This window comes from Coccinella septempunctata, chromosome 1, assembly GCF_907165205.1.
Source record: "Coccinella septempunctata chromosome 1, icCocSept1.1, whole genome shotgun sequence".
Lineage (NCBI taxonomy): Eukaryota > Metazoa > Arthropoda > Insecta > Coleoptera > Coccinellidae > Coccinella > Coccinella septempunctata.
The window spans coordinates 13,812,320-14,100,677 of NC_058189.1; the positions used below are offsets into that span (position 1 = coordinate 13,812,320).

The window sequence follows — 288,358 nt, forward strand, 5'->3', positions numbered from 1 at the left end:
ATGAATAAACTTTACAGATGGGCAACGAGTCAGATTTTACTTTTGACGGTTTCAAATAGATAGATTCACTGTATCATTTAAGTGATACAGATTCCCGATGATGCTAACGAAGATTGTATTTCGGACATTTCAGAGTTTGATAAAGAAAATTCTTTATTTGAATGATGCACACTGTACCATTAAAACGGTCATATCATATATTATAGAATATAAGGAAGATCCAGATAAGTTGGTAAACAAATGGCAGTGGTAGAGTGTTAACGCAAACATTTAATTTCTAGTCCTTTCTTCAAATATAGAATAATAATCGGTGAAGATCTTAGTAGTTGCAATTGAGATGCAGAAGCAATTATTTATTTTGTTTAATTCTTGACAATCTGTAACTCACAAATTAGCAGCATAGGATTTAGCTTAATCCTCATACTTAGAACTCGTGAAGTCTATCCAGTTTTTGGATTTCCTTTTCGTTTCGTATCACCCTGTAGATGTCTTGTTTGTAATTTTCACTGTTGTTTATTTTTATTTTGTCCTGACTGAATACCAACCTGTATTTAATGTGTATTTCAATAGGTATTTATGTCTTTTGCGTTTCATCCTTTAGGTATGGGTTTCTGTTATGCATTTGTGGTATATATATATACCTACATATTGATAGATTATGATCATCTCATCATCTCTTCCGAAATATCTATGAAAAATGCTAGCTTTACCGGGTTGCACATAAGTTGGCCTGGAAAATTCAATATCCCAACCTATATGAGATTTTCAGTTTTTTCTTCAGCACTCGCGAGCACTACTAGCATTTACTAGGTATTTTAGAGATATCGATGTGAAATGCTGGATTCTCCGGGCTGCATATAAGTTGGCCCGGAAAATTAAATTTTCATTTTTTTCACTTCTATCGAATATTATTTTCCAATTTTATCATCAGCACTCGCCAGCATTTTTTTTTTATAAATACCACAACTTTCGGACTAACTTAATAAACTTCATCTCACAGAATATTATGTAGATCTAGTATTGTATGTATTCAAATATTGTGGTTAATTCATTATTGCCTACCATTGAACTCTAAAAGAAGAGAGAGTTCAATGTTGGCTACTATCCCCTATTTGGCCTATTTGTACTCATAGGCGGAAATGAACATTTTTTGTGGGGGGGCACCCCCTAGGAAGATCTGAGGTAATGCACCCGAGGTAAAGATGTTGGGTGGAGAAGAAGTCCGAAAATTCTAGAAATGGCTAAAAACAACGAAAAAGCTCCAGAATTGCTGTTTTTCACCGCTGTTTTCTAATTTCTCTTTTTTTCTGGGGAGGGCACCGTGGACATCTGGGGGGGGCACGGCCCCCCCTGGACCCCCCCTATTTCCGCCTATGTTTGTACTGGATCTCATTTTCATTCTTAAATACAGATATATATTATTTAATTAAGTTTTTTCGAGTTACCTCAGGAACCATCAGAGATATTTGGGAACTGTTTACACCTACCCACTCATCCTTGAATAAAGCAACTTTTTCGTAATTTAAGCTACCCTGTATTTATAACGGTTTTCAATATCCCTGTAGTCCCCCTCTAAATTGACTGGTTTCTCCGCCATTTTTATGGGAGTGAGTCCGTAAGCGCTTTGCTTCCAACCCCAGTTTTCAGGATTTTTCTCTATGCTACTACATTACTGTACTTGGTGGTACGTTCTGAAGACGTGGAATTGCGCCGCGTTTTTTGTAGGTTGCAAAGAGGCAAGATGGAATTCACTTTTCACCGTAGATTTGACGAAGCGTTGAAAACGAATCTCTTCCAAACTGTCTGTATCCATGTTGCCACCATATAAAGATACAAGAAAGCGTACTCAGCCCTTGGCAATCTCCTCTGGCGTGGCATCTTGTGGTTGGTGGTTGGTCATTTCAAAGATTATAGAGTTTCCCAATTTCATGATCTTTGGGTAACCATGACCCTCTCGTCCTTCTCTCCAAACCCGCTAGGCAGTGCTATCGGCCTATCCGTTAAGGTTTAGGGGAGTCTTTTTCAAAATGATTTCAATATAACTAGCATTTGTTTAACTTCTTATTTTCAGCCAAATTACAAAATATAATACTTTTTTTTTTCAAATAGTGACACTTTACTGAGCTGTAACTCCTAGCATGTGTGCGCTATGAAAACATTTTTCCTACAAAAAATGTAAGAAATTTTGTCCTCTTCAACTTTGTAGGGATTATGTTTTGTCGTGAAAGCCAACGTTTTTGAGTTATTATCCAAAAACCAAATTTTTGTACCTGAAATCCAAGATGGCGGCTAGAGCGCATATGCCTCGAGGTCGAAAATTTGGATTTCTCATAAGGGTCCCAAGCCTAACAATATACCAAAAGAATTGCTACTACCCCACCTTTTGCATTCAAACACCTCTTTTTGATCTCCACGTACTGGACTATAAACCTAAGTTAATTTCTCTCGTAGATCACTATTCTTTCGCAGTCTGGATAACACAAGTTGACATGACTAATGAATGATCCAGCTGAGTAGTACAAATATCTTGAAAAAAATTCATTTCGAAAAACTCGGTTGTGTCAAAATTGAAAGTGTATTTCAAATAGAAATTGAAGTTTTCAAACTTGCACTCAGTATGGCATTCGATAAAGGATTCCTGAACGTTTGGTTACTGAGTATTGCTTTTATGTTACTCTTTACAGCTTTTCAATGTCTTGGAATTATAATGGTGAGTAAATAATAAGAATGTTTTTTTGAATTTGAGTTTGTTTCAGTTTATCATTATGACATTCTTAAATTTTTTTCCTGCATATAAAAATTCATATCCACTCAAATGGTAGATTTACTTCTACCTAGAGACAGATAGAAGTTTTATAATTCTTCGTAGTAGTTGGGAAGCCCAAGAGGAAAATTCGGAATTAACTCGAGCGTGTCATATTAATATAAGGGGCGATACCGTGGACCCTGTAGAGTACGTCTACCAAAAATTAAACTGTATATGTATAGGAAGAATTGTCTTGGACATCCTGTCAGAATAGTAAAAAAAGCTATCATCGTACATACTCGATCATGTCATTAAAAAATTATCTATCTATGTCAGATTAGGATATGTGTGGTTAATTACATGTTGGAAAGTGAACATTCTCTTAATCCAAACTTGAAAAAAAACCGCCACGTGTACATTCCGAGCGCGGTGGCCATTTTGCCATTTTCAACTCTTCCTTACGGCTATCCTCACTACGCAAACAGTCAGATTAACATGAATTTATTATCAAAGCTACGAAGGTATCACACTCTCGAGTAGGTAAACCTGACGATTTTTTTTACATCTTAAACACCTGCATAAGCTTACCCCAACGCTGAAAGTGGATAGATCATAGAACCTTTTTTCCTTCTACCATCTAATCTACAAAATCTACTAAGTCTCCGGGACGCTCGAGTAAATCTCGATTTAGCATCGTGGGCAACCCAACTAAACCTAGAGCTTTCTCTTTCTTCTCTTTGAATATTTATCCTATGAATAGGACAATGGTTAGCGTTCGTCAGATTTGTAAGACACACGTTAGGAATAGTGAAAGATCCAAATTGTTTTTCCGGAGTAGGGAAAATCTAGCTATCTAATGAAACGTTTTTATCAGGAGATCTTGCGACTATGTTAAAAAAACTTTTGAAAACATTGACAAGCTTCCTGTATCTCCAAATTCGAAATTAAAATTATTTATGGAAACCATTTTTCATTGGTTATCAACCACGTGGAAGATTCAAATCAAAATTGTGTAACAGTGCAACAGATAACAGATTGCTGGTTGTGTTGATCGGACCAACCAAACCTGCTACTGCGACCAAAGCGGTCTGTTGCTGTGAACAGACAAGCTCGTAGAGTTAAACCACCCCCTCTGGACCCATAATACTCAGAAAGGAGTTTATGTCAGAATGGGATGTAATTCTTGAGTTCCTCTAGATTCAGCTTGTCCTCAGTCTGTCTCCTGGCGCGCAGTCACAGGGGATGTGCTCAATCAGTTCGTCCTCCTCTAGGCAGAACTTGCACAGTGATTCATTGACGATGCTAAGTTTGAGTAAGTGAGCTCTGAGCCTGCAAGGTCCCGTGAAGACCGCCATTATAGATCTCAGATTTCTTCTAGAAAATCCTAGCCGCCGACAGCTGACTGGACTGGGAGGTACTGAAATGGCACTGTGCCAGTGACGCAGTCCAGGACGGTTGAGCCAGTATTCCAGGATATTCTGCCTTATCCAGCTATTGTTCCGTTCCCTGATTAAGGAATTAGAAATTCCTATAGTCGTTTCCGGCCAATGAGCGCTGAGGTTGCGCCTTCTCTGGCTAGAGCATCCGATAATTCGCAGCCTCTGAAGCCTGAGTGTCCAGGTACCCAAATCAGTTGCAGTCTATTGAGACTTCCCAATTTGAAGAGTACCTGTGCTGAATTGCATTTGTCAGCTGCGAGAGATTTAATGGCAGCTTGACCTGCCCAGACTACAGACTACAGATTAGAGCACTGAGTTCGGTCAATGGTCTACGACTGTAGACTCCGGCTCCAGAGCACTGTTTGGTTCTGGAGCCACCAGTAAATCACCAAGGTCTTTGTAAATAGGATTTCTTATGACAGAGCCATTCGTTTCAGAGAACTGAAGTTTCCGTCGGTGCTGGTTCTTGTTATTATTCTATCAGTTCTCATACCCATCACCTCGTCCGCCTTCAGTTGGGCTATGAGTCCATTGGGCACGAAAACGAGTGGTGGAGCCTGTGAGTTGCTAATCTTGCCTCTCCTTAGACAAGAATGTGAGGGGATGGAGGTCTAATAGAACTCCATCTCCATGGATATGGTTGGAGTAGAGCGGAATGCCCCTGAAATCATGAGAAATGCCGTTTTATGGAGTCTCGAAAGTTTGTTTTGAGAAGTAATTTTGTGTTCTGTGCAGGACCACCAGGCGATGCAGTTGCAATTGATTATTAGTAAAATCACCGTGACGTAGAGCCAGCGGAGATGCTTTGGAAAAAAATGTGTAATATAATGTGTCTTATTAATGTGAAGGATCGAGGTGGTTGATAGAACTCTCCGACTGTCAGACCCGTTTGTACCAAACGCACTTAGTGTTAAGGTCTCTAAAAATGAACCCTTATAACTTAAATTACGTTGCACCAAATGTTAAGTGACATTTAAATGGCTAAAGCTAGCCTTAAATTTAAGCGCTCCTGTAATGACCACTTAGGTATTTAAAGGCGGGATTCTAACCTAAAATAATTTGTTGAACTGGCTGCAAAACTTCCCATTTTTGATGGATTTTGAAAATGAATTTATTACTGAATACCAAGACTTTTGTTTTGCCTTTATTGTAATGCCATCAGTCTTTTTTAATTTTCAATTTGGTGTCACAAATCATACTATAGTTAGCAACAAACTCTTTTCTCCTGTTGAGAAGGGCCCCTTACTTAAAATTCTGTTAAGCCACAGACGTGCAACTGGGAATAAAATTAAGCGTTCATTAACTTCAAACGAGGCTTAGTTAATTACTCCTTTTAAGGGGGATTGGTGCAAACGGGCCTAAGGCTTCCTTTCATCAAGAGTATAAAAAAATAGAGACAGATTGTCATTGATAAAATTCGAGTCATAGAGTCAATCTTTAAATTTCTGAAAAATTACCCCTAACCCATTGTGGTATGAAAAACAGGGTAATCCAGTTGTAGATTTTTTTTATTAGTTTATTATTTTTGACACCCTGTAGTTTTGGTGATATGCCTATAAATTTTGAAAAAACCTTTTTTGATTTTTCCAACCAGTTCAGAAATAATTAAGATATAGAAGGGGGGTGAGAAATTTATGGTGAATCACACCATACAGGAATGTGTACTCACGTAGAGTGTATGAAATCTTTTCAGACTCTCCTTTGACTTTTATATGTCACTCTATTTATAAAAGTTTTCGTACAAAAAATTAATAATTTATGGAGAGTTTTTTTGAATCCATTTTCATTTAGACAGGGTGTTTCAGAAAGCCTGGATATTTTAATTTTCCTGAAAAATCTGAATTTTGTTCATACCTAGGATTGAAATATAAAAAGATTTCACATAAGAAAGAGGAGGCATTTTTTATAGAATAATCCCCTGAACACAAGAAATCATTACGATAACCCACTTTTGTTCTTAGAAAACGATCCTCGAAGGAGCTAAGAAAGAGAATCCAGAATTCAACGCTGATGGTTATCTTTGTCTAGCTATCGTCTATATCTCCTTCGCTATCGTTAACTGGTTTGCCCCAAGTATAATATCACTAATCGGACCCAAAGCTACAATGTGCATTGGTGCTGTAAGTTACATGTAGGTTGAAAACAGAACATCAGAAAAATGCAATAGGTAAGATCGTAATTCGATGTGACTGAATGTGTGAAGATTGATTCTCACTATACGTTCCGTATCCTTTCCGTATCCATTCCATATAACTTCCGACAAATTCTTACGTGTTCTCACACTCATACTGAGGGTGTACCTCAGGGATCCGTGCTTGGTCCCCTACTTTTCATTCTGTCTGCATGATGCATTTGCGGCTAATGACTAATGATTATCACATATATGACTGTATGATGCGCACTCTTCGCGCTCTATCCCAGAAACGGTTGATCGTTTGAAAAAAATTCGAGCATAAGTTCTTATACTTTGCGACTTTCTTAGTGGATGCATATCTCATTTAAGCAATAGGAACCGAGATATTCTAAAAAAAAAAAACGATTTTCTGACCTTTGACCTTCAATATCTTAAGACGCGGACACGATTGCGTTTGTGACTTTTGAGACAATATTAAGGACGACAAAACAAAAGTTTATATACCAATTTACAGCTCATTATCTTTTATTCCGAGGTTTACCTCTTTTTTTACCCAATATGACCGGGCTAACAGGGACATATTCGAAAACTACGAAAAACAAATCAAGAAATTGTTTATTGAAAAATGTTTTATAGCACTGGTGAATTTCTGCTTAGCTCGTTGAAATAACTAATTATTTAATTTGTTATATTGTATTATTGACATGTCCTATACATCACTGCAATGTCTGAAAGGATGAATAAAGTTGTATTGTATTAAACCCTTTTAACCCATTGCGTGTCGGGTATGGTGCGTGGTGTGGTCCTATTCACTCCACTTTTTTCTATCTTTCGATATACGCCTACCTTAACTACTTAATTCCAACTTATTTCTGGTATTCCTCCTCTTCTTTTCCTAACTTCCTTGGCCTCCCAAATTCTCCTCGTCAGCATATTTTCCTCCATCCTATTCAAGTGTCCATTCCAATTGTCCCCTCTCTATGAATTCCTTCAAAGACTACCTGCAATTACTTTCTAATTGTTTTATTCCTAATCCTATCCGTTCTAGTCACTCCCTTCAGGTATTTAATTTTCTGTAATCTTGACTTTTATCTTTTGAGTGTTTTGTTCAGTGTCCATGTTTCGCATCCATATGTCAAAGTTTGTCTGTAAACCGATTTGTGGACTTGTTTATAATGCCTGATCTTATAGAGTGGTATAGTATGTTTGTCTTCTCTACTCTATTGTCAATTTCATTAATTTATCTTCCATGTTCTTCAAAAATTACTCTATCTATCAACCAGTTTGATTTTTTGTCGTTCCAAATACACGTCCAGCTTTCTCTCATTTCATGCCTCCGCCTTCACCATAGTTTTTCCTCTATTAATCTTCATTCCATACATAACAACAATAACAATGACTTTATTCCAAGAAAAATAATGCAATCATAATCCGATTAGAAATATCAATAAATAATCACAGGGCGGAATTAAGATGGTGACAAAGCACATTGTCACCCCTGCTCTTCCACTCAAACCCTGGTAACGGAGAAGAGTGAAGATACCAGCACCAAGTCATCCGCATGGCGATACGCCTAAAGAAGTAAAAGATCTTATACGAGAAAATCGAAGACTCAGAAGAATATGTCGGATGAATCAAAATGATCTGAACAAAAGGAATCTCAATCGCCATAGCCAAGTTCTGAAAAATGCCCTGAAAGATCTAAGAACAAGCAGATGGAACAAAAGGGTTCAAGAACTGAATACAATCGATCATTCTGCATGGAGAATGCAAAAAAGCCTACGAGGAGAAAAGACTAAAATTCCACCCCTACACGGAGAATGGGGAATGGCGTATACCGATACTGATAAGGCAAATGCATTGGAGGACTCGATCGAATAAGAATCGAGAATAAATTACAGGATAGACGACTATAATGAAGATTTGGAAGAACTGGTTGAAGAAAATGAAGAAGAAATGGATGAATTACCAGCGGCTGCTGAAATAGACAAACCAACATCGCCAAATGAAATCAGGGAAATAATAAGTTTGAAGAAGAGGAAAGCTCCCGGAAGCGATAAAATAACCAATGTTATGTTAAAGAAATTACCTAGAAAAGGTATAGCTGCTCTAACAAATATCGCGAATGGAATTATGAGGACAGAACACTACCCAGAAAAATGGAAAACAGCGGAAATCATAGTGTTCAATAAACCATTCAAGGAGAAGAAGTTCCCACAAAACTACAGACCGATAAGTCTACTGTCGGCGTTAGGAAAAGTAGTAGAAAGAATTATAGCCACGAGGCTAAAAGAGGAAACCGAAAATCTGAAACTAATACCACCCGAACAGTTCGGATTCAGAAGAGAGCATTCAACAGAGCAACAATTATTAAGGCTCACAGAATACATTACAGAGGGATTCCAAAATAAACAAGCTACAGGTCTCGTTTTACTAGACTTCGCCAGAGCATTCGACAGAGTATGGCTTGAAGGATTAATATACAAGATGAGATGTGCTGGATATTCGATCAAAATATGCAAGTTGATCCGGAATTATCTCAAAAATAGAAGATTTTAAGTGAAAGTGTAAGGAGAACAACAAGAGATATAGAATCTGGAGTACCCCAAGGGTCAGTACTTAGGCCACTTCTGTACAACATATACATTCACGATATTCCGAAGAATCCAAGAACCATGCAAACCTTATATGCTGACGACACAGGCAAAGCAACTCGACACCGCAACCCAGAAGTAATAGAACGAGTTCTACAAGAAACGATTGACGAAGCAAATGACTGGACAGAGGAAGAGAAAAGGAGAATGCGAATTTACCGAAGGAGACCAAGAGATCAATTGAAAAGAGATCAACATAAGAACAGAAACTTATTGAAAAATTCAATAAAGTGTTATCCAATAGAGGATAAACACATATATGTGTGCGAGAAGAAAACCGAAGAAGGCGAATGCCCGGAACCAATATTCAAGAAGCAGTTAAGGGTTGTAAGTGGGTCTCGAGCTCAGGAGACTGAGAATCCCCACACTTGTTTACCCTCAGGAGAGGGTGGTTCGTCTGACTTGCAGATTTTCCCCCTGCTACACAAAAAAAAACCCTGGTAACAAATAGTGATAAAATAAATTAATAATACACCTCGAAGCATGAATGATTGAAAATATTATACAAAAACAAAAAAAAATTCAAGCAATATTTCAACATCTGAAAATTCTACATATGTGCCAAGAGAAAAATAAAAAATAAACAAAAAGTAAACCTCATCCCAGATTTTCAAATTCAGCTGCAGTTCTTCTTCGCTTCTGGCCAATATAACTAACTACATCATCCATAAATACTGTCTGACACACATACTCTCTCCATTTTATGGAACCCTATAGTTGTTCTCGTTTTTCGTAAACATTTTTGGATCATATCATCCATAAGAGTTATAAATAAAAATGGGCTGAAACCCCCTTCCTGTCTCAGATTTCTTGTTATTACGAAACTCTTTGAGATTCTTCCCTTCAGTATCTATTATCTAGTACTCGGGAAAAATTATTTTCAAGTTTGCTACCTCTATACTATAACTAGAAAAGTATTTTTCAAGTTAAACTATATTTGTTAAGTTTAATCCTTTTCTTTGAGCAAAAATTTTGTCATAATAAAGAGATATTTAGTGGTTAAAAAAAATTGAATATATCTAGAATCAGGACAATGTTACCTACCATAACAGAAAATAGAAAGTGTATTCTTACTCGACCGTAATTTTAAAAGAAAAGACTAGGTATAAGATTTTGTAGGGTCAATAAAATATTCCATTTATAATAAATCTCAAATGAATATTTTTCAGAGGATACATATTCAGTTTTCTTTACCCAGAAGTACACGCTTTATACATTATGAGCGCAGTGCTTGGTATTGGTGCTGCGTTGATTTGGACAGGTCAAGGAAATTATCTCATTATCAACACACCAAAGGAAGAAATGTCTAGGAACTGTGGAATATTCTGGGCCATGTTACAGTTGAGGTAATATTAATTAATAACAAAAATGAAAGTGGAAATACAATTTTTCCTCACATAACGTTTTTATGTGAGGTTTCCCCTTACTCATGTTTAGTTATTATGCCTTTTCAATTGAATATCCAGGAATTATGATTAATGTCTGAGTCCCCTGCTAACACCAAGAGATTCTTGAACCATCGTAGCTGTTTGACGATGACTTAGGAAATTGTGTCACCTTTTGTCATAGACATAGAGACATGGACTGAGCAATGTCAGCATGAAATTGGCTTTTTTTATAGAAAGAGAGAAATGATGGTCGGGCATTTACCTTCTCTTTTTTGTTCACATAGAGGTGAGTGTGGACCAATCAATATTCTAGAAAGAGACAACTGCATTCCCGACGTGCGTTTCTCTCTGTCACTTTTTTTGACCATATTTCATGCATAGATAGAAAGGGAAGGCACAGTCCATGTCTATATGTCTATGCCTTTTGTGAACAATACCTCTCTGAGAGGTTACCGAGAGCTAAATGCTCCCCCCCACCCGGCACCCAGCGATACTGGGAAACTATACACTCTGTCGTGTCTGCTTTTTCGATAATAAACAGAATATTTTTTCATTCGTTAGTTACTTGTTAGTAACTTTTTGTAACATAAAAATTTTCGTTTATCTCTCGGTGATACTGGTTGAAAAACAGCGCACTTTGCATTCAGATTTTTCGCGAAAAATTAAAGTCCATCTTTATAATATTATTTGTAACACAAAAATTTATTTATTATTATTATTTATCTTATGCTCGTGTAACGTTTTCAAGACTAATCAAATCATCTTCTTTCTCAATGTCTTATTTATGTACAAGGTCTAACCCTAATTCATTTATACAGATAAAATAATAATAACTGTTCCTTAATGGCCATCGTTATACGGTTACTCATATATATACAGTTATTATATACTTTCACTACTTTGCACTTGCAAACTCTACGGGATTCACTGGAGTTTCTTCAGATCACTAGCTAACTGTCGTGTAGTCCAACGTGCGTATCTTTTATATCGATACGTTCTTGTTAGAGAATGTTCCAGCAGCGTCTAGAGGAGCGGCGAGCTATCGCGATGTTTCGAGCGGCGGCTTATATTTATACGTATTCAGGGTATTCGGATGTTACAATTAATGGGATACCTAACCTAACCTATAATGGCACATTAAGAATACAAAGTTGGCACCTACATTTTCATAAATTCTATTTCTCCTTTGCTTTCAATAGTAATTCGTTAGAAACTATTTGGAACAAAAAAATTTAGTTTCTTACGAGACCTATAATGGGATAATGGCCATTAAAATGGGAAGTTGGCAACCCCATTTCATAAATTCTATATTTCTACCTGCCTTCAAATAGGAACACGTTAGTATATATTTGTACATAAAAATTTTTGTTTTTTGCCTGATCTGAAATGATAGGATAATGACAACTCTAAATGCGAAGTGATCACCCATATTTTCAAAAATTCTGTATTTCTCTATTGTTTATAATAGTGCTCAATATTATTAATCTATTTTTCTATTAATTCTCTGATATAGATAATGGCAAAATTACATTTTTGCCAAATAAATTATTTCTATCCAATGTTAAATTATTCTGAATTCTCAACTCAACTATGATTCTGATTTTTCATGAAAATTCTAATGTTTCAATTAATGGATTGATTTAATTTCATTTAAGAGTTCAAGACATTTGAAATTTGAAGAAATAAATTTTATATTTGTGTAATCTTTCAGCTGAATAAATGAAGGAATATTATAATAAGTGATATTCAACACAATATAGAGTTCCATCAAGACATCCATCAAGACAATTGAAAAAATGAAATATTTTTATCCATTGAAAATATTCATGAGATTCAATATGGTGATAAAAATGATACCTTTCATCAATAAGATAATTTTCCGGAGAGTGCTATTATTCGAATCCTAATTATAACTAACGTGTCACGTGTTGTATTGAAAATGGAATAAAATGTTGTATACAACACGTGATACGTTAGTTATAAATGTTAATTCATTTAACTCACTTTTGTATGGAAAACTATTATTGGAAGTGTGAGTTAGGCATTTGGTGTCATCTATTTTCAAAAATCTGTTATAATAGCAAAAAACATTTTATTGAAACAAAATTATGAAAAATAACAATATCAATATGTGCAATTTATGTTTTAAAAATAACATCCTTTAAATGGCAGCACAAGTGACTGCCATGATGCAGATCGATTCGGACTTCTTATCACAGCTTGTCTTACCCGTTCAATATTTTCGGGTGTTCTGACTGTACGTATACCTCCACGAAAATTTGATGCAACATTCCCTCTAACATCAAAATCTCTTACCCACCTCATTATAGTTTGGCTTGGCGTGTTGGAATTCTTTCGTGTCTTTCCACATTAAATTCGCGACGAAAATTTCTTTGCACTTGCACAACTGAATTACTTATTATGAATTGTTTTACGACATAAATTCGTTGATTCATCGGGAATTTCTCCATGACAAATTGACTACAATTGTCAAAAACAAATTATTATTATTTAATAATAATTTGTTCATTTGAACGTTTTAGCGGCATGCAGACTGGAATTGAATTCTGAATTCAATTTCAGTCTGCATACCGCTAAAAGCTTCATTTCATTATATTTCAGACACTAACGTCCAGTTGCAGGAAAGTCCATTAAGATTTGATGTCCTATCAAAATTTAAAACTGTCATTTTTGAAGGGGAAAATGGAGGATTAAGATTTTAATCCTTTAGTATTAAATTTTAATGGACTTTCCTGCAACTGGACGTAAAACTATCATCACGAATTATTATTTCCACAACGCACTATGAAAAATAGATGAAACCAGATGCCTAACCTTGTATTCACTACAATTCAGTAGTGTTATTCATATAAAATATGAAAGAGTTTGAAACTGCATTGGTCACGCACTTTTCCTCTATTGACCATTTATACTAAAAAATTAATTAGCAATTTGTATCAAAATATAAGTCTTTTTTAGCATGATTTTTGGAAATACCCTCATATACTTCCTTTTTTCTGGTATTGAGAGCGTGGAAACAAATACCCGCTTGCTGGTAATTTTTATACTTTCCGGTATTGCAGTGGCCAGTTTTGTAGTGTTTATCATTTTACCAAAAAGTGTGCGCCAAGATGATATATCCAGCGATAAGGAAGACAAACCTGGCCCCATCGAAGTACTTCGAGGAGCTGGAAGATTATTCAAGACAAAACATGTAGCATTTTTGTACGGAGGTATGTAGTCAATGTCATTGAACAAGAAAAACATTTATAAAATAATATAAACTCATTAAATCAATGATAATTCCCCAAGAAGCTATTCAATGGAATATTTTTTTGGTATTCCCTGCGACCTACTGTTACATTTTTGGTTGACTAGGTACCCCAATGTCCCCAATATTACCAAGCATTTGATTCCTCTGTCCTGTCGCATCGGCGCGTTGTGGCCGATCTTTCACTGCTCAATAAATACTTCCATAGCCAATTCTTTGTAGCTGAACCCTTTCATAACACGGCTTGAGAAACCTGTAAGAAAAATTCGTCGAACAGCTTTATCACTAGAGCTTCGGAAATCTAGAACGGCTCGATACATTTACTTTATGCCACCGAACGCTTTCTCGGATTACTTTGACCTAGAGACTTTTCACTGCGTATTAACTCACATTAGAAAATCATGTAATTCAGTTTCTTTTATTTGGTTTTCGGAAAAATAGTGTTTTATTTGTAGGCGAAGGATATTGATATTATCTTATATTATAGCAATTCCAACCAATTATCCATCCATTTCAAAATGTATGCAATGAAATTGTTCTGATATAAACATCAACTTCTTGTTTTATACACTGCGAAAAAAAATTAACGCACATTACGGAAATCTCAAATTTATTCTACAACTGAAGGTGTTCTCAATGATAATTATTTTTATGAGAATTATGCATGCATATGTTATCCATTTTCAACGGTTTTCTTCAATACAGATGTTTTTTCCCAGCAGGAATAAAAAAAGATGATATTATCAGATTTTGAATGTACCTAACCTATTGGCTCCATTCTAAAATTAGTTGTTCTCGATCAATTCTAGTGATCAATAGTTTTTCTTTCGTTTGATTTTCTACACTCGATCGCTATGCAACGCGAAACACGCAATTTGACTCAAGAGGAATGTGCCCAAGCGGTAGTTTTGCGAGAAGAAGGGTGGACATACACAGGAATTGCAGAAAGGTTTGGAGTTTCCCATACAAGTGTGTCCAGAATGTTGCATCGATTCAGAGAGACAGGTATGAATTTCCGAAGACCAGGACAGGGTAACCACTGGTAACAACTGCCATTCAAGAACGTTACTTGAGAGTTTCTTCGTTGAGACAACGGTTTGCAACCGCTCGCCTCCTTCAAATTCAGCTTGAGCAAACTCATGAGGTACAAATTTGCACTCAGACAATAAGAAATCGCCTTAGAGAATATGATTTAAGTCCTCGTGTCGCGGCAAGAGGCCCAGCTCTTACCCCAGCCCATCGAAGGGCGCGTTTGGATTTTGCGAGAGAGCATATCCATTGGGAAGAGGCGATTGGGAAATAGTTCTCTTCACAGATGAGTCTAGATTCTGCCTCTACCATTGTGATCGACGTTCCCTTGTATACAGACGTCCATATGAAAGGATATGCTCAGTGCAATTTCCTGAATACTACTGGTTTCGGGGGAGGATCGATTATGGTATGGAGTGGAATATCTTTGACTGCTCGCACAGACCTAGTGGTCGTTGAAAATGGAGCTATGAATGATGATAAGTATATAAGGAACATTCTTGAAGAGCATGTAGTGCCATTTGCCCCATACATTGGTGAAAATTTCATTTTTATGGACGATAATGCCAGACCCCATCGTGCGCGCATCGTTCAGGAGTACCTTGAAGAGGTTGAAGTCTCTCGAATGGAATGGCCAGCAAGAAGTCCAGATCATAATCTGATTGAGCAGGTTTGGGACAACCTCAATAGAAGGCTGAGAAGTTCAGAAAATCATCCAGCTACTCTTAATGACTTAGGAATCCAACTCGGAGAAATCTGGGAAGGATTAGATCAGAACATTTTAAGATCACTCATTTTGAGTATGAACCGTCGTTGCCGAGCTGTAATTAACGCAAGGGGTGGAAATACCAAGTATTAAACCTCAAATCAGCATTTGAGTAGTTTGAAAATTGTTCATTTCTCTTCTTTCACATAAGATTCGGTGAAATCCTGAATTTGTCTTCCATTTAATGTGTCTTGTTTCGTTCAAAAACTTCCCGAGAGAACATAAAAAATAAGTTATTAAAACAATGTAGAGTTAACTTTCATTAAAATTGAGATTTTCAGAATGTGCGTTAATTTTTTTGCGCAGTGTATATTGAAATTTAGAAGTTTTCAACCAACTATACAGTGCAGCTATCCATATTTCGAATTTTCAGGTTTAGAGCTGGCCTACTTCAGCGGCGTTTACGGATCAAGCGTTGGTTTCTCCTTGCAGCTGACCAATTCCAAAAGTTTGATAGGACTCAGTGGAATCTTGATTGGTTGTGGTGAAGTTCTTGGTGAAAAAAATCATATCCTTCCCATAACGCAGATTCAAAATACATTTTTATAGGTGGCACATTGTTCGGCATTTTCGGTGCCTACACAGCAAAGATTGGAAGGAGCACTATCGTTATTTTTGGCTGTGTATTGCACTTGATAACTTACGGTCTCATTTTCATAAACTTACCAAATAACTCACCTTTTGGTGATACCAATGACGAAGCAATCATTACCAGTTCGGCTGCTATTGCCGTGGGATGTGGGTTTAGTTTAGGATTAGCAGACGCATGTTTCAACACCCAATTCTATACAGCAATAGGCACCAGTTATCAAAATAACAGTGCGAGTGCTTTCGCTATCTTCAAGTTTGTACAAGTGAGTATAGTGAAATTAATCTTTTTTGTACAATGTTTCATTATTTTCCATTCTAATGATAAGAGTCATAAGGGAAAATGATTATTCGGATAAAAATTTCCCAATATTACGTGGTCATAAAACGAACTAACTAATAAAAATATTCTTCCTCTTTCGCTCTTTCACGGAATAAAATGTATGGAGTTTGGGATTTGAATATGGTAATAATTTTGTATTATTTTGAAGGGTTCATAGTCTCATCAATGATCTTTTCATGTTAAACATTTATTGATAACTAGCTGACCCGGAGAACTTTTGTTGTCCCCTCAAGTCTTCTCATGCAATTCTGGTGCTAATTTTTCGTACGAACAAGGTAATGTGCTCTCCGTCTTCTAAAAATTATAAATTTATCCATTTTTATGTTCTTTTCATGATTTCATTATGTATATGCCAATATGTAAATTACCATGAATCTTCAAACAGATTTGTTACTACTACTTACTTACTTACAACTTAATTACTTACCAAATACTTACTTACTTCTTCAATGGCCGGTAGTTAGCCATTATACTGGTTGACAGTCTCTCGTCCTGGTTCCACCCTGGAAGGTCTGCTCTTGTAATCGTGTATTCTCACAATTGGTATGATCATAGTTTGTATTCTTATAGATATATTTTCATATTCATTCATCTTGCTCGATATACAGATTAGTTCTCAAGCCTTCTGCTCTTCTCGAAACCAACGACTAGTGGTTTCTCTCATTATCAATCTCGTTTTTTACTTCTCATAATGTATCAATTGTATCTTCTATTTTTTTGATGGACATTCTAATCGTGCTTCCTTGTTAGCAGTCCGCCTCTGTAAATGTTGTATTCATTGATGAATTTGGCACTCTTCAAGACCTACGTTGTTTATATTAATTATAATATTATTCCTCTACTCACCATTAATGTACTGATTTCATTGATGACCAAAGAAAGACAATTTAGCTTTCACCTCTTGGCCTGCATCATTATTACCATAGATTAATAAAACAGGAGATAGAGCATCTCGACAAAAACGCGTTCACAAAATACTGCCATAAATATGAATTTGGATTCCTTGGGTGGGGGAACTGGACAGGGGCGGATTTAGAACTAGTCACACTGTGAATATTTCAGATAGTCGGCAATAATTTTATATCGAATGGAAATATGTTTTAATGCAAAGATTTCGAGTATTTTTCTCATGACAACTTATAGAAGGGATGTGGAATTAAAAATACCTAAACACCTGATGTAAAACAGAATTTATTTCGAATACAATATTACCATACACTAATGGTCAATATGACCCTAACCTACATACAGATTATTTGAAATATATTTTATTCACTATCTATATACTGAAAACCAAAAATTACTTTTATCAAATAAATTCCCTTCAAAATGGTTAATTCTCAGTTCAATAGAAGTGGAAGCAGCTGAATTTTATGGAATTTGTATACCTAATGAGAATCTGAAAGAGTTTGTTCATTGAAGAGATCCTCAAGTTTTTTGAACACATTTTGGGGAATGAAAAAGTAACGTAATACTGTAGACATGTAATAATGATTGTAAAATCAGAAATGATTTCTTATTGCATACAGTTACCCACCCATAAAAAAATCCCTCAATTTTTGATGAAACATCATTTTTTCCTTTTATGGGCAGTTTTAAGTTGAATTAAGTTATATTGCATAGAAACTAATAAGCAGTATTTTGAACTTTGATTTTCAGCAACTGAAATACTTCAACAACCTGCTTCTCCCTTCAAATTTGTATACCTCGAAAGTGCTTTTCCGTGTTGAAGTGCATTATAATTGAGAGCTCTTTTTAAGAAACTGTAAGCTTTAACTCAATAATAATGTAACTTTAGAGGAAATTGTTTGAGGTCATTGTCATATTTATGTTTTTTATGCATGCAGCTGTCTTCGAAGAAATTTTACATTAGGTATTTGCCTCGGCTTTTCAAGCTTTCATCTTGAATTTTTCCTTTCAATGAAGTGAGAACGGCTCGTAGGGTAGCAACTACTGACGACACACTCGTCGTCTTAAATCGAGATATGGGGTATCCTGATAACAGACATTTTTTTTTAATAACTCATAAAAATAATGGGAATATTCGAGCTCCATTTGAATGGTCATATACAATATTGTAATCATAATAAGAGTAGTAGCATAATTTTTACATTGCCATTGAAATATATCTTAGAAATAAAGGAAACTTTTTTGATTTTCGAAAAAAGGTCAACGCCGTGTGCCTCAAAACATGACCGTTCAATGACCTTTGCTCCTTTTTATGGATTTATATTCCTTAGACGAGTTCTATTCACCATAGTAGTTTATAAGGAATTTTTTGTACCACCCTGGGTAGGAATGTATCTTACTTGTTTTATCCTTGAACTACAAGACGCTTTCATTTCTTCTACAAATCCTGAACTGGCATTTTTGTTTGATGATTTTGATCCCATTTTCCTTCCATTTTCTTCAAAAACTCCAGTATTGATGACAGGTGTGGTACAGTATTGGCTATAATTACAACATTGTTAAAGACATTGAAATCTCGTTCTATTGTTCATCTTGGAACCAGGAAGGATGTTTGTACAAAAAAGCATGATATATTATAGGAGGAAGAGAATCTAACAAATTTCACCACAAAACTAGATGTTGTCAGAAATCACTCGCAAAATTCCAAACAAAGTGATAGTCAGACAAGAAAGCGAGTTAACAAAGTGGTAAAGTACTTATCTTACCTCACTCGGGATGGCATCTTTTTTCAAATTTACGGTAAAAGTCGATTTCTCTCATTATACTGAAGTCTGGAGTGAAAATTACAAGAGAAGTGTAAATTGTTTTCAAGACACAGTGCAACTCTCCACTACTGTCGTCTGGTTTCTTTTCTTGAGAAACTAAAATTTAAATCAATTATTTTAATGTAAAAACTCAACATTTCAATGTAGGTAAAAATCATCACATCGAATTCAAACAGAATTCGACCCTGGCGTCCCCTAACTCCCTCCCCTGAATTCATAAAGTCGTGAACTCAAACAAGAATAAAATATCACTTACCGGAATAAGTGAATAGCTTTCCCCTTTCATGTGTAAATTGCACTTTTATTTCAAATACACGCTTTTATGGGACATCGCTGCATATTTTCCAAAATATTACAAAATGATTGAAATAATATTTTGACAATTACAAATACACACGCCGTTTTAGAAATTTAGAAGCGATCAGGAGGGGAATACAAGCGAAAATTCATTTTATTGGTGGTTGCCTGGAGTGGGAATTATTGGAAAAATGAACAGTCTGGATAATAGCTTATGTTCCATCTATTTAATCTATGATTATTACAACTCATCCTTCACATCAAAGTTCATTATTCTAACCCTCGGTTTTCCTGATGGAATAAAGAGGCTTTATTAATGTTTTGTATTAGCTTCATGCCGGTGACTAATTCATTTTATGATTGTGAACGATATACAATAAGAGTTTTTAGAATATCATCTCCAGTTCAATTATCTGGCAACAGTCCACTGCTTGAATTTTACAAAATCTGAACACTCTCGATTTTGAACAGCCATGAATTTACTCAGCATGGGCCCTGTTGAAGAGTATTTCAAATACGAGCTCGTGCCTGGAAGTCAACGTGTTAAAGGAAGTTTTATAATCCATAGAAATATCATGTATGTACTTGATTTTTATAAAACGACAATTTTTATACCTACATTATGTAGTTTCGCTACTAGTTTTCATTTTTTGTATGTGGAAAGAGGAAAATACTCACTAATGTTACACCACGAGTGCTGTCATAATTAGGTTATCTATGATAATTGAATACAAAGTTTATATTATTGTCAAATCACTTCTCACAGATACGCAAATTCGTTCCGAAAGTGGAATAAAGGAAAAAGCGCCCCGAAAATAGCTACTTTCAGTACTGTTTTTGTAAAATGTTACTTTCGATAGAATGAATCATATCATTGAGTTTAATACTCAATGATCTTACTCAACTACCTACTGAGTACAAAGTATCGCACAAAATGTAGGCCTTCAGTACCTATTTAAATTTTCGTAAGAAGATGTTCGAACACAGGTCAATTTTTATTTTATATTACGCTACTTTTTATATATAATTGAGGAGGTTGCCATGAATCCTATGCGAATGGCGGAAGGTAGTTAAGTTTATTAGCGGAAATTTTTTTTGTCAGAAATCGATATACATTTTGCTGCTTTTTTTGGCCATAAAAAGGGCACTATGCCCGAACCCCAAGTTTCTACGCAGAAGTTACGAAGAGATATCATTTAATGTCTATTCTTTTTCATTTCTAATCTTATTATTAATTACCTAATTAATTATTGAATTTATTATTTCCAGAATGTTGGTGCGTTTATTGGTTTTTTATATTCGACACATTTGATAATGTACGGGAATTTGGGACTACTGGCTGGATGTGCTATTATAGGAACGATATGCTTTATAATAGCGGATAAAATAGAAGTCAACGAAGAGGATGTTGTGAAGTATAAGACAAACATAAGAACCGAAGCTACCCAAAGTTCTAATGCTTGAACATATTCTACTTATTCTGTATATTATGGAAATATGTAGATCGGAATTTCATACATGAACGTAAAAATTCAATATAAACTTGGATAATATCAGAGTTGTAACAATTCTAAAATAAAGCAGATAAAAAAAATATTCTGAGATACATTCCTTGTGTTCGATCCATAATGATATTTTTGCGATGTACAGATTACGAAAATTCTCCAATGAAGTCCGATGTATGAGTGGTATTCGGTGAATGAAAATTGAAAGATATCAAAGTTTCAATAGAACCTGCTACAGAATTGCTCAATATCTAAGCAGCCAAAGACACATTTGTTTTAAAATGAGCTCGGGTTAATATGGACCTCTGAAATTCGATGGATAAGGCGATTTACATACATCATAACCTAAAAATTTTTCGATATATTCTTTTCGGATTACTTTTCCCCCAACTTGAAATCAGAATTTCATGCCTACATTATTCCTGCTACTCTCCAATAAATCCCGTTTGCAACAGCCGAGAATTCTCTAGAAAATTTACTGCAGAATTCATTTCTCTACAGTTACATACGCACTTTCGGTAGTATTCACTAACCTTTTTGATCGCAATAAATTTGAAGCATAATAAATGAAGAATTCAAAACGCCATTTTAAGGCCAAGTACTATTATAATACTGAGTAGGTACATTCTGATATAGTCCTCTTTGATATAGTTTCCTCTATATGTATCGATTTTCCTGGCCAGCCATTTTGAACTTGAAAAATGAGGAATATTCGCTACATATGGTTCTTTCAGGACCATAAAAGTTTTCATCATGAATTCATTTAGAATATTCAAAAAAAAAAGGAAGAAGTTTGATGTAAATTTCAGAAGTTCGCACCTACCTATCAGGTCATAAAAATATATTCATTTGGTAAATCGAATGAAAATATGAGATATTCGAAATAGGACAAAGTTTCGATATAGTTACTACACAATGACCGCTGCATACAAGCTGCAGCTTGACGTATAGTTCTTGCAGAGCGATTGCTGCATTAAAAGTGCAGCTTGCTGTACAGTTTTTGCACAGTGACTGCTGCATTTAAAGTACAGCTTGCTGTACAGTTTCTGCACATTACTGCTGCATTTGAAGTGTAGCTTGCTCTATAGTGATTGCAATACTATCCCTGCATTTGAAGTGCAGCTACGCTATACTGTGGCTGTATGTCGAATGCAGTTTGTACTGTACACTAACTGTACAGAATTAAGATCGAATCCTTCCATAAAGGAGTAGCAATAACTAATTGCCGTCATGACAACTTACATTCAATAAAAAAGTGCATTTATTAGAGGTAATATATCGTGAAATTCATACACTCCCAATAGATTTTAGTTTAGAAATAATATAATACCATCAGTTAAAAAAAATTTCTTCTTCTTTGTTATGTTTATATTTTTCCCCTTTTCTCTTTCTAATTCATTTTTCCATATTCCTAACAGGAGATTTTTCGACTTTTTTTTTGAATTTGGATTTTGATTCTAGATTATAACTTTCAAATTATTTCAAGAACTCCGCCTACATGTATGTTAATTGGTATTATTGAGCTAAGGTTGAGGGATGGCAGGAAGACATCAGTTAAAAAGTTCAAATAATAATAATAAGTAATATAGATCATGAATAAGACAATATCTGGAAGTGCCTGATTATTTCTCAATTGGAAAGTTTCAAATCAAATGAAAAAAATATTCTAGAATTTGAACACATCTTGAATACTTTTCTTCCAATCCTTTTCTCATCTTCAGAATATTACAGTTTGAATGTTTCATGAGCAGTGATTTTCATCATCAATTAATTTTAAATACACACGGCGGGTGTATCTGAATGATACCGAAAAAATGAAACGGGCGATTCTTTGAATATTCGAGAAAAATTAAAGAGGGTATTGGTATAAAATTTTTTGAAAAACCTCCCCTGAAAAAGTTTACTATAATATTTCAACCCTTTAAAGGGTTTAAAGGTCAGAATTCTGACCATAATTCAGAGTTGAAAAATTCCAACATGTGTAATTTCATTGATAAATAATATTTATCAAGTTTCGTGTCGTGGAATCAGCTGATTTTCCCCTCATGCTTCTACCACTCGGTGTTTACCAAATAAGTATTACTCGATTACATCAATCAATGTTTTGCGTAGAGTCAAATTTATTGCTCGACATGATGTGCAATTTTCCTGCTATCCATGTCCTGCAACTTATTGAAGTGTCCGCAGTGTGTTTACTTTTCTTAAGAGGGGTCTACACCGTTATCAGCGTGATAACTGACCGTGGTCAGTTCAAAAAAAAAAAATGAATATCTTACGTCAGAAACCACTAATTTATATGGTTTTCATTATATTTCATTCAATCAGTTCGTCACCTCGGAAAGTCAAAAATTTTCTTATATGTCAAACGGAAAAAAATAAACAAATTTTTTCATTGAAGAACAAATATTCATTCATGTTATTAACTTTCCGAGGTAAAATTACCTCTTCTATGAATTTCGACATAAAAAATTTTCTCGAAAAAACTCGCCATTGGCTACAATTCGTATCCTGGTGAAATTGAAAAAAGACGTTTTTTAGGTGCTGCCATCTTTTCGACGAAAGTGGAAACTATTGTAATATTCGTAACTTTTACTGATCTTTCAAGTGTTCTGGCAACAACCCACATTCTGTCTTTCCACCTTTACGCCTTATACGGTTGGCGAGAAAGTACAGTGGTATAAACTCCTCTTAGTGTGGTATTTTTACTCATTCCGAGTCATTCGCTTGACAAGAGAAGACGTGCTACAGTGCTCCTAGTGCTATAAAAGAGAAAGCGGACGAGAAAGTCGAAGTGTTATAAAAGAGAAAGCGGACGAGAAAGTCGAAGTGTCACAGTGCCGTAAAAGTGAAAGCGGAGGTGAAAGTGTACACTGGCGAAGCTGCGGAATTTATGATTCCGTCTACGAAACTTCCGAAGTTTTTTGTAAGTTCTATAAGTGTATGTGTTATAGAGCGGAAATTCGTTCAAATTCAGTGTATTCAGTGTCGAGTCCAGATCCCAAGATCGCTGGTTCCACGGATATCACTGGTGAGTCGATTTATTTTTCTGATAGTATAGAAAATATTTAATTTAGCCACATAGCTTGATAGTAACATAGTAGTAAGGATTTCCAATATTCATTATTATTCCGAAATACCTCATATAGTTCAATACGGACAAAAAGCCATGTCGGAGGTCTCAGACAATGAGAGCTCCTACATGGAAGCTACGGACACCGAAGAATTTAGCGATGGAGATGCAGAGGAGCTTGTAATGCTCAAAGAAGAGAATGGGCAGTTGAAGGCTCAAATAAATAAACTGACTGAAACCGTGTCTCAGTTGGTCGGGGAGATACGCCTCTTGAGAGAGGAAGTTAACAAGAAAAAAGCTCCTCAATCCCCTAGTTTTGCTGAAATTGCAAAACAGAATACGGCACAGAAATCCCCCACATTTGCAGAAATTGCAAAGCCGGTAGCGGTCCCCAAAAATTCCTCCAAACAGGAAGTAGCTCCAGAACCGGAGAAGAAGAGAAATTTTGCAACTCAAGTTGCTAAAACCCAGAACGCGCCGCCCACAAAACGCGCGCGTAAAGAAAGTTCATCTTCAGACGAAGAGACCGCAAAAAAAGCAACGGAGTTACCTAAAAAAGATAAAATTCCACCCATCACGACGATGGGTACAGCCGATTGGGTAGAGATCTCAAAAGCTCTCTACGTGAAGAAATTCAGCTACAACAGAGCAACCGTCGTAAAAGACGGGATCAGGATCGTAGCCTCGACTGTGGACGACTACAGGAACATAACAAAATATTTTGACCAGATTGGTAAGGAGTACTTCACGTACCAGATGGAGGAAGAGAAAAAGATATATGCAGTTATAAGACATCTCCCAATAGATGCTGACCTAGATTTAATAAAAAATGATCTAAAGGTCCAAGGAATCCATGACGCCGAGGTGTCCAGAATGACATCCAATAAAACCAAAAAGTTTATACCCTTATACCTGGTAAAAACTCAGAGAAAGGAGATTTTCGAAATAAGACGCCTCTACAATCTCTGCATTGTAGTGGAATCAAAAAGAAGGGCAGAAAATCCAAGCCAATGCTTCAGATGTCAGAGGTACGGACATGCCCAAAACAAGTGCTCTTTTCCATACAGATGCGTCAAATGTTTGGGCAATCATTGCACAAAAGATTGCGAACTTACCAGAAAAGGTGAGGAGAGAAATGCCACATGCGTTCTGTGCGGTGAAGAAGGCCATCCAGCAAGCTACAAAGGATGTAGCGAATTCAAATTAGTTACAAGGAAGAGGAAAACAGGCCAGAAATCGGCTCAGCAGAGCACGATTCCTCTAAAAGTCCAGGAGAAAAAGAAGCCCACCCCCTCCAAAGTAGACGACAAGAAAAAAGAAGTACCCAAACCAGTACAGAAGAAGGAGACGCCGAAAATGCCCCAAGCTAAACCTACGATCAACAAAACAAAAGAAAACAGAAAAGTCTCTGAATCCGCCGACGATTTAGACACTTTTACTGAAAAAATTTTCAACAAAATCATGTTGAAAATTGAAAGAGAGATGGAGAAAAAACTCCAAGGAATGTTCAGTAAACTGAAATAATGGAACATACAACTAGGAAAAATTCCCTTAAAATAGTCTCCTGGAACATAAACGGGGTCAGAACTCGAAAACCCGAGATAGAAGAAATAATATCAAAGAGAAAACCTGATATTATAGCCTTACAGGAAACAAGAATACGACCAAATACGCGATTGAATATCATGAATTATGAGATATATAGATGTGACAGAATCGCAAACACTGGGGGAGGTGTTGCCTTACTGGTTAGACGAGATCTGAAACACTATTTTAAAGGAAGATCTGACGAGTCACAAATAGAAACAGTGACGATTGTAGCTGAAATAAATCGACAAAGAGTCGAAGTCACATCGGCATATAAAAGACCCCCAAATAACCTATTGGAAGAAGAAATCAACAACTTACTAGATGGAACAAACCCGAAAATCTGCATCGGAGATTTTAATTGCAAATCTCCAGAATGGAACAGCAGGATGGAAAACAGAAATGGCAGAAAACTGAAAGATCTCGCTGAAAAACATGAAGCTATCGTTATTGGACCTGAAGAACCAACGTACCTAGCATTCGGAAATGGATTACCAGATATAATTGATATCGCAATTATGAAAAATATCACTAGAGAATTCTCGATAGAGACCTTGTGGGACGGAACCTCTAACCACAACCCCATCGAATTAACAATAGGAGATGGGCCAAGAAGAGAACTAATGCAAACAAGAGAATACACCGATTGGACGAAATATAGCCATCTGATACAATCGGAGGTAACAGAAATACCGACAATCAACACACCGGAAGACCTAGAAAGAGCAGTTGATAAACTAGAAAAGAATATAATAGATGCCTACAAAAAGAGCACAAAGAAAATAACGAGACCAGCACCGATACATCCACACGGTGATACACCCAGAGAAATCAAAGATCTCATCAGGGAAAATCGGAGACTAAGAAAAACATACAGACTCAACAAAACAGATATAAATAAGAGAAATCTAAACCGACACAGCCAAGTTCTAAAAAATGCCCTGAAGGACATGAGAACAAATAGATGGAACAAAAGAGTTCAAGAACTAAATACTATCGATCATTCTGCATGGAAAATGCAAAAATGTCTGAGAAGAGAAAAGACTAAAATACCACCTCTCCACGGAGAAAGAGGAATGGCATATACGAATATCGATAAAGCAGAAGCACTGGCGGACTCGATAGAAAGAGAATCGAGAATAAATTACAGACCTGATGACGATAATGACGAGCTGGAAGATCTTGTAGAGAACAACGAAGAAGAAATGGACGAACCACCAGTAGACGACAAAATAGAAAAACCAACTTCTCCATTTGAAATAAAAGAGATAATCAGAAGCTTGAAAAATAGAAAAGCTCCCGGAAGTGATAAAATAACGAATGCTATGTTGAAAAAATTTCCTAGAAAAGGTAAAGCTGCTCTCACAAATATTGCAAACGGTATAATGAGGACTGAACACTATCCGGAAAAGTGGAAAACTGCAGAAGTCATAGTGTTCAACAAACCAGGCAAAGATAAGAAATTCCCCCAAAACTACAGGCCGATAAGTTTATTGTCCGCCCTAGGAAAAGTAGTAGAAAGGGTAATCGCTAGGAGGCTTACAGAAGAAACTGAAAATCTGAATCTCATTCCAGCAGAGCAATTCGGATTCAGAAGAGACCACTCAACTGAACAGCAATTACTGAGACTCACAGAATACATAACAGAAGGATTCCAAAATAAACAAGCAACCGGTCTTGTACTACTAGATGTCGCCAGAGCATTCGACAGAGTATGGCATGAAGGATTGATTTACAAAATGAGATATGCTGGATATTCAATGAAACTGTGCAAGTTGATTAGGAATTATTTGAGGAACAGAAGATTCTACGTGAAAGTGGAAGGAGAAAACTCCACAACCAGATATATGGAAGCAGGAGTGCCTCAAGGGTCAGTACTTGGGCCGTTACTGTATAACATATATATTCACGATATACCAAAATCTCCAAGGACTATGCTGACACTATATGCCGACGACACAGGAATCGCAATGCGACATCGCAAGCCAGAAATTATAGAAGGAATGTTACAAGAAGCTATAGATGAAATAAATGACTGGTGTATTAAATGGAAAATCAAACTCAACGGACAAAAGAGCCAAGCGATATTACTGCAGAAGAGGAGACTAAGAACTACAACAAATCTAGAGGTAGATGGAGAAGAAATCGAATGGAAAAACGAAGCAAAATATTTAGGTATCACCCTAGACAAAGGTCTAACATGGAGAAGCCATATCAAACAAGCCGTTGACAAAACCAAGGCAGCGATGAATATGCTCTACCCGCTGATAGGTAGAAAGAGCCACATGTCAAATGAGACAAAATTGAAAATAATCAAAGCCGTTGCTAGAACGCAACTGACTTATGGATCAGGTGCTTGGGGATTCGCGGCAAAGAGCCACATACAAAGAATTCAGGCAACAGAAAACAAGCTACTACGATGTGCCATAGATGCGCCTTGGTTTGTCAGGAACAAACAGATATATCGAGATTTGAAGTGGGAAACCATCACCGAATTTATGAAGAGGAAAGCTGAAAAGTTATTCGAAACAGCGAAGGAACATCCAAACGAAGAACTCAGGAGACTAGTGGACTACGATCCGGAGGAAGACAGAAGAAGAATGAGAATTTACAAAAGGAGACCGAGAGATCAATTGAGGAGAGATTAAAATGAGTACGACAACTTATTAAAACTATACTAAGAAGAGATATCCGAAATGGACGAACATGAAAACCCTAGCACGACAATGTGCAAGAAGAAATCAACCGATTAAGGGATAAATGGTTTATAGGCAAATGCCCGGAACCAACAAAAAGCAGGTTAGGTTTAGTGGGTCGCGAACTCAGGAGAGTGAGTAACCCCACAGTGTTCCCTAGAAATGGGTTCCTCTGGGCGAGAGATAGAGCCCCGTGTTTTCACGGTCGCAGATTCCCCCTGCTATAAAAAAAAAAAAAAAAAAAAAAAAAATTTTTACTCTTGTATTTATAATTTCATCAAGATAAGTCATAATAAATCCTTGAGCCCTGCCAACAAAAAAACAAAAGATAATTCTTCCGATAAGTTTGCCCGAGTTCTCGAAATAATATTTATTTGAAGACTAAAACTAGGTAGAATCGATGAGCATATTTCTTGCACAACTATGGAGCGAGTTAATCCTTTTTTCTTCATTTATGCGGGCACACAGTATAAACCCTATCGATTCCAGCATCCCATTGATGCACATGCTCCAGAACAAGACGCCGAAAAGTCTGTAACGGTTTTCCCGAGCGTTTATTTTGAATTGACCTCTTTAACTAGTTTCTCGGAGGGAAAGCTTGATATATTGAATTGATAAAAGTGATCTGATATTTCTATTATCCTGTGTGGATTAAGATTAAGTGGACATATTTAAAAATTTGCAGTAAGTTGAATAAATCACGTCTATGAATTGTTTTTATGAATAATTTTTTTAAGCATTTTTCATTCTCTGTATTATTGACTCGGCTAGTAGGTTGCTTCATGAAAAGAACAATTCTTATCGTCTGTGATTTTTTAATTCGATTATTGATTGGCAAAAACATCAATTGGCATATGACTCAGTTATTTTACAATACTTTCTAAAACTGAAAAATCTTCTGTCGCACGATGAAAATATGAGAATATTGGTATTTCTGAAATCAATTAATGCCTGCAATATATTAAAAAATCAAAATATTTCTTTAAAATTCGAATTATTTTTAGAGATCGTTGAATGATTTATAATTGTATATAACGAAGTGAATAAAATTTGTCGTAAGAAGTTTAAAAATTATAAACTACGTGTGTCACCAAGGTTTTCTCTAGGATCCGCGCTCAAACCTAAAATAATCAATATATTCTCTCTTGATTGTACTCAAATATCTAGCAATCGAAAAAAAGTTGTTGATCGGCCATTATTGAATTAAATTACAGGTACTCATTTGTAATAATGGATATTTCTATTTCAAACAACAAATTCACAATAAGACACATTCAGAATTAGTCAATATTAAAGCCCTGATATAAAAAAAAAATTTCGACGGATTTAAAACAAATGTTCATTTTGATACCTATAGGTACTGGGTGATGGACTAAAAACTGTTTTGAATTGAATAAAAAACATAGAACACATAAGTCAATCCTTCATATTCATCATTGCCAATTGAAAAAGTGCTCTCGAAAACTATTCTTGCTATTTTTTTCAATCACAGTGCCAGTTTGTGATTGAGAATTGCTCATAATAATCCTAGATTATTGTATAATCACCCCTAATTAAAATTATTTTGAGTAGTTAAACGAAAACCTCAGTAAGTGTAAAAAAACAATTTTTTACTACATCATTTTTATTACCTAGAATGAAATCCCTCTAGTTCAAAAAATTCATAATAAATATTTCTTTGCAAACAGTTTCGAAAACTTCCCCATTTTCTGGAGATCAAAAATTGGTAAATAACATCAACAATATTTTTCGATTAATTAAGTACCTACTCAGAATAATTTTAATTAGGGGTGATATTACAATAGTCTAGGATTATTATATAAAAAATTGGCCCTGTGATTGAAAAAAATAGTTCGAATATCGGCCATTTTAGGTATTTTCATAAAATTCAAATTGTTTTGGAAATGGTACATTCTCGCTGAACCAATGTTGGTGTCGATAGTATGTGGTCTACTCTATCGTGATGTGACGTTTGATTTACTAGTTTTGGGACACCCTGTGTATAACGAGTAAGTGTCAATAAACGTTGGTGACTACGAATTTTTTTTGAGTGTCACCTAAAAGGGGTTGGGTGTCCCCCAAAATGAAGGGGAATTCCGGAAAAGGAATTATTCTAGTTTACTGATTTCCTACTGCATGTGTTTACTATTTAACAGAAAGTTTTCCATAATTTTGCGATATTGGAAAATAATGATTTTCCAGAGAAGATTACAGGGAAATTACTATAAGTTAATCCAATCCATTGCAATCGATAGAAAATCGTATAGTGTCAAAGCTTTCAGTTTCCCATGGCCGGTGAGTTCTTAGGATAATATCAGAGGCATATTTTGCGTGTTAATTATCGTGACTTTTAATCAACAAGACATATTAAGTGTGCCCGCACATAACGACGCAGTCGATATTTTGTGTAGCGTATGTAGTTTACTAGTTTTGAAATCATTCACAGTTGCAGGTACAAATAAATATACAACATGGGAAATGTACATTCCCCTCCCAAGCCCATACAACCACCCGAAGATGTGAGTAGGAGTCTTGAAATCCATGTTAAATTTATGCTGATTATGATGATGTTTTCTAGCTACATGTTTTCAAAGGAATGGACACTGTACCAATGGAATATAGTATTCCGGAAATTACTGGGAAGCGTAAACCAACCGATCGATTTTTTCTTATACTCTACATTTTTCTGTTAGTCGTATGGGTGAGTTTAGTTCTATTCATTTTTCTATTTGTAACAGGTTATAAGGTAGTAGTAGTTTCATTCAGAATTCAATGGCCTTAATGCACAATGGTAGTATTAAAGGAATAAAATACTCAATGAAAAAAGCTTAATTATTCAACAGTAATAAATGTTTGAATGCCAAAATTGACCGTTATTAGCATTGTGTGCCCAACTGGGGGTTGATATCCAATGCCATAATTTAGTTGGAAAGATATTGGTTCGGACTACTTTTCCATTGGGAAAACTATCCTTGAAAAAAATTATGTAATAGATAGAAGCTAGAGAGAGATAGAAGTACATATGGTAGTACATCGTGTAGCTGGAATTTGTTCTCAGTCAAATGACGAAATTAAAATTAAGGTACGTCATTTGAAAAATTCGAGATATTGTGTACCTTTTTTCCAAAAGAAAGGAATAAGCATGGATACTCTGTGGATACTATTTTGGGTTTATGGGAGAAGAAAACATCCTCCGTTAGTTTTGGATGGGAGGAAGTATAAAATTGAGTAATAGTACAGGCTGGGCAAAATTCGTTGTTTACTGAGGAGATCTCGAAAACTATAAGGGCTAGAAGAAAAAGGATGACACATTTCCGAGCTTTTTCTTAGAAAAAAAAGAAATGGTAAAAAACCGTAGCCTCCTACAATTCTTCGTTTCGGAGTTACTAGCAAAAAATGAGTTTTTGACGATTTCGAAAATTTCTCATAACTTATTTGACTTTGAAGTTACAGATCTGAAACTTGAACCTTCTTAGGCACTTTCAAACGTAGAATCTACTGAAAAAAAATTTTTTTTCTTCTTCAAAAATAACAAATTGAATAAAAGTTTGCATTTAAAAAAACAAAAGTTTGTCTAGTGATTCGAAATGAAAAAATATTTTGAGCTCGTCAGTAGATTCTACGTATAAAAGTGCCTGTGGAAGGTTAAAGTTTCAGATCGAAATCGAAAAATCTCATTTTTTGCTAATAATTCAAAAACGAAGAAAAGTAGGAGGCTACGGTTTTCACCATTCTTTGTTTCTCTGGAGAAAAGCTCGGAAATGTGTCATCCGTTTTCTTCTAGCTCTTATAGTTCTCGAGATCCCATCATTGGACAACGAATTTTGCCCACCCTGTACAGGGGGTTTTCCCAAATTTCACGAATTTTTGTTTTGCTAAAACTCCTGATATTTTCGATTGATTCGGCTGAAAATTCATTACCGGGTTGAAGTTGCTAGTTCCAATAAAACAGGATATTAAAATTTGACAAAACTCAGGACCGTACTCATTGCGGCTATATTCGAATTCGAACTCATGAAAAACACCCTGTATATAGTTTTCCTTAAAAATTTTAATATTTAAGTTATCTGCATGTACGATTTACGGAAATTCAATGAATCGTTGGTATGCTCCATCCGTTGACTACGTTTAATGAATAATTGTTTTGTGGTCTTAAAAAAACAGGTTTGCATCATACATAAAAATGAATTTGGAAATTGAATTTTTTCGTTCTCAATATATGGATTATTGAATAAACAAAGAAATAAAAAATTACTCTATTATGAAAATACAGAAATTAAAACTCGATATCTTCAGAGTAAATCGCCTGTTTGCAACAGCAGAGAAAATTCTATAGAGAATTTACTCGAGGATTCACACGCCGTGAATTCTTTACAGTTACATACACACTTTCGGTAGAATTCACTGTTCAGTTGCCTACCAAATAATCTCTGCCGTTTTCTTAGCAAAATTTGGTAGAGAATTCTTGGCTGTTGCAAACGCGCTTTATAGAAAACTTGGACCTCGAGTACTTTTGTAGAATAATTTTCACTTCATTCGACGTTTTAGTGGGGGTAATAATTGGATATTCGAATAAGATAAATGCTCAGGTGGAGCATGCCAATGATGCATTTATTTTGAGAAAGTCATATATGCTGATTACGAAAATGTTAAAATTATGATGAAAAATTACATACACGATGTTTTTCATGAGTTTGAAGTTGAATAAAGCGTCACTGAGTGATATCCTGATTTTTTTACAATATTAATGTTCTCTTTCATTTGAACTAACATTTTTAACCCGAATATAATTTTCAGTCGAATATATTGAGAATTTCAGGAGTTATACCCAAACTAAAATTTGAGAACTTTCAGAAAACCCCCTGTATAACGGAAACGCAGTACCTGAGGCATCCATAAGGGTTATTTTTGAACTCATCATCCCAATGTCCTCTACTCACGTCCGTTAACTTGTGAAATACCCTGTATGTAGGAAAATGTTCAAGGTCCATATTAAATTAAAAATGTTGAGGGTATTTTCGGTGGAAATGAATGAATAATAAAAACGAAAACTACGGCATTAGATGCGTTACATGTAATTGTATTTGCCTGCAAAGTGTCATATAAATATCGTTCTTTTCATTTATAAAGATATTCATTTAGTTCTGTACTTCATCCAACCATTGTCCATCTATCACATTGCGTACATGTAAACACAATTTTCTTTTCAGGCTGTGGTCTCCGCATTTACCCTATGGTATTCTGATTTGAAGAGAATAACCAACGGTTACGACAATTGTGGAAATGTTTGCGGAGAGGAGAATCCATATATCGATGGTATTAACTGTACTGGAAAGGATTATCGTGAAGAAAAGTATGTAGTGCTTTTATCTGCTAGTGGGATAGAAAGGATTTTGAATTATTATATTACGAGATTCAGTATGAGAAATATATAGGTACCCTCACCTGTTATTCAATGTAACGAAAATAAGCTAGATAATCACTACATTGATATATCGCGAATAGGTTGCCTAGTTAAATCGCGTACTGAAGATGTTACATAAAGATATTTTGAATCAAATTTCTTCTATAAACTTCCCTGATATGTTATTTATCAAAATCGAGCATTAGAAAATAAACCCCGAAGCACTGTAGACATCAAAGTTGCCTAGCTTTACATCTGCCCAAAACACAGGTTGCCGGGTTCAAAAAGGTACGTAAACGTTGTTAATATACCCTCATCAGTTATTTTATCGAATTAAATAGCAAGTGGAAGTTCATTTAATTCTGAATGCAACCATATTAGAGTGCCTTGACAAAAAATCGTTGAATCCATGGTTGCCTTGATTTTACTGAAATAACAGGTGCCATGCAACACAAAAAGATGTAGAGATCCATTTCGGACAGAATCAGAATAAGTTCTTTGATTAAAAATTTTCCTATGAGATTTATGTATAAATACAAATTTTCGTTATCAATTATGCGATATTTCATTTTACTTTTGTCAGTATTTAATTCATCATCGTAAAAATCACGTGTATATTTTGAAAGAAAAAAAAATACATATATACAGGGTGGTGACAAATTCCATACTCACCACCACCCCTACTATCTTTCAAACGATAGAAATTCCGTTTATTGACAAAAAGTTCTGCCTTTGCGAGCCCTCCACCATGACGTCCCTCAAATCTTTATATCTTCTTTTGTTCTAGATTTGTAATTGAAAATATATGATAGCCGGAAATGGCTTATAACTTATTTATTTGACAAATGATCCCCATTAAATTTCGAAATACTTCAATATTATCGTCATTCAATGAAACTATACCATTTTTATTAAAATCGGCTTCCCAGATTTCAAGATATGACTTTCAACTTTTTTTCGTATGGCAGCCATATTGAATTTATCCATTGAAAAATGAATAATGAAGATATATTTTTAAATATCTGCACTCGTACAAAGAAAGCTATGCATTCTATTTTTGAATTGGTCTACATACCCATCAAAAACTAAATGAAACAAAATATCTCTCAATATTTCTTGATTAGACATTCTCCATTAGACAGTGAGAAATTCGTAACTTTGAAATGAGGGTTAGATATATAACCTGTAGTATATTTGATCTTATAGTTGAGATAATGCAAAATAATTTTGATTTTATAGCATTTTTCCTATCATTAATCGTAATGAGAACACCAATTTGAGAATAAAATAAATGTCCTTCTTAGTGTGAGTGCAGATATTTTTCAAAATATCGTCAAAATTGCCCTTCTCGATTCAAATTTCAATAAAAAAGTTGTAAGTTGTAGGAGGTCGATTTCAATTAAAATGGTATAATTTTATTGAATAACGATAATATTAAAGAGTTTCAAAATTTCATGAAGATCATGCGTAAAAGAAAGAAAATATAGGTAAGCAATTTCCATCTGGTATATTTTGGAGGATAGTAGTGGTGGGCATCGAATTTGTCACCACTCTACGAATGGATAGTGAATGGAGTAGTAGGCATTAGTTAGGAAAACCTCAAACTGAATACAAAACACTTTTTACATACAGTAATCATAAGCGCTGAATTTTGTAATGACAAAAACTGTTATAATTATATATATATATATATATATATATATATATATATATATATATATATATATATATATATATATATATATATATATATATATATATATATATATATATTTGATCTGCTTTGAATGCAGAATTTGAACAATGAAAAGTAAAAAAGGCTTAAAATTTCGAAGAAAACTTCTGTATAAAAGTTCTATGCATGTTTATCTATCGCAATCGCATATAGTTGCGAGCGAAACTCCTATATCACACTCCTCGCTCACGCCGAAAATTGTACATCTTAAATCTAGGCAATCATGGATTATGGATTCAACCAAACTTTTCAACAAGGCAACCTCAGAAAGTTACATTCAGAATCAAATAGCCTTTCATTTGATATACAGGGTGTTTTCAAAGGTGAGGTTTTGACACAAGGTAGAACTCATCAAAATAAGTCGTTTAACTAAAAATTGTCTATATAAAATATCCAAGATGGCTGAGATACAACCCCTAAAAGTTCGACAAAAAAAAGGTGACTCCGGCATCGCAAAAACGAAACAAAACATAAACATATGGCTGGACCTGGACATATGAATGGTAGTACCAAGTTCATCGGATTAGATGCATCAGGTCACTTTTGAGAGAATCATAATTGTTGTATCGTGCAATTTAGGGTAAAAAAAATGTAGAAAATCGAGGCAGTTTCTTGAAAGTGCTTATCTTAGATATGTTGAAAAAGTGCTATGATGTTTCCCCTTTTCATCCCATTTTTACGAAGATTGTTGGAATGTTTGAACGGGAAGATTGTGATGCCCATTGTGAAAAAAATTGTGAATAATGTAGACGAATTTTATTGGTGAGATTTTGAAGTATTATTCTATTTTTTACGCTTGTGTCCTAAGTCTCTTCTGTCAGTTGGTATCGAAATGAGCCATTTAATAAAATCGTGTAAATTACTAAAAAATAATGAGAACAATTAGGCAATCCTAAGTTTCCATTTTCACCTAAATATCAAACGAGCCAATATCCTATACGAAACCACATGATCGAATCAGGAGATAAGTTTTTTCCCATTGTTTTACGACAATTCAGCTAACAAACGGTCTAGGGTCGTATTAGGATCTATTTCAGTAATAATTTTCAATTTTTTTTTCAACTTTGTCATTTCGAAAGTTTTGTATAGGTTATTTTTGGTGAAACGCTTTATTTTGACCAGTTCTACCTTCTGTTGAAAGAAAAGCCTCACCTTCAAATTCATCCTGTATACTTCGATTGAATAACTACTAAGGGTATATTAACAGTGTTTAGATGCCTGTTTGAAGCTGGCAACTCCAGTGTTGGGCTGAGGTAAAAGTAGGCAACCTTTATGTTTTCAGTTCTCTGGGGTTTATATTCTCTCAGCTATTATTTGATTTGGATAAAAAACATATCAGGGAAGCTTATCAAAAAAAATTTGATCCATAATGTCTTTATTTAACGGTACGCGATTCAGCTAGGCAACCTATTTGCGATGTATCAATGGTGTTATTATCTAGCATTATATCAGTTCGAGCTATCAGGGCTACACTTTTGGTTACATTTCTGCAGGGAAGGTCTATTTAAATTTTTTTCAAGAAAACTTAAGATTTTCAAAATAAAACCTATATTTTTTATTGTTTCCGTCAATTCTACTTAAAAAGATGGGCAGCTGGGCATAGCCTTGATAAACTCCATGCATTAAATGAAATGAAAATTTTCAAAATTACCAGTGAAATTATTCAATTCAATTGCATAGGTTTTTTTGAACATTGAAAAACAAAAATTGAAGTAGCTCCGGACACAATCGTTCGAGACCTTTTTTGGCCAAAAATTCGTAAATTAGAGACATTTGGGCGAGGATTAATGTAGGTTGTAATAGATATATTTATAAATATGACTGATTAATTATGTATTCTTATGATATATTTCTAGGTTTCTTCTATATGAACACAGTTCAGCTGCATTCAACTTAGATAATCTCGACCTAGAACCTAATGAATGCGTTCGAAAATGTGATCGTAAAGAATAGTGAGTAATCGAAATATCCTGACAAACGAAACTGCTTCCATGCGAAAATTTGTTTTCAGTTTCACCATTATGAATAGATGTTTCCAAATTGCACACGATAACGATTCTGAAAAAGCTATGGTCGAACTTGATTTGATAATAGATCAGGTAAGTTAAAATGCTCTTAATTCCTCATTCATTGCTTGTGTTCTTTAATATTAACAACTCGTGAATGATACAATAAAATATAGGGAGTGAGATAGTTTTACTGTTGTATCTTATTGCATTAATAGATAATTCTCTCTGAGATAATGGAAAAAATTATTAAATTTTTGCTTCGTTTTTATATTTTTTTTCAATACTATTTCTGAGAAAAAAGCTGGCTGTGTTCCCACAGAGTAGGGTAGAAATGATAAACTGGAAGATAACTAACCATTCAGAAAATAATAATCTGTTGGTTGCAGGAAAACAAATTAACAAATGCCATTGTTCGATTGGGAGAGGAATCCTTTTTATATCATTTTCATAATAGTTTGATATAGAACAAATATTCTGAAATTTCATATAGGTACTAGCGGTCACATCGACCACTGGTTTCACAAAATTGCACTAATTGATCAACAGTTTAACAGTCACTTGGTTTCAGGAATAAGATCACTCAAAAACTATCAATCCAGAATAGATTGAAGTGCTTGATTATCACTAATCAAGCTTCCTGAAACCAATTATATGTGTCCATTGTTTATTTTGGGCCTTAGAATGAAAACAAAAGATATCAGTTTTCTCTTTCAACTTTATTCATTCGAAGGAATATAAAAACAAGATTTATTCCCACATAAAATTTTTATTACACATGGGGGTACTATTTTCACCTATACTTCATAAATATTATGTAAGCATAGAGCAATTTTACTTTCTTTGCCAGAGCGATGATAACAGCGTTATTACCTAGATAAAAGTAAGCGTATTTTCGGAAATTGAAGATGCAAAATGGCGCATGCTTTAGCAACTGTGTTTCAATTTATTCAAACTGCTTCTATATTTGAGTTTGTTGACACTCTCTCATATTAATAAAAATATTCGCATTATGCACATTTAAACTCTTCAACAAAATTACAATTAACCAGTAACTTAATCTATCAACATAATTTTTGTCAGTGCAAGCGCCAATTTGCAACTTATCAAAAACCTACATTTGTAACACCCTGTGGCAAGTTTTTCGAAATTCAGAAAATGTACAATATTATCACATGCGTCGACTTCAAAAATGTGAAAATGGTTTGTGCTTAAGATATATAGAATAGGAATATCGAACATTATACTTCTTTTTTTTAATTTTTTCTCAATATTATGAAAACCACTTGGACGATTGCAACGACTTGAACAGAAATATATTCAAAATTGAACACGCTATCATATCAGAAAGGAAAAAATTGAAAAAAAAAAATTTTGAAAAATGTATTTCCATTCCCTGTATAACTGAAAGTGCTTAGACTTCAAGAATATTTTAGCTCAGTAGATAATGTCAAACAATATCATAATCCAAATTTTCAGATTTCAAATAGGTCCAGTTCTCTAGAAACGTCTAATAGGCCCTCGAACTTGGTACACCCTGTATGTAAATATAACTGTATCTCGTTGCGCTTATTGTATATTGCCTCGGATGAAGGCCAAACCAGACAATATCAACGATATGTTACGGCTAAAGATAGGTGTGAGCATAAACTTAAGGGTAGCCGGCTAAACTTAGGTTTATATTCGAGGATCGGCTAAAGTTCGATAAAATATTCATCTGCGTCAGGGCATTTCATCTTTAGCCGGCTAATGTGCACATAAACCAAAACGGAACGGCTAAAAATGTATTCGATGGACACGCGGAGAACTGATGTGTCATGAGTGGTCGTATGGGAGAGGACGAATGCACACGGCCACTTTTTCGTTTAAATTTTTAGAATTCAATTGGGCAAAAGAGCATCGAATGTATTGGGGTTGTATTACATAATGCCCATGGGTTTTCAATTTAACATTTAACGAGTTATTTTCATCTGTTTAGGAGATTAATGCTCTTCAAATCGATCCTAATTTGTGAAAAACCATAATATGACCCCACAAGGAAATGAGATATTAGACATAGAAAATTTTTTCTGTAAACAAAAGTATATTTTCTCTACCATTCAATAATTGGGTTTATGGAAAAATTACGAAATAGGAACTATAGTTTCTATAACGTTACAATTTCTTTCCAACCAATTCTTTCGCAAAAAAGAACAAAAAAAAACTATGAACAGGAACATTAGTTGAAAATAATTTCTCTAGCTGATTGTGTTAAAAATTTCTTCCCGAGTCATTGAACATACAGGTTCTAAAATACGGCCTGTCGCCACCCTTGATGAATTATCCCGGGGGATACAAGTGCATTCATCGTAATGCTTATCAGCCAAATAGTCAGGTTAACTACAAACAAGATTGGGTACTTCTACTTATATTTTTCTAGAATTTGACTTTTGGTATTTTGATCAAGAAGTTCGCGGCATCATTCTTGTCTTCATTCTCTCCTTTTGCTCATTCAATTACCCTCAAATTATGAATAATAACAAGATGAAAAATAAATCACTAACACTACAGTTTTCCCTCACATTCAAAAGAGCATGTCTCGAATTTTGTAATCAAGCGTTTAGATTTTTGGATTCGTCAATAATAGCGTTTTCTATTGGTAAAACTAGTGCAGTGCGAGTGAATATTTTGATGTCACAAGCATTCCAATGCATCTGAAGCTAGTTTTACCACCGCAATTCGCTATAATAGCAAATTTCATTTGTAAAACTGGTGCGTATTGAGAGCATAAAAACAGTGCAATAACTTCAAGATATCCTAATTCACATTTGATTTTCTGTGATCCAGTGCAGCACTAGTGATACCAATAGAAAACGCTATAAGAATTCGTTGAGACACAGCTGAAACAAATATATGTTCATTCTCCAATTTCTCAACTGCTTGACAGAATGCTTTTCTGCTATTAAAATATGTGAAATTCATACAAAAAACGCATTGCATTGATAGTTCGATTATACTCGTATCACTATTTCTTTACATCCTTTTAATTGCCGAAAATTTGCGCCCCTCAAGCCCTCTGCATTTTTAGCCGATGGGATATCGTTACACTTAAGTTTAGCCGGCTAAAAATAGAAGAAACTAACATTAGCAAATACCCGAAGCTAAACCTAAGTTTAGCCGGCTAATCTTTAGTTTATGTTCACACCTATCTTTAGCCGTAACAGATACACCTCATTGGTTTGGAGAGTTTTGAAGAAGAAGTGAACTGAATAGAGATGATGAAATTTGTAGAGCCTTTGTTGGTACTTTTTCCATAAAATCCGTTCCATATCGGAAATAAATAAAGGGAGCTCCATTTGAAGTCAGAATGACTCAGCAAATTTTCCCATCTCCCTAAACACCGCCTTGTAATTTTCCTGTTTTACGACTAATTTGTTGAGGAGGCCTTTTCCCGCCCCTGGCGACGTGTCGCGACGCCCATGAATGCAACTGTCTCTATACATTTTTTTTTGTTTCAAGCAAATACTGCAAGACCTGAAAAATTCTACTGGTTATATCGTTGGAATGGTTTTCATTGCCCTAGGATTCTGCTTCATCACGCTTATCCTCTTCAAATACCTTCTTGGATTTATAATAAGATCAGTATTAATTCTGACCATGATTGTTTCTATCGTTTATGTGGCAATTATTTGGTGAGTATTGTCAGGAATTTCATAAAGTATATTCAAAATTCAAAACAACCATATACGTTCCCCGAACTTGTCCTAGTTGGGGAGCCCACGATGCTAAGTGGGGATTTCCTCGAGTGTCGTGGAGACCTAGTGTATTTTGATTTTTGAAGATTAGATCGTGAAACGAAAATGCTATGATAAATGCACTTTCAGCGGTGGGGAAAGCGTCTGCAGGTTTTCAAAGATATATAGAAAATCGTTTGGTGTACATACTCGAGCGTGTCAGGATAATGCGTATATTATTATGCCTTGTCTCAGAGATACTGTCTCTGGTAATAAATTCATGTTAATCTGACAGCTGTCAGTTTGCTTGGTGGGGCTAGCCGTACGAAAGAGTTAAAAATGGTAAAAAAAAGTCGTGTCAGATTTTCAGAGGTTATGTTAATTGGACCCAAAGGAAGCTACTTTTCCAGAGCTTCTTACGATCCTTCGTTTTTGAGGTATTGACAAAAAATTATACTTTGACGATTTCGAAAAACTCCTATACCTTTTTTGTCTTTGAAGTTACAGACAGAAACTTAATTCTACAGGCACTTTTTCTCGTAGAATCCACTGACGAGATGAAAAGAAATTTTTTATTCTAGATTTCGATTTTTTGAATGAAAACTTTTATTGGATTTGTTATTGTTGCATTGAAAATAAATTGTTTATCAGTTTCTGAATTATCAGCCAATAGGTTCCTGTAAAAGCTTAATCCTAATCTTCAAACACAGCACTCGACTTACAGGGAATAAGAAGTTTTCCTAGAGTCAGCGGGTATTTTCTTTAAACCGCAGACTAGTCAATGTGATTTTGCACTAGTTTTGGAGAGCAAATATGAATTTTATTCTGTTATAGTAAAATCGGCGTTTTTGATCAGTTTGGTAAATTCTTAATGCTGGCATGATTGATTTCGAATGTTTCCTTGTCGAATACAACAATTTTTCGTACATGAATATATTTTTTTCTATGCATAATCTTTTCAGCAGTTATTGTATTATAAGTAATTTTTAGTACATCTGGTCGGAAATTTGGCATTGGAGCAAAGATTTTCGCAGCCCTACTCTGTTTGGTATTGAATATCGGTGTTATTTTGAGTTGGAAGAAAGTGAACTTCGTCATAAGAATTTTCAAGGAAACTACCCAAGTTATATTCACTATGCCTTTTTTGATGCTTGTTCCTATTTGGGTAAGTACGCAATGAAAATCTTGAATCTCATTACCTCCCTTCAAAAATGAATGGTTTTCATTTCTGTAAGGTTCTCTCATTGTCAAGTTCCAACTCTTGTTGGAATATCACCAATACTCAATGAATTTTGGGCGAAAGTATACGCTTAAGGTTGACAGTCGTGTAAGAGTTGATTTTTACAAGTTTGCCACAATATTTGGCTTAGATACCTACTTATAACAATATATCCAATTTCGCTAAAAATGCAGCTTTTTCAATCTAATGCCATTTATCTTCTGAAATTCTTTAGTGTTTACACTCCCACTCTCTGAACCAAAATCAATTAAAAAGTTGAAATAATCGATTTGCTCCTGCATAAATTGTTGCACTAATTAGTCAGGAGCACATCAGATGGATAAAATTGTTACCTGACAATGAACGAAAAATGGAACTTTATGGTAAAACTTCGTAACGTTTCGGAGTCTCTATCAGACTCCTTCATCAGACGAATTCTTAAAAATCTTCAGTAATGTCCATTATAAAGATTTTTGAAAATTTGGCTGAATTGATGATGATTGGTGATTTTTTTATCACCTCTCGAGGAGTACCTATAACCTCCACCCTCCAGATATTTAATGAAATGTTACTAAAAAGGTTGCTTGCCCCTTTCCAATTGAGACTCAAACTTGACGATATAGGTAATTTTCCCTTTCTCGGACAAACATAAAAAAGAGATTAACCAACCTGCTACCTACTTATACTATTTGACAGTAATGACTGCTTTTCGTGTGTGAACACAAAAAGTTAGAAGAACACAAAGATGAACAACTGGCCAACCCGAGGCATATACCACAGATTGTAAAGAAAGGTGCTGCGATTGCTTGAGTTGAGAGTGTTGAGATTATTATTATTATTATTATTAATTACATGATATGAGTTGAGGTAATCCTATATAACTCATTAAATACAAAAAATTAACAGTAAGTAACAAACAACACTCAGCCATAGTTATCATAATTATTCTTGAAAGAGTTCACGGTATGGGAGGCAACGATCTCGATGGGCAGTCTGTTCCACTCTTCAAAAACTCTGTTGGACAAAAATTGTTGACGGGCTCTTGTCTTGAACTGCTCTCTGTATAGTTTCAGATGGTGACCTCTCAGGTGACTATGTGGATTCAGGACAAAAAGATTGGACAGGTCAACACCGAAAAATCCGTTTAGGGCTCTGAATGTAACGATCAAATCACCTCTGCTCCTACGCTTCTGAAATTCAGTGATTCCCATGATACTCAATCTTTCGGAATAAGATGGTCTATTCCTATCAAGTCCGTAGGGTAAGCGTGTTGCTCTCCGTTGAAGTCTCTCCAATAACTCCATGTCTCGCTGGAAGGTTGGAAACCAAGCAGGACCCGCGAATTCAAGAATGGGTCTGACGTACGACTTGTATAATAGGGAGGCAGTTGCAGGGCTGCAACCACGAAATGTTCTCTCAATAAGGTACAGAGCCCTTCCAGCTCGTCTTGTGACATTGAGGGCATGCTGGGACCAACTAAGGTCCGCCGTTACTGTGAGACCAAGATCACAATGACTTCTTGTGGTTTCGAGCACGTGTCCGTTGATGGAATATTGTGATTTCGGGTTATTATTGCCGAGATGCATCACCCTACACTTCTCCAGATTGAGGGGCAGCATCCAGTCCTTGCACCATTCACTCAGGATATTCAGATCAGCCTGTAGAACCATGGGATTTTTCAACGAACAATTATAAATTTTCATGTCGTCAGCATAAGCTACCACACCAGACTTCAGCATGAACGGCAAATCAGAAACATAGAGCAGAAAGAGCAAAGGACCCAAAACTGAGCCCTGAGGTACTCCACTACACACAGGTCTTGAGGTGGAAAAATCGTTCCCCACCCTAACACTGAACTCCCGTCCCGTCAGGAAGGCTTCGATCCAAAGCAGAACATTTCCCGCGATACCCAGTTATAGATAGTTATAAGAGACCGTTTGGCCTTTGCGTCAAATAACTGACCAATGGTTGGGTCAGCTGTCACTTGTTATTATGAACAGAATATTCCTATTGTACCACTGGCATCATTTTTGCCGTGATCTGAACGTGTTCCCGGACTTCGCAATTCGGCACACGCTTGTTGTTCGCAAAGCGAATCCGCGTACTGAATTAGACAATTAGAGAAAATATGGGACATATGCTATTGTCTTAGTCTGGGTTTCTACTCGTATCTGGAGTGGATTGAATCGGATATCGTTTCATATATACTGGGTGGCGTTCTGTGTTACTTACTGTATAGTACTCAGTAGCATAGGCTGTATTCGGGTTTGACTTTTGGACGGTCCGAGAATTGTTCTAAAACTGCGCAAAACTGTTGCGCTCTAGTATCGAATCCTCTGCGCAGTTCTAGAACCATTCTCGGACTGTCCGAAAGCCGAACCCGAATACAGCTACTAAGTAAATCAAGGGTGTGTTCTGTGCTCAGTAGTGCTCTGTTTACTGGATAGTACTCAATAGCGCTTGCCAGTATTGAATAATAATAATTACAAAAGTTCTCTATCGGAGAAGATGCTATGTTGCTCTGATGAGGTCAAATGAGACCGAAATCATGGTCAGCATCTGCTTTTCTTCGATGGAGCGTACTCCATTTGGGGCCCTGACGAAAGCAAATTGGCTAGTTCAATTCAGATCCTAACACTTGTTGATATTCATATCAGCGGGTTATATGCCTCTGAATTTATCCTTATTAGAATATTTCATCGCATTCGAGCCGTTAAACTCTTGTTCTTGTTATCGTCCACAATAAATGCTTCCTTTGAGTGCGGATAAACCGGCTGTCAACAGCGCAAGAAATGATTCTATCAGGGTGTAACATGTCTCGGATTATAAGTTTTTCTGCAATTTCCAAAAAAAAAACAATTTCACAGATTCTGTTTGATAATTTTAAATTTCTCGTTTCTAGGTTTTCCTTATTGAAATCCTTTTGACACTAATTTTTATTTTCCTATTGGTAATGTTTTACACTTCTGGAATACTAACTCACATCTTTGGACCATACTACACATATATGCCTACTGGAATGATGGTTTTGGCGTTGTTCTCTACGATTTTAATATTTTGCTATACATGCGAATTTCTGAATGGGTGCCAACGTATGATCGTGGCTGGATCCGTATCGACATGGTATTTCACTAGGTACGTATTTTGAATGAAAATATCAAATGTAAGTGTCATCTTAAACATGACCAGGGAGACAATTTCAAGAACTTGTTTTTCCCCTTCTTACGATTCCTTTTTGCGTTTATGTTCAAATATTTTCGACATTCTTTTACCCACTCGATTTTTCTGAATGGTATTCGATTTGGTTAGCAACTGAAAAATACCTACCATACGCAATTTCAATATTCTTCCATAACGTATTCGAGACATTCTTGAATACTGAAAATTTTTATAGTATTAAAATATTGTTAGTCACACAGGGGTCAATCTTTATTTTTATCACTTTTTCTTTTTCTGTTTTTATGTAACGAATAGGGAATATTTGGAATGATGAAGTGGTGCAAAATGCAAATATAATTGAAATTACTTTTTGGTGAAATATTCCACTTATATACTCTCTCGAACATAGGTTGACAGGTTATAAAAAATTCGCAAAATTTTCCCTATTGTGAATAGAACACTTTACATGTGTGATGATCTATGAAAAGTGATATCAAAGACTCAACAAATTTCATGTAGATATGCGTTCCGTATGGTTGGGTTCAAGAATTTTACTTAACTTGACTCATTTTTTGCGAGAAATGGCAGGTACACATGTATAATACTACCTTATTATTTGAAAGGATTTTTAAATGGTGAAGAGTTAGAGTGACTGATTTACTCGTTTGAGCAATATTCATTGATTCTTACCCGAAAATCAACAGTTTCCGAAATATTTGACTTCTTCTGATTTTTTGAAGATTTTTCAGCTTTGTTCATTCTCGGTAGATTTTTTATTCATTGACCGAATGCTTATAATTGTGCGTTATTTTGATCAGAAAATATTGCATAGTTTTGTTTTTTCGTACATATCATGTGCTTTTCTGATGAAAATAACCTAAAATCCTAATGATATTTGATCGGCGTAAAAAAATTGACGAATAATTTTGAGTAATATTTCGAAAACCACAAGAAATCAAATATGTATTTCGAAAGCTGTTTATTTCCGGTAATCGATAAATGAGGCTCAAACGAAATGAAATTGGTTATACTAACACCTCCTCCAATGTTCACGTCTAATTTGAAAATAATCCCGTATTACAATTTCGCCATTCATAACATATATTACATAATTAATTTTCAATTTGTTATTTCAGAGATAAAGAAAATATTCTTGGATCACCAATCACTGAAAGTTTCAGGATTTTGATAAAATATCATCTAGGCTCGGTAGCTTTTGGTTCTTTCATCATATCATTCATGAATATTGTAAGAATTATCGTTAAAGGAATGTCAAAGAAAAAGGAATTTTTCCTTTTTCGGTTCGTGATTAGTTGCTGTGTTGACTTTCTGGAGGAGGTGATACATTATATTTCCAGTCAAGCCTACATAATGATTGGTAAGACAATTATCGTAGACTTTCATTTTTTTTATTTATTTTTTTTTCCTCTGCTGTTCAAACCTAAAAGTTATCTTATCTTCAAGTAATTTTTTCATTCTACAATACTTTTCATTGTTTTCTGAAAAAAAACAAGATTATCAACTATACTTATCTCTGATAAAAAAAACATCTTGAAGAAAATATTCCTGAAATAAATTACTAGAAGGTTAGTAATCCCTATCAATTGTTGATCTGTATATTATTTAACAAGTTGAACGGGGAGAAAAAATCCTTCTGTCACACAATCTTTATAAGAGGTGTTAATGAGGACTATAGTTTCGAGACTTTTCAAAACAATCTCATTTTCAAGTCATAAAAAGCTACGAAGAATTTACACGTCAGGCACATAGTGTCATAAATTAGAAATGAATAACACTTACATACAAGCAAGAATAAAAATTACTTCCATTTCAATTTATTTCAGCAATGCATGGCGAACCGTTCATACCATCCGGAAAAAGAGCCACGAAACTTCTTATTGAAAATGCCTTGAATACACTAGCTGTGAACTCAATTGGAGATTTTGTTTTGCTCCTTGTGAAAATTTTGATAACTTTATTAACTATCATTTCTGGATTTATTCTAGATGTAAGTATCTTTAAAACCTAATTCCACAGGGTCTTTGAAAATGATTGTAATATATAGTGTAGGCTTCAATTATGAAATTCTATGTTCAATAGCTTTAGTGGAATGCAACACTGAAAAATCCAACACATGTTACAATTAATAACTCAAAAAGACCCCGTATTATACAGGGACCCATTTTTTAAGATTCATTGGGAAGAGCCTGGATGAAAAGATATTTTAAATCGAAGTTGCTTAGTCTTCAAGGGGACATCGAATGCAGACATTCAATCTGACTTTGTAGTTTGATTACAAGGTCTCAAGGTCTAGTAGTTTTTTTTAATAGGGAAAAAACATATTATTTTGCAGAATATTTTTCGTGATGAACTGAAAACATTTTGTCTATCGTTTTTTCCATGAAATAAATTTCTCTGGAGATATGAAGTGGGAAAAGGCTGGATGAAAAAATATTTCAAATTAAAGTTGCTGTCTTCAGGGGCACATAAAATGCAGGCATTCAATCTGAACTTCATGTGAACGTCTTCAAGAATTGCTATAATAGTTTGCACCATCTTTAGTGAGTGAGCCACTCGGTTTTTTCATTTTTCAACGTATTGTTGCACGTTTTTTATTTTAACAAATTTATTTCTTAGTACCTAAGAATTACTTGAGTTTATAGGTTCTGCCTAAACTCTGTCTCCTTATATAATAATAATGGAGGTATGCATTGTTTTATGTTCAGAATGGTGGAAATCTTCTATACACTATACTGAGCATATTTGAAAAAGTGAGTATTTCTAAAGAGACAAATAATAACTCAAAAATAATGTTTTTAATTGAAAGATGCAAACAAAAAATCTGAAATTCATAATTATGTACCAATGTTAGCAAAAATTCAGAATACAATCTAGTTTCTAGTTTTTATATTTGTTCATAGAAAACATTGTTCTATATGTTATCTATAGAAGAGATAACTTTGAAGTACTTTATTATGACCGTCTTGAGCTAAACAATTATATATCTCCAGAGAAATTTATTTTATGGAAAAAAATAAGAGGCAAAATGGTTTCATTTTTTAACCGAGGATATTATTCTGCAAACAAAAATGTATATCTCCCAATAAAATATGCACTTGACCTAAATCAAACTCCAAGGTCAGATTAAATGTCCGCATTTGCTGTCCCGCTGAAGAGAAGGTGTTGTGAAATGTTCTGAAATGGGTCACCCAGTATGTTGTAAAAAAAGTATGATATAGATAACACAAAGGTAGGTGCGGGTAATATAGGCTCTAGCTAAGGATGATTTGAAATATTAATCGAAAACTATGAACCTATCACAAAATTTTATTTTTAATTAAACCTAAACTTCAAATACTCTCAAATAGGAACAAAATGCCATATTTTGCTTCACTTTCAGTTCTGCTGTGAAGAAAAACAAATTTGAACATTTTCACAAATCTTGTCAGTAGGCCGTACTATACTACAGGAAAAAAATTAGGCCTATTAGACTTTTACATACATAAATTATCAAACTAGGCTGATCATATGTATTTGGTAATTGAGACCAATATTAATTTGATTATTATGAGTATATCACGTTTAACTCTCAAAAATAGAATCAAATTTCCTTATGCAACAGCCTTCAGTGTACACTCAAAATCAACTGCATAATCCACTGACTAGCTGACTGCTCATGATATCACATTTCGCTTTGGGGCGGCGTGATTTATGAATTATTGCTACCTAAGACTGCGATTTTGAACGCTGGCGACCATTATTAATTGAATTTCTGTAACCTAGGCCTCATTATCCTACAGGCCTTATTATTTATTACCACGCACCTTCCTTATTTTGAGTTTCATGAAGTAACTTTGATCAAGAATTTGGTTAGATAGAAGTAGATCCAAAACAGTGTTTTGAATCTGTTATTTATATTTTCGCATTAATCCAAAACATTATGCCCTCTTTTGTTGTTTCTGAATTGTCTCAAAGAAACTATTCTGTTGGACGATACTTTTCGCTGCATCTTTCATTTCAGGTTACCCAAGTGATATAATTTTCATTTTTTTCAATTATCACGAATTCCTTATTTCAGCGACATAAATTTACATCAGAAAAGATTAAAATCGTTCGAAGTAGGTACACTTTGCTGATGCCGCAAGCAGAGCATACAAAATTACACTTTTTTTGGATCCAGACAAACCAGACTTATATTAGTATGAGTACAGAGTACAGAAATTTATTTTCAGGATGGTAATATAGCCTTCTTTGGAGTGGTGATTTTTATTGGAGGTGTCTTAGCCTTTATGTTAGCTCATTGCGTCTTCAGGACTTTTGAGGTGAGAAAATTCATAATCACAAAGAAATCCTCATGCTAATCATTTTTTCTCCCAAGATATGCGTGGATACTATATTCCTCTGCTACTGTGAAGACACATTTATCCACGACGGCATTGAACGACCATACTATGCTCCTCCAGAGATGCAAGCATTAGTAGATGAAGCTAAAGGAATTGTTGAAGAGGAGAAAATGTACAACTCGATCAAAACACAAGAGTTGCCACAAAGCTTCGTTTGAGTTCATTGCTCATGTAAAATAAAATTTATTATCCGATTTTGTCCGAAAACAGAAACCAACCACTGTTAGGATGCTTTCACACCATCGGGATTTTACCTGATAACAACCCGATGAAAAATTATTCATCGGTTTTTATCCGCACGGTGTGCGTATCTAATCTCGAGGCGATGAGCGCCGCCGAAAGTATCATCGGGTCGCTTTTCGGCGCGAAAGTGAACCTGAACAAGTGTGAAAGATCATTGATTATAGATTACTCTATAATCTTTGCATTATATCATTGTAACTCGGAATATCGGGTAAAAACCCGATGGTTTAAAAGGAGCCTTACTGATTCATCTAATTAGGTACTTGAAAATGGGCGCCTGGTTTTATGCGCACTCCATTATGATATCTTGTATATGGTAAGCACACAATCGTCTTCTCAGTGGCGGATTTGCCTTAAGGGCAAGTAGGACCAGGACTAGGGCGATATTGTAACAAAAACAGAATGAATGAAAATTATTCAACATTTTACATGGCTAAGGGCCTAGGGCGGACAAGACTGCAAATCCGCCACTGCGTCTTTCATATAAAGTTCTTGAAAAATTAAATAAATTGAAGATTTCAAATAAAATTTCAACGTTTAAATATATACAATTTCAATTGTGAGTAGAATCAAAATTAAAGATGAAAAATTAAAATATGGAATAGTTGAAACTATTATTTTTTGAATTCTCGCCAGGGATTCAGGGAATAGGTATACAGGATATCGCAAATTTGTATACAGTGAAAAGATATTTGAAACTGTGAAAGAAAGAACTGTACAGATTTAAAAAAAAAAATAACTGCACTGTTTGCAACAATATTTTTTTCGAAATGATCGAAATGTCAATTCTTGTAGATCGCTTAAATATTCATATATATATATATATGTATATGTAATATGTAATTAAGCGCGATGACCTAGTAGACGTTTAAGGAGAACTTATCTTAATTTAATACTGCGAAAATTTGCATGTTGGGATTTTCGACAATAAAATATTTTCAGACTTCTGCAACTCCCAGTTCTGAAACAATCTTTACCACTCTCTACAGAATGTTTATGAGAAGATCAAGTTCGACAAATCAAATTAGTAATTAAAACACAAAATTTTCAAATTACAATCAATATATTTTTCACTGTTTCAGTCGATTCTAAGTGAGAAAAGGGTGACGATGACCAAAATTCACCATAAATACCTAAGACGGAAACCTTCAGAGTTATCTGAGAAATACTGGAAATGACGAAAAAGAGCCTTTTCGACCTGCTTCATAATTCTGTGACTTCCGGAAACCAGGGAATAATCAAGCAGCTCGAAATGGCTCTTTTCATTCATTTCAAGTTCTTCTTTGATAACACTGAAAGTTTTAGTTTTTGAAACAGGGTTTATTTAGGTAACCCCCACTCTTTCTTTACGTGGAATCAACTGAAACAACGAAAAATATAGCTTGTAATTTGAAAACCTTGAGTTTTTATGAATGAGATTTGTCCAAATTGATAATCTTTTCATTAACATCCTGTACGTTTAAAGTTCAAAGAGCCTCCTTCGCAGAATTATTCTGAGAAGTGTGACGTCCCGTTTTCACCATTTTTTTTCATAAGAATACCAATAGCTCATAAAACGTTGAAATTCTACCCAAATCTCAATCTCAAATCAGATATCCAATGATGCGAAGATATATGGGTAAACCGTTTGAAATAAAAATGGATATTTCCAGTATAAACGGAAGTTGCAGATATTTGAAAATATTTCAGGAAGAAAGTTCATTGCCGAAAACCACAACATGTGAATTTTCAGCCCAAAATTGTAATTAATTTTCCATATACGCATCTAGTAGGCCATCGCCTTGTATATTTGAGATCCTTCGAGTGTACAGGGCATCCCAAATTCGATGCTCACTGAGAGCATCACAGATTACAGAGAGCATCTTGAGAACTATTAGGCCAGGCGCAAATAGAAACGCAGGTTGGTGAGGTGACGCAGCTTTTTCCTACGCTGCACGTACTATTCTGACCAGTCACTCTCACGCTTTATTTGCGCAGTCTTGTTTTATTCAAAGATTATAGAGTTAGGTTAACTAACTCTATAATCTTTGGTTTTATTTCATGTTTTACAAAACCTCACTAACCTGCGTTTCTATTTGCGCCTGGCCTTAGACTTAAAAAAATTTCAAAAACCCCCGACCTCGTTTGAAATAATTACATATCAGAAGTCAGATCGTTAATGTCTTGTTTCTTTCTCGAGTTACAGGGCGTTTCTACAAAATATATAAGTAATTCTCCTGAATTACTTTCAGGTAATTGCTGCTTCTTTGTATATAAATATTATCAATTGAAGAAGATGATTTGATTACAATTATACAATAGATATAAAATGAATGAAATCTCTAAATAAATGGAAGAATATATAAAGTGTAGCAAGAGCAAGAATAAACTCGAAAAACTGAATATCTTATTTGAATTGGATAACATTTTTGAAAAACCTGTAACGAGATGCTAAAAAATTGCGTTGAAAAATATCCCATTTGAAAAACACCAACTTTCATCTATATCTCTGAAATGGTAATTACATTCTATATGATCCGTAATGAGTAGGTATCACATAAAACATCAAAAGTACCGAAAGAAATATTTCGAATATCTCGAACAAGATATAGCGAAATATTTGAAAGAATCATTTTTCATTTTACAGCAACACCTTTTGTAACTGGAGAATGAATCGAGATAGAAATCTCCATATCTCATATATGATGCGCTTTCTTATATCACATTATTTCGAAAAAACAGATCGGGGATCATTATCATTGACTGTTTTCTCTAAAAGTCTCGTAGTTCACGAGATGCTTTCAATAAATCAATAAAGCTTTGAATTTCGGTCACCCTGTACATAAAATTAAGTGCAACATACTCTTTCATATGGAATAATCGAAATTCATTAGTTAAAAAAAAAAAATAGAATCGGAAGTGATTTGAGAACATGAAATAATATATTTTATATTTTATAGAACAATTACCGATTGGATCCAATGTAGAGTATATAAAACAAATGTGATCATAATAGCTAGCTGTTTAAGACCTATAATGACTTGAATATGAACTGTTCAAGTACTCACCAGAATGCCGTCTACATGTGGAATTTACGGCTAAAGAACACAAAAAACTTTTTCAAACTCACAATGGCTCTTACAAGAAATGATGGCCGCAAATTCAAATATATAGAATCAATATATTTACAAAAGGCATAGTAACAATAATATTCGTTTCAAATTCTGTACCTTAGCACCATTGTATCGTGGGTTCAAAATTAGCGATTTTCTGGTTCCAGCTGATTACCTATTAGTCAGTACAAAATATTCTCTATCCTATGTCTGCTAAAAATAAATTTAAGGAGTTAGGTAGAGATCGTAAGACACAATAGTTATATTTTTGAGCCATATTACAATATGGCTGAAACGTACACCAGTTGTGACATACGATACCAATGATACCATGGATCTGGGGTACAGATTTAGCCTGAGCATCAAATATATAACGCAGAATCCATTGTTGACAATAATTAGATAACTTAAGAGCAAATTATATACAGATCATGAATAAATTTATTTCAGCAATGCTTTTTTAATTTTTTTCCCAAATATATCCAAACTCAACCAATAGGTTGAAATGCGCCAATAGTGAATACAAGATGAAGTTAATTTGCGGTGAGTGGTGATAGGTTGCTTTATTCATCCTGAAATATATAAAAAACAAGCTGTTTCACCCCGTTCCGCATACTTTCATAACTTTTTCCACGACTGCGTCGAAATGGCGTGAAGCTGAAAAGTAACATGCAATCAGAAGCCTTCTTTGGAAATTTCTCTTCCCGAAGTCAAAATAAGGTTATCTATTGTCAGAGTCCAGTGCAAATCAGTTGAGCCTTGAATTCAAGGCTCAAGCCGTAACATGACGATGCAGTTCCAGGTCGATTTCATTTCTTGTCTAAATTCGCATTTCTCCAACCTGTCATATACGGCGAAATATTCGTCAGAACACAACCCTGTAAAGAGCATTTTTCATAAAGAATTAATGGCTCAGATGAGGGTCACATTCATTTTTATATTGATTCATTCCATGTCAGTCAAAGGCCCCCCTTCAAATGTAACATTATTTCAGATTGAATTAAAAATGGAACTTCGGTGAACCTGGTAACGGAATCCTTTCCAGTGAGGATTTAACCTTCTTGAAGCCATCCAAGATACTGAAATTCATTGGAACTCTGGCACTGATGGGCGAGCTATAGACCACCTAGTTACCTAGTGACTACAACAGCTCTGATGGGAGGCAGAGTAGATCTTACGATCGCGGTACATTGCAAACCCCCAACTTCAAAATATGGACTCGAATACAGAATTCTTTTGCAGTCCCCTCTGGGCTTATAATTGAAGAAATTATATACCATCTTGAGAGCCCTTGCGTGCCCCCCCGATGGGTCGAGGTTAGGAAATAATGACCATGTATCCAGTTCTCAGCGAAGTCGGAGAGAATCTAAACTGCATTTTAGGTGCGCCACTCTTCTTAATAAAGTTATTCACCTAAATATTCAAAATTGTCGCGCAACGAGTATGGGCAGCATTACATGATATCGTTGCAGAGGCGGATTTTCTATATAGGCTATAGCCTACGGCGGCAAACATCCGAAAGCGAACTTTGCCGAATTGGTAGTTTAACCATCTTTGAAGCAACTTATTAAGTCTTCAAAGGAGCGAATCAAAGCATGACCACATCAAAGGAACTTTTCGTCTTATTTTGAGGATTTGAAGGTATATCCAAATTTATTTGGATATTTGGCACATTCGTTAATCCACCTCTGCATAGTTCCACCGTGATTATCTGTTGTGATCTGGGAATAGAACTGCAGGAGAACTTCTTAACATCTTTTCCCAATAAAATGATACTGAGATGCTGCAATACGAAGTTCTACAGTATGAGTGTATCCATCTACTTATACCTGTCAAAAAGTACCAATCAAATTGTTCAAATTACTGTTGATAAAACACCATGTAAGTCCAGTTATAATTATTCGGTCTTAATCCCACAATCTTCAATAGAATGAAAATTGTGATCTTTTTACTTCGAAAACTGTCCATGAACTTCAAAAAATACTAACCGCATGATCAAGCAGTCTAGGAAAAGGTTTGTCAGCATTGTATAGAGGCGAGCAATTCACGAGTGAAGTATTCAACTTTTTGCATAAGGTAAAAGAAATCCGAAAATGAATGAAATATTCAAAAATGTTAAACAGTTTATTGTGGTGCATAGATGCATACATTTAGATCCATTAATATCGACAAGACCAGCTTGACATTAATCTATGAAAGTAAAAGGCACAACAAAAATTAGATTCAGTACGGCTTAAATTAAGTAACAGCTGTCTCACAAATACCTAAATAGAAACATTGTGCATAGCACATACAACGAAGTAACAAAGAGGAGTTACTTTACAAGGATATTCGGAAAGGAGTTGTTATAGATCTCAGATCATTGAATACAAAAGTAGACAGAAAAATTAGGAAATAACATTACTATTTGAAGAAAGTCAACTGAAACTTATTAGCACCTTGTTTAATTCTACAACTACCTACTTTTCTCTAGACAAATGAACTTTTCTAATCGTTTATTCACTTAACTACTGATAAATTCATCAACGTTTAAGGACCAAATATAGATTATTCATGGAAAAATAAATGAATTTACATACGCATAGTGAAATAATTGGTTGAAAAAGAACCAATTGACTTCTGAGTATGACAACTTCTATTTAGGGTTCAGAGATATACAGTTAACATTGTTTCACTATTGGATAACTAATATTATGTTACTTTGTACACAAGCTTTGATATATTTTTTATTATTCAGTCTTTCGAAAATGATGATAAAAATGAGAATAATTATGGTAGGATTCGCATAACACAATTCTATAATTTACGGACATAATATATCGTTTAACCAAAGAACATCTTGATTGAAATTTTTGTTGCTTAATTCATTGTTTTCTCTATAACTGATTTTTCAAATGAACCAAGTATAAGTTAGTTTTTCTGACCAGCAGATGAAACACTTCATAACTCACAAAAAAAAAAAATTGATTTCAGTTAAAGACTGTCGCGTTATTCACTTACCTACTAATTCTAAACCAAATAAACAGAAAACAATTTTCCTTTGTAGGTTCCTGGAATACATAGTTGAAGTTAATATAATTGAATACAACAGCAGTAATAAAAATATATAAATAAATATTTAAAGCTTTGGTTAGATTTATTTTGTTAGGGTGTTACCTTCTTCATCAAATGAAGGATAAATTTGTTTTGGATTGACTCTTTAGCCGTGAAATTTCGTATTTTATCGACAAAGGATTGTTTTCTAGGATTAAGTTCATTATTTCGTTTGATAATTTATCAGGTGATACTCAAGTTGAAACTTTGACGAAAAGGCGAAATGTTTAAATCAAAAAGCAATTTTGTACATGTAGAGCATGTTGGCGGATAAAATGACGAAATATAAAAAAAGAATCATTATAATGGAAACACAGTAAGTAATCAGGTTAGCATGAATTCGTCATAATTGCGAAATTTTGTGATCGATAGTTACATTGATGTTGAGAACGAAGAAATAATAATTACCCAAGTTTTTATATCCATTTTATGATCGAAGCTACTTTTCAATAATAAGAAATAAGGTAATACAAGTAGATTTTTCCTTGATAAATAATAACAAATTATATCTTAATGCTGGCATTTCTGCGGAGAATACTGTGATTAAAGTATTACTTGAGGTACATCAGCCAACATATTAAAAAAAAATTGCACGTCGAAATTTTCCATAAACATATTATTTTGTGCATAATGAATATTTTATATTCAAACACAAAGCAGAGTGAGATGCGCCTGGGAAACAAAGATGTAGTAGAAGGGTTTTTTTAACATATCTTTCTTGAATTTAACTTAAAATGGTACTTTTTAATTGATGCTCTTTATTTATATTATATTTATTTTTATAAATAAAGAGCATCATTTAATTTATTTATTTAATCCAGGCTGAACCTTGTATCGCTTTATTTGAATAATGTGAAATCAAAAGCTGATCAGATAATCAAACTCGATTTTTGTCAAGCTTTGGTACATTATTCTCTCAGAATAAAATGTAAGATTTGATATACCTTCGCTTGAATAAATGTGACTAATCAGTTGCTTATTGAATGATCTCTGTTTTGTGAATTGATTCTTCCTTGATGAAATATTTTCAACAACTATTGGCCAAAGTAGTATGCTTTTTTTTTAAGTACGACTAATTCCTGTAATAACCAAAAGCTTTTGGTTAGGCAGTTGAAGAAAATTGTCGTGTTTCAAAGATGTCAATAACTTGGTGGAACATTCGTACCACCATAAATAGGCAATAAACGCAGATGATCAATGTTTTGAATATCTCGTTTCTTATGTTTCTCTTGAATAAATAATACGTCCTTCCTTCTAATTTGACTTATTTTTCCTCCCCCTATACTCACTTCACTTGATGAAGAGTTCACCTTTTGGACATAACCTATCTGAGCTCAAAGCTCCAGAACGAAATTTATCAATTTGACTAAAACATCAAACTTTGGCTTAATTATCACGAACTTTCAAGGTCTGCTAACAAAAACTACAACACTTTGATGCTTGTCCCAAATGTATGGCACAAATTCCAGTAAGTTCGTTGCATACACTATTCAATTGAATCACTGGAGACTTTTTCTCTATTTGATCATTCTCATTTTGATTGATGTCACCTTCATTGTTCCTGATCACACTCACTGCTCTTTGGCGACGATTCACAATATCCGGATTAATTTTATCACGAGCTAACGAGCTACAACTTTGAGCTTTATACAACCGATTCTTTGTGAAAAGACCCTGTATCGGTATACACAATCTTTTATGCACCTGGAAATATTTTCCAATGAGACGCATTTTTTTTACTGCTGACCTGTTTGAAGGTACCACTTTATTACTTGAATCTGATTTATCGGTTTCGGCATTGTCAAACGCTAAACTCTTAACGTTATCTTTCCGAGATATATGATGAATACTTTTACTATCTCTAGAGTTGGATGTGAACTTTTCATTCTTCTCATCAGTGCTTCTTCTGTTGTTCATAGCTTGTAATAATTTCGCCCCAATTCCCTTACTAGTTTTAGCAGAAACAACACCCTGAGTTCCTACCATAGCTGTCGAAATAACTAAAGCATGCGTTATATCTTCTTGAACCTCTGTTATTCTATTCAGAGACTGACTTTCCCTCAAACGAGTTTCGCCATTTCTTCTACGACTTGATTTGTGCTTTTTGCTGATCAAAACACTGCAATTGCTCATATGCTGCCTACCACCTGTGTTTCCCCCACTATTACTATTTTCTTCCTTAGTTTCTTGAGTGTTGTTAGTTCTGTTCTGGTCTACCACGAGAGTATTGCTTAGATTATTTGCATTTGAGTTAGATGTGCCATTACCAGGTCCTGGCTCTTGAGAATCACTGCTATCATCATAACTATCTCTCCTCCCTTGAAATGGCTTAGCAGAAGTTCCCAGTTTATGAGCTCTCTTTTTCCTCTTTTCGCTATCATCATCGCTCGCATCTGATGAACTACAGGAAGCTGTTCTCGCTTTATGAAATTTCGACTTTCGTTGTTCATAAGGAGTTCTGTTTTTGACGAATTGCCTTGAAGGCTTTCCAATGTTTTGGGTTTCCCCTTCTTCAAATATTTCATTGAGAGTACTGGAATTTGAGCCTAATGGCGACGTCCTTGTTGGAGAAGGCATAGTTTTATACTTTGGCATCTTGGAACAGCTCACGGGAGTAGTTGTGATAATTGGAATCGATATTGTGGAAGATTCAGTAATGATAGTTGTTGGGGGTAAATTAGTTGATATATTTTTGTTGAGATTCTTTATAATTTTCGACTGAACTGGCGAATCTACAGAATTATTTTTATTCAACCGCCAATTCATATGCGAATTCGCAGATGTTTTTGGTTCGGTCTTGACGCTAGAGTTTTTGAGTTCTGGTTTTTCCGAAATATCGGCTGGTTTTCTTCTTCTTTCAGTCTCAGCCAATCTTTCTTGTAGTGCTAAATTCAATCTACCCTCCGATTTTGATCCTCTACGGTTCAGGGGAACATTTAATTCCTCATGTGCAGAGCATGTTGAAATGTCTTCCTCCTCTTCATCTTCCTGAACAATACTGCATTTTCGAGATCGCTGAAAAATTATCTGAGTTTTAACAATCTGCATAACAAAGGCGAGATGAAAACGTTTACCTGTGGTAAATCTCCGGGGGTTCTGGGGACGGATAACAGAAAAGGGGCAGGATTTGTTCCATTATTATGCTTCTTAGTTGGAACAATGGGTTGAACAGCCAAATTCTCTGGTCTGGGAATTTTGTTCGTATGTTCATGTCTATTAGCCTTCAATTTACGTTCAGCTAACAGGTAATAAGTAGCTGTTATATGATTGTACTCGTTCTTGTCCAGACAGCTACAAAAAGAAATAAAAATATTTGTATTCAAGGATAAATATGAACAAGATTTATACAGGGAGTGTCGAAAGCAATCCGCCACACTTTAACCATTAAAATAACCCTTCTCTTCTTGATAAACTATATGGTAAAAAGGCTTCATCTAGGATTCACAGAGTGATGAAGTTCATTGGAAAAACCAGAAATAAACAGCAAAATTGATCGCTCGGGAAAATAATTTCAAATCTCTTATATCTGAATGATTTTTTTGCTCCTCGTTCGTTAACTTTTTCAAAATTTTGTCATCGTTAAAGATAATAATTTCAAATATAGTGCTCCACAAAAGTTCGGAAATTACCAAATGTTCATTTATGGAAAATCAAATGTTTATTTTCTTATATCTGAAGGATTTTTTTGCTCCTCGTTCGATAACTTTTTCAAATTTTGTCGTTAGCCATTTCTAAGAATTTTGGATCAGATATTGTTTCACGTTCCTATAATCTACTCTGATTCAAAATCTCAAATTTTTTTTGTAATAATGCTAGATGTTAAATCAGTGCGGATGAAGCCAATATCCATACTATCGGTATCACGAGGCGGGACGTAATAACAGAGATTTTGCGAATTTCTTTCAAGTTAAGGAAAGCGTAGTTTCCTGGACCATTTATTGAAATCGAGAAACTGGAAACGTGACCGAGAGACCGAGAAGTGGACCCACAAGATGTACTACTCCTGCACAAGATCGGTTTCTGACTGCGTGTACCCCTAGAGAGCCTTTGAGTACTTGTAGAATCATGCACAGCGGCTTTTGAAAGCTTCTGGTGTTTTGGGAGTTTCACTGAAAATGCCTTTCCACTATTGCAGAGTCTCCAGCACAAGGAAATATTTAGAACCCATAATTGAAAATAAAAATCATCTCAAAAAATGTATAGATACAAGTTTTGCGAAGAGAATAAACAAGGTTTAAATCGTTGGATGTATAACAGATTGTTTGCAGAAAAAACTTCAGTTTAGGTCAACCTAAAAAGGACCAGTGTCATAAATGTTATGCATATATCAGGTAACACAAATAAAGATGATTACAAGAGGCACATCAAATCAAAGATGCAGCTAGAGAAGAAAAGGCTAATGACAAAGTCCGAGCACTAACAGGAGTACCTGTTTACACATGATCTACAATCCGTGAAACTATGCCCCAATTTGAAGGCTAGTGCTCTACATTATAAGACAAAATTATGTGTTCATCATTTCAACATGTACAATCTGGCAACGAAAGATGTTACTGATTACACCAGAAAAAGCTGTCACGGGCTTCGACTGTCGGTACAAATATCATCTGTACCGTATGGGAAAGTCAGCAGATGAGAAGATTTGTAGGCTCTGTGGACCAGAAGCAGAAACAGCTGAGCACATGGTATGCAAGTGTCCAGAGATGGCGGACATAAGAACCACTCATATGGGGAAATCGGCCATGGATACTCACGAGGTAACGGCTAAGGCGCCTAAGGATGTTGTCAGTTTTATCAACACCATTGACGACCTCCTTAGGTTCCTATGAAAGAGTAGGGTAGAGTACAAAAGATCTACATGGTCGCAGCTCCCGAAAAGCTAATCGAGCCACAACGACACCGGTTCCAATAATAATGATAATACACATAAAAACAAAAAATAATCAAATGTCAGGTAGAAGGAAAAGAGACAGTTATTTTGCTCTGCTGAGAAGTTCATTATTTTGAGTTACGCGATGTTAGAACTTATGCGACGTCTTTTACCCCAACTCTGGAGAGAAATTGATGAAGCCTACTTCAACAATCTGATCGAAATTATGCAAAGACTTTTGTCAGGCTGTGGTTGATGTTTGGCGAGACCATACGACTTTATTTTTTAACTTTTTCGAGTGAACTGATTTCGTACTACGAATACTAAAAATAAATTTTCACCTGAACCCGTGAAATTTGGGCGAAATAATGAATTAGATAAGTAAGTTAACATTTAGACCCCTCATATTTGGAAAATTGATGGAAAAAAAAATGGAAACTTGAAACACTCTCATAATTTCTGAACTTCCTTGATTTTTGTGGAGCAGTATAAGTTCTGTACATCAGTCATCTCTACTAAAATTGCTCGAGAAGTGAGTAGGGAAACGGGCTGCATGAGAATGCAGCGCGAGGGGCAGTAAGTGACTACATTCTACCAATACTAAGACTCCGCATGTATTTTTCTTCGATGGGTCTGGCTTTTCGTTGAAGCCCTGAATGAAGGCAAGCTGGCTTGTTTACATCTGTAGATCAACGAGTGATATGTGTCTGAATCATAGAATATATTCAAAGGCCTGAATTAACTTTCATCATTGCATTCATGACTCATTGTTTTAGGCGTTATTTTATTTTTCATTAGAACTACAGATTTTTTTAGGGGTCAGGATGAATTAATTAGCTTTCACTAGTAAGAGATGCATTTCAAGTTGCAAGTTTTTTTCCCATATTTTGACTACTAGAATCAAGCTCTGACAAATTTCACTTAAAATCCATACGTTATAACATGTACTTACTCATGTATTTCCTCTTTTGTTGCAATATTTCCATTGACTATTTTTTGGACGATGAAATTGTGATCTTCCTCAGATAACTGTTCCCGGGAAACAAGTGGGAGCACGTCAAGTGGAGGATTGTCTTCTTTCCCCACCTCCAGCCAAGGGTGTGTAGAGATTTGAGTTAACGTCGCCCTCTTTTCGGGATTTCGAACCAACATCCGGGATATCAAACTGAAAAAAATTCCTATGTTCTGAACTTCATATTGAGACCTAACACTATCAAATTAAGAATCAACACATTCAAAATGAGAATAATTAATGTCATTTCAGGGGGAAAATTCATAAAGAAAACGGTGATTATCTGCATATAGATGGGTGAAAAAACAAGATGAAATACGCCAATTTGTTGACAGCAGTAGAGTGAAAAATTAAGAATCCTTAACTTTATGGTACACTTTATTGAAAACCACAAAACAAGTTGAAAATTAAGCAAAACTTTGAAGTGCACCATGATCTCACCGTTCGACGGAGTGCATAAGAAAGCATAAGTATACTGCATTCAAATTTATTTTAGCAGTCGGTTGGCCATGAAATAATTTTCTCAAGTTTTTGTAACTAGAACGAAGTTAGGTTGGCACTCATGAAATGTCGTTAATGTCATAACGCCGTTGCCACAACTAATATCAATTTTTATTACGAAAATGCCGAAAGTGATTGAAAAATGAGACAGGTTTTCAGGAAGTGCTATTTAGAATTCAGGTCTGCTCATTCAAATAGTTATACCCTGATATTCTAAAATCCACAATACGTCAGACGCTAGCGAACAAATCAATGTAAGAGAATTTATATAATGTTTCATCTGAATCTAAACGACTTAAATTTCAGCTGGATATTTCCACAATCAGAAAGATTGTGAATGAAGAGGATGATCGAGAATTTCCTTCTATTGGGAGACCCAAAAAAGTGGTGGCATTTGAGAATTTTATGTTTGAGTGAATTAATGCGAAAAGTTTACTACAGGATTTTCGATAAATGTCATCGGAGAATAAGTTCCCTAAAATGGATTTTTCTATTTTTCATTTGACTTGTCCTATACAATGTAAATGTCTTAAGGTACTAATAAATACCTAATTATTATTATTACATCAATTTATTACGATGAATAGCCACAAATACGCGCAAGTTGCCCTGTTACTTGTTTATTCATGTGAAATTTTTGTTCAACGGTGAAGTTGCATCTCAACTTGAAAGTTCCTTCAATTCCTTTTACTCATATTGATGCAACATGATTTTCAATTCATCATTCTTGTAATTATCTGTTAATTACTTCGGGAGATACTTATTTCCAACCACTGCATCATATGCATTTCATCTTCGGGTTAATATTTTTGAAATCTACAAATGATGTGAGCCAAAGAAGATAACAAACATTTACTCTCCTCAAGCTAGTGCATATTATGATATTATACTGATCTCTTGTATTTTCCATGCAAATAACTGGATTTGGTATGCCTTCAATCAGTTTGTATAAACTTCAATGTTCGTCACATATTTTCCGAAGAGATTCGACATTGTGATAATTTACGTAATAACAGAAACTTTTACGTAGAACGGGCAACATAGCGTTGATTTAAAACCCAAAAATGTTTTGACAAGCTTCATAACCCCACATTTTCGTACTATACAGAGTGAAATGTGTCAAATTTCCATGGCCAACCGACTGCTAAAATAAAATTGAATGAAGTATATATATGTTCATTGTTATTCATCAGAGCCAATTTAAATTGTTTGACAAAAAATGCTGACTTCCATTGTTATAATACGAGAAATTCTGATATGCTCAGTATTCCAGGTCATAAGAGTAGGAAATTTGAATATGCTGCAATGCACCATGCCATTATATTGTATAACCACTTGCCTTCTGCGTTTAAATGTCGAGAGGAGATTCAAAAAAAGAATGAAAACTGTGCTGGTACAGAAGGCACAATATAGCATAGACGAATACATGAGATATTGTGTACGCTTTTGTTCTATATCTTTCTTTATTGTTGATTTCTTGTGTTTTATTTCAATGTTATTGTTGTAAAATTGTTTTCCACAGATTTATTATGTGAGTATATTTTGTTTGTGCAATTAATCATTTTTGTGCAATTATAACGTCGTGACAAAGTACATTTTGACTTGTCCTATACATTTTATATGTTTAAGGCCCGGTACTTTCACCTTCGAATAAATTTTATTCAACGAATAATGACGTAGCAACATTCGATCTATGACAAATAAACTCTTCTAATTAAGTTTCAATGACAGATTTATTCGATGAATAATACTATCTGAAAGTGAAAAGACTGCATTTTTACTAATCTTACGAATAAGACTTAATAAATCCGAATAAATTTATTTATTCGCGCGTGAAAGTACCGGGCCTAAAAGGACTAATAAAGATTATTATTATTATTATTTGCAAAGTTTCATGTTGACTTCAACGGCCGGTTTCATAATCAAACCTAAAGTCCCTTTAATTTTAAAGCTTTCTTTAACCCTACTAACGTCCAGTTTCATAATCGAATTTAACGTCACTTTAAGCTTAAAGCTTCCTTTACTGTCATTTTTAGTAGGGTTATAGGAAGCTTTAAAATTAAAGCGACTTTAGGTTTGATTATGAAACCGGCCGTTAAAATGACAGTAAAGGGAGCTTTAAGCTTAAAGTGACGTTAAATTCGATTATGAAACTGGAGGTATTGAATGATATTCGTAGCCCGAACGAATGAAAAGTGAGAAAAATAAACCAAGAAGATGCGAATATACAGGGTGATTTACACCGATGGCTTATTAGACGTCTATGGAAAACTAGTATCAATTCTGTGCTGAAAATTTGCACGTTAGGGTTTTGGACAATGAACTTTCTCCGCAAAATATTTTTAGACCTCTGCAACTTGAATGGAGTATATTTATTTTTTATTATATTTCGTTGGTATGGAAGTAAGTATCCTTTTAAACACATTAGAGAAAATATCTTTTGAATAATTATTAAGTAGACTATATCTTCAATATCTTCTATACTGAAGATATTGTGTGTAAGTTATTATTACAAACGAGTCGTTGCAGATCTTTTCTGAAAATAAAATCCTCAACTGTCATCATCTTTTTGGGTCTTCTAATAGAAGGAAACTCTTTGACATCCTATTCACTTAAATTCTTCCTGATTGTGGAAACATGTAGCTAATAAACATTCAGAGGTTCAGATTCAGATGAAACATAATATACCTAAATTCAAATACATCGAATATGTTCGATATGTCTGATAAGATGTCGATTCCAAAATATTAGGGTTACTATTTATTAGAATTAGCAGATTACAATTCAACATAGCATTTCTTGTTATGTTTTTCTTTGGTTTTTGGCAAGCACTGTCGGGATTTCTGCAGCCTAAACAAATAGAAGGGGACAAATGGTTGTGGGCTGTGGCCAAGGAGATGGGACACAGGAGGTGAAATTCAGTTCCAAATCGATTGGAGGGGTGATGATATGGAAGGCGGCAATGTCAAGCTCACTGACAGAATGCGGCTAGTTAGCTGTGGCGTAGCATAGACAATGAGCACAACATGAAGGGTTGAAAATAGATTTAGTGTTGTACTGATAGGTACAATTTGATATAGGATAATATTTGAAGCATGTATTAATGGTAGAAATTGCTCTGTTAATAATTTTACTTTTTAATTGTACCTATTATAGTATTTTGCGACTGGTGATGAAACGTGCTTCCATAGCAACAAAGTAACAAATATTATTTCCGAATTCACCAAAATATTTATTATTATATTATTATTTTTTTGAAAAATGATTATGAAATTGGGTGAAAAAGGAAATGAAATTTTGTCTAATAACTTACTCTTTGCATTCCGGGGAAACATGAGGGGGAACACTGTATTTACAATCCATGATCATGGTTAAGGTTTCCGAGTCGTTGGCTTCTTGAAAAGGAGCCTGGCCACACACAAGCATGTATAAAATGACACCCAACGACCAAATATCTGAAACAAAGAATTAATTATTGAATATTTATTAATACAAACTGAGGAAAATTTATGGATAAGACAATGGTTCAGAGAGTCGCTTAGGACACTCCAGTAATGCGGACACTGCTATGATTCGGGCATTTTGAAATTTTCACTTCTAAAATCCGGGTTCGAAAATATTCATATGTAAAACAAAATAATTTTAAAAATAACAAGTTTCAGACGGTTGGAAAAAGCCAAACGGCAAGGTGCAACGGTGGAGTCTTTTCCTTTTTCTGCATTGGGTTTCACTCGCTGAAAAGTCTTTCGTTCTGATTACTAAACCTTTATCTTGATCATTTTTAAGTTGTTTTATTTCATAAATTCAAATCTCTTCAATAATCCGGACGCATCAATAGTCCGGGCATGTCCCGGATATCTGACCGGTTTAATGAAGTTAAATGTTATACCAGAGACAACAGAGTTTGTCTCTGGTTATACGGTGTGTACATAAAGTATGGAATAAATTCATTTTCTCGCACTAGGATTGAAAAAAAAATGCTGGAACACGTCGGAACTTTTTAAGAGGGGCACATTTTAGGCATACTACCTTGCCTCTAGCTTCACCCCCTGAATTGGGGTGAGTGTCACCCCTAGTTTAATAGTTAATAATAATAGATAATGGGAAGGGGATCGAGTGATATCTCATTTTGAAGGACTCTCGCTCCAGATTATAGCCCTAGAGTTTGAAGTTACTAGTGTCATCTTTGTTGACATGACAGCTTGTCAAAATTCCTAATTTTATTAGTTTTCTCAAGCTGTCATATTAACAGAGTTGACAGTAGCAACTTCAATCTCTAGGGTTATAACTTCCTACTTAAATAATAAACAAAAACTTACTATACTTAATTAAATATTCAAACTGAAACCCTCCTTGTGCCTGACAGTATCCCAAACGATCAACAAATTCCTTTTGGACCATACTTATAGTTTGGCAAGTGATATTAGTACATTCGATTCTAATTCTAGTTTTTATGTCCGCAATTGTTTCAGGTTTTGTCTCATGAACAACATTTTTCAATTTCCGTAAATATGACAGCTTGTAAAAACTTTTATCATATGGTTCGGATGTGATTATAGGAACTGAAACAATTCCTTCTTGAAACGGGTACTCTCGTTGATATGGCTAAACTTTTATAGCTAGCACATTATGTAGTTTTATTAATATACAGGGTGGTCCAACCAGAACTTATCACATCGATTTTCCGACTTTAATATGTGGAAAATCGATGCACCCGTCCATTACTGACTCAAGCAGGAACAACTTTTCCGCTTTTTTGATCTCCGTAACTTTGACGGGGTTGAGCCTTGATTGATTTTGAAATAGGAATTTTGAAGATAATATCGAGTAATATCTCACATTTTCCTTTTAGAGCCGGAAAATCGACGTGTTCAATTTTCGTTGGTCCGCACTGTATAGGGTGTTTCCAATGGTGAAGCTTTTTTTTTGACAGAAGGGAGGAATCACCAAAAATATTCAAGATGGCTGAGCTACAACCCCTAGAAGTTCGATAAAATTTCATTAAAATACAAGTACGGGAGTGTAAACGAAACAAAACACGCATTTCACAGATATTATTTTTATTTTATGAAATGGCCAAATTTTCATTTCTCAGCTTTCAACTCACTTTTTAAGTCATGCACTTCGAATTTCAGACGAGCCACCCCGTATATTTCTCATCCCATAGTGATTAGAAAAATTTCCCGAAATATGTTGAATGATTTCGTTTGGGGGAAATCTTTTGACGTATATTTAAGGCTTGAACAAGCAACCCCCTTAGAGGCGCTTCAATCCCTCAAAATTGAATAGGGAAGAGGGGTTGAGTGATACTTCATTTGAAAGGTTTTGGAAGCCTCTTCACAACGGTGCATGAAAAACGTAACTTTGATGAACCGTTTCCTCCAAAAACTAATATTTCAGCTCAAATGAGCCACCTTGAATATTTTGGAAGACCCCCTAATTGGACCTCTGTTTATTCCTGGTAATTCAAATGGCGAAATTTATCTTGAAATGTTGGCAAATGCGATTGAGGCGTCAATAACAAAAAAATTACAAAACGATCCTCCTCATTATAAAGAGGCTTCCAAGACCTTTCGAGTATCACTCAACCCCTCTTCCCTATTCAATTTTGGGGAGTTGAAGCGCCCCTTCTTAGGGGGTTGGTCGTTCAAGCCTCAAAAGATAAGTCATACGTCAAAAGATGTCCTCCAAACAGAATCATTCGACGGAAAATTTTTCCAATCACTATGGGATAAGAAATATACGGGGTGGCTCGTCTGAGTTGGAACATCCTGTATAATGGTAATGATGAAGAAACAATTCATTACATGTGTATTTCATAATCCAGCTAGAAACCGCAACGCGGAGGTTTCAATTATCCGTAGTATAAAAAAAAAACTACCAACGGAAGGATTGATATTTATATCGACGAGTCTGAATCTATTCTGATCATCATTACTATGCCTTTATACTGTAATACATTAATTCCACAATAATGAACAAATGTACGTTAACTTTGATTTCACTACGTCGATTTTCTTCGGCATTGGTTAATGCAGTTAAAACGAACGTTGTTGTCTGCATAGTGGCGCTGAGTGATTACTTATAGCCTATTAGCGTGTGCTAGCATTCAATAATATTGTAAATTTTAGGCCATTTCTTTAGAAGTGTGACTTGATGATATCTAATAAGATTGAAACCGTCGTCGTCATCCCTTCTTCGTTGACAAAATCGTATTTCCGTGTATTTTCTGCCGGAGAAAAGAACTGCCATCTTGTGAAATAAATACATTCAAACGTTGGGAATAGCTAGTGATTAAAAATTATTAATAATAGCACAAGATTAAAAATTGATGTTTTTCCATTGCTTTCTTACCCGGGAGTTCCCAATAACACCGCTAGAATACAGCATAATGGCTCTACAACCGACCATTTCTTAACCAACTCTGTAATAAAACAAGGCTGCGTGTTAGCGCCTTTACTGTTCAATATTTTCGCCATAGCTGTCTCGATAATTGCTGACATGAGTATGTCTGTAAGAGGTGTTGGAATAAGATTCAGAATTGATGGAGGCCTATTTGACCTGAAGCGCCTCAGTGCAAAAACCCGTTCAAAGGTTATCGCGGAACTTCAATATGCAGACGACTGCGCACTTATCGCTAGCAGCCCAGAGGATCTACATATAATGCTGGTCACCTATAAACATATATACGAAGCTTTAGGCCTTAGACTCAATATCGACAAAACCAAAATCCAGGTAAGTCCCCCAGAAAGCCATATATCACACACATATCAGCCTGGCATATCAATTCGGCATCACGGGCATTCTGGAAGCTAAAGGTCAGAGTATTTCAAAATCACGACCTCAATCTGAAGACCAAGACAGCTGTTTACAAAGCAGATGTTCTCCCAACGCTTCTTTACGAAAGCGAAAGTTGGACGCCCTACAGGCGACATATTAAACAGCTTGAACAAACGCAACAATGTCATCTAAAACAGATAATGCACATCAGATGGTTCCACAAAGTTTCGAATGCAGAAGTCTTGCAACGCGCGAGTTGTACAACAATTGAGACTCAAGTAACGAGAGCCCGACTCAGATGGAGCGGCCACATTCTGAGGATGCAAGACACAAGACTCCCCAAAATAGCTCTGTATGGTGAATTGGCAGAGGGAGCCCGGAAACCAGGAGGCCATTATAAGCGGTTTAAGGATACACTATACATCAATCCCTAAAATCAATTAATGCCAATTATAACTGGGAACAACTAGCGTTAGACAGGTCACAGTGGAGGTCTATGTTCCACAGTTATAATGGAGACTCGAGAAGAATTCAGCGGCGGCCAGATCTGGTTGGTGACTATCCATGCCCGGAGTGTGAGATCTGTAGGTCACGGTTGGGCTCGCGGTTGGGTCTTATCAGTCACAGGAGGACACAGTCGCAATTAGCCCCAAGAAATTATAAGTCTTTTTTTATGTCTTCTTGTAGATTCATTCCCAGTAACGGAATACAGCAATGAATACCCGGGAGTTCCCCAAATTCCAGATTTAAGTTCGCAAAGATGAAGTGGTTGGGCACCACTGGTTTAGACCTATCGGCGAGAAGCGAAGTAATTATAACACGACCCCAACATAGTTGATTGAGATTACTCGGTATTCCCTCCCAAGATTCACGTTTAGGGTAACATTAATACCGCCTGGGGACAGTAATGCGTTGCTCGGTCTTACAATTGGCCTACGGCACCTATTCAAATATCCGTTAATCAAGAAATAATAATTTCTGATTTGAGGTGGACTTAATCGATAGACGGAGTGTTTTTTTTTGGTATTAACTATTTTATCTAAAAATGTGGAAGGTGATTATTACGTAACTTTATATATGTACAATCGTTCGTCATGCACCCAGTCCTTCTGATTTGTGTTTTTTTATCGACCCTTCTTTCATCGTAAACTTAAATCTCTAGTACGGTGTACACCATTCAAAATAAAAGTCAAGAACATACTGCTATCCAAATGTTATTATTCCGTTGTAGAATTTTATCAGGATTATCCTCTAATTGTTAATGAGAATTGAATAATTTATACAATGATTTGTCCTATACACTGTGTTGTCTACAGGATCAATAAATTATTATTATTATTATTAATTGTCCAAAAAATGCTCTAACCACCACATCCTAGGTGGAAGTTTCGATCCAACTCCAAATTGTTTTACACAGTTCATATGTTTTCTGGTAAAAACGAAAAAAGTCCCAACATTTTGAGCGTCAAATTTAGGAGAGGAGGTGTGTAGAAATCAGAATTTTAGTAGTCTTTACACTTTTTCTTTTGAATATCTCGAACACTATGCCTTTTATCGCGAATAGTATCATATAAAAAATGATCTACATTAAATTGGGAACAAAAAGTTTTGATACATAATCTTGCTAAAATGAACAATTATTCTAGAGTTACGAGAGCTGTAGAAGTATATTTATGTATATTATATTCTTTTGTAAAAGTAGTAATCTTTCACATTTTGGCTTCCACAGGTCCAGACGTCCAGGTCATAGAATAACAAGTTAAATCTATGACACTGGACATCTGTGGATCTTTTGAACAGAGTTGCATTCAGCCAAAAAGTACCTAATTTTCTGAAAATCACAAATATTTTTTATTTTTGAACATCAAATTACACGAAAACGTCGCATTATACGAGAAAATATGAAGAACTCTGTTATTTTAAAAACTGTTCAAATATTCATTAGATTGCGACCCACTTTGTTCCAACAGTTGGTTTCTTTGAGTTTTTGGTAGTTTAATGGTAAGTAATAATGGTCATAATGAGAAAACTGGAAGAGGGTGATCTTGTGTTAGAAAAAATTTAACAAATAAATGAAAAACTATATTCCGAAATTCATTTCATTTGATTAGACCGTTTGTGAGACAACATTTTTTTATGGTTTGAATAAGAAAAAAGTGTTTCTTTTAAACTCAAGAATCTACTGTTATAATATTTGTACCCCTGTACCCTGTATATACAGGGTGTTTTCAAAGGTGAGGCTTTTTTTTTGACGGAAGGTAGAATTCATCAAAATAAGTCGTTTCACCAAAAATTGTTCATATGAAATATCCAAGATGCCTCATATACAACCCCTAGAAGTTCGACAAAATTTCATTGAATTTCGAGTACGGCACTGTGGAAGGCTTCGGAAAAACGAAACAAAACATAAACATAAAGGCATCAGGTCACTTGAGAGAATATTAATTGTTGTATCGAGCAATTTAGGGTGAAAAAAAATGTAGAAAATCGAGGCAGTTTCTTGAAAGTGCTGTTGAATAAGTGCTATGATGTTCCTCATTTCATCCCATTTTTACGACGATTGTTGAAATGCCCATTGTGAATTGTGAATTTTATTGGTGAGATTTTGAAGTATTATTCAATTATTTACACTTGTGTCCTAAGTCTCTTCTGTCAGTTGGTATCGAAATGAGCCCTTCCATAAAATCGTGTAAGTTACTGAAAAGTAATGACAATAATTCGGCAATCCTAAGTTTCCATTTTCATTACCACGTAAATATCGAACGAGCCAATACTCTAAACGAAACCACGTGGTCGAATCGATAAGTTTTTTCCATTGCTTTGCGATAATTCAGCTAACAAATGGTCTAAGGTCATATTAGGATCTATTTCAGTAATCATTATAAATTTTTTCAAATTTGTCATTTTGATAGTTTTGTATAGGTTCTACCTTCTTTAAAAAAAAAGCCCCACCTTCAAATACAACCTACATTCTTCTTATACAGAGCATCGCAATTTTTAACAGCAAACAGTAATTATATTATGTGTATGAGATACAGTTTTAACAGAGCTGAGGGAAAAACTCCAGTAAAAAAAACCTTTCCCCCCGTGAGGTGACTTAAATCTGACATTCTCGAGTATGTACACCTGACTATTGTATTTTACATTTTTGAAAACCAATAGACGCTTTCCGCACCGCTGATTGGCTAGGAAGATCTCCGGAACCATCTTGTCCCCAATATCTTGAACAAGTGGACCTTTCTGTACAGACCAATAGCAGGAAATATTGGATTAGTAGAAGCTTGTTATACCAAAACAGAGCAATATGATATTACGATCAATACTTAAAACTTGCAGGGAGTTCGTTTCTCCTCCTTATGAAAAAAGTTTCGATGTGAAAGTGTCGATCCGCTGAAACTCAATTTAATTCATCTGAGAACAGTTAACAAGGGTAGGTATGGGAGTCCGGGAGAGTTGAACCTCTTTTCACTCTGAAGCCACTTGAGTAATTTTTTTGCGTGAAGATATCATGCCCAAATAGGGAACCATAGTTAATAGTAGAGTGTTGGTGGGATGAACATTTTGAGTACAGCATTTTTTTTTAAGAACCGAAAATTGGGTCATGTCTCCCTAATGCATGGGAGAGTTGAACAGGGAGCGAGAGAGACTTGACCATAAGTTTGTTTATCAAGAAAAACATTGAAAGAAAACAACTTTTAATGACCAACAATTGTCTACGTCAAGGTTTTCACCATAAGATGTATCAGCGAATGAAATACATATTTTCTTTTTTAGAGTCACTCTCACTTACCTATTTACGAGATGTTTTTTACTTTTTTGAACCTTTGTATATTTTTTTATATTTATTTCTATAATTCAATTTTCTTTTTTTGAAGAAAACTATTATTTAATCTCAGTGCGGGAAAATTGGACCACTGATTATGTATCCAGAACATAGCATGGGTCAAGTCTACCGCACTCCCTTTTAGTCTATTCAACAGATATTTTCATGAAACTTTTACAACTATTATTAAAAAGGCTCATCGTTTGTAAAACAATATTAATCAATGAAAGCAATAAAACTGAATAACACCATACACCTATTGAACTTTTCAGACAGTGTAACAAATAAAACTCATTCAATTTCTTACTTCCTAACAACAAAATCACGTTCAACCCTCTCACTCCCGAAATATTCTGATGGCGGCACTAGTTGTGCCTTGTTGCAAACTATTTACGATACCGGTAGCGCGAAATTTGAATTGAAATATTCGAGGTGGTTCAAGTCTCCTACCTGAGCAAGTATCCCGGAATCCCCCTACCATTTGAATAAATACATGGAAAATCAGCTAAGCTCTGGAGAATACAAATTTCTTTGTAGGAACATAAATGACGCTGTATGTGTGCATGTAATGAGTAAACTTGCCCAACATTTGTATGACGGATTTAAGTTCCCCCTGTCGAGTACGGTCACCTACCGAACACCCTATATACAATAACGAAGAGAAATACTTTAATCGATTATAATGTTCCATATATACAAAGAAACACTTCACCCACAATTTAGAATTATCCGCTGCATATATATCTTCCTTTTGTTGTCATCACTTGGAAGCGATGGTAGCAGACCAGACAGCAGACAGGATGTATAAATGAGTCACAAACGTTGTGAATGATGGCGCAATACTGTTGGAAGTTTCAAATGCAATTATAGTTGCATATTCATCCCCTATGAATTGAACCATGAATGGAATTCAGAATGCTTTCACTGATGTCTATAATAAACTCGATCGTATCACGTTTGAAGTTCATGTTGAACCTCGGTGTTCGTGATGAGTTTGCTGCGCTCAAGCCAAAGTCAGATATATTTGATAGAGTTCAAAGGTTGCCATATCCCCAGTTGCATTCCTTGGTATTCATAAGATAGAATGGAATGGGTGAATAGTGCACACTTCCCTCTAAGGAATCACTACAAGTTAATTGATATTCTGACCGCGGTTGCCGCCTGTCTAGGTATCATGTAGTGGACCAGAACGGATGGGCTGAATAGTTCCTAGGCTGACACATTCATGGCGCTACTTTGAATGCAAATAGTTATAGCAAATAGTTAGTCCTGACCTTCAAAAGACACGTGAATAAATTTGACAGCTGTCCTAATATTATTTTGTGAGTTATAGCATTTTGAGCGAAGCAACTTTTGTTAGTTTGAAAAATTGATAAAAAGGAATATGGTGTGTTAATGAAGCACTTATTTTTCACAAAAAAAAATACTGTTGAAGGCAAGTTTTGGCTTGAAGAACATTATGTGGACTCTGCCCCAGGAAAAGCAACCGTTGAGAAGTGGTTTGCTGAATTTAAACGAGGCGAAATGAGCACCGAGGACGATGGCAGTCAACAAGGAATTGATGATTCTGAGCCTCATTTGAAAAATGAAAGTGCTTTTTCACCAAGACCTTACACCTTGTCACAAATCAATGAAAACGATGGCAAAATTGCATGAATTGGGCTTCGAATTGCTTCCGCATCCACCCTATTCTCCAGATCTGGCTCCAAGCGACTCTTTCCTCTTCAGACCTCAAGATAATGCTAGCTGGACAGAAATTTTGCGCTGATGAAGAGGTTATCGCCGAAACTGAAGCCTATTTTGGAGCTAAAGAAAACTCGTACTATAAAAATGGTATCGAAAAATTGTATGATCGCTATAATCGTTGTATCGCCTATAGTTGCCTTGAAGGCAACTATATTGAATAACAAAATAGATTTCTATGAAAAAACGATTTTTCAAAGCTAGCCTACGAACTTTTCAGCCGCCATTTTATGATGGGATGCTGAGATTTAGGACACAACAAAAATTGAATTGATGAGTTATCCCAACTTTGTACCCAAATATTTTCATCGATTGAGGCTTTCGAAAAGCATGTTTTGAAGCTGTTATCTTCTGACTGGAAAAAAGTGCTTTGAAAAAGAACATATACGATCTAATTCACCAATGAAAAATTCACATCTACAGGGTGACTGCTGACGTAAGGTGTAACGCCTTTTCTCGGTGCACTCGAGCGCAAGCTATTCTTTAAGGGAAGATAGCAAACCTACCTGGTAGCTACTAGCCGAAGACAAGGTTCCTTGGTGTCTGGGGTGTTAGCGACAACCAGTAAAAGTCAAAATGAACGCATACGAATTATATTTGTGGTCTCGTACAAGGAAACACAAATGGCACTTATTATAACATTCGTACAGTGAAAGACTCGAGATCAGTGAATTTACAGGGCAAAACGGACGGAATGAAACAGGATCAGATCTCAAAACGTTATACGGGGGTTTATGGACTTGTTCGCCAGCCAGAACTTAAGACGCACACTTAACGGACAGATATCGGACTTCAGCCAGGTTAGGGGATGAAAAATGACGACACAGAATTATGACGGCTCACCTTTAGGCGCGTTCGGCACTCCCCGGGTATCCACACCAGCAGAGTGCTTCCCTAACCGTAGGGGTGAACACGGGAACGAGATTTAAAAAAAACGTGCCTTCGGTACCCCCCGGGTATTCACACCAGCAGGGTACTTTAATGACAGTAGGGGTGGAACTCAGACTGTGGCATAGGAGTGGTGAAGATGAGAGTTGAAGTTCCAACAGTGAATATAAAAAAAAACGGAGTGTCGTCTTACCTCTGGGTTCTATTCGGCCACTTACACTCGCAAAACAGAAAGAAATCGCCCAAATACGGTGAATAAGAAAAGAAAAAAAAAAAAGAAAATTGGAATTCTGAATATTGAAAACTAAAAAGAAATCTTCTAATCAAGTTTAAGACGGCGGACGGCACTAGGCAATCAATTGTACGTCAGCAAGTTCTCGTAACAGGCGAATTAAACGTAAGTGAAGTGACCTGCGGGGGAACATCTGATTTTAAACCCACAGGGGGTGCGGAAATCAGATGTGCCCCGACAATCGAAATTCGGTAAAATATGCGTCGATGAAGACGTCTTAATTTCGACTTATCTGTGCTAGCGGACAAAATACGCGGTTATCTTCCAATTCAGGATGTTTTATACGGTGCGACATCGTTTTTCAGAAAGGAAATAAGGAAAACGGAATAAAAACGGTGCGGAATGTTTACAATTCCGAACGATGTCGGAATCCTGAATTGGAAATTTAGAAAGATTTTTTTTTCTAAAAATTAATTCAAAAATAAAACTATTTAAGAATGAAAACTAAAAGAATTATTCTAAAATGAGGGGGTAGGTTTAAAAAATACCCTCTCGTTACAAAGGGACAACGGCTAAGTGAAAACTGAATGAGAATTTAGGTTTCAAATGTCCCATAAGGGTATTCGTTTCGGAGATATAGGGTGATTTATGAAAAAATGCTAAATCAATAAACTCCCATATCTTCGTTGATATGGTAAATTTTTCGCTAATATTTCACAATCTTGTTCCTATAGGCATTCACCGTCAGCACAAGAAAAAAAAAATAGAAAAAATGGCAGGCCCGTATTCAAAGATTTCAATGTACTTGTCAGGTGGGAAATATCAAACGGTATATAAAATAAAATAAATTCAAATAGAAATTTGAGAAGAGCGAAAAAAAAACTGATGAAAGAACTGTTTTTTGTTTGAATGGCACACATTTTCTATTGTTTTTATGATATGTGGAAATCAGAATATTACAATATTTTTATATTCCCATCATGAAAATAAAATTCCTGATAAAACAAAAACACTAAATTCGAGTCAAAGATAATTGATATTTAGGAAGGGGTTACATCTCACGGCGCCCTCAAGGTCTATTGTGTCCCCTAACAGAGCTGTTCTCATCACGCCCTGCACATCTAAGTGCCTAAGATAAGTTGGACTTACTTCAATTAGTCCCAGACCTCTTGTTCATTCTACTAAACTGAAAAAAGTGGAACAATAATCCGCCTGGTATGTTTCCAACAAAATTTACTCTTCATCAAAATGATGTAAACTTTATATGGACACCTCTTCTGAGGGTTCTGAGTTTCTGAGGGGGTTAGTCTTGAAAAAAAACATTGTTTAATCCAACATATGAATTTATTTAATGCAAACAACAGGTCTGAATTACGGGCCTGCAATTTTTTCTATTTTTTTTGGGCTGACGGTGAATGCTTATACGAACAAGCTTGTGAAATATCAGCCAACATTTTACCATATTAAAGCAGATATAGGTGTTTATAGATTTTTTCATAAATCACCCCATATCTAGGAAACGAAAGCCGTTGTCACTTACGTCATCAGTCACCCTGTATTATAGGTATACTCGGCGTTGGAACTGTCAATTAATTGAGTGAAACTTACCAACTGCTGGTGCATCATACGAATCTCCCAGCAATATTTCAGGAGCCGAATACGCCAAACTACCGCAGGAGGTCTCCAACTTTTGTCCTGGACAAAACTTGTTGCTGAAACCGAAATCGGTCAATTTCACCACGCCCAGTTTTTCGAAGAAGACTACATTCTCAGGTTTCAGATCTCTGTGCACCACATGGAGCTGATGGCAGTAGGATATTGCTCTGACAATCTGCCTAAAGTACTCTTTGGCCAGTTGCTCAGAGAGGCCCGTGTCGTGACGCATTATGTAGTCGTAGAGGTCGCCACCATCACCAAGCTCAAGTATCAGGTAGAGCTTCGTGGCGGTGTCGATTACTTCGTACAGGCGTACTACATTGGGATGTTGGACCAATTTCATACAGCGCACCTGAAATAAAAACAATATTTAAAATATAGTATTATAAGAAAGGTAATACAGGATGGCAATTGAAATTGGAAAAGCAATTTTCACGAACTACGTCAACATTTCAAAGACTATTGTGAGCTCGTTCAAAAGAAATCTCACTAGACCCCCACTATAATTTAAATAGTTTAGTGTGAATCATACCATAGTTTGTGGGTGGAATTGACAGAGTCCAAAATACCAGAAAAGTGTGTTAACAATCATTCGAACACCCAAAGGCACGAGGGCTCGACCCCCAAGCCTCAAAAGGCTAACTGATAAGGCCTTAAGAAACATCTTCGGTTCTACTTTCTTTATGCATGATGCATGCAGCTATCTGTGAACTTCATAATATCATTTTCGATTGTTAACAATGGATCTGTTTCGTTTTGATTCGACCTCTCTGTTCATAATTCACTTAGCCAGAGTTACGCAATAAATTAAAAGAAAGAAGATGTCCAACGAAATTGTGAAAATCGAAAAACTGGAGTGAGCCATCATCAAGTACCTGTATTTAGAAGGGTTAAGAGGTAAGCAGATTTACGAAGATATGCTTAATACCCTTGGCGATCAATGTCCTTCGTATGCGACCGTGAAAAATTGGACTGCAAGCTTCAAAAGAGGTAAATTTTCCATTGAAGATGATGACCCATCGGGAGGCCAGTTTCTGTGTCAGTCCCCGAAAATATCGATGCAGTTCATGAAATGATTTTATCAGACCGTCGAATTGGGCTAAAACGGATGGATATCTGAAGCACTGAATATTTTATACGAACGCGTTCATCATATATGTAGTTCACGTCAATTTGGACATGAGAAAAATTGCTGCAAAATGGATCCCCAAATGTTTGAATGTTGACAAAAAGCGTGCAAGTGTAGAAGCATCGCATTCGATCTGTGCTCGATTTGAAAACGAGGTAGTCTTCTTAAACCGAATTGTTACTATGGATGAGACGTGGGTACATTTCTACGATCCAGAAACAAAGCAACAATCGATGGAATGGCGGCACTGTGGTTCTCCAAGACCTAAAAAGTTTCAGTGTCCAAAAATCTGCTGGAAAAATTCTTGCTTCAGTTTTTTGGGATTGCCATGGAGTAATCATGAGGTTCGCTGTAATAAATGTATCCAAAAGAGAAGAATACGTAGAGTAATAAAATATTTTGACATTGAAATTTTGTTTGGTTCTATAGTAGGCTAAGTATTTTTCAATATATCCTCGTATATAAGGTAGTGTATAGAAGTATAGAATAACGAATTATACACATTAACCGTAACATATATATGTATATTCTTTTGATATAGAGCATTACAATCTTGAACAGCAAACAATAATTGTAGCATGTGTATGAGATACAGTTTTAGCAGAGGTTAGCGTAACGGGGTACCATACAAATTGGTGTATGATACAAGAGCTTAGGGAAAAACCTTAGTAAAAAAACCCTTTCTCCCCGTGAGTGTAGTGGATTGTAATTGTTCACGAAATAAGCTGAAATATTCCATATTGAAGGGCATCTCGCATTGCAAAAATTGATTCTTTCTCCAACAAAAAGGAAAATCCGAAAGTCTTCTCCAAGATACCAGAAACTTTTATCTGAAATAAAGAGAAAACAAAAGCAGAAAAACGTGAAATAATAAAATTAGATTCAATATGTCAGATTGACCTAAAATTGACAACCCAATTCAAAAAAGATTCGGAAAGTGCATGTATAGCTCTAAAACCATCCTGAAATTTATAAATTGGACATAAATTTCTACAACTATGAAACTTATAAAATTGCTCTGATTACAACTGAAATATACGCGTAGTAGCTTTCTGAGTGCGGCACAGGAATTAATTCGTGTGGTATCCATTTTCAGGATTAAAAGGTAATTTTGAATTTAATATCCGAAGAATACTGTGGCATATCGCGGTCGAGGGATTACTTCAGTTGATTACAAAGCTGATATTGAGGTCAAGAAACATCAGGGAAATCGAAATCAATCCCACTGGATTACTGGTTTGAAACGTTTAATCTCGGAAACTCGTGCGGATTACGATTTGGAAAATAGAAGTTGGCGAAATAATTCCGGAAATTCCAATCACGAATTGAAACGGATATCGCAAACGAAATAGATTCCCGAAGGATTATATTATAGATTATATTATTAGAATTCAAATCTGTGTTGGAATTTATTGGAAAGGTTCGAGTCATAAAAACGTTGAAAAATAAAACTAGGAAAGTACTGACATGAAGTCCGCAACTTTTGCGCGTTTATTCATAACCAGTGCGGACATCCATCCAGGTATACACCATTCACTTTCATTTTAGCACTCGGTTGGCCATGAAATAATTTTCTCAAGTTTTTGTAAATGGAACGGAGTAAGGTTGGCACTCGTGACATGTCGTTGATGTCATAACGACGTTGCCACAACTGATATCGATTAATATTCCAAAAATGACGGAAGTGATTGAAAAAGAGGGAAGACAGGGTTTCAGAAAGTGCTATTTAGAATTCAGGACCTCTCATTCAAATAGTATAGGTAACTCTGATATTCTGATATCTATAATATAATCAGACGGAAGCGAACATATTCAATGCAGGTGGATTTATATAATGATTCTTCTAAATCTGAACGACTTATATTTTAGCTGAATATTTCCACAATCAGAAAAATTGGGAATGAAGAGGATGACCAAGAAATTCCTTTTGATGGGAGACCCAAAAAAGTGGTGGCATTTGAGAATTTTATTTTAGGGAGAACGAATGCGAAAAGTTACTACAGGATTTTCGATTAATGTCATCGTAGAATAAGTTCCAGGAAATTAATTTTTCTATTTTTTATTTGACTTGTCCTATACATAGTAAATGTCTTAAGGGATCAATAAATATAAAACTATTATTATTATATCAAAGTACATATTAAAAATATTAAAAAAAAAATGTGAATTTTTTTGTTGGAGAATGTAACATCCTTATTAATTACTTCGACAAATACCCATTCCCTACCACTGCAACTGCATCACATGCATTTCATCTTCGGGTTGAGTTTTTTGAAATCTACAACTGATGTTGAAGTTGTTGTTGAAGACGTTACGTCTTCAACCTTTAGCTAAAGAACCAAAGAAGAAAACAACATCATCTCTCCTCGAGCATATTGCATATTATGTGTCTATAATTCAATTTTCTTTCTTAGCAAAAATAAGTAGGTATATTTAAAAACTGAGCTCTTGAATTTTAAATACAACTTACGACTTAATCTTTTCCGAAGTGATTCGACATTGTGATAAAATACGTTATTACTGAGACTTTTACCTAGAACGGACAACATAGCGCTGATTTAAAAGCAAAAAATGTTTTGACAAGCGTTATAACCCCACATTTTCGTACTATACAGACTGAAATGTGTCAAATTTCCATGGCCAGCCGAGTGCTAAAATAAAAGTGAGAGGAGTAATGTAGTACAACTGGGCGTTCTCTTGACATTAGAATAAAAAAGCATTTGCACAGTAGATATAAATGGGACACCGATTTGAGGGTTCTTTGAACATAACAGTAGGATTCCAAAATAAACAAGCAACTGGTCTTGTACTACTAGATGTCGCCAGAGCATTCGACAGAGTACGGCATGAAGGATTGATTTACGAAATGAGATATGCTGGATATTCAATCAAACTGTGCAAGTTGATTATGAATTATTTGAGGAACAGAAGATTCTACGTGAAAGTGGTAGGAGAAAACTCCACAACCAGATATATGGAAGCAGGGGTACCTCAAGGGTCAGTACTTGGGCCGTCACTGTATAACATATATATTCACGATATACCAAAATCTCCAAGGACTATGCTGACACAATATGCCGACGACACGGGAATCGCAATGCGACATCGCAATGCGACATCGCAAGCCAGAAATCATAGAAGGAATATTACAAGAAGCTATAGATGAAATAAATGACTGGTGTATTGAATGGAAAATAAAGCTCAACGGACAAAAGAGCCAAGCGATATTACTGCAGAAGAGGAGACTGAAACTACAACAAATCTAGAGGTAGATGGAGAAGAAATATCTAACTTGGAGAAGCCATATCAAACAAGCCGTTGACAAAACCAAGGCAGCGATGAATATGCTCTACCCGCTGATAGGTAGAAAGAGCCACATGTCAAATGAGACAAAATTGAAAATGATCAAAGCCGTTGCTAGACCGAAACTGACTTATGGATCAGGAGCTTGGGGATTCGCGGCAAAGAGCCATATACAAATAATTCAGGCAACAGAAAACAAGCTACTATGATGTGCCATAGATGCGCCTTGGTTTGTCAGGAACAAACAGATATATCGGGATTTGAAGTGGGAAACCATCACCGAATTTATGAAGAGGAAAGCTGAAAAGTTATTCGAAACAGCGAAGGAACATCCAAACGAAGAACTTAGGAGACTAGTGGACTACGATCCGGAGGAAGACAGAGGAAGAATGAGAATTTACAAAAGGAGACCACGAGATCAATTGAGGAGAGATTAAAATGAGAACGGAAACTTATTAAAACTATACTAAGAAGAGATATCCGAAATGGACGAACATGAAAACCCTAGCACGACAATGTGCAAGAAGAAATTAACCGATCAAGGGATAAATGGTTTATAGGCAAATGCCCGGAACCAAAAAAAAGCAGGTTAGGTTTAGTAGGTCGCAAACTCGGAAGAGTGAGTAACCCCACAGTGTTGCCTAGAAATGGGTTCCTCAGGGCGAGAGATAGAGCCCCGTGTTTTTCACATGTCCCACACATGCTCAATTGGGTTTAGATCGGGGGTACGTGGAGGCCAGTCTAATCGATGGATGTTCATTTCATCAAGATAATGTGTTACGATTCTCGCCACTTGGGCATTTGCTTGCGCAACTTCTTCTGACCGCATAATAAAAAAAATTGCTAAATGCCAGTAAACTGTAACTGACAAGATAAATTACATAAACACCAATCATAACGTTGGACATCCGTGTAGCTTGATCAAAAAATAGGTATTGTTCTTAATGTTATAAATTGCATATCTCCCTTCGAGAAACCGTTCTTTCTTTCAGGAAAGAGCTATTGACGTGAATAAAACAGAAAATATTAAGAGAAGATCAGACTTCGAAAACTCATTTAAAGACCCATCATTGCGTCACTAATAACCCCACAGAAATTTGAAGGAAATTGCAATTTTCAGTTCTACCCTGCAAACCATCGAATTCAATTGAAATTACTGCAGGCTTGACATCACGTGATAAATTAGATGAAATAGGCTACAAATAGACAACAAAATGATCAAAATCTTCGGCTCTGTTTGTCCAGAAGTGCAGTTTTGAAAAGGTTTTGATTACAGATTACATGTCTCCTTCATTCTACCTTTTTTATATCGTGAACAGCTGCTTGAAATGTTTTTTGTTGAGTTTTGTTTTATATTAGCTTAACTTCACTGATTTAAACTCTTGAAGATGAGCTCATTAGAGCTCGAAACATGTAGAGCTAATTAAATCATTTGAAGATTTTTGTCTGGTAGTCAACTCCTTTTATTACGGATTGAACGACTTCTTTTTGCTATCTCTTGTGAACTTTACACATACGTAACACAACTGATCGGAGGAATTTATGCAGGTGCGTGACATTTTGTTTTGAGGAGTTTATGCCAAGGGACTTTCTAGCCATTCTCATAAAGTAAAGGGGGAAAGACTACCAGAATGTGGTGTGTTGACGGAACACTTGAACGATAAGTAGAATATTACAATAGTTTCCACTTTCGTCGAAAAGATGGCAGCTCTTAACGAACGTCCTCTTTCAATTTCACCAGGATAGGAATTGTAGCCTATCGCGAATCTTTTCAAGAAATTTTTTCATGTTGAAATTCATAGAAGAGATTATTGAACCTCGGAAAGTTAATAACATGAATGAATATTTGTTTTTCAATGAAACAAATTTTAATTTTTTTTCTGTTCGACGAAACACCCATATAAATTAGTGGTTTCTGACGTAACATATTCATTTTCTCCTTTTGAACTGACCACTAAAACGGTGTAGACCCCTCTTAATGTATTGCATTACCTACGACTGAGGTCATTGCAAAAGTTCTATAAATTCTCGCAATGAGCAAAATTATTGCCCTGAAGTCATTGAGATTGATAACCGGCGCTAACCGAACATAAGAACATATTATTATTTTGTAGTTGAGAGGAGGGATACCTTATGAAAACAAGGAAAAACTCAATAGTGGGAGAAGAATTGTTGTTGACCAGTGTAATTATCACAGCAAAATTCACGTGGTAACTACCACGTGCGCGTCTAACTAACCGCGCACGAGGAACGAAAAATAAACACAGATATCGTCGATGAGGATAATGATACCAGCTGACAATCATTACGAAACTGCCGCCGACGAACGACCTTGCCATTAACAATTTCCTGCTACATGTAAACATAAATGGCAGGAGTGGACTAGTGCAATTTCAATTAATTTGCAGGATGCAGATTACAAATTATTGTTTTCTATTATAACCTTGTCGAAAATTTCACACAATTAGTTCTGTTCTTCCAGGATGGAACTTCAATTTCCCAATGAACCTGGACAAAACATTTCTGTATACCTACTCTCTGAAGGAGTTTTATTGCAAAAATGATCTTTTAATTTGAACTCAACTCCTTTCTGAGCCATTCAATATAGTGTGACCATGTTAAAACTTGAGCAATACCTAAAAATTTCGTAAATTGATATAAAACAATTACATACTCATTTGTGTCTGACTGGTTGATTTTTTCTTTTCACTTTCTATCTGAAGAGAGCAACACTATCGTTGTTTCACTTTCTTTTATAACGAGTTTATTCTTAGCTAACCACCCCTCAATAAATTTTATTAATCCTGTATGTTTTTCAAAGTATTCGGTCTTCCCTTATGAGGTTTTTGATGTTTCTGTGTATGACCAGGTGGATGGTGAGTGCTTGACGTTAGTCTTTTATTAGTGAAAATACGCTTCTGTTTACTAGAATGATACATGTACCCATGTGAAAAATTAAAATGAATACTATTGAATTCTTGTTATTGATATAAGACATCTTATATCAAAATTGGAATATTTTCTTTATGTACTTTGAGGTCAATGACCATACATTTTGTGTGAGTGATTAATGCCTCTTTCGTGTTGATTAAATGTTGATTGATTTTTGTAATTTTGATTTTTATGTCAGATATTTGATTCATCAATTATTCCCTTTCGAAGAGTTAAGTATTAGATAACCCTCCAAAAACATTGATTGTTTTTGTTTGATCACTTCATGTCTTAGAAGAGCAGAAGCAATTTATATAATAGTTGTACCATAATAATTATTTTTGCAAAGAAAACTGATAACATAGTTGACAACTCCTGCTGTAAAATATTGTTTAGATTTCAATATTCTATGTATTATATAACTCGATTCTCGCCTTTCGTGCTCTATATTCTATGTATAGTCCTTTCAAGAATGATTGACATCTCGGTTAGCTATGAAAAATCGAATTTAAGTTGGTTACAGCCCATAAGTTGAAATTTTGTGCAGTAATTCCATGATACAACACATCTTTTCCCGATTTTTAGCTTTTTTTCGTATTGATTGCAGATCGAGGAGTCACGCTGAAAATATCATTCCTCTACAGATAATTCAATAAACGGAAAACATTAAAATAGTGTCAGTAGTTATAATATTGTTGTAAATTCTAAATCCACTATAGTGACTTCGTCTTGTAATTCTGATAAAATTCAATTTTGGATACGGACTTCATCACATTAATAAATAAGTCGTACCTACTCCTGAATTTCGAAAGTTTTTCGCCAATAGTATAACAGGTTATTTTCAATTTAATGAATGAAAACAGCTCGAGTACCGTCAAACGGGGTGAAGTGGATCAAAAATCGAGGTTTTTCAGTAATAAGATTCAAAGTATCAGTGCAAGCGGGCTGGCGTTTATAATATAGATTCTAAGATCCTTTTGCTATAGCTTGGCCTATTTACCCAAATTTTTGGCTGCACAGTTTTTGAAGTTTTTCTGGTTGAAGTGCGATCCCCTTCACCTCGTACTTTGGGGTGGAGTGGATCACATTTTAAAAATCAATGCATATTCACTTTAACTATACGAGGGTGGAAGTGGATCAGATGAAATGAAAAAAAAAATCTATTTTGAATCCTAAGACCAACAGGTGCAGTTAAATCAGAACTAGAACCATTGAAAAAATAAGAAAAACTTTATTCTTTCTGTGTAAAACTAAACATGTTTTGTTTCAAAACAAAATACAATAAAAGTAGAAACTAAATTTCTAACGAACATAAAAACAGTCTTTTGAATGAAGGCACTGGCGCAGCTAGGGAAGTGGGCATTTCCCCCCAAAAAAACCAACAATTCAATTTTTTTTCTAGTACGAACATTGAACGATCGTTCGGTATAAAGGAACCCCCAAACAAAATCTTGGCTGCGCCACTGAATGAAGGTATATAAATGTACTCTATACTCTAGTCACTCTTCATATAGGTAGAGAAATTCAATTCTCTTTTCTTTGGCTTCCAGAATAAAGGTGTGCCGGCCACTTGTGTGTAACTTGCTTCAGGTGGATTTTTCGAATTATTTGGTGCCTTTTCACAAGAGCTAATATCCCCTGGATATACTAAAAGAGTATTTTTGCGACATGGGCCTATACGCAACATCGTCGAACATAACTAAATCATTGGTGATCGACTCACCCCTCACTTTTGCGTGATGTAACAAATATTTTTTTCCTAAATAACTGTGGTGGTACATTTGATTTCAAAATTGGGAATATCATTCCAACTAGTTTATACGCAACTTGTAAAAGTTTAGGTGAGAATAACTATCGTAGTTATTGCCAAATATATCATTGAAGTTGAACAATTGAAAAACTGTTTATTCGAGAGAGTACGAAATTTTTTTTTGTGAGAAAACTAACCATCTAGAATTGTATCCAAGGCACGAGTTAGCAATCTTAGGAGGTGACAGTAGACACGTGTTTTTTCGCTGCAATGTGGTCTATCAGTTACGCGATAAAATATGCGGGAAAACAAGGTTGATCCATTTCACCCCGCTATATCCACTTCACCCCGTTTGACGATACCTACTTTAGTGTGGATTAATTGTATTTGAGTATGTTAGAACCAATCCATTTTCGAATAGACCACAAATAATACCTTGGTAATACAAACCAATCCATGTTAACGATAGGTTATAGTAACAGAATCCAGACAGGGTGAGTCTTTGACTAGTACAAATATTTGAACAGTTGATTCTTGAGGTCGAAAGAAACACTTTTTTCCTATACCATTTTTTCCGATTCGGCGCGGTTTAAAAGATACAGGCTGTTGAAAAACCATTTAGTTCTATCGCACAAACGGCTTCATCAATTAAATGAATTTCGCAATATGGTTTTTCATTTATTTGTTGAATCTTTTTCGAACACAAGATCTCATTCGCGTCTTCCAGTTTTCTTATTATGACCATCACGTACCATAAAAATACCAAAAATTCAAAGAAGCAAACTGTTGAAACTAATTTGGAAGCTATATAATGAATATTTTAACGTTTTGTGAAATAAAAGTATGCGACCCGTATAATGCGCCGTTTTCGAGTTATTTGATATTCAAAAATAAAAAATATGCAACTCTTTTTAAAAGATTCACAGATGTGTAGTGTCACGGAGGTAGCTAGTTATTTTAAAGGTAATTTTGTTTTTCCAGGTGTGGCACGGATCATTATGAAAACTTTAAATGGCTATATCTTTTTATCACGGCCGAATAGGAAAAATTGGTATGGGAAAAAAGTGTTTCTTTTGAACTCAATAATCTACTGTTAAAATATTTGTGCGAGCCAAAGACTCCTCTGCATATGAAGTTTAATGCCCGGTTTCTGAGCTCATTCATAACCATCATTATTATTATAGTCCGAAATATTCTTTTCTATGTTTTGACAACTGTCAATCACCAACTGGTGGAGATTTCTAGAGATTAATTCATCCAGTATCTTTCCACTAATCCTAAGCATCACAATTAAAATCTTCTAACACTAGTATAGTGTTTACTGAATTGAGGCTACCTGTAAACAAGGACGTCATATACATACGTCATCGTCGACGGGTTATATAACGTAATCCAAGGTTTTTTAGAGTATTTCTTAGCAAGAGGGCCTCAGGCACTGAAATTACCAGTTATCGGTCCTTTAAGTTTATCGAATAGATATAGTTGGAGTTCAGAAACCGGGCATAAGCGACCTTGAACGGTAGCATGCAACTATTGAACGTGTCTTTATGAATGAAAATATGCAAACCTCTTGAAACAAGTGGGCCTTGGAAATTTCGTCCAATTTACTCTTATCTATAACCTTGACAGCAACCTTCTCTCCGGTGAAGACATGTCGAGCCAACTTGACGACGGCGAAATGGCCACTACCAAGAGTCTCTTCGAGATCGTAGAGCCCAGCAATCTTGCCATCATATGGTCTAGTGCGGAGCCCTCCAGCGTCAAGGGTTCCCACGCCGCCTATGCGCAGGCTCCGATGGTGCATGCCTAACTGAAAAAAAAAGAGATTATAAGAATTGATCAAATAATGTAGAAAAAATATTGATTTTAGAATAAAATTATGTAGTTTTCGATAAGATCACACAGAGAAAAACATAGTATGCGCTATATGACTCTTCTGGTGTTTTGGTTTCGATTGAAACAGCTTTTGGTTCTTATCAATCAAATTCTTCAAGAACTCAGACTGCTTTTACCGTGACTCTGGAGAGAAATTGATTATCTTCAACAATCCGATCGAAAGTATACAAAATCGTTGTCTGGCTGTGGTTGATATATAAAATTACAAATACTAAAAAGAAATCTCCACTTGAAACTGTGAAGCTTCTGAGTAAACATTTAGATTTCTCATATATGAAAAATTGGTGAAAAAATTCTTTTTTAACTTCTGTGGGGCAGTATATTTCAAGATACACTCAGGTTACTTATGAAATGACAAAATGGCATTAGCACGAGATTGTTCTTTATAATCAATGTAGCCGTTTTTTGACGATTCCCGATAGAGGTTTGAATGCTAAAAGGGAACAGGGAGTATTGGTAAAAAATACTCCAGCGCCATCTAGCAGGCAAAGTTATATAGCTTAAACCCCGCTCAACGCGAAAGATAGAACAAAGATAGTAGCATTTAGCATTAATGCGATCGCTCCATTTTACGGTGTGTTTCAACACGGACATCAGGTCATTTGGTTTAAGCTAGGGTAAAATAAGGACGATAAAATAGTTGTTTTCCTGAACACAAAAGAAATTAAACTTCAGTTGAAATTTCACCATCCGAATTTTATATAATACGTTGAGCAACTTCAAGAACTTCCTCAACAATAGAAACATAGAAAATATTTCCAATTATGGACATAGAGTTCTATTTGTAGGGGTGAACATAGATAACAATTCAAATTTAATTTGGTGCCACACCACCTTTATTTCAGAATATCCCAAGAATGGTACGGTACAATGGGGAATTCTCCTCAATTTGGGATATCACAGCATATGCAAGTTTGAACTGAAATATTATGAGTTTCATTCATGAATTTTTCGAATGCACCAGCGAAACTATTCAAAATCATTCTTCAAATATAAGGTTTTAAAATTTAAATCGCCTCGTTTCTAGTTTACGATTTGGCAACAGCGCCTACTAGAAAATAAAAAGAAAAATGGCTTGTTTATAAAATAACAGCTGTTGATTTACAGCCATCATAAGGCGAGTACTCACTGGCGAGCCTCAACAGCAACCGGCCATAAAAATCCCATAAAATTTTACGATCTTCCTCGTTCGTCACAGACTTCAGAGACAGCCATCTTTGTCTATCTCATCAAGATAGTGTATTTGTTGTCCTTCATTATCAACGCATATTTCAGTCCATGTTGCCAACTTGTGTAATGGAAACGAAACGCTTTAAATTTTAAATACCCATTTTTTACTTTTCATTTTTAAGTACATACTTGAAATAATTTTTTTTGGAAAACGGTTGAAATGGATATTTCAAAATGTGAAGTTTCAAAGATATTTCATAAAAAATACATCATTTTCGTCAGAAGGAGTATTCCCTATTGTGGTAAACCTATTTTTTGTTCTGAATTGAAATATGTATAAGGATAAAACATAATGTTCACAGTTTTGAAAGGAAAATTACTTATTGCCTTTTTCAAAGACAACTTTGTCACCTCCTGTAGAGCAGAATCTTATGTTACCTGGAGAATAACATTAAAAATTAAAAGTTGTGCATTGCACTCCTGAGAAATGGATTGCCCTGTTATTTTTGTTAAAAAAAAGTGAATAACTAGAACTATTCAAGATAAAACAGTAATATACGGATGGGTACGGCAAGTCAAAATTCGTTTTAGCGGAATAACTTGCCAGAGGAGTAAGTAATCTTCTGGATGAAAAAGTATCAGAAACGTGTGCACCCAATTATGAGAACTGTCATTTAAAGATTTTCTCCAAACAAACTTCAATCGATTTTCCGGTTCGAAGACAACCTTCCTTTTCATCTACGTTCTTCCGTTTCCCAAGTCTGTTTCCGAACATTTGCTGGAATGGCTTCATTCACCAAGGCGAAGCATTTGCGTGATGGAGATTCCACACGAAATTATATTCCTTTGTGTTGCTTCAAAGGAGAGAGAGAATTCATGTATTTTTTGTTCGTACTTTTGTTATGCAGGTATGAACGAGATAATCATAAATGTTCTGAGGAATATTCCAGCAGGGCTTATTTACTCCTTTCTAATAGGAATGCACTTGGCACGTGATGGCGTATTTCAGAGAAATTTCCGACAGAACCTAATTGCACTTATAACCAATATAATAATATACTAATAAAAAAAATTGGATTGCCTGTCTGTAATTTTCGAATGTAAGACATTTTTGGGTTATTTGCATGATATCTAAACCTAATCATCTCCAATTTTCACTCTCTAACGAAGGTTTTAGAAAACATTTTACTTTCCAACTGTTTAACATTCCGTCACCACCTTGGAAAAAGTAAAACTCGTTCTGCAAAACGGTCGGGTCGGGGACAGCAATTGTATATCGACGACAGGAATGTCCACTATTCTATGAATTTTGCATTTCAGCGAAAACGAGTACAAATCCTCGAAGTACATATTTCCCACCCCTTCGTATAAAAATAGTTTTATCCACGATCGTTGCATAAACTTACCATAATCTATGCGTTTCCTTACGCATTATGACATTCCAGAATCACTTGTGACCAATGAGGCATTATTCACAGATTGTCTATCAAACATTAATTAACCATTCGTGATTTATGAGCCATTATTCACTGGTCTATCAAAGTTTATGATCAAAATCATAGAAAGAGACCATGAACATAAATATATTGCTTTATTTTCATCAATAAGATAGTGAATGAATTTCATTGAATAATTATGTAGGTATATCATGATTTTGTAACACTCAATATTGATAACTATATACTGGGCTGATTATTTCTCGTTTCTGTATTTATAATGTGAGTTTTTCCTTCAGATCGTTTTGTTTTCAGATAATGTTAACCTTTTTTGATTCTTTTACTGTTGTTTTAACCTTCTCTCGGTTTGAATTTGTGATCACGGTAGATCAAGAAACTGCAGTTACATTTAATTGAAACGACAAGAAAGAATTGTATAGTGAAGATTAGGACTTGTTATTTCATATTTCCCTTCTTAAGTCTGATCACATAATGGATACCTTACATTCTTTGTCAATAATTTATTAGTATATTATTGAAATCGGGGTGAAATATTTCAAAAATCATCGCTTCACATTCGTGGATCGAGTGAAATATTATAATTTTTATTCACGCAGATGACTTTAAATCATTAAAGTGAATAATAATTGCCATAGTTATATTCTCGTTGAATAATAAACTACCTAATGTCAAACCTGAATTTTATTTAAAATGATTGTCGGTAGAGATGGATTTTTCAAACCTCTCAAGCTAGACAATTGGAGCTGGATTACCACAAGGATCGGTACTTGGACCTCGGCTTACATCATCTACGGACATGATATCCCATAGAATGTTAGACATATACGCTCTATACGCAGATGACACAGGAGTAGCAGTCAGACATCGACGGCCAGAAATCATACACCAGAGCAGGAAGCCATAGATGAGAGCTAGATTGGTGTAAGATGTCTAAAACGCTGGTGTATTCACTGATTCGATTTTGTTTTTAATTTCGTGGGGATATGGGATCAGTTTCGTTTTTTCCACTGTAGGTAGCGCTGTTTAGAATTCGACAGAGCATTGTCATTTGATATTTGAAAATAATTTCCTACGACGTACGAATAAGTTGTATTTATAAGCGATAACTGGTGTGTGAAAATGTATTAGTTTCGAGAAAGGGGTGTAGAACATTCATTTATTCAACATGTCGTTCAGTAAGTTCAGTTTTCCATATGGACACTCAAGAGCTACAGTTAAGAATTCGGTGTTGTTGGAATTTGAAGCAGAACCAAATCAGATGAACGAACATTCTGGACCGATATAGCTGAGTTTTATGGAAACTTCAGCAATATTTCAAAGAAACTGTATTGGAAATATGTAATGTGAATTGTGAGCATGTATTGAGAATTAGAAATACATAAATCTATTCGAGTCTGTTACTTCAAATATTCTTCCTGAGTAGATATAGTGAAAATTTCCTTTCCGTCAACTGAATATATTGGATATTTGACCAATTAACTGCGTTTTATTAAAATCATATTGAATTACCCCCCTCACGAATTCAAGTTGTCATAGAAATTATCTTGAAGAAGAACAGTAAATCCTCATTCGACCCCTTATTCGATAGTGTTGAAATATTGACAAATTTGTTTTTACAACGAAAATTGAACTGCAAAGCACAAATATTCCTTAACAGCTGACAAAATGCACCAGTTCAAGTTCATATTTTGAACTCGTTGGACGTTGATCGACATTCGATATCAACGCAAAACAAAATAAAACGAGAGAGTATCATTGGACTTCCTCTGGTAGAACAAGGATAGAACGAAGCAAATGACATGGTGGCGCCGCCACGAAACTGATCCCATATCACCGATTTTCTGAAATGGTTGATGCTTGCAAAAAGTGACAAGTGCACACATCAATGTTTTAGACATCTTAGATTGGTGCATAAAAAATATAAAATCCAGATAATAGAAGAAACACTCAAGCAATATTACTGCAAAAAAGGATGTTGAGCAAGAAAGAAAATCTTGAAGTTGATGGAGAAGTTTAATGGAAATATTAAGTCACATACCAAGGAGTGAAGCTAGACAGAGGACTTACCTACTTGGAAAAGTTACATCAAATGTGCGGTTAATAAAACAAAAGCCGCAATGACTCGACCTCATCCACACATAGGAAAAAGCCATATGAACAATCATCAAGTTGACGATGATTAAAACCATCGCGGGACCACAACAATGGATCGGCGGCATGGGGCCAAAAACCCACATAAGGAGAATAGAGGCCACTGAGAATTTACTGCTTAGAATGACGATGGATGTATGTACCCTGGTTTGTTAGAAATAAACAAATATGTATGACTTGGAGCGGGAACCAGTTATAGAACTAAGAATGCAAAGCTGAATTATTGATTCAGTACCACCTAACCAAAGAAGAACTTAACCTATATAAGATATAATAGACAGCACACAATTTTCAACACGACAATGATCTTGTGAGAGTCCAGAAACCATATAAGAGTCCACTGGTTTGTAGGCAAAATGCCCGGAACCTATGAAGAAGCAGTTGAGAGTTTTCAGTGGTCGTCGAACTTATAGAGTCAGCAACTCCACACTGTCCAACCTCAGGAGAGGTGTGGTTCTTCAGCAGATTTTCCCCCTGCTACAACAAAAAAAAAGTTGGACGTTCGCACATTGTTAACTAGAGTAACATTTATTTATGCCCGGTTTCGAGAAGCTTGATCGGAACCATGGAAATTATAACTTACAACGGAAGCAATAAAGAAAAGAGAAACGTGTTGTCGACAGATAGTTAGTAGTGGCAAAAAGCTCGCTAAAGCATTGTTTACAAGTGTTCAGTGTGCTGTTTTTGTGAAGCACAATTGTGTTCAATTAATAATGGATAATGGTAAAATATTGTGGAGACATAAACTGTCCAAACATGTGTATTCAAAAAAGGCGAGAATATTAAATTTCACAATTAAGATTCCTTTTGAATCTTTCTCATCTGGGGTTTTTATTTGATTAACTGATTAATTTTCTATTCATCATTTCTTAATTTTTGTATAAGAGAATAGGTTTTCTGTATATTATAAATTTCCAAGGGGCAAAGTCCTGAGAAAAACTGGTTGCTGGCGGTGGTACGAGGATACATTTTTTTTCTATGTTTAGCAATTGGTAATTTTGAAGAACAATCAGCTGATTCAGAAATAAGTGAAATAACATTCATTTGATAATTATTAGTATATATGAATTGAAATTTAAATATGTTTCTGACCAGGTTGGTTTGACATATATTTTTTTTTCAATATATATGTACATAAATATCTCTTCGAATGATTGCTGAATCTAAAATAAATCAAATTTCTTATTTTTTATTGTAAAGTAAATGCAAGTTGAGGATAATAATTTTTGAACACAAATAAAAGTTCATCTTCACCTACACCTGAAGATGCTGCTGTGATAGCGAAACAGGTGTCCTGGTGAAAATCATGTACATAATTAAGTTTTCAACTCAAATAAAAGTTATTTTTATTCAAAATATCGCATTTTCATGCACATTTACTAATATGATTATACAGAGTATGTATTTCGAAATTCAATTTTCGGGGTACCTATACCTATTACCTGAGTAATTTTAAGACAAAAAGTTCATTCGAATATAGATCCGCAAACACTTAGTTAAATTATTATTTGGCATCTCCCATTATGAAAAACCTTCAGCGCAAAGCATGTTTCGAGTTTGAGCCAAACATTTCAAGAAACAGAAAAAAATTAAAGTTATAAAATCACACAGCCCGCCTTTGAACTTTTTGCCTAAAAATTCATTGTACTGAACTTTCAAACACTCTGTATTCATTCAAATTTATGAACAAACCATTATTGCGATCGCAATGAGATTTATATTTTTCTTCCCGAGAAGTTCCTTGAATTTTCATATTTTTATTTTTTTATTCTGATTTTCCGTAATTCTCAGAAGCTTAGTGAGCTTGTTCGAGTTCGGAGAACCAGTTGTGTTTTTTAACTTATGCACTTTTATTTATGAATTTTTGTAGCTGAAAAACAAATAATCATTCAGGGAATGCATGCGCCCATCATTTTCATGTTTGCTTCTGAAATTCCCATGAAAAACGCACAAATATCAGAATTTCCATACGCATTCAATGCTTTTTAAATCCGGGGGCAACACATTCTTCCATATAGCTCGAATATGGAGGGCTCATCCATGTTAGGTTAGTATATCTATGATCAGCGCGGATCGCGGATGTACAGAAATTCAGTCATGAACATCCAGATTAACATAATAGCATCAAACTATGATCTTTATACCTACAACCAATGAATGATTCTCAATTGCTACTTCTTCAATATACTATCAAAGTTGAGGCTTTTTTTGAGGAAAGGTAGAACTCATCAAAATAAGTCATTTCACCAAAAATTATCTGTATAAAAAATTCAATGGCTGGACAAAGAATGGTTCAGTACTTCCAAGTCTATCTGATTAGTTGCATCAAGTCACTTAAAAAATTGGCGTATCGTAGATTTAGGATGAAAAAAGTGTAGAGAATTGAGAAAGTTTATTGAAAGTGTTTCACCTTATATACAGGGTGACTGGTGATGTAAGGAACAACGGCTAAGTGGAGATAGAGGACCTCAAACTGATAAACTCCCATATCTTCGTTAATATGGAAAATTTTTCGCTAATATTTCACAAGCTTATTCCTATAGGCATTCACCGCCAGCAGCCCGTATTCAAAAATTTCAATTTACTTGTCAGGTGAGAAAAATCACACGGAGATAAAATAAATTCAAATAGAAATTTGAGAAGAACGAGAAAAACTGATGAAAGATTTGTTTTTTGTTCGAATGGCACAAATTTTCTATTGTTTTTATGATATGTTAAAATGCGAATATTACAATATTTTTATTGCACAAAACCTGAATTCTTTGATGGTTTCTTTCTCTTTTGAGATGAGGATTATTTTGAGACCAAATGTGATTGTTCCTTGAATTATTTATTCCATCTCGGGTGAACTGAGCTTCATCAGTGAAGAAGATACGCTGAAGATCTCTTCTATGGCTCACTACCCATCTACAAAAAACAAGTCGAAGTAATTAATCTTTTATCATTGAAAATCATTATTTTCTTCAATATTCTGTTGTTTGCATTAGAAATTCCATATGTTGGATGAAACAATGTTTTTTTTTTAAGTCTAGCCTCAGAAACTGTTAGAAGAAAATTTGTCCTTATAAAGTTTACATTATTTTGATGAAGAGTAAATTTAATCGGAATCATCAAGGTGGATTATCGTTCCACATTTTTCAGTTCAGTAGAATAAATAAGGAGTTTTAAAATTTAAATCACTTCGTTTCTAGTTTACGATTAGGCAACAGCGCCTACTAGAAAATAAAAAGAACAATGGCTTGTTTATAAAATAACAGCTGTTGATTTACAGTAATCATAAGGCACGTACTCACTGGGAGCCTCATCAGCAACCGGCCATTAAAATCCCATAAAATTTTACGACCTCGTTCGTCGCAGACTTCATAGACAGCCATCTTTGTCTATCTCATCAAGATAGTGTATTTGTTGTCGTTTATTATCAATGCATATTTCAGTCGATGTTGCCAACTTGTGCAATAGAAACGAAACGCTTTACATTTTAAATACCCATTTTTAAGTACCGTAAAACGGGGCTACTTGAAAACGGCAAGGTTACTTGAAAATTTCAGTCATCACTGCTTAGTAACATACTACCGGCTTTTAGTGTGAAATATAAGGCATGTATGAGAGGCGAACGCTTCTACAGTGGTCAGTTGGTAGATTAGATGATACGCGGGAGGTTTGTTGTGCTGGCTAATAGTGATTTTGTCGCTTTAAAAAAAAGTAAGTTTTATATATTCTTTATGTATCTGTATACTTCCTATTACACAAAGAAACCTATGAGCAATGTAACACAGTCACATTTTTTTTTGGAAAGAGACTAGCATTCCCTTCGAAAATCTAATGTCAAAACATATATCTCGTGTTTAACTAGCAATTGGTGTAAAAATTCATTTTTTATTGTCATTTCAGGGGCTACTTGAAAATGGCGCGATTTTACAAAAGCAAGCCAGGAAGTCGAAAATCTCGAGACTATGATAATGAAACTCTTCAGCTTACATTTTTTCAAGCGTTGAATACATCGGCATCGTCGAAAAAAATGAAATAAGGAAACGGCTTCTCCAATACGAAATTTCAAGAAGAGATCAATTAAAATTTAAAGACTTGATTTAGAATCGTTGTAGTTGTTTTTCTTTTATTCCACCTTTAATATTTTTGTAATCAGGTTGTTAGTTCCTACTCACCACTACATAAAAGTATTTTTTTTTGCTATAACTACTGTGCTTTTTATTAAATGAACTACCTACCTAAGGGTTTTATCAACAGTCCAAGAAGGTATTTTGCGTTTCAAGTAGCCTCAATTGTGAGTATACTTGCGGTTTAAATGCGATTTCCAAACAAATTTCATTTAGCCCCATCATGGGGCTATTTGAAAAATGTCTTTTATTTTTTTTTCTCCAATATGGGGAGGGCTAGATGTCTTCTGAGTATTACACCTGATAGACCTTAACCCAAAGTAAGCTAAAATAATTTTAGTTTCGATGAACGTATCTTTGTTACAGCGAGGTAGGACCTTAAATGTGGAAAAGTGTATCAAGTAGCCCCGTTTTACGGTACTTAAAATAATTTTTGTTGGGAAACGAATGAAATGATTATTTCAAAATGTGACGTTCCAAAGATATCTAATAAAAATACACCATTTTCGTCAGAAGGAGTATTCCCTATTATCGATGGATATTTTGAAGCGAAATGTTTGGGTCAGATAGTACTCGATACGATGACGGGGATGAAAAAAGCGGAAAAGTTGTTCTCCTCGAATAAGAAATTGAAGGATCCAAGCGATTTTCCATATTTTCATTATAAAGTGGGAAAATCGAGGTCTTAAGTTTTCGTTGGATCAACCTGTATATTTATGCCATGTGTGAGGATTCAATTATTTGGTGTTAACCAGATCACCGGCTATGCGTCCCTAGTTGTCGTATTTCTTTATTTATCCATCAAATTCAAATCGATTTGGGTTGCCGATGCGTTTAATTGATGGAGTGTCTGAAACAGGAGGCTGTAATTTGAATTATGTCGGCCGAAAATTGAACGATTGATGTCGAGTGAGACGAATATTCAATCGAGTATGTAGACGATGGAATGAATGTCGGAAAGGAAGACTAAGGATTTGAAAATTGGAACAACCAATTTAATTCATTCTATCACAGTGGTCTGTAGCCAATAGCCTTACATTAACATATTTTTTTTCGTAAATTTACAAATTCCACCTAGTGAAGTTGCAGATAAATCTGTATGAATTTGTGATTCATCACGTCTGATACCGAAGTATTATTTCCATTTTATACAGGATGTCCCAGAATGAATGGATAGGTAATCTTAACTACCTCCTTGTTTTTTTTATGAAGCCCTTATCACCAGGTACGGATCAAGAGATAGAATCATTGAATTTCGAATATTTTGAATTAGTGGAATATAATACTTCTGTATCCTGATAGAAATAGCTCCGTATTTGAATATGTTATCAGATGTTTGATGAAGGAGTGTAGATAGAGTATGGACTCCTAAAAGCACCTCGATTCAAGTTATAGTTATAGAATTATTCCAAGCATCTGGATCTGGAAAAAAGTGCAATACTTACTAACAATTTTTTATTTTTATTCCTTGTGCTTCAGATACTAGGAGAGAAAAGAAGTTCAAGAAGAGTGCCTCCTCACAAATTATCCCACAATGAATAAACGTAATATATCTAAGTGTGGATTCATACAGCTCAAAATAACAATAATTGAAGAACGATTATCAATTAACAATTAGAAAGTATAAGATAAATGTCTCTTTTTCCAATGAGTGTTCATGTAGCCAAGTAACAAATAATACCACTTGACAAATAGAAAGTAAGAAGTTAACAAACTCAACTTCTTGATTGAACGCGATTTTCTTATGTGAAACTTAATACGCAGATAGATGCGCATCGGCGGCCTGTCCGGTCATGAAACTTAACCTAAACTTCTGTCAAAACAAATACTAAAACGAATGTTCTGTTTTATTCATTCATCTTAGGTTTAGTGATTCATAATAATCAGAGTTTTGTATAGAAAAGATAGTTCATTTATTATGCAAATATGAAGTTAGGTTAATTGTTAATTTGGTCAGCTTAAATGGTAACATTCAGGCTAACTAAAACTAATCGAAGGATATGAGTTTTCGTCACCAAGCAACGGCAATTCACAGAATTTGACAGTGTATTCGAATACGAAAATTAATATCCTTCGATTAGTTGCAATCATAGACATATTAAAAGAGACGGAATTGTTCACATTGAAAACTGCCGCCTTCATTCCCCATGCGTATTATTCAGCTGGTCGACTACAGGAGAAACTATTCTCATTTCGTTTCCGTGTTGCCAGATTTCTGAAGTAGGAAACGAATTCAACGGATTCACAAATATATATTATAAATTATAATTCGAAATTCATAATTAAGACGAAGTTTTCTCAAATCCACATAACTATATTGAAAAAATCAATGAATATAATGCAAAATGTATGTTCAATTTCTCATTTCATGAGTGCCAGCATTGACTTCTTAATCCTACCACGTTATGAAAGAAATTCTTCTTGTCATTTAGGCAACGTCGTAATAAGGTGTCCGTGAAGTTAGCACCCACTTTTTCGAAAATGAAGAAAATTTTTTTTGCATTCGTTAGTAACTCGTTAGTAACTATTTGTAACACCAAAATTTTCGTTTGTACCTCAAAGATACTGGTAGAAAAACGCCGCATTCCGCTGGGTGCTAACTTCACGGGCACCCACTGTTCGATTTTTCGCGAAAAATAAAATACACTTGGAAAGTCCATCGTTAGTAACTATTTGTAACACAAAAATTTTCGTTTGTAACCTAACCTATGATGGAAAAATGACACCCCCAAAACGTGAAGTTAGCACCCACATTTTCTAAAATGAAGATAATTTTTTTTGCATTCGTTTGAAACTCGTTAGTAACTATTTGTAACACAAAAATTTTCGTTTGTAACCTAACCTATGATGGGAAAATGGCACCCCCAAAATGTGAAGTTAGCACCCACATTTTCGAAATTGACGAAAATTTTGCGAAAAATAAAGTACAGTTGGGAAGTTCATCGTTAGTAACGACTCGTAACACACAAATTTTTGTTTGTTACCTCACCTATAACGGGAAAATGACACCCTCAAAATGTGAAGTTAGCACCCACATTTCCGAAAATGAAGATAATTTTTTTTGCATTCGTTGGTAACTTGTTAGTAACTATTTGTAACACAAAAATTTTCGTTTGTAACCTAACCTATGATGGGAAAATGACACCCCCAAAATGCGAAGTTAGCACCCACATTTTCGAAAATGACGAAAATTTTTTCTGCATTCGTTAGTAACTCGTTAGTAACTATTTGTAACACCAAATTTTCTGTTTGTACCTAAAAGATACTGATAGAATAACACCGTATTCCGATGAGTGCTAACATCACGTGCACCCACTGTTCGATTTTTCGCGAAAAATAAAGTACAGTTGGGAACTTCATCGTTAGTAAAGACTCGTAACACACAAATGTTCGTTTGTAACCTAACCTATGAAGGAAAAATGACAACTCCAAAATGCGAAGTTAACACCCACTTTTTCGAAAATTAAGATAATTCGTTCTGCATTCGTTCGTAACTCGTTAGTAACTATTTGTAACACAAAAATTTCTGTTTGTACCTCGAAGATACTGGTAGAAAAACACAGCATTTCTCAGGGTGCTAATTTCAAGGCCATCCACTGTTCGATTTTTCACGAAAAATAAAGTACGGTTGAAAAGTTCGTCGTAAGTTACTATTAATTTTTTTTTGCATTCGTTTGTAACTCGTTAGTACCCTGTTACTAAATGTTCGACACACATAATTTTTCATTAGTAAACTACTCTTCAATTAACAACACCCCTAAAGTGCAAAATTAGCATATATATACATTTTGGAGAATTCTGAATTAGTGTATTGCTTCCGTAAAATGAGTACCTACTTCCTCTGTAACTACATATTTGTGACACAAATTTCTGTTTCTTTTTAAGTATTTTTTTCATGGAAATTTTCGTCTGGGGCTCAATGTTTGTGCTCGAAGTAACTTTGTATTTTTATCCATACCCACATATTTCACATCCAATTCATATTGATTTTTATCCGTAATTTCACCGAGCAGTCGAAGAATTGTCAGGTAATAGGAAAAATGAAATAAACGTCTTTATACCCAAGCCTTTCACTGTCTCATCAATTTTAGGTTTTTTGAATATGAATTGAATAATATTTTAAGAGAAAGTATATTTTCAAAATAAATTTACATGTTAATATGAAAATTTTTCAAATACTATACAATAGTAGGTGGACGTCAAATACCACTGTTTTTGGTACAATTTTCATTTTGGACATATCATTGTATAACCCCATCGCTCCATCATTTCTCCGACAGATAGCAATATAGTGTCCCAAGCTCGCTATAGTAGGTGATTTCTGGTAACATACCAAACCCCGTAATATGAACTGATGTTCAGGAAAATTCAAATTCAAAGGCAAATTTTCCAACTTTACATTTTCGGCTCCACTCGTATATCAATGAAAATTAGGTGCTGAATTCATTGTCCACTAATGTTGCCTTAGAGCACATTCTGCAATTAAACTCTCCTTGCAGTGATTCCAGAAGCGTGTTTTCGAGGTTTTTAGGCTCAGTCAGCTGAATGGTTTTATACATTCGTGTGAACATTTCTTCATGAGAGCATTCCACGCACTTACGCTTTTCCATCACACTACATAATCCTTGTCCCATTTTTTGTAAAGCAGATATGATATTATCTTGGCAGTCCACTTTAATGATTTGGTGGTTTATCGTCAGCTTTTGTTGTTCGTAGAGTTCACTGAGGAACACAGCTCTTTCCTGATAAAATTGGCTGCCCGATCCTTTGGTTGCTTATGTACTGAGTAGGTTGAATATTTTGAGATCTTCCTTATTTTCATTAATTTCTCGTTGGAAAGCCCTACCCAGGCAACACAGACTTCTCCTCGAGATCTCTGGGAGGTTATAATGAGGATCTTATGCGAACTCCTGTTGCGAGGTCTCGACGATGTCTTAACTAAGCGACATTCTCACTGGTGTACGCAGGAGAAATCTCAGGACCTCACATTGCTTTTTCCAGGTTTCATCTTATTGCGAGTACCAGAAGATGTCTCAAACTTAACATCAATAAGCAATTCTTATTGCGACTTTCTAAAGTTATCCCGAATATAACCGGAATAATAAATTCTCAATGTGAGTTCCTAAAGTTATCGCGAACGTGACATGAATGAGAAATTCCCAATGCGAGTTCCTCAAGTTATCCGAAACGTTGCCTGAATGAGATATTCTTATTGCGTGTTCTTGAGATTTTCCTAAAAATGTGTATTTGCTAACTTCGCATTTTGAGGGTGTCATTTTACCAATATATGTTAGGTTGCAAACCTTGTTACAAATAGTTACTAACGATGGACTATATTCTAATAAGTAAGTAAGCACCCAGTGGAATGCGGTGTTTCTCTGGCATTATCTTTGAGGTACAAATGAAAATTTTCGTGTTACAAATAGTTACTTACGAGCTACGAAAGAATGCAAAAAAAATTGTCTTCATTTTCGAAAATGTGGGTGCTAACTTCGCATTTTGGGGGTGTCATTTTTTCATCATAGGTTAGGTTACAAACGAAAATTTTCGTGTTACAAATAGTTACTAACGAGTTACAAACGAATGCAAAAAAAATTATCTTCATTTTCGAAAATGTGGGTGCTAACTTCGGCATTTTGGAGGTGCCATTTTTTCATCATAGGTTAGGTTACAAACGAAAATTTTCGTGTTACAAATAGTTACTCACGAGTTACAAACGAATGCAAAAAAAATTATCTTCATTTTCGAAAATGTTGGTGCTAACTTCGCATTTTGAGGGTGTCATTTTCCCGTTTAGGTGAGGTTACAAACGGAAATTTTTGTGTTACAAATAGTTACTAACGAGTTACAAACGAATGCAAAAAAAATTATCTTCATTTTCGAAAATGTGGGTGCTAACTTCACGTTTTGGGGGTGTCATTTTTCCATCATGGATTAGGTTACAAACGAAAATTTTTGTTTTACAAATAGTTACTAACGATGGACTTTCCAAGTGTATTTTATTTTTCGCGAAAAATCGAACAGTGGGTGCCCGTGAAGTTAGCACCCAGCGGAATGCGGTGTTTTTCTACCAGTATCTTTGAGGTACAAACGAAAATTTTTGTGTTACAAATAGTTACTAACGAGTTACTGACGAATGCAAAAAACATTTTCTTCATTTTCGAAAAAGTGGGTGCTAACTTCACGGACACCGTAATAAGCGCTGCCCAATAGAATGAAGCCCTCTCTCTAAGCCTCTCCTTCTTCAGTTATCACTATAGTAACGCAGCTCCACTCTGTGAGTTCCACGTTGCCAATACAGGATCGAGTACAACGGTACGGAATATTTATATTTTTTGACCGTTTTTTTGAGTTTTGAGTTGCGTGTCAGTGATTTTTTTCAGCAACATGGTTCGTAAGTGCGAAATATGTGGAAAGGACGGAAAATCTCATTCGGATTTATCCCTCCATAGTCCATAGGTGAATCAACCTGCAGTGTGATGTTGTTCAGTGGCGTCGCACGTGGCAGCAAACATGTATTATTTTGATATCTTCTCCCAGACTTCCATTTAATATGGAAAGAAGACGTTTTCCCTTTTATGATGTTTTTGCTCAAAGAAAATGTTGTATAATATATGTTCTGATCATTTTGATCCGAATGATTTCGAAATCAGAGCAGATAGAAAAATGATCCTATTCAGAAATGAATAGGGTATTAATGAATAATTTATTATTATATAATATTATAAAACGTAATGAATCATATAAAATGGGTATATACCTGTTCACGCAAGAACTACTTGTGAATTAATATGTTAATAGGAATATTTCTCAACACGTTTTGTGAACTTAAAAATAAAAATAATAATATTTATCACTTGAAAAAGCCCCGGTCATGTAATACTTTTTTAGTACATCAGAATTTCTTCTTAAAACCATGCAGATAGAAAATAGTGAAATATCATAATAGTAAATTATTGAAAACATCTTTCTAGATAGTGAATAGTGAAACCAGATTAAAATTCACACAATTTTCTTTTTGACAAGTATCAATTATTCTCAATTTTTAAGTGTTAAAATTTTTTACACAGTTGAAAACCATACACACGCGTATGCACTATGAGGATTTTATTGTTCGAAATTTGGTCATTTGGTCATTTCAAGAACGGAAGGAAAATGCGAAATATTCTCAAATAACACTTCCTCTTCACTGATTAACTAAAATATTCTCTTGTAGACTGCACTGCAATTTGCAATTCATCAAAAATATGATAATGTTTATTTTAAATTCTAACGATAATTTGTACAATTGCAAATTATGGTACAGGGTGTCCCAAATTCGATATCCAATGAGGAAACTAGAATAGCAAAAGCAAAACCGATGACACATTTCAAAAATTTGAATTGGAAAAAAATCGTTATGAGAACTTCTCGAAATGGTCGAAATACAATTTTTTGGTAATAATTCAAAAAAAAGGTACAAAGGATCGTGTCATCGGTTTTGCTCTAGAGATCTCTTCTAGACATCCAATTTGGGACACCTTGTATATTTCGTCTGTTTGGTTCAGTATGGCATGAAACATACTAATATTTCCGTGGAATGTACAATGTTTTCTTACGAGAATTTGAAGAAACTTGAACCAATAAATATTTTTGGTCGAAACTTTCATTATGTGAGCAATTCATCGATAGATATTTATCGATTATAATCATTAACCCGCTGGTTTGAGCTAGTCTTCCATGAAACGTTCCCGCTTTGGATGGGTAATAAATAAAATACCGGACGCCCATGATCATTCTGGAACGATTGACGTTTTCTTTGCGGCGTTGCCGATAGAAGGGACGCGACAAGGGGGTCCGATGTTTTATCTTTGTTGCACTCGTTGTGTGGAACCTCAGTGTTGGAATCACAACAAACCCGTTATTTGTATAGTGATGTTCCGTCTCCTCAGGGTAATAAGTCTATGGTTGCAATTTACATTCCACAGCTGAGGGTAAAACCACAAAGTGGCGAGTTCGGCTCCCAAAAAAGTTTCATCGAAATATTTTTTTTATATTCATATTACCATCTGGAATGTTTCGACAGCTCAATTTAAAAATTTTGGGTCTCAAAGCCCAACGAATTTTTTTTTTTTTAATGTTAGAGGTCGTACGAGATATTTGGACGGATGCAGTAAAGAAACGGTTTGATATTTTTCGATTCTGTTTCCATATTCGTGTTAGGTATAAAAGGAAGTACAATTGGGAAACATTTCAACAATTTCGGGGTGGAGTTTTTTTTCGCTGTAGACATTGTAATGAATCCCAGTTTTCTGAGGAAATTTGGAGTTCATTCCCTTCGTTTTCATATTTCCGCCTTTGAAAATATTTTAATTCTCAAATATTCAGTACATTCATTCCGATAGGCAGAGTAAATGTTAAAACCGTTTATCTGTGTTTAACGTTGTTTTTCTTGCATGCCGTTGAAGATTTCGACGTTTTTCATATGTTGATATGCGATAAACCGGAGCTGACGACGTTTTTCATTCTTGTCGTATTCTGGAATTTTCAGATTTTTAACGTGTGGGGAGATTTGCCTATAACAGCAGATTTTCCCCCCGCGACGGACTTTTAATTCAGTCCTTGACTTCTACTTTTGACTTTTGATTCTCTGTTACTTCAGTCGTTTTTGCTCTTTCTGCTCTTTTACTTCAGTTAGTTTACGCTCCGTACTTTCTGCGATTCGACGTTAATTGTGTGCCCGACAAGCCGTTCAACAATTTCAAGAATAATTTTGTGTTGCTAGCATCAGTGCTATTAAGAATTAATTTTTAGTTTTTCATTTGTTTTCCGCGAGTGCCTGAAACAAAGGAGGTAGGTCCCCGTCTTTACCGTTCAGTTTCTTTGTTAGACCTACACCGGTTACTTCTTTGACTTTGACACTGCTGTACTGTATCGCTTTCTGTTATATTTTATCGTTCTTTACCCTGTTTCGCGAGTCTGACTTTTCCCCTCGCTATCAGTCATGGCGCGTAAGCCCTTGGGGTACTGAAGGGAAAGTCCCGTCAACCCCCCCTGTCCGCGTTCCGCGTGATAAGTGTTGAATCCGAAATCTCTTCTTTTCTATCAGTCATGGAGCGTTATAGCCCTTGGGGTAGAGAATAAGAGATACCGCTCGTCGTCAGTGAAATCCCGTAGTTGCGCTAAAAATAGACCTTTTCTTCGCTATCAGTCATGGAGCGTTATAGCTCTTGGGGTAGCGAATAAAAGTCTCGAATAGACCCGCCCTGGTTGTGTTTAATTTCTGGAGAAATACAATTACATCCCGATACCGTATAGCAAGTCATTTCACTTCGCGAGGTCATCCTTAGTATTCATTTCGTCAGTTCTGGTTGGCGCATTTTATTGAACAACCTTTGATTTTTCACTGTACCCGGTATAAGCTTTATAAAGTGCTCGTGACCGGATAGAATTTCCCGAATGTATGTTCGCTTATAGATTCGCTCATATTTCATACCTACACATATCTCCCTTGTAATCAGTTTCCGAAGGTGTGAATAAACTAGTACATAATTTGATTTTGACTACTTCGTTATCGCTACCACCCTAGATAACAGCGAACTCTGTCTCCGACTAGCAGCTACTCTGGTAGGTTTGCTATTCTTCCTAGTGAAAAGAATAGCTGGCGTTCGAGATAAGTTTTCTCCGAGGTAACCACGTTACAACATGTAAAAAAAAGTTGTGATCGATTTATTAAAAATTTCACGGAAATTGTTCGAAAATTGTTATCATTCAGAAAATGAATGTAAATTGTCGCTACTACCACTCAAAGCGCCAACCCCAACTTTCAAATCAATCTCCAGCTCTCATATTAATAGTGGTGTAGTACACATCCAGTACACCCTATACTTGAAGTGAACAAATATAATTTTATGATAATATCTATAACACGATCGTACATATGTAAATAGACTACTGTTCGTTATAAATGCATGAAATAAAAGTATTACATGAAAGCAAAGCACGGCTCAAATCGAGAGAAAATCATTCTTACGAAAAGGTTTTTGGAAAGCTCTCTGAAAAGTACCAATTAGGACCTTCCGCCATTTGTCCCTATCTGAAATGAGTAGCAACCGGTTCAAGAAATTTCTGCTCCATCAGCACAAGAATTTTCCACTTGAACTCGTCAACCTTTTGTTGGACGTGTCAAACAACGTTTGAGGTTCAACTATACGCAACGATCGATTGAATTCGAAGGGTGAGGTATGGATCTTAAAAGTCCTTTGAAGGCCTATTGCTTACTAGGAAACAGGAAAATTATGTGACTGATTATGTTCCACTGGGACTATGAGAATTATAGACAGAGGTGGATCTGAATTTTATAGAATAATGTTGAACATCATTCACCAATTGAATTACAATGCAGCAATTGATCACAGTGCATATCGTTTAATACTTATCAGTTCAATGGAAGTTGTATGTTCATATTGTACAGCTTCAAAACATATGAAAGCCCTGGAATGTGTTTCACGGTGAAATTGGAAACAGAACCCCGTGCAACGATAGAAAAAAAAAATTAATTTCATTGAAACCCCACGGATTGCCACCACATAATTTGCACTTAAAAGTTGGATCGGTAATTATTATGAAACGAAATATAAGGCAACCAGGTCAGAATTCCTAGGAAAAAAATTAAGATAAACTTCATTGAAGCAACAATATTGGGGCCATTACAGTTTTTTAGGTAAGGTCATTGGAAAAATTATAAGCATACTAGCTGACCCGGCAAACGTTGTATTGCCATATAAATAATTTCCATGTTGTATCATAAAAAAATAGAAATTAAAAATTTTGTCTACAAAATAAAAAAAAAATTAGGGGTGGACTACCCCTAACATTTAGGGGGATGAAAAATAGATGTTGGCCGATTCTCATAGATAGCTGACCCGGCAAACGTTGTTTTGCCATATAAATAATTTCCTAATGATTAAATTACTAAAATGGCTATTAAAAAATAAGGGTTGATCGTAGAAGGGTGAAAATTGAGGATTGTATGTATTTTTGTATGTTGTATCATAAAAAAATAGAAATTAAAAATTTTGTCTAAAAAATATAATACAAAAAAAAAATTTAGGGGTGAACTACCCCTAACATTTAGGGGGATGAAAAATAGATGTTGGCCGATTCTCATAGATAGCTGACCCGGCAAACGTTGTTTTGCCATATAAATAATTTCCTAATGATTAAATTACTAAAATGGCTATTAAAAAATAAGGGTTGATCGTAGAAGGGTGAAAATTGAGGATTGTATGTATTTTTGTATGTTGTATCATAAAAAAATAGAAATTAAAAATTTTGTCTTAAAAATACAAAAAAAAATTTAGGGGTGGACTACCCCTAACATTTAAGGGGATGAAAAATAGATGTTGGCCGATTCTCATAGATACCGGATAAGCACAAAAAATTTCATCAAAATCGGTCAAGCCGTTTCGGAGGAGTATGGTAACGAAAACTATGACACGAGAATTTTATATATTAGAAGATATTCCATTAAGGAATTATTGAAAATTTGAGCTGGTTATAGATTATAAAGTGAGATTTCAGACCCTTCGCGACCAATTGATTCCATGAATGAAGTTGTTTTTTAATTGAGAGGCGTCAATTTGAAGTTGAGGTTCTAAAAACTTGCGTTTCCTTTGTAGCAATTCAATGCAAACTTTCGACTTGATCGGTTCTGAAGAAGAAACTGAGTGTAGTTTCCTAGGATAAGTTTCTTTAACCACTACATGAGAGTCTGAGGTTTGGTTTTTGAAATATTCCTCTGGAAAAGATTCTGGACGATTCTATAATTCAGGCACAGTAAGTAGATCTCTGACTTATCAAATCACGGTTGTCTGAAAAATTTATCTCAAACCAATCACAAATTTTCAGTCAATATCAGTTGGTTCATCAGGATATTTAATATGTTCTGAATCGTCGCGTCCGACGACAAATTCAATTTTTTCTCGAATCTTCTAGAGGATATGTGTGATATAAGGATGAGCGAGAAAAGCGATGTGAAGGCTACAACAGAATCCTCCAAGGGAAAGGTTCCGGCGACCGACGACGGGCGTCGTCATCATCTCGTACGTCGATGTCATCTTGCAGATACAAACGGGCGAATTCGATGGCAAGGAATTTATTGCTCGCCAAACCGTAAGACGAACAGATGAAATATATATAGATTTTCTTGCTTCAGGGTGCACATGGGAAATGTTGATTTTATTTGATCTGAAGAAAAAAAAAAGATTAAACACCATGTTATAGTTTTTTTAGGAGTGTTCCTTCTCGAACGGAATGACAGACGACGGAAATTGCTGTGACGGATGATGTAGGTATATAACGGTAAAATTCTTTGTTCCTCCAAATTTTTGGGGAGCGGTGTTCTGATGAAGAAAATCTTGCAAATAATAAATATTTATTTTTATTGCTATACTCGAGCAGAAAAACAAGCGATGAAGTCATGTTTATCAAAGAAAAATAACATAAGATATATTTCCTAGGTTCACAACGATTTTTATTAGTGGGATAGCAGCAATCTTCAATTAAATCGTGAACTCTTGTTTTATGCCGGAGCTTGCGAGACTATTTATTTATTATCTCTTCATCAGGAGAACTGCAATACAATAACACTTTAGTAAAAAGGACATAAATGAATATTATGAAAGACTTGGATGGAATAGTATATATATTTATACACTATTCCATCTCTGTTTCTGTGTGTTGACAATTAATGTCAAACAAAAGCCACAATTCAGAAGATTTTCAAAAATAGATTTTTCGTTTGATGAAGGAGTCTGATATAGACTCCGAAACGTTACAACTTAGAATTATAATTTCAACGTTATTTATTTTGAGTTCATTGTCCGGCAACAATTTTTTCTAGTTAATTTGCTCCTGACAAATTAGTGCAAGAATTTACGCAGGAGCAAATCGTTGATTTCATTTTTAATTGATTTTGTTTCAGAGATTGGGAGTGAAAACCCTAAAAAGTTTATGAAGAGATGCAGAATCCCCCAGAATAAATTTCAATCGATATCTAATTTATATATTCTCAATTTCTTAAGCCTTTTATAATATTCATTCAGGTCCTTTTTACTAACTGGTTTTTGTATTGTAGTTCTCCTGATGAAGAGATAATAAATAAATAAATAATCTCGAAAGCTCGAGCAAGAAGAAAGAGTTCACGATTCAATGGAAGATTGCTGCTATCCCACTATTTAAAATCGTTATAATTCAACGAATTACAAATCATGTTTTCTAAATTCAATTTTTCGCCGATATCTTGACCCAAAAAAAAGTTTCTAACCAGAATCGGTTGGTGCATTTGGAGGCACATATCTTCGCAGTGGGGCGTCGTAAGAAAAAAAAATTCAAGCATTCCTGACTCCCCTTGATATATTTTGTTCACACCTGTGAGAGAGTCACGTTATGCCGGGAAAATACCTATTGAATTTATCGTCGGACGCGACGATTCAGAACATATTAAATATCCTGATGAACCAACTGATATTGACTGAAAATTTGTGATTGGTTTGAGATAAACTTTTCAGACAACCGTGATTTGATAAGTCAGAGATCTACTTACTCTGCCTGAATTAAAGAATAGTCCAGAATCTTTTCCAGAGGAATATTTCAAAAACCAAACCTCAGGCTCTCATGTAGTGGTTAAAGAAACTTATCCTAGGAAACTACACTCAGTTTCTTCTTCAGAACCGCTCAAAGCGAAAGTTTGTATTGAATTGCTACAAAGGAAACGCAAGTTTTTAGAACCTCAATGACGCCTCTCAATTAAAAAACAACTTCATTCATGGAATCAATTGGTCGCGAAGGGTCTGCGACCAATTTCAGATGATTATTATGGCGGATATTTCGCAACTGAACAGGTGAAAATACAATTTCTTACTCCAAAGTAGTACATACGATTCGAGATCAAAACGATCGACATTAGTTGGCTTACATATGCTTCATCAAATACGGAAATGTGACACATCTTTGAGCAATAGCCTGAATTACGTACTGAGTCAGTTGAAAAGTAGAAATTATACCACGCGAGAGGTAATATTAGGAATATTGAATAATTTTCAGGTATTCCTGAATTTCAGCTTAATTTTGGTATACAGCGTGTTTTCTAATTGAATGTGATTCAATTGGGGGTGATTTTTGGGCCCATTTTAAGAAAAAAACTTCATATGAACATATGTCCTACACGTCTTGTCTTTTGAGATACAGGGTGGTAAAGTTTTCAAAAATGAATCATTTATCAATATCTACAATACCACTGAAATAAAACACCCCTTATCTGGAATCAATGGAAGAGCGGCTTTCCACTGAACAGGGGTGATTATTTTTAAGATGTTAACTACACAAAATTGAAGGCCCCTTTAAGGGCAAAAATGGTGGATTCGGCCCGTCGCGCGAAGGACAGGTCTTTGATGTTTTTATATATTTTCTGGGGAGAATATTTAAATGAAAATCTGTTAACTTTAACGATTAAATCTATTGCAGATATTTGAATACAAGCACGTATTTGGTCGATAACGACCACAATAAAATCTCAATTTCTTTCACACATGCAAAGTGCGCAATGCAATAATCATTAAAATTTCATCAACAAAATCTTGGATTGAAAATTCTCTTTTTTTCAATTGCACATCAACAATCAAATTTTATTAAAAATCAAATGAATTTCAGAGGAGCTTTCAGGACTCTGGACAAACAAAAATTGGAACCTTCTACCTTTTTCTGCGACCAGCGACCGTCGTTCGCCTGGGGCTGCTGGTGAACTTTTCGATCACCAGACTTTCCTCGCACAGAACGGCGAATTCTCAATTACACTCAACCGCACTTCCCGCACTTTACCGTCGTCAACGATTAACGCTCTTCGTTTCGACTCTATCCGAAATATTGAAAAATCCTATATCCGATCTATACCACAAATAAAAACAATGTTACGCCCTGAACTGACTTTAACCACGGTACTAATTATCTTACACTATTCCCCGAATAGCTTGTACCCGTCTCCCTTTTTGAGACCTAACTCCGAAAAAATACTTCTAAATTTCTCGAACTGCCGAATCTACTCTCGGACTTCCAAATCTACCCTATTAGAATCCCGGATTCTACTTCCGTCTTCCCGACGTATATTTTCTTCGACTAACAACTGACTCCCTTCCTTTTATTATTCCTTTTATTATTCCCCTTCTTAGATCAAAACCCAAATTCCTTTTCCTCCTCTCGTGGGTGTTTCCCCGATTATTCCACGACGCGCTAACCATGCATTTTTCTGAACTAATTGAATTAGCCGGTTGAAACTCAAGAGCCTGCTAATTCTTACAACGCCGAATCAATTATCTTCGAATATTGAATTGATATATAAGCTCTTATGGGCGAGTTATTGTCTAAACTAAACCGTTTTCCTTTTAACTTAAAATCGGCCTCATGTCCGACATGAAACTCTACTTCTTCGACACTTATCTTCCGAGTGTAAAATTATCATTAATGCGGTTGTCATCAAAACCTTTATTTCCAATTATCTTAGACGTTGAGAACCCGAGAAAGAATTTCCTTGCCCAATATTCTATAAGCATATATATATCTCATCAATATTCCAATTTATTACACCACTTCAAATATTTCAATGAAATTTGTCATACATGTATACTATGAATCAAGAGTCATTTTTTAATGTATCACTTTTTTCTAAACTTCCACCAGTGGCGTTCGTACGTAATTTGACCTACCTATTTTGGCAGACATTGATGGTACGCCACAGATTTTTAATGAAATAAAAATTATTTTTGAAATTCCCAATCCTTTATTACCAAAATTTTTAGGTGAAACCCGTGAGTCGGACTAAAAAAATTCAAGAGATCAAATTTGCTCATGTCAGTGGCGTGCCACTGACTGTCTAAATAATACCACCCCATATCTCAAAAGGTAAGACGTTTAGGACATATGTTCCTATAAAGTTTTCTTCTTAAAATGGGCCCAAAAACCACCCCCATAAATATTGACATTCAATTAGAAAACAGCCTGTATATCACTATGAAAATTTTTGTAATATATAAAGAAAAAATTGCCGATGTCAACCCGCCGCTATTTTCATTGAAATATGTTGCAAACCCGTCGAAAAATAATTGTGAAGTTTTATAAACGCTAAAGTTCACCTATTTTTTGCTCAGCAAACTAAATTGGAACAGAGGGGCGGGAGTGGACATCGAGACGTCCTTGAACTTTAATTAAAAACTGGACTGTGTCTAGTCAATAAATGATACACTAAAAATTTCCTTTGTAAATAACCATATTATATACAGGGTCCACGAATCCATTATCCCAACATAAATTCATCAAAATCTTAATTTTTTTTAAATGGCAACCCATATTTTTTGTTTGTTCATTATCTAAACATTTTTTGTTAGCTTTCAGTTGTTTTAAATCATGAACAAAAAATAAATATGGGTTGCCATTCAAAAAAATGAAGATTTTGATGAACTTCTGTTTTGATAATGGATCTGCGTTTTCGTGGACCTTGTATGTAATATGGTTATTTAAAAAGAAAATTTTTAGTGTTTCATTTATTGACTAGACACAATCCAAATTTGAATCAATTACATAGAATAGGGACGGAGCTATAGTCCTTTATGTAAGTATCTCAAACTGTCAAAGTATTAATAAAAAGACAATTTTCTCGAAAACCGTTGAGAATTCAGACATAGTTGTGTTATCGAACTTATATTTAAATTTAACAGGGAACTCGAAATATATAGGGTGTTCCATTTAAAATGACGAAGTTGATAGCTGTGCAGAAGAAACGAAACACTTTGTATAGTTCTAAATAATTTTAGGAGGTGCTCTACTTTAAAAGAGTAAAGTTTTTTTGAAACTCTTTTTTGTAAAGTTGATAGAATTAGAGTAATCGCCTGTATATATTTTTTTGAACAAAGGTATTTTTGATATATCAACCAAAATAAACCTTTTTCGAGTAATTCAGGTTTAACAGTAGACCTAGTAGTTTTGTGAGGGTGGTTTACCACAATTTTCGACCCGTACCAGAAATATGTAGTATTCGTCGGTTAAGCTTAGGGTCGAAATCGCTTATTGAAGGTGACACAACCTTCAGTAATTGAATACGAATGTGGGCCATTCGGAAAAGATTCAATTGACTTTTTTCTATTTTATTCTACTTTTTGTCAGTACACCTACATACAGAAATCAAATTGATTCCACAAAATGTAGAATATTGAAACATCCATTCAGGTCGTCCGATCATTCTACACGTTTGTGAGAAACATCGCAGTTCGTACTGGATAAATTAGTTACGAGTTCCTAAACTTTTCAGTTAGATTCGCGCTGTGTTGGAGGAAGTTACAGCATCTCGAGGAATTTCCGGAATATAAATGAGTTTTGTCAACAGAAAACAATTGAGAGGTTTAATATCTGAAGTTCAACCGGGACAAAAGCATCAGAGGAATTTCACCCAGGGCATTGAAATTTCACAAGAAACGAATAATAATATGTGGGCCACAGTTCCATTCCGGAGAGTACGCCTGAAGAAGTTTAAATTTTTTTCTTCCATATTTGAATGAATACTATCGCGAGATAGAACTTTTCCATTAATGTAAAAATAACTTTAGACTCGTTTTTTGTTATTGGATCAGGTCAGTTAGTAGTTTAAATGCAATTAGCAACGGGAGTTTCGAATCATCATCATTCCAGTTCATCCATCTGAATTTTTGTGAGACAATGTATTGACGTTGATTCTGTTTTTAATTCTGAAAATAACAATGAATATCAATGCTTTTTTTCTATTAGGCATTTGGTTTCAACTGATAATTTATACTCATATTGAATGCACCAGAACTCGAAGCCAGCGAAGTAGAACAGCAGTTTTGATATAAGATGCATATCCATTTCCTGAAGACATGCAGAATGATTTCATCCTCTCTTTATACAGGGTGGGCTTTTTAAAACGAAAATGACGAGACAACCACCTTAATTGTTGAAGTAATTCCCAATAATAATTATTGCTATGTTGCTCTGATGAGGCCAAATGAGGCCGAAACCATGGTCAGCATCTGCTTTTCTTCGGTGGAGCGTACTCCATTTGGGGCCTTCACGATGGCAAATTGGCTAGTTCAATTCAGATCGTAACACTTGTCGATATTCATATCGTCGGGTGGTATGCATCTGAATTTATCCTTATTATAATAATTATTTCGTTGTCTAATGTTGACAATTAACGGTTACCATCGTAACCACAGAATGAATTCGTCAAATAAATGATGATTTCACATAGCATGGTTAACGGAATGACTGGTACTGTACGAAATTAAAAATTAAACATCTCGAAAACGAACGCAATAAATGAGAAAAAAATTAATACGCTGAATTCAGGATGAAAAGGCCTTTCAAATGAGGTATCACTCACCCTATCTTTCCTATTCAAAATTTAGGGGTTGTTGTTCTAACACTAAGGGTTGAAGCGATATAGTTGTGAATTTAACCTCAAAAGTTGTCCCCCTCGAAACAAAAATCGACATGTCCGAGCATTTTTCCGAAATGAATTTATTCCGCCCGTTATCTCGTCTGTTTCGTTTTAAAAAGCCCACCCTGTAATATAAAGGATAGCAACATTTAATCCTTCTAGCATTTTCAGCATCTGTTGCATTTGGTTTTTAGTAGATGCGAAGAGTTTCAAATCGTCCATGTAAAGGAGATGATTCAGTTTTATTATTATTTATTTATTTTTTAGTTCTACTGCCGCCGGGATTCAGAGCCATATAGAACCACAAGGGGCTCAGCGAGTCTCCTTGGAAAATTCCGCATCTAATTGGAATAGGTCCAGTTGTAATGGGGCCATCTGCTGCTTTCATTTGAAGTACTCCAGGTTGTCATGGCGTTTTCCAGGAACTTAACAATATTGGGATTTACCTTGTAAATCCGCAAGATCGTCAAAAGCCATTCGTGAGTGGAATCGAATGCTTTTTTTGTAGTCTATGAACGCAGCGTAAAGATTTTTTCGCTCAGAGAACGCTTGATTGCAGATAACTGAATCTATTATTAGTTGTTCTTTGCATCCTCGGCTATTATTATTATTAATTGAAAAGTTTGGCAATGCGTGCTCGCCTATCACCTTGATAAATAATTTAAACTTTAAGAGAAAAATAAAGAAATCTTTCATTGGCTCAGATAAGACGTATATGACGTTTTTGTAGTGAAGGGATTTTCATCACGTAACGGCCACATCAATTCAACAAATATCAGGGACTAGAGGGAATAGTATTGGTAATACACTTCAGAAGTCACAATAGACCTCCGCTATATAATCGAGAGCTTCGCGATTTCAGTTCCTCTAGAGCAGGACAAATTTTTTGTTCGGCACAAGTTTCATTGTCCGTAAAATTCGATATCTAAACTCTCTCACTGCTTCCCCTGTGAATAACAATGCAGCTCCTTTCAATTCTAATTTTAACTCGAACGGAAGTTGCAAGGTGAGGTTACTGACCGTGTTATAAATAATCGATAACATGCAATTCAAAATTGATCATAAATATGCCGGATGCTTGATGGCGTCATCTTCCCCGAATTGCGTTGATTTTGTTGTGATATCGGAGGAAGTGATAAGGAGTATAAAAATTTAAAACACTTCTCTCATTGTATGGGTGCTAATATGGAAGGTTTATTATATGTTTTGTTTGTTTTCATTCATTTTTTACTTTCACTTAGATTTCTAGCACGTTATAGTAACTATTTTTGTTCTGAATAAATTATATGTTGTGAAAATGCACCATAGGTATATGTTGCGACATGTTTAAAGTTTATATTCCTCATATAATATGGAATAAATATATGTACAAAAAAAAAATTTGAACAGGGAATGTATGAAACGGACAAAATCATAAATATTAATAAACAAACATTAATAGAATCGACGTACACGGGAATAAATATATAAATATAAGAAATCTACAAACACGAAATGTATATTGATATATACAAACATTAATAGGATTGACGTGCACGAAAATAAATATAAAAAATCTAAAAATATGAAAGAGAGAGAGAAGGTCACAATAGTAATGCGAATAAACATTAATAAAATTAAATGGATGAACAACAGCCGGTCATTTTATTTTCTTAATGCTCATTCGCATTACTATTGTGACCTCTCTCTTTCATATTTTTAGATTTTTTATATTTATTTTCGTGCACGTCAATCCTATTAATGTTTGTATATATTAATATTTATGACTTTGTCCGTGACATAGCTAGGTGCGGGTAATAAAAGACTAGCTGAGGACGACTTAGAATTACGCGAAAACTATGAAACTCCAATCACCAAATTTTATTGTTGAACTTAAACATTTATTTATTCCCAAATAAAAAAATAGCAGCTTGGCAACTTCTGCTGTAAAGAAAGACAAAATTGAACATTCTCAAAAACCTTGCCAGTAGGCCTTCTCATGATACAGAAGGATAATAAGGCCCATTAGACTTTAATATCAATAAATAACCAAAAAAGGTTTATTATACAAAATGTACATAAAGTATGGAATAAATTCATTTTCTCGCACTGGGATTAAAAAAAATGGTGGAACAAGTCGATCTACTTTTTAAGAGAGGCACATTTTAGGCATATTACCTTGCCTCTAGCTACACCCCCCGAGCGGGGGTGAGTGCCACCCCTAGTTTTTGATTACAAGTTCCGATTACGGAAGGGGGGTCGAGTGATACCTCATCTTAAAGGTCTCTCTCTCCAGATTATAGTCCTAGAGTTTGAAGTTGCTTGTGTTATCTTTGTTAACATGACAGCTTGTAAAAAATTTCTAATTTTATTAGTTTTCTCAAGGTGTCAAGGTATTAACAGAAATTACAGTACATACCAACTTCAAACTCTGGGGTTATACATAACTACCTACTTAAATAATAAACAATAACTTACTTTACTTAATTAAATATTCAAACTGAAGATTCATCGCATGAAATTCACGTTCCACAATTATGGAACTGAGAGCTGATCTTTACGAGTTGCTAGCCGTTAAGTAGTCAAGGAAAAACGCTACTGATTTCACTTTTTACTTGAAGGAAATCTTGAGGGAAATCCATAGTAAGGTTGGGTATTTACGAAAGATGCAAAAAAAAAAGTCTTATCCCTCACTCAGTTTTCTGCTTCATCTATTAATTCTCAATGAAACTACATGTTTCGGCTTTCGTAATCATCAGGTTACAAACTTTTTTGATCACTGTAAGAAAATTGTCAATTATACATATATTCGTTTTAGTAAAGTTGTTTAAAAAATGTCCTTATTTTCTTACATCTAAGAAGCTAATATAAAGCATAATAGAAAGTTTGTTCGATTTCAGCACAGCATCACACAAATTCATCAACAAAACACAACAATTCATATCAAGTTAAAAAGTCTAGAAAATATAGATGTTAATGGAAGGTTAAACACAGATTTTGTCACCACCCAGATGGATCCTTCTAAACACAGAAACAGATACTGATTTTATGCAGAGTTTTATAATTTCTGAAGTATTCGAAATATTCCAACTTCGGGATTGATTAAGTTCTTTAGTTTCAACTGTTGAATACACAATTATAGAAAATCATTAAAATAAGGCCGAATAAAAAGAAATCAGGCTAACAGAAATAGAAATATGAAGAATAAAGAACTAATATCCTCGAAGTTGAAATCTAGACACAAATAAATCAACAACAATCTAAAAATAAAGACGATTCTGTTTGTACGTAAACTTTGCTTTTATCGATTCAAGCCTCAAGTTCTTCCGTATCTCATCATACCACCCCCAATCGATTTTTTGTCTGAAAGCTATGATTTCATTTGATATTTCATAACAGTCAGATATATCATATCTCTCTCTTTAGAGCGAGCCAAAGTTTCAAGAAGGTTACTGACCGGATAGCGTAACGTAGGTCATAAACATCGCGTATAGCATGGGGGATGTTTACGCCTATGCCTCTCAACTTCCGTTATCAGACCATAAATTTCCGGCAACAGCACCGGGAACAACAAGGCACGGAGTCAGTCTCTGATGGCTTCATCTAATTAGGTTAGGGTGCGTCTCAAATATGGGGGTGGTACGAAATTTTGGGAATGAAAGACGATGACATATGTTGTTGATTCGGTAGGAGCAATATGGGTTATTTTAATTTTAGGGGTGAAAGTAAATGGAGATCAGAGGCCAGATGTCGTCTTACAGGTTTTTACAACTTATGAACAAAATTCCGCTGATTTACTCAATTTCAAGTATCGAATGGTCTCGATCTAAAGAGGCGCTCAGTTCAAGAGGTAGAGGTAGGAAGAGTTTCTTGCGAAATTGATTAACATAAATATGCCTGAGGAATAATAATAATAATTCTTGTCTGTGAAGAAAGAAATATGGGAATCCAAACTTCTTGGGGCTCTTTTTACGTAGAATCCAAAGGCATTCTGAAATATTGTTTTTTAAATACTAAATACTAAATATTATCGAACTTGATCAACTCAAATATTGCACGAACTTTCGAAACATTATTCAAGTGGCAAGTAGTGCTTTTCAATTTTTTATTCAGGGTGTAAATGAATAAATGCGAAATTTTTTCTAGGGGAGTCAGAAAATAGTTTGGCTCTTTTAAATAATTTTTTTTTGGGCAGCCTCTGCTTAGATTCACTTCTCCGAGCACTTCTCTAAAGATGGAAACTAAAATTTTCAAATTTTTTTCCTAGAATTCAGAAAACTGGCAAAAATTATATTGAGACATTATGTGAGCGAAAAGGCGATGCAAAATTTTGGTGGTGTTCCTCTATAATTGCATGGGGTGGAAAATGTCACCTCTAAAATTTGTTTCGCTAAAAAAATTTTTCCTTATTCATAATATTATACCATTGCAAAAATTGCTTTCTATTTAATCAGTTACGAAATCCCAAATTTTGTAACGAGTGAGATATTTGCACTCAAGTTACACAAAATTGCATTTATTAACGTATTACATATAAGATTTTTTATTTATTTTGAATAAATTAATAGTAAATATAAAATATTATTGATAAAAATTGTGAAAACATAAATCAAGTCTCTTGACTACTATCACTTCGTATCAGTTTGACATTTTGTGAATAAATTAGCCAGAACGCACGGTTATTATTTACTCACAAAACCAATAGTTTTTGAGTCATGGTTTCTAAATAATTCAAACTCAATTTTAAATGGTAAAATTTAAATTTTTGGAAATTTGAATTTCAAATACTGGAAAGAAAATCGATTCATTCTAAGATAAAACTACACATGTTCACCTAGGATTTTATGATTTTAATGAATGCAGCAGTAGGGAAAAGAAAGTTCATTCGTTCTTTGATACAAGTTTATATCATCTGTAAACTGCAAACTGTAAATTTGAAAATTTAGGTTCAAGATTCTCGAAAATTTCATTCAAATGCGTGAGAGATATTATATGTTCAACACTTGAATAACTGAATGTAATAGTTTATTCATTTCATTACTACCTATAAATGAAATTTTCATGGGAGAAATTATTTTTTCACTGTCCTAACTTAATCTTTTAGGGATTAGGGATTGTATCTACCAATAGATTTTTTTCCTAAAGTCATTCAAGAAAAAATGGCAATAAAATCTGAGACGAGCATTAATGTGTATAGGTTTATCCACAAAATAACACACATTTCTCTCTGAAATTATTATATATTAACCAAAGAAACAATACAAAAACTATTGATACTCTGTGGTTTTGACTGATACCTGGAAAAAATCCATCGAACTTGTCAAAATATATTGGAAACACAATTTTCAAAAATAAATGGGAATTAGCTTATTTAGCAGTTTGCCAAAAGTTGGAAGAAAATTTACGACCTTTTAAACTTTTTTCAGTTGAGGAAAGAGATGATAGTCAGATGGAGCCAAATATGGTGAATAAGGGGGTTGTTCTAGTAATTCAAACCCTAAATCACGAATTTTTTGCATGGCAACATGAGATTTGTGTGCAGGGGCGTTGTCCTGCAAAAACAAAACACCTTTGGATAGCTTTCCGCGTCTTTTCTCTTTAATTTTTTACCGTAGAGTGATCAGTAATGTCGAATAGTAATCTCCGGTTATTGTTCTACCCGTATCCAAAAAATCAATCATGATCTCGCCATGGCAATCCCAAAAAACTTAAGCAAGAACTTTTCCAGCAGATTTTTGGACACGGACCTTCTTAGGTCTTGGACAACCATAGTGTCGCCATTCCATCGATTGTTGCTTTGTTTCTGGATTGTAGAAATGTACCCAAGACTCATCCATAGTAACAATTGTTTATAAGAAGTCTACATCATTTTCAAATCGAGCACTGATCGAACGCGATGCTTCTACCCTTGCACGCTTTTGGTTAACATTAAAATATTTGGGGATCCATTTTGCAGCAATTTTTTTCATGTCCAAATTGACGAGAACGATATGATGAACGCGTTCGTACGAAATATTCAGTGCTTCAGATATCCGTTTTAGCCGAATTCGACGGTCTTATAAAATCATGTCGTGAGCTGCATCGATATTCTGGGGGACTGACACAGAAACTGGACTTCTTCAATGAAAAATTTACCTCTTTTGAAGCTCGCAGTACAATTTTTCACGGTCGCGTACGAAGGACATTGATCACCAAGGGTATTAAGCATATCTTCGTTTTAAATACTTTAAGTACTTGATGATGGCTCGATACTGTAATTTTTCGTTTTTCACAATTTCGGTGGACATCTTATTTCTTTTAATTTATTGCGTAACTCTGGTTCACTTTTTTGACCTTAAACTTCACACTGACACTTGTAATCAGTTATTGTTCGTTGCTATGGTAACGCGATATTTTTTTATGCATGGAACTGGTCTAGGCCTCGGTCTAGGCTAACTAGATATCGATACATCCTCGTACATATATGCTGGTTACTGCTTCAGAAGTAGCTTTGCCACTTCATTAGCTGACAGAGGCCCTGATATATTAAAATAAAAGATGCACGGTGGTTGCAAATTGAGCACTGTTGCGGAAGGAATATGTTGAGAATTCTATTGAAAATAAAAAACGTATTGCTCAAGATTTTTATACTCTATATAAATAAATGTCAGTTCATTTATGAACTTGATATCAATGAAAATTCATGAGCTTGTTTCGCAATCGGAACAAGAAATTTCAGCGAAAGCAGATGAAAATGAAACGGAATGTGGAGAGATTTATCACGAAAGATGCGTTATCAGTGAAAGTTGGCTGTCTACAGTAAAACTAGTCACTCCGATCTAGAACTAACTTATTTGCGATCATACAATTTTCTGAGCTGACTGATTCATAAAAAATTTGTATTGGAATGCCACAAAATTCCTACATTCGTTCATGATTTCCTCATAATTCTCTTCAAACTAATGCTTTTGTCAATTTACCAAGACTCATAACCCTTATATACTGTGGTTCACCAAATCATGAAAACACTTTGTGAAAAGTCACACAGATGCACATTATCTCCAATTTCGTATAGGAATTGACACAGCCAGTTTTAAAGTCCCTTCAATTTTAAATCGTCTTTCAGTCAGAGAACCACCCAAAACTGAAGGGACACTAAAATCGATTATGAAACTTGCAGTTTGTGACATAAACTAGGAATCTTCAAATTTTGGTCCAATGGCATTACGTGACAAATAGAAAATATTGTGAATTAACAGAACCACCCACAATTCTAAACAAAAGAACAGTATCGATGATAAACTCTCGGAAAAAAATTTCATATCGACCCATAAATCTGTATTCATAATTAGCAAAGACATAAAATTGAAATCACTATTATTTCATTAAAATTCTAGAACAGGAGGACGAGCTGTATGTAGACTACGTGATGGAGAAAATGTCATAGAAATAGCTTTGATGGCAGGAACACTCGGAGGAACAATAGACATTGAAGTCATAGTGGAATGCAAACTTGAAATTATAAAAAAAAATTTCATGACTATATTAAATGCTGGCACGTGCCAGCAAACAATAATAGCTCTACTAGGGAGTTATTATTATATTATATTTTCTGATTCGTGTTAAGACACACCCTAAGCAAGGTCGCTATCCCTCTCGAATTTTCAATAAGGTAAAATTGGCTATGTGATGCATCATTTGAAGGCTCATCACTTCATTTTTTCATAATCTTTCTGTACAATTGAATTGAATTTTTATGGTTGTTCATCATATCCCCTAAGAATATTTCCTGATTCTTGATCTTGCATGAATCTTTTTTGAAGATGTCATATTTTTTGATTTTGTTAATTAAGGCTAATCCTACCTATTAAAAATTGGAAAGGGGTAGCCACCCCACTTAGGGGGTGGTTATTTAACTCCTAGAAATCAATTTCTGAGAACCCATAGTTTCAATATCGAAAAATAATCACAAATTTAAAAGAATTTTCATGTCTTACCACGAATCAGAAAATATTCTCAAGTAATATTATGAACATCCATTAATTGATCAAATTCCATCCGATTTTCGAAGAAAGTACAAAAACAGAAAGCTGACTTCATAAGCTTTCATACGAGGTATCACACAACCTATCTTCCCTATTCTGAAGTTGACAGCCGCCCCGCTCAGGGGGTGGCTATTTCACAAAAAAATCATGCGTCAAAAAGTGTTCCCCTCCAAACAAAAATCGATCTACCACAGCGTTTTCAACGAATGTGGCCAATTCGCCCGCAAATGGCTCTGTTTCGTTTTCAAATGGCCACCCTGTATTTTCAATGATACGAATAGTATTCCACATTCAACTCGCTAATAATCGACCTTTGATGTGTTTTTATGGATACAATAAAAAATATACGTCGGCAAACACGTCAAGTGCAAACACAAATATTTACATATTATGTATTATATAATAATTAGACAAAGTCTGACTTACCAATGATTGCGTTATCGGAATTCAAGTGAGTGTCAAGGTCATCATAGTTAGTTCACTGGAACAATAAAGACAATCCATGATTATAACAGCAGTGCCAATTATTGAAAGACAATATTGGTTGTCTACCACTTTTTCAATGGTGGTCATAATCGGTGTACCTATTTAAAAACTGGCGCAATCTTAATAGAAACTTCATAAACTCCAAAGTATTAGAAATGTTCTAACTCTGACAATTCTTAATCATAATTGGACTTGAAAATACTTAACGCAACAATTTGAATCAGGAATAAACATGTAGGCAATTTTTGAGCCAAGTGTGATTCGTACTGCTAACTTTTTGTAAATAATGAACCAACGTCATAGATCTGAAAAGGTGGATCCTACCTAACGATTTCAGTTGTTTTTGGATTCGAATTTCATTTGTTAATGAGGTTTGAATCTTTCTTCCTATCTTAGTTCTTTTCTACGATGATTACAAAGAGTCCCATTTCTATACAGGGTGGGTCTTTGATTCGCACAAATATTTTAACAGCAGGTTCTTGAAGTCAAAAAAAAAAACTTTTTTCACATACCATTTTTTCCGATTCGGTCCTGATAAAAAGATATAATCATTTTAAGTTTTCATAATGAGCTGTGTCAGCCCTGGAAAAACAAAATAACCTTCAGAAAAACAAGCTTAATCTGTGATACATCTGTGGATCTTTGAAAGAGAGTTGCATTCATCCAAAATAACCAATGTCCGTATATCACAGGTATTTTTCATCGAATTAATCGAAAAGAGTAATAATATGAAGAAAACTTTTATTTTACAAAACGTTCAAACATTCATTAGATAGCGTCCAACTTATTAATTTCAAGATTTGAGTTTTTTGAATTTTTGGTATTTTTATGGTACGTAATGGTCATAATGAAAAAACTGTAAGACGTGGCCGATATCTTGTGGTCGAAAAAAATTCATCAAATATCAAAAATGGTGAAGGGAAAAAGTGTTTCTCTTGACAAGAATCTACTGTTAAAATATTTGTACGAGTCAAAGACTGACCCCATCTACATGGCGTTTTATGAACTCATTCGAGTTTTTGTTATGTTATTATTTGAGCAAAACTTGGTGGGTGCCTGCTTGCCTAAAAATTATCATTACTTTGAATCAGAATCAGTTGTCATTTGAAGAACATAATCATAAATATATTGTGGGAAAGCCCGACAAAACTTCGATAGATAGATAGATCGGTTGGTAAACCTGATATATTCGAGGTTATCGAAAAACATCGCATATTCATTTCCATCAGGGGATCGAATATGAATTTCACTTATAGAAATCTACCTAGCGATTCCTCCCATATTATTTAGAATTATAAAAAAAATCACACTTCGCAAGGTCGAATAGAGGCGAATCAATATGTTTCTACCAAACAAGGTGATCACGTGGGTTGATAGATGTGGATTGTTCCGCTCGAAATAATCTTTCGACACGACCCATTAAAATGTTGGGTATTGCTACCTCCCTCAGAAGCGATTGATTTCCATTAATTAATTCCAATTTATGAACAGGATGGCCGCTTATAATCTGACGTGGTCATTTCAGCTTGAAATTCTGAAAAATTCATTTCAAATTGTAGAGAAGGAGTTCTAACCTATTCACAAAACTCTCACGCTGCTCCCTTACTGAGATTAAACACAATTTAGAGCTTTACGGATAGAAATGTACCTAGAATTGAAGAATTGTAGCTAGAAAACACGACTACCTATCGCGTATTCACTTTTTTTGTGAGAACACAAAAACCAGTTTGTAGATATGGTTGAAAAACTGATCGTTTCTTACTTGAAAAAATATATTTCTATAGTACTGGGAGTTCCGTCTTCTATGTCTCTCAATATATGCCTACAGCTAGTTTTTCACTTATCCTTCTGGCTCAAACACTAAAAAAAAAAAGAAAGAAGGCGTAGGACGAAGAATTTACGCAGACTGGAGAATATCCGACAACAATCTTCATTGTGAACGTGAAATTCTGAATGGAGATTTAGTAATAGTTCATTCATTCATTGCTGTATCCCGTTGCCGGGAATGAATCTACAAAAAGGCGAAAAAAGGGAAAAAACAAAAAGAAAAAAAAAAAAAAAAAGAAAGGAAAAAAAAGGTGCGAACAGACTTATAATTTTTTAGGGCTAATTGCGACTGTGTGCTCTCCTGTGACTGTAGAGACCCAACGGTGACCTACATATCCTACCACACTCCGGGCATGGATAGTCACCAACCAGATCTGGCCGCCTCCTTCTCGAGTCTCCATTATATGTAACTGTGTACCAAAGACCTCCACTGTGAGCTGTCTAACGCTAGTTGTTCCAGTTATGATTGGCATTAACTGATTTTAGGGATTGATGTAGTGTATCCTTAAACCGCTTGTACTGGCCTCCTGGTTTCCGGGCTCCCTCGGTGAATTCGCCATATAGAGCTATTTTGGGGAGTCTTGTGTCTTGCATCCTCAGAATGTGGCCGCTCCATCTGAGTCGGGCCCTCGTTACTTGAGTCTCAATTGTTGTACAACTCGCGCGTTGCAAGACTTCTGCATTCGAAACTTTGTGGAACCATCTGATGTGCATTATCTGTCTTAGATGACGTTGTTGCGTTTGTTCAAGCTGTTTAATATGTCGCCTGTAGGGCGTCCAGCTTTCGCTTCCGTAAAGGAGCGTTGGGAGGACCACTGCTTTATAAATAGCTGTCTTGGTCTTCAGATTGAGGTCGTGATTTTGAAACACTCTATCCTTTAGCTTCCAGAATGCCCGTGATGCCGAATTGATACGGTTGTGTATTTCCGTGTCAAGGTTAGCCCTAGTATTTATGAAGCTTCCCAAGTATTTGAACTGCTCGACCTGTTCTAGAGTTTCATTCTCCAGGCTGATATCTGTTGGAAAGCTTTTTGGCGGACTTACCAGGATTTTGGTTTTGTCGATATTGAGTCTAAGGCCTGAAGCTTCGTATATATTCGTAATAGTTGGTGTCAGATTAAAGTAAGGGGAGATACTTTGGACCCTGTAGAGTATATCTACTAAAAATTAGACCTGTATATAGGGGGAATTATGTAGGACATCCTGTCAGAATAGCAGAATAGTAAAAAAAAGGACAAAATTCGTTGTCTACTATTTCCTAAAGTTCTCATAACTTTTTTGTCTTTAAAGTTACAAATCTGAAACTTGAACCCTCTACAGGCACTTTTTTACGTAGAATCCACTGATGATCTCAAAATATTTTTTCATTTCGAATCATTAGGTGAACTTTCATTTTTTTAAATGCAAACTTTTATTGAATTTGTTATTTTTGAATTGGAAAAAAAATCTTTTGTCAGTAGATTCTATATATGAAAGTGCTAAGAAGGTTCAAGTTTCAGATCTGTAACTTCAAAGACAAAAAAGTTATGAGAACTTTTCGGAATCATCAAAACCTCAATTTTTGTTTATAACTCGAAATCTGAAAATGATAGGCCGATTCTGTTTTCAGATTTGGATTAGTCATGAAAAAAGAGCTCGAGAATGTGTCATCCGTAACAGATTAAGATATATGTGGTTAATTACATGTTGAAAGGAAATATTTTCTTAATCTGAGAATAAAGATTGACGAAAATGTGTGGCAGGTCGCCTAAGTTGCAAAGAAAAAATGTCACGTGTATATTCTAGAGCGCGGTGGTTTTTTTCCTGAATTGAAGCTAATGATTCAAGAATAATGGAAAAAATATAATCTGACATTTTCAGCAAGCCGAAAAAATAGAAATTGGCCTTAAAGGTAACACAAATCAGTTTTTTTGAATTATCTCCTCTACTGGGCTTCAAATTGTTTTCGCATTCATTATTAAAGTTGTAAAGCATAACATTTTCTACAAATTTTGTCCGAAGCAATTTTTTCTACGTTTTAACGTTTTTGAGATATATGGCGATGAATGTACATTAGACTGGGTTTCTACCTTGACCTTGGCCTTTCCCATGTCTGGCTAAGCACCTCGTTCTTATCACCCTTTTGCTCGAACACGGTGTTGAAGGTATGAAAAATTGTTTCAGACAAAAGTTGTATAGAGTATTATTATCTACAACTTTCATAATGAAGACAGAAACGATTAGAGATACAGGAAAGGAGATATTTTGAAAAATTTCCTTGTCTTCATCTTCAAACTGTAAGATTACGAACCCCCCCCATTTGTGTCAGATTAATGGGTTAACATGTCTTCAACACCGAGATTCACCATCTGTATGAAAATCTGACACGTTCGAGTATGTACAGGTAACTTTTTTTTTGCATTATCAATGGACTGCTGTGCCACGTCCGAATTGTCAGTTTCTTGAAAAGAATCTTCCTCAGGGCCTAATTAACATATCCTCTGAAAATCTGACAGGCTCGAAAAAAATTCTTTTTTTTTACCATTTTCAACTCTTCCGTAGGGCCAGCCTCACCACGCAAACTGTCTCATTAACATGAATTTTTTATCAGAGACACGTAGGGCATATGCAGTATCTGACATGCTCGAGTATGTACCCGATGATTTTTTTTATACATCTTTGAAAATCTGCAGACGCTTTCTCCACCGCCGAGAGTGCGTACATCATAAAACCCTTTTTTTTTCTTTCTACCATCTAATCTTCAAAAATTACTAGGTCTCTACGAAGCTCGAGTAAATCCCGATTTAGCATCTTAGGCTCCTTAACTATAAATACTGCAATACTGCAAATACGTCACGTGTTGGAAAAAGTGGGTCTGCAATTTTTTCCATACCGCAAGTGAACAATCTTATTAATTATATGATTCAACCTTGGAACCTAGAAACAAGGAACGGAAAATAAACATTTGTTGTTGTCCAAAGACTGGAGTCAGATAGTTGCTTAGTGTCTCCAATCACAATTGAGATAGTTGAATCTGAGATCATTGTCACGTCAATTTTCCGTACAAAAAGGTAGGAGCTATATAAATTTACTAGCTGACCCGGCAAACGTTGTTTTGCCATATAAATAATTTCCATGTTGTATCATAAAAAAATAGAAATTGAAAATTTTGTCTAAAAAATAAAAAAAAATTTAGGGGTGGACTACCCCTAACATTTAGGGGGATGAAAAATAGATGTTGGCCGATTCTCATAGATAGCTGACCCGGCAAACGTTGTTTTGCCATATAAATAATTTCCTAATGATTAAATTACTAAAATGGCTATTAAAAAATAAGGGTTGATCGTAGAAGGGTGAAAATTGAGGATTGTATGTATTTTTGTATGTTGTATCATAAAAAAATAGAAATTAAAAATTTTGTCTAAAAAATACAAAAAAAAATTTAGGGGTGGACTACCCCTAACATTTAGGGGGATGAAAAATAGATGTTGGCCGATTCTCATAGATACCGGATAAGCACAAAAAATTTCATCAAAATCGGTCAAGCCGTTTCGGAGGAGTATGGTAACGAAAACTATGACACGAGAATTTTATATATTAGATATATTTTACGCCACTGCCTTAGTGTCGTGCTAGACAGAGAAGCATCGAATGTTTGTACCACAACAAATACATTCATAGCACGTGAATGTCCATTCCATGTATTTATGTTATAAGGATTCAACTGATGTATGTGATTTTCTAAAACTTACCGATACTCGAAAACAAAAATGAGTTTTTCAACTCGCCCATAACATCTGCCAAAGGATACAGCATGGTGAAAGTACATTCCAGTCTCCAATGAAAAATGAATGAATTCTTTTCTATAAATAAATGGATGATGGAAAGTACTGGTAGGAAGAAATAGACATCGGTCGAGTAATGAGAATCTTACCGTTTCATGAAATATGGAAGAATTTGCGGTTGCGAAAAATTATCGATGTCGAATGTGGAGCAGAGCAGGAGCACAGAACAAACAAATTCATCAAGGATGCTTACTAGTGACAAAGGAGGACTGAATAATCCATTCTGAATCATTTCTTCGGTGTGTCTAGCATACACTATCCTCATTATGAAGTAGATTCAAAAATATACTAACAAGACAACAAGTTTTGCATAATCAATTTTTAATATCATCAAGGTTGCAGAGTGAAGATGTTTGCATGATGCATTTGGATCGATATGTTGTTAAGTTCATTTTGCGAAAACTAGAATGTTAAAATATCACATACAATATATATTATACAGGGTGTTTCATTGGGAAACGGAAATACTTAACAGGCAGATTTAAATTTACACGCAGACAGTTTTACTGAACACATTTTTAACATAAAAGTGGAGTTTTTAAGAACTTGGATGAATTATCAAAATTATTGAATCCATAATCATTTAAACAGTACTTAGTAATTATTTATGGCCTTGTTTTCAATTTTTATAGCTGCAGACCATTTCTGTTTTTATTTTTAAGTTACTCTCTCGATATTTCCAGAAAAAATTCAGGCCTTGTATGTACATGATATACATGATTATCGAAATTTATATCGTTTTTGAATGCTTCAGTGAAAGAATTGATTGAATTAGGTCGATTTAATTTTTGTTAGAACAATTATGTACATGTTTTCGAAATAAAGAAAATGAACAAAACAAATATAAATCAAGATCCCCTGTAAAAAAATTGCCTGCGCGAAAATTTAAAGCAGATGCCTCAGTTTACTTTTTTGTGGTGTTTTCAAATATTGAAACAGAGGGTACATTCGGTATTCGCAACTGAGATCTGAGCAATTTTCTGTCACATGACTCTAGAGCAGACGGATTGAAGGGGAATTGAAAAACGTTCTAGATCGAACAGATTTTACAAATCTAACCTCAAATAATTAGAGATTTATTTTCTAGTTTTTTCTCCGGTTATTCGTTAGTTTTCTTTATTTTTTTCATCAATATGTAGGATTTAGCGGATTAACCGATCAGCAAGGAATGGATACCGCTCTGAAGGCCATTGTGGCAATAATTCATGGCTACCAAATAATGTTGTTTGATAGTGGTGACTAAGAGGAAAATCAAATAAACAAAACTGAAAATTTTTCTGAAGTTTGTTCCGAATTTACCTGATAGGCAGTTTCAATAACACTTCAGAATGTATTCGTCAACTTTTGATACCTACTTTTTTTATTTCTGATGGGAACAGAAGCTAATAATGTAGATGTGGTCACCCAGAGATCTCGCTTGAGAAACAACTCCTCATTACCCTTTGGTATCTAGCCAATAATGAATGTTTTCGTTGAATAACATCTATTTTTTTCAACCATGATGTGTTCATTAATTATTATTAAAGAACTTATCATTACAAACTGACCAATGTCTGTCAATTTTCCTTAATTATTATTTCGCAGATATTAAACCAACTTCTTAATGAGCAACGATTTTGAAATTTTCAAACAGACTTCCTAAACAAACAAATGACCTAACCTCAAACGACCAGATTAATCGCTTTGATCCACTCAAATACTCGGAGCCAACAGATTTGCATCAGACTAGTCCGATTCGAATAAAAGAACGCATTGGATTTACTTCCCCTACATCTAGATTTAATAACAAAACGATCCAGAGCAGTCAGATTCATCAGATTTAAATACCGAATGCGACCAAATTTCAAAATTTCGTTTTAGAGGGCATTGTTTCGGGGATACACAGTACATAGTTAGTGATGCCCACGAGACCAATGGGACGAGACTTTACTGAAGTCTTACGGAGCAAAACAGTCAGTTGCATTTTATTTTTAAATAAAAATAAGAAGAAGAAGAATAAATATTCTTCAACGATCGTTCAATCTCCAAATCATCGTCATCAACCTAGGATCTATACATTTCTGGCACAAAACTATCTTTCCCTACTCATTTTCAATTCTGTCCTACATTCCAGAAAATACGATTCCAAGACTGAAGTCGCGTGAACCTTTATGGTCCAACTCTTTTCTTAATTCGAATATGAGGGTAAAGGACATTTGGCAGTCTGAATAGAATACGTGCACTATTTGCAACAAAGAATTAGTTACTGATCCCTCGAATAGAGTTCCTGATTTTCATCTTCCCAGGAAACTATGATGTATTCTAATGTATAAGAACAGGTCACGGATTTTCAGGTGGAATTCAGTTGAAAACCCTAGTTGTGAATGCGGCGAACCAGAAGAAACCATAAATCATCTGGTTAATCATTGTCCGATTTATAAATTTCAGGATGGTTTTAGGGGTATACATGCAGTTTCCGAATCTTTTTTGAATTGGGTTGTCAATTTTAGGTCAATCTGATAAATTGAATCTAATTTTATTATTATACTTTTTTCTGCTTTTTTTCTCTTTATTTCAGATAAAAGTTTCTGGTATTTTGGAGAAGACTTAATGGATTATCCTTTTTGTCGAAGAAAAGATCAATTTTTGCAGTGCGAGATGCCCTTCAATATAAAATATTTCAGCTTATTTCGTGAACAATTTTATTTCCCACAATCCACTACATTCACGGGGAGAAAGGGTTTTTTTACCGAGGGTTTTCCCTAAGCTCTTGTATCACGCACCAAATAGGGAATACTCCTTCTGTCGAAAATGATGTATTTTTTATTAAATATCTTTGAATCGTCACATTTAGAAATAACCATTTCAACCGTTTCTCCAAAAAAAATTATTTTAAGCACTTAAAAATGAAAAATAAAAATGGGTATTTAAAATTTAAAGCGTTTCATGTGGATTGCAAAAGTTGGCAACATCGACTGAAATATGCCTTGATAATAAAGGAAAACAAATACATTATCTTGATGAAATAGACAAAGATGGCTGTCTATGAAGTCTGGGACTAACGAGGAAGGTCGTAAAATTTTATGGGATTTTTATGGCCGGTTGCAGTTGAAGCTCGCCAGTAAGTAGGCGCCTGTAGTACAACAGCTGTTATATTATAAACAAGCTGATCGGACATTGTTCTTTTCATTGTCTTGTATGCGCTGTTGCCAAATCGTAAACTCCGCACAAAGCGATTTAAATTTTAAAACCCCATATTTGAAGAATGATTTTGAATTTTCCGCCGTGAATTTGAAGAAATCATGAATGAAACTCATAATTATTCAGTTTAAACTTGCATATGCAGTGATAACCCAAATTGAGGAGAATTCCCCATTGTGTGGTACCCTGTTTACGCTAACCTCTGCTAAAACTATACCTATCTCCTACACATGCTATACTTAATTACTGTTTGTTGTTAAAAATTGTATTGCTCTGTATCAAAAGAATATATATGTATTATATTTATACCACTCCTAGGGGGTGTATTATAAACTCCTGAGTTAATCATGAAAAGTTGCCTAAGTTGAAGAAAAATCAACCTATCCGAGCCTTTTTCTAGGGAATATTAATTTTGTGCGTTACTTTTTACTCACTCTCTTTTTATTCAACAATATACGAACAGATAGCTACTTGTAATAGAGATACTGTTGATAGTTTTTTTCTGAGGATGCGCCAATCCACTTTACACTAATAATGATGAATGGGAGTAGGTGAGTGTTTCGAACAATGGAACCTTTATCGACGTGCAAAGACTATCGACAACCGTATCTTCCATACTATATCAACAGATTTCACTGTCTATTGAGTTCGCGTCGAAGCATGAACTCATACTAGAGATCCATTCATAACCCTTTCATTGATCTAAAAATAAGTTAACGTATCGATTTGAATGACTCGAATGACAAAGAAAACTCTTTAGGATGTCAGGTGCCAATCCCTCGTACAGGTGATCCACTTCATACTTTTTTGCATCATCCTTTGCAAAAATTTTGAGTATTTTACATGTTAAATAACAATTAATTAATTTCGATAATCAACGATGAGCAGCAGTGTGATCAGAACGTTTCATTGTTTTCGTTTATGCCCTGAAAACTGATAGCAAAAATGATGAGGACGAGCTGAGATTTTCACACAATGGTTCATAATACGAAATACAGCAAGTATTCTCCTAGCGATAAATTTAAAAAAAGTTATAGACCGATCGATTTTGACCCTCCCCATGTACATGTCCATATACAGGGTATCCATAAACAAATGCGAAGGACTTAGGTAGATGATTCCTCGATGAAAATAAGAAGGGATACTTCTAATAAATTTTTTTCGACACGACTTCCTTTTCAATATATAGCCTTTATAAGGCGATGGCGAGTTGACAGTTTTTAATTTTTTTACGGGTTCTAAAAAACACTGAGTCATAAAACGATACATAATACATAATATGAAGCACTTAGTACATGTTACTCACACAATTTTTTTAGATCTCATATCTTTATTATTAGGGGTTGAAAATAACAACCACTTATGATTTTTCTTCAAAAATTGTTTTCGTGGGATAGATTTGCAAAAAATAAAATTCTCTTATGGTTTCCCATTAAATTTTGGAGAAAAAAATTTTTTTGCAAAATTTCGATACAGTCGATACTTTTCTCGGAATAAATAAAAACTTACAAGCAGTTCTGATCATTCCATTTCATCGTATAAGTGTTTCATAGAATGACTACCTCCTGCTAAAATACATGTTGTTATTTTCAACCCCTAATAATATAGTTATGAGATATAAAAAAATAGTGTGAGTAACATCTACTTAGTGTTTCATATATTATTATGTATAATTTTATCACTGTTTTTTAGAAACCGTAAAAGAATTGAAAACTATCAACTCGTCAACGCCTTCCAAAGGCTGTATCTTGGAAGGGAGGTCGATTTCGAAAAAAATTTATTGGAACTACCCCTGCTTATTTTTATCAACGAATCACCTCCCTAAGTCCTTCGCATAAAATAGTTGTATATTCAAAATATCCAATTTTTAAACAAGAAAATAACGAGATTCATATTATTATATTCTTGAGCGTGGTATATCTTAGTAAAATATTCGAGGATTTATGCAGAATCAAATAACACGTATCCCGTAACAATAAGTATGTAGTAGTGATTTTTTGGTTTTTTTTCTAGCCAACGGGATATAAATATTTCAGTTGTTTCCATCTTTGAAAAATCTTATTTTATCACATAAATACTTCGTAGACATTTTGTTCATGATTGTATACATAAAAATTAAATTTAAATAAAATACATATTCTCTTTTTGACATTCAAAAAGTTCAACTTTTCTAGCATATTATTTACATTTGTCCTTAACGGTACTCTTAGATGAATCTCATTTATTTAGCGTTTTAGCAACACTTGCAGTTGATTCTTGATTCATTTCCTTATTACCTATGAACATCATAATACTTGGACAATGTGGCGAAATCATAGTTTTATACATTAAAATCTTCGTTTTCGGCGATAACTCCTCCTATTCTTCTAAAATATCAAATTTTCTTGCTTAATTTTTTCGTGATATAATCAACATGCTTTTTAAAGTTCAACTTATTATGAAATCAATTAACAAATAGCAAGTATAAGTGGAATGCCATATTTTTCAAAGACCATGTTCATTCAGCCAAGTAACAAATATCACTTAATGAATAACATTTCACTTTTACGTTAATTGTACATGATTTCATTATATGCGCAACTCAATACGCAGGTAAATGCGCATAGGCCTGTCAGGAGTGTCAGGCAGCGAAACTTAACCTAAACTACTGTCAACACGCTTTTTGCCACCTTCAAAAATTCATAGCAAAAAAACTGTGACAACTTTGTATGATGACTCGTAGTGAAGCTGCATTTATGCTTTTTCTGGAATATCATATCGTATTATCCTGATTATCCGTGGGTACCGAAGTACCAAGTACCCCTCAAAAGCTCTTTGAGCTTACACGAGTTCGGAAAACAAGTGAAATGAGGAATAATAAGTTCGACCTTGGAATATGAGGACAATGGGGAATTCTCCTCAATTTGGGTTATCACTGCATGTATGCAAGTTTAAACTGAATAAGTATGAGTTTAATTCATGATTTTTTCAAATTCACCGCGAAAACTAATCAAAATCATCCTTCAAATATGGGGTTTAAAAATTTAAATCGCTTTGTGCGGAGTTTAAAATTTGGCAAAAGCGCATACAAGACAATGAAAAGAACAATGTCCGATCAGCTTGTTTATAAAATAACAGCTGTTGATCTACAGGCGCGTACTTACTGGCGAGCTTCAACTGCAACTGGCCATAAAAATCCCATAAAATTTTACGACATTTCTCGTTCGTCGCAGACTTCATAAACAGCCATCTTTGTCTATCTCATCAAGATAATGCATTTGTTGTCCTTTATTATCAAGGCATATTTCAGTCGATGTTGCCAGCTTGCACAATTCTCACAAAACGCTTTAAACTTTAAATACCCATTTTTATTTTTCATTTTTAAGTGTTTAAAATAATTTTTTTTGGGAAACGGTTGAAATGGTTATTTCAAAATGTGCACATGATGTTTCAGGTAAGAAACATCATGATGTTTCAAAGATATTTCATAAAAAATACATCATTTTCGTCAGAAGGAGTATTCCCTATCAAAATCTCACTCTCTTTATCTCAACATGTGTCAACAACGTACTAAGTTTCAATAAATTCTGTGGATTAGTTTGACAGTTTGGTTTTAATAATAGTTATTATATTTCCATGAATTTGAAAAATCACCGGGTATATTTCTGATTAAAACCAGAAATAAATGTAAAATCCGTACTAGCCAAGTCTTACTCTACCATTGTTGATACTATGTACAGTTATGGTGGTACGCAGAGTTGCTAAGAACTAATAAGATCTAAGAAAGGAACAATTTCATTGGCAGATAACGTTCACGTGATCTTCGTCTGCTGAATAGATTGGTTGATTTCTTAGTTTTTAGTTCCTAAGAACTAAGAGCTGCACCGGGACGCCCAGTAGATACTCAAATATACTGCAGCATTATAGGGGAAATACGTACAGAATGACATAGTTGCCTTATTTCAAAATTGGTGGTGTGCTTTAGCGACTTTTCAACAACTGTACCATGTAAAGGCAGCCATATTTACAATATTGTGAAATGTTGAGCGCCATTGCCACAGTCGCGTCGCAATAATCAGTTCGAACGTGTTTCGTGATTGAAAATTTTTATTTTATAGTTATTTTTTCCTTTCTCTCTGATGAGTTATTTGTTGCTTTTTTGTGATTATTGCTATTAAAATCGATAAACTATGGAAATATCTAGTGATTTCAGTTAAGTTCATTGCAATTATTGGTTGTTTTATGAAATTATGATTTTTTATTATTTTTTGTTTACATTTGAACAAAATGACATACATATATACAATGGACAAAATGGCATAGTATGTCATTTTGTTATTTCTGTTAATAAGCATTTATCATTTTGTTTAGGTGATATTCCGTGAAACTACGAAAGAAAAACTAATCGGCAGTCTTGGAGCCAAGAATCTGTGAGTAAGGCTATTGAAGCCTGGAAGCAAAGAAAGGAAAGCATTTGGTATTTCTCAGGCGACGCTTAGAAGACATGCTCTCAATATGAACAAAACCTTGAACCTTGTAGTGTAACTATGAAGATTTAGGAACATTCAAAAAAACGTTTTCAACTGAAATTGAGCTGGTGAAAAAGCTGCAACTGTTCAGAATGCAGCAGATTCAGAAAGTCACAAAACCCTCACAATTCCGAATGAATTTTCACGAGTAGTTACATACATACCTATTAGATATCAATACACGCTCCAAATTATAAGATATTCACAAAATGAGTTTTTAAACCACGACACATGATTCGCTATCACAAAAGTATCTTCAATTTTCTGAAAATCATAGAATCTGTTTTATGTTCAATTATGGATTTTCATCGAGTATCGGACGCATCAATCCAATATCTAAATTATATTGTTTATTGTTTTACCATTCAATACAAAGCATTTCAGAATGAATAACTCGATAAAGTCACATCAAACGGTAAGTGAGTAAGTGGATTCATCAGACACAAATGGAACTGATGCATAGTAAATATATTATTTCGCAGAGGTTCTATTGAATTCTCCTAATGAATCCATTCGGAACGTGGTCATACTGAGCAACGCAATGAAACGTATCTGTAACAGAAATTGGCAGAGAGTGGTTGTCACAGATCACAGAAGATAAAAAGTGAACCACATTGATTCAACTGAACACGGACACACTTTGGCAAAAATTATAAATTCAAAAATTTTCTTCACCCTGCGCGGCATCCCACACTAGATAAAAATGTCATTAGGGCTGTCTTCAAAGGAGATCTTTCGAAATATAAAATTAATGTGACATGGCATCATTGTATGGTGCACATTTTCATAAAAAAAATTATTCTTTATTTAGAAATATGAATTCGTTTTCATAAAATGGGCTTCTCAAGCATGCACCACGAGCCTTAGTTGAGAGATGCCATCTCACTATCAACTGCAGTCGTCTCTAAAGAGAGCCTGGAACAACCTTAAAAGGCAAAGCCGCAGATTGGCCTCTATTATTATGCGTCTGAATATCATTAGGATAATATCATGACCTTGATCCGCGTAGTACCAGCAGGTGAATTACTCCATCGGGTTGAATGTTAAGAAGAGTAGAACTCTTGTGCCTTTTCGGTTTTTTCTAAGAAGATATAGCAAAGGAGGCGCGATAGGAGATCGGTAACACTCGGGTCTTGCCCCCATCTACGTCACACTAGCTCGCGCATTGGCGTAGCTCACATAAAGTTAGGTGCCGTGCAATGAACTTAATTATTTTCTTTTTTCTTAACTAACTCTTCCAACTTGTGTATCTTCAGCACTTCCTCTGACTTATTTATCAGATAAACAACGTTTTCGCACAAAAGTGGAAGATATTTCCAATTATCTTTTTTCCAATTCTACCTATTGTTAATGTTACGTCACTGCTAACGATACCAATTCTGGAATCTAAACGACTTATATTTCAGCTGGATATTTCCACAATCAGAAAGATTGTGAATGAAGAAGATTACAAAGAATTTCCTTCTATTGGGAGACCCAAAAAAGCGGTGACATTTGAGAATTTTATGTTTGATTGAATTAATGCGAAAAGTTTACTACAGGATTTTCGATAAATGTCATCGGAGAATAAGTTCCCTAAAATGGATTTTTCTATTTTTCATTTGACTTGTCCTATACAATGTAAATGTCTTAAGGTACTAATAAATACCTAATTATTATTATTACATCAATGTATTAAAATGAATAGCCACAAATACGCGCAAGTTGCCCTGTTACTTGTTTATCCATGTGAAATTTTTGTTCAACGGTGAAGTTAAACCTTCAATTCCTTTTACTTATATTGATGCAAGATGATTTTTGTTGAAGAATTTAACATTCTTGTAATTATCTGTTAATTCCTTCGGGAGATAACCATTCCCAACCACTGCATCATATGCATTTCATCTTCGGGTTAATATTTTTGAAATCTACAAATGATATAAGCCAGAGAAGATAACGAACATTAACTCTCCTCAAGCTAGTGCATATTATGATATTATACTGATCTCTTGTATTTTCCATGCAAATAACTGGATTTGGTATGCCTTCAATCAGTTTGTATAAACTTCAATTATATTCGTCACATATTTTCCGAAGAAATTCGACATTGTGATAAAATACGTAATAACAGAAACTTTTACGTAGAACGGGCAACATAGCGTTGATTTAAAACCCAAAAATGTTTTGACAAGCTCCATAACCCCACATTTTCGTACTATACAGAGTGAAATGTGTCAAATTTCCATGGCCAACCGACTGCTAAAATAAAATTGAATGAAGTATATTTATTTTTATATACATACTCAATTCCGAAAAATTATTTCTGTGTCCTACGATGATTTGAAATGGATTTTTCCTTTTGACCTATAGACATAGAGACATGGACTGAGCAATGTCAGCATGAAATTGGCTTTTTTTATAGAAAGAGAGAAATGATGGTCGGGCATTTACCTTCTCTTTTTTGTTCACATAGAGGTGAGTGTGGACCAATCAATATTCTAGAAAGAGACAACTGCATTCCCGACGTGCGTTTCTCTCTGTCACTTTTTTTGACCGTATTTCATGCATAGATAGAAAGGGAAGGCACAGTCCATGTCTATATGTCTATGTTTTGATCTTACTCCTAGTATATGTTCCCAACTTCGACTAAGTAGGACACTGTACTATATATTTCAGGTATTCCTTCAAAAAAAAAAAACTCTTTCAATAACGTATGTAACATCGTAAACACAAGCATACAGCGCTACGTATAGACCTAAAAGACCCATCTATAGATAGCTCTGGAAGGCTGAGGACCTAAAGTTGACCTATCTGCTGCGTTGTCAAATCGTGTTCCAGGATGTCCGAGAGGCTTTCTCTATAAACGGCTGTGTATAAGCTGAGACTATGCGAAAAGCACTGAATCATAGGTCATAAAATTTGATGGCCTCTGTATAACTGCATTGAAATTTACCAGACGCAGACGGTTTGAAATGGAGTTATATTGCGTATTCCAACAAAAATGACCAGCCGATATATTCTAAAGATAGAGCGGTCCTGAAAAACGGAAACGGGTCCGCATTCCGGATGACTTTGATAATTCAACTTAGTATCCAGAGCCAAAATAATATGCCAGCATTCGCCGATTTACGCAATTGTCTAATGACGCAAAAGTGACGATATATTTATGAATGAGCTAAATTTGAATGAAACGAGAGTATTTCATCTGAGTGAAGCTTTCAATATTTCACAAATAACACCTGAGCACATTTATGCGGACACGTTGAGTTTTGGAAGCCTCTCATTTGCTGATGAATCATAGTTTATACACAACATATCCCAGGGAGAACTTTCAGAATGGATCGACTAAGTTTCCAAGATATAAAGCATATCTAAACGCTGATACAGAACAACACTTGTCTTTTTCGCTGAATGAGGTCCCAAAGACGATGCAAAGTCCATTTTCATCAGGAGGACTAAGTCTCATTTTCATAAAGGCAGCTATGAGCTACAGTTTTTTTCAAAGTGAACTCTGACGGCTGTTTGTTGAAGCTTCCTTTCCTTGGATAGTCCAATATGCTGGCTATTCTGAGACCTAGTTTTTCAATATTTCATTGAGAGATTTCTTGCCGAAGACCGGATCTCAAAGAATGTTTTTGATTTATATATACAGGCTGGGCATAATTCAATGGGATTGAATGGCAGCTCTGTAACCTTGAGAGCTAGGTAAAAATGGATAGCACGTTTCCGACCTCGATTTTCAAAAGATTGTTAATGGCCAAATCCGCATCCCTTTATCTTCTTTTGTTTTCAAGTTATAAGTGAAAACTCATTTTTCGGCTCTTCGTACTGGTGAATTTATCCAACACTTTTTAGAAATTGATATCACACTTTGCCAAATTGACCACTGAAATCTCAATTCCTATCAGAACTATCGAACTGAAATTCAACATGTGCATCTCAATTCGAGAAATATGTGCAGTTTCAAGATTTGGGTCGAATTGATGCAACAGTTTTTGAGAAATTGATATCATACTTTGTCAAATCGACCGCTGAAATCTCAATTCCTATCTGAACTATCGAACTGAAATTCAACATGAGCATCTCAATTCGAAAACTGTGTACAGTTTCGTAAAGTATCAGTGATATCAAAAAACAAATGTTACATTCTACAGACACTTTTTCATGTAGAATGCAGTGGCGTAGTCAAAGATTTTTTTCAGTCCGCCACTTCAGTGATATAATGATAACTTTTATTTCTTTAAATATAAACCCTGAGTTATTTTTACATATGCCACTCCCATATTTTTTTCTGATTCAGAATATATAACATATACGTCGTGTCTCTGATTGTTCTTCCAATAAAAAAACTCCAAAACTAGTTCGGTCTAGTTGGCAGGTCATTTCATTGAAAATATGTATGATAATGAAGTTGATGCTCCTAAATTGTGTCAGGATATTAAATGACACGGGCTTTGCCTTTAGTGGATTTCCTTAGGTTTATTATTCAGATATTAAAATTGTAACAACCTTGCAGATTTCAAAGGATAAACCTCATTATTATTACTAATATGAGATAATTTGAAGATCACTTTTATTCCGCATATTTGAAAGGATGAAAAATTTTCCAATACAGAATGAATCACTTTCAGGAAATTTTATAAACCTGGATTCAACTGAATATGTTCCGAAACCTTTTCAACTAGTAGAGAATCAAAATACCAGTACCACAGCCATTTCAAAAACCTTCACAAATGAGGCTGTGCCACTACTAGTAGAGGTTAATTGATAAATATGAAGTAGTGATGGAAATTCTCATAAATTCCTCATTTCCCGCGTTCTTCTCGAATATCTCCAAAATCTCTCATGAGAGCATAAAGTTCATCATCATATTATCAATGAAAATGACCTACCCACTTGACCGAACTAGTTTTTGAGTTTTTTATTGGAAGAACGAGAACGAGATACAACTTATATTATATATGGGACTGGAATGTGTAAAAATAGTCCCAAAGAGATGGAAAACTGCAGAAATGATAGTTTTCAACAAGCCTGGAAAGGAACGGAAATTTCCTCAAAATTATAGACCAATCAGCCTACTATCAGCACTAGGGAAAATCGTCGAGCCTTTTAGCGATAACCCTTATCTTAAACAGAAATGTTGAAGATAATTCCACCCGAACAATTTGGATTTCGACGAGAACATTCGACTGAACTCCAATTGCTACGGCTCATAGAATATGTCACCGAAGGAATGCAGACCAAACAGGCCACAGGATTAGTTTTTTTTTTAATAATAATAATAATACTTTATTTCTCCATAACGTACAAGCTGTGTTCCCCTCGCGAGCTCAAGAAAGCTCAATTAAGAGCTCGTGTTTGAGCCCGCTCGAGGAATCAACAAAACAAAACAAAATGTATTATTCTCCTCTAAAAACAACATACAGGTCGTCCTACACTACATTACAAATTAATACTGAGCTGGCTTACTGAGTACTACGAACATCTGAAAATCTCAGAACAATTCATGAGCTGCCTGTCTTCCAAAATTGTCGAGTAACCAGGATTTTGTGTGTTTTCTAAGGGAATGAAAGCTCTGCGGCACCTTAAGAGATGATGGTATTATATTATAAATTTGGGATAACCTGTAGAGAAGCGAAGATCCTGATTTTTCTCTGGTCACTCTTGGACCTCTCACTATCCCATTTTCAGCTTAACGCGTTCTATGGATTGAATCCATAAAGTCAAGCCTGTGTCGACATTTCGGAATAGTCTTCAAATAAAGTTGTCTGGGATCAAGAATCCTCAGCTCCCGGAACATCTCCGTTGGAAATAGGACAGGCTTTTCAAAGAGAACCTTTAATAACCGTTTCTGCGCTCTCTCAATAACGAGGTAATATTTTCCCACAAGACCACCCCAGGCACTAATACCATACTGCAGGACCGACTGTACAAGGGCGTAGTACACGGTATAACGCATATCCCATGGCAAGATTTCCCTCGCTACACGGATCTTATATAAAATTTTCCTCAATTTTTTGTGCAACTCTACACTGTGAATATCCCACCTGAGGTGACAGTCAACATAGACTCCAAGATACCTAGTAAACTCTACACGATTTATCCTGTCACCATCGAAACAAAGATAGTCATAACCAGGCAAAGAGTTATTAGTCAAAGAAATGGGCAGGAAGTGTGTCTTCCTCATATTCACCGAGAGCATATTCCACTCAAACCACCTTTTCACAGTGTTCAAATCAGTTATTGCCATATTTTTAACCTCCTCCCATGAACTCTGTTCAAATACAAGACATGTGTCATCAGCAAATGAGATTATTTTGGCTTTAATATTAAGATTGAGGAGGTCGTTTATATATGTTACGGCTAAAGATAGGTGTGAGCATAAACTTAAGTTTAGCCGGCTAAACTTAGGTTTATATTCGAGGATCGGCTAAAGTTCGATAAAACATTCATCTGCGTCAGGGCATTTCATCTTTAGCCGGCTAATGTGCACATTACCCAAAACGGAACGGCTAAAAATGTATTCGATGGACACGCGGACAAGTGATGTATCATGAATGGTCGGATGGGAGAGGACGAAAGCACACGGCCACTTTTTTGTTTAAATTTTTAGAATTGAAATATGCAAAAGAGCATCGAATGTATTGGGGTTGTATTACATAACGCCCATGGGTTTTCAATTCTACATTTAACGATTTATTTTCATCTGTTTAGGAGATTAATGCTCTCCAAACCGAGCCTCATTTGTAAAAAACCATAATATGACCCCACAATAAAATGAGATATTAGACATAGAAAATTTTTTCCGTAAACAAAAGTATATTTTAGCTACCATTCAATAATTGGGTTTATGGAAAAATTACGGAATAGGAACTAATGTTGCAATTTCTTTCCAACCAATTCTTGCGCAAAAAAGAACAAAAAAAAAAACTATGAACATGAACATAGTTGAAAACACTTTCTCTAGCTGATTTTGTTAAAAATTTCTTCCCGAGTCATTGAACATACGGGTTCCAAAATATGGCTGTTGTCACCCTTCATGAATCATCCTGAGGGATATAGAGTTAACTCTATAATCTTTGTGCCAAATAGTCCGGTTAACTACAAACAAGATTGGGCACTTCTACTTATATTTTTCTAGAATTCAACCTTTGGTATTTTGGTGAAGAAGTTTTTGTCTGCTCATTCAATTTCCCTCAAATTATGAATAATAACAAGATGAAAAATAATCATTAACACTACAGTTTTCCCTCACACTCAAAATAGCATGTAATGAATTTTGTCATCAAGCGTTTAGATTTTTAGATTCGTCAAAAAGAATTCGTTGAGACACAGATGAAACAAATATAATGTTCATTCTCATTTATCCAACTGCTCAACAGAATGCTTTTCTGCTATTAAAATATGTGAAATTCATACAAAAAATGCATTGCATTAATAGTTTGATTATACTCGTATCACTATTTCTTTATATTCTTTTAATTGCCGAAAATTTGCGCCCCTCAAGCCTTCTACATTTTTAGCCGATGGGATGTGGTTACACTTAAGTTTAGCCGGCTAAAGATAGAAGAAACTAACATTAGCAAATACCCGAAGCTAAACCTAAGTTTAGCCGGCTAATCTTAAGTTTATGTTCACACCTATCTTTAGCCGTAACATATATATGAGGAAAAGTATTGGGCCGAGGACTGTACCCTGGGGTACACCCCACTTAACCACTGCCTCATTACTCAATGCATTATTGATCTTTGTCTGCTGTATCCTTCCTGACAAATAACACTCAAACAACTTAAGTGCTACGCCTCTTATACCTATGTTCTGAAGCTTTTTCAATAGTTCCCTGTGGCAAACGGTGTCAAATGCCTTCTTCAGGTCAACGAACACACAGAGAATTTTCTTACCGTTGTCAACACCACCATATAGACTCTCCATGAGGACATTCAGTGCATCCGCAGTTGACCTTCCCTGCCTAAAGCCAAACTGCAACTCAGAGAGAATCCTGAACTTATCCAGGTACTTTACTAACCCCGAGTACTTTTTCGAACAACTTCGCGAGCACAGATATGGTAGAAATCGGTCTATAGTTACCTGGGTCGCTTTTATGACCTCCTTTGTGGATTGGAGTTATCAATGAGATCTTGAAATGGTGGGGAACAAAACCCTCCGATAAACAGTTCTGATGGATATCGAGAGAGCTTTTGAAAGAGTATGACACGAAGATCTACAATATGAAAAAAGCAGGATATTCGACCAAGCTATGCAAGATTATAAGGAACTATCTGAGGAATAGAAACTTTTATGTGAAGATAGATGGAGCAACCTCTCAAACCAGACAATTGGACCTCTGCTTTACGTAATATAAGTTCATGATATCCCAAAGAATGCTAGAAATATGCTCACCTTGTACGCAGATGACACAGGAATAGCGTTCAGACATCGACGCCCAGAGATCATACACCAGAGACTGCAGGAAGCCATAGATGAATTACTCAAATAGTGCATCAAATGGAAAATCCAAATCAATGGAAGAAAGACTCAAGCAATATTACTGCAAAAGAGAAGATTAAGGATGGAAGAAAACCTTGAAGTTGATGGAGAATTGAGGTTGAATGGAAAAATGAAGCAACATACCTAGGAGTGACGCTTGACAGAGGACTTACATGGAAAAACCACATCAAATGTGCAGTTGATAAAACAAAAGCCGCAATGAGTAAACTTTATCCACTCATAGGCAGAAGAAGTCATATGAATAAGAACATCAAGTTGACGATGATTAAAACTATTGCGCGACCACAACTCACATATGGATCGGCGGCATGGGGCTTCGCAGCCAAGACCCAGGCCACTGAGAATAAACTCCTTAGAATTGCGATGGATGTACCCTAGTTTGTTAGGAACAAACAAATCTACAAGGACTTGGAATGGGAACCAGTTACAGAATTTATGAAGAGAAAGGGCGGAAAGGATATTCGACAAAGCCAAATAACATCCAAATGAGGAACTACGAAGATTAGTCGACTACGATCCAACGGAAGAAGCTAGAAGGTCAAGAACCTACCACCGAAGACCGAGAGATCAGTTAAGGATTTAAATGTAACCAAAGAAGAGCTTAACCTATAAAAGCTATAGGCAGCATACAACTATCAACACGACTATGATCGTGTGAGAGTCCAGAAACCATAAGAGTCAACTGGTTAATAGGCAAAATGCCCGGAACCTATGAAGAAGCAGTTAAGGGTTTTTAGTGGGTCTCGAGCTCAGAGAGTGAGAATCCCCACACTGTTCCCCCTCAGGAGAGGGTGTGTTCGACTGTCTTGCAGATTTTCCCTCTGCTACACCAAAAAAAAAAATAATAATAAAAATAGCATAGTTTATATTGAAAAAAAAGGAAAGTTACCACTATATCACTGGAGTGGCGGTCTGAAAAAAACCTTTGACTACGCCACTGTATTCTACATGAAAAAGTGTCTGTAGAATGTAACATTTTCGATATCACTGATACTTTACGAAATGGAGGCACCAGTACGACTAGCCGAAAGATGAGTTTTCACTTATAACTTGAAAACAAAAGAAGATAGAGGGATGCGGTTTTGACCATTAACAATCTTTTGAAAATCGAGGTCGGAAACGTGCCATCAATTTTTCCCTAGCTCTCACGGTTACAGAGCTGTCATTCAATCGCATCGAATTTTGCCCACCCTGTACATTAATTTGTCAGGTTTTCTAACTTTTCTACCATATCTAGAAATTAATGAAGACTGTGTACTATCCTACCGACTCCGCCATGTTATATACTTTTAACACATTCAAACAACGTCTAGTACCCAACTGAACTTTATTCTTCTTAATTAATCCAGGTGGTTATCACCCCCCTCGAGGAGATGCGTAGGAGAGCAATCTTATTAAAATATAATACCCCCAAAATCCTCCATAATGAAGATCTAGATATTCCGATATCTAACCAAACTACTTTCTTATGTAAAGAATCCTCAAATTTCATGTCAAATTAGCGAAAATCTAATTAACAGCAAATCAAGTTTATTTTGACCCACTACTAGCTTATTTACATACCTGAATTTAACAGGCTCATTTTTCTTTCATTTTAACCAAAAGGTTTCAAATTTCCAGATTTTGTTAGAAATGCTTTCGAGAATGATAATTTAAAAACCTATTTAAGACATATTCATCTTTCGTTTGACCTTTTTCGTAGCGGTTCGCTTACAGCGATTTTCCAACCCTCTTAATCAAATGAGTTTTTCCTCCTAGCCCCCTCCTCGGTGCTTACGAAATTAATATATGTAAACCGATGAGGATTGTGCAGTTTATTTTGGCTAGCGGTTTTGATCATCTCGCGCAGATCCGTTCCTGGTAAAATCCCAAATAATTTCAATTTTACACAAGGCCATGTTTATGTTTATGAGTATCGAACACTAGCAGGTGGTAGGTTTTCCAAAAGGGCCACTTTGAGAAATAATATCCTCAAGGTTCAAAATACAGTCGTATTGCTGTATTCTGGATGGATTTCAAGAGTTGCAATGAATGTTTGAGTATTGAACTGAAAACATAGAATTGATACAATATTCTATGAATAAAATAATCTGATCTGACCAGAAAAATTTCCTGACTTTATTGATTGTCATTAAATTTTTTCATCGAGTTAAATCAATTAATTTCCAATATTCCAGAAAGAGCTTGCAAACAAACAAGAGGGTACGAATTTTTCAAATATTTTTCGGTTTTCCATTTGAGATATGTACACTTAGTTTCAAATAATGAATCAGATACTGGTAAGATACATCGACCTGATAAGAAGAAGCAAATCATTAAGTGTTGAAAACTGGTATACATTTTTGAAGATAGAAAATTATCAACAGTTGAGACATTGTGTTTCACTAATTGGTACGAAATATCTCCGAGTCTCAATAATCTTTGAACAGAAAGCAAGATTGGAGGATATGGATCCATTGATTCATTCACATAAGCAGGTAACAGGATGGATCCAATTACAGGGAATCGCTACAAGTATTTAACAAAAAAAAAAATCAATCGAATCACTAATATACTCACTTATACGCCTTATCGAAATCAACAATACAAAATCCAGGTAAACAAATATATATACAATTTTGTATTAGGATAATATTGACGTCTAAGGATATATGTAGAAGATCCCTTCGACTACCACTGAAATTAATATAGGGTATTCGAGGTAAATCAAAACATTAGTTGACTTTGCGGTACAAAAAATATTTAATACATTAATTATTAATAATTTAATCATTACTCTTCTGTCTTTCAGCCGTATCATGTTATTTGAATCTTGTATCATAAGATGTCCCAGATAAGTCCCATTGTCCCATTTGGAAACCTTTTCAAAAGTAGTCAAGAATGTAGATTAACTTCCCGACGTCTTCGACGAAACCAAATCACCAGAAGCGTTCAAAAGCCTCTAAGGGTAGACACAGTCAGAAACCGATCTTGTGCAGGAATTGTAGATCTTGGGCGTCAACTTCTGGATCTTACGGTCGCGTTTCCAGTGTCTCGATATCGATGGGCTACCCGGAAAAATACGCTTCCACTAATCTGAAAGAAATTCACAAAACCTGTCTGATTACGTCCCGCGTCGATCATACCAATACCAATTCATCCGCACTAAGGCCCGATTGTAGAGTTCAGGTTTAAGACGAGTTCAACCTGACAAGATTAAACGGAAATTTCAAAATTGCTCAACTTAAAAACTGAACTGCACAACCGGGTCTAATGGCAATATGAACCGTTTCATTAAACGAGATTTATTCCTTAAACACCTAAGATTTTATGCTTAAACGTCGTTTTAGAGCTTAAGCTTTGTTCAATCAAACGGTGCATACGGCCATAAGTTTACTTCTAGGCATAATTGCAAAACAAATTTTCAGATTTTGAATCAAAGTTGATTGTATGAACGTAAAACAATAACTGATCTAAAATTCTTAGAGAAGCAAAGGAAAAGAACTTGCCCGAAACTGAAAAAAATATTGAACGAGGAACGAAAAAACCGTTCATATAAAGAGCAAGTCTTTGACTCGTACAAATATTTTAACAGTAGATTCTTAAGGTCAAAAGAAAGTACTTTTTACTCCCGTTACCGAGAATGAATCTACAAAAAGACTCAAAAACAAAACGATCGGTGCGATCAAACTTATAATTTCTTAGGGCTACTTGCGACTGTATACCCTCCTGTGACTGAAGAGACCCAACCGTGACCTACAGATCCTTCCACACTCCGGGCATGGATATTCACCAACCAAATCTGGCCGCCGCTGTATTCTTCTCGAGTCTCCATTAGATATAACAGTGGACCAAAGACCTCCACTGTGATCTGTTGTTGATCTGTTGCTAGTTGTTCCCAATTATGATTGGCATTAACGGATTTCGGGGATTAATGCAGTATATCCTTAAACTGCTTATACTGGCCTCCTGGTTTCCGAGCTCCCTTTGTGAATTCGCACAGAGCTATTTTGGGGAGTCTTGTGTCTTACATCCTCAGAATATGGCCGCTCCATCTGAGTCGGGCCCTCGTTACTTGAGTCTCAATTGTTATACAACTCGCGCGCTGCAACACTTATGCATTTGAAACTTTGTGGAACCATCTGAGGTGCATTATTTGTCTTAGATGACGTTGTTGCGTTTGTTCAAGCTGTTTAATGTGAAGCCTGTAGGGCGTTCAGCTTTCGCTTCCGTAAAGAAGCGTTGGAAGAACAGCTGCTTTGTGAACAGCTGTCTTGGTCTTCAAGAGGTCGTGATTTGAAAACACTCTGCCTTCAGCCTCCAGAATGCCCGTGATGCCGAATTGATGCGGTTGTGTATTTTCGTGTCAGGTTAGACCTAGTATTTATAAAGCTTCCCAAGTATTTGTACTGCTCGACCTATTCTAGAGTTTCATTCTCCAAGCTGATATCTGTTTGAAGGCTTTATAGCTGACTCACCAGGATTTTGGTTTTGTCAATATTGAGTCTAAGGCCTAAAGCTTCGAATATATGTTTATAGGTGTCCAACATTATCTGTAGATCCTCTAAGCTGCTAGCGAAAATTGCGCAGTCGTCTGCATATTGAAGTTCCGTGATAAACATTGTACGGGTTCTTGCTCTGAGGTGCCTCAGGTTAAACAAGGCCCATCAAATCTTAATCTTAATCCAACACCTCTTACAGACATACTCATGTCAGCAATTATCGAGAAAGCTATGGCGAAAATATTGAACAGTAAAGGCGCCAACACGGCAGATAATTCTGTCAATATTATGATATTGTTGTGGGAGTGAAAATTATACTGGTCCGCAAAAGATAAGGAAGTTCAGAAATTTTATGGCCGTTTCAAAATTACCCGATTCTTGTCCACCCAACGTACAGGGTGCAACTTTTTCAATTCAACGAGAGAGGAAAATGCATGGCACATTACTGTCGTCTTTTTTTGAGAAACTAATAATGCCATCAACTGCATTCCTCTATCTTCAAGTTATACGTCAAAATTTAAATTTCAACTTTGGTCATTATCTCCGTTTCTGTTTAAGCTAAGATGTTGAAATTGAAACATTATACACAGACACTTTTTTTGATAGCAATCCAGTGGCGTACTACGATTTTTTTCAACAGGTATATTTGCTGAGCTATAACATAAAGATGTGTTTTTTATTATGAAAACAGTAGTTCAAAATGACAGAAGGACTGAAGGTATGATATATTCCTGAAATGGGAAAAATGGCGATTCGTTCTAAGTCATTTTTAACTACTGTACGTTGACAAGAATCTTTTGAAACGGTCAAAAATTTCTGAACTACCTTATCTTTTGTGGACCAGTATAATTTTCATTCCAACAACAATATCATATTGCCAGAATTATCTACCTTGTTTCCAAATGTACGCTCACGCAACAGCGTACAATGTGGTAGATTCAACACCGTCAACATGATGTCGGGATCCGATTCAAAAAATAAAAACAACAACCAAGATCACAATAGGATTTTTCGGTCGTGCCAGACGATATAAACATATTTTAATTACACAATTTGGCAACCAGACGGGACGATGTTACATCCTTCGGTATATGTTATGGTGTATGGGCATACTGCCAATGTCCCAATTATACAGTCTGCAAGTTGTGAAATAAATGGCTGCCGCATACCGAGTCGGAAATAAGTTGATTCGATATTTGCAGGTCTACCGCGAACTGGAAATATTTCCGATAGACAATCATTGTCTGAGCATCTTAGATATATACGTCAATGATCTTTTTTTAGGTATCGCCATTCTTGAATTTCCATGTACTTCAAAATTATAGGTATTATATATTTAGGATAAATGTCCATCGAAGCCGATGTGTATGTATTACCGGCAATGTGTATAAGTCAGGCATTCTATTCAATGCCTAGACAATGTATAGAATGCCTGGGTCTTCTAGGCAATGTATGAAATAATACAATTGAGATTGCCCATTTCATACTTTACCTAGGCATTGTTTACAATTTCTAGGTATTATATAGATTGCCTGCTGAACTGTCGAGAATGTATGAAATGGAATGATTCAGGTATGAATTCATTATCTTTTCAGAATGAATATGTACAGAGTGGGCACAATTCGTTGACTACTGAGGGGATCTCGAGAACTAGGTATAAGAGCTATAGAAGGAAACAGATGACACATTTCCTAGCTCTTTTTCAGAGAAACAAAGACTGGTGAAAACCGTAGCCTCCTACTATTCTTCGTTTTTAATTCTCAAGCCCGTTTGCAACAGCCGAGAATTCTCTAGAGAATTCTCGCGCCGTGAATTATTTAACGTTACATACGCACGTGCATACGCACTTTCGGTAGAATTCTCTGTTCAGTTGCATACAAAATAACCTCTGCCGTTTTCTTGCGAGAATTTTGTAGAGAATTCTCGGCTGTTCCAAACGGGCTTTAGCAAAAAAAGAGATTTTGACGATTTAGAAAAGTTCTCGTAACTTTTATGTCTTTGAAGTTATAAATCTGAAACTTGAACCTTCTTAGGCAGTATTTATACGTAGAATCTACTGATAACAGATTTGTTCCAATCCATAAATAACAAATTCAATGAAAGTTTGCATTTAAAAAAACGAAAGTTCGTCTAATGATTCGAAAAGAAAAAATATTTTGAGCTCGTCTTTGGATTCTACGTAAAAGAGTGCCTGTAGAAGGTTCAAGTTTCAGATCTGCAACTTCAAAGACAAACAAGTTATGAGAACTTATCGAAATCGTCAAAATCTCATTTTCTGCTAATAAATCATAAACAAAGAATCGTAGATAGCTACGCTTTTCACCATTCTTTGTTTCTCTGAAAAAGAGCTCGGCAATGTGTCATCCGTTTTCTCTTTTAGTTCTCGCGATCTCCTCAGTAAACAACGAATTTCCCCAACCCTGTAACTATTCATTATGTTTTGTAATATGTAATTGATATTATTTTATAATTGAAACATACATTTTTTTTTCTGTTCCTCTTTTGATGGAGGTCTGAAGAGATAGAGAGATATTTGAAAAGCCATTCTAAACAAAAATTATTAAGTTTTCAGATCCTGGATGATATGTTTAATATTTACTTTTTATTTAAAATTAAAATCAGAGACGCTCGTTGATCGGCTGTCATTTCAATGAATTCGCAACGAACGAATGCGCTCCTTAAATCCTCAACGTCTTGCCTCATCAATGCGATCTTACATTGCGTGCTAGGCGTTAGATATTCTAGGCGATGTATGAAATGAATAATATTTCATACATTACCTGCCTTTTTCAGGCATTCTATACAATGCCTAGGCATTGTACCTAAATGAAGAGAGAAGGGAAGTTGCATCTAACACCTCATATAGTCAGTCAAAGGTTGAACAATAAAAAGTAAACACAAATTTTATTTATTTATTTATTTATTCAACTATTCGGCATCGACAGCTTAGGTCATTAGCCGAAAGAGTGGTTAACTCATTGCAAATCAGTTACAGAAGTGATAATTAGATAAACGACATCACATATACAACGTGTCCCAAAATTCAACGATAAGCCGGCGCCGTAGGGTGTACATGGTCGTGACTACTTCAGAAAAAACAAGAGAAAAAATCCAGCTCACTTTGTTATTTAATTACAAAATAACTTAGAAATTCTTCGAAAACTAACGCCCTTCATGACATTTTAAATTACCACGGCCACAATTTTTCAAAAATTTTTGTGAATTTTTTTGTATCGGCAACTTAAGTAGTACTGCTGCCCACCACGATTCCTAAATCTCCTAGAATACTTATAGTTTTTACACAAAAAATAATCAAAATATGTTTTTCTCATAAAATTTTGAAAGATTTTTCCGTTCAGCCCCTTTTCCCTCATTGTTTTGTTAAAAAAAGTATGGAAACAATGGCGGCAAGTTTTTTTAAAAATTTACAAAACTAACCAAGATTCCAAAATAGTATAATAATCCAAGAAAAATAGTCGCAGAAAAAATATACGTACCATTTCTTAGAAGGACTAAATTACTTAATTGTTCTCGTTCATAGTGACAATTTTTATTATGTGCCGAAAAGAGATTGTGTTAAGTCATTTCTTGGAATTTCAATGGGGTACGTGTGTTGTTGATGAAATTCAGAAATAAAAGAGAGAAAATATAGCGAGAGATACACCTTAGAGAAGGATGTTCTTTGTTCAATAACAATAGCACTGATAAAGAAGTTCCTATTCTCGGCAAAGTCAGTACCAATCTCAGAACATAGAAACATGGAATGGAAAATAACCATTCCAAAGACTGGAGTGAGATAGTTGCTTAGTGTTGCCAATCAAAATTGAGACAGTTGACTCGGACATCATTGTAACATCAATTTTCAGTACGAATAGATGAGACAAGACGAATCCCAATATCAATTCAAGGTTAACCTATGGACGGGCATATTAAATGGACAAGTGATTGGGCCCTTTGAGTTGCAAGGAAACTTAGATGGAGATAGTTATTTGAACTTTTTACAAAATGATTTGCAAATATTATTAGAAGACGTCCCCTTAAGTGATTTACAAAACATGTGGTTTCAAAATGATGGTTGCCCAGCACACTACGCCTGTCCTGTACGAGAATACTGGAATCAGGAGTATCCAGGGCGTTGGATCGGCAGACTTGGCCCTATCTTATGGCCACCCCGTTCACTCGACCTAAACCCCCTGGACTTTTTCTATTGGGGTTGTCTCAAGGACAGGATCTATGCGACACCCATCACGACATTCGACGAACTTCGGCAAAAAATCTGTCAAGCTGGGGCTCATATCAGTGAAAAAAGATATACACGAAGCATTAAAAGATCATTTCTAAGGCGATGTCATGCGTGTATTGATGCTGGTGGCAAGCAATTTGAACATTTTTTGTGAGGTTTATTATCAAATAAATAAATAAATACCATCTTTCAATTAATTCAACAACAAAAACCCATTTTCGGCACATAGTTGGTTACTACCAACAAGAGCCATTAAGAAATTTCATTATTGTTTCTACTAATATGGATCTTTCTGCGACTATTTTTCTTGGATTATTATACTATTTTGGAATCTTGGTTAGTTGTGTAAATTTTTAAAAAAACTTGCCGCCATAGTTTCCATACTTTTTTAACAAAACAATGAGGGAAAGTGGGCTGAACGGAAAAATCTTTCAAAATTTTATGGGAAAAACATATTTTGATTATTTTATGTGTAAAAACTATAGGTATTCTGGGAGTTTTAGGAGTTGTGGTGGGCAGCAGTACTACTTAAGTTCCCGATACAAAAAGAACAGAAATTTTTGGAAAATTGTGGCCGTGGTAACTCAAAAAATTATGAAGGGTGTTAATTTTCTAAGAATTTCATAATTTATTTTGTAATTAAATAAAAAATTTAGCTGGATTTTTTTCTTATTTTTTCTGAAGTAGTCATGACCGTGTCCACCCTACGGCGCGGGCTTATCGTTGAATTTTGGGACACGTTGTATATATATATATATATAAAGAAGATTAGGTACTTAAATTTAAACAAATATAAATAGGATATATAAGTATACGCCCGCAATATACATATACACACATCTGTATAAAAGTTACACACAAATAAACATCACATAACATCTTTATATATATGTATATATAAATAATAAAATAGATAAATCATAAAATAAATAAATCGAGAAATAAATAATAGATATATGATTTAATATATAAAATACAACAATTATTGAATGGGCATTTCGCCATTTCAATAATATCACATCCCACACACTTATCCTCATACACACACATTATAATATTATTCAAATCAAGTTGTATAAGTTTATTTCCTTCAGGAACTTAATCGTGTTCTCAATTTCCCTATGCGAAGAGAGATTATCTCTCAGTTCCGGTCTAATATGGCAGTCTGTTCTAGCCAGACTATAGGAGGACCGAGAGGAGGACATTCCAGCAACAAGTGTACCACTGACACTATCTGTCAGTGTCAGTCTAATTTGACCAAAAACAACAGACTTCGGTAACAAATATATTTAGTCTAACGTTTCGCCCTACTACTCTGGGCTTTTAAACAGACAAACAGAATACACTATAGTTTAGAAGGATAGCACAATGGCTACAAGGGCAATAAAGGAGGTTACAACAACATGCATAAGTTCCTTTTTTTGCTCCTATCAAAGTGGAAAATTAAAATGAAGCAAGTGTCAGATACAGAAAACAACTTACGACAAACATTAGCGTTATTATGTTTACATGTGCACATCATTATTATAATTTGTTTTTCTTTTTATTATAATATTATTCAATTATTTGTACATCATTGGAATAAACTTGTATATGGATTTGATACTCGATTTGATATGGATGTGAAATCTGTTCTTGAATTTAAGTTATTATCAGAAATGGTGATGTATAAAGATTCCTGCACCTAACCCTATATATAAAGTTGCTAGCACATAAAATACAGTGAACTCTCGATAAGTCGAACTCTTCGATAGGTCGAACTGTTTCTCCATTCCCGATTCCTGCGTATCTTACCCTATGTAATTTCATCTCAATGAGTCGAACAGAGTTCTTGGGACTAGAGAGTCTATAGATGAGTCGAACTGCTGGAAGGGCTTCGCGAAAATCTCCACCTCTATGAGTCGTACTCCTGACCACCATCGCCTCAATGAGTCGAACTATTTGATCTAACGAATGAAAGAGAAGGCATGGGATGAAGTGAGCCCTCGAACAATTCAAAATTGTTTTTCTGCATGTGGATTCGACGTGATTTCCACCGATGAATCAGACACAGCGCTGGAAAATCCAGAAGAAGTAGAGGTTGATGGATGGGATGCTGAATCCTTTCATCTGTAATTGATGTGGATGTAAATTTCAACGAATTTGTGGAGGTGGATTGTGATCTACCGGTATGCTTTCCACCTACAGATGAAAATATCGTACGTGAAGTCTTACAAAGGGAAGAAGAAGACGATGCAGGTTTCGACAATTCGAAGGACCCTGAAATTGAACCACCTACACCGACAATAGTTCAAGAAGCTAGACAAGCTATCGACAGGATTAAATGTTTTCTGGAGAGTTCTGAAGATATTGAATCCAACATTTTCAAGAAACTCAATGAAATCTTGGATCGTTTCTAAATTGAAAAAAAAACGTTTCAAACAAATGAAAATAATTGCTTTTTTAAAACCCATATGAATTTTATGAATGAGATTATTAGAATATGTACGATGTATACATATTTATCATTGAAAATGTAAAAATATATGCTTGGCTCTTATTGCCTAACGATGATCATTATTAACTCGAACGTTTGGTGAGCCGAACTATAGATAAGTCGAACAGTTTTTTGTGGTCCCTGGGAGTTCGACTTATCGAGAGTCCACTGTATTCTTTTTTTCATCAAATTGAAGCAGACAGACAGAGAGAATATTATGAGTGCCAGCAGCGTTATACAGTGTGTACATAAAGTATGGAATATATTAATTTTCTCGCATTGGGATTTAAAACAAAAAAATTCTGGAACACGTCGATCTACTTTTTAAGAGGGGCACGTTTTAGGCATATTATCTTCCCTCTAGCATCACCTCCTGAGCGGGGGTGAGTGCCACCCCTAGTTTTTGTAATGGGAAAGGGGGTTGAGTGATACCTCATTTTAAAGGTCTCTTGTTCCAGATTGTAGCCCTAGAGTTTGAAGTTGCTGGTATTATCTTTGTTAACATGAGAGCTTGCCAAAATTCCTTATTTCATTATTTTTCTTAAGGTGTCATATTAACAGAAATTACAGTAGCAACTTCAAACTCTAGAGTTATTATATAATTACCCACTCACATAATAAACAATTACTCACTTTACTTAATTAAATATTCAAACTGAAACCCTCCTTGTGCCCGACAGTATCCCAAACGATCGACAAATTCCTGTTGGGCCATGCTTATAGTTTGGCAACTGATATTATTACATTCGATTCGAATTTTAGTTTTTAAGTCCGCAATTGTTCCAGGGTATGTTTTATAAACAACATTTTTCAATTTCTGCTAATATGACAGCTTGAGGAAACTTAAAATTACGAACAAGCTGTCATGTTAACATTATAACACTAGCAATTTCAAACTCTAGGGTTATAATCTGGAGCGAGGGACCTTCCTTCCCATTACAAAAACTTGGGGTGGCACTCACCACCTCTCAGGAGGTGAAGCTAGAGGCAAGATAATGTGCCTAAAATGTGCTACTCTTAAAAAGTAGGTCGACGTGTTCCAGCATTTTTTGTTTTTAATCCGAGTGCGAGAAGTCACCTTATGCAACTAATCAGACACACCCAGATGTACTAAACCATTCATTTTTCAGCCATATATACAGTCTGGGCAAAATTCGTTGTCTACTGAGGGGATCTCGAGAACTATAGCAGCTAAAAGGAAACGGATGACATATTCTCTAGCTCTTTTTTCCTGAGTAATGCAAATCTAAAAACAGAACCGCCCTATCATTTTTAGATTTTGAATTATAAACAAAAATTGAGATTTTGACGATTCCGAAAAGTTCTCATAACTTTTTTGTCTTTGAAGTCGCAAATCTGAAACTTTTACCTTCCTAGGCACTTTCATACGTAGAATCTACCGACAAAAGATTTTTTTTCAATTCAGAAATAACAAATTCAATAAAAGTTTGCATTTGAAAAAATGAAAGTTCACCTAATGATTCGAAATGAAAAAATATTTTGAGGTCATCGGTGGATTCTACGTAAAAAGTGCTTGTAGAAGGTTTAAGTTTGAGATTTGTAACTAAGACAAAAAATATATGTGGAAACCAATCCAATAGAGGTGGTTCAATTAATTGTTCCAATAATTAAGTATATCTTCGTGTATTTTGTTGGCTACGTGGAACAAAGAGCTCTTTGTTCCACGTAGCCAACAAAATAGACTGAGACAAAAAAGTTATAAGAATTCTACGAAATTGTCAAACTCAAAAACGTATCGTAGGAGGCTGTGGTTTTCACCATTCTTTGTTTCTCCGAATATGAGCATGGAAATTTGTCCTCCGTTTTCTTCAAGCTGCTATAGTTCTCGAGATCCTCTCAGTAGACAACGAATTTTGTCCACCCTGTACACATTGGTTAGGTGCAGAGACTGTGATCCATGTAGTTTTTACTTACCCCAGACCTCTCAATATCTGAAAAAAGATTATATCAACATGAATCTTGTACATCATATAATTTAAGTATTCAGATTCTTTAAACCAATGTTAAATACTGTGAAAATTTCATCCGGTATCATTCATAATAGACCATACATAATATGTTTCGTTGAAATAAGGTTTTGAAGGAGCTTCAAAAAATATAGAAATATACCCAGTAAATTTTAATTCACGCACCGAAAGAACACGTGTTTTTAATATAGTTTTCTAAAAAATAATTTTATTCCGTGAGTGGTTTACTCAGTTTATAAACTAAAAATGAATGAACTGTTGAAATCTCCGATATTTTCTCGAATCTCTAAATAATCGAATGAAAAAAGGCTTCTAAGGTATAGCATACAAATAATTGAACTATCCGAAAGTTCAACCATGTTGGATGAAAACGCTTAGGAACTTAATTAAACAATCTTCATCGTTGATCCTTTTCGGATTCGGAACGCCCGTCTAAACTGGAAATAACGAGCCAGAATGGCAGGATCAAGGATGGCTTAGAAGACGTAATTGATTGTTAGAGACGTTCCGGCTCTAGGAATAAGGAAAAATTGTTTTCTCTCCGGTTCGTTGCAAATCGTTCAGCAATTAGAGATCAAATACAAGGATGCCTTGATGTCTAGTTCCTAAACCTATTTCCATGGATACCGTAAAATGGGGTGATGTTGATAGGTTCTTCAAGTTTAAATTGGATTTTGTTGTGTAGATAATATAAGAGAAAAACGTTTATGAGACTTTTTTTAAATTACTCAAGGAATCTCCTCCTTTCGTTTATACCTCCAATTTAGGAACACCCTTTATTATACATTCTATGAGTTTATTAGTACGAATTTCAAATTCTGTTGAAAAAGTTTGCACGACTCTGAACAAAGATCGTTGCTACATTCTTGAACAGAATCTGACGAATTCAGCTATTTGATAATAAAGAAGTAAAACCAAGGAGAGAAGCAGGATATAAATTATTTCCGTAATGGAGTTGAATTCAATACAACTTTTTCTCTTTGTTGAAGAAACTCAATAGAGAGAAAAACTAATCAGTGTACTTCATTCAAAAATACGAACAATGAAAGTGCAGTTATCCTGCAGGCAACAATTACATCCTCGTGTAAATCGAAAAAGAATCGAAAGTAAACAATGACAAACAAGCCGATATGGAAGTGAACTAATGATGAATGGCCGTAAACAGAATCATTTTGGAAGTTTGAATAACTGATTGAATTAAGGAATCTTTTCGTATTCGAATTCGTATTCCCTTCTGACGAAAATGATATGTTTTTATGAAATATCTTTGAAACGTCACATTTTGAAAAAAAAATTTCAACCGTTTCCCAGAAAAAATTATAACAAGTACTTAGAAACGAAAAATAAAAATGGGTATTTAAAATTTAAAGCGTTTCGTTTCTATTCCACAAGTTGGCAACATCGACTGAAATATGCGTTGATAATAAAGGACAACATACACCATCTCGATAAGATAGACAAAGATGGCTGTCTATGAAGTCTGCGACGAACGAGGAAGGTCGTAAAATTTTATGGGATTTTCATGGCCGGTTGCTGTTGATTCTCGCTAGTGAGTAGGCGCCTTAAGCCTAGTTCTCAGAGCTTCGTAGTGTCGCCAGCGACAATCCCCACTCCTTCCTACATTCTCACATGACGTGTTGTGTTCTCCGCTGTCATAAACAGCTGATTGTCAAATACGATTGAAAAATTCTATTCTATTTTGAATTTACATTACATATATCTTTTCAAAAATGAATTTTCGAATTGCTCACACCATAATGTCCGAAGTAAACATGGTGTTCGAACTAAAATTGTGGTTAAATTGTGTAAAATTTACATTAGTACAGAGGCCATGAAAGTATTCAATAACTTGGGCAAGTCAAGCAGTATTTTGGGAGGAAATGAAGAATTATGCCATCCTCTTGCATATTTTGGCCGAAGAAATAGAGAAAGTATAAGATAAGAAGTTTTACTCAAATGACTCGAGACAAGAGACGAATAAAATTATTGGATGCTATTGAAAGAGCTATTCAAATATATGGGTTATATTCTATCCTCATTATATTTATGCTGTATATTTTTCTACTGGATATAATTTTATACTGTTTCTATTTTTGAACCAATTATATTTTCATATTGTTTCTGTTTTATATTTATAGTAAATACACCTTTTGTATAGAACAGTGCATCTATTCGAGATTATTTAATACAACCACATTACAACATATTATGTATATACATTTTAAAAAACTATTCGATCCATGTGTAAATTGCTTGTACAAGCGCTGCTGAACGAATGGTCAGGAACAATGGTCAGCCCAACACTTTCCGCATGGATCGGATCCAATGTATTTCACAATCCTCATAGCAGCATTTTATCATAAAATGGTCATTATTCCCTTCTTTACATGTACACCTATTCATCTGTACTGACCCTTTTGTGAAAAACTTCTCACAGAATATTTTGTTTCAAACAGCAAAACCCAGATATAATGCGAGCATTTGTCGGCTGATAAGCGCTTAGATGCTTTCATTTGCTGATGTGTTTAAAAACTGGTTGTGAAAACTAGAAAAACCACAACATCATCATATTCCATCAGGACTGTAACCTCGTATATCTCTTGCTCAAATGGCATATGGATCAAAACCTCCAATCTTGTTTATTTTGTGGGAGTAACGTTCAGCTACTTTTTGATTTGTTTTGGGAATTTCAATGAAATAGGCACTTTTTGTATTCACTGAAAGAAAATTGGAATTTAATTCAGGAAATCTTGACATATTTCTCATTTCAAAACGTGAAATTAGCTTACTTTTCATATATCTATTACGGATTGGCCAAATGAACATTCATGGAGTATATAGCAGTGAACTCCCATGGTTCATTAGGAAGTTAAATACCTATCTGCCGCAGTGGTCTAGTGAATCCACCTTCTTCTCCTTATTTTATTTCGCCTTTCGCCACGAATATAAAGCTGTATACTTGTAGAAAAACTCCATTCTGAAATAAACAATAAATATGAAATGAAAGAATATTTTCTTTTTCCGTGATAATTATCATTGGTGTTTCATATATTTACCTGAACTTAGATGGAAAATATACCATGATTAAAAAATACTGAAAAGAATATCTAAAATCAAAAACAACTGTTTTTGCGGCTGACAGATAGGTTATATTTACTTGTGATTGTCGCAGAAATTCGAGGTGTAGTTGGAATATTTCAACTATAAAAGGGGCGTGTCGCGACACTTCTCGACAACCAGAAATGAAAAGGAAGGGGTCAGGGGAAGTTTTGTTTACATGCTCTGATTGGCTGGAGAACTGTCGCTGGCGACACTACGAAGCTCTGAGAACTAGGCTTTATGCTGGCTGTAAGGCAACAGCTGTTATTTCATAAACAAGCCATTGTTATTTTCTAGTAGGCGCTGTTGCCAAATCGTAAACTAGAAACGAAGCGATTTAAATTTGAAATCCTCATATTTGAAAAAAGATTTCAAATAGTTTCCGCGGTGGATTTGAAAAATTAATGAATGAAACTCATAAATATTCAGTTTAATCTTGCATATTATGCTGTGATTGCTGTGATAACCCAAAGTGAGGAGAATTCCCCATTATTGAAATCCCAAAAGGTGACTTACCTTGATGTATGCAAACTTTTAATACTGAAGTCTATGGTAGAAGCAGCATCACATTCAATTGACAAAGTTATTGAATTGGTCAGTATTTCTTGGTCATTGTGGATCTTAAAAATAAGGGTGGGTTTATGGCGAGATTTATGGAGCCTTTCTATGAACTAAGATTTATAACCGAGTTTATAACTAACCTGCCCTATTGGCAGATTGCGATCACGTAATTTCCTCAGTTATTAGAAAGGCCTGCACATTGCACAACATGATTTATAATAAGCTTAAGAAGGAATTATACCTTGAGACTATTCAGATGCGGTTGAAGGGAACTTATATCTTTTTCCGATTTCCTTTACCCAATACAGGGATGGAAAATAACGAGAAAATAATGTATTTAGTTGATGTTGCCAGAACGTGCAAATTTCCACTGATGAAAGAAAAATCAATAGGTATACTACACACAATACACAAAAAGAGAATGGAGATTTTCTATTTCGAAGATTCTGCTGGTTTACTATGCATTTTATTTGATTATTTTTGGTGTAAAATTCTTGAAATGGATGAAGTCTCGGTGCACAGCCTTTTTCATTTGTTTTCCGGAAAATTGTGGAAAATCATTTTCTTTTTCGTTTACGAATGTAATATGGTTGGCTTTGCCCAATGACTTACCTTTTTCATTGAATATCTCTGAAAACAATATATAAATAGGATGTTTGTACCGAGAGGAAAATGATATTAAGATTTGAAATAGATTTTAACTCGGATTTTAATGAAGATTACTGAAATTATAAGATGCCACAGATACTGTAATCGTTACAAGCAGCTTGAAAGCGATGATCAAGTTGTTATACGCCTGTAATCCCAACAATGTGTTCGTGTTCGTGTCTCGGATCGTGTGCTCTGGCACATTTTGTATTGCGAAAAAAATAAATATCCCGTTATACCAGTAATCTATATCCAACCGTACGCCACTGGACCAAGCCTTCGGTTATTTCCGCCAAACAGTCTTCTGAGTAGAAACAGTCTGTCAACTTCACACCGGTAGCGAAACCGCAGGTTTGAAGTGGTAGCTCATAATAGGGAATACTCCTTCTGACGAAAATGATGTATTTTTTATGATATATCTTTGAAACGTCACATTTTGAAATAACCATTTCAACCATTTCCCAAACAAAATTATTTTAAGCACTTAAAAATGAAAATGGGTATTTGAAATTTAAAGCGTTTCATTTCGATTGCACAAGTTGGCAACGTCGACTGAAATATGCCTTGATAATAAAGGACAACAAGTGCATTATCTTGATGAGATAGACAAAGATGGCTGTCTATGAAGTCTGCGACGAACGAGGAAGGTCGTAACATTTTATGGGATTTTTATGGCCGGTTGCAGTTGAAGCTCGCCAGTAAGTACGCGCCTGTAAATCAACAGCTGTTATCTTATAAACAAGCAGATCGGACATTGTTCTTTTCATTGTCTAGTTGGCGCTGTTGCCAAATCGTAAACTCGAAACCAAGCGATTTAAATTTTAAAACCCCATATTTGAAGAATGATTTTGAATAGTTTCCGCGGTGCATTTGAAAAAATCATGAATGAAACTCATAATTATTCAGTTTAAAAGTGCATATGCTGTGATAACCCAAATTGAGGAGAATTCTCGGGAGTATTCCCCACGAGATTCCCCACTTGAAGTTTTGTTTTTTCGATGAACCTCTCACATTATGTAGAACTCGCCGAGTGCAACTCAGAACTCTTCTGACGTTAATTTTTGCCTCTATTTTAGCCCACATACGAGATGTTAGTTTTTTTAATTTCTGACCTTAGTATTTATAGTTCATAAAAGAAAAGTTTCTTCAATAAAAATCTTTCGACCTTTTTTCTTATTTTACAGAACTTTTTCCAAAAATGATAAAAACTCTAGAAATCTTCCTTATTTATAGAAATTATAGCATTTCTAACAAAAGAATTGAAAATCAAGAGGAAAATCCGAGGGAAAAACATTTTAAATGAAATTTAGGGGTTGGAACTATCACTCTGGAGAGTTTGCACCTAATAATAAAATATCATTTGAGAATTTCAAGTTGCTCTGACCTCTGACCGGTTTTCCGAAAATGTACAACTCAACAAATACGACATTTCTTTTCGCAGTTATTTTAAGTTTAATGTAAACACTCAAAATTGCTCATATTGTTGTAGGATGTTGTTGGTTGTGGGTTCAATATCCATTCATAATTATCGGTCTACAACTACTATTTCCGTTAAATACACCATTGTGATGCGAGGGTGACTTCAAAGGGGATGGCAGGTATTCAGTAACGTGGGCGAGCATGAAACAAGCTATTATGAAACCCGACATCCTCTTTACGAGTCTGACTTTGGGACATTGAACACAATTCATTAATCGATTATTAATTCCATCGCTCAATAATTTTTTTTAATCCCCAGAGAAACGAAACGTTGACTCCTGGGGCATTTCATTGCTTTGTGCATGTGGAGAATTCATGAGGGAGTTCTTACGAAAGACCAAGTTTATCGAGAAAACAAAAATAGATGGCACTCATTCACGGACCTACATCACTAACAGAAAACAGAGCATCATAAAAACGTTAGAATACGGTTATGTTGAGAAATCACTCAGCTATCACTAGATGTGGGGGACTTTAATTGAATAGATTTAATGCCCATTGTAAACAAGGTAGGTACGCCCTACTCACAGCTAAAATATAAATAACGCTGTACATTCATCATCATCATCATCCTGTGGCTATTAAAGTACGGAGGTTAACACCCCTACAGAGAGTGGAAATCGTCACAGATAACACTCACCTCAATATTTTGTTAGGTGTAAACACTTTGATTCACAACTGGGTTAACAGAGTCATAGGTTCATAAGTCTAATTTGCTCAATTGTGACCATTATTATCTAACCGGTAGTTCACTGCTCTTTCTCTGATAGTTCCTAGTAACACAAATAATATTTGTTTACAATTTTCAATATCTGACGCGCAAACACTATTGAAAGCAAAGTTTGACATCGACAACACACGGATCCCCTGAACTCACGCACGATACGGCATAGTGTCAGCGTATTCGACATCCATTGAATTTTTCAATAAGGTGGAGTTAGTGACGGTCATTTGCAGAACTAATATAAATAGAGAAATCTATTGTTTGCCACCTGGCGACGAGAAGCGGAACAAACAGAGTGGATAAAAAACCGCATACTGTAAGAAGAGATCCTGTGAAAAGTATTAAGAAATTTATAACACTTTATTTTTTTCAATTCAATTCAAGATATTTTACTTCTTCGTTTTAACGTTTACCACTTCGATGAAAATAGTATAAATAGATTGTGTGGAAGATACTGACAACTTTAGTGTCTAGTTATCTAATGGAACTCAATGAAATATGGTGGATGCGCGATTTGTGAACGCGTTCGGAAAGAGACATTTTTATTGTGAAGCATGTAGATAATACCCTACAGGACACAGGTACTTTATATTTCTGATTCCATTTGATGCAAACATTAAGTATGAAATACAGAACGAGTTGAGTGATAATCCCTATTCTCATAAAACTACACTGCGCAAAAAAATTAACGCACCTTCTGAAAAATCTCAAATTTAATGAAGGTTAACTCTACATTGACTTTATAACTTATTTTTTATGTTCTCTCGGGAAGGTTTCGAACGAAACAAGACGCATTAAATGGAAGAAAAATTCAGGATTTCACCGAATCTTATGTGAAAGAAGATAAATGAACAATTTTCAAAATACCGAAATGCTGATAAGTGATTCAATACTTGGTATGTTCTAAGGTTCATACTCAAAATGAGTGATCTTAAAATGTTCTGATCTAATCCTTCCCAGATTTCTCCGAGTTGGATTCCTAAGTCATAAAGAGAAGCTGGATGATTTTCTGAACTTCTCAGCCTTCTATTGAGGTTGTCCCAAACCTACTCAATCGGATTGAGATCTAGACTTCTTGCTGGCCATTCCATTCGAGAGACTTCAACCTCTTCAAGGTACGCCTTAACGATGCGCGCACGATGGGGTCTGGCATTATCGTCCATAAAATACCATGAAATTTTCACCAATCTATGGGACAAATGGCACTACATGCTCTTCAAAAATGTTCCTTATATACTTATCAGCATTCATAGCTCCATTATCAACGACCACTAGGTCTGTGCGAGCAGTCATAGATATTCCACCCCATACCATAATCGATCCTCCCCCGAAACCAGTAGTATTCAGGAAATTGGCCTCTTCCCAATGGATATGCTCTCTCTCAAAATTCAAACGCGCCCTTCGATGGGCTGAGGTAAGAGCTATGCCTCTTGCCGCGACACGAGGCCTTAAATCATATTCTCTGAGGCGATTTCTTATTGTCTGAGTGCCAATTTGCACCTCATGAGTTTGCTCAAGCTGAATGTGAAGGAGGCGAGCGGTTGCAAACCGTTGTCTCAACGAAGAAACTCTCAAGTAACGTTCTTGAATGGCAGTTGTTACCCGTGGTCTACCCTGTCCTGGTCTTCGGACATTCATACCTGTCTCCCTGAATTGCTGCAACATTCTGGACACACTTGTATGGGAAACTCCAAACCTTTCTGCAATTCTTGTGTATGTCCACCCTTCTTCTCGCAAAACTACCGCTTGGGCACATTCCTCTTCGGTCAAATTGCGTGTTTCGCGTTGCATAGCGATCGAGTGTAGAAAATCAAACGAAAGAAAAACTATTGATCACTAGAATTGATCGAGAACAACTGATTTTAGAATGGAGCCAATACATTCAAAATCTGATAATATCATCCTTTTTTATTCGTGCTGGGAAAAAACATCTGTATTGAAGAAAACCGTTGATGGTGGATAACATATGCATGCATAATTCTGATAAAATTAATTATCATTGAGAACCCCTTCAGTTGTAGAATAAATTTGAGATTTCCATCTGCGTTAATTTTTTTGCGCAATGTATTCTAATTCACATGTGTACTTCAGAAAACAATAAATATTTCTTGATTCTTTTGACGCTACTTGAATTCAGATAATGATGGATGTAGGAGTCCTGGTACTTTCGACCCAAAAAAATTTTATTATAAGTGCTAATTGATCTTCTGCAGAAATCAGCTCTATATCCAACTATCCAATTAAATGTGTTTTATGGCGAAGTTGGGTTCTTTATATCAATGGAAATTTGTGGAAAGGAATATCTGAAATTTTGTTCTTTTGCATTCATTATTCAATATTTACATGTGCCATGTCATCTTGTATGAACTTTTATACAGGTAAGTACCTACAGGATATCCGTATCAAGACATTGTGTACAAGGGTTACCGAGGAGTGAAAAATTCTAGAATGTATTCTTGGTTCACCTTACATCATATATCCCTTATTGAGAAGTCAATTAGTTCGTTTAAAAAGTTGGTTGTTGAAAAGATGATATAGTGCTCCTCCGATCTTCAACGCGTCTTTATATTTCATTCGTCACAATAGATGAAAAAAATAAAAATTTGTTCTTAGTTAAGGTTTTCACACAGTTCGACATGAATCAAGAGTAAGTTGTATCACGTGTAGCGCTCGTTTTGATTTTAACATTTCCGGCTGAATCAAACATCGTATCGGATAATTCAGATTTAAATGTTCTACAAATTTTGCTTCCTTAAATTTCCTACATAATCTGTAAGTTATGGCAAAATTAGACAAAAATAGAATATACAATATACAGTTCTTTGACATACATATATTCCAACAGTAGGTAGGTCGAAAGAAAAACTTTTTCCTTAATTTTTTTCGATTTGTCCTAGATACAAGATATAACGTGCTTTCAAAAAATTTCGTCGTCAAGTAGGCTATGGAATTTTGAACGTCGATATTTCGTGTCTAAACGTAATTCTTAGCTTTTGCTGTACCTACTATTTTCCGGGCGAACTCTTAAGGTAGAAGTTAGCATTTTGGATTGTTGTTGAATTAAAATTATCAGGAAATTATATAAATTCAATCCTTCATCAAAATTGGGGAGAAAAGAATCAACCTTTCGAAAGTACTGTTTTGCGATGCGTTGACGGAACAGGTATGTTCAAGCAAAAAAAGTAGTGGTCGACCAAAGGAGAATGCCCCAGAGTTATTCAGCATTAATGAAAATATGATGACAGAAGACAGAAGCTCCACGAAGCTCAGTTCGGGTTTTATCTCAACTGGCTGGAGTATCTGTTGGCATATTTTATGCCATACGATTTTGAATGAAAGACATCAGTTTGTTTTCATAAAGATTGACATGGTATCAGAAAATTGAAGGGATTGATTACCTATCCTTGTAGCATCCAAAAGTAATTGGAGTTCGGTATGCATCAGTCAATGGCAAAATGTGGGACCTATTGTCTTTTATGGAACTTCAACAGTAGAACGTTATGAATAAGGAGAAAGCATCATGCCTTTTTTATATTATAGCTAAATTGAATTTTAATAAATTGTCCAATATTTATTTTCATGTAATTCAGTTCTTTAGTTTAGTCGTGGATTTTCATTATTCCAAACAATGTTCAGATGAAAACTAATATCCTAGTCACAAAACAAAACAATACTTATTTTTGTTTTGTCGCTCAGGATGTTTGTTTTCTGATCAGAACAAAGTCGATATTGAAATTCAATACAAGGAATAGAATTCGAATTTCGCGCCCCTTACAGACAACTGTTATTAAACAGTTTTTCTGTATTGACAGTACGTTTTCAGTGCCATCTCATTTTCAAATGTGTTTTCACTGGCCAAAATGTAGTCGATTTTTAGTTCTAGAGATATGAGGGCGTTTCCAATCTTTCTAGTCTTTAATCTTTGGGTATAGGTTACATCATTTTTGACATTTTGGGAAAATGAAGTAATTCAAGAACGTTCAGACACCGAATATCAACTTTAAAAATTCCATAGCCTACTTGACGACGGATTTTTTTGAACGTACGTGGGTCATTTTTAGTTTTCATAATAATTATGCCATCTCTGGAACAATTAAATTCGCTTCAAAATAGCAAGTTAAGTCTATAACACTACACATCTGTGGATCGTCTAAACAGAGTTTCACAGATATTTTTTATTATGTAGTATCTCGATAACTGGTTATTGTACCAGAAAATATGAAGAAAACTTTCATTTTCCAAAAAAGGTCAAATATTCATAAGAGAGCCCTAAAATATCAAAAATTCAAAAAATCCAACTCTCAAAAGTAAGTTACACAGTTTTGATAGTTGGCTTCTTTATTGAATTTTGGACGTTCTATGGCATGTGATGGTCATAATGAAGAAATAACCGAAAGATGTAGGTGCAATTTTGTGTTCGGAGAAGATTCATCACATCATTGGAAAACTATATTCCGAAAATCATTCCATTTGATAAAATCGTTTGTAGGTAGTAAGATATAACCTGGAGAAATGCCGATGCTTCTTCATTCAATGAAAAAATATCTAAATGAAGCCCTGCACTTTTTATTTTCAGTTGATTTGTTAATATCATAATTTGAATCCTTTCAGCCAATCGGCGATTATGAATTTTTTGTGAAGATGTCAGTTTTTACTATTTTCCACTATGAAATGAACTTTTAGTCAATGTTTAAGAACATGTAAACCATAAAGTTTCTGTACATTTAAAATCAGTTACGAAGAATAGAAGGTGAATTAACTAACCTGGATAATATATAACCTCCACCTATTATGTTGATATACTAAATAAAGAATTTTCGTGTGATTATGATTGGTTTAGATGATTAATTATATGATTCTTTCAGTAGAGCGAACGAAAAAAAAACACCCAAAACCAGAATTCATGAAGTTAACCTGACTGTTCGACCAAAACAAAACGATTGAAATAAATCGCTAGTGCACCGGAAACGTAGCATAATGTTGACAACACAAACTGTAAGAAATTGCTCGATTTTGTGCGAGTTCTAAGGTGGTTACAGTGGGAATGACTGATCCGCCGTTCGTGACGTTATTTCATACTTTTCCTGAATTCAGTTTAACGCCGAGCAATTCAGAATTTAATTTGTTTTTTTTTTTGACATTTTTTCTATGTATGATCACTAATACTACAATGATATCACTATTTACTTTGAATGAACATCACGATACGGAGCCTATGTCAGAATCGAATCGAAATCTTAAAAATAATTCACTTGAAACCAGTCTTATATATACTTATACTTATCGTTTTCATTATTATGCCCTTTGCACTTTCCATAATATAATTTTAAAGAGAAGTCCACCTTATCTCTTCAATAAGCTGAGCATAGATTAATCTATGAAGCTGAGGTACAGATCTGATGTTCATAACGTCAACATAAAATATAGAAATTTATTGTCATGTCCTCACCACAGAACATCCACATTTAAGAGAAGTTTTAGATATAACATCTATAGATTGTATAACGTTGTTCCTCATGAATTCAAAGAGCTCAAAATTGAAAAATTTAGAATAAAGATCAAGGATTTCCTTCTCAGTTGCTGCTAACCTGATTGATTGATAGTCTAAGAATGTTATATTTCTTTCTTTCTTTCTGCATGCAGCGTTGTATATGATGATTGTACTTTTTATTCACTTCACGGCAATTGTTTTTTTTTGTAACAAGGGTTAAGTGGTAGAACACCTCCAAGTGAACTTCCCCTTGAGATTTCTGTGGAAATAAAGACCTTATTATTATTATTTTATTATTATTATACCTAGTCACCAGAACATTACTTTTATAAATATTGTTCCAATATTTTTTGTTAGGCAAAAGTTTTGAAAAAAATTCTGGCGACAATAGTATATAACTTTGTGCGGTATTCAAGTCCATATTTCAATTATGCAAATTATCGTTCCGAGACGTCGGCGAAATTATAACCAATTCTTATTCACTTTTTCCAAGTCCTTACGATAATCAATTGATATACTGATATAGTGTCATAATGACGCAACTGACGCCATGGAAATTGCGAAAAAGGGCGATTGGGTTACAGCCATATCCTCCGAAACGACCCGTCTGCAGCGCCGTGCAGACGCAGACTATAACTTTTTCCCGAAACTCCTCAGAAGTACCCCAAAAATACGTGAGCAAAAAATGAAATGTTGACATTTCCCATATAATTAATTTCTATTCCAAGCAAAAAAAAATTTAGAAAGTCTTTTATTTCACAAATAAAAGAAACATAAAAATATAAGCAATGAAAAATTCTTAGGGGGTGATTACCCTATTACTTACTTACTTTCTTACTTACTTAAATTATTACCTCCGCTGAAACCGCCACTGTTACGTGCGCTTTGACAATTGATGTCAAATTGTTAAATTGTCAAATATAGGTTAAATTCAGTCTTGACCATTGAGCTTGATAAAGAACTTCCTTATTGAGTTCAATGGTGTTGATTGCAGTGATTGGCAGTGATCACAGACCTGGTTGTTTTACATCGATCGAACTCATTCATAGAATAGCGTTTTTAGTCTCGGTATTTATAAAATTGTAATTATATTTCATTATTTTTTTTTTAGGCGAATCGGTCCGTTGGTGGTGGATCTATCAACGTGGTGGATTTCCTGGTCATAGATTAACTTCTAACGCAATTAAATTAAATTATTGTCCAACCCTGCTAAAAGAATTCCTCCCATGGGGAATTATAATATCTGCGAATCAAAGTATTTTTTCTAGGCCTGATGCTTCAAGCCTAGTTTTCGAAATTAATTGAAATAAATGTGTCAACCGACCCATTTTTCTTCAGAAAAATGAGAGAGAGAAACTTCGAATGCCAAGGGCATGCTTAGTTCGAATAAAAATAAACGGTTCCGATGGGTCTTGAAAAAGTCATTTATTATGTGATTAGTTCTGAAGCTTTGCTTGTTTTCAATCGTCCACCCTGTAGGCAACCGTTCTCAATCTGCAGATAAGAGGGAAAAACTTCATAATCACGATGCACCATTACGGACAAAGTATATACTGTTTGTGGGTTATTTCGTTATCGATTATAGAAATGTTCTTCCATGATTATACCATTTAAATCCAGAATGCTATACACTACAGAAAGTAGCATGAACACTTGAGCGTTTTCTACGTCAGATGGCGTGAACAAAATCAATACCTTCGTTCTATTTATGTTATGGGGACAGCTCATTCTGGTTGAGGGGGAATTATGCAAGGACCCCTGAAATGTGTGCAGGCAACTAGGGTTCATCCATGATGTTTAATCATATCGTGAAACGTTTTAACAGTAACTCTAATTAACATCCGGTCACTGAAACAATCTCCTCCGTATCCATATACAAGTTCATGGCAAATCCAAAATATTAAATTATAAAATTATTCGTTTTGTAGTTCAACAGTAGCTAAACCTGTTTTGTGAAGTCCCTTCAGTAGGTTGGACTATTCAATCGAAATCATACATTCTGGAGTTTCTTGTACATTTTTCCAGATCGTGACCTCTTCCCCTACAGTTGATATAGAAGTTTAGTCAAGTGATCCTTCAATTCTAATATATAGTTTGATTTTCTCGACTTGTTGAAGGTTTGTGGTTTGATATACAGTGCGCGTCAAAATTATGGGACAAATTTATTTTCTCAGAAGAAAAATATTTGACAACAAAATCCTGAAACTCAAAGTAGTCAACTTTTGTTTCACTTTTATTGAATTTTTATGCATTTTTGAAGGATTTTTGTTGCACCCTGTGCCATCCCCATCAACCCTCTAATTTTTTGAATAGGGAAATTGGGTCATGTGGTACTTTTTTGGCAAGGTCTTTGTATCTTCTTTACTGGTGTGCAGACATTTTCAAGAAATTTTTTTTTTTAAATTAGTTGTTTCAAAGAGGTTTTCAGTATGTGCACTTTGTCATGGCTCATTTACTTTGAGACGATGGTACCTGATGAAATTTGTAACCGAATGAAAGTCGACCATTATCTACAGTTTTGTTCATGCACAACTTCCAACCCCTTACGAACTGTTCAATGGAGAAAAAAATAGAGTGACATTGGAAATTTATTTCGGCATTGAAGTTGATCATAACTGAAGCGAATCATAGTGTTTCAGACATTCTAATTTTTCACATGAGGGGGTTGAAAGTTGTGCATGAACAAAACTTTAATGGTCGACTTTCATTCGGTGACAAATTTCATCAGGTACCATCGTCTCAAAGTAAATGAGCCATGACAAAGTGCACATACTGAAAACCTCTTTAAACTAACTGATTTTTCAAGAAATTTTTTTTTTCTTGAAACGATGTAAAGAAGATACAAAGACCTTGCCAAAAGAGTACCACATGACCCACTTTCCCCATTCAAAAAATTTAGCGGGTTGATGGGGATGGCAAAGAGTGCAACAAAAATCCCTCAAAAATGCATAAAAATTGGTAAAAGTCAAAGAAAAATTGACCTGTTTCAGGATTTTGTTACCAAATATCTTTCATCTGATAAAATGAATTTGTTCCATAATTTTGACGCGCACTGTATATGTATAACAAGCTGCATTCTGCGTCGAAAGTCGAATATCTGTACAGACAATTTTTTTTATTTTTTTTTTGGTTATCTTTTGTTTACAGCATTCAAAGAATTTTCTTCGACCCATTATCACCATATATGTACCGGATCACCTGTTCAGTTTCGTATTTTTAAAACTTCGATACGATCATTTTTCGCGCATTTGGACTTTGAATGGAAAAGGATCATTTTGTCTTCGATAATCAATATCTCAGCATCCAATGATCGCACGAAAAGTTCAAGGGTGGTTTCTGAAAACTTAAATGAATCCTCTACAACGATAAACCATTGTTTTTCGAAACAAAAAATGTTTTCCATTCCTGACAAAATTTTGAAAAAGTAACAGAAAATTCCTCATATGATATTGCTATTAGAAAAAACAAAAAGCATTCGTTATAGAACAAATAAATACTATATTGCTAAATAAATCGAAGGAATAATAAATTTAGTACCTCAACTCAATATCTATAAGTACTTATTATCAAATAACAATATGCCACTACTGAATTGTAAAACTAAAATCTGATTACAATTGTTCTATATGTCCTCCAGTTTGCAGATTAATGCCAGAATCATACCCAGATTGTGGTTGTTCAATAGACATACTTCTTCAATCGGTAATTTTTTTTGTTCTTTTTGGTCAAGCGAGAATGTTGGGTTGCCTAACTACAGCTATTGAGGCGAAAACAAGTTTCTTCGTCGTTCACCAGTCACCGTATGACCAATTTTCATCGTCGGACACACCGAAAGTTTCGTCGTCTTTATTGTCGTGAAATCATCTGTTTTATATGAACAGTTATATTGAGCAACTTTGAGTGAAGTGCTTTTTGCGTCCTCGATCAACCTCTATCGTGCCACGAAGCTACGTACGGAAGGAGGGTTGGCTCCGTGTTTCCCTTCCCTTTGGAACCCCCTTTCTGTTACCAGACCATTGGAGATTCATCTAACTTTCTTCTCAAGCCCGTTTGGGTAAGGAGCATTTCCACCTGTTCAGTTGCTCAATATCAAGAAATCATCTGAAATTGATCCCAAACTTTCGATTACTTTCTACTATTCATTAATCAATTTCTGATTTCTTCGACCATATCTTTTCATACGTCTAATCCAGGTGCAGAGTATGTCAGTTGAAAAATGGTTTAGAATTTTCAGGAGAATGAGAGGAACAAATGGAAAAATAGAAGATATAGGAAGGAAAGATCATGCACAAGTTTCCTGAAACTGCGCGTTAATTTAAAAATAGGTAGGTTCCTTGAAGAAATTCGTTATAAATTATGAAGATTTTGTGCAAAACTTTTAATCTACATAATAATATAAAAACGTTGAAAGGCGCGGGTAGTCATGATCAATCTTCCTGTACTATTTTGCACGAGATGCAGGACATGATATTCTAAACATGAATCGATGTTGATTACCATGAAATTTTTCCACATAAATGGGGAAGTATTAATTATAGAGAAAAAAATTTTTTGGTTATCTTTATTTTTCTTTAACAAAACTTCATATCTATTCGTTGACTTTGGTGATTTTTCTTCATGAAATATCATCACGATCGTTTCACTTTCTTCTCGTGTATGAATTGAAGTAACATCATACTCTCTTTTCTCTTACTTATTATCTGAAAAATATAACATCATGAAAAAGAGATAGGTATATGTTCAAGATAAAAGTTTCCTCTTCGGGTGGACTGAAAAGTTCGTAGGCTGACACATTTACATGGCGCTACTAGTAATATAATGCATATTATTTTTAGTTAGCCCTAACATTCAAAAGACACGTGAATAAATTTGACAGCTGTCGTACTATTATTTTGTGAGTTATAGCATTTTGAGTGATGTTACTTCTGTTAGTTTGACAAAAAGGATAAAAAGGAATATCATGTGTTGATAAATCACTGCTTTTTGATGGAAAAAATACTGTTGAAGTCAAGGCTTGGCTAGATGAAGATTATGCGGACTCTGCCCCAGGAAAATCAACCGTTGAGAAGTGGTTTGCTAAATTTAGCGAAATGAACACCAAGGACTATGCACGCAGTGGACGCCCCAAAGAGGCTGTTACCGATGAAAACATCAAAAAATACCCCAAAATAATTTCGGATAACCGTGAAGTGAAGTTGATTGAGATAGCTGAGGCCCTAAAGATAGCGGAGGAACGTGTTTAACATATCGTGAATGAATATTTGGGTATGCGAAAGCTCTGTGCAAAATGAGTGCCGCGTGAGCTAAAAAACAACAACGAATTGATAATTCTGAACAGTGTTTGGAGCTTTTAAATCGTGATAAACCCGAATTTCTGCGTCGATATGTAACAGTGGATGAAACATGGCTCCATCATTTCACACCGGAGTCCAATCGACAGTCAGCCGAGTGGACTGCACGTGATGAACCAACTCCAAAGCGTGAAAGGATGCAAAAGTCGGCTGGAAAGGTTATGGCATCAGTATTTTAGGATGCGGGATGCGCATGGTATAATATTCATTGACTGCCTTAAAAAGAGAAAAACCATAAACAGTGACTATTACGTAGCTATATTGGAGCTTTTGAAGGACGAAATCGTAGAAAAACGGCCTCATTTGAAGAAAAAGAAAGTGCTTTTCAACCAAGACAATGCACCTTGTCGCAAATCAATGAAAATTATGGCAAAATTGCATCTCTCTCTCTCTCTCTCTCTCTGAAAACGAATTCTGGATTTTTTGCGGCCGAAGGACATTACGTTGCACTTTTTTATATTCAACGAAAGCCGACTTCTCCTACACCAATGAATCAGAACATCGAATTCACCCTGAAGATCCTAGCAATGGTATAATATTTATCGACTATCTTAAAAAAGGAAAAACCATAAACAGTGGCTATTACTTGGAGCGTTTGAAGGTTACCTTGTTACAAATCAAAGAAAACGATGGCAAAATTGCATGAATTGGGCTTCGAATTGCTTCCGTGTCCAGCCTATTCTCCAGATCTGGCCCCCAGCGACTTTTTCCTGTTTTCAGACCTCAAGAGAATGGCTAGCTGAACGGAAATTTTGCGCCGATGAAGAGGATATTACCGAAACTGAAGCCTATTTCGAAGCTAAAGACAATTCGTAAAATAAAAATGGCATCGAAAAATTGTATGACCGCTATAATCGTTGTATCGCCCTTGAAGGCAACTATATTGAATAATGAAATCAAATTCTATAAAAAAAAAGATTTTTTCTAAGCTAGCCTACGAACTCCTCAGCCCAACTATACAGGTTGTCTGTTAACAAATGCGAAGGACTTAGGTTCGTCGAAGAAAATAAGTAGGGGTAGTTCCTATAAATTTTCTTCGAAATCGACCTCCCTTGCAAGAAACAGCTTTTGGAATACGATGACGAGTTGACAGTTTTTAATTTTTTTTACGGGTCCTAAAAAACACTGAGTCATGAGTCATGAATTTATATATAATATGAATCACTAAGTAGATGTTACTCACACAATTTCTTAGATCTGATAACTTCATTATTAGGGGTTGAAAAAAACACCCCCTTATGATTTTCCTTCAAAAATTGTTTTCGTGGGAAAGATTTTCAAAAATAGAATTCTCTTATGGTTTCCCATTCGATTCTGGAGAACAAAAGTCTCTTGCAAAATTTCGATATGTCGATACTTTTCTCGGAATAAATAAAAACTTACGAGCACTGTTCATTATTTCATCGTATAAGTGTTCCATAGAATGACCACCTCCCGCTAAAATACATGTTGTATGCTGTCAACTTGTCATCGCCTTCCAAAGGCTGTATCTTGAAAGGAAGGTCGAAAAAAATTTATAGGAACTACCTCACTACTTTCATCGAAGACTCATCTTCCTTCGCATTTGTTTACAGACACCCTGTATATTCTTCTTGCTGATATCGATATCAGCAATACATTTAATATTTATTGGCATTCACATACGAAGAACCAATTCATCCTCAATGTTTATGTTGGGATTACGATATTTCTATTCTAAAAAGCATTGTATGAATTTTTTTATCCGTAACCATCGATAAATTTAGTTTGGATTCAAAAAATTTAATGCAGAAAATAGAAATTTGAAATTCCACTGAGATCAGAAGATATTTATGTACAACAAAATAAAATTAGATGAATTATTCTTTATCTTTTGTATTAATTGAAAAATCAAGCATACCTTTTTTTGTCCTAATATAAGAATTGTAGTAAAATTTGCTGAAAAGATTGATGAAAATCAATGCTTGTGATATCACCAGTAGGCTCATGAGTTTGCTATAATTACAGGAACTAAAAAGTGAGTAACTGTAAAAGTATAGGAGGAGGAAAAACTGCACCTGAAAATAAGAGAATATATATTTCAATGACATCCATCATGAAAAGGAAAGATCCAATGAGTTTTTGTCTGCTAAATAGAAGACACTGATATGGTAAAAAAATTCCAGATACTATGCAGAAAGTCAATATATATAACACTATGTAAAAGGCGAGGTTTTTTATGTTTTTTCGGCCGATGGTGCGTGTTTATGTATTCTCATTTTGAATTGCTGAAGATTTTTCTCCGACAGAAAAACGTCACCTGGAACGGTATTCCGTTATACAGCCTCAGCGAAATGGCGATTAGTTCTATTGAAACGACAAGTATCGAAAAAATGGAGAAAAACATCCCGAAGTATTGGTATTCTCATCCACCCAATATGGAAATTTCGAAATATGACGAACATTAGAAATTTTTTATTGTTCGAAATTGGGGGTAATTATAAATCAATTGACACGTTTCAGCGTTTTCATTTCGAGATATTGATTGGTTGAAAAAATATGAATTTTTTTCAGACTCCAGTGAAAAGTCTTGCCACTACTTCGATCACACAACATTTGTATTCTGTACCGACAGGATTACAAAAATAAAACCCCCTGTTGCATTTTTGATCTTTTTTTTTGTCATCCTCTATATGAAGTGTTTGTTAAGTTTCGTTTGTTGAATTTAATGACCACCTGTCATTTGTGACTATTGATAACAATTCATCGTTTTGCCAGTTAGGCACTGAAGAGATACCAAAGAGCTCATGCTTCTGAACGATCAGGGTAGGTTTATTAACTTCTAAACTGTCCAATAGCCTCAATGATAGGTGAATAAATCGGTCCTAAGACGAAAAATCGTCCCCAAACCCAAAACTTCGACATTCATTGCGATTCGGCATCGTTACGTGTTTCTTTCAATTGACATTTCATTACCACAACTTCGAGAGAACTCTTGTCGAGTCACGTGTGTGTCCTTATGGCTTGTACCATTGAATAAGGACATTATACTACCCTCCTTTTGACAGAAGGTAAAGGTCATCAAAATGAGTCATTTCACCAAAAATTTTCTATATGAAATATTCAACCCCTAAAATTTCGACAAAATTTCATTTAATATCAAGTTTGGGACTCCGGCATCCGAAAAAGGGAACAAACCATATACATACGGCTGAAAAATGAACGGTTCAGTTCATCTGGGTCTGTCTGATCAGGTTTTGAGTGATTTTGAGTGAAAACAGTTTTATTTGAAAGTGCTTATGCTGACAAAGTGCTTTTGTGGCTAACCAATTTTACTCCTTTTTCACGACGGTTGTCGTAAGAAAATGTTGTTGACCATTGTGAAAAAATTTATAGTGAGACTTTGAATTAACATTCTGTTTTTTAACACTTGGTCCTAAGTATTCTTCTGTCAGTTGTTATGGAAATCAGCCATTTCATAAAATAGTTAAAATTTCTAAGTAATCAGATATCCTAAACGAAACCATATGGTTGAGCCCATAAACATAACCCCAAACATAACCTTGTGTTTAGTCTAAGGTTGAGTCAGTCATCACGAGGAAGTTATTTCCCATTGCTTTGCGATAATTCGTGTACCTAACATTATTTGTGATCTAGGGTCGAATTAGGATCTATTTCAGTAATCATTTTGAAATTTTTTTAACTTTGTCATTTTGATCGTTTTTTGTAGGTGATTTTTGGTGAAACGCTTTATTTGGACCAGTCCTACTTTAAGAAGAAAGTACCACTTTATAAGGAAAAATTTGTTCGCATCGTATGTCAGCCCATAGACTATTAGACTAATTGAATAGAGAATAAATAGCCCACTCGAAAAACGAGCTCCATCATCATTTTTTATGGTACAGGTACAACTTTGAAAAAAAAATGAATCGAAAAGGACGCTATGGCGCATAGGTATTTTAAATTTTCTTGTAATTTCTTGTAAGTAATCCAGACAAACATCTCTGAAAAATTTCCAAAGGAAAATCAGAGAAATAGTCGCATTAGCTGTCGATTGCGAAGTGGTTTTCAACGAAGAATGAGAGTTAATACGAATTTTCTACGATTTTCAGTACCTACTCGTATTTTCGACTATGTTCAAAATCACTGCACTTTCTTGTACAGAAGAAAAACCGCTGCATAGCGTCAAAAAATGGACAAAAATATTCTGGATCCAACCAATGTGGATGTAAAATTTCCAGCTGAATCCGAATCTGCAATGAAAAATATCGGTTTGCATTTTAAATTTCGAAGTTGGACCTGATATCTCGTATAAGGCCCTTTTGAGCTCCAAATCTGATGGGCCCATTGGATTCCCCGGGAAAATATAGACTCCAGTGTCAGAATTCTGATTTTCCTCCTGTGCGCGAAATGAATGCACCATTTCGAGACTTTTGAACCACCCGGTATAATACGTTCGTAAAGAAATTGGAAATTTTGAAATGATTTTCTTGTCGTTTGACCACAGAAATTTTTTAAGCACGGTACAAACTGCTACATAAACTATTGTTCAAAGACTGCTTGAGAGCTTGATAAACATATAAACAACATTATAAAAATGGAAGACAGAGACGGAGCTATGTGCATTGTAACAGTATACCCCGTGTAACATTGTGCCCCATCTTACCCTACACCTAATGTATCTTCTGTGAAATTACTCTGAAATCTCAATATATGACCTAGACTGTTTGTAACTGACAAGAAAGGCTGTTTAACTTTTACCATGAATTGTGTTCATAATAACGACTCATATTGATTAGTACCGGATTTGTGCGAAGAATGGAGGACAAGCGCCTGCCAAAACAAATACTTGATGGGACACCGCAGGGAAGAAGAAGAAGAAGAAGAGGACGCCCAAGAAAAAGCTGGAGAGAAGGAGTGGACAGTGAGATAAGGGAAAGAGAATTCGGTGAAGATCTCTGGATGGATAGGGAAGCTTAGGGAGTAGGTATCGGAAGATTTCAGAGGACGTTCTGATACCGATATATTGATTAGTACCCCTTTTCCTCCATTTCAATGTAAATACTTTGAGAAACTTACCAGTTGTAGTTGGGTTATGAATTTTTTCATTGGACTATCCTTGTATTTACTGTCGTATGCTGTGAGGAAATAGTAAGAGTACATGAGAGTATGAATAATGGAATTGAAAATACATGCCCATCCACTTTGTCCACCTCCACAGTATTTTGTAACTAACCATGTAATCATCATCATAATAGCATGATGATATATGTGAAGGAAACTCATCTGCCTGAAGCTTTTTTTCAATATGAAAAAGATCTGAAATAAATACAAATTTTGTAGATGGTTTTCCAGTTTCAGAGTAGAATCTACATGTTAATCAGTGAGGAAAGAAAATTGATCTGGTATTTTTGGGTTAACAGCTTCTTCTTCAGCATTGCTCGAATAGAAAATCTATAAATAGGGTAACATATACAGCGTGTACCAAAACTTACATAATATGGAGTAAATCTCGACATTGTCTGGATCACATTACAGGATATGGAAACTCAATTGGGCACTCGAACAATCAAAAATATTTATACAGAAACTGAAGTTCGCGGTGACGAGTGAAAAGTGAATGGAGTATAATGTAAAGCCCGTTTGCAACAGCCGAGAATTCTCTACAAAATTTTCGCAAGAAAACGGCAGAGATTATTTTGTATGCAACTGAACAGAGAATTCTACCGAAAGTGCGTATGCTCGTGTGTATGTAACCGAGACGGACGGATAATATGAACTGACCTTTAAGGTCGATTCATATTATACGTTCCGCTCAGTTCAGGCCGGCGGAAGGATCATTAGCCGTTGACGGAGGTTGCGTTCATATTATCAGTCACGATCGTCTCAGTCACCTTCCGCTTCGTGTGTCGTGAATCTTCGGTTGCATTCGAATCGACCAGCACTTGACACATGAAGCCTTTCATTTTGATCAAAAGAGTACAAGAAGGACCCTAAAATTATTGTTAAATTATCAGTATTATTATTTTCGTTGTTTCTCTTTCGTGCCCTATCTCATAGGACGTAAACCCTTTAACTTCTGCTAAAAATAAAATTGCTGCAATTACGCCTGAATGAATGATGTGCTTTTGCATTATTGTTAGACGAAGATGAAGAGGAACAAAATGTCGGTAAAAAGATTGGGTGTCTAACCAAAATTTGAAAAGAGGAAAGTTGAAGGTGAATATTGGACATTATAAAAAAAATTGGTCCACACATCATGGCTATTTTAGAATGAACAGGATAGCATTTCGATTATACAGTGTAATTCATATTGGGAAATGGGCTGAGGGCAGATTTTTTGGACCAAAATATGGCGATAGGACCAAATATACCTCAATAAAATATTGCTGTGGAAAAAGATAGAGGGCGTTAAAGTTGAATTTTTTATCTGGGGACAGAATAATATTTTCTTCAAAGTTCGAAAGTCCTTTATTGAAAGAATTAGAAAAGGCATAGAAGTAGGGGGAGGACACGTAGGAAATGTAATTTAAGTTTATTCTTTTTATGTTACATTGTTTTAAATTATGCTTTATCGTCGAAATAAATAAATAAAATGAATAAGCCGTTACTTCAAATCCCCTTCCGATGCTCTGAACTGTTCAATTGTGTTTTTCTTAAAAACGGAAATAAAAAATATACAGTGAAATTATTAGCAAAAAACGAAAAAAAAATCAACTTTAACGCCCTCTATCTTTTTTGCACAGCAATATTTCATTAAGGTATATTTGGTCCTATCGCCATATTTTGGTCCAAACAATCTGCCCTCAGCCTTTGTCCCAATAGTTATGAATCATCCTGTATACTGTGAAAAATTTCGCAAATAATACAAAAAAAAGTTCAAAGAAGCTTTCACAACAAAGGAAAACCCTCGATTGACTGAGCTGAACTGAGCGGTTGCTTATTCATATTATACGTTCAGTCTCATTCAGTCCAACCACGCCCTTCAGCCCATCCGCAAAATATTCTCTGGAAGAATACCGTCGGACGGTCGTAAGCGTGCCGATAGGTGCTGAAGGGTCGGAGACGGATAGTATGAATTAGTCCATATAAAACACATTGAAAGATATTTTGATCAGTCACGATCGTCTCAGTCACCTTCCGCTTCGTGTGTCGTGAATCTTCGGTTGCATTCGAATCGACCAGCACGTGACAAATTTCATTTTGATCAACACAGTACAAGAAGGACCCTAGAAAATATTATTAAATTATTAGTATTATTATTTTCGTTGTTTCTCTTCCGTAGCCTTTAAATTTTGCTAAAAATATAATTGCTGTAATTTTGCCTATAGGATGATGTGTTTTTGAATGATTGTTAGACGAAGATGAAGAGGAACAAAAATCGGTAAAAAGATTGGGTGTCTAACCAATATTTGAAAAGAGGAAAGTTGAAGGTGAATATTGTACATTATAAAAAAAATTTGTCCACGCATCAGGGCTATTTTAGAATGAACAGGAAATCATTTCGATTATATAGGGTGATTCATAACTATTGGGACATAGGCTAAGGGCAGATTGTTTGGACCAAAATATGACGATAGGACCAAATATACCTCAATAAAATATTGCTGTGGAAAAAGATAGAGGGCATGAAAGTCCTTTATTAAAAGAATTAGAAAAGGCATAGAAGTCGGGGGAGGCCACGTAGAACATTTAATTCAAGTTTATTTTTTTTATGTTACATTGTTTTTAATTATGCTTTCTCGTCGAAATAAATAAATAAAATGAATAAATTGTTACTTCAAATCCCCTTCCGATGCTCTGAACTGTTCAATTGTGTTTTTCTTAAAAACGGATGAAAAAATATACAGTGAAATTATTAGCAAAAAACGAAAAAAAAATAACTTTAACGCCCTCTATCTTTTTCCACAGCAATATTTTATTGAGGTGTATTTGGTCCTATCGCCATATTTTGGTCCAAACAATCTGCCCTTGGCCTATGTCCCAATAGTTATGAATCATCCTGTATACTGTGAAAAATTTCGCAATTAATACAAAAGAAAAGTTCAAAGAAGCTTTCACAACAAAGGAAAACCCTCGATTGACTGAGCTGAACTGAGCGGTTGCTTATTCATATTATACGTTCAGTCTCGTTCAGTCCAACCACGTCCTTCAGTCCATCCGCAAAATATTCTCTGGAAGAATACCGTCGGACTGACCGGTAAATAATTCACGGCGCATGAATTTTCGAGTAAATTCTCTAGAGAATTCTCGGCTGTTGCAAACGGGCTTTAGATGTGTAATATTTTTGGTTCATACAATGCCTCGCATTACCATTACATTGATATTTTGAAGGTGTGTTGATGGATATCACTTCAATATCGATATGATAAATCCACTGAATTGTGAGTACCCACATCAGATTTAGAATTTCCACATATAACACTAATTCGACTGATTAAATTTCAGTCCAGGGAACCACCAAGAAGATCGATGAAGCAATAAACGGGAACTAAATATTTTACTGAGTTTTCCTTCATTGCATCTGTCTGTATTGTCACCTCACAATTCATAACTGAAGGTTGAGTTTGTTGTCATGTTTAGTGGTGAAACATCTTTAAAGCAATATTTGAAGGAAAGTGAAAATGTGAAGTTCATTTCCAGAATTTCGACTATCCCAACTGATATGCCATTTGTGTTCGAACGAATTCAATTTATTACTTTCCTTACATTTGTTATGATAATTAACAAATTGTTAGATCAATTCTTCAGTGTTTGTAGCAGCTGGCCTGAATCTGCAAAATAGTTTATTTCCTCCTGGCAACTTGAATGTAGCCTCTTCTCGATCATGAAAATCATACGTTTTATTTATTCTCGCACCTAACAACACTAACACCTAACACCTATACTTCATTCAACTTTATTTTAGCAGTCGGTTGGCCATGAAATAATTTTCTCAAGTTTTTGTAACTAGAACGAAGTAAGGTTGGCACTCATGAAATGTCGTTAATGTCAACGCCGTTGCCACAACTAATATCAATTTTTATTACGAATATGCCGAAAGTGATTGAAAAAAAGAGACATGTTTCAGAAAGTGCTATTGCGAATTCAGGCCCGCTCCTTCAAATAGTTATACCCTGATATTCTAAAATCCACAATACGTCAGACGGTAGCGAACATATTCAATGTTAGAATTTATATAATGTTTCATCTGAATCTAAACGACTTACATTTCAGCTGAATATTTCCACAATCAGAAAGATTGTGAATGAAGAGGATGACAAAGAATTTGCTTCTATTGGGAGACCCAAAAAAGTGGTGGCATTTAAGAATTTTATGTTTGAGTGAATTTTCGGTTTCTACAGGATTTTCGATGAATGTCATCGTAGAATAAGTTCCCCAAAATGGATTTTTCTATTTTTCATTTGACTTGTCCTAAACAATGTAAATGTCTTAAGGTACCAATAAATACCTAATTATTATTACATTATATTACGTATTAAGATGAATAGCCACAAATACATGCAAGTTGCCCTGTTACTTGTTTATTCCTGTGAAATTTTTGTTCAAAAGTGAAGTTCATCTTAACTTGAAACTTCCTTCAATTCCTTTTACTTATATTGATGCAAGCAAGATGATTTCTGTTGAAGAATTTAACATTGTTGTAATTATCTGTTAATTCCTTCGGGAGATACCCATTCCCAACCACTGCATCATATGCATTTCATCTTCGGGTTAATATTTTTGAAATCTACAAACGATGTAAGCCAAAGATAACGAATATTAACTCTCCTCTAGCTAGTGCATATTATGATATTATACTGATCTCTTGTATTTTCCATGCAAATAACTGGATTCGGTATGCCTTCAATCAGTTTGTATAAACTTCAATTATGTTCGTCACATATTTTCCGAAGAGATTCGACATTGTGATAAAATACGTAATAACAGAAACTTTTAAGTAGAACAGGCAACATAGCGTTGATTTAAAACCCAAAAATGTTAGAGAAATTTTTTTGTCTTAAATAATTAAAAGCATATATTATACTTACGGTGTCCATTCCGTCTAAAATTTTGATTAGAAAATATATGTAAGAACACTTGAGCTCTCTGTATCCTGTTTCACTATTTGTGTAATCTATATCTATACATGAGGTAATATTCCGCTTCGAAAATGCATCCAAAACCTTGAAGAAAAAATTAACATATTACATACGAAATTAGTTGTGAACAAAATCAATAGTCATTCATTAATATGCTTTTTATCGAAACATGGGCTATTGTTCAAGATGGTATGCCAACTATAAATGGTAAGATCCGAAAATTATTTCAAATAGTAAGTTTTCAGCGAATATATAGGTATATAGGTAAGTTAAAGGTGCAATAGCGTCGCTTCCGGTCCCTGGAATAGTGTAAACATGCTCCTGTCCATTAGGTGCCTCATTCATGTGGAGAATAAAGCTCGAAACAGACAGCAGGTATCTAGAAATTGGATTTAATTTAACTGTTAAAATCAATCGGAAACACCCGAAACCAATGTTCACGGAGTTAACCTAACTCTGATTGATTGGAATAAATCGCTACTGCACCGGCAATGTAGCAAAGTGTTGAAAACATAAACTGTCAGAAATCACTGGGTAAGTCACCAAGGTGGTTACTATTAACATACTGTGGAACCCTGGCTCTTGCGTAGTGTGAAGTTGACTAGACATTTGGTTTCGTTGATTTTAATTCTCTTTTTCATAGCCATTTTTCAATTTTGTCTAGGTAGATCTGTAACATTTGCGAGGCTAGTAGTGGATTTTCATGGCTCGCTTAGACGGCAGTGTCATCTGCGAATGTACAGATTGTTGTGTCTTGGTCAGTTAGTAGGTCTGCTGTGTGCAATAAATACATAGTGGGGGGCCCAGGACGCTTTCCTGTGGAACACCGTATGTTATGGAAGAATAAGCAGTAGTTTGGTCGTTCACTCTGACTCAGAATTGTATTTTACTGAGATGGGTTCGCAATAGGGTTGATGGAAGAAAATTCTTCATTTTGTGTAGCAGGCCAGAGTGTCAACCTTTTTAAAAGCTTGGCTGACGTCGAGAAATGCTGAAAAGCTGTATTTTCTTTGTTCTAGGGCTTGATTCATTTATTGGCTTAGCCTGTGGATTTGATGAATGTTCTGCTCGAAAACCACGGTGGTAGTGGGGGATCCATTGGTCTGTATTTGGATCTGCAATTATTCTCTGTTTCTCTGTAGAACAAATCTATCTAGGATTTTAAAGGAACAGACACTACAGGCCGATAGCTAATTGTCTTTGGCTGCCTTTGTTGTGAAGATTAGCTCTGCTGCCTTGAGCTGTTTCGACAAGAAGTTCTGCTTCATGATGGTATTGAGGTGATTGATTACTTCTAGGGACTTCGTATGTTTTGAGAGAATTAAAAGGCATTCTTCGCACAGGTTGTCTTTGTAATTCTTCTTCTATCTCATAATCTGTGTTATCACTGTTAGGGGTAAATACCTTGACCTAAAGTTCGGCGAAAAGTTGAGCTTTTTCTAGGTCGCTTCTGGCCCAGTGCATTTTCGAGGAATATTGAGGATGTTGGTCTTCGTAAAGGAGTATATCTGGTGTTGTCTTTTTAGAGTACTAGGTGTAATACATAAAACATACTCTATGTGTTCAATGGCTTACACTCTTAGCCCACCAACAGTTAACTAAGGGTGAGGATACACCATGAAACGTCGCTCGGTTAAGAAGTTGTGTTTCATGGGCTATCCTGTCCCCATTATCCTTCTTGATGTACACTTTTAAGAACGTGAACTGATAGATATGTATATGCAATAGCGTTATTGATTGCCAAAATAATAAGCATGTGTCAACAAAGCTGCTAAGATTTTTAACGAAATGTATTCCTTCTAAAAAATATGATTCCCATTCAAAGGTTCATTTCATTGCCTAATAATTACCCCTGCATTACATCTTATTTAAACTTTTCATTCATACTTTATATCTGTAGCTCGAGTACCTAAATACTGAATATTTTTGCACAAAAATTAATTATTATCATTTGGTTCTTCTGTTTAGTTATTTCACTAATGTTTGCACACTTTCTGTTGATACCTGGTTACTGTACTCATTTACTGAATTGTATTTCAACTCTGATCTCCGCTTGATCCATTAGAATGTGGAATATTCAACTACGAAATGATTTCCACCCCTTCATTTTTCTATGAAACTTGTATGAACTTGAAATCAATCGTTCTCCATTGAAATGATCTCGAAAAATGTTATGTTAATACATGTACATGTACATGTACATAATATAATGTTTCTTACTTTGTCACATGTATAGCGGTTTTCCTGATGGTGTTTCTACCTCGTGCAGCAAATCCTATACAATGTCTCAAGACTAACGTTTTTGAAAAGATCAATAAGGTAATAATTACACAAAAATTTTCACATTATTTTGATAAGACTCCATTCAGGGAAGAAACAGATGAGGCTATCCGCATTTCATATAATATTATTATTACTCATTTCATCTATGTAGGTACTCACAATGACTGTTAAATACAAATTTACTGCTACTTGTACGATATTGTATGCCATAACATATTTCTTGACATCGAAGGGTTTTCTATCCTTCATGAGCCGTGGTCCAAATACTTGTACAATTAGTAAATAGGCGGCTGTGATTGCGACTGGTTTCCATATTGAATCCATAAGAAAGTAGTGCTTTGCTCTCGGATCTGCAAGCAATGTTCAAATTAAAAACAAAAATAAAAGATTTGTGATCACAGTGCAGAACGAAAGCTGAAAATATTCATCGAATATTGAATGGGGATTCTAAAGGCCGAAAATGTTCTGATTCGTAGCACACTTTTTCTTGTAGAATACAGTGGCGTAGTCAAAGATTTTTTTAAATCCGCCACTTCAGGGATATAAAGAAAATTTAATTTTTTTAAGTATGAACCACATTTTTTTTTACATATTCCAGTCCCATATTTTTTCCTGATTCAGAATATATAACATACATCGTGCCTATAATTGTTCCTTCAGTAAAAAAATTCAAAAACTATTTCGGTCAAGTTGGCAGGTTATTTTTATTGATAATATGATAATGAGCCTTATGCTTCTATGTTGTGTCAGGTTATGAAAGATTTTCGAGTTCATTCGCATTCCAGATATTTGAGAACATGCTCAGAGAAAAGGAAATAACGAGAATTTCCATTTTATGAAATTCTTTAGGGTTTTCACTCCCAGTCTCTGAAACACAATCAATTGAAAAATTGAAATAATAGATTTGCTGCTGGGTAAATTCTTGCACTAATTTGTCAGGAGCAAATCAGATGGAAAAAACTGCTGCTAGACAATGAACGAAAAATGGAAATTTTTTGTAAAACTTCGTAACGTTTCGGAGTCTACATCAGAATCCTTTATCAGACGAATTCTTAAAAATCTTCTGTGTGTCACAAATTCGATTCTAACTGACAGCATCTCGAGAACTATAAGACTAAGAGAAAAAATCTTCAAGTTTTTCATTGAGAAAGCTACGTAATTTAAAACATAAAGATTACGTGGAGGACGTTTCCAAATTTATAAAAAAACACAAAACAGTAATTATCTACATTGTGTGTGATTTTATTTCACCGCGTACACCTTAATTCAAATTGATCACACTCCTTCATTAGCACTAACATAAACAAATATGTTCAAAGTAGCATTCACTAATCTCCAAAAACAAATTAATTAGTCAATTAAGTTCGTAGCCCATTTCATTCTAAAATGAAACAAAATAAGTAAGTAAAAACAACAAGTTTTTCTATATGCTAAAACAATAGTTTGATAACGTGACCTTAATTTCAATCGAAAGGTGGTCGTAGGAAAATAGATGTAGTAATTTACTCAGCATTGGTGGAAAAAAATCAACAAGCGAAATATTGAAGTGCAAGGATGATACGTTATTTGATATACGAGGTTGCAGGCTCCACGAAACTATGTCAGCGTATCTACAGGGTGTTTCACGAGTCTATGGCCATAGGCTAGTGGCGAATACAGCTCATTTAGACATTTCAGGAAAGTTGCTTTTTTTGTACTTTGGGCCATTGGTTTCGTAGAAGAGATTTATGGATTTTGGCTTTAATTTTCGATATCTATGAAATGAGAATGAGTGGTCCGATTTTAATGACATTTTGTGGGCTCATTTACTTCCGATAACCCTAAAAGATGTAAGATGCAACTTAAGAAGATAATCATCATGACAGTCCTCAGAATATTGAGATTCATCTTTCAAATACCGTAAATAATAATAAATCTATATTTTCTGGATCAGTTGAAAAACCTCTTGTTTTCAGAATTGAAAAAAAGACCTTTTTTTAATCAAATAAGATTTTTAATTCACAAGGCACACTTGTTACAAAACAGAAACGAACGAACGAAATCATATTGTATGTTCATTTTGGATAATACAGTCCTGTTTTCAATTATTGACTTATAATTTTCATTGTCACCTGCCGATATTTCAGATAGCGAAAGCCCTCCCTTCAACAATTTTTCATTCTGAGACATCAACACACCAATTTTTTAAGCACGTTGCCTAAAAAATATATTTGAAAAATATTTTATTGAACTATGAATTCTTTCGAAATTATCAAATATTAGGCAGAATGATGAATAAGTACGATCTAGGAAAATGAATTATTTCCTAAGTGTGTTTGCTCTACAATATGGAGAAGTTCGTATCGCTCAAAAAATATGGATTTTTTGTACATTAAATATTCATTATGTGAATTGATTTCGAAGATATCCTGTCAAGGTTTGATGACTTTGAAAGAATTCATAGTTCAATAGTACGTTTTCCAAATATGATTTTTAGGTATTTTTAGGTATTGTACAACAATTGGTGTGTGTTGATGACTCCAAATGATAAATAATTGAAAATAAGGCTTTTTTAATTCAAAATCTTGGCAGGCGGCATTGAAAATTATAAATGAATAACTGAGAACCGGGCTATTCTTAAAAATTTACCTGAAATATCTTTTCATTCGTTCGTTTCTCTTTTGGAACAAATGTGCCATGCGAAGTGAAAATTGAATTTTAGTGAAAAAAATATGTTTTTTCACTTCTGGAAACAAAAATTTTTCAACAGAGCCAGAAAATATAAATTTAGAAAAATAAATCACAATATTTTGAGTTCCATATCGAAAGGCTATTGGAAGTAAACGAGCCCACAAATTTTCGTCAAAATTCACTCATTCATCTAATATATAAAATTCTCGTGTCATAGTTTTCGTTACCGTACTCCTCCGAAACGGCTTGACCGATTTTGATGAAATTTTTTGTGCTTATCCGGTATCTACGAGAATCGGCCAACATCTATTTTTCATCCCCCTAAATGTTAGGGGTAGTCCACCCCTAAATTTTTTATTTCATTTTTTGGACAAAATTTTTAATTTCTATTTTTTTATGATACAACATACAAAAATACATACAATCCTCAATTTTCACCCTTCTACGATCAACCCTTATTTTTTAATAGCCATTTTAGTAATTTAATACTCCTCCGAAACGGCTTGACCGATTTTGATGAAATTTTTTGTGCGTATCCGGTATCTATGAGAATCGGCCAACATCTATTTTTCATCCCCCTAAATGTTAGGGGTAGTCCACCCCTAAATTTTTTTTTTATTTTTAGACAAAATTTTTAATTTCTATTTTTTTATGATACAACATGGAAATTATTTATATGGCAAAACAACTTTTGCCGGGTCAGCTAGTAATTTATAAAAATTCAAGCCGAAATCCATAAATCATCCTGTATCCCTGAATCTAATGGTTTACGGGTAAAAAAGAAGCAACATTTCTGAAATGCCTAGATGACCCTCATTCACCATTAGGATATGGCCAACCGCTCGTGAAACACCCTGTATATTTTTTAAAAATGGTCGAAACGAAAACGGTGGTTGCATAACGAGATATAATTTCCACATTAATGAAGATTCAGATTAATTATTTTTTTTTGATACAGCTTTGAAATTTCAATCCTACTGAGAGACGCGAAGGTTTTCTTCTTTTTTTTAACTGCAAAGTGTTTTTTATAGTGAGTGATTTTTTTTTTAAACACTAAGTATATTGAGTTAGGTTAGAAATTTTTCTTGGAATGTTTATATTCGGCGGTTGGGTATAATTCATTCATATATAGGTAATCAAGAATTTCTAAACTGAAAAACATAATACAGGGCGATTCACCGCGATGGCTTATTATAGAAAACTAATCATAATTTTGTGCTGAAAATGTTCATGTGAGGGTTTTCGACAATGAAATTCATCCCTTAAATGTTTGCAGACCTCTGCAATTTCCGGTTGTACCTACCGGAAACATTTCACCACTTCCTTATTTCAAATGGCATACCCAATATATCTTTGAAGGTCGGATAGCGGATTTGATGGCAATTTCAACAGTATGCCATGGCAAAAACTCAATGGTCTATAAGGTATTGTGAGTCTTATGAGAGAAATGGTGAAAACTGGGGGACACAACTTTCGTGATATTTCTGCATGGAAGGTTTTTTGCAATTTTTTTACTATTTTCAATTTTGCGATTTCGTAGTTAGATTATAAGACTGTTTGCTGTTTGAGCCAGAAATGTACATGGTGTTCATGAGAAAATCATCAAGTTAGATAATAATAATAATAATAATATAAAAATAATAATAATAATGTTTATTCATTAACAATCTCTACAGTTTATAGATGAAAAATTACATTTAATATAGTTATGCTAGAACAACACAAAAGAAAATAAAAATGTCCATGTATAGCAATAAGCGTCACTCAAATACAAAAGGAGTGTAATATTGTCAGTCTGATTGGACGTAGGAACAAAAATGACATATTATTTTTATTCAAAATAATGAGTTCGCATATCGATTCAACCGAATTACTAACATCATTAGATTTTAATGTACCTAATCGTACAACTAGACAGCATGAAATGTTCAACATTCCCTTCAGGAGAACAAATATTGGCATGAACTCACCATTAGTGAGATGTCAAAAAATATGTAATCTACATGGCACATCTTTAAATTTTTATGAATCCTCCTTGAAAAATTTCAAAAAACAACTCAAAAGTGTTACTGTATGAATATCATGATGCATTACTTGACTGTTTCTCCCTTTTGTTTTTTTTGTTTTTGTTTTTTATCTGAATGTATTGAACTGTGTTTTGGGGTGTACTTAAGTCCTTACTTTGTCTGTTAACTGAAATTGATTTTTCATTTTTACAGAGTGGATACTGTTTTGGAATTGTTTCTGTTTGTATCCCTGTATTTTCTAAATAAATAAATAAATAAATAAATGACGATGGAAAAAAAAGAAATCTTGTTGCTGAATAATCATAGCTTCCTCCAAAAACCAAATGGTTGCACAGAGGGAACAATAATTATTCTGGGTGACTTTAACAGCAGAATAGGGAAAGGAGATAGAATGTTTGAATCAATAATGGGGCCATTTGGAGAAGAAACTAGAAATAATAACGGGGAGAGAATGCTCGATTTCTGCTTACTGAATGATTTGATAATAACCAACACCCTATTTCAACATAAAGATATACATAAATATACAAGAGAGGTGAGAAGCCGAGGAGAAAAATCAATAATAGATTATATATTAATACAAAAAGAAAAAAGGTCAATTATAATGGATACAAGAGTAAGAAGAGGTCCAGAAATAGGAAGTGACCACTATGTAGTGATGTCCAAATTAAAAGGACAAATGGCCAGATCAGTCCCTGAGAAGAAAATAATTAAGGAACATGAATGCCTTAAAACGTATAGACTTTCGGATAGAGACACTGCAGAATTATATAGACTTGAAACAGAAAGAAGATTTGAAGAGGAATATAGTTCACAAAAGGATATAACGATAGAAAACATGTGGACAATGTTCAAAAATATAGTTGTAGACTCTACAAGAAAAATCTGTGGAAGTTATAAGAAAACAAATCAGAGGAAACAGACATCATGGTGGACAAATGAAATAAAGACCAGAATAAAAGTAAAGAAACACAGATAGAAAAAATACCTAACTAAAAGAACAGTGGAAAACTACGAACAATAGAAAAAAGAGAGAAAGGCAGTGAAAGAGCTAATACATTTAGAAAAGAGGAAGAAATGGACAGAATTCGGAGAAAAAATGGAGAACGACAGTAAATCAAACCAGAAACTGTTCTATAGAATTCTTAAAACGACCAGAAGGGGTGAAATAAATGAGACTGTCAACGTGAAAAATAAAAATGGAGTTGTCTTAAGGGAGGATTCCGCAATAATGAATAGGTGGAGAGAATATTTCCGGGAGCTACTTGACGGTGGAGACGGTAAACCAGATGAGGCACAGGTTTTAACAGAGACAGAAGAAACAGACGAAGATGAATTGCTAACAATGGAAGAACTGAAGCAAGCGATACTAACACTGAAAAAAGGCAAAGCACCAGGATGCGATAAGATAACAACAGAAATGATTGGAAACTTAGGACCAAATGGGATGAGAACACTTCTAGAAATTTTCGAAAAAGCATGGAAAGAAGAAGTAATTCCAGAAGATTGGAGAACAGCATTGATAGTCCCAATACACAAGAAAGGAGATAGACAGGAGTGTAATAACTATAGAGGTATAACGCTGTTGAGCACGGCCATGAAGCTGTACGAGAAAATATTGGATAGGAAAATTAGAGACAAGGTTGAGGTAACATTGGAGGAGTCACAGAGCGGTTTTCGAAAGGGAAGAAGCATTCAGGATCATGTCTTCACCATGAAGATTTTATTCGAGAAAATAAAACAGAGAACAAGAAATTGTACATTGGATTCATAGACCTGGTCAAAGCTTTTGATAGGGTGAACAGGGAGAAATTGTGGATGATTCTGGAGAGGAGAGGAATCAGCAAGAAGATGATTAGAAATATACAGAACGTATATAAATTAAACAGTAACAGGGTAATCAGACACAACAGAACATCAAAGGAATTGAAAATTGAAAATTGAAAATTTTTTATTAGGTACAAAAATACATATACAATTAATATATTTTATATTGCCACAGAAGAAATTCTTGTGTGTGGCTCAAAAAGTAACAAAATTAATATTTAATTTAATATTAATATTTCTTTACGAAAATAGGTTTGAGACAAGGAGGAAGCCTCAGTCCAGTGCTTTTCACAGTATACATAGATGAAATTATCAAAGAATGCTCAATAAGAACCAGAAAATTCCACTTAGGCTATAAGGACCTACAAAGAGTTGAAATATCAGAATGCGCTTTTGTAGACGATATTGCCCTCATCACTGGAAGTGAGAAAATTCTGAAGAGAAATATGGAAATCTGGAACGAGGTGATAGAAGAGTTTGGAATGGAGATGAATAAGGAGAAAACAAAAGTTATGATCGTTGGTGATACACAGGAAAGAATAGATTTAGAAATAGATGGAGTGAAGATAGAACAAGTTAAGTCATTCAGATACCTAGAAGTAGAGTTGGAAACGAACGGAAGGCAAGATTTAGAACTCAACAGCCGATTAGAAAAAACCTTGAAACTGTACCATGCCATGAACCAGAGCTTCATAAACAAGAGGGAAATATCTCGAAATACTAAGATGAAGGTATACAAGGCAATATATAGACCGACTCTGACATTTGGATGTGAATCATGGGCCCTGGATAAAAGACAGGAGAGCAGAGTGCAAGCGATGGAGATGAAGTACCTGAGAAGAGTGAGAGGCGTAACAAAAATGCACAAAATAAGAAATGAAAAAATACGAGAGGACGTAGAAATAGAGCCACTGATGGAATTAATAGAAAAAAGGCAACTGAGCTGGTGGGGACACCTGCACAGGATGAACAACGAGCGACCTGTCAAAAAGATATGGGAGTCGAAAGTTCAAGGAAAGAAGAGAAGGGCGGGCAGACCAGAACGAACATGGGATAAAACTCTGAATGAAATAATCACCAGAAGAGGAAAGACATGGAGAGAGGCGAAGAACATGGCGATGAACAAGAAGACATGGTCAAGGTTTGTACACGGAGAGCAAAGGCAAATAACTGAATATATTGACACATGACAGAAAAGTGAATTGAATGTTAATAGTATATAATGAAATATCTTACACCATTGTATGGTAGATGAGATTTTGATAATATATATATATATATATATATATATTCTTTCATGAAGCTCAGAACTTGGAAGACCTTAATTTCTTGGCCAAGAACGGAAATTTCTCGCTGCTAATAAGTATTATATGTTACGGCTAATGATGGGTGTGAACATTAACTTAAGATTAGCCGGCTAAACTTAGGTTTAGCTTCGGGTATTGGCTAATGTTAGTTTCTTCTATCTTCAGCCGGCTAAATTTAAGTGTAACTACAGCCCATCGGATAAAAATATAGAAGCTAATGGAAAAAGAAGAAAAGTATTGGCAAGGCTCGATGAACGCAAATTTTCGACAATTAAAAAAATGTAAAGAAATCGTAATATAATCAAACTATTAATGCAATGCATTTTTTGTATGAATTTCACATATTTTCAATAGCAGAAAAGCATTCTGTTAAGCAGTTGAGAAATTGAGAATGAACATTTATTTGTCTCTACTGTGTCTCAACGCATTCTTATTAGTGAATCCTAAAATCTAAACGCCTGATCACAAAATTCTAGGCGAAAATGTTTTTTTGAGGGTGAGGAAAAACTGTAGAGTTAATGCTTATCTTTCATCTTATTATTATTCATAATTTTGAAGGGAATTGAATGAGCAAAAGGAGAGAATGAAGATAAGAATGGTGTCAAGAACTTCTTCATCAAAATACCAAAGGCCAAATTCTGAGGAAATATAAGTAGCAGTACCCAATCTTATTTGTAAGTAACCGGACTATTTCGCTCATAAGCTTTGCGATGACTACACTTGAATCCTCCGGGATGATTCATCAAGGGTGGCGACAGGCCCTATTTTGGAATCCGTATGTTCAATGACTTGGAAAGAAATATTTAATAAAATCAGCTTAAAAAGTGTTTTCAAGTATTTTCATGTTCATAGTTTTTTTGGTTCTTTTTTGCAAAAGTATTGAGGTTGAGGAGAAATTGCAACATTATAGAAACTATCGTTTCCATTTCGTAGAAAATTTTTCCATAAACCCAATTACTGTATGGTAGGGAAAATATACTATTCCTCACAGAAAAAACACTCTTTATCTAATGTCTTATATTTAATTTCCTTGTGAGGTCATTTTTTGGATTTTCACAGGACAATTGACTATCCACGCTGCTATTATCCTGTGGAAAACTTGATTTGAAGAGTATTAATCTCCTAAACAGATGAAAATAACTCATTAAATGAAATTCGATGCTATTTTGCATATTTCAATTCTACAATCCGACCATTCAAAAACATCACCTCTCCGCGTGTTCCAGTTACGTATACAACAAGGATGGTGCTTCATATCGCGCTGAAGAAAAACCCTATATCGGTGTAGAAACTTCGAAGTTATATCTTGAAGAGATTGAAGAAAAGATACTAGATGCCAGTGACATATACGGTATAATGCTCTCCTCTGGTTGGAAATCCAACATCGCCAAAGTAATGTCGAATTTAAAGCTTGTCAAACTTCACAATTTTTAGCTGCTTCACTTCTTGGTGAATCCCTTAAGGTCATTTTCTCAATTTTCTTCTCAAGACAAAAAAATGTATTTTCTTATACACTTGTATGAAACCAAAGTATAGTTAGGAAGACATGTTGCAATGTTTGCCTGAAACGATATTTTTAATATAATGGAAATATAAACGTGAGTACAAAAATTTTCACCAGATATTTCAATCGTTTTATGATTCTGAATATTTTTTCCGGTGGGTAATTGCTCGATTCCTTATAGGTTTATTATTCTTCATAATGAACCGGTATCTATATCTGTAATTGACACTTATCTTGTCGATTTCTTCACTAATTACTTAAACTATAAAATGAATGAGCTTTAAATAAGTCATAATTCATACATGAATGTCTATTTTAAAAGGGCAATTATTATGCAACATAATAATTTTTGTTCGTTTTGGTTCAACATTTCGAATAAGGAAAAATGCGAACTTCATGCACTGATTAGTCGGAAACAGCTCAGGTTACTCGATGAAATTTGGTACAATAATCGCGTTACATCCGATGATGCTTTCCCCAGATTTTCAGCGTTTTACATTAGTTTTGAAAGTTGACCATTGAAAAATGTACAAATTGCTTGATTTTGGCTGTTTCTGGCACTTCTAGACTAGATAGGTAAAAACTTTGAAGGGAATTCTGGTCTCGGTTTTCGTGAAAAGTCCATAAATGAAAACAGTTCCACGATATCCAGATTTGACCAAATTTTAATATTTTGTCGTAACTTCTTTATTTTCGAAAATATGTGAAAACGGTAAAAACTTTCTACAGGCACTTTTTCATTAGAAATACAGAAAGTTTCAATTCGTATCATAGGGATGGAGATTTATTGGGAGTAAACAATTTTGAGGTCAATGGTTTCATACAATTCTATCAAATAGAAAAATTTGACTAAAATTGTGATTTTTCCTTGAGAAAGAAAATTATATATCGACATATATATATTTTTGAAAAGCTTATTTTTGGATCATATGAGGCCTAAAAAAGAATGCATTCGTATTTAAAATAACGATTTTCTTTTTTTTCCACCCTTAGTACAAGAGATAAAAAAAAGTTGAATATGGTGCCGTATTTCCAATGAAAAAGGGCCTGTAGAAAGTTTTTACCGTTGTCAGATATTTTCGTAAATGAAGAAGTTACGGCACATTTTTGAAATCGACAAAATATCAATATTTGGTCATATGTTCAAGACAAATGAAGATTTCGTGAAACGGTTTTCAGTTATTGACTTTTCACGAAAATCGAGCCCAGGACTCTTTTCAAAGTTTTTACCTGTCTAGTCTAGAAGTACCAGAATCAGCCAAAATCAAGCAATTTGGGATACCCTGTACAGTGCCTCGTACAGCAAAAAGTCAAGAAACCGAATTTGCTCCAAATCAAATAAGGTTGTAAATAGTAATTTTTTTTGTCGGAAAAACCAGTGGCGTATCATTTTTTTATCTGAAAATATTCAGTCTCGCTGCAGTACGGACGCCAATGGTAGAATAGAAAAGACATGATATTATGCTCAAAACCTATGTCTCAAATTTCATAAAAATATTTCAAGCAGTGTGAAAGTTATCAATAAAAAACATTTTTTTTCTATAATTTTAACATCCCGTATCTCGGAGAGGAAACATTTCTCGACATATGTTTCTATGACAAACTAGGGCTTATTTTCGAAGTAGAATTCAGAAGTAGAAAGAAAAATTCTTGGTCACGATCTGGACCATTCTGTATAATATAATAATATGATGCGGTAATGACATTCTGAGAATACTTATGAGGTTTATCCGGTAATCAAGCGTTGATTCCCCGATCGAGCTTTCTGAAATCGGAGGTAAGGGTGGTAACTCTTTTTTTTTCATTTTTCACCATTTTATGGGGATCTACATTATAAGTGAATCTTTCTCAAATATTCAGTTGATAATAATATAAATTTCTTGGTTACGATATGGACCATCCTGTATATTTCAATTGCTATTTCTTCAATATATTCAGAAATGAAAAAGTTTCAGAGATTTAGTGTTGGATATCGAGTGAATGTCAAATCGTTGATTGGACAATCAAAGTTTTGTGGAACCCGATGATAATATGTCGACCCCCAGCCGAAATAAAAAAAAATGCAAAAAGAGGTTTGGGTGTCTAGGGCGATATTTCATTAGGTTGGTGCCAATCGATATGTATCAACCCTGTGAGCGTGTGTTGACCCCAACTCCTAAAATCTTAAATAAAAAGAAGGGTTGAGTGACATTGTTTTAAAGCTTTTTTGTAAGTACTTCCTGAAAATAACAAGAAAAGTGCAATAGTTATGGTTAACAAAAGTTGCAGTGGATAATGGAAAAATGTTCACTATAAAAGACTTCCAAAATGTTGTCCATTATTTTGTAGACAAAAATATAACCCATTTTCGAATTCAGCTCTTACTTTTCGTAAAAATTCAATTTCGTTGGCAAGCTGTGCGTATTCTCATTCAATCCTTTCACATCTTGGGGGAAACAGGAGTTAGCCCTCAAAGCTTTATAGTGGAATCAACGCTTGATTGTCGGATGAAGGGAATTTGTTTTCAATAGATAATGCAGTCATGAACATTCGAAATATCATTCGTGCATATGATACATAATATATATTATGTATCATATGCACGAATTACATCATTTACTGCCCATATGGGCAGTAAATGATTTCAGAGGTCTCAAAATATTTTAGGGAGAAATTTCATCGTCCAAAATCCCAACATGCTAATTTTCAAAAAAAAAAATCATTTCAAATAAGAAAGTATGCTTGTTTTCGGTGTGACCGAAAGCTGCAGAGATCTCAAAAATTTTAGGGTTCATTGTCGAAAATCCAAACGTGCAAATTTTCAGCATAAATTTATAATTAGTTTTCCAAACACTCTAGTAGGCCATCGCGATGCATCACCCTGTAGAGTGCTGCGTTTCAGCTATTTGTATGACGAGAAAGTAATATTAAAATTGAACTCCAATAGGTCCGTATTCATTTCGAAAACAAACTTCATTTAAAATTATGTAGTATAAGCTATTATCTTCCGTGTCCTAAAATGTGGATGATCTTCTATAGTGGTGATTGAAGAAGAATTAAATGAGTCATAAAACATTAACGTGATGATGATGATATATAATATCAAACTTACCTCCCGTTCTTTCAAAATAATCATGTATTGCCGAGAAAACCATGGCGACCACACTTCCCTAAATTTAGTATATCTGTTACTGATGATACTTGAAGTCGACTTATATTAATGGCAAAACATACGCTTATCTCTCTTTCTTCGAAATAGCAGTATCGAAATGAAGGTAAGAACTACTGCAACCTTGAGGCTCATTGTATTGAATTCATCAATCAATAATGACAACGATTTACCCAACTTTTAAAATGTCTCTGAATATTCCGTAAGAATTTAAATCACCGGACATAATCTTTTTTTAATTGAAGTTGGTAAACTGAGACTCAGAGTTTTTCCCGAAACACACAAAATCGATTACCTACTATGTCATGGAATCATTCTTCAATATATCGATAAAGAAAGTTAACATGGAACTACTGAGATAGCTTTCTAATCATTGGCATAGCTAGACAGCCGTGGGCGTTGGTGTAAAAAACAATGTGGGGCAATAAATTTTTTTTACAAGCATGCGCATTCAACCCTTATCTCGCACGCATTTTAAGTCACAAAAAGTCACTTTCGCAAACGGTGCGGGAAAAACCTCTAGTATTCCTTTCCCTTGAAATAGCAAAGGATTTTTCCGCACCCAAATATTAAAGAGTGAATAAGATTATGTTATGTCTCTATGCTTGCACGGAACGTCTGTGATGAGATAGATAACCATAAAAACGACATCTGAATTACGTCTTAGTTGGGGAGCCGACGATGCTAAATCGATCGTCGTGTAGACCTAGTGGATTTTGAAGATTTGATCAGATCAGAAAGAAAAAATGTTCTATTATGTACCTATGCACATTCAGCGGTGGGGAAAGCGTTTAGAAAAATATGTTTTATGTCTAGTGAAAGACATTGTCGAAAATTAAAAGAATTACACCCTTTGCCACGCTTTCAGGTAGCAAGACTTCAAATGAAAGAATTTTTGCAATCTGTTTTTTTGGATAGTATTCCTGGAGGGATGCGCTATCGAATGTAAGTTATGTATTTTGGGGCATATGCTCAGTTATTTTTCAAACGAAGATCTAACTCAAATTTTTCTTTCGCTCATTTTTTTTTCCTGAGTTCAAAATAGCGTGGTGTGAAAAATAATGTGGCTACCTGACTGCCAAAGCAAGAAAAAACATGCTTGTTTTACTGAGATTTAGAAATGGTATAATTCATTGTGTTTTCAGCATTATATACAAAATAAATTTCTTTCACAATGAGTCAAGGGCTTGTCCAATGTAATGTAATGTTTTTCCGAAATTTAGCAACTGAAATGAGACATGCGAATGCAATAAAGCAATCATCCAATAACAGGTGTAGAGCATTCAGTTGAGCTTATTATGGCCACTTTGAACACCATTTGTGAAATTTAATTCAATGAAACGATATTGTAAAATCGTAATATTTTCTCTCGTTTTCTTTCATTTTTAAGCCGTATAGTTATGAAATTAATATGTTCAAGAAAAAAATCCAAAAATAAATTTATATTACATTCAGTGAAGAACTTGCTCACTAGTGGCCGTTTGCACCGTTAGTCTAAACAACGGTTATATTCTTGAACAACGTTTAATTCCTTAACCGGGTTGCACCGTTACTAAACGTTGATTATAAGGCCCTTAAACGTTGTTTAAACTAAACGCAGAAATTTGCTCGATTAAAGCTCGATTAAAACGTTGATTGAAGTAATACTTCAAATTCGATTGACAACTGTGTTTTCTATTTGTGCTGATATAAACTTCAAATTAATAATGGATGATTTGGAAGATGAGATATTACTTGATGATGATCTCGATGCACTTAGCAATATCGAATTTGGATTTCCTAGATGTTTTACCCGTAGAAGAAATTATTTCGAAAGAATGGACACTTTTTTCAGAAGATCTCGTTTAACGAAAGAAACCGTGTTAGTTTTTTTTGCCATATATGGAGAATGATTTGGAATTTCCCAGATGTTTTCCCTGTAGAAGAAATTAATTCGAAAGAATGGACCTCACTTTTTTCAGAAGATTTCGTTTAACGAAAGAAACCGTGTTATTTTTTTGCCATATATGGAGAATGATTTGGAATTCAATAATTAGTTATACAAATATAGATATTTCAGGAATAATAGTGTTGACCCAATAAATCAATTGCTAGCTACATTGAGGTTTTATGCTAGTGCTGGTCAGTTGGCTTCTGTTGATTTCATAAATGTAGATGTATCGAAAGGATCAAGAATTATTCCCGCAGTTTCATTAGCAATTGGTAAATTATATTCCGAATTCCTTAAAATGACCAAAGATGAGGATATAGTGCAAATTCAACAGTCCTTCCACAAGAAGGCTTCTTTTCCTAGAGTAATAGGATGTGTTGATGTTACCCATGTTCGCACAAATTCAAAACACAACACCGAATCTCCAAAAAATAATGTTCAAATTTCCCACCTTGACAACAGAAGTTTAGTCAGAAAACCTCTCGGAAAACCTTGACTTCTTTTTCTTTTTAATTTATCTTCTATGATGTGCTTGGCTGAAATTTTGAATTTTTTATTCTGTGAGTGGTGTTGCCAAATCTATCTATGATTAAATTGAACAACGATTATGATTCCACGGTGCAAACCGTCAAATGCTAAGCAACGTTTAAATATTAAACATCGATTAGTTTAACCATGGTTACCAGCGAAACGGTGCAAACGGGCATAAGTTACAAAAATGCTGATTACTTCATTACTTCAATCAAAAATATTGATTTCAAAACTGTTGGGTTCAATAATGAAAGAAAACGTGACAAACGTGACGTTACGCTAGGTTTAATTTAGGAGAAAAGACGCTAGGTTAAATTTAGGAGAAAAAATTAGGAAAATAGAAATTTTGAGTTGGACCTTTGTTCTAAAAAAGACTATGCATGCGAAAACAATTTGAAGCCCAGGAGAGGAGATATTTCAAGAAAACTCATTTATGTGACCATTTTTTATTGTGTCGGCTTGCTGAAACTGTCAGATAATATTGTTTCCGTTATTCTATAATCATTACCTTCAAATAAAAAAAAAACATTTTTTTTTTTTTTTTGGTGTAGCAGGGGGAAAATCTGCAAACAGACGAACACACCCTCTGCTGAGGGGGAACAGTGTGGGGATTCTCACTCTCTGAGCTCGAGACCCACTAAAAACCCTTAACTGCTTCTTCATAGGTTCCGGGCATTTTGCCTATTAACCAGTTGACTCTTATGGTTTCTGGACTCTCACACGATCATAGTCGTGTTGATAGTTGTATGCTGCCTATAGCTTTTATAGGTTAAGATCTTCTTTGGTTACATTTAAATCCTTAACTGATCTCTCGGTCTTCGGTGGTAGGTTCTTGACCTTCTAGCTTCTTCCGTTGGATCGTAGTCGACTAATCTTCATAGTTCCTCATTTGGATGTTGTTTGGCTTTGTCGAATATCCTTTCCGCCTTTCTCTTCATAAATTCTGTAACTGGTTCCCATTCCAAGTCCTTGTAGATTTGTTTGTTCCTAACAAACCAGGGTACGTCCATCGCCATTCTAAGGAGTTTATTCTCAGTGGCCTGTATTCTCTTGATGTGGGTCTTGGCTGCGAAGCCCCATGCCGCCGATCCATATGTGAGTTGTGGTCGCGCAATAGTTTTAATCATCGTCAACTTGATGTTCTTATTCATATGACTTCTTCTGCCTATGAGTGGATAAAGTTTACTCATTGCGGCTTTTGTTTTATCAACAGCACATTTGATGTGGTTTTTCCATGTAAGTCCTCTGTCAAGCGTCACTCCTAGGTATGTTGCTTCATTTTTCCATTCAACCTCTTCTCCATCAACTTCAAGGTTTTCTTCCATCCTCAATCTTCTCTTTTGCAGTATTATTGCTTGAGTCTTTCTTCCATTGATTTGGATTTTCCATTTGATGCACCATTTGAGTAATTCATCTATGGCTTCCTGCAGTCTCCGGTGTATGATCTCTGGGCGTCGATGTCTGAACGCTATTCCTGTGTCATCTGCGTACAAGGTGAGCATATTTCTAGCATTCTTCGGGATATCATAAACGTATATTACGTAAAGCAGAGGTCCAAGTACCGATCCTTGAGGCACTCCCGCTTCCAATTGTCTGGTTTGAGAGGGTGCCCCATCTATCTTCACATAAAAGTTTCTATTCCTCAGATAGTTCCTTATAATCTTGCATAGCTTGGTCGAATATCCTGCTTTTTTCATCTTGTAGATTAGGCCTTCGTGCCATACTCTATCAATATCGATATCCATCAGAACTAATCCTGTGGCCTGTTTGGTCTGCATTCCTTCGGTGACGTATTCTATGAGCCGTAGTAATTGGAGTTCAGTCGAGTGTTCTCGTCGAAATCCAAATTGTTCGGGTGGAATTATCTTCAACATTTCTGTTTCCTCATTCAGCCTTTTGGCGATAACCCTCTCGACGACTTTTCCTAGTGCTGATAGTAGGCTGATTGGTCTATAATTTTGAGGAAATTTTCGTTCCTTTCCAGGCTTGTTGAAAACTATCATTTCTGCAGTTTTCCATCTCTTTGGGTAGTATTCGGTCCTCATCACTCCGTTTGTTATATTCGTCAAGGCTGCTATTCCTTTTCTAGGCAATTTCTTCAACATATAATTCGTTATCCTATCTTCTCCCGGTGCTTTCCGGTTTTTCAGTTTCATTATTATCTCTTTGATTTCTGTTGGTGAAGCCGGTTTTGGAAGGATTTCTGTTTCCGGTGGTTCCATCATCAGTTCTTCGTTTGCCTCCACTTCTTCTTCTAGATCTTCATTGTCATCATCATTTCTGTAATTTATTCTGGCTTCTCTCTCAATCGAGTCGGCAAGTGCTTCGGCTTTTTCAAGTCTCGTATATACCATTCCGTTTGCTCCATGCAGTGGAGGTATAACTGTCTGTTCTCGTCGTAGGCGTTTTTGCATTTTCCAAGCCGAGTGATCTATTGTATTCAGTTCCCTTAATCTCTGGTGCCATCTGTTATTACGCAGTTCTGTTAAAGCATTTTTCAATATCTGACTATGCTTATTCAGTTTCTTCTTGTCTTCTTCTCTTTTTGTTGTTCTGTAGATGTTCCTGAGTCTTCTGTTCTTTTTTATAAGTTCCTTTATATCCCTTTGCGTATCTCGATGTGAATGTTTCAGAATTGGTTTCCTTATTCTCTTGGTGCTTTCTTCATAGGCTTCTTTTATTTGATTTTCCAATTTTTCAACTGCTTCATCTAATTCATCCCGGGTGTTTATTTGGGGAATTTCCGTGATTTTCTCCTGAAGTAAATTCTTATATTTCTCCCAGTCTGTGCGATCCTTGGTTTGTGTCTCTTCTTCGTTTCTTGGGCCATGTCCCACTATGAATTCTATGGGATTGTGGTCTGAAGTTCCGTCTTCTATTGTATCAATGCTGATTTCTTCAGTGATGTCTTTCATTACGACAATGTCCAGTACATCGGGTAGTCCATTTACTCTTGGTATGTAGGTCGGTATATCAGGTCCTATCACAACTGCATTAAGTTTTTCAGCATAAATCTTCAGTCTTCTCCCGTTGGTATTTTCCACCCTACTGTTCCATTCCTGCGATTTGCAGTTAAGATCACCAATTATGATTTTCGGGTGTCTTCCTTCTAGTAGCATTTTTAGATCCTCTTCCAGCATGTCCTTATCCGGTGATTTATAAGTCGAAATAATCTTCACTTGTCCTCGATTGGTATTCACAATAATCGATATTGCTTCTACTTCTTGACCATTGAATATTTGGTCGAAATGGTGATATTCCCATATTCCTTCTAGCCAGTATAGCAACGCCACCTGTGCTGTTAGGTCTATCATTTCTGTAGATATCGTAATTGGGAAATGCTAACGTTGGGGTTAAGTCTTGTTTCTTGGAGAGCTATGACATCCGGTCTCTTCTCTTCAATCAGTTCTTCGAATTCTGGTCTGCGGGATCTCAATCCTTCGACGTTCCAAGAGACGATTATGAGATTGTTCTTTATCGTCGTATCAGCCATTAAATATTCTGAATAATTTGCTGCATCTTCTTCTCAATCTCTTTCTCCAGATTCTGCATCATCGTGCTGAGGAGGTTTTTCGTGAACTTATCCAGTTCCTCAGTGATTCCAGAAATTCCTTTTCTGGTTTCGGCTTTTTTGACGGTTTTTGCCTTTTCCGTCTTTTTCTCTGGTTTCTTCGTCTCTTTGACTGCTTTGGTTGCAGTTTCTTGGGGTTTCTTCACTTCCGAAGAGTTTTGGGCTGGCTTCGGAGTATTCTGTGTTGGCCTCGAGCTGGTTTGGTTTGATCTTGGCGATCTCTTGGCCTTTTTAGTGACCAATTTCCATTCGCTACATCCCTTGTAGCTGGCTGGATGTCCTTGCTCTCCACAGAGAACACAAGAAGCATTTCGCTCCTCGTTCTCCCTGGTAAGCGTACACTCCTTGGAGCTGTGATTACCGGAGCATTTCACGCACCTCCATGGAAAAGTGCACCTACTTTGGGCATGTCCATATCGCTGACAGCGATAACATTGTCCAGGCCCGGTCGTCCTTCTCTTAGGTTCAACAACACAGTTCATGTTGTAGAGCCTTCTCATCTCGAAGATACCCTTATTCTGGGTTTTAACCAGCAATAAGGGCATCGGCTTTTTTGTTATATTTGAGGTCATCCTTATGACCTCAGCATCGACGATCCCTTGATCCTTGAGGTCGTCAAGGATCGTCGGGATATCTGCATCCAGCGGTAGGTATCTCACTACCGCGTAAATTTTCTTTTCCTCCTCTCGTTGGAGAGTGTAAAACTCTCTGTTGATTTTGTGGAGGAATTCAGTCATCCTTCGATGATCATCGGCGGTTTGTGGGACGATTCTTATACCGTCCTTTACTGTCGTCGCTCTTTGGTATTTAATACCGTTCCGCATTAACGCGTTGAAAATTGACGTCCATTCGGACGTACCTCTCAGGGTAACTGGGGGGATTTTTTCTTTTCTCTCCACTAGAGTGGTTTTCTCTTGGGCTGGGGTTTCCAAGACTCTTTTTTTGTTTGAGTCTTCATTGGACGAGGAGCTATCCTTTCTCACTCTTTTGGCGGGTGGGGAAATTTTGTTTTGAGGGGTTTTGACCACCTCCATCTTCTGTTTTTGAACCGGTAAGGTCACTTCTTGAACATTTTTCAAAACAATGTTCTTTTTGAGTGCTTTGGAATAAGGACTTTCCTTATTTCCCTCCTGCAACTCAAGCCTCTCCCTGAGATTTTTAATCTCAGCAACTAAGCTAGATACGCATCTATCTAGCTCATTCACCCTCGCTTTCAAACTTGCGTTCTCCTCTCTCAAAATATCGTGTTCGGACACGACATTAGCGATTTCTGGCGCGTCTTCTTCCATTACGGAATCGCAGTCCGAATGGTCAGACATTTTAAAATCTAATTAATAATTACTCTGCTACTCAAAGAAATTGGAAATAAAATTTTTCAAGACAAAGAGAAATGTATCTCATGCATAAAAACAAAACGACTCATCAAAAATTCTCTACGCTATGAGAAAAATCAGAAAGAAAGATACGAAAAATAAGCTCACGTGATGTTTTCTGCAGTACCAACGAGAAAAAAAAATCCTCTGGACACTTAGGATGAACACCAACTTTGAAAATTTTAACGAATTAAAATTTCGATAACAAATATAGAACCTACACAAACTTCACAGACGGAATCAAATATTCCGTAGCTTGGTTAGTGGGCACTTTCACCTCCGCTTTCACTTTTACGGCACTGTGACACTTCGGCTTTCTGGACCGCTTTCTCTTTTATAGCACTAGGAGCACTGTAGCACGTCTTCTCTTGTCAAGCGAATGAGTCGGAATAAAAAAAAACCACCGCGCTCGAGAATGTACACGTGAAGTTTTTTTTGCAACTTTGGCGCCCTCCCACACACTTTCGTCAAGCTTAAATTGTAAGATTAAGGGAATATATTCTTTTCAACATGTAATTAACCACATATATCTTAATCTGACACGCTCGAGTATCTAGAATGATCGTTTTTTTTCATATTCTGACAGGCTGTCCTAGACAATTCCCCCTATACACAGGTCTAATTTTTGGAAGAGGCACTCTACAGGGTCTCCTCTCCTCTCATATTAATCTGTCACGCTCGAGTAACACCCAACTTTCTCTCTTGGGCTCCCCAACTATCATCAAAATATCACCACTAATAAGAAGTTCAATTTAACCATTACTATATCAAATATCACATTTATAGGAGAATATCTCTTAATCAATGGCGCCATTGCCTATTGACATCTTGAGGTGTAAGGTGCTCTTCAGGCATCTATCATCTTATCTGTTGTAGCTCTCTCAATTCACATTCACATTATCAGAAGAAGTTGAGAAAATCCACCCCTTCGTTCAGATATGACCGCAAATCATCCCCTGTATGCCCCATGGCCCATAATCAAGCGACAATCGCAATCACATCACACAGGAGGAGCGCCGAGTGCTCACCACCGCGCATCCCTTTTGAGTCGCATGCCGCTGCCAGAATTACTTCACTGTATCGAGGGTAGCCGTAACGAAGGCGCGATTCCGCTGCTGCTTACGACATTCACCCCCGATCGATCTGATTTGAGTGAGTTTTAAGACGGTTTTCACGCGATTACCGAATCTCGCACGAAAATTTGGTTTTATCTGTCATTGATTGCGGAGAAGCCTTCGCTCATGGATTTTGTGAGAAACTGCTGAGTGTAGCAATATTCGCCACGGAAAGTTCGGTTGGTGACTGTGTTTACGTTGTCTATCGAATTCAGTTCCTAAGTGACCAATAGGATTTACAGTACATAGTTTCAAAAACAGCTGCTACGGAAAAAAGGTAAGATGCAGAAGAAAGAAAAGGTGGCAAGATCGTCGACTATCAAATTCGACAAATGGAAATGAATAATTCATAATTCGAGCAGCAATAAACATTGATTTATCGATTGTTCCGAAGAAATGTGGAGAACCAAATTTTACAATCTTGTACCGAATAAAATTAGTCTGAAGCTGGCTATGCCCTGCTCTTGATAGCAATAGTCCAATCGCCCTAGTTAAGTGAAATAGGATTTTTATTTCGTTGAGATGAACTGAAAGGGGTTGCAATCTATATTTTCATTCGAACACAGAAACATAACTTAAAATCCAACAAACGATGAAATGTGTCATTTGTACACTTGTCCTTGAGAAAAAATCGTTTGAAAATTGGTCTAATTCGTTACTTCTACACGCTTTTAATATAAGAAACATCCAATTTTGTCTGTCAGTCTTTCATTGCGGTTAGATGAATAAACGAGTTGTTGAGACACATTCACAGAAATACCATAAAAATACACGTAACCAAGCTCATATGGAATCATCTAGTAATGATATGAAATATTAGTGCATTTTTTGCTCTACGAGTGAAAAACTTGTGTTTACTAACAATAACAGGTATTGATGCAAGATTTGTCCTGGTTGTTTCAATTATAATGTTTCAAGGTTTCTGGAATTGGGAACCCTAAAAAATAAACTGAAAAGAAGTCGTGGCAGAGTAACTCCAGAAGGACATCAGGATTGGTTTGTAGCTCAAATAGCAAAAAAAAACCCTAATTTCTACAAGGCAACTTTTGCAAGCTACAGGTGTGAGTGTTTCTTTCGAAACTATAAGAAGTACACTTTGCGTTTGGCGTTTGGGATTCATGTAGCCGAAAACCGTAAAGGGTTTCGAACATTCAAGGCACAATAAAGCCGACCGTTCAAATTGGTGTTTGCAGAATGAAAATTGAGCAAATGAAGGTCGAAGGTATGTTATAAATAAATAAATAAATAAATAAATAAACAAATGAATCTTCATTGGTTCATTCAGACATGGGATGTATAAGACAGGGACAGGTCAAAAATTTTGGTTTTAAGTCAATATTACAGTATTTAGATACACGCATACAAAAGACACAATAACAATCATCGCATTAAACAATCAAATGATATGTAAATATACATAGAAATATAGACAATAGATCCATCATTCAAAAAAAGATACAGTCAAAGATTGCTGTCACTCGAATATTCCACTCTCGACAACACTATAGTAAGCTTTGCTCGGAAGAAGTTCATTTATTCGGTCTTTAAAAACTCTGAGGGATAGAACTTTATATTTATTAGACACGTGGTTATATGTACAAGACAAGGCCTTGATATTATTATGACATAGACGACTCAATTTTTTTGTCCTATGTAAGGGAACACTGAGCAAGCTTGCGCTTCTGGCCTTTAGAATTTTTGACCATCAAACCACAATTCGATTTCATTTACACTAGCACATTCAAAACATTAATACGCGGAATTGTAAGAATCCTTCGATCTACAAAGAATGGTCTACAAGAATCTCTGTGAGGGATGTCGAACATGATTCGCATGACTCTTTTTTGAGCAATGAACACTCTCTCGCTCTGTACGGAGTTACCAAAAAATATGACGTTGTAGGAGAGGTGGCAGTATACTAGGCCGTAGTAAATAGAAGGCAACGTCCAGTAAGGCATGGATTGTGTGATACGAGAAATGGCGTGGCAAGATGTATACATTTTATTACAGAGAGCATCTATTTCCTGCTCCCATCTAAGATGGCGGTCAATGAATATTCCTAAAAATTTCGTACAGTCTACGGACTGGATGGTAAAATGCTCGAATTGAAAGTTCAATACACAATCGAAGGAACTCTTGGACTTTGAATAAAGACATTTAGTTTTCTCTATATTCACCATTAAGGCATTTAACCTGCACCACTTTATAAATCTCCGAAAGAGAAATTGAAGTTAAACCTTCAGTTCATCCAACAAAACAGCGGGCAAAACAATAGATGAATCATCGGCAGACATGATCAAAACCGCATCCAGAATAAATTCGGGAAATCATTGATGAACAAAAGGAACAACAAGGGACCGAGCACAGACCCCTGAAGAACCCCGACATTGACGCCATGAGCACACGAGAATATATCCTTTATCCTTATTCTCATTTCTCTCACCGGTGTGAATACAGCGGCCAAAGATAGCAGACCAAATCTCCGGAAACACCCGAACGCCCAGACCAGTGGCGTCCGGATCGATTCAGTTTTATCATACGAATTCGATGTATAACGGGAGGAATAGTGGGAATATCAGTGGAATAAAGATTTTCTATATTTGATCAATTAATTCTACAAGGAGTGAAGTCATCTAGGAAATTAACCTTTAGAATCGGACTAGTTTTTATTCACGGCACGTAAATTTATCAATGTCGGCATGAAGAAAATGGATAATGCAAAAATACCAGGAATATACTGTATCCACCAAATTTGAATAAAAAGTATGTCTAGGCAATATCATTAATTAGCGAAAAAAAAAACTTGACTTCCGATTGGCTTCAGGGGTTGAATTTTCAACCCTCAACAGTAATGGTCGTATTTCGATGTGAAGGCGTGATCCTTGCATAACCAAATTCCGAATAAATATTCTTCAGGACAATATCATTAATAAGCGAAAAAAAAATTTGACTTCCGATGGGCTTCAGGGGTTGAATTTTCAACCCTTAACAGTAATGGTCGTTTTTCGACGGGAAGGCGTAATCCTTGCATAACCAAATTTAGAATGAATATTCTTCAGGACAATATCATTAGCCCATCGGAAGTCAAATTTTTTTTTCGCTAATTAATGATATTGTCCTGAAGAATATTTACTGCAAATTTGATCATGCAAGGATCACGCCTTCCCATAGAAATACGACGATTTCTGTTAAGGGTTGAATTCGAAACCCCTGAAGCCCATCGGAAGTCAAATTTTTTTTTCGCTTATTAATGATATTGTCCTGAAGAATATTTATTCGGAATTTGGTTATGCAAGGATCACGCCTTCACATCGAAATACGACCATTACTGACAACCCCTGAAGCCCATCGGAAGTCAAATTTTGTTTTCGCTAATTAATGATATTGTCCTGAAGAATATTTACTCCAAATTTGATTATGCAAGGATCCCGCATTCCCATCGAAATACGACCATTACTGTTAAGGGTTGAATTTTCAACCCCTGAAGCCCATCGGAAGTCAAATTTTTTTTTCGCTCGTTAATGATATTGTCCTGAAGAATATTTATTCGGAATTTGGTTATGCAAGGATCACGCCTTCACATCGAAATACGACCATTACTGACAACCCCTGAAGCCCATCGGAAGTCAAATTTTTTTTTCGCTAATTAATGATATTGTCCTGAAGAATATTTACTCCAAATTTGATTATGCAAGGATCCCGCATTCCCATCGAAATACGACCATTACTGTTAAGGGTTTAATTTTCAACCCCTGAAGCCCATCGGAAGTCAAATTTTTCTTTCGCTCGTTAATGATATTGTGCTGAAGAATATGTATTCTAAATTTGGTTATGCAAGGATCTCGCCTTCACATCGAAATACGACCATTACTGTTGAGGGTTGAAAATTCAACCCCTGAAGCCCATCGGAAGTCAAGTTTTTTTTCGCTAATTAATGATATTGCCTAGACATACTTTTTATTCAAATTTGGTGGATACAGTATATTCCTGGTCTCTTTGCATTATCCATTTTCTTCATGCCGACATTGATAAATTTACGTGCCGTGAATAAAAACTAGTCCGATTCTAAAGGTTAATTTCCTAGATGACTTCACTCATCCTTGTAGAATTAATTGATCAAATATAGAAAATCTTTATTCCACTGATATTCCCACTATTCCTTCCGTTATACATCGAATTCGTATGATAAAACTGAATCGATCTGGACGCCACTGGTCTGGGCGTTCGGGTGTTTACGGAGATTTGGTCTGCTATCTTTGGCCGCTGTATTCACACCGGTATTTCTCTCAGGCTCAGATAATCAAATAGCCAGTCCAAAAAGAAAACCTCTGAAGCCCAAGCTGTACAGTTTCCCTCGCAAAAATTCAAAGTCAAGGGAGTTAAACGCTCTCGAGAAGTAAAAGAATAGACCCGCAGCATGTCTGCCAGCATCAAGAGAGCTATAGACCTCTCCAAGTAGGCCAAAAGTAGCCGTTTACACACTTGAAAAGGTTTTTCTCGGAATCATATACAAGTACCTACTGATTACTGATTGCTGGGTGTGTTGGACGGTTAAACCAAACCTGCCACTGCGACCAAGCGGTCTATTGTAGCACACTGGCAAGCTCATAGAGCTAGATCTCTCCCTCCAGTCCCATCCTACTCAAAAGAAGATGATGTCGGAGGGGGAGTGATTCTTGACTTCCTCTAGGACCATCTTTGGAGAACCAAGTACTCCAAGTCTGACCCTGTCTGCCGCCGGGCAGTCACGGAGGATGTGCTCAATCGTTTCGTCCTCCTTTAAGCAGAGTCTGCAGAGCGGGTCATTGACGATGCTGAGTTTTTTAAGATGGACTCTGAGTCTACAATGTCCTGTGAAAACCACCATGATAGATCTCAGATTGGTTCTAGAACATCCTAGCCAACGACTGGTGTATGGGCTGGGAGGCACTGAAATAGCCCTGTGCGAGTGACGCAGTCCAGGACGGTTGCGCCAGTACTCCAGGACCTTTTGTCTTATCCAGCTGATTAAGGAATTAGAAATTCCTATACTTGCTTCCGAGCCAATAAGCGCTGATGTTGCGCCTTCTCTGGCTAGAGCATCCGATATGTCGTTGCCTCTGAAGCCAGAGTGTCCAGGTACCCAAATCAGTTGCAGTCTGATTAAACTTCCCAATTTGGAAAGTTTCGATCTGCATTCAAATACCTGTGCCGAGTTGCATTTGCCTGCTGATTCAATCGCAGCTTGACTATCCGTTAGGATTTTTATTGACCTACCCACCCAACCCATGCTAAGCAAATGGCTGGCGTATAGATCAATGGCGAAGATTTCTGCCTGAAATGCTGTCGCCGACTTTCCCAGACTGGCACTGAGTTCAGTCAGCGGTCTACGACTGTAGACTCCGGCTCCAGATCCCTGACTGGTTCTGGAGCCATCAGTAAACCAGCAAGGTCCTTGTAGATAGAATTCCTTGTGACGGAGCCATTCGTCTCTGCTTGGTATCAGAGAACGGATACAAGTAGGTAACGATATGAGGTGGAAGTGGTGAATTTACGGAGTGAAACGCACGGAATGAAAAAGGGGGATTTGATCTCAAACGCGATACGGGGTTTACGGACTCGAACGCCAGCTAGAACCTAAGACTCACACTTAACTGACAATAGTGTCGGAACTCAGCAAGGTTAGGGTTTGAGTAACGGCCGTTTTCAATAAACCTATCTATCCATCGTTTCACTTACTGACGATTGGTAACCATTCTAAAATATATCTACAGATAGATCATAAAAACGAAATCAGACGGTTTTTCTATCTTCAGTAAATGAAACAATGGATAGATTGGTTTATTGGAAACGGCCGTTAGACGGCACAGATCTTCGACGGTTCACCCCTAGGTGCTTTCTGCGCCCCCCGGGTATACACTCCAGCAGAGTAGCTTACTAACAGTAGGGGTGTACACTGGAAAGTAAGGACGTGAGGACGAACTGATGAATTATTTTTAATTTATTGTTAAGACAAAGATATGAATTGAATCTACTGTATGTAAAAATAAGATGCTGTACAAATTATAGTGTAAGGTGGTCATAAAAATTGTAAAATTTATATTGTATAATATTGAATATGTTATCAATTATGATGCTTCATAACACATTTTTCACTCATATTGGTTCCTCATTCATACTCCACAGCTTTTTTTTTATAGAAAAGTCATTTCAGACAATTAAATTATGGGTTCCTTAGAGGTGGTTGTGCTTACTTTTTCAATAAGATTTGTTTGTTGAATTGATGCATTTTTCACTTATCGAATTCATAGTTTTTGGGATAATTGAACACAAAATTGATAATTTGTGTATAACTAATATTGAATCGGTTAGTTGAAAAGAACAGTACTACTCCAAAATTACTTTTAAGAGATTATCACGAAAAACATTGTTGTTTCTCATTTGTTGATTTTACATTGTTCAAAGCAATGGAAATGGTGGGTTCAACAGCTGTAGTGAATAGAATACAATTGAATGATACTGTTCTCTCGCTTAATCAATAGAGCAATAAAATATGAGCCATTTGCACAAATGGCAATAGAAATCGAAAAGATGAGTGAGCCTTAAAATCATGCTTACACTAAATTAATTGCTGGGAATTCAGTGAGGAAAGTAAGCAATTATTTACTGTAGAGAATAAAAAAAAATATTTTTCATCTTAATTTCCTCTAAATCAAAAAAACAAATTAATTTTGAGTGAAAAGGCAATCGACTTACCTTTAAAATGAAGTGTCACTCTACCCACTTTCCATTTAAGATTTTAGTGGTTGCTCACTCACAGGCTTAATACAAATTGATTGTAACCAAATGTATTAAATGTCTCCCTACGAATAAAAGTCTACCTCTTTTTACATTCTTTCTGATTTTGCATGAGGGCCGAGATATTAAGGGTGGTATCTTTTCCAGTTGACACACTGTACAACAATAGATTTAAAACAATTCAAATCTATTCGTTCGAATCGATAATGGTGAAGCTACGAGCAGAACCTCGAATTCGGCGTTTTGAATTTCTTCCTTCTGAAGACTCTTTGACAAAATGAATTGAGAATTTCTTTCATTACTTATATTGACATTCCTCGGCTATTTGAGAGAAATGTTCTTCAATTTCAGTTATCTCGGATATAAATTCGAGCGAAGACATGGTAAATGAGCGTTTAGAGCGCCCTGACAGAATAGACCGGAAATTAAGTAAGACCCTAAGGAAATACGTTTTAACTTAATCAATGAATTAATTCCGCTGCGTATATTTTGGTGTTGGAAACTCGGATTTTGATGACACTACGGAGTAGCCGTATGAATTTATGAATGTAATCTGATGATACTTATGTCTGGTGGCCACTCAATTCATCATTTATAACTTACCACTTACCTACATTTCTAAAAATGGATTTCTTCCAAATCATTAGTGAAATCTTCTTAAGTGGTTTACTTTGATATCAACAGTTTGGGTTGACATATAGGGGGAGTCCGGGAGACTTGCTCAGGTAGGAGACTTGAACCACCTCAAATACTTCAATTCAAATTTCGCGCTACCGGTATCGCGAGCGGTATCGTAAATAGCTCGACGTGTAACAAGGCACAACTAGTGGAGGCTCCTTTGGCCGCCATCAGAACAATTTGGGAGTGAGAGGGGTTGAACGTGATTTTATTGTTAGGAAGTAAGAAATTGAATAATTATTGTTTGTTACACTGTCTAAAAAGTTTAATAGGTGCGTGGTATTATTTATATTGTTTTACAAACGATGAGCGTTTTTATAGTTGATATACCCCGACCCATGCTTTGGTCGGGAGACATAATTAGTGGTCTAAGTTTCCCGCTCTGAACTTAGGTAATATATTGCTTCAAAAAAAGAAAATTGAATAATACGAATAAATATAAAAATTTTCCAAAAAGTAGAAAACATCTCGGAAATAATTGAGAGTGACACTGAAATAAAAAATATGTATTTCATACGCTGCTGATACATTTGATGATGAAAACCTTGACATAGACAATCGTTGGTCATTGGAAATTGTTTTCTTTCGATATTTTTCTTGACGAATAAACTTATGGTCAAGTTTTTCTCGTCCCCTGCTCAACTCTCTCATGAGTTAGGGAGATATGAGCTAATTGTCGCTTCCTAAAAAAAGAATTGCTATACTCAAAATTTTCATCTCACCATCACACTACTATTTATCTATCGTTACTTATTTGGGCATGATATCTTCACACAAAAAAATAAGTTGCTAACATTTACAGATAAATTGCCTTCATAGTGAAAAGGAGTTCATTCAAATGTGAGAGTGCAACATTGAGTGGAAGTATTAGTAAAAGTGAACTTTCCAAAATCTATTGAAGAGAATATCGAATAACAATTTATTCCCTATTCGCGAATCCAATTACCGTTGAGGGCGCTGCGAAATGAAAACAAACTTTGACGTTTGTCAGTACTCTTTTCGAGATTTGTACGGCCTAACAGAGCTTTTCTAGTAAATCAAGATATTTATCGGAAGTGAATTGATTGATTTAGTTTCGTAAAGAAAGATCAACATTCTTTGGAAGTACTTCATTTGAAAGGGATGAATTTTGGAATGAAATCGAGCGATGATATTGGTGTACCTAGACACAAAAACCTATTTTATCACAGATTCTTTCTTGAATTAAACCTAGCTAATAATGTTGAGGTAGCATATACTGAGTTTGTGAAGTTTCTATTTAAAGTACTTCAATTCCATGTTATGATATGGGTATTCCTCATACTGAAATCTCAAGAGACATAAATATGATTCAGCTCATGGAACAAGTTCTACAGATGAGAAAAAGTATGAGAAGTATGAAAATTATGAAATTGTATTTCTAAATCGTCAATTGAATTTAGCAGAAAACTCTCGCAAAGAAAAATCGTTTAACCTAACTCCTGCCAGTTGAAAGCACTGGTATAAATACCTTTTTCAATATTTTTTTGGAATCAATATTTTTATTCAGAAACCCAGACAATAATCCCAATATAACTTCTCCAAATATTAATTATAATACTTTGTTGGACAACGTGAGATAAGAAAAAACATAAGGAACAAAACTTGTTTTGACTTTGCAGTACTGACAAAGTAGTTTCATAATTCAGTCGGCAGAGGGCGTCTAGATTTTTGGATTCGCCAATTCTGATATTCTGTGACAATTAAGGCATCTACAAAATTAGCACCTACTGGAATGCGGTGTTTTTCTTCCACCATCTTTGAGGTACAAACGGAAATTTAGGTGTTACTCACGAATGTTATTACGTGAGTGTAGTGGATTGTAACAAATGAAATCATTCACGAAATAAGCTGATAATATTTTATATTGAAAGGCATTCCGCACTGAAAAAATTGATTGGAATTTTTCAAAAAAAAATTCAGTAAGAAAGTGAAATAGGGAGAAAACAAATAGAGAAAAATGTAAAATAATAAAATTAGATACAGAGCAACCTTAAATTCACAACCCAATTCAAAAAAGATTCAGAAATTGTATGTATAGCCCTAAAATCATCTGAAATCTATAAATGGGACAATGAGTAACCAGGTGATTTGTGGTTTCTTCTGGTTGCCCGCATTCACAACTAGGCTTTTAACTGAATTTCTTCGGAAAAGCATACTGTTGCAACGTCCGTGACCTGTTCTTATACATTAGAATACATCATATTTTCCTGGGAAAATCAAAACCAGGAACTCTAATCGAGGGATCAGTAACTAATTCTTTGTTGAAAGACTGCCAAACAACCTTGCCCCTTATATTCGAGTTAAGAAAAGAGTTGGACCATAAAGGTTTACGCGACTTCAGTCTTGGAATCGTATTTTCTGGAATGTAGAACAGAATTGGAAATGAGTCGGGAAAGGATTAAAATTTATAGCAGGAATTCATAACCGCAGTCTATCTACGAATATGAGGCGGTGCAAAGTATGAAAGAACTGGTAACCAGTGAATAGGTGAGGTGAGTTATAGTTCTCATGGAAAGATTCAGCCGTACATCGATTTTTTGCACATGAGCACTATCAACCCAAACAGGGCAACAATATTCAGCAGCAGAAAAACTACTTTCACCAAAATATTACGATTTTTTATCTTTGAATTTGAGGGTGCTGCCTCTGAAGGTATTTAAGAAAAAAGTAAGAACATTTTTTGTGAAGTTGTTTTGTACAAGTTGAATGACTTCTTTTGGTTAGATTTCAGACCTCTTTAGTAGAAGTGTGTTATTTTTAATGCCCGTTTGCAACAGCCGAGAATTCTCTACAAAATTTTGGCAAGAAGAGAAGAAGAAATTATTTTGTATGCAACTGAACGGTGAATTCTACCGAAAGTACGTATGTAACTACAGAGAGAATTCACGGCGCATGAATTCATGAGTAAATTCGCTAAAGACTTCTCGGCTGTTGCAAATGGGCTTTAGGCGAATGTAAATAGAGCAGTTGTACAGGGTGTCCGGGGAGTAACTGTACATACTCATACCAGAGATAGAGTTGGACTCGCTGATTACGGATTGACTATAAAAAATTAATTTCTGGATTTACCTAGAAAGCTACAGGGTGATTTTCCAACTTCATGGAAATATTTAGACCATCATAAAATCCAAACTTATTGACGGATATTATTGAAACTTAGGAGGTTATTGACACATGCTAAGGTGGAGTTAGAAAGATATCAATTATTCCATTATTCCAGGGCCGGACTCATTAATCTTCATTTGAAGTATTCAGGGTAAAAAAAACACTTTGTATTTCGAATTACAAATAATTGATTCGCTTTTTAGAAAGAAGCTAAATTATGCTTCAATTTTTGGTATCGCTCAAAGTTGTCACATCAACAATTATTTTTTTATGAATTTCTTAATTTGGATAAAGTTCGAAAATTGCAATTTATTTACCTGAACAGGACATAGTCATCTTGTGCAGGTCGAAAATAAATAATTAATTTTCTTAAAAAAGTCACTGAAGGTGAAGAAGACTATAATAATTTGTTGATATACTGGGTGGCCACCCCAGACGCGGATTTCACTTTGAGGGAGTAAATGAAGGTATTTTAAAAAAAAAATTGGTGATGTGTATAGGGTATACAGAAGCATATTTCAAAATTATTCTAATGTATACCGGGTGTTCGACAATAATGATATAGACCAAAGTTACACTTCTTCCAATGTAAAAACCTCTATATGAATTCAAAATTGGTATGGCAAGTTCAAATAATCATGTTTTTTATGATTTTCAGTTTCGGAGAATGTTACAAAATATCTAACTTGATTCAAAGATCAAGTTCAAAAATGCAGAGAAATGAAGTGCTCATTAAAGCTCTGAACTTTTTTTGTAAATTTTCTACTAATACTTTCGCATTTTATATTCAAACATGAGATTTTCAGTTCTCTTCATGGTGAAAAATTTAATTGTGCGAACTTTATCCAAATTCGAAAATTCATAAAAAAATAATTGTTGATGTGACAACTTTGAGCGATACCAAAAATTGAAGCATAATTTAGCTTCTTCCTAAAAAGCGAATCAATCATTTGTAATTCGAAATACAAAGTGTTTTTTTTACCCTGAACACTTTAAATGAAGATTAATGAGTCCGGACCTGGAATAATGAAATAATTGATATATTTCTGACTTGACCTTAGCATGTGTCAATAACCTCCCAAGTTTCAATAATATCCGCCAATAAGTTTGGATTTTATGATGGTCTAAGTATTACCATGAAGTTGGAAAATCACCCTGTAGCTTTCTATGGAAATCCAGAAATTAATTTTTTATGGTCAATCCGTAACCAGCTAGTCCAACTCTATCTCTGGTGAGAGCATGTACAGTTATTCCCCGGACACCCTGTATAATATCATGAATAAACTTACATCTCACATCTTAAAGCTTGGGCTACCGTTCGAAGTGTAGTGCATCGCACTGGGGGGTTAGGACACAAATGCACTCGAAAAAGTAATTCCTCAAAATTTCTAAATCTGTAAATAGCTTATTCTCTATGCATCTAAAATCAGAGGAATGGAATGCGAGTGCAATATCTTCAGCGTATATAAGTATAGTTAGGGAGCCGACGATGTTAAATAGGCATTTACTCGAGTGTCGTGGAGACCTAGTGGATTTTGAAGATTAGGTGGTAAAAAGAAAAAAGTTCGATGATGTATACACTTTCAGCGGTGAGGTAAGCGCTAGGGTTCTCGAAGATCCGAAAAAAATCGTTACTTGTACATACTTCAGCATGTCAGATTTTCATACAGATGGTTAATCTCGTTGTTGCAGACAAGTTGAACCATTAATCTGACACATATTCAGGAGGGTTTTCTTAATCTGACACTTTGAAGATGATGAAAAGGCAGTTTTTTAGATTATCTCCCTTCCTATAGCTCTAATCGGTTCTGAATTCATTATGAAAGTTGCGTATAATAAAATTCTATACAACTTTTGTCTGAAGCAGTTTTACATACTCTTAACCGTTTTCGAGTTAGAGGGCGATGGGAGCAAGGAGCTTAACCATACATACGGAAGGCCAAAGTCAATGTAGAAATCCAGTATAATGTACATTCATCGCCATATATATCAAAAAATTTGAACGTAGAAAAAACTGTTTTGAACAAAATTTGTACAAAATGTTATGCTCTGCAACTTTTGTAATGACTGCAAAAACAATTGGAGGCCCAGGAGAGGAGATTATTCAAACAAACTAATGTTCGTGACCTTTATGGCCAATTTTAATTGTTCTGGCTTGCTTAAACTGTATGATTATATATTTTTTCTAATCATTAGCTTCAAAATAAGAAAAAAAACTACCGCGCTCGCGAATGCACACGTGACGTTTTTTTTCGCAAGTTTGGCGCCCTCCCAAACATTTTCGTCACGCTTAAATTGTCAGATTGAGAGAATATATACTTTTCAACATTTAATGAACCACATATATCAATCTGACACGCTCAAGTACATAGAATTCTCAAATTCTCAAACATTTCTCCCTATATACAGATCTGATTTTTGGTAGATGTACTCTACAGGGTGCAAGGTATATCCCTTCATATTAATTTGACACGCTCGAGTAAATCTCGAATTTCCCTCTTGGGCTCCCCAACTGAAATGGAAAATCTCATTATTGTCCTCCAGATAAAATTTTGTTGAGTAACTTAGTCACTCTTGTAGAATCATCGTTATAGTCGATGACTTTACGTTTAAGCCACCTTTATAACAACGGGTTTCGTGTCAGTTCGGTATGAATTCAAAGTAATCAATTTATTCGTGCTTTTGCGGGCTTCCGATAGGGCTCAAATTGTGCGTGTTTTCGTCATTCCAATGATGATTGACAATGCATAATAGAATATATTTCAAAGGAAATACAGAAAGCAGGGCAAAATTTTCGATTAAGGCACTATTATAGGCAGAATTGGTTTGTCAGTGGTATTTGAGATTGGACACGGTAGGTTTTTTCGATATTTAAATATTGAATATAAGGGCTCTTGTGATTATAGTCGATTTCCATTCAATATTCTTTTGAATTGTAGATGTCAGGCGTAATACACTAACTTTTCATTTCGAATAGGTAGTTATACTCCATTCACTTTCATAAGAGCTCTTGGTTGACCACGGAAATTTGACATACAGGGTACTCTAACGATTTGCCGAAATCAGCTGACCGCTCGTTGCCGTGGGGCACACAAGCTTTACCCTCCAATAATTCCCTTGCTGTTTCTGTTGATTTCAAGTTTGTGTTTTAGTGTGTTTTTTGCATGTTTTGGAAACAATTTTGTTCCTGACGTAAGATCATCATGGACAGTTCGTTTAAATCGAGTTTTTTTTTTTTTTAATTCTGAACAGCGGTTATTCTAATCAACTGTACATCGTTTCTTTCACCTCTACTTTCTCCGAGACTTTCACACTTGACTGCACAACAAAAAGCAGGCATTTTCTTATTAGCTTCAATAAAAAAGATAGAAACTTCAACACATCGGTTCAATAAAATGGAGTACCCTATTCCACACTATGAGTATGGTCCGTTTTTTGATTAGTAAGGGGCTGGTCCGCATATGACAAATTTCTGACACTTCGGTGCAATATCTCTCACCACAGTAACCTTACTAACTACTCTGGTAACTCTCGGTAATCAAGTGTGTATATACCAGAGATAAATAGACATGGAATGAGCATTCCCTTTCCTGTGCATGAAATACGGTCAAAAAAGTGACAGCGAGAAACTGAACATCAGGTCAGCTAGTTGTCTTTTTCTATAATTTTGATTTGTCCACACTTACGTCTATGTCAACAGAAAAGAGACAGGTATTGGCCGGACGATCATTTATCTCTTTCTATTTCAACGAACTATCAACATAATAGGTATACTTAGTTAAAAAAAAAGAAAACAAGCAAACTCTTATTATCCAAGAACTGATCCTTTTTCATACATTATTAGCTGAGCCGGCAAACCTAGTTTTGCCATTTAAATTATTTCTAGGGTAGATAATAATAACTAACTCATCGTGATTGCTCGATTGGTCGTAAGAAAAAGGAATGCCTTTTTTTTTGTTCCGTACAATTTTTTTTGGGAATATTTCGTTATATAAACCTTGCCCTAACAATAATAAACACAACAAAAAAAGAATTGTCCAATTTGGTACGATCGTTTGAACAATAAAGCATTTTGAAGTAAACCATAAATCCTCTTTTATTAATATAGATTATTATGTTTTCATAACCGGTATTTCAGTCCGGGCCCTTAAGCTTTTATTCTAAATTTCTGAACTTTCTTTTCTTCTTCTTTGAAATTTTTCTTCCGTTTCTCTTACTTCGTTTTCGTTCTCTCGGTTTGTTCATTTCAATATCATACAGGGTGATTTTTTGACTAGTACAAATATTTCAACAGTAGATTCTTGAGGTTTCCTATACCATATTTTCCGATTCGGCCCTGTTAAAAAGATAATAAGCTATGCCACCCCTGGAGAAACAAAATTCCCTTGAGAATAACAAGCTAAATTTGTTACATAACACATCTGTGGATCTTTTAAACAGAGCTGCATTCAGCCAAAGTACCCAATTTTCCGAATATAACAGATATTTTTTATTTTTGAAAATCAAATTACTCGAAAACGGCACATTGTACGAGAAAATATGAAGAATACTTTTATTTTAGAAAACGCACAAATATTCATTAGTTGGCGTCTGAGTTTGTTTCAAGAGTTGGGTATTTTTATGGTACGTAATGGTCATAATGAGAAAACTGGAAGACGTGGGTGATACTCGTATCTTGTGTTCGAAAAAGATTCCGAAATTAATTTCATTCGACAAAACCGTTCTTGAGATAGAACTTGAAAAATTATTTCATGGCCAACCGAGTGTATATATATGGAAGTTCTCACTTATGAATTTGTGTCATAAAGTGTGTGATTTCAGAATCTAAGAGAATGACTTTTTTTCCTTCAATATCGTATGATTGAATTATTACTTGAAAATATTATAATATTAGCGATGTCATTTATTGGCGACAGAGATAATATCAGCATTTATTTTCAATAATAATGAATTCTTTATTGAAAGATCTGATGGATCTGATTGTATTACCTTCAATACTTGGCATGCGGATATTCTGTATATTGAAGATATTTATGGTTTCATTATTTTGCATTTTGTTTTTTAGTTCAATTTGTATAATTTAACGCATTTGGAACAATATCTTTCTGATAGACATAACTCAATTGCACTCATAGGAAATCTAAATGCGAAATATTGCCGTGTCAAAGTTAGCAATCCAAAAAATTTAGGAATGACGACTCTACTGTAGGCCATCTGAAAACCACAAAACTCTACACGTATAAGCTCAACCTTCGTGGATATTTCGATTGAAAAAAAAATATTACGGGGTATGTATATGTCGTATAAAGCTTATACATTGAACAATCAACCATCAACGATACGGTATAGCTACTTATGAGAGGAGAGAAATAAAGTAGGCTATCGTAAAAAAAATAATTATAACTTGATATCTTAAGAATGAATCGCCTCTTATAGATAACTTAGACCTCAAGTATTTTTCCGGAATCATCTTCACGTAATTCGCGCTTTTAGTGGGGGTAATAATTGAAAATTCGAGAATGATAAATGTTGTTTCAATTCTTCATTGATTCCATTATTGCCATTATAGAATCTATGAAAATTATGGTCTTATTACTATTTTTTATTGAAACATTGATTCTATTCATGCACAGAAAAAAGTATTTATCAGTATTTCAATATAACCACCCATATTATCTCTATATTTATCTTCCATAAGTAATCATTTTTTATGGTTGCTTATTTCATTTCGTACAAAAGTGGCCAGATTCAAACATATCCCATTTTCAAATCATGTCTAAACGTTCAAACTTCTGTTTGCTTTGTCAGGTTTGCAAACATAAAACAACATAATGGCAAAATTTCCTTCAGAATAACCGTCTAAATACAGGGTGGCCATTTGAAAACGAAACAGACGAGATTACAGACGAAATAAAATTTTTCGATAGAAATGCTCGGACAGGTCGATTTCTGTTTCGAGGGGGACAACTTAAGATGTAGGTTACGGACGCATAGCGCTTCAACCCTTGCTACTACAACCCTCACCCCCAATTTTTGAATAGGGAAGATGGGGTGAGTGACACCTCATTTGAAAGGTATTTTTATACTGATTTCAGCACAGTAATTGTTTTTTCATTTTATGCATTAGTTCTCGAAATATTCATGCGTTAGATAATGTTATCACTTAAATTAATTTTTTTCGAATAATTGACATTTCGTGCTTCCGAAACACCAAAATTTCCGTACTTGTATTTGAAATTGCAAAACATCTACCACTGGGCAAATGAAGTCATACCGTACGTGTTAATGCTACTAGGGTCAGATGTTCGACTAGCTGTTTTATTCACTGAAATCATTCTCCAACTGTACGGTATCAGAACGATTTGAAGTATTGATCTAAGAAATAAGACTTTTCAAAGTAAAGTAAATAATTTATCAAAAACTCACATCAATTAATTAAATATTCAAATTGTTCACCATTAGCTTCCATACAATGAAATAAGTTTTGTTCGAAACGATGGCGCACATTTTGCAGCATTTCTGGAGTGATTTGACGACATTCGTTCACTATACGTCTTCTTAAATCTTCTATGGAATCGGGCTGTGTAGAGTAAATTTTACTCTTCAAGTGGCCCCAAAGAAAGAAATCTAGTGGTGACAGATCTGGCGATCTGGTTGGCCATTCAGTGGTTACCGCATGTTATTGGAAATACTGCAAATTATATCGAAGATAATTTAGATTGAGTTTCAGCAAGATTGAGCTCCTTCGCAATACGATTTGTTTGTTCGACATCTTGATTAAAGATTTCTATGTCAGTGGATTGGAGGAAGGAAGCCACAGTCATGGTTGTTTTGAAGCTCAAAATGTCGATTTTTCACAAAAAAACACTACAAGTGCCATGAAAACACCACTTCATTTTCAAATACTTAGTTAAGAATATTTCGAGAACTAATGCATAAAATGAAAAAACAATTACTGTGCTGAAATTAGTATAAAAATACCTTTCAAATGAGGTATCACTCACCCCATCTTCCCTATTCAAAAATTTGGGGTGAGGGTTGTAGTAGCAAGGGTTGAAGCGCTATGCGTCCGTAACATACATCTTAAGTTGTCCCCCTCGAAACAGAAATCGACCTGTCCGAGCTATCGAAAAAATTTATTTCGTCTGTAATCTCGTCTGTTTCGTTTTCAAATGGCCACCCTGTATATGGCACTCCTCATCTGTGATGTGTTATGTTTTGAGGTTGATGGTTGTGGATCTTTCAAACCAATTCTTCCAATTTTTCGAATTTCAGAGATATTTTTAACTTTGAATAAAAAATAACTCGAAAACGGCGAATTATATGAGAAAATATAAAGAACACTTTTATTTTCCAAAAGAAAAGTTAGGTAGCGTTCAACTTACTTTTTACTTTCAGGAGTTCTGTGAATTTCTGGTATTTTTATGGTATGTAATGGCCATAATGAACAAACAAGAAGGTTCAGATTGGAATTTTGTGTTCGGAGAAGATTCATCACGTCAATAAAAAACTATATTCCAAAATTAATTCCACTCGATAAAATCGTTTGTGAGATATAACATTAACAGGATTTTTAACAGTGTAAATCTTTTCAGCCGAGTCGAATTGGAAAAAAAAGTATAAGGAGAAAGTGTTTTGTTTTTTGACCTCAGGAATCATCTGTTAAAATATATTGTGATGATAGTTTTAGTATCTGAAATATATCTGCATGCCGCTAAAACCTTCATTTCTTTAAAATATATGTTCAGGTCAAGGACTCACCCTGTATAGATCAACAGGAATTTTTTTCAGTAATTTTCTGAAGGAAAATTCCTAAAAACTGAAATTTTTAGGGTAGGTTAAGGGTGCCGGTTGAATTCGTTAATGGTCAAAATCGGCATAGCTTCGGAGTTGCAGGCTTCTAACTTCATATCAGTGATTTTCTCATTACTTTTCCATCTTCCTGTTGTCTACTTGAATTATCGATGATCAAAAGATTAGGTACTCAATCACAAAATTCTACCATTATTGAAATAAGTATACCGTATAAAATTCAATTTGGATCGATTACACATCCAGGAGTTGCTTTGTTCCCTGCGAACAAAACTAGAAGTTTATGCGTTAATCAAGAGGAGTTACCCACAATCACGTTTTTCTTCCCGCGGGTGAAATATCGGTCACGTTTCCCGATTCGAACATCCTCAGGATCACGAGGCATGCTATTACGCTGAATACTCACAAATTTTAGAATTAACTATTCATAATCGCCGAATGCAACATAACAAACAGTTTGTGTGCACAACCACTACGCTACGCAATAGGGCCTCCTGCTTTGCGTGTCGAAGTGATTTGAACGCGGATAATTAATCTGATTAATCAGTATTCGATGCAATATGACGATGAATTCCTGGCGTATATTGGATTTATGCGGTCATTTCGAACTGCAGGAATGCGCCAATGTGAATATGAAAGATTGCTCTCGCATTGAGATATCATTTCAATTCACAACTACGACATGAATGAATAACATTTATTTGAGATAACATAGCCTTATTATAGTGGTACGTGAAAAATGACATAGTGTTTTGTTTTTTCATCATATTTATTTATTTAACGCAATTTTAATCAATCTCCTTGGTTTTTACTCATTTTAGGTTCATTGACCATAAGTATCAAAGCCTTTTGATTTGATATTAAGAAAATATGCAACTGATCACAAAAACCATTTTGTCCATATACAGGGTGCCCCAGAACTCAACGTCAAGCCGAAACGGGGTGACAGGATTGATTGTAACCATTATAAGAAAAATCAGAGAGAAATATATCCCAAGCAGTTTGAAAATTATGGGCATTTAAAAAAAAACCTAAAAATTTGGTGTAACCATTTTTCGGTCATTGTGGTTAATTTTTATTATTTTTGTTCATTTGAGCTTTGGAAACGTAACCCTAAATAACATTTCTTGAATCACAGTCAAAAATAATGACACAATTGCCGCAAGTTTCTCAGAATTAATACTATTTGTTAAACTATGAATTCAAAATTTTCAAAATTTGTCATTTTTGATAGGCCCTCCTGTACTAGAGTGCCTTGGCAAATGCCATTAAAAGTTGGCGCATTTAATCTTCAGCATTGTAAAATGGTACAATACTTGTTAGTTTCATACTAAAAAAAAGAAGAAAAAAATAAAAACCTCAAGAAACCCGATTTTTGCTAACCAATTCTACTCAGTCAAAATGTTTTTTATTCGCTGAAGTTTTTGGTAGGTTCTTAATTTTACGGCAAAATGATGAGAGAGATGTATAGTGGACATGTTTGCCATGAGCGAGCGAGACTGATAGTGACGCCACTTTTACCAAAGTCAACAAAAGTAAGTAAAATTAATAAAATAATGAAAAATCTTGTCATAGTTTAGTTTAGGTTTACTGGAATAAAAGTCAGATAGGGAAATAACATTTTTTATTACAACAAATGTTCAAATTGTTTACCATCAGCCTCAATACACGCCCTACATCTTCTTAAAAAAGATCTACTTATTAGCCGCCTTAGCCGGGCATATCCTCGAGAGTTGATGTCCTCAGCAACTTGAGAAATTCGTTCACGCAGCTCGGCTACGCTCTCAATGGGCTTTGAATAAACTTTTTTTTTCCTTGAGAAAGCCCCAATAGAAAAAATCCAGGGGATTTAAATCTGGGGAACGGGCTGGCCATGAGATAGTGCCTGAACGTCCAATCCACCTTCCCGGATATTCCTGGTCAAGGAAATCTCTCACTTGCACTGCGTAATGCGCTGGGCAGCCATCTTGTTGATACCACATATGGCGACGATCTGTTAGTGGTACGTGTTTTAATAAAGTTGGTAAATTTTCTTGTAAAAAATGTAGGTTATTCGTGCCATTCAAGTTCTCAGGCAGCTCAAAAGGTCCAACAATTTTGCCGTTTAAAATTTCAGTCCACATGTATCTGTTTCATTCGCATTCGTTTAAATGACGCATCATCGTCTCACTGCGTGGCGTCACTATCTGTCTCGCTCGCTCTTAGCAAACATGTCCACTATCCATCTCTCTCATCATTTTGCCGTAAAATTAAGAACCTACCAAGAACTTGTGCCAATAAAAAACATTTTTACTGAGTAGAATGGGTTAGCAAAAATCGGGTTACTTGAGGTTTTTATTTTTTTCGTTTTTTCTTTAGTATGAAACTAACAAGTATTGTACCATTTTACAATCCTGATTAAATGCGCCAACTTTCAATGGCATTTGCCAAGGCACTCTAGTACATTTTCTTTAAAGGAGGGCCTATCAAAGTCGACAAATTTTTTTGAAAATTTTAAATTCATAGTTTAACAAATAGTATTAATTCTGAGAAACTTGGGGCAATTGTGTCATTATTTTCGACTGTGATTCTAGAAATGTTATTTAGGGTTACGGTTCTAAAGCTTAAATGAACAAAAATAATAAAAATTAACCACAATAACCGAAAAATGGTTACACTTCGACCAAATTTTTAGGTTCTTTTAAATGCCCATAATTTTCAAACTGCATGGGATAGATTTTTTTCTGATTTTTCTTATGATGGTTACAATCAATCCTGTCACCCCGTTTCGGCTTGACGTTGAGTTCTGGGACAGCCTGTATAGTACGGACAAAATGACATACTAAAATATTAACAACACAATTTACAAGTATATCATTAGGTAGACTTTGGGATATCAGCGCATAAGCCAAAATAATACCAAATGCTTCCCGTTGTCTGCTTCCATGCTTTAATAGCCTTACTCATAGATTCTTGGCTCCAAGACTACCGATTAGTTTTTCTTTCGTAGTTTCACGGTATATCACTTAAACAAAATGATAAATGCATATTAACAGAAACTTTACGGACAAAATGACATACTATGTCATTTCGTCCATTGTATGTGTATGTAATTTTGGCAAAATGTAAACAAAACACAATAAAAAATCACAATTTCATAAAACAACCAATAATTGCAATGAAATTAACTGGAATCACTAGATACTTCCATAGTTTATCGATTTTAATAGCAATAATCACGAAAAAGCAACAAATAACTCACCAGAGAGAAAGGAGAAAATCACTGTAAAATAAATTTTTGTAGGCACGAAACACGTTCGAACTGATTACTACGGCGCGACTGTGACAATGGCGCTCAATATTTCACAGTATTGTTAATATGGCTGCCTTAACATGGTACAGGTGTTGGAAAGTCGCTAAAGCACACCAATTTTGAAATAAGGTTACTATGTCATTTTGTACATATATGTCATTTTGTACGTATTTCCTACTCCCTATGATGTCTGGTTGTCACATCGCCACGCAGTAATTTGGATAGGCTTTGAAGGTATGAATTTCTTCTAAATAGGAATTCCAAACAAGCGATACGCCCCTGGTGTTAATTTTTGTAAATAAAAAGTTGATGTACTTTTGTTTATTTACATCGAAGAAAGAAGAATATTTTGGTGTTTCAATAAAGGTTTTCATAAAATTTATAACTTAATTTGTTGCAAATATCTTATTCTATCTCGTAACAATGGGAAAAGATAAGTGAAGTTGTCATAAATTGCATCCTTTGAGCAAATCTTCAATTACGACTTTCTGTGAAGCTATCAGTTTTTACTATTTTTCACGATGAAATGAACGTTGAGTCAATGTTCAAGGGCATATCTCGTCTTTATAGCACGGTGAAACTTTTGTATATTTCAAATTGTTTACGAAGAATACAAGGTGAATTAACTGACCTACCCTCAAAATGAAAGGCTTTACACAAAAAATAAATCTGTTTCCCCCAGAGAGTACTGTTTCCACATAGTGAGTTGATATACTTACGAATTTCGATAACATTCACACAAAATTCATTTAGAAAATCATTTCCGATTTCCAGTTCAACTTGGACAAGTTTTCTTAACACCAATGTTGCAATTTTAGCCATTGTATATAATGAAAAAGGCAAGCTATCATAGTTGTGGCTCTCCATATAATCAATTTCCTTCTATTATGATCGTGTAAAAAGCTAAGAACTTTGGATTCAAAAAAATACCGCTCTCTTGTTACCAGCTGATTCAGAATATAGTCGGAAGTTTTTTCATAAATACTTATACTTCATGACATTTATTGACCTAAAATTGATAATAATTAAAACAATTGAATCCAGTTTCGACAACCGATCTTCAAATACTAAGTTCGAAAAATACACTCCATCGCCTCTCTCTACTCCTATCGTTCTTTTAATCGAATCTTTCCCACTAAACTCGATAAAAAGAACAATAGGAGTAGAGAGAGGCGACGGAGTGTATTTTTCGAACTTAGTAAAAATTGAGAAAAATGGATTCATATGGAGAAAATCTCAAAATCCCCTTCAAAAATGACAATTACCGCATTAACTTTTTACTTCAAACTGTCATCATCATGTCGCTGCAATCTACATTTGAATTACCAAAAGCCCTCGCGCGACTGTCCCAGCAAACACTGAAATCCAGCCACTGTAAGAAAACTATACAGCGTTGCTGCATGAAAAACACAGTGAAGTCTGTTCAATACAAAGATTATAAAGTAGAAAGACTAGAAAACAAACCTGATGAGCGACAAAACAAAAGTATGGTTGTGTTTTGCGACCAGGATGTTAGTTTTCATCTGAACATTGTCTGGAATCAATTGATATCCATGAAATACATACTCTGGTCTGTGCTATATTTTCATTTACAATTTATAAAAAATTTACAAAAATTTTAAATTATGGATAACGAATGCAGCTTTGACAAGGACACAAAGAATATATGGGATCTACTTTATGGGCGTAAAAGGTGTTATTTCTGTGCAATACGCTGTTTTGAATCAATAAATTTGCACAATTTATATCAGAAATTAGTATGAACAAATATTCCATACACCATCATAGCATACACATTTCAGTTATTTAAGTACATATTATTTACAGAATTTTCAGAACCACAATAAAAAAAACCTTACAGGTGTACAAGACCTGTATATCATACCGTCAGTATAGTTTTTTTATGCTTATTGTTATGGCATGGTCTCTTTATGACACAATATACAAATTGAATTATGTATGAACAAAACACTCACAGCTGATCTCATAAAACTTTGACCCTCCAAACAACAATTTAAAAATCAAGCGATTCCCCAATCGAAATAAATAAAACCTTCTCATTTCTGAATATATTGAAGGTGTAGTAATTGAGAATCTTTGAATGGACGTATAAAGTTCATAAATTCCCCTAAATGAGCCCTTCATGCAAGGGTTGCTTCCTGCATACTACAATTTACGTGGATGAACAGTTCTCAATTGACTTGCAGTAAAATCGTAAAATGTTCACTGCACATGTGTCTGTAGTCAGTAGTGTTTGCAGGCCTTTACGCCCTGATAATTTTACCTACTTCGGAGCACTGAAAATAAAAATCAATGAATGACCGACTCACATGTTGTGAGCTGTGTTGTGGTCCACAGTCTAACAACGAAACATTCAATTGCACCCCAAAATTCAATTTTTTTAAAATTTTTTAAGCTCATTACCGAAACATCTATATTTGTCACAGAAGAGTGGAAAAATGGAATTGAGAAACACCAATTACATTTAGTTTCATTATTTTCTGTTCTTGTCAAATTTGTAAATAAAAGTTCAAAATACGTATTGATCTATTGATCTATTCCTATTCCTGATACTTTCTGAGATAATAATAATAGTAATAATAATATTTATTGATTAATTGATATTTCTTGATCCCCCAAGATACGTAGTGTATGGTACAGGTCAAGATACAAATAAGCATTTCAATTTACATTAAACATTAGTGGACAATCCTGGACATATTCTGCTGCAGAGTAATAACACTTCGATAACAATATATGTTTTACCTTATTCTTAAACACTAGGTAGTTAATTAAGAGATTTGAAAAATTTTGGAAGGTTATTATACATTTTGATACACTGGTACATTGGGGATCTTTCAAACTTCTGAGTCCTATGTTTAGGCACAAGTAAAATATCCTGATTCCTTGTACCATGTTCATGGTTATTAGACAACCTTGTCCACTTCCTTTCATTTTCTTTAGCATCCAGCAGGCTTTTAAATATGTGGGTACATCTCAGAGATAGAATATTATTAGCGATAAAAATTGGTCTATAGGATGTACGACAACTAAGGTTGAAAATTCGACGAATGATATTTCGGGTAATATGGCACACCATAAGTCTTTTTGGAAATACTATATAAAATTTATAAGATCGAACAATCTTTATTCGATGTATCTCTTCTTTGAACTTAAAAGTAAACAACAATGATAAGTCAAAGCTAATCAACATCGAAACATAACTCAAACAACCCTTCTTGTCAAAATCAAATGTTCGTTAGAATTCAAACAAGGTAGGTCCCTATGGTCCAGGCCATTGTAAGGTGGATTTTCTTCCTAATTTCGCAAAAGTCGCTTTCTCGGCTGGTAGATCTTCTTTAGATGCCAAATGTCTCAAAGTTGTTCGGGGTACATTGTTCAGTTTAGTAGCCTTTCAATTAACCCATTTTCTTCTTTTCGATTTTTTCATGAACTCCTCGCACCAAGCTTGTCGTTTCCTATCTGCAACGGGTTTTCTTATAGCCATTGTCTTGGGAGAAAAAAATAGCCGTTTAGAAAGACGAGATAACGGGTGGACAATATGGCCTGGTAGTTGCCACCTACATTGCCATAATGTCCGCAGGGTTCTTTTCTGATCATAAAGAATATAACCTGAGAATTTAAGGACAATTCTTTCAGAAAATGCCACTACAATATAGTCTTATAGATTACCTACATTACTATGCAACCGCAATATGAAAAAAGATAATGCATAACGAGGGAGAATAAGTTTAACTTAACTTATTAAAAAAATAAGATCTCTTCCGATAATTTTCAATTTCCGCACAGACTTCACACATGCGCACTCGGTGCGACACAGGGATCAACTGAGACGACCAAATGAAGAGCCTAGATGATGTGGAGGTTACGTACCCTACTACAGTTGGTTAGTTTTGGAAAAATTGGTACAAGCCATATTGGCCGCATAGGCGATATTTCTCAGAAGAAGTCGTGGGGGATATTACACAGATATAGATTGAAAAGAAGAGCTGCTAAAACTGATCCTTGTGGAAGCCGTTATTCAAAGTTTTGAAATTACTACTGTTATCATCAACTAAAACACGGAACCTTCTATCTGACAGCATGTTTTCTAGTAAGCGAACCATCCTTCCACACTTCAGGTGAGTATAAAGTTCGAAAATTAGACCATCCTTCCATGCTGTCATATGCTGCAGATAAATCTACAAATGCTGTTCCTGTGAAATAACGAAGTTTGTAGTATTTTTTCGTATAAGCGTCGCAACATTGAAAATATTTCAGATCAGAAGAGTAAACTCTAGTACCGAAATTTTCAGAACAATCCTATGATCCGTTCTCAGTAAACGTCTAATAGGCCACCCTGGGTAGGAAACCCTGTATATCACTTCAGTTTTGTATTACGTTCGGCGTTCGTTCGGAAAAAAAAGCTAGGTATATCTATTTTGTTGTAGTCTGCAAAGTTAAATGGTCGGATCGCATCTCACACCGAGTATTGAATTCCACTCAGAAAGTTATAATAAGGTTACGTGTTGATATCGCTGTGAGCCTCAATTCACGTGGTTCAATAATGCCACATTATTGTAGGCGAGATAAGACGGCATGGTCTAACGATTGGTGGGAAGATGAGATAACAGAAACGGGGATTTTCGTCTCGAGACGCTGCCCTCGAAGATGTGAAGCACCTCCGAAGTAACGATAATTGAAATAATATTTATCTACACGCAATATCAGAGAAAAATTCGTTGTGCATGTAATAATAAGCCCAGCGATCTATTTTTTCGGTAGAGCCATCTTTTACCACCAAACCAATAAAAAAAAGTCATAAGCGAAAATAAAATCAATCAATCAAATCAACCCGATTTATACGGGTTTACCCCCGGCCGTCCAGTTTCAAGAACGACTATTCCACCACTGTAAATACAGTATGTTTGATATCAATACTGCAGTCTGTTTTTCCTTTTTTAAAATAGAATGCCAAGCGAATAATAAGATATATGCAGGGAGGGATGGAGTGACTTCTTACTAAGGATTATAAATTTGAGTTATGAGTTTATAATCTACAATTTCATACTTTTTTTTCTATTCAGAATATTTTACGGATTTCTACTCAGGGAGAAATATCAGTTCAAAATAGACGGTCAAAGAAATGTATGTATAGAGTAAATTGAGGATTGAATAAATATCCTAATATAAGTTTTTTTTTCATAAGGAAAGCCCTAGAGTCCCAAGTCCAACGATTAAAATGAACCACCACTATTCTGTAGACGATCGAGAGCATGCTCCTCATATTTTTTCAAATGTGTAAAACGACTGGCCAATAAAATTGATAGAGAAATGAGAAAAATTTCTATTTCTTTCAGCCCTAGAGCTCTAACTAATTCATTCATTCTACGATCGGGAGTATGTTCCTCTTTCCTATTTTGAAAGTTTAAAATGGCCAAGAAAATTTATTTCGCCAAGCACCCATTTTTCGTGGATGAAAATCCCAAATTTTGAAATATCGAATATCGGTTCATTATCATCGATAGAGGTGGTTTTTCTGAGTACCTTCTGATACATTCCTTTACCGACAAATTTTCTTGGCCGGCCGTTTTGAACTTGAAAAATGAGGAATATGCACTGTTCATTTTTATCCTCGGAGCTGTAGTATGAACAAAAAATTATGTCAGGGATATTTTAATCTTCCCTCTATGTACTTAAGCTATCAATTTATTTCATTTCCATTGAGGTGAGAGTTGTTTTGCTCTGAGGAGGCAAATGGGACCGAAACCATAGTCAGCACCCATTCTTTCTAGACGGTATTTCTGATCATGACGAAGAGAAAAGGCTGGTGTACGCGAAATTCGGAGCTCCGTAATTAAACTCGATATACTCGAAAATTACGAGCGGGAAATTTTCAAAAGTGAACATCAGGCTTATTGAAGATACACTGGTGGATACTGAGTTGAAGAATATAGTTTTTGAGAGCAAATTATCCGTAAATAAGTAAATAATAACGAACAATTCGGGTTGAAAATTTAACAACAGAAAAGGAAACCAGCTGTCGCCAGAAATAACGAACGTTATTGCCGCCGATAAGCGATCTTGATACCGGATTCCGAAACAGTGGTGGACTCGGTTATATCTTGAAGATTGCAGACAGAAGAGAATAACAAAATGAGTAATGAAGATTATACAAGCGACGAAGGAAAGAGAAGAAGGGACGAGGACGATGAGGGAGAAATGTTTACAACAAGTAAGAAAGTATTTCGATCACCACAAAAACCCATATCAAGCATCATCAAAGATGATAAAATGGATCAAATGATGGAAATGATGCAGGTTATGATAAAGGAAATGAGAGAAATAAGAGAGGAACAGCGAAATTACCAGAAAGAGATGAAAAAGTTGAGAAAGGAAAATGAAGACATCAAGGAAGAAAACGAAAAACTTAAAACGGAAATAAAGATGATAAACTCTAAACTAGAGAGTATGGATAGAGATAAAAGGAGGAATAACATAGTCATAAGTGGTCTAGATATAAATGATACTCAACAAGATTCAGTGGAAACCGAGATGAAGAATTTCTTCAAAAAGAACTTGGAGATAGAACCTAAGTTCAAAGCAACCAGGAAAATAGGCGTGAAAACTTATGTAGTTGAGTTGGAGACTGAATCTGAGAAATTGAAGGTGATGAAAAACAAGAGTAAATTGATGAAGATGGAAGGGGAAATAGTGTACATCAACAACGATATGACGAAAGCACAAAGGGAAATACAGAGAAAATTGAGGACATTTGTAAAGGAGGAGAAAAACGCAGGGAAGAATGTTAAGGAAGGTTTTCAAAAATTGATCATAGACAACGTGAGGTACAGATGGAATGAGGAGAGAGGAAAAATAGAAAAATCGCAACCAAAAAACTAGAAATAACCATGCAAGCGGGGACCAAAAAGGAGGGGAAGACAAAGCATGAAAGAGGACAAGAAAACAATAAATCGAAGAAGTTGAAGTCGGAGTGTATGTGGAAGATAGCAACTTGGAATGTAAGGGGTATACAGGGAAAAGAGGATGAACTGGAGGCTGAATTTGAGGATATAGGACTGGAATTATTGGCAATAACTGAAACAAAAAAAAAAGGGGAAGGATCAACAAGAACAAAAAATGATCATCTATTAATATATAGTGGAGTAGAGAAAGACAGGAGGGCACAATCAGGAGTTGGATGTCTGATAAGTAGAAGAATATGTGAGAGTGTATATGGGTGGAGAAATTGGTCAGACCGGATATTATCAGTGGAGATTAAGCACTTGAACAATGAAATCAAGACAATAATAGTGGTATATGGCCCAAATGAAGATGACAATACTGAAACTAAGGACAAATTTTGGGAGGATCTAACAATGGTCACCGAAGAAGCCAAGGGAATCATAATTATATTGGGCGATTACAATGGTAGAGTGGGTAGAATGGACAGGATGTACAAGGAGGTAATGGGACCATTTGGAGAAACCATAAGGAATAATAATGGTGAGCGACTACTTAATTTTTGTTTATTAAATAATATGTTAATAACAAATACATTATTTGAACACAAGAACATTCATAGATACACAAGGGAGGTTAAAAGTCGCGGAGAGAAATCGATAATAGATTACGTCCTACTACAGAGAGAACAAAGGTCAATTATTCTGGATACAAGAGTGAGAAGAAGACCAGATATCGGAAGTGATCACTACGTGGTATTAACTAAATTAAAAGTGGATACCAATGGTAAAATAAAGAAGCTCGAAAGCAGAGAAAAGAAAATAGAACACGAATGCATAAGAACATATAGACTATCAAACAAGGAGGTATCAGAATTATACAGAGTGGCAACGGAAAAAAGATTTGAGCAGGAAAACAATCAGATGAAGGACTCTTCATTGGAAAACATGTGGAATGACTTTAAAAACATAGTCATAGAAACGGCAAAAGAAGCTTGTGGAAGCTACAAGAAATCAAATAAGAAAAAGCAAACAGCGTGGTGGACCAAGGAGAATATTTTTTAGAACTATTGGATGGTGGACAGGACGAAAGAGAAGAATCATATGGAAAACCGGAAAATGTTGATGACTATGAGGGTGGAAGAATAACAATGGAGGAGCTAAAGCAGGCGATAAAAACATTGAAGAATGGAAAAGCGCCTGGATGTGACAAGATCACATCGGAAATGATTAAGAACTTAGGTAATAATGGACTGGAAAATTTGCTGAGGATCTTTGAGAGGGTGTGGAAGGATGAAATAATTCCAGAGGATTGGCAGACAGCCTTAATAGTCCCGATATATAAAAAAGGTGACAAACAGAATTGTGATAACTATCGAGGAATAACTTTATTAAGCACCGCTATGAAATTGTATGAGAAAATATTGGACAAAAAAATCAGAGAGAAAGTCGAAACAACACTGGAGGAAACACAGAGCGGCTTCAGGAGAGGAAGAAGCATTCAAGACCATGTTTTTACTATGAAGATATTATGTGAAAAAGCAAGAACGGAGAACAGAAACTTATATGTAGGCTTCATAGACCTAGTGAAGGCTATCGATAAGGTGAAGAGAGAGAAATTGTGGAATATACTGGAAAGAAGAGGAGTAAATGAAAAGTTGTTGAAGGTCATAAAGAACATATACAAACTGAATAAAAATCAAGTTATAAGCCTGAATAGGACATCAGAAACATTCCATACAAAAGCAGGATTAAGACAAGGAGGAAGTTTGAGTCCGGTGCTGTTCCTAATATTTATGGATGAAATACTGAAAGAAGTCACAAAAAGAACTAAGAAATATCAAGTCGGATACAAAAATTTACAGAGGGTGGAAATATCAGAGTGCGCATTTGTGGACGACATCATCGTGATCAATGGACGAGAAAAGGATCTACAGAGGAACATGGAGATCTGGAATGAGATAACTAGGGATTTCGGAATGGAAATTAATAAGACCAAGACAAAAGTCATGGTGATAGGCAACCCCGAAGAAATAAAAATACAATTGGATGGAACGAAAATAGAACAGGTGAAGACTTTTAGATACTTGGGAGTAGAATTGAGTGAGGATGGAAAACAGGACATAGAAATTAATGGAAGGATAGAAAGTACAATAAAATTATTCCATATGATGAATACCAGCTTCATAAGCAAAAGAGAGATTTCTCAAAACACAAAGATTAAAGTGTACAAAGCAGTCTATAGACCGACACTGACCTTTGCATGCGAGTCATGGGCATTAAATAGAAAACAGAAGAGTAAGATCAAAGCGGTTGAAATGAAATATCTTAGAAGAGCGAAAGGAGTGACGAAAATGCATAGAATAAAGAATGAGAAAATACTTCAAGATCTAGAGATAGAGCCATTACAGGATTTTATAGACAGAAGGCAACTCAGCTGGTGGGGACATTCAAATAGAATGAACAACGCAAGACCTGTGAAACAAATATGGGAGGCCAAAATCCAAAAGAGAAAGAAAAGAGGAAGACCAGAACAAACCTGGAATAACACTATAACCGAAATAATTAATGGAAAAGGACAAACATGGAATGAAGCAAGAACTATGGCTATGGATAAGAGACTATGGACCCAGTTCGTGCATGGAAGGGAAATCCAATGATGGAAATGGAACAATTTTTTTTTAATTTATTAATAACCAGAATTGTATTTTTGATTTGTAATATTATTCCCTACACCATTTTTATGGTAATTGGGGTTTTTGATAATATATATATATATATATATATATATATATATAGTATAACGTTTGTTTTTTACCTAGTATTTTATATGTATCATTCATTCATTATGTTGGGTATCTAGGTTAGGATAACTTTCGTATTGTTCATTTATTTCGTATAAACGTTTCGGCGTATGCCTTCTTCAGTATACATTACATCTAAAAACAACAAAAAATTAATATAATAAAATCATGATTGTGTAAATATCCTACTTTATGTTTTCATCATCGTTTTGGTTTCGTCTGTTGTGTATTGTCTTGTCAACTATGTCATTGTTTTGTACGTCAGCAGAGTCTTGTCTTCTTCTTTCATTTGATGGTCTTCGCAACAATGGCATATATATATGACTTAGGTTTTTCGTGTCTTGTTTGTCGTTTACTACATTTTCGCTATTTATCTGAATATGGATCATTTCCAATATTTCTCTACGTTTTTGTTGAGGTTCGATTCCCAAAATTTTTGTGTCTTCGTAATTGAACTCATGTTTGCTTGTGTTCTTATGTTTATTAAGAGCTGTGGTAGCGTTCTTCGTGTATTTATGTGCGTTTAGTCTGTCTTTTAGTCTTTGTGAAGTCTGTCCTATGTACTGTTTGTCACAGTCCTTGCATGGTATACTATACACGACTTGTGATTTTTTGGTTTTGGTTGTTGGTGCTTTCAATTTGCTAAACACACTACTGATTTGATTACATGGCCTATATACTATTTCACGGTTGTACGGTTTGATTGTATTGTATATTATATAACGTACATAAATACACGAAGAACGCTACCACAGCTCTTAATAAACATAAGAACACAAGCAAACATGAGTTCAATTACGAAGACACAAAAATTTTGGGAATCGAACCTCAACAAAAACGTAGAGAAATATTAGAAATGATCCATATTCAGATAAATAGCGAAAATGTAGTAAACGACAAACAAGACACGAAAAACCTAAGTCATATATATATGCCATTGTTGCGAAGACCATCAAATGAAAGAAGAAGACAAGACTCTGCTGACGTACAAAACAATGACATAGTTGACAAGACAATACACAACAGACGAAACCAAAACGATGATGAAAACATAAAGTAGGATATTTACACAATCATGATTTTATCATATTAATTTTTTGTTGTTTTTAGATGTAATGTATACTGAAGAAGGCATACGCCGAAACGTTTATACGAAATAAATGAACAATACAAAAGTTATCCTAACCTAGATACCCAACATAATGAATGAATGATATATATATATATATATATATATATTTCTGTTAATACGTTGAGTGATGGTGGCTTTTTAGTTCGATTTAGATCGTAAGATTTCTTGATATATCAGAGTGTGTATATTATTATCTGAATCAATTTCGTCCATTATTCACCCGTATTGACTTGATCCATTTATGATATTTTTTTTCAGGTACGTATTTGAATCTACTCTTCAAAAGTGGGTGCTTGGAAGAAACTTACTATTACAACTTGTTCAGTATGTTTTGCCTACATCCATTCCTTCGTATAGCAAGATCATAGAAATAGTAATTATTCATGGCTAGGGGCAAGGAGGAAATATTTCGAACTTTTCAGTCCATTTTATGAAGTGAATTATTGAGGAAAAACATTTGGTAAGTTATTTCATATAATTCATTTTTCAATTTCCTACAATATGCATACATGCCTCGATAGTCCAATTTCCTACCGTCGAACGCATATATCTGGGCAAATGCATCGTGAAGAATTTATTCCAATTTTGAATAATTTATGCCCGAGATGTGTCTTCTTATCTCGGAAACACTCTTTCCAAAAGCCGGGATATGGCTGTCTTAGGGGCGGGCATGAATATGCTCCCCTTCGCAACGTTCGTTATGGGAAAAGAATCCCACACGAAAACAAATGCCATATTTTATGCCTGTTTAAAATCCCTCGGAGGAAATTCTAATTTCGGTAGTATTCAAATCTTGACAGTTCATTCCGATCTATGCTCGAGATACAAGTTATATTCCAGTTCATACTCCGGTATGGAAACATTTCGGCCGTTATTCCGATTTTCTGTGAAAGCGGATTGGAAAGAGATTTTCCTGTGTATTGTTGATTACAGCTGAGGGATTTTTCATTGTCATTGGTTCCTTATTCTTATCCTCGAAAATTTCGAAATATGGAACGTAGAAAAACGCTATCTGTGGTTTTCTGCTCTAAATATAACTTCACGTGGCATAAGAGGCCAATGAGTATTAAAAACGATGGCCATCTGGATATTTACGATGCTAGCCTTACTGAAACGACATCATTAATGAACATTTTTGTTACTTAATTATACATATAATATCTTCATTGTGATTCTTCAAATTGTTTAGTGATCCTACTGAGTAGTACCAAAATAAATGGATTTCATGAATATTTCTAGTGGACTTGAAGGTTAGGCGAGTATGTCATGTTGTTAATTTTTACCATAATGATATTGGCATGAACAGGACCAGTTGGTATAAATATCCCGAAATCATCATTTTATTCTACTAATCTATTTCTATAAAATTATATATTAACTACCTTGAAACTCCGGACTGTGAAACTGTTGCGGAGACAAGAGACAAGAGTAGTGTACTGTATGATAAGTTAATTGAGCTGAAGATGCTATTGAAATACCATGTATATCGTTCGCAATCATAAAATGAATAAGTCACCTGCATGAAGCTAATACAGTAATGAAAAACAAATATTAACAATTTCTCAATTTCTTTAGATTCAGAGAGACATTTTCAACTCAAAGCAGAGATAATCCAGAGCAGTTCAAATGAGAAGTAACTTGAGGTCAGACTTTGGGGAATGAGCAGATATATAGGAAATGAAAACCAAGAACTTTTTTGTGCGGGAATATATAATGTATATTGAAAAGAGGAAATGCAAATAAAGAATTACATGCATGCAAACTCACATACTAAAAAACAATTCAAAGAAATGGAAATACCAAACTACATAGTTTTTAGGTTTTAATGAACTTCATCAACAATTATTCTATTCGGAATTAGAGAACATTAAACTGTCACTTTCACCTTAATTTCTTGTCCATACTGAGAAATAAAGAAGCATAGCAATAGGAGTCTAATAAACAGAGTATCTGTGACAAGAAGAAAAAACTCCAATCATCTCATAAGTGATTGCAAACTTCCAATACAACAGAATTTCCCACATGAAATTTCTACAATAATTATTATATATCCTTATTACAATTACCATCCGGATGCTGTATTGGAAAATGAACATCACAAGCTCTTCTGGGTTCGCACGGTTCTCACAGACCGGAAAATAACCCACAATAGACCAGACCTCATATTGCTCAAGAAGGATGAGGACACAGCACTATTCATCGACATGGCAATTCCAAAAATAACAATCTTCTAGATAGGCACACTGAAAAAATTTCAAAATACAGAGATCTCGAGGAACAAACCAGAAGACAGTGGAGCTGAAATATATCAAGACCATCCCTATTGTCATTTCATCTACAGGCCTGATACCGAAGAAACTACTAGAGAACTTGAGAAAACTTCAGTTGGACGAAAATATCTATAGAGTCATGCATAACGTGACCATTTATTTTCTGACTCAAAACGGGACACTGGTTTATTTGGGTCAATATATATGTATATATAAATATTGAATTAAAAAAAAAAATTATTTCATTTATTCACAGGAAATAAACGATCAGGTATTACAAATAGAAACATTTCCCAAATGTTTAGTTGTATTTATATTTATCAGGGGAACAAATTTCCTTCAATAATGCTTGTGATGATTTTGTAAGAGTGGAACTTTTGGCATGTTTTTTTTTATATTCACCTTAGTTATCAACATCGTCTTTAGAACTGGAATTTGCTTAGAGACTAGACTCCCTTTCCTAATCTAAGGGAATTTGTAACTGGGTATTTTCAGATGCCGACAATTTGTTCTCCATAGAAAATACTCTTTTTACTGGAGCATTTGTAGCCGGCAAACATAAAATGTATTCAATTCATATACTAAAGTTTTCATGCCGAAGATTGTTGGTGTGAAAATGTTTGGATACTTCCGCCCAACGAGTTCCCGTGGAAACATTTAAATTATTCCATCTTCCAGGTCGGTAATTTTTTTAAAGCTACCCAATAGAATATCTTCATTTCTTTGGTAAGGAAACAAGTCCACTGCTCCAGATATTTACCGGCCAGCTCTTTAATTTTATCGCGGTTTTCGAAAACGGGACAATTTTGCGTCCCGGAGTTCAGTTCGGGGACACCGGGACAAGCAATCAAAAAAAGGGACAGTCCCGTTCAAAACGGGACGTCTGGTCACGTTAGTCATGCAGAAGGCGGTACTGCACGGAACGGCGATAACTGTACGCAAGTATTATACATGGGGAATGCAGAGAAACACCGTGTGCTCCGACAGGAAGTGCGGGTGGAGCAGGAATCCAACCGACAGCAGGGAGCCGAGGAGCAACCCGGACCCGACCACCACCACGAGCCCGAAAACCTGGAAAGGGCTCCAACAGAGCTTAATCCTTTTGATATCTGAGATATCTGGAATAAGTGAATTTTCCTCTGGAGAGGAGTGTGAAAGCCGCAAGGCTAAAGTCATAATACGTTAATTATATTCTCCTTTATTTATCAATTTGAAAGATCATAGTCACAATTCTTGAATTCTGTACCAAATGTAGGGTCTATAAAAGTTTTTTTGAAAGATTTTGAAGGCATTACTATTCAACTCTCTCCTGGATAATCTTCAGAAAATTTAGAAATAACTTTTTGTGTAATATCTTCCACAAAAGTCTATGACAATCATTAGCCCAATCATTGAGTTCATTTTTCAATATGAACACAATGATATTATATTCCCCTAAAACAAATATAAATTTTTAGAATAACATTTATCGAAAAAGTCTTAAAACTTACTTACTATTTTTGATCATGTCATATATATAAAATCAAGTTCCATCTAGCAGTTTGGTCAAAGTTATCGATATTAACAACTGGTTTTGTACATTGTCTTTCATATGACGTGAATGACTTTTTCATCACCATTTATCTCAGAAGCAATATTGAAAACAATCAATTAACTTGTTTCCAAGGCAGCAGTAATTAACTGTAAGAAATAATTAATGACACGTATGTACATAGATATTCAAAACTTGAAGTGAGTTATGAAATAATTAATCCCTGATACTATTATATTGAATTCTCTTGAATGCCAGCAATAAATTTTCAGCTATCAAACAATATAGCATATTTTCTCAGGAATCGGAACAGTATTTTTCAATATGAAACTTGGAAGTTCTGAAAACAACTGAATATAGCAGAAATATATCCAGTTTTTTATTATAGCATTCAGAGTACAAATATAGAACAGTTATATAGCAGATATGCTCCTAAGTCCACCTCAAATACATCTCCTTTCTGAAGAGATTTAAATATAGATCATGCAAAGAGGTATTTGTTTCAAATTAGATCTCTACGCGATACAAATGTTATATAAAAAATGGTTCTTGAGAACGCTCCAACAAAAACAAATCAAATTATGGAATTTAATATAAACTATTGATATAATATTGAACTCTTATTTTGTGTCTTCAATTGGGTTTTTCCTTTGTTGAAAAAAAACTTCCAAAGCATCTCACATTAGTTCGGTGAAGTATGTGAACGAATGGACTCATGTTCAAAAGCTACTCAATAAATTTCAGACAGCTAAATTTATGACAGATAAGTGCACAAATCAATAACAACTGAAAAGAATATATTTATTACATCATGCTGGGTTTATAATTGTTCTTCAAGAAAATTTTAACAGGCCTTCGCACTTTCATGCATTCAATAAAAAGATTAATCAACAGTTCACTAATATGTTGGCATAGGTAAAAGATTTGAAAAAAATGCCTATGTTATGTAAGAAAAAGCAGAATACTATATGAGCATTTTTCTGAGAAAAATTGGAAGATATGATTTATTCATTTATTTCTACAAATTACATGTAGCATGTGAAGAAATAACCTTTCAAATCTGCACAAAGCAGCTCATTATATGTCCAAATATAATGTTTATATGCTGGATATATAATAGAAAATATAATCAAAGCCTACTATGTTTTATAGGACTGCTATGAAAACGAAATGATTTATATTTATATAACTCAAAAAACTAAATGATAATAAATACAAATCAGCTAATAAAAATAACGGTGTCAAATTCCTCACAATCCTCTATATTTGTTGTCATACTCTCTCCATGATCTTAAACTGATACATGGCAAATATGGAACAAAATAACAAATACGTTACGTGGATGTCATGGAGCGGGAACATGACATTTACAGAATGGGGATATGATTCGGATACAGCACAGGCACATCCCAAATATCGTATCAGACACGTAATGGTTACAGAAAAATAACACATAAAGTCCCCTATTAGACCTCCCAGGAAAGCATAACAGATATGTTACTGGTCACCTGGGTTGAAAACATAAATTATCTGAAATCACTCGGTTTTGAGCGAATTCCAAGGAGGATACTGTTGGCATAACTAATCATGTTATACTTTTCGAAAAACTACTACATACAAATTTTTTGTATCAACACTCACATTAAAATGGCAAATAATGGATAAATTTTGTTTTCATTGAATCAAAGGGATTTTTCACCGAGATAAAAGCATAATAATTTATAGAAATCCATACAGCAATTCGACAATTGATCAAGTCGAGTTATTGCTTTCATATGTCGCACTATTGTTTATCTATGTGTCGCACTGATGAAAAGCCGAGAGCACAGAGAAATGTAATATGCAGCTCTGCATTAGCAGCAGTTTTATCAGGTTATGACTTCATGCCGAGCGGAAAATTCGTGACTAAATCGGTACAATTCCATTTATAATTCAATAGTTTCGGGATTGGAAATTCGAATTATTTCTGCAGATTAGTGTACCACAACTAGATTCACGATCAGATCTCTAGTGGAAAATGTTTATGCTTGTTGGAACAATTATTTAGTTTTCTGATGAAAAGGTTGTTTTCAAAGGAGATTCTACTTTCTTTACAGATGACAAAACGCTACTAAGTAAACCATTTCACCAAAAGTCACCCAACAAAACCCTCACGATGATGAAGGTCAGGAAATTCATCGTTCAAATAGATGTTGATCTATCATATCTATCATTGATCTATTGATATACGAACCTAAATCGTGTGAAAGGGTTGTAAAATAAAAAACGATCATTGTACATACTCGAGCGTGTCAGATTAAGATATATGTGGTTAATTACATGTTGAAAAGTATATATTCTCTTAATCTGACAATTTAAGCGTGTCGGAAGCAGCAATTAAATTATTTTCTGAATAAGTTGTTCCTCTTCGGATCTGATCAGGATTCATGACTTTTTTTCTAGGTAATTGAAAAAAAACAAATGAACTCTTTTTTTTTTAATATTTTATAGCGACCGTGAAAACACGGGGCTCTATCTCTCGCCCAGAGGAACCCATTTCTAGGGAACACTGTGGGGTTACTCACTCTCCTGAGTTCGCGACCCACTAAACCTAACCTGCTTTTTATTGGTTCCGGGCATTTGCCTATAAACCATTTATCTCTTAATCGGTTAATTTCTTCTTGCACATTGTCGTGCTAGGCTTGTCATGTTCATCCATTTCGGATATCTCTTCTTAGTATAGTTTTAATAAGTTTTCGAACTCATTTTAATCTCTCCTCAATTTATCTCGCGGTCTCCTTTTGTAAATTCTCATTCTTCTTCTGTCTTCCTCCGGATCGTAGTCCACTAGTCTCCTGAGTTCTTCGTTTCGATGTTCCTTCTCTGTTTCGAATAACTTTTCAGCTTTCCTCTTCATAAATTCGGTGATGGTTTCCCACTTCAAATCTCGATATATCTGTTTGTTCCTGACAAACCAAGGCGCATCTATGGCACATCTTAGTAGCTCGTTTTCTGTTGCCTGAATTCTTTGTATATGGCTCTTTGCCGCGAATCCCCAAGCACCTGATCCATAAGTCAGTTGCGGTCTAGCAACGGCTTTGATTATTTTCAATTTTGTCTCATTTGACATGTGGCTCTTTCTACCTATCAGCGGGTAGAGCATATTCATCGCTGCCTTAATTTTGTCAACGGCTTGTTTGATATGGCTTCTCCATGTTAGACCTTTGTCTAGGGTGATACCTAAATATTTCGCTTCGTTTTTCCATTCGATTTCTTCTCCATCTACCTCTAGATTTGTTGTAGTTCTTAGTCTCCTCTTCTGCATTAATATCGCTTGGCTCTTTTGTCCGTTGAGCTTTATTTTCCATTTAATACACCAGTCATTTATTTCATCTATAGCTTCTTGTAATATTCCTTCTATGATTTCTGGCTTGCGATGTCGCATTGCGATTCCTGTATCGTCGGCATATAGTGTCAGCATAGTCCTTGGAGATTTTGGTATATCGTGAATATATATGTTATACAGTAACGGCCCAAGTACTGACCCTTGAGGCACCCCTGCTTCCATATATCTGGTTGTGGAGTTTTCTCCTTCCACTTTCACGTAGAATCTTCTGTTCCTCAAATAATTCCTAATCAACTTGCACAGTTTCATTGAATATCCAGCATATCTCATTTTGTAAATCAATCCTTCATGCCATACTCTGTCGAATGCTCTGGCGACATCTAGTAGTACAAGACCGGTTGCTTGTTTATTTTGGAATCCTTCTGTTATGTATTCCTTGAGTCTCAGTAATTGCTGTTCAGTTGAGTGGTCTCTTCTGAATCCGAATTGCTCTGCTGGAATGAGATTAAGATTTTCAGTTTCTTCTGTAAGCCTCCTAGCGAGAACCCTTTCTACTACTTTTTCTAGGGCGGACAATAAACTTATCGGCCTGTAGTTTTGGGGGAATTTTTATCTTTTCCTGGTTTGTTGAACACTATGACTTCTGCAGTTTTCCACTTTTCCGGATAGTGTTCAGTCCTCATTATACCGTTTGCAATATTTGTGAGAGCAGCTATACCTTTTCTAGGTAATTTCTTCAACATAGCATTCGTTATTTTATCACTTCCGGGAGATTTTCTATTTTTCAAGCTTCTGATTATCTCTTTTATTTCAAATGGAGAAGTTGGTTTTTCTATTTTGTCGTCTACTGGTGGTTCGTCCATTTCTTCTTCGTTGTTCTCTACAAGATCTTCCAGCTCGTCATTATCGTCATCAGGTCTGTAATTTATTCTCGATTCTCTTTCTATCGAGTCCGCCAGTGCTTCTGCTTTATCAATATTCGTATATGCCATTCCTCTTTCTCCGTGGAGAGGTGGTATTTTAGTCTTTTCTCTTCTCAGACATTTTTGCATTTTCCATGCAGAATGATCGATAGTATTTAGTTCTTGAACTCTTTTGTTCCATCTATTTGTTCTCATGTCCTTCAGGGCATTTTTTAGAACTTGGCTGTGTCGGTTTAGATTTCTCTTATTTATATCTGTTTTGTTGAGCCTGTATGTTTTTCTTAGTCTCCGATTTTCCCTGATGAGATCTTTGATTTCTCTGGGTGTATCACCGTGTGGATGTATCGGTGCTGGTCTCGTTATTTTCTTTGTGCTCTTTTTGTAGGCATCTAGTATATTCTTTTCTAGTTTATCAACTGCTCTTTCTAGGTTTTCCGGTGTGTTGATTGTTGGTATTTCTGTTACCTCCGATTGTATCAGATGGCTATATTTCGTCAAATGAACTCAAAAAATGCGCTTAAAAATTATATGGACGGATACTGGATTGACAACGGAAAATTGAAATACCCAATGATCGGACACAATAAAGATTGCATTTATTTCTATAATTCTGAATAGAATAGTGTCCGTCCACTGGCTAGAACAATCTGAAAAACTCATACTATTTGTTGACGTCGTGAAGATAGGCAGAGATGCATACTTACACAACGTTATTTACCAGTGATTTGATACGTGTCCGACTACCAGATATTCGGCAAAAGTGATAATCCAGTATCCGACCTCCCTTTTTTCAATGAAAACAGGTATATTTCTTTATTTTTCGAGAACTGTTATCATCTGTAGAAAATTTTCAACGAATATACAGCTAAAATTAATATTTCAAAGTATAACTAACTATATGAATTCACCGTATAAATTTACAGTTCTGATATTTTTCTGGATCAATACTACTTGGGTACACAACATCCCGCCTTTCAACAGCCGTTTGATTTTGAATAATAAAGGTAATGTTCCTCAAAATGTTTGCATCTGCGCATATGACAACCACAAGTACTGGCATCTATCCAAATAATGCATAATTCTCGCGATTATGTTAATATTTGTGTATAAAGCCGGCCACAGACACAGAGAGAAGACGGCGTGCAATATACAACATGCAAAGAATGACAACCATCAACGCTCGTGTGTGGGCATGAATGTTGCATGTTCTCCGTCATTCATCTCTTCCGAACCATCCTGAAAAATTGCATGTTGCGCGTAGTATGAACGTCCGTGTGTGGCTGATTTTATGCACGAACGGACTTCTACACCAGTGCAGTAGGCAATATACACTGCGCAAAAAAATTAACGCACATTCTGAAAATCTCAATTTTAATGAAAGTTAACTCTACATTGACTTTATAACTTATTTTTCATGTTCTCTCGGGAAGGTTTTGAACGAAACAAGACACATTAAATGGAAGAAAAATTCAGGATTTCACCGAATCTTATGTGGAAGAAGAGAAAAGAACAATTTTTAAAATACTGAAATGCTGATAAGTGATTTAATACTTGGTATTTCCACCCCTTGCCCCTTGTAATTACAGCTCGGCAACGACGGTTCATACTCAAAATGAGTGATCTTAAAATGTTCTGATCTAATCCTTCCCAGATTTCTCCGAGTTGGATTCCTAAATCATTAAGAGTAGCTGGATGATTTTCTGAACTTCTCAGCCTTCTATTGAGGTTGTCCCAAACCTGCTCAATCGGATTGAGATCTGGACTTCTTGCTGGCCATTCCATTCGAGAGACATCAACCTCTTCAAGATACTCCTGAACGATGCGCGCACGATGGGGTTTGGCATTATCGTCCATAAAAATGAAATTTTCACCAATGTATGGGGCAAATGGCACTACATGCTCTTCAAGAATGTTCCTTATATACTTATCAGCATTCATATCTCCATTATATCCATACCATAATCGATCTTTCCCCGAAACCAGTAGTATTCAGGAAATTGCACTGAGCATATCTTTCATGTGGACGTCTGTATACAAGGGAACGTCGATCACAATGGTAGATGCAGAATCTAGGCTCATCTGTGAAAAGAACTCTTTTCCAATCGGCCTCTTCCCAATGGATATGCTCTCTCGCAAAATCCAAACGCGCCCTTCGATGGGCTGGGGTAAGAGCTGGGATCTTGCCGCGACACGAGGCCTTAAATCATATTCTCTGAGGCGATTTCTTATTGTCTGAGTGCTAATTTGCACCTCATGAGTTTGCTCAAGCAGAATTTGAAGAAGGCGAACGGTTGCAAATCGTTGTCTCAACGAAGAAACTCTCAAGTAAAGTTCTTGAATCCCAGTTGTTACCCGTGGTCTACCCCGAGCTGGTCTTCGGACATTCATACCTGTCTCCGTGAATCGCTGCAACATTCTGGACACACTTGTATGGGAAACTCCAAACCTTTCTGCAATTCTTGTGTATGTCCACCCTTCTTCTCGCAAAACTACCGCTTGGGCACATTCCTCTTGGGTCAAATTGCGTGTTTCGCGTTGCATAGCGATCGAGTGTAGAAAATCAAACGAAAGAAAAACTATTGATCACTAGAATTGATCGAGAACAACTGATTTCAGAATGGAGCCAATACATTCAAAATCTGATAATATCATCTTTTTTTATTCCTGCTGAGAAAAAACATCTGTATTGAAGAAAACCGTTGAAAGTGGATAACATATGCATGCATAAATCTGATGAAAATAATTATCATTGAGAACACCTTCTGTTGTAGAATAAATTTGAGATTTCCATAATGTGCGTTAATTTTTTGCGCAGTGTACATACAGCAAATCGAATCGAGCAGCTGAAACTTCAGTCTTCAGTACTGTTTCGGCTCGAAATGCACCAAGGACGATGTCGGACCTGAGAAATCTCTCCTGTGAATTCCTTACGGAGTTCATAGAAATTTCATAGAATTTCATAGAAAATCGAAAGAATATATGGACCGATCGAAGAAGAATTACGCATATAATGGCTTAAGGTTACCGGCCACCGAATGCGAAGTTGGGCGTTTTTAATGCTACGTCACTCGATTCGTAGCTTGTCCCTTATATTAGCATTGAAAACGCTCAGCTTCGCTCAATTTCGCATTCGGTGGCCGGTCACCCTTACTTGCTAAGTTGAAAGATGTTGAAAAATCGACAACAATTGAATCGGTAAAATCAAAAATTAACACCCTTCGTGGTGGTTTCCGACTGGAATTCAAAAAAGTATTGGAATCCAAAGAATCGGGCGCAGGAGAGGATGAAACGTATGTGCCGACCTTGTGGTATTATAACCTTCTTCCTTTTGTCAGTCTTCAACTTCCAAACGTAAGTCTTGTAGAAGATTGATATGGGAAAATTGGTCTCTCTTCAAAAGCCATTCTTTAACCCATTTACTCCTTGGTTTCCTCACGAAGCGACTTCAATTGCTTCTTTTGCACCAAACGCCACTGCCATCAGACAATATTCCTCATCTCCCACTGATGACATTTTCGAACTGACGAATTCTCGCACTACTACTATTATAAGTGTTCTTTGCGCATTATTCCGCGTTCTTTTCTCTCATGTGTGTGGGCAATAAGTGCGAAAGTTGATGGTTGTCACTCTTTGCATGTGGCATGCCGTCTTCTCTCTTTGTCTGTGGCCGGCTTATTAGACATTTGTTCGAAAACTGGTAATGTCCGGCTTACTGGCGAAGTCACCATAGTACTTCAGATTAAAAATTATTTAACAGACACGACATCTCAGTGAATAAAGTCGTTAATAAATTCTTGTTATTCGCTCGAATAGCACCGCCCAAAGACGCTGCACGCTTCTTAACCGCGAAAATATGGCTCTGATGAGGGACAATAATCCCGAAACCGGTCTTTAGTTTGTGTTCACTTGTTAAAGCCTCTCTGGGAATTCCTGCACTGATTTATGGCTAGATCGCATTAATGGAACGACAATTCTTTGAACTGTACTGTGTGCTCCTGGTCTTCAAATTCAGATAAAAGAATAACAGAAATAAACATGGTTTAGGTTACAGAGATCATAGCAAGGTCTCTAAACTTGAACCATGTTTATTTTTCAAATGGAACATCATTTTGGATTGAATTAAAAATTTCAATATTGGATATCGTCTGTTATGCTCAAAAGTTAGATATATTCCATCGGGGACTTTTTATTGAACTTTTGGAGCTCTACAAAATTGTACTTGGTCATTTTCCTCTATCTCTTGAAGTTCACCAAGGGTCGGTCTTAAAAGTCTGACATCAACAGCTTCATGCAAGACTAATTTACGAGGATGTATTGATATCTAGATAGCCTAGACCAGTTCCATGCATAAAAAAAAAAATTGCGTTACCATAGCAATGAACAATAACTCATTCGAAGTATCAGTGTGAAGTTTGAGGTCAAAAAAGTAAACCAGAGTTACGCAATAAGCTAAATGAGAGAAGATGTTCACCGAAATTATGAAAATCTAAAAATTGGAGTATCGAGTCATCATCAAATACCAGTATTTAAAAGGGTTAAGAGGCAAGCAGATTTACGAAGATATGCTTAATACCTTTAGTGATCAATGTCCTTCGTATGCGACCGTCAAAAATTGGACTTCAAGCTTCAAAAGAGGTAAATTTTCCATTGAAGATGATGACCGATCGGGAAGGTCAGTTTCTGTGTCAGTCCCCGAAAATATCGATGAAGTTCATGACATGATTTGATCAGACCGTCGAATTGGGCTAAAACGGATATCTGAAGCACTGAATATTTCATACGAACGCGTTCATCATATAGTTCACGTCAATTTGGACATGAGAAAAATTGCTTCAAAATGGAGCCCCAAATGTTTGAATGTTAACCAAAAGCGTGCAAGGGTAGAAGCGTTCGATCTGTACTCGATTTGAAAACGATCTAGACTTCTTAAACCGAATTGTTGCTATGGATGAGACGGGTACATTTCTACGATCCAGAAACAAAGCAACAATCATCGCTGGAATGGCGACACTCTGGTTCTCCAAGACCTAAGAAGTTTCGTGTCCAAAAATCTGCTGGAAAAGTTCTTGATTCAATTTTTTGGGATTGCCATGGAGTGATTCATGATTGATTATTTGGATAAGGGTAGAACAATAACCGGAGATTACTATTAAAGAGAAAAGACGTGGAAAGCTATCCAAAGGTGTTTTGTTTTTGCTGGACAACGCCACTGCACACAAATCTCATGTTGCCATGCAATTCTTGATTTAGGGCTTTCAATTACTAGAACACCCCCCTTATTCACCAAATTTGGCTCCATCCGATTATCATCTCTTTCCTCAACTGAAAAAAAGTTTAAAAGGTCGTTAATTTTATTCCAACGAGGAGGTAATAAAAGCTGTGGAGGTCTGGTTTGCAGAGCAAGAAGAAACATTTTTTTTTGAAAGATCTAGAGACGTTGCAGGTTCGCTGTAATAAATGTATCCAATTAAAAGGAGAATATGTTGAGTAATAAAATATTTTCACATTGAAATTTTGTTTAGTTCTATAGTAGGCTAAGAATTTTTCAATATATCCTCGTAGCAAAAATCGATATTTTTCATCTCTTCATTACATAGGAATAAATATCACACAGAAACCTGATCTGATAAATTCTCTGCACTATTGCGAAATTTCCATCGAAATCGCAGATCTGGTTCCGGAGTTATGGAAAGACAAACTAACAAATACACGGAATTTCAAATTTATAAATAAAAAGGTGAGGAAGTAAGGATAAGGATACAAAATATGATCATATGATTCATAGTGTGACTCTGAAACTTTTGGATCAACCAACGCGATGAACTATGGAAAGACATCATAATATTATAGCCTGGCACTTGCCCTCGTTTCAGAATTAACAATCGATATCAGAAACATTTCCTTCGCATTTTGATCCACCCTAAATGAATTCGTCCGTTTTATCTGTGCAGTATGTGACCGTCCAGTTGTTCGCTACTCTCTGTGTCAATCAAATGATAATCACAAATGAGAGATGATTACAGGCATATATTCCATTACAACTATCAAAATCTATTTGCTCGGGTAATCATTCATGCAATTAAGCCTCAGTCCGTGATTGGCAGGTAATTGCAGTAATGGTCAATACTGGATGGCCATCAGTAGTTGACCTGTTTGTGGAAATTGCTCCCATTCCATATTTATCATTGGTTTCATCAAGATAGCGAATCAATATAGTTTTTTCGTTAGCCTATTGTGTTTGTCCATTAAATTTTGTATCGATTGTGTGAAGAATCAGTTCACCAATTGGCTCTACTTTTCGCTTTGAAAGTACATATTGGGATTTGTAAATTAAATTCGTTTCAGTGTTTAAATAGGTTGTTTTTTCGTAATGTGAATCTCCAATTTCAGGCACTGCCTAGGCGCGTCTTTGTTTGCCAAAGGATTCATAATATGAGTTGACATGAATTTTCAATTACACTGTACAAATAATAATAATAATAAATTCGCGGGTACGAAGTATAAAAATAGACATGATGCTGTTGCCAAGATTCTTCATCAAGAATTGGCACTAAAACACCAACTTCTAAGTTTGAAAAAGGTTCCTTATTACAACTACATTCCGGATACTGTATTAAACATCACAAGCTCTACTGGGATCGCACGATTCTCACAGACCGGAAAATAACCCACAATAGACCAGACCTCATTTTGCTCAAAAAGGATGAGGACAGAGCACTATTCATCGATGTGGCAATTCCAAATAATAACAATCTTCTAGATAGGCACACTGAAAAAATTTCAAAATACAGAGATCTCGAGGAACAAACCAGAAGACAGTGGAAGCTGAAAGATATCAAGACCATCCCTATCATCATTTCATCTACAGGCCTGATACCGAAGAACTTGAGGAAACTTCAGTTGGACGAAAATATCTATAGAGTCATGCAGAAGGCGGTACTGCTCGGAACGGCGAGAACTGTACGCAAGTACATGGGGAATGCAGAGGAACACCGTCTGCTCCGACAGGAAGTGCGGGTGGAGCAGGAATCCAAACGACAGCAGGGAGCCAAGGAGCGACCCGGACCCGACCACCACCACCACGAGCCCGAAAACCTGGAAAGGGCTCCAACAGAGCTTAATCCTTTCGATATTTGAGATATCTAGGATAAGTGAATTTTTCTCTGGAGAGGAGTGTGAAAGCCGCAAGGCTAAAGTCAAAAATGAGTTGAAAAAAAAATTCCGAAGTTGCCCGAATATCTTGAAAAACTATGGAAATCGGGGATATTGTGCTTTTTAATTTCAAGGTTGAAGAGTGTTTGATGTACATAATGAAATAATTTTCCTTATTTATGTTAGGTATGATTTTTTATTTTTGAAAATGAAACTTTGTAATCGAACACATTCAGTATTCTTTGTTCCACTTTGAATCAGAAAGGAACTCAGTTGAAATCTTGATTTGGGGGGATAAAGTAGGCTATTTTTTCACTTGTTCACTCTAATCCATGCATATGAATTTAAAATTCAGAACCATTATCACATTGTCGATTCAACGTCGTTTAAAGTTTATCATCAGTTTATCAAGGTTCAGTAATGGACATCACCTTTTCTTCATCAGTGTTCGCATATTCGCAAACTCCTACATCTTGAAAGCCTTCGTGTTCTGAGAGCTGTCTTCATGGCCACCCCCGTAACGGTGAGGTTAACAGGAGGTAAACTTAGTTGACACTTCATGGCCCTTGGGGTAAATTTCAAAGTGCCCTATACTTCGGCAGTATCTTTCCTTCCATTTAGTTACGAGGATATATTGAAAAATTCTTAGCCTACTATAGAATCAAACAAAACTTCAATGTCAAAATATTCTCCTCTTAATTGGATTTATTACAGCGAAACTGCCAAGTCTCTAGATCTTTCAAAAAAAATTGTTTCTTCTTGCTCTGCAAACCAGACCTCCACAGCTTTTATTACCTCCTCGTTGGAAGAAAATTTACGACCTTTTAAACTTTTTTTCAGTTGAGGAAAGAGATGATAGTCGGATGGAGCCAACTCTGGTGAATAAGGGGGGTGTTCTAGTAATTCAAACCCTAAATCACAAATGGCATGGCAACATGATATTGCGTTGTCCTGCAAAAATAAAACACCTTTGGATAGCTTTCCGCGTCTTTTCTCTTTAATTTTTTCCCGTAGAGTAGTCAGTAATGTCGAATAGTAATCTCCGGTTATTGTTCTACCCTTATCCAAAAAATCAATCATGGCAATCCCAAAAAACTGAAGCAAGAATTTTTCCAGCAGATTTTTGGATACGAAACTTCTTATGTGTTGGAGAACCAGCGTGTCGCCATTCCATCGATTGTTGCTTTGTTTCTGGATCGTAGAAATGTACCCAAGTCTTATCCATAGTAACAATTCGGTTTAAGAAGTCTACATCGTTTTCAAATCGAGCACAGATCCAACGCGATGCTTCTACCCTTGCACGCTTTTGGTCAACATTCAAACATTTGGGGATCCATTTTGCAGCAATTTTTCAGATACTTGATGATGGCTCGATACTCCAATTTTTCGATTTTCACAATTTCGGTGGACATTGTAACAATTTCTCTTTACAACCCTTAATCCTCACCGCCGTGACGCTACTGCTTCCGTCATATACGGAATTAATTCTTATAAAACCGGATTTTTCCGAGGGAGGAGGGGAGTCGTTCATTTTCCATTCCATTTGAATTGACCTTCAAATCAATTAGATTTTGAACTTGACGTTGTTAACAGGTGACGGAAAGTGAGTACGTTATATCTGGTGATAAAATATCTTTATTTCAATTTCAATTATATTAATTTTACTTCATTTTCTTTGTTCAGAAATTTAATTTGCTGAATTTCGTAATTTTCATCCTGCTCACCATCAGTGGTTGGGACTTTATTTATTAATTCCTTTTTTTCTTTCATTTCTTCACTTGCCAGAGAGTACATGCTCCCTTTTTTGTCATCATTTTTTCTTTAATTTCTTGATATAATTCTTTCGGATGATTTATTGAAAAGTTGAATTGTACTTCTATTTGGTTAATTCTAGTTTGACAAATTTGTTGAATTTGTTTTCTCTTTCCGGAAAGATATGGATAGAATTTTGTTATATATTTGTTGAACTTAATCATAGTTTTTTCTTATCTATTCAATCACTTATAGTTACGTTATTCTGTGAATTATTTCACTTAACACTTAAAAGGCGTTTTGTACTGATTCCAATTATTATATTTTTGTCGAAGGAGTTAGTTGGAACAGAATTAAATCGACCACCATTTTGACATCTACTAATTTTTTTTGTCTATTCTGCACTGCATGTTGGAGTATCAGTTGACATTGAAGGAGAGCAACACCGTCTGAAGCTGAGTCTTAAGATCAGAATCTCGTGGACTGAAATCTTTTGGCTGATATACACCCAGCGAGCCTCCAATAACTGAACTGCAAATCAAAGGCATCTGGATTGAACCAGTGAGAACTGAAATTTTCTGCCAATTACCATCCAACGGGAAATACCCAGAATAGAACAAGTGGGGTCTCAAAATTTCTGTTTTTTTATAACTTTAACTCGATCAGTACATATTTGTCAAAATTCTGTCTGGAGCCCAATTAGCTTTCTGTAACGCCTAATTTGTATTTTTTTATATAATCAGCCTTCAGCAATCATAACTTTTTTTTTTTGTAAATTTTTAATTTTAATGAAATTGTAAAAAACCATTTTCTTCAACTTTCCCTGAAGCAGAATTTCTCCTGGTTTACGTGGTAAACCAGGCGCCCAACTAAAGTTAGGTTCTGTGAAGAAATTTTTGGGGACTCACCCCTCACCGTATCCATCTGAGCAGCCGATAGGCCAAGTGCAACTGTAGGTTACAACATTTTCTTTATTTTAATTTATTGCGTGACTCTGGTTTACTTTTTTGACCTCCAACTATTTTGATGATTCAATTATTTGCTCTCTTAAATAGGAGTCTACTTTGAAGGGGACACAATAAACTGGAGAGCAGAATTTAAGAGTAAAGTTTGAAGAAATCCCATTCCGCATGGTCAGTTATCTTTTCGAAGTTGACTTGCTTGTTCTAAAGGCAATATCAGGCAAAGAATTCATTCCGTATATACTTCAAGCCGAAGAGAAGAGAAATATTGATTCTGGATACGACTGGGTGAATAAACTCGTTATTTCAGTAGAACCTTTGGAATAAAAGAAGTAGAATAAATATTATTCTAGAATAACCGAAGTGATCGAACGGGATATGAGATACTAATAAATGAGTTGTTTTCATGTGGTTTCATTCAACACTATATACAGCTATATGAGACAAGAGTTTCACTTAGTTTTTATATACAGGGTGCCCCAAATTGTCACACCAAGATAGAGTAGACTAAATACTTTCGAATAACACCAACATCAGTCCAGCGAAAATGTACCGTTTGCAAAAAAATTTTTATTCTTTTCAATCACAGGGTCAGTTTGTGATTAAGGATAACGATTTAAGCTCATATTAATAAAAGATTATTGTATTATGACCCCTAATAGAAATTATTCACTGCTAGTGGATGAATAACTCGTCCTTGTGAATATCATGTGATTCATTTCCTGTTCAATTCGAATGGGGATGTTCATCAAGTATCGGCCAAATATTGTTGCCCCGATTGGGTTCTCTGGTGCAAGAAAATTGGTGCACAGCTAAATTCTTCCATGAGAACTATAACTGGAACTATTAAATCTTCACCTATTCAATTGTTCCCAGTTCTTTCAAACATTGTACCGCCTCATATTCGTAGACAGACTGCGGTTATCAATTGCTGCAATAAAATTCAATCCTTTCCCGACTAATTTCCAATTCTGTCCTGCATTCCTGAAAATACGATTCCAAGACGCGTAAACCTTTACTCTTTTCTAAATTCGAATATAAGGGACAAGGACCTTTGGCAGTCTGCATGGAATACGTGTACTATTTTCAATAAAGAATAAGTTACTGATCCCTCGAATAGAGTTCCTGGTTTTGATCTTCCCTGGAAAATATGATGTATTCTAATGTATAGGAACGGACGTTGCAATAAGTAGTATGCTTTTCAGGTGGAATTTAGTTGAAAGCCCTAGTTGTGAATACGGGGAACCAGAACATACCATAAATCATCTGGTTAATCATCGTCCGATTTATAAATTTCAGGATGGTTTCAGGGCTCTACATGCAGTTTCCGAATCTTTTTTGAATGGTATTTTTTCGTGATATTTCAAATTAGATAAAATACTGGGTTGGCATTTCGTAAGATATGGTGGTCTAATAGCGGATTTTACAAAAGACTGATTTTTCTGGGTTCCGCTGCTTTTCTAGCTTATATTCATTCATTTATTCATTCATTCATTTATTTATTTTAGGAAAGTAACATATAATATACAGAGTAATATATTTGTAAGAAAAGACTGTCAATTAAAGGTTTGTGCCTGACAGTCTGAGGAAGTAGTAAAAAAAATCAATTCAAATAAATTAGATATGAGCTCCTAAATTTTTCGACAAGTATTAAATTTATTCATTTTCCCTTCATTTCAATTTTGTTTCCCTTTTTTTTTGACCATTTTTAACCAAATTCTAATTATTTTCCAACAGAGAGTGACCGAAAGAAGAGCCATCCTAAATTGAAAAAATAAAACTTCTTATACATTTTATAAAGTATTTGAGGCTATTTGCTTGCCTCGAATCCTTCGATATTGTGTTGTACAAACGTATACCAATGCAATGAGCATGCATCTGCGCGAAAGTTCTCCGTGATCTCGGGATCTGCAGCTGTCCCCTGATTTGACATCTGGTGGTATAAGAATGTTCATATCCATCCAGTTGAGAAATATTTTTATGAACCATTATCAAAGCTCTCTTATAGAATAATTGCTTCAAAGTGAAAACCCGAGCCTTTGAGAAAAGCAGTTCGGATGAAAATAAGCGATCCTTCTTCATTATAATCTTCAAAATGAACTTTTGTAGAATTTCCAAATTTACAAGATGAGACGTGTATGCTGCGCCCCATCCAACAATTCCGTACTCCAACACAGATTGTACAAGGGCGTAATAAACCGAGAACAAAATCTTGCGTGGCAATATATAAACCAGTAATTTAAATTTGGGAATCGAGCATCTGATTACTTTCAACAAATATTTAATATGTTCTTTCCATGGAAGAAGATGATCAATATGTATACCCAAATATTTTATGGAATCAGTCCTTTCAATGAACGACTCGCAGTCACAGCCATGTCCTTATCATGAACAACTATAAATTTCTTTAAGTTCGAAGTGGCAGCCTCCGTCAATGCGAAAGTTATATAAAATGTCATCAGCATAGGCAACGATTCTGAAATTTGAATTCTGTTGAACATTTAGTTTAGTTTAGTATAACATTTAGATAGATATTAAACAGTAACGGCTCCAAAACCGTACCCTGGGGAACGCCATAATCAATCAATTGCTCACTACTACTCACTTCATTTATCACTACAAATTGAGTTCGATCCTCAAGATAAGATTGGAAAAGAGCAGCAACTTTTCCCCTGACCCCATAGTTTTCTAACTTCTCCAACAAAATTTTATGGGAAACTGTGTCGAATGCCTTCTTCAGGTCTAAGAACACACCAATCACTTTTTTGCCTCTATCAATAGCCTCATATATAGTTTTAGTTACCTCAAATATGGCATCACTAGTACTTCGTCCAGCTCTGAAACCGTACTGGTTATCTGCTAGTATATTATATTTGTTCATGAATTCAGTAAGCCTAGTTTTGAGGCAGTTCTCGAAAATTTTCGCTATATTGCTTATAATGGCTATGGGGCGGTAGTTTCCGATATCAGTCCTACAACCAGATTTATAAATTGGTGAGATCATACTTCTTTTGAATAATGTGGGAAATATACCCCTTTGCATTGACAGATTGAAAACATATTCAAGCGGCCTCGAAATTTCTGAAGCGATTTGTTTTAGAGTATTTGCCCGCACTAAGTCCGGCCCTGGAGCTGTATTATTTTTTAGCATAACAATTTGATTGATTACACGGGTCAACACCAAATTTGACTTCGACTGCAAAGCATAAAATTTCGATAGTTTAGATCCTAATTGGACGAAAAAAAAATATATGGCATGAAAAAGTTTGCTTCTGTGTTTAGGAGACTGATTCAACAATAGCATTTACAATAAAAACAAGCAACATGTGGAGCCCATGGCTTGTCTTGATTCCAAACAGGAAAGTCAAAATATACTTCATAGGCTTCAGAGAGAACGTGAGATGTCTTTAATTAGTATTTCACGTCACGAATTATAATAAATTGACCATATATAAAACAAAATGCATCAGCATCGTATTTACACTTTCTTGACGATATTTGAAGTTTGTCTGGGCTAGTAAACAACACCTGATCATTGTTTATGACTCGAGTGCCCTCTAGCGGCACCTTGTAAACGTAAACACCCCACTCTCATCGGACGATCTTTTTGAATTATTAAAAAAATGAAGAACGACTATTAATACTATTACTATCACAAAAGCAAACTTTATACCAAAAAAAGTTATTTTCTTTTCGTTTTTGTGCATAATAGTAGAGTCGTGTTATCTCTCGTTCTGTTATTGGCGATAGAAACATTGAATCCTTTATTTTGGGGTCCACTGGTGTCTCGTGATAACTCGGGAGTTTGGGTCTTTATTTTTCCAGCCATTTCCTTACCGATATTGAAGAAATAAGAATTCATCTGATTCGCAATTTTATGGTTCTCAGTATTTTAACTCTCGTTCCATTTAATTTCTGTTATTTTTGTAGGCTCTTTAATCTTTCTCCAGTTACTTCATTCACCACCTTCCATACCTTTCCCAGATTCCCAGAGCTTTCATCTATTTTATTTCTATAGTAATGGATTTTAGCATTTCTTATTAAATCATTTAAAATATTTCTGTATTTACGGAGATTTTCTTTAATTTCTAGATCCTCCGAATTTTTTTTGAACTCAAGGTATAGTCTCTCACGTTTTCCTACGGAAACCAATAGACCCGGTGACATCCATGGTTTGAGCGATTTATACTTTCTTTTAATCGATATGTTCTGTGTAATAGTTGACTCATTCATATATCTCTCTAAAGAATTCAGTAAAATTCCCGTAGCATGATCAACTGCTTCGGTTCTAAAAAGTTCTTTCCAATTATGATTTTTAAGACTGGAGCGCAATTTTTCATGATCAACTTTCGCCAACTTCACCTGCTCTGCCTCATCATCTTTTATAACTTCAGAATCATCCAGAAAGATTTTCAAGAATACGGGGGAATGGTCAGTGAAGTACCTTGAAATCAATTCGGCTAAAATTGGTCTGGTTTGTCTTCATAAAGATGTGATCCAGACATGAGCGCCCTCTAGTGGGAAGATCATGGTATATAGTGAAATTATATTGATGCATAATATTTAAATATTGATTTGTATTTGGACATTGGTGATCTAAAATATTAAAATTTATATCACCCGTAAAAATAGTGGTAGATTTCTCAGTTACATGCTCTCCCAGAATCTCGGACAAATCATCTAAAAATCTATTTTCGTCGGTTGATGGAGGTCGATACAGGCCAAAAATATCATAATTGAATGAACGCACAGAACAAGCTATCTTCATGAAAACGACCTGTTGTTTCTCGATCAATGTTACCGAATGTTCGACACGTTCCCTTATATAAGCGATAGTTCCATCATTCTGATTGAATTTTGACCTACAATAATAAGATACATAACCTGGAATTTCAAACACATCCAAACTAACTACCTCCCAAGTCTCACAGAGAATCAAAATATCGTATTTGAATTTAATTTGCTCAAGCAGAATAATTAAATCGTCAAAATTTTTTGTCACACTCCTTATATTTACCTGGCAGACGCTCACACAACAGTCATTATCCGCTAAATAAACCTCATTTAACTTATCAACTGAATTCAGACTGGTAGCAACAACCTCGTATCCACTCTCTGCCAAAAATTCAACACCCTCAATTTTCTTCTATCTAAGATGGGTCTACCCAGAAATTAACAACCAAAAAATTCAATACATTGTAGACATGAAATTCTAAAAAAAAAGATACTTTAATAAAGAGGAGTATATACCGCAGCAGCAGAGAAAATTTTAATTTTTCCGTCTAGTTTAACGAATACTCTCCCATTTTTTGTCCAACTATTGGCGACGGAAAAGTTGAATATTTCATTTCTCTTCTTTCGATCTACTAATTTCAATAATATACTTCTTGGCTTTTTCTCCTTTTTCTTTCCTACTCTATAACAGGCTTCTATATCTTCGGGCTTCAGTACGATTTGCATACGATCTCTAATAATTGATATAATTTGGTGTTTCAAGTTTTCATTGGGTTTTTCTTCTAGTTGGAATATTCTGAGATTTCTTCCACGTGAAAACTGATCCATTATCTCATACTTCCTTTCAAACTTCTGGAACTTATTCTCTAGCGTTTCTAACTTCATTGTTAGATTAGCATGTTGTTCATTTATATTTGCTTCAATTGTTTCCACTTGTTTGTGTACATCGTTTATTTTCTGTTCATTGGATGTTATTGTTTTGGTTAGGATGTCAAGTCACTTTTGACACATGTTCGGAGATAGTACGAATAAACGTTTCTTCGTTCCACAGCTGTTTTATGTTGACACTTTCTAATCTATTAATTTCTTCAACTTGATCTCTTGTCAAAGGCATATTAATTTGTATCGCTGGAAAATTCAATGTTCAACAAAAACAGGGTTTTTCCTTTGAACTGTACTCGGAGTAATACTTTTTGTAATCCACTTTCCGATTTCACTTTAATTATAAATACTTCCGGGAGAACACTTCAGATGTCTACTCGCTCATGCAGATGTGAATATGCATCAATTTTCAGACATTGAACTGTCATCAAATAGTATTCTTCTCTTCTACAAGCTCCACTAGCTCGTGGAAGTATCTTCAGCACTTCCAATGACCAAGTTAGCAGATAGAGACAGGTTGGAGTTAGTTTAAATTTCTTACTTGTAACTCTACCCGCTGTTTATGCTGCGCTACTTCTAAGGAACCGAGTTCTGCCAGTCATTCATTCAGTCATTGCTGAATCTCGTAAACCTAAAAAAAGACTCAAAAACAAAACTATCGGTGCGATCAAACTTTCTCAGGGCTACTTGCAACTGTGTGTTCTCCTGTGACTGAAGATGCGCCGCTGTATACCGGGTGTCCCAGAGCTTTTAGGCCAGCAGATATCTCAGTTACCTGCGGAAAAAAAAAATTGAAAAAAATACTTGTCGTAGGAGACCATACGCTCTTTCATGCAGCATAGCAAAATCCACCCCCTGACAAACAACCCCTGAGAAACAACCCCTAACTTTTGTTTTTCAAATGGCACCCCCATGTTTGTTTGGCTTCAACTGACAGCTCTTTTTAATTCTCAATCAATGATATATCATAATATGTAGTTGTAAAGATAGTCACTCGATAAAATTGAATTCGTTAGTGGGTACTGTTAATTGGACTGATCGAATGAGTCCACATTGTAGAGACAAGAAAAAGTGGATGTTGAAAAAAAAGAGTCAATAAAATGTTAGAACTTTTGTGCTTTGTTTTATTCCTACGGTATCTGGATGACAAATTGGTATCAGTCGTGATATTGTTGTTGTATATCAAAATGCCTTTTACTTGCCGAAAGAATAAACGTGCTGCGGAGAGGCTGTATGAGCAGCGCTTTCCTGATCGTCGACAACCAGGTCGCAATACGTTTTCGTATGTAGAAAATACCATGCGAAGAGGATCATTTCCCGGAAAAACAGATCAAGCACATCCTACTCCTGTGCGAACTGAGGAAAATTGCATAAATGTGTTGGCCTACGCCGAAGCACATCCTCATATTTCGGTTCGTGCATTGGCGGTGGAGGTTGGGATCAGTAAGTCGTCTGTGCAACGAATTTTCAAACAGTACAGATATCATCCCTTTAAAATACATTTACACCAAGGACTCAGACCTACAGATTTCGAAAGACGACTGGCATTTATTGCTCACATGCAAGTGTTCATCCACGACAATCCCAACTTCCTCAATCAAATCTTGTGGAGTGACGAATCCCGCTTCCATAATAATGGTACTGTTAACCGACATAACATGCACTATTGGTCACAGGACAACCCTCACTGGATTAGAGAAACCAATTTCCAAACAATGTGGGGTGTGAACGTGTGGTGTGGTTTACATAATGGACGACTCATCGGCCCTCATTTTTTCCAAGACACTTTGACGGGCCACCGATATCTACATTTCTTGGAAAATGGCATGCCTGCACTACTAGACGATATTCCAATTGAAGAACGACAACAAATGTGGTGGCAACAAGATGGTGCTCCTGCACATAACCATAACATAGTTACGACATTCCTCCATAATACTTTTCAAGACCGTTGGATTGGAAATGGTGGACCTGTGCGATGGCCTACACGTTCTCCAGATCTCACGCCACTGGACTTTTTCCTATGGGGATATTTGAAACGAGTTGTCTTCGAAACTCCACCAACAAATATTGAAGATTTAACCCAGAAAATTTCAGAGGCTTGTAACACCGTTACTCCGGAAATGATTCGAGCTTCCTGTACTCGCGCGCTGATTCGGCGACTTGAAGCATGTGTGGCAAGTGCTGGCCAACATTTTGAACATTTTCTTTAGTATAATGTTGCAGTAACAATACAGCTGAGCGTATAAATTCGTATTTCATTTGTATTTTTATTTTCCATAATTCTGCATGCCATTCTAGCTACCATGATACATCATTGAATGAGAAATGAAAAAAACTGTAAGTTGAAGCACAACAAACATGGGGGTGCCATTTGAAAAACAAAAGTTAGGGGTGGTTTCTCGGGGGTTGTTTGTCAGGGGGTGGATTTTGCTATGCTGCATGAAAGAGCGTATGGTCTCCTACGACAAGTATTTTTTTCATTTTTTTTTTCCGCAGGTAACTGAGATATTTGCTGGCCTAAAAGCTCTGGGACACCCGGTATATCTCGAGTCTCTATTATAACTGTGGCCCAAAGACCTCCACTGTGATCTGTCTAACGCTAGTTGTTCTCAGTTAAGATTGGCATTAATTGATTCTAAGGATTGATGTAGTGTATCCTTAAACCGCTTATACTGGCCTCCTGGTTTCCGAGCTTCCTCTGTGAATTTGCCGTGCAGAGCTATTTTGGGGAGTCGTGTCTTGCATCCTCAGAATGTGGCCGCTCCATCTGAGTCGGATCCTCGTTACTTGAGTCTCAATTGTTATACAACTCGCGAGCTGCTAGACTTCTGCATTTGAAACTTTGTGGAACCTTCTGATGTGCATTATTTGTCCTAGATGACGTTGTTGGGTTTGTTCGAGTTGTTTAATATGTCGTCGCCTGTAGGGCGTCCAGCTTTCGCTTCCGTAAAGAAGCGTTGGGAGGACGACTGCTTTTTAAACTGCAGTCTTGGTCTTTAGATTGAGGTTGTGATTTTGAAACACACTGTCCTTTAGCTTCCAGAATGCTCGTGATGCCGAAATGTTACCGTTTTGTATTTCCGTGTCCAGGTTAGATCTAGTATCTATGTATTTAATGTATTTGAACTGTTCGACCAGAGTTTCATTCTCCAAGCTGATATCTGTTTGAAGGCTTTATGGGGACGTACCAGGATTTTGGTTTTGTTAATATTGAGTCTAAGGCCTAAAGCTTCGTATATGTGTTTATAGGTGTCCAGCATTAACTGCTGAACCTCTGAGCTACTAGCGATTAGTGAGCAGTGGTCTGCATATTCCGTGATAAGCTTTGTACGGGTTTTTGCTCTGAGGTGCTTCAAGTTAAACAGGCCTCCATCAAATCTGATGGATGGTTCTGCCAGTAAGCTTGACCTTCTACGCCATAACCCTTTCAATCGATTTTTTAAATGAATACGCTCAGGAGCTCATTTGAATGCACCAACTACATGCCAATTTTCTCCGGGACAGACTTAGCGTCAATTAATTTGGTCTTCCTAGACTTCGCTTCTGCGTTCACACGCTAAATTGGGCTCTCACAAAATGTCAGTTTGTGGAAATAACTTGAACGTGTAGACGGAACTTCAAGGCAAATACTCAGTGGCGAACCGCAAATGCAACGTCGATAAAAATCACATAATTTTTCATGTTGCAACAGTGAGTACGTCCCCGTCACATTTTCCCTCAATATAATAAGCGTGGAAAAGATCTACAATTCTCCGATCATTCAAAGGGGTGTTTATTTTATAAATCGTCCACGTTGATATACCAAATGACGAATGTCATAAAATTTTATGGGATTTTTATTGCCTTTGCAGGTTCCTCTCGTCAGTGGGTGCGCGACTTGAAGGCTCATTTACACGGCGAGGGTTTCTCGCCTCAAATATACGATAATCGAACATGATATAAAAACTTTGAGTTATGTGAAGAGTACGTACGACATGCACTCGAAATACAAGAAATTTGGAAACTTTTACAAATCTTGACAACTGGAGTTGTCAACTGTGTTGTGAGTTTGCTAAAAAATTGAGGGTGTTATAATTGCGTCTACTCTTCTTAAGCCCGTTTGCAACAGCCAAAAATTCTCTAGGGAATTTACTCGTGAATTCATGCACGTTTTTCCTAACTCGAGAGTTGGATAAAACAACAATATTATCTCATTCTCCAGGGTCTGATTTTATATACACTGAAATTACTCGTGATTTGGGAAGATAAAAGGATTACCCCTGCTTTGGGTTCTGGCTACACAGAGAAAAATTAATCGTTGAAGTGAATTTTTTTAAGCATTTCACCTTCCTTGAGCAAAAACATGTGTGGTATAGAGAAAAGGGCAATAATTTTAAGTATGTTTATTGATACTTTCACAAATAATATAAAATTTCCTGCTGGGGAAATATTTGTGATGATTAATCATTGACATTTTTTTTTCAATTATTTTGATAGGTTCTCCATCAGGTGGTTTAGTTGCTCTTCTCTGGCACTCCTGGCATTAATATTTTACTGCTCCTGTTTCTTTATCGTGTGGCTTTACAGTGTTAGATTTCTGTGACACTGATCAACAGAAAATATTGAGTTTTGAGTTTGCCGATGTCACAGGGCTTACTGAATATCAACATGATTCACATCTCTTCTCTTTCTAATATTAAATCCAGATTGGAATTTAGTATTTTCTTCCGACATGCCTTGAAATAGAATGTGATGGTAGATATGTAACTACTTCGTTTAGAACAACATTCTTTATAATATTTAATAATATATACTATCTCGAAATTCAAGTCACCTCTACAAATTCTCGCTGTGGCCTTATGAAATATGGGAAGTAGATTAGGTATATTCCTTGTGATTGTAAATTATGTCTTATATGTACATGAAATAACAAAGAAACTCATTTATTGGTCTATTATTTCCAAAAATAAATCTCTTTCGCTTTATTAGCATGTAGCAGTCGATTCTAAAAACCTAGTTTTCTGCTAAATTGCTTGTGAGGAGAATGAAATATCGATTGAAAACACAGTAGCTGAAGAGTAAACAATAAACATATGATTTTGACGTTTTCTACCATATGTCCATCTCTTTCTAACGTACTACTCTTGACCTCTCTCTCTCAGGGCCTGTCCATATTTTATTAGGTCTATGGTTGAAGTGAATTTCGGAATATAGTTTTTCATTTATTTGATGTATTCCTTTGGAACACAAGATATCACCCATGTCTTCCAGTTTTCTCATTATGATCATTACGTACCATAAAAATACCAAAACTTCGAAGAACCCAACTCTTGAGAGTTGAATTCTAATGAATATTTGAACTTTTTGTAAAATGAAAGTGTTCTTTTTTTTTCTGTAATAATGCGCCGTTTTCGAGTAATTTCAAAAAAATCGAATCGAAATCTATATAAAACAGAGTGTTGCACTATAACAGCTAACGTAAAATAAACATATTAAAGAACAGAAGAAAAAATAGAAAATAGAATTCAACAATGATAATTGCTGTGGTAGTGGATACTACTTCACAATTTTCACGTTACATCATCACATTTTGGCTGGTAGGTACGAACGGTAGCCACATGAGCTATTTCATCTGAACCTAGATGTAGTTTTTCAACTCGTGTCAATCGCCAGCTCAAGGGAGATATAGGTCCATCATTGATGAGAACTAGCATTCCCGCTTTTAAACTGGAAGATGTGGGTTCATCCCATTTTTTACGTTGTTGTAACGTATGCAGATACTCGTTCTACCAACGTTTCCTAAAATCAGCATGAAGTCGGGCGAGCAATTGTCATCTAGACAATCTATTGAGTTGTAGATGGGACGAATCATCATCTGGTAGCAGTGTTAAGGGTGTAAAGGTCAAAAAATGACCTGCCTACAAGGCAGATAGATCGTTCGGGTCACTGCTCAACAGACAAAGTGGTCGCGAATTCGGAACCTCTTCGATTTGGGTCAAAATGGTATATAGTTCTTCGAACGTCAGTTCACCTATCATTCTCATTAAATCGTTTAAATCGATTTCATTACGGCGACTGCCGAAATGAGGCGCAGGTGGAGGGTTGAAGCTCCAATCAATATTCACAGCCTCGGTAGCATTGCGGAACAGTAAAGTATGTAAAAGTGCGTAGGCAATACGAAAATCTGTGACTCCATCACTGAAGATCTTATTACACCTCCGTCCTCTACTTGCGATGAAGCATCGTAAAGCTGCCATGAAAGCTTCTGAGGAAAGATCAGAAACCAGTTCCGGGTTCCAGGTGGGCTGCCTTAACAGTGGAGCAAACAAAAAGGCATACGTATGCTTTAGTATATTTAGTACCTCTTGACCTTGACATTGTAATGTGAAGAGGGCCACCTAAATCAACACCAACACATTGAAATGGCTTGACCTGATTCAAGCCGCTAAAAGGCAAGTTTTCCATGAACGGTTGAACTGGTTTGGGATTTGAAAGTAAGTAACGTGCGTTCAAAAAAACTCGTTGTCAAGTAGGCTAAGAAATTTTGAAGGTTGATGTTCGTTGGCTGAACGTATGTCTTTCTTTGAATTACTTCATCTTCCCAAAATGTAAACAATGATGACATTAACCTATATAAAAAGAGGAAAGGCACTTTTTAGAAAAAGTTACCTGTAAATTTCACTCAACGTGCGAAAAGCATTTCTTTCATTGTGTAAGATGACAAGAATCCAAACAAACTGAGGCGGTTTGAAAAATTCTTGGTAAAAATTTGGTATTATTTTTTTCTTGTAAAAAGGTTCCAGCTACTTCAGTCATAAGAATACATCACAGTAAGAATCTCAATATGTTTACTCATTCTCTATAAATATTGAATTGACTTGGTCATCACTGAAAATCCATGACTAAACTAAACGAACTGAATTACATGAAAATAGCTATTGGACAATTTATCAAAATTTATTTCAGCTATAAATTGGCATGATGCTTGCTCCTTCATAACGTTCTGCTGTTAAAGGTTCATAAAAGACAATAGGTCCCATATTTTGCCTTTGACTGTAATCAAAGTAATCACAACCTTTTAGATTTTCTGATAACATGTCAAACTTTATAGAAACAAATGGACGTCTTTTTTTCACAATCGTGTGGCATTTGTCAACCACTGAACTATACTCAAAATGGAAAGCGCACAGCAATAGATACGAGCAAGCCGAGAGAGATAGTCAATAGAGTGTCGGGCTTTTTTGTCTGCCAGGGCCAGGGCCGTAGTGAGAGTGTCGTACCCTTGAACTTCTATATCGATTTTTCCATACGGTAAATATTTTTCAATGATAATTATTTTATAACTTTTTTAGTGTATGTGCATCCATTTTTCACGTCTCTCTTAAATTATCACCATCAAATCGGTATAAATAGTCATGAGCATACATAAATTGGAGGCTGTTTTCTCGTTAACATTGTTCTCATGGCTGGATAGAAGGAACCAGACATCAAGATGCCATAAAATTATTATGCCTCGCAAATACTGACATCCAATTCCACCATATCAACAAAAGAACATGCCAAAATGACGAGAGCTCATCACACCAGCATATCCAATTATTACATAAGATAACGAATAAAAAATAATGCCTCGAATTTTAATAAAATATTATATTTTATGAACAAACAAACAAGGAAAGCGGTATTAGTTCCTTTTCTCTGTTAGACGGTTTTGAGTGCTGTGGCGAAAACTGAAACTGAAGCTGCATCACAAAACTTAACCCTTTTCTCATCGATTGAGGGAATTGTTATCTGAAAATGAAAATTCGATGTATGTTATTTTTTTATCTAAGCTTGAGTTCTAACAGTGAAATGAAAACTATTTAGGTGAAAATAAGGGCAAAAATCACATAAATTTAATGATTCGAATGTTCCTAAAATAATTTAGTTTTGTTCATACCTCAAACTTAGCATAGAAAATATCTTACGAATGCTTTCATTCCACAGAATTTTCAATTCTGAGAAAAAGAATGATTTTCATTTTCTTGTTCAAAAGTTACTGGGAATGATTACTGGGCGCTTTCCATTTTGATTATAGTTCAGTGATGTCAACGGATACTCCAGCCACTTGAGATATGACGATCTATTGTCTTTTTATGCTGACCGAGATAACTGTTCTTCTTCTTGCTTATTGAGGTTACGTACTGTTGATGAGATTGAAGTTTTGGAATCCATCAAATCAATTAAGAATAACGCTGTTTGTTATGATGGCATAAATATATTTACCCTGCACTTATGAGTACCTCATATACTTCCCTACATATCACTCATATCCTGAATTATTGTCTGAAAAATTCCGTCTTCCCCAGCCAGTGGAAAAGAGCTGTTGTTTTACCTGTGCCAAAGGTGTCTAATCTAAAGAACTTGAACAATTTACGACCTATAAGCATTTTGCCAGCATTGTCCAAGATTTTGGAGAAGATCATGTGCAAACAACTTTGAATTCAAATAAGATTATTTCTCCCACACAGTCTGGTTTTCGGAAAAATCACAGCTGTACTACGGCTTTGCTGAACATCACCGATGACAAAATTAGGGCAACTGATAAGGGTAAACTCACTATACTTGCACTTTTAGACTACTCTAAGGCATTTGACAGTCTCAATCACCAACTGTTAGCAGCAATATTGGCACATGTTGGATTTTGTGATGCTTTTATTGTCCTTTTTGTTTCTTATCTCGCTGAACGTTATCAAGCAGTTCCTTATAAGGGCAATTTGTAATTTCCTCTCAAAATTCAGAGGGGTATACTGCAAGGGTCAATTCTTGGACCGATATTGTTCCTTATCTACATTTCACAGTTTGAAAAGTCCATTCAATTTTGTTTCATTCATAATTATGCCGATGATACTCAGCTGGTTATCTCCTTCTTTTTAAATGAATCTTTTCAGGCAATTTAAGGTCTGAACTACGAATTAAATGTTATCAGAGAATTGTCTCATCGGCATTGCCTGCAGCTCAATGGGAATAAGACCGTTGCCATGTTGTTTGGGAGAAGAGGTGACAGGATCAGATTTTTGGAGGAGGGTTATTCGATTAGGGTTGCTTCAGATATCGTCAATTTATGCGACAAGGCTAGAGATGTCGGAGTCTGGATTGATGTTGATATGCGATTTACGGACCATGTGTCTGCTTGTTTGCAAAAGCATATGGTTACTTGAGAGTTCTACATAGAAATAGGTCAACTTTGTCGCAAAATATTAGAGATTTGCTATGTGAGTCCCTGGTTCTTTCTCACGTTAATTTTGCTGACAGTGTTTATGGTCCCTGTTTAAGCTTCTCTGACAAGCACAGGATACAGAAACTTCAGAACTCCTGTCTGCGTCTCATATTCGGAATACGAAAATTTGAGAGAATTAGCCATACTCTACGTATTGTCAACTGGCTCAATATGGAGAACAGACGATGTCTTCATGCCACATTATTGTTCATGAAAATATTAATTAGCCGAACTCCCCTGTACCTTTACAATAAGATTACTTTCCGCTCTGATGTTCACAACTTGAATATACGTTTTAAAGGTACCCTTACACCACCTATATTTAGAACACAGTCATTTCGTATAGATGTTATTCATACTATGTTACGCGGTGCATCAATAATTTATCTACTGAAGTCAGGGCGGTTAGTAATCTGAGTCGTCTACGAGCCTTGGTACTCAGCAAGCTTTTGGTTCAACAAAACACTGTTTTCACGGATTGATGCATGTGAGAATTTTTTCACTTGATATTGTTTTTTTTTTTACGTTTGGCTGGATACACTACTTGTTTTTATTTTTAATAATTGTTATGAGCTGTATGTTGCTACATTATATTTTTTCCTCAATTGGAAGCAATGAATCAATGGGTTAGATTGAACAGTGCTCTGGATGAAGCGTGCTGGACCTCGCCTTTTCAATTTCTTTTTGCCTCATTTTGTATTTGATTGATTATTTCTTATTCCTGAAATTGAATAAAAACTTTTATTATTATTGTTAAAACCCGAACACAATTTGTGGCGCTTCTGTCATAATATTCCTTTTTTGCTTGAACATATACCTGTTTCGTCAACAATACCATGGAAAATTGATAATAATCTACATCAACATTGGGATACTTCTATGAAGTCGCATGAACAGAATATTTCCATTCTCCTTCTCTTTGCTCCCCAATTTTGAAGTAGAATTCAATAGTGAAAGCTTTTTACGTTCGTAAAAACCATCTTTATAATTTGCAGATAATTTTAATTCAACAACAATCCAAAATGCTAAATTGACAGTTCACCTGGAAAATAGTATAGCACAAGTTTAGACACAAAATATCGACGTTCCAAATTCTACAGCCTACTTGAGCACGAATTTTTTTTAACGCACCTTATTGTTTCCCTGCTTATAAGTATTCATTTAATTAAAAAAATATATGGCACTTGCGAAGTTTCCTGTAAAAAACAAAGCAGCGTTCTAAATTTTCCACCTTTTTCCCGGAAATTGGAATTTCACCCCTTCTCCCCTTTTATCGTTTCACACTACGTTGATTGCACACATCCAACATGAAATAATCCTTTTAGGAAACCTTTCCGCACGAAGAGTTTTCATCGTTTATATAAACCAATGAAACATATCTCCTGAACAATGGCATTAATTCCGAATATTTTCTGGAAGGATTACTTTACACCTTTATAGATAGATATTTTGATCAATTATCCTTTATTTTCCATTTCTTGCCACATGGCCCGTTCCAATTTTACAAGATTTATTCTGGGATAGTTTTTGGGGTAGATTATTTTTCGATACACATTCTCAAATCTTCCACAGTGAGCTTATTACTCGCAATAAGACGAAATTTAAATGAGAAGGGCCGATTTATAGGAGACATGTTCTGATGGAAATCTGTATTCCACAGATTCAACTCTCCTTCGCTTGTAACTCCACGGGGTGAGCAGAATTCGATGGGGTTTAATGGCAGCTCTGTAACCGTTAGAGGTAGAGAAAAATGAATGAATCGATTTTTCAAAGATGGATAATAGCCAAAACCGCATCCCTCTATCTCCTTTTGATTTCAAGTTGTAAGTGGAAGCTCATTTTTGGGCTTTTTGTATTGGTGCCTCTATTTTGTGAAGTTTCAGGGTTTATATTTAAAAAAAAACGAAATTTCCAACTATATCACTGAAGTGGCGAACTGAAAAAAGTTAGGTTATATATTCTGAATCAGAAAAATATATGGTAGTCGAATATATAAAAATAACATGGGGTTGATTTTTAAAAATAGTCAACCACTACATCGCTGAAGTAGCGGACTGAAAAAATCTTTGACTACGCCACTGCATTCTACATGAGAGAGTGTCTGTTGAATGTAACATATGTTTTTCGATATCACTAAAACATTACGAGATACAGGCACCAATAATTCAAAGAGCCGAAAAATGTGTATTCACTTATAACTTGAGAGCAAAAGAATAGAGAGATGCAGTTTTGGCCATTATCCATCTCACAATCGTGCCATCCATTCTCCCTAGATCTTACGGTTACAGATCTGCCATTCAATCTCATCGAATTTTGCTCACCCCGTATATATCGGATGGAAATCATAAAACATTTCAGCTAAATCTTTCCATAAGCATCAAAAACACCAGAAAAGTATATGTCTTGTTTTTTGCTGCTTTTCTAAACCGATATTTACTAATTTACACATTGATCTTGATTTATTTCTGTAATTCCAAATATTTTCTGTAAAAGGTTTCTCTATCATGGCGTCATATCTAGATTAGGCTGATTTGTCTATAGACTCAGTTCTACCTGACAGCACCAAAAGATCGTCCAATCCAATACACTTTCAATCTCCCAAATACTGCGAGTAGAGGGTACGAATTTACAATTTCTTCGTATCCTCACAGTTTTTGTTGGCAAACTGGAGTTGAAGATCCTGTTAAATTGAGCAGAAAATGAATTCCCATCACCTTGAGAACCCTCACACACTGACACACACCTGACCGCCATGGACAAAACTCTTTAAATTTCTTTGAGGTGTCTTATCTTATATATTACAGATTTGTTTCTTTTCTGAATTTTCTGTTGAAATCTTAAGAGAGGAGAGAGGAGATTCATAGTGGTCTGACATTTTTATGTTCTCCAATAAGTGATTTCAGTGGCAGTAGTTTTACTTTCTAGTTTTAGTTTCTAGTTGGCTCATTGATAGAGTTAAACTCAGGTCGAAGCTGCTGATCAAAGAAACATCAGCATTTTCACCAATACAAGAGAGGAAAATTCGAGGAGTTTTTCTTTTAGGATGACGAAATCATCTGCTGAGGAATCAGGTCTGTTGAAACAAATGAAAAGAAATTCTCAAAACTCTTCAATTATTTATTGGAACCTTTTCTAGTTATTTTATCCAGGTTGACATGTTTCGGCCTATAAGGTCATTTTCAAAACCAACTGAATCTGAAATATTTTACAATAAGTATAAGCTTAAGGTTATAAAACGTGGGCTTCAACTTACAAATATGTTTCAAAAGTCATAGGATGGGGAAACATCAAATCACAAAGCAGGCGTATTTGTTTTCGATAAAATTATTCTAAGAGGTTAAGTAGAATAGCTATAGGCTAAACTTCGCCTCATGATTGTATTTCATAGAATGCAAAATAAAAGCCCTTCATAATTATTAATTATAGTTCTTGAAACTCACTTTGACAAAAAACCTCCAAAAACGAGGACAAACAATATATCAAAATGTTTAGACGTCTGAAAACCTTCGAACAAAGATTATATAGTATAAAGATGGGAAACGAAGCGACTAAAGTGATGTGAGCGTCATCTGTGTGTCAAGTGTGTTTTTAAGACGCCAGGACTGGTTAAAATACTAATTTGAGTGCCATTTGCAAAATCATGTAAAATTTTTAAAGATTTCGGATGACCTTTTTGATCAAAGAGGTTTTGAATGTTTTGATTCTCGTACCGCTAGCTCGTTCTAGTTGCGAATTATTGGACTTTTTGTCTAATTTCTCGGTAAAAACCTCAATATATCGTTCGTATTGAATGATTTAAAACTGTGGATCAAATAATAAAATGGATTTTCCGAAATTAAATTTTTTACTCAACTAAGGAAAATGGAAACGTAAGTATTAAAACTCGTAACAAGTGAATCGCTTATTCATTGACTTTTATTTTCAGGGCTCAAAAGTGAATAAAATTTTCAGGACGTTAAGACAATGACTTCAGCAAACACTATTGACACCATGTGCAGTGAACATTTCACTGCAAGTCAATAGAGAACTGCTCATCCACGTAAATTGTTGTATGCAGAAAGCATCCCTTGCATAAACGGTCCATTAAGGGGAAATTATGACCTTTATAGGTCTATTCAATGATTCTCAGTTGCAGATTGTTTGGACCAAAATATGACGATAGGACCAAATATACCTCAATAAAATATTGCTGTGGAAAAAGATAGAGGACGTTAAAGTGGAATTTTTTATAAGGGGACAGGATAATGTTTTCTTCGAAGTCCGAAAGTCCTTTATTAAAAGTATTAGAAAAGGCAAAGAAGTCAGAGGAGGCCACGTAGAACATTCAATTTAAGTTTATTCTTTTTATGTTACATTGTTTTTAATTATGCTTTATCATCGAAATAAATAAATAAAATAAATCAATCGTTACTTCAAATCCCCTTCCGATGCCCTGAACTGTTCTATTGTGTTTTTCTTAAAAACGGATGAAAAAATATACAGTGAAATTATTAGCAAACAACGAAAAAAAAAAATTCAACTTTAACGCCCTCTATCTTTTTCCACAGCAATATTTTATTGAGGTATATTTGGTCCTATCGCCATATTTTGGTCAACAATCTGCCCTTAGCCTATGTCCCAATAGTTAATGTTACATATTGTATCTATGGCAACGGTGGTTGCGCATATGTGATGTGTGCAGATGTGCATTTTTAGTTGTAACAGGACAGTTGAGTAATAAACTTATTAAGAATAATATGTACCGAATTTTATTCCAAATTGAGTGAACCCGATTTATATCAAATTATATAAATCTATTAAAAAATATCGACAGATATTTAACAGTTAAGAATCACCCTGTATATTCAGAAATGCAGAGGGTTCATTCATTTCGATTTGGGAATCGAATTATTGTCGAATTGTTTTTTGGAAGTCAAAGTTTTATGAAACCTACTGCGAGTGTTTTGTTCATTCATTAGACAATTTTTATATTGTGTCATAAAGAGACCATATCATAAAGAAATCATAAGGCTAACATACAGATCTTGTATATCTCTGTAAGGTTTTTAACTATAATAATATGTAAAGAAATTCTTGAAATGTGATTGTGATGACCGAATATTGAATATTTATTTAAGTATACACATTAATTTCTGATATAAATTGTACAAATTCAACTAAGTTTATTGATTCAAAACAACGTAGGTATTGCACAGAAATAACACCTTTGACGTATAGCAGATCACCATTATACTTTTGTGTCCTATTCAAACCTCTATTCGTTGTCTATAATCATGAATTTCTATAAATAGTTAATGTTACATATTGTTACGTTTTCTTCGCTTGATTAAAACGTCCAACTTATTAAAATTATTTATTTACACTTAATACACTTATAACTCACAACTAAATATTACACTACTATTTATTTCCACTCTTGTTTATTTCCACTAGTCGCTTGCACTGTAACTGTACTTGTACCTGTACTTGCCTACCTGCTCCTCCGCTGGGCTTATATAGGCGCCGGAAACATTCAGGTACCTTCGCGAACCTTTCGCGATTCTTCCAGAAGGAAGCGACCGCCCTGGTTCTCGAAAGGTCCGACCGCAAGGGCCGGACTGGTTACACTGTCCCCTCCTTAAGCCTGTTCTGTCCCAGAACAGATTTAGTGAATTTCTCCGAGGACCGTGGCGAGACTTGCAGTCATCACCATTCCTACAGTAGCCATTCTGATGGAAGTAGCACTCCACAGTTTTTCCAGGCTCCCTGGCCTGCTTTGGGTTGAAACTGCACACCAGGATCCGTATACCAGTCCCCTGAAATACCACCTCCAGCATGCTTCGCACAACTCGCCAATTCAGCTGGTCCAATCCACAACCGAGCTTGGGAACAGCTAATTTCCTAACTCCAAAGCGTTGAAGGTCTTCTTTCAAGCTATGCAGTGCCGTCCATAGATTCTGATAGGTTGGCTTCTGATAGGAATGTCGCTTGGTGACTAGGTAATAAATGAACCGACCTTCAACCTTCAATTTCAAAACTTTTCCGATTCTTGGCTGCTGTCGCAATAGTTGTTCCTGACGTCCAAATTTATTTCTGAATACTCTGGCTATTCCTTTGCTCATACGAAGGTCCTCCGCTACGCAATGAGCGAGAGAGTATTCCTCAGACACGGTAAAGAGATCTTGATGTACTTCCTGTGTAACGCCGAACCGTGCAACGCGTGTCTCACCATAACGATCCATAAACTTCTGGTAATCGCTGCTACCTTGCATCGGGGCTTCCACGAGACGTACCTCTTTTTTGTCCTGCGCGTACGGGGCTAATCGGTTGAAATGGACAACCTTTGGTTTTCCTCTGGGGAGCTTCCTTATCCGGTAAACTACATCATTTATCCTCTTGATTATTTCATACGGTCCCTCCCACTGTCTCTGCAGCTTTGGTGAAAAACCTTTCCTCCTTTGTGGATTATGTAACCACACCAGATCTCCAGTGGTGAATCCACCTTCAATAGCCTTGATGTCGTAGCGCATTTTCATTCGGTCACTTGCTTGCTGCATTTGATTGCGTACCTTGTCATGAATGTAATCCAGCTTGTTCCTTAATTTACTGACGTAGTCCTCCCCAGCTACGTCTTCTCCAGGCTTACATCCAAACTCCAAGTCGCAAGGCAGCCTTATTTCTCGGCCGAACATTATACTGGATGGAGTTTCCTTGGTAGATTCTTGAACCGAAGATCTATATGCCATGGTGAATAGATGTAAATATTCATCCCAATCCCGCTGGTGATCAGAAACTACTTTGGCTAGATGTTTTCCCATGGTCCGATTCATTCGTTCGACCATGCCGTCTGATTGTGGATGAAGAGGTGTAGTCCTTGTTTTATGAATCCCCAATTTGTTGCATACTTCTTGGAATAACTTCGACTCAAAATTTCGGCCTTGATCACAATGCAGCTCCAGAGGTATTCCAAATCTGCAGAAGAATTCTCTGACCAATTTATCAGCTACCGTACTTGCCTCTTGATTAGGAATACCGTAGGCTTCCACCCATTTCGTGAAATAGTCCATCGCTACCAAAATGTACTTGTTTCCATGGTCTGTTTCGGGAAAGGGGCCAGCGATGTCGATAGCTACTCGTTCCATGGGAGATCCGACGTTATATTGCTTCATTGGTGCTTTTCCTCTACCATAAGGTCCGTTAGCAGCAGCGCAAACCTTGCATCTTCTACACCAATCTTTAACGTCCCTCTTACAATTTGGCCAATAGAATCGCTGCCTAACTTTTTCCAATGTCTTGGTTATCCCGAAATGTCCACCTGAAGTTCCGTTATGTAGTCTGGTCAGAATGTCTGTCACACGGCTCTTCGGCACAATCAACTGAAGTCTCTGCTCAGTTCCATCTTCATTTTCCCAACAACGTTTCAGAAGACCTCCATCAATCTTCAACGTTTCCCATTGTGCCCAATACGACTTTATATTCTGGCTCAGTCTGGATACTTCTTCCCAAGTAGGTCGTCTACCGCTCTTCTTCCAACACAGGATTACTTTCAAGTCGTTATCTTCCTCTTGTGCTCTTTGAATTTTTTCAGGTAGCCAGTCGTCTTCGATTACGGTGGTCCGCCTCAAATCAATCTTTTCTTCCAGACGCGAACAATGGCTGCAATTCTCGGGACAAGGTCTTCTTGATAACGCGTCTGCATTGCGATGGCTAGTCCCCGCTCTGTGTTCAGTGTCAAAGTCATACTCTTGCAGCCTCTCAATCCATCTAGCCACTTGTCCTTCCGGGTTCTTAAAACTCAGGAGCCATTTCAAAGCAGCATGGTCCGTTCTTAGTAAGAATTTCCTTCCGTACAAATATTTGTAGAAATGTTCTACGGACTTGATGACTGCTAAAAGTTCTCTCCTGGTCACGCAATAATTCCGTTCTGGTTTGGACAACACCTTGCTGAAGTACCCGATGACTCTTTCCTGTCCATCCTGGACTTGCGATAGAACGCCGCCAATGGCTGTATTACTGGCGTCGGTGTCGAGCACAAATTTACCTTCAGCCCTTGCGTAACTCAGAACTGGGGCTGTGACCAGAGCCTTTTTCAATCGTTCGAAGGCTTCAGCGCAATCATCGGACCATATGTACTCCTGTCCATCTTCCGTCAATTTCGTCAGCGGCTTGGCAACGTTGGCAAAACCAGATACAAATCTTCTATAATAAGTGCAAAGGCCTAAGAAACTCCGCAACTCACTTTTGTCTTTCGGTATAGGCCATTCCTGCACTGCCTTGATCTTATCCGGATCAACTTTCACACCTCCCCGTGAAACTACGTGTCCTAAATATTTCACTTCTGTTCGAAACAGATTACACTTTTTGGGACTTAGCTTTAGGTTGGCATCACGAAGTCGCTGGAAAACTTCGGATAGGTTGTGTAGGTGATCTTGGAATGATTTTCCCACTACTATCACATCATCAAGATACACCAGACAAGTTTTCCAGGAGAGCCCTCTCAATATTGTCTCCATCAAACGTTCAAATGTGGCAGGAGCATTGCATAACTTTAAACTGCCACAAACCCGTTCCAATACTGAAGGCAGTCTTTTCTTTGTCTTTTGGATCCAAGCCAACCTGCCAATATCCACTCTTCAGATCCAAGGTGGAAAACCAACGTGATCCCGAGAGTGTGTCCAGGGTATCGTCAATTCTCGGCAACGGATAGCTGTCCTTTTTCGTGGCCTGATTTAGCTGCCTGTAGTCTACGCAGAATCTAGTGGTTCCATCCTTCTTCTTCACTAATACAACGGGCGATGTCCAGGGGCTATCGGACGGTTCGATTACACCTTCTCTCGCCATGTCTTCAATAATCCTTTCAGCTTCTTCTCTCTTTGCCAGAGGAAGACATCTAGGATGCTGTCGGATAGGTTGTGCATCACCAGTATTGATTTTATGCTGCACAACATCAGTCTTCCCTGCTTTTCCGTCCGTAGCAAAAACGTCGGAGAACGTTTGAACCAATTTTCTCACTTCGAGTGGTTGGTATCGGTCGAGCTCTTGACATTTTGAAGTGAGGAGGGACACCAGTTCTTCAGAATTCTTTTGCGATTTTGAGACTTCTGTAGTACTTATCCCACCCGAAATATGGTACACAGGTACACCACGTCCAATCAAGGTATCCTTCTTCAGGGTGACTGGAAACATGTTGACATTTAGCAATCGGATGGGAATGCTGTCTCTTACCCTTACCAAGGTCTTCCCAAGTAATAGTCCTTTAGCTAAGGTTGTATCGTCCGAGGGCTCAATTACTCTCACGCAGCCATTCCTCGTTACATCGTCACATCTACCAGTCACTATGCCTTCAGTTCGCCCTGGCAACGTGATGTCCTCGGTCAGTCGAATCCGATATATCTTGTCCTCCACATCATTGAATGGAATCTCCTCACTTCCTAGCCGAAGTACATCACTCTTCATATCCAATTGGCATCCAAGCTTCTTAACAAGGTCCAATCCCAGAATAACTTCTTCCGTGATTCCAGCTACCAGAACTTCGTGGCTAACTGTTGTGTTTCCCAATTCAATAGTGGAGATGATCGATCCATAAGTCGGTATTTCTTGTCCAGACGCAGTTCGAAGTTTGATCCTAACTGGGCGAATCTTGAATCCTTCAGCAATTTCTGGACGCACAATAGTTTTGGTCGAGCCAGTGTCTACCAGTATTTTCACATTTCGGTCATTTATCTTTCCGGGGATAACTATGCTTGATAAATCCCTAGACATTATTCCCCGGATTATCACTTCGGGGGCATTTTTCACTTGGGTCGATTTATGCCCCTTATCACCGACCCCTTTTAGTTTCCCTGCTGTGACTCTTTTTCCAATTCTGGACAGTTTCGCTTGAAATGTCCACTTTTGTTGCACTTCCAGCACACAGTATCCTTTTTCCTAGTTTGTGATATTCTGCGGATTTCTTCTCTGACACAGTCCTCATTAGATCGGTCTGTTTCTTGGACTTGTCTTACACGAAGGTGTCCTCTATGCGACGCTTGCTTCGCTGCCTCTATTTCCAAAGCCTGGGCTAAGGCATCATCTATGTTTCTAGGGCGTGCTAGTCTCAGGGCTTGTTGTATTTCACTATCCTTTATCCCATCTACGAATGTCTGGATTGATAGCTGTTCCAGGAAGGTATCTGGAGCAGATGGATAAGCCAGTCTGACTAATCTCGCCACATCAGCTTCAAACTCCTGGAGATTTTCCCCTGTTTTCTGCACTCGGTTCTTTATTTGTGCATGGTAAACTTGTTGTAGATGAGCATCGCCATATCTCATCTGAAGTTTCGATGTAAGAACTGCGTAACAGGCTTGTTGACTCTCCGGAATCGTTTGCAGAATGTTGAATGCCTCTCCTCGTAGAGCTATTATTAATGCCGTGGCTTTTTCGTTATCGTTCCAATTGTTCGCCAGCGCAGCAGCTTCAAACTGTTTCTGATATGTCGACCAGGGTATTTTTCCATCAAAAGTTGGAGGCTTGATCTTCATTCTACTACCTTCGCCATCATTTTCCGCTTTCGCTGTGCTGTAGGGTGTTGAAGCCAAAATAATTGTTCTGTTTGACATTCTTTTCAAGGAATCTATCAATTTGGAATGATGTTCAATTATTCCTGCCATTTCTTCCAATTTTCCATTAACGTCGTCATAAACTTTGTCAAACTTTTCGTCAACTCTTTCATGAACTTTGTCAAACTTTTCATCAACTCTCTCATAAACTTCGTCAAATTTTTCGTTCACTATATCAAACTTCTCGTCTACTTTTTCAAATTTTTCATTTATGGTTTCCAGTTTCTTATCCAATTTATCTGTAAGTTGACTCACCACATCATTACAATTTTCCTTAATCTGGTCCATTTTCTCATTCAATTTTCGAGAATTTTCTTCCATTTAGACCATTTGTTCGTTCAACTTACAAGAGTTCTCGTCCATTTTCTCATTCAATTTTCGAGAATTTTCTTCCAACTTACAAGAATTCTCGTCCATTTTCTCATTTAATTTTCTCAAAAAGTCCATTACCGCTTGAGTCTCCATCGCGTTCTGTAATCTTGTGGTCACTGGCATGAACAAATAACCGAAATTATTTATTTAATTTGAGCGATGTTGAACCGCACACTTGACACCAATGTTACGTTTTCTTCGCTTGATTAAAACGTCCAACTTATTAAAATTATTTATTTACACTTAATACACTTATAACTCACAACTAACTATTACACTACTATTTATTTCCACTCTTGTTTATTTCCACTAGTCGCTTGCACTGTAACTGTACTTGTACCTGTACTTGCCTACCTGCTCCTCCGCTGGGCTTATATAGGCGCCGGAAACATTCAGGTACCTTCGCGAACCTTTCGCGATTCTTCCAGAAGGAAGCGACCGCCCTGGTTCTCGAAAGGTCCGACCGCAAGGGCCGGACTGGTTACAATATTGTATCTATGGCAACGGTGGTTGCGCATATGTGATGTGTGCAGATGTGCATTTTTAGTTGTAACAGGACAGTTGAGTAATAAACTTATTAAGTATAAAATGTACCGAATTTTATTCCAAATTGAGTGAACCCGATTTATATCAAATTATATAAATCTATTAAAAAATATCGACAGATATTTAACAGTTAAGAATCACCCTGTATATTCAGAAATGCAGAGGGTTCATTCATTTCGATTTGGGAATCGAATAATGGTCGAATTGTTTTTTGGAAGTCAAAGTTTTATGAAACCTACTGCGAGTGTTTTGTTCATTCATTAGACAATTTTTATATTGTTTCATAAAGAGACCATATCATAAAGAAATCATAAGGCTAACATACAGATCTTGTATATCTCTGTAAGGTTTTTTAACTATAATAATATGTAAAGAAATTCTTGAAATGTGATTGTGATGACCGAATATTGAATATTTATTTAAGTATACACATTAATTTCTGATATAAATTGTACAAATTCAACTAAGTTTATTGATTCAAAACAACGTAGGTATTGCAGATCACCATTACACTTTTGTGTCCTATTCAAACCTCTATTCGTTGTCTATAATCATGAATTTCTGTAAATTCTTATGAATTGCAAATAAAAATATAGCACATCTAACAGCGTATTTCATGATATCATCAATTGATTCCAAACAATGTTCAGATGAAAACTAACATCCTGGTCACAAAACGAAACCATACTTTTGTTATGTCGCTCAAGATGTTTGCTTTCTGGTCTAAAAAATTTTGATATTGAAATTCAATACAAAGAATAGGATTCAAATTTCGCGCTCTTCACTTCTAAAACAGTAAACTGTTAACAAACAGTTTTTCTGTATTGACAGTAGATTTTGAGCGCCATCTCATTGTCAAGTGTGCTTTCACTGACCGAAATGTAGTCGATTTTTAGTACTAGAGATATGAGGGCGTTTCCCATATTACTACTCTATATTCTTTGCTCCGGAAAGTGAAAGCAAGAACGCGGTGAAACTGACATCCTAGGTCTCAGAAAACACTTATTGGGCGAGTTTCAAAGATTAGAAGATGCTTTGATTTTCTTCTTCTATAATTTTTGGCCTCCAGATTTATTCTTTGGTTTTGGAAATGGCCGCAATATGTCAACCTGGATAAATA

General features: G+C 35.4%; 5 protein-coding genes across 6 annotated transcripts; 3 read left to right on the forward strand and 2 right to left on the reverse strand.

The window, feature by feature from the left end:
• The first annotated feature begins 2,551 nt into the window (after positions 1-2,551).
• On the forward strand, positions 2,552-20,943 carry LOC123319155 (UNC93-like protein MFSD11). The gene is made up of 7 exons (XM_044906015.1): positions 2,552-2,710; positions 6,147-6,316; positions 10,143-10,319; positions 13,341-13,594; positions 15,801-15,923; positions 15,977-16,281; positions 20,660-20,943. The coding sequence occupies exons 1-7, from the start codon at positions 2,618-2,620 to the stop codon at positions 20,852-20,854; spliced, it is 1,317 nt and encodes a 438-aa protein (XP_044761950.1). The 5' UTR covers positions 2,552-2,617; the 3' UTR covers positions 20,855-20,943.
• Positions 20,944-28,825: 7,882 nt separating this feature from the next.
• LOC123322733 (choline transporter-like protein 1) lies at positions 28,826-50,081 on the forward strand. Its single transcript, XM_044910726.1, has 13 exons — positions 28,826-28,932; positions 30,695-30,767; positions 30,827-30,949; positions 33,459-33,601; positions 37,244-37,339; positions 37,399-37,486; positions 40,892-41,064; positions 42,097-42,271; positions 45,228-45,460; positions 46,621-46,862; positions 47,329-47,492; positions 49,717-49,806; positions 49,863-50,081. The coding sequence occupies exons 2-13, from the start codon at positions 30,720-30,722 to the stop codon at positions 50,043-50,045; spliced, it is 1,758 nt and encodes a 585-aa protein (XP_044766661.1). The 5' UTR covers positions 28,826-28,932; positions 30,695-30,719; the 3' UTR covers positions 50,046-50,081.
• Positions 50,082-55,333: 5,252 nt separating this feature from the next.
• Positions 55,334-166,409, reverse strand: LOC123309630 (SNF-related serine/threonine-protein kinase). Of its 2 annotated transcripts, XM_044892831.1 has the most exons (8): positions 166,137-166,408; positions 124,636-124,690; positions 88,501-88,743; positions 77,773-78,172; positions 66,012-66,153; positions 62,138-62,350; positions 59,390-59,606; positions 55,334-59,330 (listed from the first exon to the last, which is right to left on the reverse strand). In XM_044892831.1, exons 3-8 carry the CDS (start codon positions 88,735-88,737, stop codon positions 57,729-57,731), a joined length of 2,811 nt encoding a protein of 936 aa, XP_044748766.1. In that variant the 5' UTR covers positions 88,738-88,743; positions 124,636-124,690; positions 166,137-166,408; the 3' UTR covers positions 55,334-57,728. The 2 variants fall into 2 exon arrangements, with proteins under 2 accessions (XP_044748766.1, XP_044748772.1); XM_044892837.1 differs by lacking the exon at positions 124,636-124,690 and having other exon boundaries at positions 166,137-166,409.
• A 9,942-nt stretch (positions 166,410-176,351) lies between these two features.
• Positions 176,352-201,971, reverse strand: LOC123322746 (elongation of very long chain fatty acids protein AAEL008004-like). The gene is made up of 6 exons (XM_044910751.1): positions 201,812-201,971; positions 189,545-189,735; positions 187,052-187,186; positions 182,100-182,339; positions 178,942-179,098; positions 176,352-176,411 (listed from the first exon to the last, which is right to left on the reverse strand). Exons 1-6 carry the CDS (start codon positions 201,852-201,854, stop codon positions 176,401-176,403), a joined length of 777 nt encoding a protein of 258 aa, XP_044766686.1. The 5' UTR covers positions 201,855-201,971; the 3' UTR covers positions 176,352-176,400.
• A 37,013-nt stretch (positions 201,972-238,984) lies between these two features.
• Positions 238,985-240,100, forward strand: LOC123322735 (craniofacial development protein 2-like). Its single transcript, XM_044910728.1, has one exon. The coding sequence runs from the start codon at positions 238,985-238,987 to the stop codon at positions 240,098-240,100; it is 1,116 nt and encodes a 371-aa protein (XP_044766663.1).
• The last annotated feature ends 48,258 nt before the right edge of the window (positions 240,101-288,358 follow it).

What these genes read in the sequence shown, in the direction of transcription:
- LOC123322735 (XM_044910728.1), top strand. Translation starts at nt 238,985, where the DNA reads ATGCAAGCGGGGACCAAAAAGGAGGGGAAGACAAAGCATGAAAGAGGA.
- LOC123309630 (XM_044892837.1), bottom strand. Translation starts at nt 88,737, where the DNA reads ATGCACCATCGGAGCCTGCGCATAGGCGGCGTGGGAACCCTTGACGCT. An exon ending in GTATGATGCACCAGCAGTTG is followed by an intron (nt 66,154 to 77,772) that starts GTAAGTTTCACT and finishes TCTTTGTTTCAG; the next exon opens with ATATTTGGTCGTTGGGTGTC. An exon ending in GTTTCCCCGGAATGCAAAGA is followed by an intron (nt 62,351 to 66,011) that starts GTAAGTTATTAG and finishes AATTTTTTTCAG; the next exon opens with TTTGATATCCCGGATGTTGG.
- LOC123322746 (XM_044910751.1), bottom strand. Translation starts at nt 201,854, where the DNA reads ATGGTTTTCTCGGCAATACATGATTATTTTGAAAGAACGGGAG. An exon ending in TTATTTTGAAAGAACGGGAG is followed by an intron (nt 189,736 to 201,811) that starts GTAAGTTTGATA and finishes CATTGCTTGCAG; the next exon opens with ATCCGAGAGCAAAGCACTAC. An exon ending in ATTTGTATTTAACAGTCATT is followed by an intron (nt 187,187 to 189,544) that starts GTGAGTACCTAC and finishes TTTTTCTTCAAG; the next exon opens with GTTTTGGATGCATTTTCGAA.
- LOC123322733 (XM_044910726.1), top strand. Translation starts at nt 30,720, where the DNA reads ATGGGAAATGTACATTCCCCTCCCAAGCCCATACAACCACCCGAAGAT. An exon ending in CCATACAACCACCCGAAGAT is followed by an intron (nt 30,768 to 30,826) that starts GTGAGTAGGAGT and finishes GATGTTTTCTAG; the next exon opens with CTACATGTTTTCAAAGGAAT. An exon ending in TCGACATGGTATTTCACTAG is followed by an intron (nt 45,461 to 46,620) that starts GTACGTATTTTG and finishes TTGTTATTTCAG; the next exon opens with AGATAAAGAAAATATTCTTG.
- LOC123319155 (XM_044906015.1), top strand. Translation starts at nt 2,618, where the DNA reads ATGGCATTCGATAAAGGATTCCTGAACGTTTGGTTACTGAGTATTGCT. An exon ending in AATGTCTTGGAATTATAATG is followed by an intron (nt 2,711 to 6,146) that starts GTGAGTAAATAA and finishes TTTTGTTCTTAG; the next exon opens with AAAACGATCCTCGAAGGAGC. An exon ending in TGGTTGTGGTGAAGTTCTTG is followed by an intron (nt 15,924 to 15,976) that starts GTGAAAAAAATC and finishes ACATTTTTATAG; the next exon opens with GTGGCACATTGTTCGGCATT.